The sequence below is a fragment of the Canis lupus genome, chromosome 30 (assembly GCF_003254725.2).
Source record: "Canis lupus dingo isolate Sandy chromosome 30, ASM325472v2, whole genome shotgun sequence".
NCBI classification, from domain to species: Eukaryota; Metazoa; Chordata; class Mammalia; order Carnivora; family Canidae; genus Canis; species Canis lupus.
In genome coordinates this window covers 14,553,283-14,823,072 of record NC_064272.1, presented here as the reverse complement: position 1 = coordinate 14,823,072, position 269,790 = coordinate 14,553,283, and the positions used below count along the sequence as shown (strand labels likewise).

The window sequence follows — 269,790 nt, the reverse complement described above, 5'->3', positions numbered from 1 at the left end:
AGGCTTCTGCGCTCTGCGGTTTGAACCCCAGGTTGAAGTCCTGCACGTTTGGAAAGTACTTTCCCACTTGCGGAGTGCTGTCCTGTGGGCATGTTCTGAGACTGGATGATAAACAACCCGATGAGCCCATGATCTGGCTGCTGCGTGTTCCAAGGGAGGGAGGCCTTCCTGACCACGCAAGGTGCCCCACGCCCTCGCCCCTCCCTTTCTCACAGCCTTCTGACCCCCAGAGAGTAGTCAGAAGAGATGAGCTAGTTCTCAAAGCTCCCAAACCTAGGCGAGCCCTGGCCACCCCCCTCCGCCTCCCAACCACAACCTGCTAGGAGGAAGGATGCTCCGTGCTCAGATCTGTGGCTGGAGCCAGAGGGTCTTGGGAGAAGGCTGAGCAAATTGGGTCATACTTCTGTGCCGGGCTGGGAGATTCCTTGGAGTGACTGGGTATGTGTCAGCTGCTAAATGACACCACGCTCTTCTCCGGGCTCCCAAGCCTCCGCCCTCCCCCCAGGGAGCTCCGGCTGCCAAGGAGCGCTGCTCTGCCCTCTGGCTGCTGTGGCACGTGTGCTAGTGACGAGCACTGCTCATGGAGCCCTTAGAATGTGCCGGGCGGCACGCTAACCACTTTGCAGAGGTAAATATCTTGCCAGCGTGGAATCAAAAACGAGGTCACATTCTCTCAAACATGAACATTAAGTGCCATTGCGTCCACGTCATGTCTATGTAAGAGTTCCGAGACCCCAGGAAGTCTTCCCTCCCAAGGGTCAGGGCACCTTAGCACTGCCTTAAAGCCTTAAACCCAAAACCTTGCCTAGTCCGCCGAGGAGCCTCACTCTCTTTGGCTGAGTTTGCCACCGCCAGAAGTCCCTGGTGGGAGTCCACAAAGTCCCCCTGGAGAAGCTGCTCTGTGAAATTAGTGACCTGGCATGAGGTGGCCCCTGCCTATTCCAGGAGCCAGATCCTTCCAAATAGGCATTTCCAGTAATGGGAGCCAGTCCCAAGGCACTGTGGATGTCAGAATGTGCACCTGCTATGTTCCGCTCTCCTCTGCCCATGTCACCTCACCTCAGGATCCTTCAACATCAAACACCAAGGGCCAGGACACAGCTCTGCTCTTTATACACAGTGCTCAGAGTTCATGCACATGGTTATTTTTCCCACCTCAGTATTTTTCCCATACTTTCTATCGAGCTATGGTGTCATTCCTGAAATGGTGAAGAAGGGACCACCATCTGCAACACCAGTCCTGTCTCAAAAGGACTAGCATGTTTTTCAGAGAATCATGCACCTGATTATTTGTGGATTATCTTTTTAAATTTTCACACCCCTTTGCATTACTAGCTCCATTTCACAAATGAGGAAACAGACAAATGTTAAGAGAATCACTCAAGGGCGCACAACTGAAAAAAAAATGGCAGAACTGGGATTTGAACCCACACCCTTATTCACAAACAACACCGTTCCACCTCCCTAAAATGTTCTGGGTTGATACATCCATCAAAGCCAAGGAAAGAGGCTCCTTAAGTAGGTAAATGTGTTTTTTTGTGGAGTCCCTGGATCTGGAGAAAATCACGTGGAGGCAGCCAAGCTGAAAGCCCTTATCTGAACTCCATTGGAGGAGACAAATGCTCAAGTAGTCTGTGAGTAGCCAGGACATGGCATGCCACATGTGGGGTGTGGCGATTTAGCACACGTGTTGGCATTGGACTGTGGCCTGGCCTGGCACTCTTACTAGGCCAACAGCCTGGGTTAAGAAGACCCAGGGGAGTAAATATGAGAGAATCTAAAGGCATGTGTGCCAGCTATGAGCCTCTGTCATTCCTAGGCTGGATTTTGGCCTCAGACTCCACTAGCCTCATTGGCATTGGCCGTAATCACCTCTGCACTGGGCCTGAGGCTTTTTGGACAGAGGCCCATGGGAAGAAGGGCTTTATCAGGTCCCACTTAAGAGCCATTTGGATATATGAACTTGGGTTTTCCAGTACCATCCCTGATCACCCTCTTCTGAGGAAAGGCCCACCACAGTGAAACACTATCTGCTCCAAACGAGAAGTTCAGATGGAAAATATTTGGACAGAAGTTAGATTTGAGTCCCAGGCAAGAGCCAAGTAGTTGATGGAGAAATCAGAGAGCGGGAGTCTATGGGTACAGAGAAGAGAAGGAGCAGGTGGCTCTGAGAGAGACCTATACTCTGGGGTAAGGGTAGAGGAATGTTAACAGGAAGTAAGTGGCAAAGCACCGAGCCAAAGCAAATACAGAATCCAAGGCTGCCCATATGGCTTATCCATAAGGAACATTGCCAAGAAAGAACACAGGGAGGAGAAGAGGAGTGGAAGATTCACAGCACCTTGTTTAGCAGCCAACCATGGGAACGGGGAGCCTACAATGCATTCTGGGCTCTACCTCTTAAGAAACTCAGATGGGGTGTTTCTGCCCCTTAGATCTGGGTACAAGAGGCTTGAATTCTATCCCCACCCCCCACCTAGATTTTTCTATGAATTCCTGAAGGCTTATATTATCACCGTCTCCTCTGCCACACAAGCATCCACTTCCCAGAATGTTGTGTCTGTTGCGCACCATATTGACCCAGATATCAAACACTGTGACCTCCCCCAGTTTCTATACACTTCTGCCCAGCCCCCTTCCAAAGCAGACTTTAAAGGATCTGGGTTTGAGGGGAGATGGAGGAGAGGATTCAACCTGGGTGACGTAAAGCAGTTGTTATAGATCGCAAAGTCTTATTCTTATATCTGCTTGCTTTGGATTTTCTCAAGGAGAGAGCACTTTGCTAGTACGTGGGCCTCAATATATGGTATCTCTTTCATGATAATGGGTAGATGGGTTTTTCCTATATACGCATCAGATAACAACTATACATACGGCTAACATTTATTGAGCATGTCCTGTGTGCCAGGCACTATTATGTGTAATATACGTATTGCCAAATACTTAACTCTTTCCTTATTGAAAACATCAAGATTTTGTCATGATATTTCTTGCCTCTTGTAAGGAGTAGTTAGGAAATTCTAACCCATACTTTCATACCCAGGCTTCATCTGGGTGATAGGAAAACAACGAAAAATCTGTTAAAAGTTCCAACTAGATTCTATCTCCCTATGATATGGTCCTCACCACCATTTTCACCTGTCCTTGATGCCATTTGTCATCATTGTAGAGTGTAAGTAGTTATCTGTGCACTTACTTGTTTAATGGCTATCTCCCCGTAAGGATCTACAGGTCACTGAGGGCAAAGACCACATCTTCTTGGTTGACCTCTGTCTTCAGAGCCAACACAAAGCTTCCCTAGTGAGAAGAGGACCTTGTATTCCATCTGTCTGTCTATCCCACCCATTTTTGAAAATGAGTTCATCTTTTCCAGAAAGTAGCCACAGAAAATAGAGACACCACTAGGTGTCCACATGGAGGCCTCGTGACCAGTTGGAAGGGATGGGGCTGGGGATGGGGCCCCTTTACCAGTTGTGATTTGGAAAGTCTCTGAGATCCTTTTCAGTCTCTGATTCCTGGGACTCAGTCACATGGCCAGAGCCAGGACTCAAGGCAGGGAGAGTGGAAGTTTATATCTGAACAGAAAGGATTTAAATGACTGAAGAGTTCTTGAAAGCCATTTTTTTCCTGGCAAAAAAAGTAATTCTTTGAAACTCATTTTTCTGGTTGCACAGGTAAATGAGGCTCCAGGGAGTGACAAAGAACAGAATCCAAACTTCTACAGTGCCAAACAAAACAAAACAAAACAAACCCAAAACATTATCAAAATGTGGCAAAGCTTAAAGATGCATTTTTCAGTAGTCTGTCTCAAAACACTAGGCCACTAGTTGTCCGTGGCTTGTGCCTTTTTACACTCTGAAGTGAGAAGCGTTCAAAAAACTGACTTCTCCCCTTTATTGGAATTAGGAATAAGTAACATTTCTTGTTAGAATATAAAACAGTGAAACATAGTTCACATGTTACATAAAATTATTTTGTTAAAAAAAAAGACTTCTCTGGGAAGAGACAGAACTGTGTACAATGGAAAATTGAAAATTCTCCAATTTCAAGATGAATCAGCAAATAGCTTCTCCATGACAGCAACCTGGGAACCCTGCTGAACAGACAGACCTACTTTAACAGGAGATCAGCTGTATTTCCTGGCTTGCAGGAACGATTATCATTTGAAGACCCTTTCTAGGTGATACGTCTATGTCTTTGCCTGTTGAAATTTATTAGGAACAGAGCATGATATCCCAGGACAATATTTACCCACAGGAAAGGATTTGTGTCCAATGGAATGTGATTGCATCAGGTCTCATCCCACCCAACCTTTCAGTCCTGGCTTTCCCATAGGGCGCAAGCTGTTTGGTGTGGCTGCCAGCTTTTAATTAGAAATTTTCTTTTGCTTTTTTTTTTTTTTTAAGATTTTATTCTTAAGTAATATCTACACCCAACCTGGGGCTCGAATTTACAACACTGAGATCAAGAGTCACATGCTCTACAGACTGAGCCAGCCAGACGCCATGTTTGCAGGAAAATCATCAACACCTGGTTTCATGTTACACATCCCTGACCTCCCCACCCCAAAAATATTAATTTCCCCTTGCTCCACAGGGAAATGCTTTTGCCAAGCATTCCTAACCCTCAGCAATTTATTCATTCAAAGAAGGGAAGTGGGGAAAGCAAAAAAGCAAAAGAATGGAGAAAAGATGGTAAGTTCTCTCCTTTCAGCTCTGATCATCCAAATAATTTAAGTATTTCCTGGTGCTTACTTTGGTGCCCCCCTCATTTCTGAGAGGACACTGCCCAATATGCAAATTACTTGTTTGTTCTTAACTGATGTAACTGACACACTATTCGCAGTGGAACTGGGCATAGAGATTGAGTGTGTAAGGGTGGAGATCCTGAGGCAATGGCACCAACCACTGTTTAGTAATTCCCTATCTTCTTCCTAACTCTGAATCCATATAGTTATCATAAATTTTATTCAGCTCAAAATTGATTTTCCTATAAAAATGACATAAATGCTGGGCAAAATCCTCATTTTCTGCAGGGAGAACAGGATCACCTGAAGTTGAAAAGGTGTCTTCTTTCTCTCACAAGGCCAGAGCTAGCCAGCCCAGATAGACTTTTATACTCATCTTCCATCTGTCTGTCCAGCAGTTCTTTTTCTGGGGATAGCAATGCCTTCTCTCTGGGGAACTGCCTCTCCACTTCTTTTACCAGGTAGCTCTTATTGGGACAAAAAGGATGGATCTCCCTGGGAGTCTGCCCAAGGTTCTGATACCCTGAGAAGTTGTCATATTTCTCTAGCAGGATGTCCAGTGAAGCATAACTTGAATATATTTTTAGCAAGATAAACTGCCAACGGCTTTTATGCCTAGGTAGATGCAGAAAGTCACCCTAGGACAGATTATCCTTGATGTTTCCCTGTAACACTTGAATGGTCTCAATTAAGCAGACTCCTGCTCTCCAGGGAGAAGGGATGTTACACACACCTGTCTCAGAACTATTGAGATGCAAATGGAATTCTGCATGATTAAAGCCTCTCCCATAGGTCTAGATGGTCTTAAGAGAGTTTCACTGGGACATTAGGAGCCCCAAAGAGGAATTCCTAGTGTAGGAAGGAGTCCAGATCAGGAAACAGGGCTACTATTTTGTGGGAAGTACTAGTTCCAGGATTATAGCTGGGGTTACAATCTTACCGATTCATCCTGTCGGGGTGGTTGCTGTGTTTGGGAAGCAATAGCTGATCCTCTGCATATAACCAAAGAGAACCTGTATCTTGGTGCCCAAGGGTGAGGACTCACAAGGGTTCCATCACCACAGTGGACAAGAACACAGTTGGACTCCTGCTAATATGGGTAGGTGCAGACGGCCGTCAAACAATTGGAAAAATTAAAATGCAGGGGCCAAATCTCTATCTACATTAGCAAAATGGGTTGCACTAGTGACATTTATACATAAATATTCACTCAAAAGTTCTTTTTAAAAAAAATTTTCACTTTTCTGTCAGTGATCCAAGAATTAGGAAAGAGAAGGTGCCTTCGTGTGAAGGGCTTATCAGCCAGAAGGTAATTGCAGTAGAACATTGAATGCACGTGACTCGAACATGTTTATACATTGCTCCCTCCCCGTCACATGATGAAGTATTCCCTGTTCCTTCAGGGTTAAGGCTGAGTCACCTTCACTTCTATTTCAGTGGAGGCATATTCTCCAGAAATTGAGGCCTAGAGGACAAAACACCTGAAATCAAAACTTAATAAGGTTGTGACACTTCATGGTACTGGTGTTCTAGCAGAGTGTGGAATGAGCTTGAATCCTAAAACTAAACTGTCTTGGTTCGGTTCCCAGCTAGACCACTTATTGGCTGTGTGACTTTAGGAAAGTTACTTAAACTTTCTGTGCCCCTCATCTTCATATAGGGATAATAATGCCCTCCTCCAGGCCTATAGCAAGCATTACATGAGTGAAACATATAACATTCTGAGAACTGTGCCGGACACACAGCAAGCAATCAATAAAGGTTAGCCAGTATTATTACTACCAAACAGAGTCGCCTCCACAAGATAAATAAACCATTCAAACCATGGCATCCATGATGCTGATCCAACAGAAAGCAGAGGCCAGTCATCCATCACCAACCCAAGAGGTGCCTTTGGTTTCTGATCCCAGTAATTGAGGACATGTGTTACTCTGCAGACAGTCCTGATGGGAAGTGGTAGGTGGTTCTCTCCTCCGAAGCTTGGGGGAACGAGAAGGATGAGGAGATGGGAAAGGGAGGAGGCTAAACATTTTCATTTTCTTATGTTAACAACTCTGATGAACAGTAAGAAGGGAATGGCAAGAGAATATAAAAATGCTTTGTGGAAGGTTCACATTAACTCGTAGTTCTAACTCCACTGCGGCTGATTAGTTCATGGGAAAAAATGACAAAAAGGAATAAAAACCTGACTATGAATCCAGTATCAACAATTTGCAGCCATAGTAACCAAGAAAGTGCAACTCATGAATTGAAAAAAGAAGAAAAAACTGTGTGTGAGAGTGTGTCATCAGGACGATGTGAGGAAATGGTTACCAAGTGAAGAATGTAGTTAACGCCTGGTGGCTCAGCAGGGCAGCTCTTGGATGGGCCATGTGCACATCCTGGCTTACGTGGGCATCAAGGATTGTCAAAGAAGTTCTAATCTCTATTTGATAGAGTTTCTAACTCAGCTGTAAAAATTCATTCAAGGATAAAAGACCTAAAAATACTCTGCTAACAAGAATTTGATTTTTTTTTTAATTTTGGTTTAAATCAAATTTGATTTGCATTTAGTTCAGCCCGGCTTCATTGCAGAAAGACAATAGGGAGTGTGGCTCCTCATACGTTTCCACAGCTAGCTCTGGAATGACTTGGAGCTGCCTTGTGACTACAATTCTGGATAAAGTAGAGTAACGCAGGGCTCATAATCACACCCCATCTTCTTCACCTTTGGGACAGCTATAAGTCATCAGTTTCTTATTTATGTAGCCAGACCCCAGCAATGTATGGTCCAGGACCCTGGAAGGAAGTCTAAGCAAGTGCCAGTGGTTTGGGAGGTCCTGGGGAGGAAATAACCCAGATGGGAGTAATGGGCAATTTAGGAACCATCCAATTATCAGTGGTGGGGCTGGAAACATCCTTAAGTGTCACCCAGTCCAGTGAGCTATATAATGCTTGAATTTTCCTTTTCTTTCCCTTTGTGCCAGAAAAGGTTCATCCAATGCTCAAACCCCACCGTTGAGAAGGAACTCCTCTCACCGTGGGGCAATCCATATAGTTTTGACTGCAAAAGACTCTTAAATTGAGCAGAATCTTTCTCCCTGCCTGCAGATTACCACTCACAGCCCATTAAAACAAATCAAATATTAATATATTTGAGGATGAATGGCTATTTGTCCTCAGAAGATTTCTCCAGTCTGAACATAAAGAGTTGCTGATCATTCTACATTTAGCTCTTCTCCTCTTGCACCCCTAGAGGATCAGCCCTTAAAGTATAGTCCCCTGAATGAGCACAACACTCAATGAATATTTTACCCAGGGAAGGGAAATAACCCCATTATTAGCTCCATCATTCTGAGATTTTACTATTATCAATGTATCCTCAAAGTTACATAATTCTAACAGCCTAATGGTTTTTGGACTCATAATGAATTTACTTCCTACTAGAATTTGTATGATAGGTAAATTAACGATACTTCTGATCATCAGTGGCCAGTTCTGCTCTATGACTCAGGCACTTGGGAGGAGTACGTGTCCCCACCCCTTGAAGGTAGGTGACCATGTGACCATCTTTGACTAAGGAAAAATAAGGAGAGGTGCCACATGTCAATTCAAAGTTGAGACATTTAAGTACTCATTCTCAACTTTCCAGCCCTCTTTTTCCCATCGTAGCAATTGTCAACACATGTGTTGATTAGGAAGTGTCATGGATTGAATCAAGCTGGAATACTCAGCCAACACACGGAGGACAGATGCCCTGGCACATTGCCTGGACATGCAGCACATTTTGACTAAAAAATAAACTTTTGTTGCATTATGCACATGATTTTGGGGTTATTTGTTATTGCAATATAAACTCAACTTTCCTGACTCAACATATAAGTTATTTTTCATAAGTAGAATCAGATTTCCCACCCCGCACATACCCCTACACTAATTTTTCATATTTTAATAATTGCTTTTAAGGTTTGATTCAGGGACTTATATTTGCTTTTTCATGAAAATTACTTTTAATTATTTAGTCCAATGGCCAGTTCTGTTACAATTCTTTTTAATTTTGATTGCATCAAAGGTATTCACTCTTCCTCCTACCTCCTTTACATCTGAAATTGTTAAGAATACATTTAAGACGAGAAAGAAGACATTTCTGATGACATGATTTTCTTAGTTCTCCACTCTCTAGTCTCACAATAATGTTCAAGCCTAATGAAGTCAGTTCTGAGCTTTCTTAATTCAATGTAGAGGTTAAAAAAAGTAACCAGGGGGACCAGTAACCATTGGAGATTTTGTTTTGAGCTCAATGAGATCTCAGTTCCCATAATGAAAATAAGACATAAAAATGGGAAAATATAGATGATTACTTCATTTTGTTCAGCTACAAAGTCATTCCATTTTGACTCTATTACTATTCTAAAGGAGTCAAAAACAGAGTTGTGAAAAATTTAGGCTGCTTACACTGAGAGATAGCTCCAGCCACATCCTTGCAGCTGACACTACCAATGGCCATCCCCCAACTTCTTTCACATTAATCACACCCTGACTTTGTTCAGGTGTCAAGAGTGCACAGACTTGAGGAAGTACACGCTACTTCCCTCCATACCAGTTATGGGGATTATATATCCCTTTGCCATTCATTGCTTTGGAATGACCACATAACACACCTCTGACCAATGAGATGAAGGTAAGGTCTGCAGAGAAGTTTCCGGGAAATTTTCTCTCACTCTTAAAAAAAGGCACAGTGAAGGAGGATTCTTTCTTCCAGCCTTAAATATGGATGTGTGAGAATATGATGCTTAAATCTGCCTCTACCACATCTCTCACCATTAGGGGATAAGCATGAGGACAAAAACTAACACAGTTAGCCTGGCAGGTCAACAATGGAAAGAACTAAAGGCTTTATTACATAGCTGGGTGCTGAATTAACTTGTCTAGGAACTGTCTCACCACTAGACCTTCTTATAGGAGATAAAAAATCTCCTTACACTTAAGCCGTGTTGTTTGGGTAGGTCTTTTGTTACTTGCCACCAAAAGAATCCTGACTGATACTATCATTAAGAAGTATTTCATTGGGCAGCCCGGGTGGCTCAGCAGTTTAGCGCCACCTTCAGCCCAGGGTGTGATCCTGGAGACCCTGGATCGAGTCCCATGTCGGGCTCCCTGCATGGATCCTGCTTCTCCCTCTGCCTGTGTCTCTGCCTCTCTCTCTCTCTCTCTCTCTCTCTCTCTCTGTGTCTCATGAATAAATAAATAAAATCTTAAAAAAAAAAAAAGAAGTATTTCATTATATGGGCACCTGGGTGGCTCAGTGGTTGAGCGTCTGCCTTTGCCTCAGGTCATGATCCTGGGGTCCTGGGATCAAGTCCCGCATCAGGCTCCACACAGGGAATCTCCTTCTCCCTCTGCCTGTGTCTCTGCCTCTCTGTGTCTCTCATGAATAAATAAATAAAATATTTTTAAAAAGAAGTATTTCATTATAAACATCATTGCTCTATTAAAAGTAGAACATTATAGGAGGAGGACATGGAGGAGGAAGTGGAGGATGAGTGGCAGCAGTACTGGTAGTGGTACCAGTAACGATAATATTATCTTATGAGACCCTACTTTGTGTGAGGTAGTATAAGAGGCATTTTAGAGAGTTTATTCTAAAATTCAAGACCATACTTTAACTTTTCCAATATAAGACCATATCTCAGCCATTCTGGCCTCACCATGCCGTTCTATTCTCTTTTATACCTGGACCTTGATGTTCAGAGAAACCAAGAAATGGGGTCACCATTAGTGCAACTTGTCACTAGTCTCAGTCTATTCATAGACAAGGTACAATGACATCCTTTCTGCATTCCACTGGGAATTGTGGAATTCTATTGTGTTGTTGCTACACTAGGATCTGCTACCTCAGGTGTCTGAGGGAGGAAGATGGGACACGATAGCAATATGGTTCTTCATGGTCACTTCACATGTCCCAGATGCTCACTGAACTATTAGTTGAGAGGGGGTCTCAGAGCAGGGCATGATCCACAAGAGATTCAGTCAGTGGACATCCAGTTCTCAGTGCTAGGATTGACAAACATTAGTGAGGCTATGAAGATGGGCAAGACACAATGGTGAATTTGCTGAAAAGAGCTCAGTTTTTAAAAACATGGATTCATTGCACCTGGGTGGCTCAGTGGTTGAGCGTCTGCCTTTGGCTCAGGTCATGATCCTGACCTGGGGTCCTCAGATCAAGTTCCACATCAGGCTCTCTGCAGGGAGCCTGCTTCTCCCTCTGCCTACGTCTCTGCCTCTCTCTCTATCTCTCATGAGTAAATAAAATCCTAAAAAAAAACATGGATTCAGAAGTTAGATGACTACAGTATCAGGTTTCACCATCAGCCCTGCGCCTTGCTAGTTCTGTCAGAGGGATTTCATTACCTCCCTAAAATAGCTTAGGGTATCTGATGCTTGGCTTCCTCATCTATCAAATAAATGTGCCTGACACCTAGTAAAGACTCAATAAATCATAATTATTATCATTCAATATCCTATCCACAAAGGAAATATATGAGCACGCTGCCTTGGTCATGTTAAGAAAAACCTTCCCTAGTCTACCTTTGTCTAAACACAAAAGTAAAGACGAATTTCTGATTACTGCATCTAGCTATATCTGAAGATAGATGATCTCTGGATGTAGTTCCTTTTTTAAGAGAATTTGAATGGGGTTTCTGTCAGATACAGCCAAGATACCCAACCAATATAGTATTAGTTAGGATCAAGCTCAAGTCTTCCCTCTACAAGCTTTCCCAACACTTCAATACACAACACAAGCTGATTCACAGTCCTTTCTAATTTCCGTATGCACATTTCAGTAATTACCCCTATTTCACTTGGCTTTGTTACTTAACCATTTTATGTGCATATCTGGTTTTCCCAAAGTGTTTTTAAGCTTCTCAAGGCAAAAGCAATGTACTCTACTTATGTTCTGCCACAAAACCAAGTACAATTCTGGGCACATACTGGATCCATAATAAGCAATCAGCAAGGTGGTTTTCCCTGGAATGTAAGCCAGGTTCCCTGCTGAATTAAGTATTTCTGAGCATGTCTGGTAACCTGGCATGATGAATCTCCCAGGAAAGAACCACCCTAAAGGAGGACAGAGTCAGGCACAAAAGCACTGTCCAGTAAAAATGCTTCAGTCAACATAGAGACATGGGGAATCTAAGCATAAAGTACTCGTAAGATGCTGAGAACATCAGGCAGTGCTGTAAGGGGACCACTTTAGGACAGTGGACTTGGCATAGTGCAGCCTTCAAATGAAGGAGAAGAGGGCTTGGTCACATTCAAGGTGCATCCCGCCCCGCCCCCCATTCATATGTTGAAACCTAATCCCCATTGTGATGGTATGTGGAAGCGGGGCCTTTGGGAGGGCTCTCCCCTCATCAATGATATTAGCCCCCTTATAAAAGAGACCTTGGAATGCTTCATTGTCCCTTTCACCATATGGTAACACATATGATGGCCATTAGGGATGAGAAATCATCCCCTCATGAAACACTGAATCTGCCACTGCCTTAATCTTGGACTTCCCGCCTCCGGAACTGTGAAAAACAAGTTTGTTGTTTGTAAACCACCCTATCTATGGTCTTCTGTTATAGCAACCAATGAACTAAGACAAAAGGTCAGCTTCAACACCGGCGGTGGCAGAGAAGAGCCACCAACAGCAATGCTCACTCGAGGCACAGAGATCCTGATGGTGTTGTGGGCACTTAAAAGTGCCAAGGTGAGGAGATACAGCTGGAGGACAAACCCTGGCATCTAGTCAGTGATAAAACTCTTGTCACTCAGAGGGAACCATTCAGGACGTTCTTTGAGGTTTCCCAGAAATGTTAGGGAGACTTTTTTTTTTTTAAAGATCTTATTTATTTATTCATGATAGACAGAGAGAGAGAGAGAGAGAGAGAGAGAGAGAGAGGCAGAGACACAGGCAGAGGGAGAAGCAGGCTCCATGCAGGGAGCCCGATGCAGGACTTGACCCCGGGACCTGAGGATTGTGCCCTGGGCCAAAGGCAGGCGCCAAACCGCTGAGCCACCCAGGGATCCCTGGGAGACTTTTCTAGAGTCTGAACACTGTATATTGCACAGCATCTTGTGATTCCCTTGAGTGTCATTCTCTAGAGAAACATGAATTACACTTACAAATTAAATTATCAACGGCAAGATTCCAGTGCCAAGGCCAGACCACCATGTGAGTGTGGAGGAGCAGCTGAAGCCGGCCCGCCCTCCTCTTGCTACTCTGGCATGTCCTGCTCTCTGGCAGACCTCTCACCTGGCTGTTTTGCCTCCAAAGGGCCCCCAGATCGGCAGAACTCTATTGCACTGGAATTCCACCTGCCGGGTTTCCCCTGCCCCAAGAGGCCCCATAGTCATGTATTGCTTCTTGGCTCCAATTTAACTTAATTTTTAGAAAGCAGATTCCTATTTGCATCTGCATAGTTTTTCATAGAATTTTATCAGTCTCTTAAATATCATGTTTCTAATTTCTCCTCTCCTCTAAGAATGGGTTTAACTTTTCAAGGTCTGAAGTCATTTGACATAAAATGAGTTCTTTGGCCAACAGGTATCCATCAACATGAGGTGACCCAGAAATTTGTGATGGCATCAAGGGATATAAGATCCATTTACTTAATCCTGTACGCCTCATTCTGTGGTTTTGAAGAACTGAACTAAATGTAGAACCAATTCCCTTAGAGGAAATTAGGGGTATGGAGAAACAACATTAACAGTTTAGAGCTACTAGGGTACTAGTGACTAAATCTTTGCTTCAGAGTTTTGAAAAGTGCCTGTCCTTCCTCTGTCTGTGCCCTAACTTCCTAAGGCTGTGCTGATGCCCACAGTCTACCTCACTGCTTCAGTTGTGGGCTAGGTGGCTGTCAGTACTTGGGTTCTGGACATACCCAGTGGGGGGATGCTATGCAAGGTGGTTACACATGAACTTCAGTAGCCCAGGAGGGTTGCTGGGCTCTCTGATGTTCTTTGATTGTTCCTGGGCACCCGAACTGAGGCCAGGGGGAGAGTCCTCACCTCACACCCTTCCAAGTTGGTCCCTGGGAGTGAGAAGAGGGAAGCCACCACCACTGCTCCCTATATTCTCCTCTAGGCAGGCAGCTGCAAGGGTACTATGGCACAGAAAAACATGAGTAAACAGGGTGCGAATTGCTCTTTACAGCTTTCTTTTTACATTTCAGCAAGGAGGCCATCTGTGAGAACAGAACATTCTCCGTGTCATCACCCACAAAAAGAAAATGCAGGCATATGGGCATTTGGGACAATGATTTCTGGCCCTCTTGTCCAATTTTAGCCGCACTGAACCCAGTGAATGGACTGCTTTTCCAAGGGCAACAAAAGCAGAAATAAACAAAGGGGACTAAAAGACTTTTGCAGTGAAGGAAACCATTAACAAAACAAAAAGGCAATCTACTGAATGGGAGAAGATGTTTGTAAATTATATAACCAATAAGGCATTAATATTCAAAATATGTAAGGAAGTCACACAACTCAATATCAAAAAAATAATCCCATTTAAAATGGTTAGAGGATCTGAATAGACATTTCTCCAAAGAAGATATACAGATGCCCAACAGACTCATGAAAAGATGTGCAGCATGACTCATTATCAGGGAAATACAAATCCAAACCACAATGAGATACTACCTCACACTTGTCAGAATGGCTAGAATGAAAAAGACAAACAATAATAAGTGTTGGTGAGGATGTAGAGAAAAGGGAACCCTCATGCACTGCTGGTGGGAATGCCAAACAGAACAGCCACTATGAAAAACAATACGGGAATTCCTCCAGAAATTAAATATAGGACTATCATATGATCCAGCAATCCCACTTCTGAGTATTAATCCTAAGAAAATGAAAACACTAATTCAAAAAGATAAACGCACCGCCATGCTCACTGTAGTACTATATACAATAATAGCCCAGACTCATAAGCATTCCCAGTGTCCATTGGTAGATAAATGGGCACGACACACATACACACACACACACACACGGAATTTTACTCAGCCACAAAAAAGAATGAAATCTTCCCATTTGCAACAATACAAATGGAAATGGACCTAGAAGGTATCATGCCAAGTGAAATAAGTCATACAGAGAAAGACAAATATCATGTGATTTCACTTTTACGTGGAATCTAAAAAAGCAAAATAAATGAACAAACAAAACAGAAGCAGACTCATAAATACAGAGAACAATCTAGTGGTTGCCAGACAGGAGGGAAGGTTGGGGAATGGGTGAAATAGGGGGAGGGGATTAAAAGGTATGAATTTTCAGGTAGCAAGAAAGTAAGACAGGGGGGTAAGTACAGCATAGGGAATATAGTTAGTAATAGGTAACAACTTTGTATGGTGACAGATGGTAGCTAGATCCATTGTGATCACTTCCTTATATCTAAAAATGTTAAATCACCTGAAACTAATATAATATTGTATATGTCAAGTACGCTTCGATTTTTAAAAATTACATAGATATATAAATAAATAAAACTAGTCAGTCATAAAATCCCAGCTTGGAAACAAATCATGTTTGTTTTCTAAGAAAGGACATTGCAGTCAGAAGTCACTACTTCAGTTATTTTATTCTTTTTAAGATTTTTTTTTTTTTTTTTTTTATTTATCGGGCAGCCCGGGTGGCTCAGCGGTTTAGCGCCACCTTCAGCCCAGGGCCTGATCCTAGAGACCTGGGATCGAGTCCCACGTCGGGCTCCCTGCATGGAGCCTGCTTCTTCCTCTGCCTATATCTCTGCCTCTCTTTCTCTGTGTGTATCTCATGAATAAATACATAAATATCTTTTAAAAGAGATTTTATTTATTAGAGAGAGCGAGAAAACATGAGCGGGGAAGAGGAATAAAAGGAGAGGGAAAAGCCGATTCCCCGCTGAGCAGAGAACCTGCCGGATGCAGGGATCGATCCCAGGACTCTGAGATCGTGATGTGACCCTAAGTCAGATGCTTAACTGACTGAGCCACCCAAGTGTCCCCCGTCATTTTATTCTGAGGGAAATAGGGGTGAAAAAAAGAAAAATGTAGCCTGAGGTAAATGTAAACAAAAAAATTAATCCCTGGTGGCTGCTGAGTATTCTCTGCCTGAATAGGCACTCATACATAGAGTGGGGCATGATTTAATTTCAATTTCAGGTTGCATTAAAATAAGAATGAGCTGGGTTAAGAAAAATAGAGAAGAACTTTAAAGCAGTTTTCTCTCAACACCCTTGCCAGCCTACCCTCATGCCATGCCCTGGAGGCAACCACTCTGCCATGTGTAATCCTGGATCATAAACATAGATATCTATTTCTCCATCTATTAGCTTTATTTTTTTAAAGAATTTATTTATTCATGAGAGACACAGAGAGAGGCAGAGACATAGACCCAGGCAGAGAGAGAAGCAGGCTCCATGCAGGGAGCCCGATATGGGACTCAACCCCGGGTTCCCAGGATCACGCCCTGGGCTAAAGGCAGGCATTTAACCACTGAGCCACCCAGGCATCCCACATCTATTAGCTTTAAATGATACCAATTTACTCTTAAAATGATGATTTAGCTTTTTTTTTTTTTTTTTTTTTTTTTTTTTTTTAAGAGAGAGGAGATGTACGGAGGGTGAGGGGAAAGAGAATCCATGCTGTGTATGGAGCCTGATGCAGGGCTCAATCCCTTGACCCTGTGATCATTACAAGAGCTGAAACCAAAAGTCAACTGCTTAACCAACTGAGCCATCCAGGTACCCCTGATTTAGCTCTTTGATATTATCCCTCACTTTTCCTCCCCCTTAACCTTCTGAGCTCATATATTGCTGCTTTTAATTCTTCTCCTGGTTACCTTTGTTACTGTAAGTGACACATTTACATCACTATTTCATCCTCCATCAACTTTGGTCCACATTTTTTATTTCTTTTTCTGTAGAATAAACTACAACTATAGACATAATCTTTGCATTACCAAAGCCATTAACATGTATTTCTGCTCTAGTTCCAGACGGGTATGCTTTGTCTATTAATTTTAAAAGGTAAAAGTGAATACATGGCATTTATATCATTGAGTGAGTAAATATGGCTCACGGCTGAATGGAGTAGGTACTATGGTCGTATTTTCTTCCCAACAGGTCTTTGGGGCTGGGTAGGCTCCGGTCACGACTGTGGGTTGTGAGGTAGAGCCCCACCTTGGGCTCTGTGCTCAGCATGCTGTCTGCTTGTCCCTCTCCCTCTGTTCCTCCCCCAACTTCCATTCTATATCTAAAATAAATAAATAGATGGATAGATGGATGGGTTGATCGATCGATGGAGAGAGGCATGGATGGATAGATGGATGGATAGATAAAATCTTTAAAAAATAAATAAAAAGAACAGAGGGGCTAGAGAAAGAAATATAAAAGATGACAACTGGATGTGAATAAAAGGTGGAACTCAGGAAGGGAACAAATGGAAGGAGACAGGTTATGACAAAGAGGGGGAGAGGGAACAGAGGGGCCTAGGAAGAGAAAAGCTCTTCTGGGTGAGGAGGGAGGAAAACCAAAGGGCAGGCCAAGGCAGGCACTGGCAGCCTGGGAAAAGGGAAGCCATGGCAGGAGTGGAGATGGGCAGGGAGTGGACAAGCGAAGGGATGCAACAGTTCATCTGGGCAGAGGCTGGGAGAGAGAGAAGAAAGGATGGCCTGGGTCCAGATGGTCTCATCCAGGGGCCCTCTGAGCCATGATGCATGGAAACTAGCTGCACAGCCCACAACTACTCCAAAACACCAAGACACTTAGCAAATGAAGAAGTTATCAAAAATATTAAGGGTCAAGCTAGCTGTTGTTGCTGACTTTATGTGATATTATAAAGTCACCTGTCAGCCCTCTGGGGGCTACCTTGTCATTGACAATTCTGTCCAGTTGTTCTGTTTCCTTCCCTTCTAAAGCCTTGTGGTTTCCTGACCTTAACATCGCCCTCTGTAGAACTGGGGACCTTTTGCACCTCACCTCACAGGAATTGGACGGCGTGCTCAGTGACTGCAGCGTGGGCAGGGGGCATACCCAATCTTAGAAGATGGCATCTCTGCCTTAAAGACTTAAAAGGAAGGTAAGGTGCCATATAGGAACATTCAGGAAGGTAGATGTGCTGATGGATTTCCAGCCCTGATGAGTCTCCAAAGGTACCACAGCTCAGGGGACAGGCTTCTCCCTGTCCCTCAGATTCCATTCCCTTAGTCACAGAATGAGGATGGAACAAGGATGGTGGTAGGGGTTGAACTAGATCTGCAATGGCTCAGACATTTCTTTTCACTTCTGGGAAGTATTTTCCTATAAATGCTGTGGTGAAAGAGATTCTGAGGTTTCCTCGCAGCTGCAGCTGCATGGGAAAGTGCTGTTTCCCTGGGATTAATATCTGCCTTATTGTCCTAACAGGTATCCCTTTTTGCCACTGCCAATCCTCATCACTAGTCTCTCCAGGATCCTAAAGAGCTTCTGCTTAAATTCGTTGAAGCCAACAAGGGTTCTATGGCAACTTTCACACAATGGACCCAGGAAAGATGTGGAAACTTGCCTTGCTCTGTCTGCAGCCTCACACATGTGCTTGATCAAACATGCTACACTGGTTGTCCAGAAATTCAGTTTTCCTACTGCTGCCAGAGATCTGAGTTGGCGACCCTCCTCTGCTCTGTGGTACATTACCAGAGAAGATGCCCATCTTTCTTAAATTTCCCTCTGGCACATGCTGAGATTTGTGACCAAAGTTTGTAGGTCAATTCTGTGTCCATAATACCAGGAGGATGCTGAGAAAAAAGGTCATTTCCTCCTAAATTTATATTCTCTGTGTGTACTCCAGAACTATTAAGGTTTTAATGAGGATTACAGATGATGATTACAGTCTAACCAAACTTCTTTGGTGATACAGCTCTTGTCTTCAGCAGTGTATGTGTATGTATTCTATATAACTTTAAAAAGTAGAAGGCCTACTTCATACAATTCTTTTATACGATTACCTTTGATTTTCATCCTTAGAACAGGAAAAGTAGGTATTATTATCTCGATCAACCAGGACAAAATCGAGTCCCAGGGAGTTACAAATGCTCCTGACATGGAGCTGAAAGACGAGAACTAGAATTGGAATCTAGATCCTTTGACGAGAGGCTCACAGAATTTGCAAGAGCAGGAAGTTGGGGAAAAACTTGGAGAAGAAATTGAGGGGCTGGGCAGCCAGCTTTACTATAGGTCACCCCCATCCCTTGCTCTGAATCGAATCCAGGAAGCTTAGGTTCAGAGGCAGGTCATGGGAATAAAGTTATAATTACTGAGTGAAACAGCTGTTGAAATGAGCCGCAAACATTTTGGCTCCCTCTTCCCTTTTAGAATCCTGTATATTAGTGGGTTCCAGTTCATGTCCTGAGGAGCCTTTGAGTTCGTGAAGGTTCCTGATGGTCAACATGACGGAACATCTCTACAGTGCCATGGTCATTGGCTTCAGATATTGGGCACCTGAATAAGATTTAATTTGAAGAACATTCTGCTACTTAAGAAAATTTTTGAAAATCATCATTATACAGGACTATTTAACCTCTTGCCTGTTTAGTTCTCTAGGACATCTGGAAAAATTTCACCCAAGGAATTCACTATTAAAAGAGGTAAACCATGACCCATACTGACACAGAGGGAGCTAGGAGCTGGCTTAAGACATCGGATTTAGAAGCCACGGGGACGAGATCATCAAGGGTCAGAGGAGGTGGCCCACCAAGGCTGTGAGGGTGGGAATTGGAGGCTGAGCAGGACCACATCAGGGAATCTATGTGTTGCAAATAGGAACTGAGAAATAAATGGAAAGGGTTGAAATCTCAGGTTTTTCTCATAGGTACATCAGAGTTCCTTTAGTTTCTGGTGATCCAGATTGAGCTTTACTCCTGGAAGCCTCGATACACAAAATTCAACTGGAAACACCACCACAATAAATAGAATTGGGTCTTGTCTTCTATTTCTACCTGTTGCTTTCATATAAATGTGTGAAATCAAAATTCAACCCTGTCATCCAGCTAGACTTCCTGAACTCCATGAATTCTACTTGTGAGCCTGGCTCATTTCTGGACAGGATCTGGGACTGGGTAAAGAGTTAGGAACAAGAATGGGCAGAGGTTCAAATTGTATTTGAAAATGACTAAATTTAATCACAAGCCATCACCATCCTTAACCTGTTCTAGAAAATCAGCCTTTTTTTTTTTTTTTCCCACTACAAAAGAAAAATCAGAGGTCTTGTCAGAAATCATTTTGGAGATTCTAAAATAAAAGACATTTCGGAAGCATGAAAACATGATCATGCAAGCAAGACCAGCAATGCAATTAAATGCTATCCTTTCCTTGACCTCTGTGTCATAGAAATGGCAGCTGATATGCAATATTACCTCAGAGAGGGGGAAATACCTTGGGAAGTCTAATCCTGCATATCGTTGGGGTTGAAGATTGAGGAGGAGCAGGGCGGGCCCAGGAGTAGTGCATGTTAATTCTCGAGGACTGCAACCACTCAGCATGAGCCGTCCCCTCTGGTAATTGCACTTCCCCACGGCAGCGCCCCGAACTCAGTGTTACATTAGGCAATTGTGGCAGGCCCGTAACCTGATAGCAGCACATTATGTAGTTATGTGGGAACTCTGGTTTCTGGAACAGATTGAGGTTCCCAAGCTCTGGTCTTGTGCTGTTTGGGTGTGTCTTTCATGAAACACTCTTTATGTAGAAAACAGACTAAAAACACCAACATGGTCTTTGGGATAGTTTTTGAACAGCAGCATGAAACTGACCCACTTCTTTCAAAAGATCCTTGCCAAAAAGGAGAAAAGTTGCTAAAAACAATAAATTCCTCTCTTCTCTGTCTCACATTCGCCACCTAGCTTGCTTAAAGACTGTGCTTTTGGGTAAGTCATCTTTTTTTTTTTTTTTAATAAATTAAAATGTAGTAAAAGAATTATCATTGATGATAGAGGTACTTTAAATTCTTATTTCTTAAAGGACACACTGAACTCGATAGGAAGGCTAAATGTGACGTTTCACATTTAATAAATGAAAATGGGTGGGGATAAGTAATGAGGGTTGAAGTCCCAGTTTTCATGCTCATAAGGAGAACTAAACTGCCAGTGCCCCATCATCCATGGTTTATGAAAGCTGGCTTCGAGAAAATAGGAATGAAAGGAGAAGCAGCAGAGTAGAGCACCTGCATCATTCAAGCTGAGGGACTTGTCTCTAGGAACTAGAGAAGAAAAAGGAGAAATTGGGTGTCACATCCCAGGAGCAGCAACCCTATCAGTTTGGGCCTCGTGGGTGCTCTCATGTTCTCAGTGCAGGATTCAGATGACTGATGGCGATTCGGCTCCACCGACCAGATGTTCTTGCAGAGTTACTTCTAAAGCCACACTGGGGGGCATCGGAGAACACGGATTTACCATGGAGCAAGCAATAGTGGGGGCCTGGGGCAGAGGACAAAGGAGGATGGAGAGATGAAGAGGAGAGGGTCGCTGGCAAACCTAGGAGGGGAAGGCAAGGGAGGATTCCTGAATCTCCCCTGGGTGTACGTAGGATTTTAGACATGATGTGACACATGAGACAATCTGAGAAAAAAAGAATGTATCTGATGTCTGTGTCAATGATTTGGCTTGGTCACATAAATAAGTGCCAGGTCCCCACCATAGAGGGGAAGACCCCCCTTTGGCAAGCACGACTGTGTCAATGTGTGGGATGTGTGTGTGCAAGGACACACTTGGAGGCCCTGTTGCTCATCAAACCCCATGGGCAGGTATGCTGGCTCCAATCCGGCATGTGTTCCTTGGCCACTCCCTCTTAAATGGGCTAGGGAACCTGCCTGTGATGTCACAACTTAGGAGCTTTGGGAGGCGAGGCTTTAAAGTCTGAGATAATGTCGCTTCTGAATTATTTGCCAACAGCTTTCCCATAAAGGAATATTTCCAAAGGAAGGAGAGTGATCCCACAGGTGGACAAATTCTTACTAGAGGAAGTTCCTGAGAATACTTCATATCATAGGATATTATATTTTTCTGACCTATTAGTTGCATTTAAAACAATTTTTCAAATCAGCATCCCAATAGTCATGTTTACCAAATCCAGTGCCCTGCAATAGCCGCAGTGATTCTTTTTTTTTAAAGATTTTATTTATTCATTTATTCATGAGAGACACAGAGAGAGATAGAACACAGGCAGAGGGAGAAGCAGGCTCCCTGTGGGGAGCTCCATGGAGGACTCGATCCCAGGACCCCGGGATCACGACCCGAGCCTAAGGCAGACGCTCAACCACTGAGCCACCCAGGTGCCCCCCCCCCCCCAGGGATTCCTACGAGACTTACCTTCATCTGGGAAGGACAGATCCAGGAAGCCACAGGGTTCCAAGTGGTGCTGCATTCCTGACGATGCACAGTTGGGCCCGAGTGGACTCTGATTAAGGACAGCCCAACAATAGGCAGGCCAATGACCTAGGGTCAGATGGGGAAAGAAGAATGGTCCAATTAGAGTCCCTTCCTGAAAGGTTTGGGCAATGATATTGACTAAGGTTTAAGAAGGTCATGGAGATGGGGCAGGCGGTGGAGGGGGGCGGTGGGGAGGTGCCAGGATGGTCATTATGAGACGTGCTAAATGAGAAGAGAACAGAATGTGTGGGGAAGGGGAAGGGAAGACGGGTAGGGGAGGGGAAAGAATACCCCTAAAAAGTGGTTTGGGTTCCTGGTAACATTGCAAGCTCCATGAATTGTTGTGGGGCTTCATTTCTTGTGTGTGAATTTCTGTGACTCTCCTGCTTCCCAACCCTCACACCTCCCTGCCACCACTCCCAGCAACTCCCTTCCAGACCACCACCTCCCCCAATGAGCAGCAGGCTTGCCCGGCTCTCTGTCCTTCCAACCATGAACAGGAATGCCTGAAGAAAAAGTCTCTTAAACGCCACCTGGAATTACCTCTAAAGCCACCAAACCGAGAAAAATGCAAACTGTCAGAAAAAAAAATAAGAAAGAAAATGTAAGTGAAAAAGAAATAGTCACAGACTAGATGCAAGATATCTGGCCAAAATGTAATCTATTTTGTTAAGCTTTCAAAGTTACCATTTAAACCAAAAAGTGTTCATCCTGAAAAAAAAGATGAAAGAGAGAAGAGCAAGAAAAGACCAACGTTGTTTTTGGAAAGAGTGAAAGGTAGAAGAAAAACACTAGCGAGAACCCAGACACTCCTTCCACAAGGAGAAATGCCAAAAGGGGATACCTACTGTGTGCTACTTGCTTTACACACGTTATCTTGTTGGAGTCTCTCAACTGGCACTATCTTTACCGGAGTGCAAACATAAAAGAAAAATAGGTAAACTGCCAAAAGCTAGAAAGCAGAAAAAGAACAAAATCCCTTGGCTGGCCAGCTGCAGAGCTCATGCTCCGAAGAACACTCTGAAGGAAGAACATGTTTGTCTGAGAGTCTCCAGTCAGGCATCTGAAAAAAGGCTCACAGACAATCGAGATGAAGTGTCATCGAAGGGATCAATCTTTAACAAGTTTTCTCACCTGAGAGTTTCAGCAACAAATGTTGAGGATTCTACCAAGTGTTTGCAATTGTTAGGACTTTCCATGCAGCTGGATCTTTTACAAAACAAATCCTGGCCTGAGACATGATTACCAAGAGAGACAGCTGTAGGGTGCGGTAGCCTCATCTGAGGTCAGTATTGAGCAAATAAGATGAGGCAAAGAGGGTGCATCTTGTGGAAAGCCGGGGTGATATTTGCCAGGGGAGGTAACTGCTGGGGAGAACAGCACAGCCTCAGGTATAGGTAGTTTCTAGTGCATAGATGTAGGACATTCACCAATGGGGGAGTCCTTTTCCTACATTTGGAAGGAAGGCTTTACCTAGCACAATTAGGAAACAATTCAGCAACAGAGTTTGAAAACAGAGTTGCCCGTGACTTTGTTACAGCTGGCTCAAGAGCTCTGAAGCTCAAAGCAGTTTCCTAACACTTCTCCAGAAAGTGAAGACATTCTGGAAGATATCCCTAACCTACAAGGGAACACATTTGAGAGCAGAAAGACCAGAGTGAGTTATGCTAGATTATGTACTGCAAGCCCAAGGCAGGCAAAAATCAGAACTTGAAAATCCTGACTTCCAGGTGAAGGTTTTGTGTTGTGGAGCCCTCTGTTTTATAACACCCCAGGGGTCTTAGCCCTTGAGGGCTGATATTATGTACAGCAGTCCTCCACTGTGGGACTAGGAAATACTACATCTAAATTCTCCATTGTAAAGTTAGGAAAATAGAAATGATATTGTATTGTACAAGTATATTATGTGCCATGTGAACCCATAGGAAGAAAACTACTTTGTTCTGGAGGAAGTAGAAGAAAGCTTCATAGGGGAGGTAACACTATATTTCATAGGAGGAAGAATAGATACCAAGTAATGGAAATGGTCTATGCATGGCTTTGAAAACAAGACACAGGAGGCATGTTTGAAAGATAACAAATAACCCACTATGTTGGACTGTTGGGTTAAGATTAGAAAAGTTTCCAAGAATCAAATCATGAAAAATTTTGTGTGCTAACATAAGGTTAGAATTAAAGCTGTAGGTGTTACAGTTCTAACAACAGATTTAAGAAAGAGGAGTGATATGATTATATTTTAGCCTTATAAAATAATTCTGATTCAAATAAACATGGAAAATTAAGAGTAAGCATTTATATAAACTCTCTCTACAACCTACTGAAAATGACAGTGAGGGAATTAATGAAGGCATAAATTCCAAATACCAAAAAAGCTGTAGAGGAGCCATCAGACAAGAAATGTCAACTACATTTTGAAAGATGGGAAGCTGAAAGAAGGAGAGTAGCTGACTGAGCAGAGAAGAGAAACCTAAAAACCTAATAAAATCTAAGAGGAAGCCAAGAAAAAGCTATAGGAGTTGCTCCAAAAAATTTTGGAGAGGTCGGAATTGATGGTTCCTGGTATTTGGAAGATGATGGGAATCGAAAGGGGCCAAAACACAAAGATTTTGTTGAAATCTGCATAAGTTACAGACCCTTCCCTATGCCCCACAGCTAGGTATCTCTCTCCTGCTCCAGTAAAAAGCAAGATGTTTGCTCTGTAGAGATGGTGAGCAAGCCAGCATGGTTCTGGACTCAGTGATAGATGAGAGCTAGACAGAAATAGGATTAAGTAAAGTCCATTATTCTGAAGCATATGTCTTCTCCAAGTCCCACAGACTTAGCTTCTTAAGTCTCCTTCTCTTACCTCCATAAATGTTGACATTCAAGTTTATGTTCCCCATGGAGAAGACTGTCAAGTTCCTCTGGGGAGAAAGCGGGCAGCCCGAAAAGGAAACACCTACTGAGGCGGACATGGTAATGACCCAACAAAATGCCTAGTTCCCACCTCATCACTCCACAGGAAAGCTAAGCAGTCAGTGAGTCCTGCAGAGGACTTCCAATCAAATTTTATTCCTTGACACCTAATGGTGAAAAAGCAGCCAAAGATCTCCCAATATATGAGGAAATTCTCTAATATGAAAGATATATTTTAAAACCCAAAGTAGCTAAAAATAAGTGGGGGAGAAAAAATAAACCATGGAGAAAAAAAAGAGGCAATCCAGAGAAGAAAACTTCAAAAAAAAACCTGTTATTAATTAGCTATTATTGCATCCATAAAGCAACAGGATGCAGTAAAAGGGATATAATAAGTAAGCAAGAAAAATCTCCTAAAAATTACAGATATAAAAGTTGATTTTTTTAGATGAATAAAAGAATAAGTTGAGAAAGCCTTGCAGAAAGTACTACAAAAACATAGTGATGAAAAATAAGAAACTAAAATTTCCACACCAAGCATATCATTAGGAAATGTCCAAATACTAGGGATAAAGAGAAAATCCTAAGTACGTCTAAAGAGAAAAACAGTTCCCACATAAAGAATCACAATGGCATCGGATTTCTTAATAGTAACACTGGAAGCAAAAAGACAATGGAGAAATGCCTTCACAATTCCAACGAAAATAAGCTCTTTCTACCTAGGGTTTAATACCTGGGCCAACTTTCATTTCAGTATGACATTAGAACAGAGGTATTGACAGATATGTAAAGTGTGGCAGACATTACTTATGCTCACCAATATTTGTTTCTCCTTTCCTTCTTGGTACATGGAACACCATACTCCCCAGACCTCTTCAAGTTAAGTTAAAATGGTCACGTGTTCTGATCAAGTAGGTGTTCGCAGAAGTGACATGTCATTTCCTGGCCAACGTACTGAAGAGGCATGTATGAGCTCCATGCTTTCTGAAGAGGCCTTGTGTTGAGATAGCGGAACCTTAAGATTGAAGCATTTTGGATCACCACATGAAAGACAACTTCCCTGGAGGGTTGCCTGACATCCAGCAAACCTGCCTGAGCCAGAAGACACTTGATACAGTAAACCATAAAGATGTGAGGCTTATTGTTACTGTCACATAGTTTAGGCTAACCTAACACACAACGTATCATAAATATTTCCAATGGCTCCATTTCTCAAGAAGTTAATGGCTACCCTATGTCCCAGCCATTCCACTCCTGGGTGATATAACCAAAATAAATGACTGCATGTGTCCAACGAAAAGGTGGAATAAGACTATTTGTAGCAGCAGTAGTTATAGCACCCTTATACTTTACATTCATATCACATACCTCAGCAAAAAAACAAACAAAAGAACAAACTACTGGTACATGCAACAACATGGATGGCTCTTCCAAGCATAATAAAGAGTAAAAGATGGCCAGATATAAAAGAGTACACATTTTCTGTTTATTTACATAAAGTTACAAAACAGGCAGAACTAATTGACGGTGATAGAAAGAATAGTCATTACCTCATGGGGGTGGTGTAATGGTAGAGGGTATTGACTGGGAAGAGGCATAAGCAAGCTTTGTAGAGTGCTGGAGATATTCAGCCCTCTACAAGATTTGTGAAGATTTTATTATTTATTTATTTATTTTTGAAGATTTTATTTATTTGTTTATTTATTTAGAGAGCAAGCAGGGGAGGGGCAGAGGGAGAGAGAGACAGAAAATCTCAAGCAGACTCCACACTAAGCACAGAGCCTGACATGTGGCTTCATCCCATGACACTGAGATGACGACCCGAGCTAAAATCAGGAGTCAGATGCTATACTGAGGCACCCAGGCCCCGATATTCAGTATCTTGATGGTGGTTATATAAATATGTATACAAAAATTAATTGGGCTGGACACAAGTTGAATGTCCTTTACTATATGTTCATTGTACCCTAACCAAAAAAATTTTTAAGAAACTACTGGAGTCTGTGATTCACCAAAATGAGGACACAAGCCAAAAGTAGTAAATCATGGGATCCAGGCATAGGAAATCCCCCAGAGGACAGAGATGAAGGGAATTCCTAAGGAGATGGCAGCTGAACAGCAAGCTGGAGCGCAGTCAGCCGTGATTGAGGCTAGAGACAGAAGGATCAAAGACAGAAGACTCTAGAAAAGAAAAAGAAAAAGAAAAAAATAGTTTATCTTAGTGTTTGTTTCCATTCAAGAGAGTGTTCCTATTCTATCAAAAAATTGGTGAGAGGGCAGCCCGGGTGGCTCAGCGGTTTAGCGCCTGCCTTCAGCCCAGGGCATGATCCTGGAGACCTGGGGTCGAGTCCTGCGTCAGGCTCCCCACATGGAGCCTGCTTCTGCCTCTGCCTGTGTCTCTGCCTCTCTGTGTGTCTCTCATAAATAAATAAAATCTTAAAAAAATTGGTGAGAAATTAATGATAAACAGATAAAACTAAGCAACAACAAAAAAGATGATATTATCAATGAAGTTACACAAATATGCTATCATAGTATACTATGTGCCAGGCTATGAATTTAGCCAAAATATTGGTATATAATTGCATTGGGAAGATAGGAGGAAGGAAAGCAAGGTGGGAGGAGTGTGCCACAAAGGAGCATGCTAAAAAGCTGAATTCTCATCAGCTGTAGAGGAAAACCAGTAGATGAGCGCCTGGGTGGCTCAATTGGTTAAACATTTGACTCTTAACTTTGGCTCAGGCTATGATCTCAGGATTCTGGGATTGAGCCCTGTGTAGGGCTCTCCACTCACTGGAGAGTCTGCTTGTTTCCCTCCCTCTGCTCCTCCTCTCTCTCTCAAATAAATAAATAAACCTTTCTAAAAAAGGAACCAGTAGAGAGTGTCTTTTTGAAAACAAAAATGAGGAAATAGCTGCATGCATATTATTTAGAGACATGAAAGCAAATAAGCAGTTGAAAGTGTTTCAACTTAAGATGGAAAAGGGTAGACAGAGGACTGCTATTTTCATTGTACACCTTGTTGTATCATTGACTTTAAAGCTATGGATCCCTGGGTGGCGCAGCGGTTTGGCACCTGCCTTTGGCCCAGGGCGTGATCCTGGAGACCCGGGATTGAGTCCCACGTCGGGCTCCCGGTGCATGGAGCCTGCTTCTCCCTCTGCCTGTGTCTCTGCCTCTCTCTCTCTCTGTGTGTGACTATCATAAATAAATTAAAAATTAAAAAAAAAATAAAGCTACATGCATAAAGTGCTTCACCACCGTGCTGAAGCAATTAGAAGACATTTCAGGAAACTCTAAGAGATCTAACATAAAATTAAATAGCTCATTTCAAAGCAAATTTTGATTCCAATTAATTTTTTTAAGACAGATTTATAGTACCTAGTAATTTTCATTGGGAGAGGAGGGTTGTGCGAGGGGTTGTAAAATCATGCTGTAATCCTTTTAGGGATTCAAAAGGCCAGGACATCAGACTCTGTCAGCCCCAGGTGTTTACTTCAAAGAAACTAAGAGTCATAAGAAAAATACGTTCTATCAGTTTATCAGCTCTTTCACATCAAATAGCATGGTAATATTGGACTAGGGTTGTGAATTTTTAGACGTAAGCACTTTTGGTCCCTATTTTCAATCCTGATTGTGCAATTTAAATGTGCTTTTTAAAAAAATCAGATTCTCTTAAAGGGAGCGTGGTCCCCTTAAAACAAGGCAACCTATGCCTAGAAGGGGCTCGTCCTGCCACTTCTGCTAGACTATGAGAGCCACCAACTGTGGGAAAAAAAAGGTAATGCTGTATAAGTAAAGATGGCTAAGAGTAGTAAGTAACCAAATAACCATAAAAAGGGAATTTATTCAATCATCTAAAAATGCTCAAAGGTAGAGAGATACCAGACAAGGCTGCATCAGGGGTGTCACCAAGTAACAAATTATCTTCTATTGTTTTGCGCTCTCCATGCCACGGTGTCAGCTCCATCCTGGGGCTGGCACCTCTCTTGGGTTTAAGACAGCTGCTACTTTCTGCTGGGGCTAATGCTTCCTTCAAGTCTGCTGGGAAAGAGTAAGCATCTATGACTGATAATTCCCAGAAATAGTCTCAACTTTGCTGGTATCATATAGGCTTCAGTCATGTGCCTGCTGTTGAACCAATCATTGGCCAGGAGGTAAGATGCACAAGAGCCCCAGGTGGACTCAGTCTCCCTAGAACAATATTGATGCTTAAGTGGAGGAGGGGAGATGGATGGAGACCAGCCATAAATGCCCTTAAAGGTACTTAGAGAGGAAGAAAGCTCAGAATGTGCTGGCAGTTGTAAATTGACTATCTTAAGATAATCATGCATTTCATATATTGTTACCTCACAATTCTTACTTTTAAAATTTTTTTGAAACTCAAAGAGAGAAAGTCAAGAAGAACAGGATATTTGGAAAAGCAAATGGGGACTTTTCCATAATAAGCTAGACATAGGAAAAGCATGTTTCTCCTACTAGAAGAAAGAGCAGGAAAAGGTAATGCTACGGTGATACAAAGGATTTACGTTTTTCGACTAGATCTAGCGATCTCAGAATAATACGCAAACCCTAAGAAAGTGCCCAAGTCAATGCAAGCCTTGGGGAAAACCATAGCATATCAAGCGGAAACTGAAGAGTAGTTGTGGTACATTCAAAAGGATTTGCTCAAAATGTCAAACAATGCAGGACTGGATTCTCCTGAGGTTCCTAGGTTGAGTTATTTATATTTAGAAAAAGATAATAATGTCCACTTTCCATGGCAGTCAGGAGGATTAAAACAGATACTATCTGTTTAAGTATGCATGAGGCGTCAAGTGTGAGGCAGTATATGAGGAGAGTATGAATAACTGTTGAGGATGGAAAAGCTACCAAAGTTCATAATTTAAGATCTTTCTCAATTTTTGATGTAGTATTAAGTCTGATAAATATTACACTTAGCTGTAAGTATAAGGCAATGAAAATGTAAAAATGTGTAATTGAGTGGAAAATTACACTACCTTTGATTCCTTTCACTACAACCTGTGTGAACACTGACATGCTATTTTACCATTGCATCTATTAAAAGATGCAATCCATTAAAATTGCAATCCCAGGCCCAATCCATTAAAATTGCAATCCCAGGCCCAGGAGGGAATAAATTGCATTTTCAATGCGGTTTTGCAAACTCAAATCAATTGGTGATGGAAAATGCCACTTAGTGGAAGAAAAAAACACACAAGGATTCCATAATTTCAACAAATGTGAATAAACAGTATTTTGGTGTGCATATGTGTTCAAGAGAGATTGAAGGATCATTTTAAGATGTCTGAATTTTGGGAATCCCTGGGGTGGCTCAGTGGTTTAGTGCCCACCTTCAGCCCAGGGTGTGATCCTGGAGACCCAGGATCAAGTCCCACATCGGGCTCCCTGCATGGAGCCTGCTTCTCCCTCTGTCTATATCTCTGCTCCCCCCACCCGGCCCTGTGTGTCTCTCATGAATGAATAAATATTTTTTTTAAATGTCTGAATTTTGTCATTTTCATTATATTACTTGGGTCAATATGTTTGTTATAAACACTGTAGCTCAGTATTTGATGAGCATTCTTATTTAGGCTGGACTGCTGCCACAGTAGAACCATATAATACTTAATTTGCTCTACTATTAATCATATTATTTATATTAATCATATGACCTTTTAACTCATTGGCATTAAGATTGCTAAACGATCTCAGATATGATAGTAGTGAACATGTTCTGTGAGCATGGATTGCATTCATCACTAGTCAGTGCTTTATAACACTGGCTATAGTCTAGACTAATTTTTAAAAGGGAGAGAACAAGTGGCAAATGAATATATGTCATGTTGCCTAATATCTCATTGTATTCTCTCTTAAGTGGGTAAATATTTAACAATTGTTTTTGCCAAATATTCTCCAGATTAATAGATGCTCTGAAGCAATTTAAAAATATTTGTACAGTTATTCCAAATATGAGGAATTTATAACAAGCAAGCTCACTGATTCTTGTGTTTGTATAAAATAGGTGGTAGAACTAATCACAAACTAAATTCAAGGTGTATTTCAGGTGCTTTAGTGCCTTATACTTAAGCAAATTTGACCCCAATCTCTAAATGCTTTGCAAAGTTCTCATCGGATAACAACAATGGAATAAAAAATGGCCAAAGTTTGTAGGGATATTATTGTCTAGCTTCATAATAATGATTATGATAGTAGATCCTATGAAACACTGATCAGAAACCAAGCCCTGTGCCAAGCATTTTGCAGGTATAACTTATTTATTTACTCTTCCAAAAAAGGAACATAAGCGGTATAATTTCTCCCATTTTACTGTAAGAGGATATTGCAGGCTGGAGAGCATAATTAATTTGCTCAAATCCACAGCTTGTGGGTGATGGAGCTAAGGTTTGGACCCAGGCAGTCTGAATTCAAAGTCCATACCCACGAATCCTCTACAATAGAGCTAAGACTGTCAAGAGCTTATGAGTTTTATTCTGGGCTTTCAACTTTTTTTACTTGAAGGGTGTTTCTTTAAAACCTGTCAGTTTTTAACTTTAAATACTTTTCATTTTATTATGGCATATTATGGCTTTATATTAAAAAGTGGAAAAGGTAATAATAAATCAATGGTACAGATGGCCCTGATTTAGGATGGTTTGACTTGGAATTTTTCAACTTTACAATGGTGTGAAATCAATACAAATTGAGCTAACTTTGAATTTTGGTCTCTTCGGGAGATGGTGATATGCAGTGTGAGATTCTCTGGTGATGCTGGGCATCGTAAAACCATGGTTTCTCACTTTCAGTACAGTAGTCAATAAATTATATGAGACAGCAACACTTTATTATGAAGCAAGTTTTGAGTTAATGATTTTGCCCAACTGTAGGCTACTGTAAGTGTTCTGAGGATGCCTAAGGTAGGCTAGGCTAATTAGTGATAATGTTTGGTAGTTTAGGTGAATTGAATGCCTTTCCAACTTGTGATGGGCAAATCAGGGAGTAATCCCATTGTAAATTGAAGAAGATCTGTATTTCATTTTTATTTCTATATAAAGGAAGACAATAAAATAATGTTTTGGACTACAGTGATATGTGTGTGGTATGAATGCAATATATTTTGATAATATTAATTAAATCTCTTTAGATTCAGCTCTGGAAAAGAAGAAATACCTAATAACAACGAACAATAGAGGGAAGTTTGATGACAAGTTTAAGACAGTCTTAAACTGAGTTTATAGCTCTGGGTTTCAGACCCTTAGAGAAAACATTATCCAGATCAAGATCATGAATTTATCTTCAGTCCTCAATTATTAATTTGTTACTGTCTATCACAGACTCTTTACTAGAATGGTATTTCTAGACCAAAGATAAAAGATCAAGAATTGCTTGATAATATTTTTTATCAAATCCTACCTACTTCAGATATTGAGAAAATTTTCGTTAGCTGAGAGGTTTAGGAAATTACCAGAATCACTGTTATGTGATTATAACAATTATTTTGTGACATCTTCAAATCAACCCAATCTACTTTCTTCACATTCCAATTAGTTCTCAATATTTCAGGATAAGTATTTAGCAGTTGCCATTTTTTAAAAGCAAGAGATGGTTTTGATTCTCACAATGTCTGCATTATTGAAAAATAGAAGATAAGCCAAAAGATAGGGGAAATGCTATCAAATAGCTACCTTAAAAAAAAAAAAACCTTGGTTGATACTTGATTTTGCTGGTTTCTATGTTCTGTATAGTAACACTACCACTTGACAAGCATTTAGATCTGGATTTGTAAAGATTAGGCAATAAAGACATTTCTTCTCTTCTTTCACTTGGAATATCAACACCACCTCTACCATGTCATGCGTGCTGGCTTGAAAATGTTTTTTAAAATATGAACTATTTGGACAGAACACAGTGAATAAAAGCATTACATCTTTGTTTAGCCAGGTCAATTTGAGGGATTATGTAGGTTTAGTAGCAAAAAAATGTTCAAGTATTCACCGGTTTAATAATTTCAGTAACTTAGTAAAAAAAATCTATTTCTATTTATTATCTGTGATGTTTGGGGAATAAATATGCTGATAATTCTTTTGCAACTCTAACACGTCTGCAGCAGGACCCTCTCTAAGATTGAGACCCTATGAGGTACTAAAGCAAGCATTCACTTCTCTCACGCTTGAGGTCACAAGTTTTTGCAAGTCAAAAAGGTTGAGCATGCCAAAAATATCATGCCGCACACTACCAAATAAAAGAACACTGTTATTCTTACAAGGAAAGGTTTGACAAGACAGGAAATAGGCAGGGTCAGAGAAGTTTACTTAATACTGAGACTTATTTAACCATCGTGAAGCCAAAATACAATGACAGTTAAAAAAAAATAAACAAATAGCCGTTACACAAAACAAAACCCCAGGATACATGGTCTCTACTGGAACCGATTATTAGATTTTTTTTTTTTTTAGCAAATACGGGAAGTGGGGATCCCCAGAGAATCCTCACCAAATTTCTAGACATCTTCCCCCATTGACTTTTGTAGCATGCCTTTCACTGAGATAATGCGGATTAAAACGGTTTTAATCAACAGGGAGAAATTTGAACAAAGAAAAATCAGTCTTAAAATGCTGCAAAAGAACTTCATTGAAGGGAATCATTTTAAAAGTTGTGTTCTCCTAAAACTGGGGAGTGAGGACGAGGAGGAAAACAGAAAATGGAAGATAGGAAAAATCTAGCTGTTCATTACAATTTTCCATTTTTTGTTTAAACACAGCAGGAGGGCAAAGCTGCTGGCTTCTCTTCATCCTTGCAAATGCCAGGAGGGATTATGCAAACCCCACAACCACCCAAATCTTATTTAAAGTTATAATCATTGTTCTCATTTAATGACTTTTGCCTGCTTTCACTCAAATATTGCTGCATCTTGTTTTCTGCCAGTTTGGACCCACTGGGAGTCGTCAATTCATAATTGCAGATAAACCTTTTAAAATAAGAAAAAAAAAATGCTACCTTCACACACACAAAAAAGCAAACATCAAGTGACATCTAGTGGATGTCTAGATACTATTTTCTAAGGCCTCTGGATAGCAGTATTCTCAACAATATATTGTCTTAACACTGCTTGTAATTTTTGTTTCTCAGGCAAAAGTCTCTGTCTCTTCCTAAGACTAGGAAAGACAAGTTTTCAGATAGGAAAGTGGCCATTATGGGGTGCCTGGGTGGCTCAGCGGTTGAGCATCTGCCTTTAGCTTAGGGAGTGATCCTGGAGTCCCGAGATCAAGTCCCGCATCAGGGCTCTGCTTCTCCCTCTGCCTGTGTCTCTGCCTCTCTCTCTCTCTGTGTCTCTCATGAATAAATAAATAAAAATCTTAAAAAAAAAAAAGGGAAAGTGGCCATTATCTTTTCTCAAAGGAAAAAAAGTCTTTCTTTAGCAGCGGAATAGCAATTCTCGAGATAAATGGTCCTGAAAGTAACTCACCTGTAACTCACACCCTAAAGTGCGCAAAACAAGTCACAGAATTTCCAACATTGGACAATTATTTGGGCAATTATCAATTGTGTAGATGGTTCTTAAGATGATATTTCAGGTCTCAAATTCCTCTGTTCATCTATAAATTTAAAGAGCATTATTAACTTGGCAAATCTATATTTAGTCCAGCTATGGTCCCCATTTATCCTTTCTTGCCCCTCCCCTCCCGCAGGAGAATTGTACAGGTATCCAGGTCCACTTTCCATAAATGAGTAACATTTGCTTGTTCATCACAAATTGTTAATGAACAGTGACTTAACCAAGAGAGCAGTTGAAAACTTAATTGGGATTGGGATTGCTTAACAACTGCTCCCCAGCGATGTCATGTGTCTGAAAGGCGTCGTGGAGAATAAATGTCTTGCATTGGTTGTCTATAGAGACTGCATTTGTTAAAGAGACAGAAAGGGAAATTATAGGGGAATTAGAAGATGGTGTTTAAATTTAGTATTTTCTTTCCTTTCAAGGAAAGGAAACTTGGAATATGCAACTGTAACCCAAAAGCCAGCTGTCTGGCCGTTCGTAAGACTTCCAGTCTTTTAGAGTCACTCTTCATTTTAAATAAAACACACACACACACACACACACACGCACACACACACACACACACACACACACAGAGTCCTGCATGAAGGCCTCCTCTGATTTCCTGTAGAAAATCTAGCATTCCCACCTTCCCTTCCATTCCCCCAATCATTTCAGGAATTCTTGAGAGTTCTGTTCTTTCTTTCTTTCTTTCTTTCTTTCTTTCTTTCTTTCTTTGAGAGCTTCCCTCACTGTTAATCTCAGCTCTGCATCAGACTTCATACCACTGTCTTATTCTTTACCTACTTTGGCCCATACGCAAACTTTTCTGCTTTTTGTCCTCCTCCAAAGCACCCGTGACACTGAAGTTGTGTGTGCAGTCAACTTTATTGTAGTTTGGGTAAGAGGAGGGAAGCTGCAGCACAGATGGCTCAGGGAACAGATTAAAGTACTCAGTGCAGTGATACAATGTCTGGGATTTGTTTCAAAATAATTCATTGGGGTTGGGGATGGGGGATTAGGTGGGGTCATAGAAGAAACAAAATCAGCTGTGAGTTGATAATTGTTGAAGCTGAGTGATGACTGCATGGGGTTCATGCATTCTACTTTTGTATATGATTGAAATTACACAATAAATATTTAAAAGAATAAGTTCCTTGGTGACCCTTGATGCAGGAAGTTTCTCACTGGCTCCAATCCCTTCTCTGATTAGCCTCCATCGCATTTTGGGGCCCCCTTCCACCTGAGTCTCACTGCCTCTCCTCCTTCTCATGCTGCCCAAGCAAGCTTTGAGCTCTGGGACCCACCCTAATACTTAAGGATCCTATCAGAATGGCTTGCCAACTCCCTAAAAATAAAGAAACTAGTTGTTCTTCTACTTTTTTTTTTTTAAGATTTACTTATTTATTCATGAGAGACACAGAGACACAGAGAGAGGCAGAGACACAGGCAGAGGGAGAAGTAGGCTCCACTCAGGGAGCCCAACATGGGACTGGATCCCAGGTCTCCAGGATCAGGCCCTGGGCTGAAGGTAGCACTAAACCGCTGAGCCACCTGGGCTGCCCAGGAAACTAGTTTTTGCCCTAAGAGGAATTCTGCCTTGAGTTTTTGAAATATCCAGCTCAGATAAAAGTGATGCAACTAGCATGCTACCTTGAGAATACAGAGTTTTAAAAGGTTAGTTCTCTTCCTCCTAAGATTTATATTCTAATTGAAGTTCTCACAATTGATTCTAACGGAAGCTGACACAGACAATTCTATCAGGACAAAGCAGTTTAAAAGATAAGATTCTGGGGGTGCTTGGGTGGCTCAGTCGGTCCAGCATCTGCCTGAGGCTCAGGTCATGATCCCGGGGCCCTGGATTAAGCCCCCATCAGCTCCTCCTGCTTGTGCTACTTCTCTCTCTCTGTCAAATAAATAAAATATTTTTTAAAATAAAAAATGACAGATAATATTCTGTGCCTACAAATAAGCCTTGGAGAGAAAGCACAGGTAAAATGTGGCAGATGGGTGATTATGTTTGCCTTCCAAACCGAAATATGCTCAATGTAGACATTGAGTCGCATATAAGTAGAGCTATCCCTAGAAATAAGCGACGTATGTCTCTCTTACCACTGAGCTACGCGGCAGTAGCCAAGGGCTACACAGATACCCCAGCAGTCTCATCAGAGGCTCACTGGAAGCCTGAGGAATCTAAGTGCCCACCCCCCCCAACGCCCTCACCTCCATGAACTTGATGGGAGGGGAGGGAGGCACACTGGCCTGGAGCCCATGTAATTGACCAGTTTCTCTTCTATCTTAATCAGCATCAATGGGCAACCTGCTCCTTTGACTTAATTTTGCCTACTTTAGCCTCAAAAATGCAGGCTTCGCTTAGAGCAGCTCTGAAGTCACCTGGGATTAATGTCCAAGCCCTCTCTCCCCCCACAAAAGGCGTGCTTATAAAGAGAGGAAATGAAGTTTATGTCAGGAAGAAGAGTTTTCACTTCAAAATGCATGTGCAGGCACAGTAAAGAGCATTTGCTCTGGATGATGATGCTAATAATACAAAGGTGGGAACTGTGTCTGTTGTGCCTGAGAGGGAGGAAAGGGGGTTCAGAAATTTGGGGATGGGGAGGGACAAGTAGCTGTGGCTTCTGCAGCCACTTGCCAAATGCCTCTGAGCAAAGAACTTGGGAAAGTGAACGTGTTACCGTTGGCATGTGCCATTGTCCCCAAACACATGTGAGACAATGTCAGCACTTACTTCTGGCACTAAATTGAAAAAACACTTCCTCTCTTTCTGCCAGCACCATTTTTTTCTCCCACTCACCCCCAGAGTTTGACACAATTTCCATTCCAAGGAGACCCAGCAACGATTCCAAGGAGACTGGCTAACATATTCCAGTGAAAAGAGCTGGCGGACAGTGTGAGACGGGCACGGGGATCAGTTTAGGCTGAAATGAATTAGGAAACATTTTTAAGTTACCCTTTGAAGTTTTTATTGCCTTATCATCAAACAGCTTCTCTTCTTTGGCTGTATATTGATTTTTCTGACTATGAAAAAGTGTTTCATCTCTTCTATGATAATCAAACACAGTCTCAGTTGAACGGGCACCTTCTTTTTTTCTGAACCGTTTTATTCCACATATCATGGAATTATCCTACACTCTCCCATCTGACAGGACCTTCAGAGAGCATTAGTCTTCTTCTAATATTATTTTTCCTATCATTCCCAACAATATAATGTTTCCATTACAAACATATAGCTGCAGGGGATTATATCATTATTTGCCTTTGTTTCAGTCAAAGTATATTTTATGAGAGCTCCCTGTCATTTGTCCTGAGTTATGCTACTATTTGTCAAAACATCACCTCTGAAATTGCCTGCCTCTCCAAGATGCCAGAAAAAAAAATATTTCATGTCAACTAAAAGTTAAACCCTTATAAATCCCACGGGGGTTTCAAAATGGAACACACTCGGGATTTCATTTCCCTCTACTTATAATGCCCTTTCAATACTCAGAGTGAATGGACTTGCAGAAGAGTAAATTGTCACAATATTTCCCCTCTAGCCCCTGGCACCTTAGAAAATAGTCACAGAGGGTCTTTCTTTCCCAGGCACTTGTACATATTGGTTTAGTATTCATACCTGAGGGGAAAGGTGGATTAAACTCTTTCCTGGGTGGAGAAGGGGTATGAGATCCTGAGTCAGGAACCCTGGAGTCTAGTCCTACAGCTGCTTGTTTAGTTGATATCATGAGCCCAAGCACATTAGAGTCTACCTTAGTCTCAGGTAGTTCATTTGTAATCTAACAATGTCTCAGTCTTAGAAAGTTTCGTTCTCGACCTTTGTTTTTATACAAAGTCAAAAAGCAAATGCTCTTTACTGTGCCTGCACATGCATTTTTAGTGCTGTTTCTATCCATCCTTCCTTTGCCGTCCTCTGTGCTTATTGCCTGGCTATTCTGGCGATGGTCTCTTAACTTCATTGTCACAGACATTAGATTAATATCAATCTTCCTGGGGCTCAGCTCTGGGATGTTGCTCTTTGCCCCAACTCTCCCATGGCTGGCCATTGCTTCGCTGGCACTTAGCATCCTCTGGAGTGGACCAGCCACCCACCGTTCTGGACCAGTTACCAGCAACTACTACCTGTCCTTTGTACTCTAGTCTGTTTGCATTTTGGTTTTGCCATTTTGCTGAATGCTTTCTGTGCCTTCTTTGTATTTTTGAGACACATCATATATTTCAATGATTTTCATATTTTTCTAACTTCCCTTCTAGATGGTATCCTTCCTGAGGATAATTGCTACCATTTATCGACAAAATATTCTTTGCCGTGGACTGTGTGAGATGGCTTACACCCACCATTCCTATATTTTCTAATGTAAGGTGGATATTATTATCCTTGTTTTCCAGATTTTGAAGACAGAGACTCCGAAGTGGTTAAATACTGTCCTTAAAGTCATACAGCTAGCATATGACAGCTCACATCTAGAAAGTATCGTCTAGGAAAACACTTAATTGATGCTGGCACTTGCCCAGCACACAGATGCTAGGCAAATACGGTATCAGCATGAATGAATGAATGAATGAATGAATGAATGAATGAATGAAGATTTTTATACCTTAAATATAGCCCCTGACTTTAGACAACTGCCACCAGGTGGCAGTAGTTTGCCACAGCCATACAGCTTGGAGTCCAAATTCACTAAATGGCAATAGGAGAGCCCGGAGGGACCCTGCGCATTACCTCATGACTCTCCTTACTTCATGCTAAAAAAATTGAGCAGCCATAAGGTTATTTTATTTACTCAATGTCTTTTAGTTGATAAAAGAGTAGGCCTTAAACTCGAGTCTAAAACACACCAAAGCTAGCACTTTTCTATTACAACAGCTTGTGTATTTTTTCCTCAAAACTTGTAATTTATAGTCATAATCTTCTGTATGTTTTCAATATCAAAAATATTCATTAAAATAGTAAATATGATCAAAATTATGCAAAGATGTTTTATAAAATTTTAAGCTTTTTTCTTAAGGAAATGATATAGTTTTCATTTTAAAATGTTAAAATATAGATAATGCAAAAAGGGAAACATTACTAGCAATTCCAACAGCCAGAGATAATTGTTATTTTGGTACTATTCTACCAGAGGTTGCTTCACTCATCTGTAAAATCCATTTTTGAAAATTAGGAGTGAACCAAGATAGGATTTAGTAACTTGCTAATTTTAAATTTTCTCTATAATCTTACTTTCATAAAGCGTTACTAGACAATTTCCTTAGGGGAACTCTTGGATCTTTTAAAATGTTCCTAACCTAACCATGTTTAGTTGCCAGTAAGGAGAGACCATTTTTTAATTTACTTCTCGTTTTTCTTTTTTCTTATACTTCTTGAGAAGATTCCCTCAGTGAGAATTCCAGTTTCATTTATGTTTCCCTCTTCTCATGCTCTTTTCAGTAAGGAAAAGAAAAGGCACTGTGAAAACACTGTGTCCATAATCCATCTCCAAAGGGAGAAGTGTTTTTTCAGCAAAGGGCATTTTATTTTCCCTTCTGAAAAGTTATTTCTACCGACCTCACTTCTCAGAATGATGGTTTCATACTAGAGGGTATGATTTCTAGAATTGGGTCAGTTACATAAAATAGTAAATTTTGTGCTAATGAGCAGAGGTACAATGGCTTTAAATGCCTGATCAATGATTTGATTTTTACTAGAACGATTATATGCCTCTTAGCATGGGTTTTGCCTGTAAAGCTCTCCCTCTATCTAGGGATGCTTCTGAATCTATAAATATTACTACAAATATCATTGAGCTTTGGCACATGATTTCTATTGTTCTCTGTAATCTGCGGTTCTTATGACCGACAGTTTATCACTGCTATCTTAAGGGGATGCAGCAGAGGTTACCAGTAGGAGAAGGAAGTCGTGGGGGGCCAGAGAGAAGTATAAATTATTGGCACTTTCCTAACGGGAACCACTATTGGAGTTGAAGATGCAGGGAAAAGAAGAGAAATGAGAAACCAGACCAAGAGTGACCTGGGGATAGTCAAAGCAAGACGCTTATGGTAGGAGCCCTGCTGACAATGGACTCACACTACTCCTGTAACCATGCCAATGTATCTGAGGTCCATAATCCCAAAATCCAATATATTATTCACTTCACAAAACTCCAGGTGCCTACTTAGCTTAGCTCTCTAGTGTTACTATCATTCTTCTATTTATATGATAGAAAATGAATTTGAGAAAATAATGACCTGGTATATCCTGCCAGGTGGGCCGGAGAGGGTCCTGTGGCAGGAAGTACTGTGTAGGGAAGGTACTCTGAAACCAAATCTTGGGCCCTGGCTTCTTATCCACCTAGGCCAATTGTCCAAGAACTAGTACGCGGCTTCTTCTGCAGCTAGCCACCAACGTAAGTTAGCTGATGGAGCAGCAGATGCTGGTAGGAGTCTCCCTAATTGTTCCTCTTCTGAGGTGTACAGCACCAAGGACAGGAAGGGATAGTGGGCCTCATTCGAGAGTGAGGCCAAATTGGAAGGAAGGCTGCCCCAGGAAGTTAGTGTGGTTATTAATCAATTTGTTGTTAATTTAAAGATCAGAAGGTGCAGTCGTACATGTGAAAATAAGATTTATCTTTGGCCATCAGCAAAAAACTGGTTTTCTTTCAGCTGGGGAGGAAGAACTTGTCCTTATAAATGGATGCTACTGGGTTCCCTTTTCCTACCAACTGAATCCACCTGGTTGGAATAAAGCAAAACTGATGTGAGCTTAGGAACCATGCCTTATTAGCATAGAGCTTTCAGCTCCTAGAAAACCAGTCCAGACTACCATTTAGGTGTTCTATTTTGTAATTATTCACTATATTGTATATACTTTTTTTTATTGTATATACTTTTGTTTTACCACTTTTCTAAATCTTATATTGCACAATAAAACAAAGTAAAATTAGTGTAAAATATCCAAACTTCGCATATATAACATAGAAAATTAGTCTCCAGTGAGCCCAGCCCAACTAATTGGTAGGATGTGGCTCTTCCATAGGGCATATTCTTTGCTTTTTTTTTTTTTTTTAAATTAAATTTGCTCTCTTAGGTAAGTTCCATGAGTCTGTCCTTAAGCCACTATAAAGAAAAAACTCAGCTTGTTTCTTTCCTATGTAGGGAAAAAACTAGGTCTGCACTCCTATGTCTTTCTTCCCTGTCTCCTTTACTACCCACATTAAACACCTCACTTCTGGTCACTAATTGCGTGGAGGCTTTTCCAGACACCAAACAATTCTCCCCAATATCAGCAGGGTGTTCTATAATTTAACTCAGTTCTGTCACTATGTAGCCAGAGAGAGCATCAGATCCCACAGGTTAAGGGCTCAGTCCCACAAGACTGTCCCCACCCCCGACACACTTCAGATACCAGTCACAAGCCCAGGCTGTCACCTGTGCTGCTGACCAACTGGCTGTAGATCGGAGGTTCCAGTGACCCCTCCCTCAATTCAACTTGCTAGTGTCTCAAAGAATTCAGGGAAAGACTTGCATTTACCAGCTTATGAAATGACATGATAAAAGACCCAGATGGAAGAGATGAGTAGGGCCAGGTATGTGGGAAGGGTCATGGAGCTTCCACTCTTCCAGCACTTCCATGTGTTCACCAACCTGGAAGCTCTCCAAGCCTCTTATTTTGGGGATTTTATGGAGGTTTCATCCCATGGGCATGATCCATTTTTTTTTTTAAAGATTTTATTTATTTATTCATGATAGTCACACACAGAGAGAGGCAGAGACATAGGCAGAGGGAGAAGCAGGCTCCATGCAGGGAGCCCGACGTGGGATTTGATCCCGGGTCTCCAGGATCGTGCCCCAGGCCAAAGGCAGGCGCCAAACCACTGTGCCACCCAGGGATCCCATGATCCATTATTAATTCCAGTTTTAGTTCTTCTCCCCTCTCAAGAGAATAGGGGGTAGGGACGAAAATTCTAATCATGGATTGGTCTTTCTGATGACCCCCCCCCCCCCCAGGAGCCATATAGGAAGCCACCTGGGGTTACCTAGGAAATCTCCAGGTTTCAGGAGCTCTGTCAGCACCCGGAGTCAAAGACCAATATTAGAACAAGAGGTGCTCCTAGTTCTCTTATCACTCAGGAAATGACAAGGGTTTTAGGAGCTCTGTGCCAGGAACTGGGGGCAGAGACATATATGTATTTTCTTTAGATTAAATGTACTGATCTTAGTTCCAGTCTCTCAGGTCACTTATAATAAACCTAATTCCCTTTGAGTCTTTAAAATCGAAGATCTATCATACTCCAGGGACCTTCTCTAACCACTCCTTCCACGGTCTACCATGTCCAACATGCACAATTTTTCTCCACCCCCCCCATCCCAGATCTTCCATCTATCTATCATGAACATGGTTTCAAGTCTCTAACTTTCAGAGTAGCTTCAGATCTGAACAACTTCCCTCAAGAATGGTGCTTAGATGGAAACAGATGCCAGGTACGAAAAAACTGGAGGGCTGTCATCACCCATCTCTTCTATTCTGTATTCTCTCTACAACTTGGAAGACTTAAGATACTGCAAACAAGGGCTTTGAAGCCACAGGACCTGAGCTTTAATAGTCAGTCATTAGTTGAAATGCTAAGCAAGTTGCTAAATGTCTCTGTGCCTATTTGTCATCTATAAAGAGTGCTTTATCTACTTTCCCACAGGTATGCTATGAGAGAAAAACAAAACAGTTTGTAGAAGTGCTTAATAAAACAGACTTTCAGTAAGTGGGAATGAACATTAACAGTGTAAGCTAAGCCCAAATCTCTTGGCAGTCACATCATACCATTTGTTCTTACTCAACTGTTACTACGTACTGGTCAGGGTTCAGAGAATAGAATCCACTAGTTTAGCAGAAAGAGATTTATTTAAATTTTATTGACTGCAGAAATAATCTATATCATGACCCAGTATACACATGAACACACAAATATAACTCAATGTTCACAATATTTACCCATCTGACATGTGCTGTCCTCTGCTATTTCTCTTTAATTTTTAAAAATGCATTCGAGGAGTTGATTTCATGACTCACTAATGAATTGTGACCCACAGCTGGAAAATACTCCATTGCAGGTTATAAAATGGCTTAAAGAATCACTGGAAGGACAGAAGAAACAAAGTACACTTTGCTTCCAGGAATTGAGCAGTTGAGGGCTGCCTCCTCCAGAAGCACTCCATCTGCATGACCCACACTCACAAAACGACGTCTCGTGAATCTCACACTAGTACATCTGAAATAAAGCAAAGCCTAAGGCAAAGCCTAAGTGACACCCAAAGCCCTGGTGCAAGGGGTCTGGGAATACAGTACAGGAAAGCACACCTAAAAGGTCGCAAACGATATCTGTCAAGCTAATCCACCAAATCAGACCCCTACCTGCAATGACATGCTGCTTACACATAGGAACTCAAAAGCACTTGGGATCAACAAACCCAGTGGCTTCAAAACACATTACTGTACTTTATCCCTATTAAATTCCATATTTTCTTGGTTATGGCCTATTATCGCTATTAGATTGAGGGAAACTCACACAACTCGTACAATTTATTTGATGGAATAAAATCAGAAGAACAAACTCACTGGAAATCCTCAGGTTACATCTCCTTTCACAAACATAGCTCTACCCGGCCAACTTGGGCCTACCAAAAGGAGGATTAAAAAATAATTAGAGGTGTACCTGGGTGGCTGTCAGTTAAGTGTCCAACTCTTGATTTCAGCTCAGGTCATGGTAACAGGGTTGTGAGATGGAGCCCCATGTGAGCTCTGTGCTGAGCATGGAGCCTGCTGAAGATTCTCTCTCTCTCTCCCTCTGCAGCAGCCCCCCTCAAATAATTTTTTTTTAAAGATTTTATTTATTTATGCATGACAGACACAGAGAGAGGCAGAGACACAGGCAGAGGGAGAAGCAGGTCCCATGCAGGGAGCCTAATGTGGGACTTGATCCCAGGTCTCCAGGATCATACCCAGGCTGAAGGCGGTGCTAAACCACTGGGCCACTGGGGCTGCCCAATAATAATTTAAAAATAACTTGAGGATTTCTCGTTTTCCCAATGTCACAAAGAATCATAAGATGAAAAAAATTTTGAGAGCAATGAAGAGAAGGAAAACAAACAAGGAATAACTTCAACTTTTTTATTATCTTTTTAGTTCACTTCATACAATAATTTATATCTGTGAAAGAAAAATTTATTGAATGAAAGGCACTGCTTATGATTTACAAAGCAACGAAATAAGTTTAAGAGGTAGCATTTAGTGAATTAAACAATACAAGGTTTGGATCTGTAATTGATATACATTTGATAAAAAAAAAACAAAAGGTTTGTATTAGGTCATCACATATATTTATTTATACAATAATCAAATGCGTAAAACATAAGCAAGTAAGGTTTTATGAGACCCCAACAGAGGTATCTTTTCCTTAATCTTAAGAAAACCAAACAGTTTTAGAAGCTAAAGCTATTAAATTTACAGATGTGCAAAACATCCAAACACTTTAAGCAAAAACTATTTTTAAGAAAAAAGTATGTTTTCTCATTTTCTATTCTTGGCATAATGTTAATTCTTCCCAGTAGAACCAAAACCTCCTGAACCCCTTTCAGTGTCATCTAAAACCTGGAAAGACATAAAGGTGATAGCCAGGTAGTTAATTTCATTTCTCTTTCGGTTCTCTCTAGCTCCTAATCTGTAAGACTTTTATTCTTGCCATACCACCCTTTCAAAAAGGACATTACAAAAAGAAAATTAAATTTTTAAAAAGCTCCATAAATAAAATTTGGGCAATTTTCAAAAAAGCTAGAGAAATAGAACTTCAGGGTATATTTAAATGATTTATTATCCAAAGTAATGCTATGAAATAGCTATGAAAAACATTTCACGAAATTCTAAAATAAGCTTTTAATTTTGCTTTAAGTAGGACTATTATATGTGCTATTATTTAATTACAAAGAGCAGATGAAACCTTCAAAATTGTATTTTTCCCTTCACTGAAGATGATACATCATTTATTCCCTACTCAGCTTTTATGATACTTACCTGAACTTCCTCTATTTCTGGATAAAAAATCCGTTCACAAATGAGCTGTGCAATCCGATCGCCCTTTTTGACTTCAAAGGAAAAAAAGTTTATTACTGATATTTTATTGATGCATTCTCTATATCTTGCCTGTACAGTGAGAATTATAGGAGGGAGCACGTGTTATCTAGACATTCCTAACTCAGAAAATTCACTGCATTTATGTGATTATATGCATTTAACGTACCTTCAAACTTTTCTTTGCCAAAATTAAATAGCACAACACCCACATTTCCTCTATAATCTTCATCTATGACGCCAGCTAAGGAAAGAAAAATAATATTAGCATGGTTTATGCTACCAAACACCGATGGTGAGGTGTATTAGTAGGTGTTTGCTACCGAATCATTCTTATGCAGCTCCAAGATTTTAATCCTCACAAATGAGTGAATCTTGCTCGGGGACTCTGTAAAGTCTCAAAAGTAAGGAATGAATATTACTAAAATGCTAACACATGGAATTTATAGAACGGCCCTAATTTTCCCACCTGTCACCCCTACAAATGGTGACCATTTCCTATTCCAAACTGGGAGTACGTACTGAGCATCTCAGAAAACTACTACTGTTCATCTGCTGCATACCTGCTAAAAAGACTACACGAGTAGGGTTTTAAAGGCTTTTCCTAGTAGCAGCTTCCCACTAATACCCAGATTGAAGTACGATAGTCATAAATAAAAACGTCAAACCGCCTGAAGATCTGCAATGGAATAAGCCAATGCTGACATTGTTAAGCAGCAGCCTAGCAAATATCAGAACATTCATTTTATAACAAAAATAGAGATGAATCTCTCCATTCATACTCCTCCACTCCTTTTGATTTGAGCCACCATCCTTTCTTAGAGAATGACCTATGACCTCTCAGAAGACATGAGCACATCAGCTCAATAATGAGTACGCTTTTCCATAATACAGTGTATAATCAGTGCCTATCTGAGATTACAAACAAAGACAACAAATCTTTGCAGGAGAGGAACTTGAGCCAGGGCCCTGCCTTGGCCCAGAGAGGTACATTTACCAGGCTTGTTGGCATTTACATTTGAGCCGAGAACTTAAAATGTTTCCAATAAACAGAAGCACAGATAATGCAGGTGCACCAGGACTTTCCTGTTTCCTCTTTCAATATTGAGACATAACAACTCAATCTTTTTAGTATATTCAGAATGTGCAACCATCACAACAATCAGTTTAGGGGAACATTTTCATCACCCCCTAAACAAAGTCCCCTACCTATTAGGAATCACTTCTCTTCTTCCTCATCCTCCCCACTGCCAATTTCCTTTTATACATGTTCATTTCTCCCCTCAGTTTGTAAAATGATGGATAGGATTCATGTGACTCTAATTCAAATGTAGCTCCATGTTACAGCTTACATATTAGAAATACCCCACCTCCTGAAAAACAAACAAAACTCTCATTAAAGAAAAAAAAGAAAATAAAAATAATCAGGAGTGTAGCTCAATGGGTATTAATGCTGGTTGACCAGACTCGTAACTATTTGGGGGTCAGCTGAAAAAAAAAAATGTTTTAAACAAAATAAGCATTCCCTTTCAATTTTCTCATATAGAGGGAAAATCTAGCATGGGGAAAAATACTCAGAAAAACCAACATTTTAGATTTTTCCAGTGGATTATAGAAGTTTAAATGAACCCCTGTGCTTTGTAAATGATTTACTAGGGATAAGTAAAATTGAATTGAAGCATTCTTAAAGGTTTCTGACACAACACTTTCAAGAGCTTGAATTACAGGTAAGTAATTTGTAACAGTGAGAAGTGAGAAGGAGGAGTAGATAAGTAGCAGAAAGGCCTCAGAGGTGGTTCATATCACGTCTAGACTAAAGAAATAGTCTATTTTTTCCTAGTTGCACAGAAACAAAACCTTGACCAACTCAAAGAATACTGAATGCCTGGCTTCTTTTCTCCACTGCCACTTGACCATTAAATTAGTCCTAAATGTGTTATTGGTAGAATGATGGGACCAGGTGTTTTCTATATTATCTATACGTAGAAAGTTCTGGCTGTAGGAACAACCTGGATCAGATTCAGTGGAGAAATCCTTGCAGAGAACATGCTACTCCATGCTGGACAAATGACCCCAGAAGATTATGGAATCTCCAAGATGGAGGTCTCAAGTGCGGGCTAAGACTCGTTTTCCTAGGAGGTGTACAATGAAAACAATGTGGACCAACTTCTAAACTCTCAATTTCTACTTTCTAAGAAAAATTTTAGATTACCCAAATAGCACACATACGTATAAAGTAAAACTCATAATGTTCCCCTACCTTCCCTCAGGTAGCCAATGTGACAGTAATAGATTTTACGTGTTACTTTCTTGTATATTAATCAGATGTCAGACATCCTTGTGTATTGGTGATTTTTCAGTCTCATCAAAAAGTCTCCAAAAAGCACTTTCTTGATCAGAGGATGTGTACATTTGAAATTGTAATGGATATTTCTAGATTACTTTTCAAAAAAGGTGTATAATTCAAACTTTTATCGGCGATATTTAAGAATGCCCATTTCCAATGTCCTTGCCAAACCAAATGGCAGCAAGCTTTTCTTTTTTTCTTTTTTAAAGATTTATTTATTTACTTGAGAGAGAGAGAGCAAGCATGGGAATGAAGGGAGGGGCAGGCAGAGAAGGCAAGAGAATCTCAAGCAGACTCCCGAGCTGAGCATGGTGCCGGGAGCCTGACACAGGGCCTGATCTTATGACCTTGAGATCATGACCTGAGCTGAAAGCAAAAGTTGGATGCTTAACTGACTGAGCCACCCAGATGGGAGCAATTAAAAAAAACATTCTGGCCAACGTAATGAGTGAAAAATGGTATCTCATGGCTTCATTTTGCATTTCCCTGATGATGACTGAGGCTACAATGGTTTTCCTCTGTATGTCTGTTGCACATTTATATGTCCTCTTCTATATGATTTTTTTCCTTATTTGTTTGGGTATTTAATTCTTTTACCTGTGACCTGCAAGTGTTTATGTTTTTACTTTATGGTATCTTCTCCCATACAAAAACGTTCCCTTTTTGTAAAGGCCTTTGTTATATATCTATAAAGTAGTCCCATCAAACTCAAATGGTTAGGTGTCCTGAATTCTGCAAAGCCAGATATCCACTAAGATTTTATGCTTGGCACACAGAGATGTGAAAAGCCTTTTAACTAACTAAAAGAAATGAAGCTGTTTGAAGTCAATTAAAACGTATGGCAGGGGAAAAAAGGCGCCCTCAATTAATACTTTTCTTTTTTAGCATGAATGCCAATAGTATGAAAAAATCCAATAGTTCCAAGTTTATTTATTACTCAAAGGCAATTTGACCTTCAAGAAAAACCCAAGACATTCTTTTTCTACATAAGGAACATAAGTGTCAGGGATATTTCTCTTCATGAGAAAGCAGAAAGTATTTTGAAGTTATCACTGGAAAAATCATACATTGGAACTGGCAGAGTAATTAACTGACTTCAGGCAAAAGTTTTACTGTGTCAAGACTTTGGCATGTCATTTGTTGGAAACCCTCTTTAGTGAAAACTATCCACACCTACCAGATGTGAATTCTGAACAGAATCCTGCATACTCAACTTTTCCCTTTGACCCTTATTTACAGCCTGGGATTTCTAACAACATCTCTCTTCTGAAGTAAAAACTTGTGGCCAACTATGATAAACGTGTGCCTAGGAGACATTTTTAAGATACTCTGCATCCAAGAACACACCACAATGTGATTTTTATGAATAATACCACACCAGCCACCAGACAAACGAACTTTCCATTTCTTTTACATGAATGTTTTTCAGAAGGTTGTTTTAAACAGAGCAAAAATTAGTGACAAGTCAGAAAAGTTGCCATATTAAAAAAAAAAAAATCTATGAATTCTCTAGGGGACAAGAAGTCTAACTTATAGGGTCTAATATGTGCCAAGTGTCAGATGCTTTCACTCAATCCTTCAGAGGCAGGCACACTAATTTTCATTTTATGGGACAGCAAACTGAGGTTCAGAAAGTAATAAGTAGCCAATTAATGACAAAGCTGGGAACCAAGTCTAGTTGTTACCCCAAACCCCATGTTCCTTTCACAACCCTTTGAGATTTCTTAAAAATATATGCAAATCTCTTACATCCTGAAGTTACAGTCCTCAGTTACCATACTTGATGTTATAAAAGTACTTTTGAAAAGCAAGCATAACTGAGCCCGGGGCCATTCTCAACCCAAGTGGGTTGTTCACCCCTGCTGTGTCAAACTTGGCTCCTTGGTTCCTATGAAAGAACTACTTTGGGGATCCTGTCTTGCCCCACAGCACCATCTAGTGACACCATGGGGAGACAAAGGGGCAGGCCAGAGACAGCCTGGGGACCTGGGGACAGGCCTCATTCCTTACTTAATGCCCTCAGTGTAAGTGAGTTCAGGACAGCAGTTGGCTGGTGCAGGGGTGGGGGGAGGTGACACCCTGCATTTAATTGCAGTGTAAAGAACAGATGGACTGGAGTCATGGATAAAGATTCCAGTGTTTACCATGTCAACTTGGGCTCATCTCTGAGCTAGTTCTTCATCTGTTAAAAAGTAGCTTTGTAAAAATGGGAGGGATTTGGAAAATCTAGCATATTCACTTATGGAAGGGGGGCGCAAGGTGTCTAGGTTTTTGTTTTGTTTTAGATTTTATTTATTTATGAGAGGCACAGAGAGAGGCAGAGACATAGGTAGAGGGAAAAGCAGGCTCCCTGCAGAGAGCCCGATGTGGAACTCGATCCCAGGACCCCGGGATCATGCTCTGAGCCAAAGGCAGATGCTCAACCACTGAGCCACCCAGGCACCCCCAAAGATGTCTAGTTAATGAAGCACTCTGCTCACTATGATGGGAATAAAAGTCAAGATAAAGGTCAGTGAGGTCTATATTCCAGAAAGGAGGAGATCCAACGCAACAAAACCATATCAGAAAGTGCAGAATTTCCTTATGGTGAGGGTGGTTAGGGAACCTACAGCAGGAGGGCCAGCAGAGACTGGGGCTCTGTGTAAAAGGGGCTCCTCCACAAAGCTGGTGGCTTTGAGATCCACGAGTAAGGCTTTATCATAAGGGAAACAGGGGTCGCTGAGTACTTGTTGGACAAAAAATGTTGACAGGGAAGCAAAGTGTTTCCTCTTCTCAGGGAGAGTCTTTTTTTGTTTTGCCAAATGTGTATGGCTCTCTTATACAGGTATGAAAATTCTTCCAAGATTGACTTGCATTTTCTATAACCTTTTGTTTAAACAATTTCTTAGTTATTTAAACAAAACATACTGGCTTAAAAAAAATGACATAAAAGCTTTTCCTACTCTTATAAAACTACCTTTCTTCTAAGAAGAGAGTCATTTTTGGACTACATTCAGATTATCACTAAGCCAAGGCAAAAACCCTATCCATCGGATAATGTCTAGTTAGCCTATTAGTAAAATAAAACCATTTCACATGTCATTTTAAAATTAGACATAATCAAATGATATTTGAAACTGTATCACAATTGTCTATTCAGAGATGGAAATTTCTAAAGACACAAAACAAAGTCATTTTCTTTTCTTAAAGATAAAAATAAAATATGTCATTTGATTACTATCTCTTAAGCACAGGCAAAATAAATATATATCCATATATTTACAGAATAAAAATGTAAACATATTACCTCCTACGTCAATGAAGTGTTTTGCAGCCAAGCCAGAACGGGGAGCTAAAAAACAAAACAAAACAAAAAAAAAGGAGAAGTTGGCTTCTTTGCAGGGGGAGGGGCAATATTGGATATAATTTACACAACTGAAGCATGCCACTCTCAGCTCTTAGAACATGTACCTCTTCATCTTAACTTGAGCAGATGGTTCTGGATTAAAGAACGTATTGATTATACTGTATTATTAAATAAGGAAAGCACAGTGTAGAAAAGCTCGACAAAGTTCAATTCAAAAGCAGCTTAAACCACTTCCACACCACTTCAGTCCATTGAGGATCTGTGGTGGCATAGCAGTAGACTGCGAGGGTAGACTGAGAGGTAAGCAAGTGGGGACAACCAGAGACAACTCTTTCAAGCAGCCTGGCCACAGAGGAAGGACAGTAGCTGGCTGCGACACAGGACTGAGGAAGAAACGTCTGAGATCTGAGCACAATGCAGTATAGACGGGGAAGAGGGCAGAGGAGGAGGGTGGAAAGAGATAGGCATAAACTTAACGAGCAGATCTTAGCTTAGACCTTGGGAATCTTATTCACGATTCAAATGCCACATGACATGTCTGTATAAACAAGTGAACCAGAGTGATGAAAGGCCTAGTATCAGTCAGGCAACGGTCAAAAAGTAACCTTAGAAATTAATTCCAATATTTAAATAAAAACATAAAAAGCTAACTTTGTACCTTACACTTGCTGACTTGAGCGTCAGGCCCGTGGCTAACGATCCTGGCTTCTAGTTTTCTATTCCAGAATAACTTAAACCAGGCACTTTGTCAACAAATGTTGCTTCTTCCTGCTTTTCCTTTTATTTCATCCCATCTCCTGATCCCCACTCCCTGAAATATTCTCAAAATGCAGCCAAATGCTGACAAAAGGAGATGAAGAAAGAGCCCATCTTGCTTTTTCTTTCAAAGGTCAAAGTATCAGCAGTTCTCACGCTCGTGGCAAACAAGATGGTGGTGTCCAGCCCCTCCCCACCCAGAGGAACACCTGTTTCTTTATGTTTACTCTGAAGTGAGAAAATGATTATGCTCTTGAAGAAAGCTTTGAACTCTCCAGTAACAGGTGACTCGCTCTTCCTTCTATCATATCCACTCTAAGGTGTTCCCCTCTTGTGCCCTGAAGGGTGTCCCTGACCCCAACACACCCCATGGGAAGACACCCGAACAGTAAAAGGCTAAATTGTCTGATGGACTCTGGGTGAACAGGAACCAGGAGTTTCATTCTTAGGATAAGAAAGGCCGTGTGCCATGAGCCCAAGCCCGCCCCCATTTCTTATCTAACAAAAATTCTCATCACCATCTTCACGAAGACATCTGACCTCAGATGCAATGTGATCCTTGAAGGGGATCACCTGTATTTTCAGGTTCTCAGGGAGGAGTTGAGAGAAAAAAGCTCCTGGGCCAATGTGAGCCTCCTAAAATCTCATGGAATCAAGAAAAAAAGAGGGTGGGGGGAATGCACAAAAAAGCAGATATGTAAATGAAATGTAATGTTTTCAAATGGCTGTATTTGCCATCATAGTTAGCACTTCTTTATTTTAGGACACACACCAAACAATATCCATTCCCTCATTTATATCCTAAATGAAACTGAAATGAAGGAATATATCATAAAGGAAGACCCTGACAAATAGTTACTATCTTAAATCACTTACCTACTCTTCCATAGCACCCAGAAGGAAGAGCTACTTGAATGTCTGTTTTCACAATGGCTTTCTCCATGGGTGGTAGTATATAATCATAGGCACTAAGAAAATAATGAAGGGAAATAACCAGTATTTATTCATAAAATTGTTTTTTACATTTTCTTCCTTGTGACAAAGTATATAGATTGGTTTAAATATGTGTCACAAAATAATTTATGCAATCTTAAATTTCAATAACCTATCTGATTAAGAGTTCAGTACTCTAAATTTCCAATTCATATTTACAAAAAAGTTTAGGGATGCCTGGCTGGCTCAGTTGGTGGAGTGTGCAACTCTTTCTTTCCCTTTTTTGAGGCAGAGAGAGAGAGAGAGAAAACATAGTGGGGAAGAGGGAGACTCAACATGGGGCTCAATCTCACAACCCTAGATCATGACCTGAGCCTAAGTCAAGTCAGATGCTTAACTAACTGAGCTACCCAGGCACCCCAAGTATGCAACTCTTGATCCTGGTGCTTGATCCTTGTGCAACTCTTCAGCCCCACACTGGGTGTAGAGATTACTTAAAAATTTATGAAGAGGGCAGCCTGGGTGGCTCAGCAGGTTAGCGCTGCCTTCAGCCCAGGGCGTGATCCCAGAGGCCCAGGATCGAGTCCGACATTGGGCTCCCTGCATGAAGCCTGCTTCTCCCTCTGGCTGTGTCTCTGCCTCTCTCTCTGCATCTCATGAATAAATAAATAAAATCTTAAAAAACAAATTATGAAGAAAGTCATGGTAGATATTTCCTTTTAGTCCATTACTATAATGATGCTACCTTGAGATATAATCATTCTGGTGATTTTTTTTTTTTTTTTTTTTTTTTTTTTGGTTTAAGAGGTTATCAGCATGCATTCTTGTTCTCCCTTGAACAAAACTTCGTAGGGAAACTGAAGAGCATATTAGCAGGAGGGGAAGAAAGGCAGACTTTTAAAAGATATATGTTTTCACATGATATAAAAAGAAGAGAAAGAAAAAAAAAAAAAAACAAGGGAAGATGTTCAAAGATGATGGCATAGGAAAATCCTGAGTTCACCCCCTCCCACAGACACACCAAACCTATAGCTACTTATGGATCACTTCCCTATAAAAAAGGGCCAAGGAAGAAGGGCAAATACTTGCTAATAATAGCTAATATTTACTAACCCCTTACTCTGTGCCAGGTAGTCCTAAATGCTTTATATAATTCATTGTATTCTCACAACAGTCATTTAATGGTTAGGGAAGACAGCAGAAGGAAGAGGGAAATGGGTGGACAACACGGGGGAAGGGGGCAGATAGAGTTGTGTTGGTGTATCTGTTCTGCTGGTCTTGGTAGATAACCACGCTTATCCAGCCGAAGCCATGAACCTCACTGGTTGGGGGGCAGAGCTGATCACTGCAGAAGCCCTGGAGGACACTGCTGAGGACCTGGTTCTCTAAGATCCACCAGCAGATGCTGCTATTGTTGCTATTGCTGTAGCCCCCTTTCTTGACAGACATTTAAGAGATTTTACACTGAGCAGACCTGTGAGTTACTTTGGAAACCTTAATGAAGTCTGGTAAAGCTGTATTACATTTTCCCTTCCCTCATTGAGATGTCCTCTTTCAATAGTTAAACTCTAATTTATTAAAGAGATCAGTTATTTCCATGTCTATTTCCACATATAGTTATCTCTGTTCGCAAGAAAGGCATTTTTTAAAAAGATTTTTTATTTATTCATAGAGACACAGAGAGAGAGAGAGGCAGAGACACAGGCAGAGGGAGAAGCAGGCTCCGTGCAAGGAGCCTGACATGGGACTCGATCCCAGGACCCCAGGATCACGCCCTGGGCCAAAGGTGGCGCTAAACCACTGAGCCACCGGGGCTGCCCCACGAGGAAGACATTCTAAGTATCTTAAATCTAAGTCTCTCGTATGACTCACAGCAATGCCCAGACATCACTCCACTTTTATTCATGAAAACGAAGGGACTGAATACATCCTTTTCAGCGATAACAGACCATACCTCATTTTTCTTTTTCTTTCCTGTCTTCATTACTATCATCACACACTTCTTTCTACCCTTCTCCTATACTCCCTAGGACTCCGATCAATAGTTCTCACATTAGAATTACCTGGGATGCTTTAAAGTAAATTCTAAGGGGCAGCCCGAGTGGCTCAGCGGTTTAGCGCCACCTTGAGACCAGGATCGAGTCCCATGTCGGGCTCCCTGCATGGAGCCTGCTTCTCCCTCTGCCTGTGCCTCTGCCTCTCTGTATGTGTGTGTGTGTGTGTGTGTGTGTGTGTGTCTCTCGTGAATAAATAAATAAAATCTTAAAAAAAAATAAATCCTAAGGATTTAGTAATGTATAAACACGCATTCATTCCCCCTAGTATCACTGGTCACCTACCTTAATGTTTCTAAGACCTGACACAGTAGTCAAGGGGAAAAAAAAAAAAAAAGCACTAAATTAAGAGTCAAAAATTTTATTACATTCAAACCCTCAGGCAATAAACTCAGCTCTTCACAAACTCCCTCACCTGTAAAAAGTAAGTAGCACTTATCTACTTCAGGACTGTTGTCAGGATTAAATAAAACCACACAAATACAGTTTTTAGTAGAGGTAAAAAGTACTGAACAAACGGAAGCATAGTAAGATTACTGATATTCACGCTGCATTTCATATTCCTGCCGTTTCTAACATCCCCAGTCCTTGGGGTGAACTTGAATATGGACATATAGAGAAATTTCACAATTCCTTTGAGGCAGAAGCACCCTTCATTAATCCTCCCCAGCTATTTTCACATTCAGCACCTAGACTTCCCCGTGGCTTCTCTCTTTGGTGCAGTGCATCACCCTCAGGCCACGCCTTAAAAGCCACGTCAGACCTTGTTCATCATTACCTTCCACTTAGGAATGGGTACGATAGATAAATGCTACAAAACAAATAATGCTTTGGTGGAGGTTTATATATAAACTATATATATATAGTTATCATTCTGCACGCTTGTCCCAAATCCTGATTGAATTTATGCTAAAGAGGAAAGCTAACATTTTCAGCATTAGAAAAAGTCAGAAACCCTACATATATGCAAAAAGAGTTTGCTTATGTAATCTTTCTTTAAATTTTCATTTATTTTTTTTAAAGATTTTGTTTATTCATGAGAGACAGAGAGAGAGAGAGGCAGAGACAAGGGAGAGGGAGAAGCAGGCTCCATGCAGGGAGCCTGATGTGGACTCGATCCCGGGTGTCCAGGTCACACCCGGGGCTGCACACCCGAGCCACCCGGGCTGCCCTGTAATCTTTTTTTTTTTTTTAAGATGTTTATTTGCGAGAGAAAGAGAGAGAGAGAGCATGCTCGGGCAGGGGGAAGGGCAGAGGGGGAGGGCGAAGCAGATTCCCCGCTGAGCAAGGAGCCCACAGTGGGCTGGACCTCAGGACCCTGGGATGCTGACCTGAGCCAAGACAGACGCTTAACCGACTGAGCCATCCTGCGGCCCTGTTTCTGCAATCTTTTAAGTGAAAGGTTCACCGTGGCAGCAGATGGCAAGAATATAGGCTAACGTGACTGGGAGTTGTAGAACTGCAGAGCTGGCCCTTCTCTCGTGGGGTGGGGATGGCGCGGGCAGAAGGCGGCCCAAGTCCCCACTCACCTGTACAGGTCGTAGCCCGCGGCCCGCGGGGACCCCTTGGTCGGGGCGGTGGCGTGCTCTGAGAGCCGGACGAAGCGCAGCCGCATGCCGTCCTCCGCAGGCCGGGCCCGCTTGCTGGGGGAGATGGCAGGTGTCGCTTCAGAGCAGGGCATGGCGGGGCAGAACGGGAGAAAAGAGAGCAGCAGTGGAACGAGTGACCCCAGGACGAGCGCGCCCGCCAGAATTTTAAATCTCCCGCCAGCAACCACTCGCCCCGCCCACCGCCCCGGACGAGCCCACTGTCCCGGCTGAGAGGGGAGGCGACGTTCAAATTTGGGGCTGGAAACCCTTCTTGCGAAGCGGGTTTGGGATATGGGAAACCACTGCGCCTTTCCAAGCTTTTGCAACTCAGGGCACAGCACCAAGCCGAGCGCGGCCAGCCTCGGGGGCCTCTGGGTCCCACAAGAGAACGCAACCGCCCCTCCCACTGGGGGCCCTAATGGAGGCGCGCACGCGCACGCGCACGCGCAGGGGCTGCGCGCCCTCCCAGGGGCCGCAGCGCCCGGAGCCGGGGCGGGGGGGAGGGGCGGCCTCCCGGCGCCCACTGCCCGGGCGGCCCGGGGGGCGGCGGCCGCGCTCCCAGCCTCCCCGCGCTCCGCCAGGCGCCCGACGTTACTGGCGCGGCAGCCGCCCCGGCTCGGCCTGCGGGTGCTGGACAGCGGTCGGAAGAGCGGCCCCGCGGCTTCTCCTCTGGGCGCGGCGCCGCGCGCGTCCTTAAACACGGAGCGGAGCCAGGACGTGGAGGAGAGAGAGCCGAGCGCGGGGCGAGGGCAGAGGGGAGTCATGCCCCGAGGTTCGGGCGCCGGCTGGTCGTCGGCCGCGGCTGGCGCGCCGGGCCTGCACCCTGAGGTCGCGTCCGGCTGGGATGACCTCGGAAGCAGTAACGCCGCCGTGTGACGAGGAGCGCACGCAGGCCCCGGCGCCCCGGGCGCGGCGTACGTCTGCCTCGCGCCCGCGGCCCGCGTCGATTTGCGGCCCGGGATTTCCCGGGGCCTGGCCCCTGCGCGCTGCTGCGTGACCTGGGGCGGCGCCGCCGGCGGCCGTGGCTCCTCAGGTGCTAAGCGCACGGAGCCGCCTCGCGGGGCGGGTGCAGTCGCCGCGCGCGGCGTGTCGGTTACCCCGTGAAGGAGGGCGGGGGCCGCGCCTCGCGACGACCCCAGGACGGCTAACTCGGTTGCCAGCGCCGCTTCCTACGCCCCAGAGGAGCAGAGATGGGGAGGGGGACCCCCCAGTGGCTATGCTTCCAACAGAGATCGCGGCTACCCTGGAATAACTCACCGGAGGGATGTGTAAATGGCTTTCTAGGTAATCGTAAATTGGGTTTTCGAGGATGAGCGTCCAGTTATTTCCAGAACTGCTGCAAACATCTGAAAACCAAGAATGTCACGCAGCTTGTCAAAATAAATGCAAACTGTGGTGCAGTTTTAGAAAAATGACAAAAAAAAAAAATAGGGTTTTGCTGAGAAAAAAAAAGGTTTTGCTGAGGAAAAAGAAAAAAAAATAGGGTTTTGCTGAGGAAAAAGAAAAAAAAGATAGGGTTTTGCTGAGGAAAAACAAAAAAGATAGGGTTTTGCTGAGGAAAAAGAAAAAAAGGGTTTTGCTGAGGAAAAAGAAAAAAAAGGGTTTTGCTGAAGAAAAACAAAAAAGGGTTTTGCTGAGGAAAAAGAAAAAAGGGTTTTGCTGAGGAAAAAGAAAAAAAGATAGGGTTTTGCTGAGGAAAAAAAAGGGTTTTGCTGAGGAAAAAAAAAAAGGTTTTGCTGAGGAAAAAGACAAAAAAGATAGGGTTTTGCTGAGGAAAAAACAAAAAAGATAGGGTTTTGCTGAGGAAAAAGAAAAAAAAGGGTTTTGCTGAGGAAAAAGGAAAAAAAAGGGTTTTGCTGAGGAAAAAGAAAAAAAAGATAGGGTTTTGCTGAGGAAGATAAGACTTTCCTGCTGTGCCTTACAGGCCCCGCCTCTGCAGCTTTTTATTGGCTCCTTTCAAATGTTGGAATTCCTCGGGATGAGGTTATGGATTATACCCTTTATACTCTCTTCCCTGCCTTTAAACAGCTCCCACCTGATGGGAGATGCCTCACCACCGTTTTCTAGCACAATAGCCTTTTCTAATCACATCATGTATAATCTGTACTTCTTTCATTATTTACTTATTTTTTCCCATTGTCTATTTGCTCTAGTAAACATAAGGTCCAGAGGGCAGGGACCATATATGTCTTCGTTCCCTCTTGTATTCCTGGGGCCTAGCCTCGTGCCTGGCTCAAAAGAGTGCTTCATAAATATTCTATGAATGAAAGAGCTCTCATCGCCTATTTCATCCGGCCCCTGTATAAGACCACTTCTCAAAATCTTTTGGGTTTTTTTTTTGTCTACCTCTTTAGTTAATTTATTTTTTAGAGAAGTAGAGGGAGAGAGAGAGAATCTCAAGCAGGCTGCACACCCAGTGTGGAGCCTGACAGGTATGATCTCACAACCCTGAGATGATGACCTGAGCCAAAATCAAGAGTCCGTGGTTTAACCGACTGAGCCACCCAGGCACCCCACATCCACCTCTAATTTTTTTAATCAGTATGTTTTGTTTTTCTACATAACGCCTTTTCTCCAGGCCCGCAATGAAAAACTGGTCTACTCGCCAAAACCCTCCCCCAATTTTCAGTCCTCAGGGGGCAATGCTTCCAACTTTTTTCGGCTCCTTCTGCTGGAATGTACTTCCCTATTTCTAAATTACACGTTGCTGGTTTTTTTTAATGGCATAGACATCTTCAGAATTAGGGTAGTTGAGGAGTTAGGAGGAGGGAGTTGAGGGTAGTGAGGAGTCTCTTACTGCTCTTTCTACCCCATTCTGCAAATAGTTGTGTAATAATTTTTGGATAAAGTCAGCGGTACTTATCATGACTACCTATGACTCACTGTTGAGATGAGTAATGTAATATATTTTTTTTAACGCCTAACCCCTGCCCCAAGCTAAGTATGCTGTTCTTCCATTTGTCTTTGTTGGTAGTGGTGTTTTTGATTCACCTATTGCTTGTTTCTTATTTGTTTTTTTTCCAAATGCTCCAGAGAATCCAATACCTCACATCTGTCACATCAAATGAAACACTGCAACACATCAAATCCCATCAGTTCCATTTGCCCCCTCACTCCCCTGTTTTTGTTTTTTTAAAGGTTTTATTTATTTATTCATGATAGTCACAGAGAGAGAGAGAGAAAGGCAGAGACACAGGCAGAGGGAGAAGCAGGCTCCATGCACCAGGAGCCCGACGTGGGATTCGATCCCAGGTCTCCAGGATTGCGCCCTGGGCCAAAGGCAGGCGCCAAACCGCTCTGCCATCTAGGGATCCCACTCCCCTGTTCTCTTCCTCCACTCTGTGTGTATGACTAGTCCTGCTGAAGAGCCGTCATCCTGGCACTTCCCTTTGCTGGTCACTTATATTGAGGCCTTAGTTTTTTTTTTTTTTTAATTTTTATTTATTTATGATAGTCACACAGAGAGAGAGATTACCAAAGGATTACCAACTATATGAATACTATGAAGCAGGATACCAGGGGGAATGTAGAGGCTTCCTACCCGGAGGGGTGGGGGCCCAGCATAGGAAAAGAGGGAGAGGCAGCCCCAGAGGTGTTAGTAAGTGGACATAGAGCACTATATTTTTTTTATTTATTTACGATAGTCACAGAGAGAGAGAAAAAGAGAGGCAGAGACACAGGCAGAGGGAGAAGCAGGCTCCATGCACCGGGAGCCCGACGTGGGACTCGATCCCGGGTCTCCAGGATCGCGCCCTGGGCCAAAGGCAGGCGCCAAACCACTGCGCCACCCAGGGATCCCAAGGCCTTAGTTTTATGGATCTAGTATCTTCCTATTAGTTATCCTTCATTGCTGAAGCACTTTCTCTAGTAAATACCTAAGGAAGTTCACACCAGAGATAAATTGAGTCTTTGCACACCTTAAAGTATACCCAAGGTAAAATCTCACTTCGTTCATGAAACTTTTACAACCAGAATTGAGTTCCATCATATCTTACAATCCTTACCATATCATTCCTTGGCCATATACTCCCATTGTGTAATCACCTCATTTTGTGCATTTTATCTTCCACACTAATAAGAGCCAGAAACGTGTATGAATCCTTCAAAGCGCCTACTTCAGTATTTCATACAAAAAGTTATTTGTTTGATTCTTTGTAATACCCAGTCCCAAGAAAAGGATTCTATTTCTTAATGTGGATAAAGTGTTTATTTATTATTGTCACTTTTCATCTGAGGTTATTTTAGATTGGAAGGAGAAAAGGGTATAATCCAACTGCAAAAGAGTAATAGGTTAGTGTTCTGAACCAATAAGCATTTAACAGGACATTCCTTATGACAATTGAAATATAACTTGATAAGGAAAATACATCCTAAATTCAGTACTCTATAGCCAAGAACTAGACATGTTCCAACCACAGTTTATTTCCTGCTGTTTTTTTTAATCAGAATAGAATTATCCTATCAGTCCTGCTAATTAATTCAATTACATAAGTCTAGTGCCCACTTCTTGAGAATGCAAGTTAGTACTTTATAAGCCAAGTTGTCCTTCCCTATCTTTTTTTTTTTTTTTAATTTTTATTTATTTATGATAGTCACAGAGAGAGAGAGAGAGAGAGGCAGAGACATAGGCAGAGGGAGAAGCAGGCTCCATGCACCGGGAGCCCGACGTGGGATTTGATCCCGGGTCTCCAGGATCCTGCCCTGGGCCAAAGGCAGGCGCTAAACCGCTGCGCCACCCAGGGATCCCCATCCTTCCCTATCTTTAACATTACAGGGAGATTTCTCTTTTTTTAACAGATGTGATGGTTACTTTATGCCAAGTATATTTATATATTTATGCCAAGTATATTTAGTCCTTTATGAGTATTGACATTTAATCATGACAACCAGAGGAAGCAAGTACTGTTATCATCCCTGTATTACAGGTGGGGAAACCAAATCACAGGTTAAATGATTTGCCCACGATTACACAGCTCACAACTAGAAAGAAATGGAGCCCAGATTCAACTTGAGGTAGTTTGGCTCCAGGGTCCTTAACACTTAGCCACTGTGATCTGTAAGTTTATATGTGCCTACTGAGACTCTGATGAACTCTTCTGGCTGCTGAGCCTGCTACCGGCTGTGTTTCCCAGGTCTGGGAAAGATGTGGGTAGTAAGTTAACCCGGCATTCGTAGCTTCACAGTTGATTGTGCCCTCCTGGTTGAGGCACTTCCTCACCGGGCCATGCTCTGGTTTTCCTCTCACCTCACAGCCTTCTCAACTTCTCTTCTTCCTCAAGATAAAAAGCCTTCGAGGGGCATCTGGGTGGCTCAGTCTGTTAAGCGTCTGCCTTTGGCTCAGGTCATGATCCCAAGGTCCTGGGATCAAAACCACCGGCTCCCTGTTCAGCGGGGAGTCGGCTTCTCCCCCTGTGCCTCCCCCTGCCCTTCCTCCTGCACTGCATCCTGCTGTTCTCTCTCTTAACTATATATATATAAAATCTTAAAAAAAAAAAAAAAAAGAAGCCTTGGAGTCTTGCTTCCTTTTTCTCTGTCAGAATCTTCCCTTATCCAAAAATAGTTTCCTCATAGGTACCACATGCTGCTTTACCCTATCTGGTTTTTCATAGCATGTACTGTTATGTGCCATTACATATTTATTCTTTTCACTTGTCTGTTGAATGTTTTCTCGTTTTCTCCTTTAGCATTAAGCTCCACAGTGGACTTGAATCTATCTTAATTTGGGCTCTTTTCAGATGTTCTGTTTCTTTTTATCCTTTCAAATTATATTATTATTAATTTGATTTTTATTAATTTAATTATTTTACCATTTCACATTTCCTTTTACTAATTTAGAGATGTTGCTCTCTGATGCTATTTGTTTTAGATAAAACATGTGTGCATAATTCACCAGTGTCTAAAATCCCAAACAAAATTTTTATCTTTCTCCCAGATGACATAAGAACCTTCAAATGCTTTAACTCCATTAAAACCCTTCTTTTGATATACAGTTGTTGCCTAGTATTTTAGGTGTATCTTTGAATCTCAATAAACATTATTATTATCACTATTTTTAGAGTCATTTAAAAAATATTTACCTAGACTTTTATCACTTTCTTTGCTTTTCTTTCTGCATCTCAGATCTCCAGCTGGGATCACTGCCCTTTTGCCGAAACTTCCTATGGAAAGGTCCTCCAGTAGGTGAACTTTCAGTTTTTGTCAGAGCAAAACCCTTGAGCTCTTCCTCGGGGGTAGTGCATTCTTTAACAATCATGCAGGAATGGAAGAGGTGATAACATTAAAGGAAAATTATCATAATTCCCCATAACTGCATAGTTCTGCTGTGTCTGAATTCAGAACATTCCACCATGGGCAATAATACTTCATTTATCATGCCATAGTTCACCTTTACCAGAAATAACGTGTGAGCCAAGAAAAGACAAAAGCCATTCTTTGGGTTCCAGTACCAAAATATAGAAGTCCTTTGTTTCAAACCCAAAGCTTGTTATACCATGGACAAAGCAGCAGAGTAAGGCTGGGGATGGATGAGAAGTATACCTGTTTTTGTAGAAGAACAATTGAAATAAGGGAAATGGGGAAGAACTAGTATACAGGCAGATTAATTTCAGTAAAAAAGTACGTATGTGTACTAACTATCTGGAAGTTAGTCATTTGGTCCAGAATACCTCCTAGAATATCTGTATTTCCCTACGAGTATCTATAGCCCAGTTTGAAAATACTAAACCAGCATATAACTTCTAAACACCCACGAATGTTCCTGCTAGGCTCTAAGGAATAATGCAAGAATCAAATATATGTAGTCTTTCAATTTCATAAGAGCAGTACATGGATCTTAAGCATATAAGTAGCTCAAGAGAGTGACATGTTGAGTGGCAATATAATAAACAGGTAAGGAGGTAGTAGATAGTTAACAAAATAAGCATTTTTTTAAAATAAGCATTTATTGCTACAAAACTACTTTGCACTAATTCACAAATGGCTGCTGCATGGTACTACAAAGTTCAAGGGGATCAGAAGAGTTAACATACAAACTCAGAGCTGCACTTTTCACTGATACACTGAATACCCAATCTCTTACATAATCGTGAAAACTTGACTGAATTATGCCAGTGTGTGTAGGAGTACCAGAAGGTGAAATTTCTGTATTAAAGCCCAGAGAATAACTATTGTTATTTCATTTTAAAACATCACTGAGTTTTTAGGAAGTAAAATAAAAGCAGATAGCTTAAGAGCAGGATACACATGAAAACACCCAGGAACCTTGGTCAAATGCCCATGTCCAACCCCTACTACAAACTGACTACTCAGAATCTCCAGGGTGATTCTTGCTGACTATCTCTGGCTAAGGACCACTGCCTTAGGGGTTTTATTTGTATAGAATCTGCTGGGGTCAAGACATGCTAGAAAGAATTCCTTTACATTTAACCAATATCATGAGCTTCACCCAAACCACTATACTCTGGACTGTTTTGATAGAGACTTCATTAAATATAGTAATTTTTTTCTTGGATATCAATTTGTAGTATAATTTTACTAAGAATAATTGCAGCCCAGCCAACTTTTAGAATATTGCTTATTTCTTGGATGAACCAAATGGAGACCACTAAAGCAAGTCACAAAAGGTGCCCCAGCAGTTAAATAGAACTAAAAGGCTGAAACTAGTGTGTAAAATGAAAATTTGAACAATAAGAAACTTGATCTATTTGACAGTTTGTCTTGCAAGACTAGAGAAAGGGGCAAGGGCCAGGGGAAGGAGGATTATATGGGCTAAACTGGAAAGCTTTTTTTTTACTTTTTTGAAGATTTTATTTATTTGAGAGAGAATGAGAGAGCACAGGCAGGGGGAGAGGCAGGCAGAGGGAGAGGGAGAAACAGGCTCCCCACTGAGGAGGGAACCTGATGTGGTGCTTGATGTGGAGCTGGATCCCAGGACCCTGGGATGACCTGAGCTGAAGGCAGACACTTAACCAACTGAGCCACCTAGGCGCCCCAGAACTGGAAAGCTTTTAAGAACTAAGTCACCTCTAGACTTCTACTGTTTCTCCTGGCTCACATGACCTCTTTCAAATAACATCTCCCTCTTCCATCTTTGAAGAGCATCTGATGGGACTGGAAAACTAACTTTATCATGTTTTTTAATGTAACTACCCTACTGATTAGTCCCTGGTTCATTTTCTTTTGCTTTTCTTTTTTTTCTTTTATTTATTCATGACAGACAGAGAGAGAGAGAGAGAGAGAGGCAGAGACACAGGAGGAGGGAGAAGCAGGCTCCATGCCGGGAGCCCGACGCGGGACTCGATCCCGGGACTCCAGGATCGCGCCCTGGGCCAAAGGCAGGCGCTAAACCACTGAGCCACCCAGGGATCCCCTAGTCCCTGGTTCAGAGAGTAATTGCATGATCCTCTCTGGCCAGAGTAGCAGAGCTGATTTCACTCCAGCACACAGACACTTCCTATCAGCATGGCAGTATAACTGGCCAACACTGTGAGACTGTAAACTGTCCAGTGTATTCCTTTCATGAAACATGTTTGGTGATGAAACCCCTGGAAAATTCTGACCAGTGAGTGCTCCAGGCACCTCAGATCTTCTGACATACAGAGGAAGTTAGTTGGAAAAAAAGTGGCCATTTGTAGGCTCTCGGACAGAGAAGTCAAGCAAGTAGGGTGATCTTTGACAAGGGTTTGGTGGCATAGGAGTTCCTAAGATCACCTGGAGAGTAAAGAGGCTGGAGACATTGGCAATGTTATATTGTGCTACACCAAGCTTGAAGTGATAAAGACCGCATAAGTTTTCTTCTGCTGTAATAAACAGCCACAGCAAATTACCTTAGTGGCTGAAACAATACGAATGTATTATCTAATAGTTCCTTAAGTCAAAAGTCTACCACGTGTCTCACTGAGCTAAAATCAAGGTGTTGACAAGGCTGCCCTCCTTTCTAGAGTCTCTAGGAGAGAATCCACATCCTTGCCTTTTCCAGCTTCTAGAGGCTGACCACATTCCCTGGCCTCTATCCTTCACCTTCAAAGGCAGCAACAGAAGGTTGAGTCCTTCTTATGCTGCTGTTTCTCTGATTCTCTGATCACAGCTGGACAAGATTCTTTGCTTTCAAGGACTAATGTGATTAGATTGGACCTTCCCAGGTAATCCAGAATACTCTGTCTCAAGGGCAGTAGTCTTAATCACATCTGCAAAGTCCCTTTAGTCATGTAAGGTACTATATCCTTGGGTTCTAGCAATCCTTGTGCATGTCTTTGTGGGCTGTTACTATGTCTACCATAAACACCTAGAACAGATATTTTATTTATTTATTTTTTTTAAATTTTTATTTATTTATGATAGTCACACACAGAGAGAGAGAGAGAGAGAGGCAGAGACACAGGCAGAGGGAGAAGCAGGCTCCATGCACCGGGAGCCCGACGTGGGATTCGATCCCGGGTCTCCAGGATCGCGCCCTGGGCCAAAGGCAGGCGCCAAACCGCTGCGCCACCCAGGGATCCCATAGAACAGATATTTTAAATAATCAGTAAGACTTAACCTTTAACTGGATCAATGGCCCATAAAGTCAATTTGGTATGGAAATGCACTAGAAGAGGTAGAAGAAGATAACTGAGATCAAGCATGACTTATTTGGGTAATTTTACCCTTTTTTAACTGTTCTAAGACATGTGAAGGTCTGTCTGCCTGCTGTCAGTAATAGGAACAATCTGGTAGTCACAAAAGCATGAGTGTCTTAGGGAAGCTTCTAGATCTGGGATCAAAAAGCCTTATAAAAAAGCAGGCCTTGTCTGTTTTTTTTTTTTTTTTTTAAGATTTTTATTTATTTATTCATGAGAGACACACAGAGAGAGAGAGGCAGAGGCACAGGCAGAGGGAGAAGCAGGCTCTCTGCAGGGAGCCCCATGTGGGACTCTATCTCAGGATCCCGGGATCATGCCCAGAGCTAAAGGACACCCAGGTGTTCCAGGCCTGGTCTGTTCTTGAGTGTTCCCAAGGGTGCGTTTATTTTCTCACCTTCCCTGGGAGCATTGGTGCTTACCCAGTTGGCTCCTAGTTGCTGGGGACCATCTATCTCCTTCTGTTCCTCTTCTCCAATATGGGTCCCATCTCAGGGGGCTTCCTCGATGCTTCTTGGATGAAGCAGACAGGTCCAGGGAACAGGTATGGAGAATGAATGTGGAAAAAGAAGATGATATTAGGGCCACACTGGACAATTCTGGTGTGAGTAGAAACCCACTAGATGGTTAGTTTGGGACAAGTGAATGTGTGACAATAATTCTGAGCACAAAGTGAGCATGAGAGCCTTACTATACCATTGGGGGTGGCTCCAGGAGAAAGGGTGCCTAGTTAAAACACTACCTCAGACAGTTTTGATCTCTTTATTTCTCAGGTCTTGTTGGTTGCACCTGATTTCCTCCATGACATTAAACAACTGTTGTATGATTTCTCTGTTGGTAGCACACAGTTTTTCCAAATTAAGGAAAAAAAAGACAGGAACAAAAAGGTTATGCTTTTCATCTATGTCTGTGTAAACAAACCCAGTAATTACCATAACTCAAATTGCTGCTGAAATTCTCCATATTTTAATGTGCACACTGTTGCTCTTGCTACTAAATCTCTGCATATATCCTGGGAAGTTAATCCTGAATTAGGAAACAGAAAAACTGATTAAATAAAATTGGGCCAAGTCCATGATTTTTATATTCATAAGATTCAGAATATCTGTGAGGAAATGTGAAATGCAAATTGAATTATCTTCCAGAGTAATAACAAAAAAAAAGAGAGAGAGAGAGAGAGAGAGACAGAGAGAGAAACAATGCTAAAATATGGGTATCCATGCAGAGATGTATGAATTAGGCTTGCTAAGGTTTCAGTTGATTGTGATTCAATATTCTGCTCCTCTGAAACAACCATTACTTTCTAGGCTGCACAAACTCAATTCTCTTAGACTATAGTGGATATTATCCAGGTTTCATGTAGCAACATTTTGTCAAATTTTATACTCTTATCAAAAGAGATTTTTTGCTGAACTTTGAAGATAGCATTATTAGTCCTTATAATTGTTTCAATCACTGTCTTTCTTGATTGGCTTTAGCACAAAAGGGCAGTTGTAAACATTCAAAGAAAAGTCAGGATGGCAAAAGAGCATTGTTTTTGTGCCCATAGGCATGGGGTAGGTGAAATTGAGTATTAAGGAAATAATGTAGAAAATTCAAGACTCACCATTTGTCTCTAAAAAAAGAAAAGAAGAAAAAAAATTCAGGACGCCACATTGTCTTTTTTTTTCTTTTTAAAGATTTTATTTATTTATTCATGAGAGACACAGAGAGAGAGAGAGAGGCAGAGACACAGGCAGAGGGAGAAGCAGGCTCCACACAGGGAGCCCGACATGGGACTCGATCCCCTGTCTCCAGGATCACATCCCGGGTCCAAGGCAGTGTTAAACCACTAAACCACCAGGGCTGCCCTCCACATTGTCTGTTAATAAATTGGACTAATCGGAATGTTTTTACTGTATCTCTTTCTTTTTCCCCTCAGAGCCCCTCTCTGTCCCTCTGTGCTCTCTGCCTTGGGAGGCTGAGCTCTTTGGACCTGACCAGGGAGCTCTCTTGTCATCTGGCTTGCCTTGGGGTCTAACAACAGAGAGCCCCAGCAGGAAGTCAGAGGGAGAGGGGAGGGTAAGTTCTGGGTCCCCTCTAGATGGCTGTGTCCCTCCACTGAAGACCACTGCTTTTGCCAAGCTTGCCCTTTCTTCTAAGCTCTGGAAACTACTTTTTTCCCCTTTCCCTTCAGGCCTGGCACTGTTATAAACTTCAGGGTACTACACTCTCCTTGGTAGTTTTGATTTCCCACATCCTAGCCCACAACTTTTAATACCCTTTTAGTCAGGAGTCCCACACTGGCCCAGAAGCACAGGGGCTAGGCTCTAGCATCCCTGATGTGAGCACTTCAGGACTACCTTTCATGTGGAACGGAATATGTCTACTGTCACAGGTTGGCTGACCTGTGTGTACGCAGCCATTAGGATCTGTCCCACCACCTTCCAACCACTACAGGGAAGTCCTGGCTTCCCCCTCGCCTCAAGGGTATCCATCCTTTCTCTGTGTCACATGCCTCCCCATGCCCTAATTAAAAAAAAAAAAAAAAAAAAAAAAAAACCCTTTAGGAAACTCTGCTCTAATTATCCTGATTTGACTGTGCTCCATTTTATATTACCACCCCTTACAGAAACCAACTCTGGTTTATCCAGTCCTGTATTTAAATTCTCCTCCCATTCCTGGACCACCATCATCTCTTACCAGGACTGCTAGGAGCTCTCCACTTCTACTCTTAATTGCCTCAAAGTCTTCTAAAGGTTTCCTATCATAAATATAAGATCCAAATCCCTCTCGTGGGCCAAGGCCCCATATGGTTAGGCTCTTAATCAACTTCATTTTGAGTCATACTCATCTTGTAGGTTCTAGAACACACCAACTTCTCTTTTGCCTGAGGACCTTTGTCCATATTATTCACCCTGCCTGGACTGTTCTGCTCCCTGTTCTTTATGTGGTTAGCATGATCAAAGACAAAAACTGAGTTAAGTAAGGAGATGGATTTTATTCAGTCCATTGCAGAAGGGAAAGTAACCCAGATCTAAAGATTAGAGTGTATATTATGTTTGTTGTAACAAATTACCACAGAATTAGTGGCTTAAAATGATAGAAAGTTATTCTCTTATACTTCTGGAGGTCAGAAGTCCAAAATGAGTCTAAGTGGCTAAAAGTGAGGTGTGGGCAGGGCTGTGCTGCCTCTGGAGAGTCTAGGGGAGAATCTGTTTCCTTGCTTTTTCCCACATCTAGGGCTGGATTCCTTGGCTCGTGGTCCCTTCCTCTATCTTCATAACCAGTGTTGTAGCATCTTCTGTGTGACTCTGATTCTCTCTGCTTCTATCACATGGCCACCTTCTGTCTGCGGTCAAGTCTCCTGCATCCCTCTCACAGGAACATTTGTGAATATACATAGGGTTGACCCAGATAATCCAGGATAATTGCCCCATTTCGGCTCTTTAATTACATCTGCAAACACCTTTTTTCATATATGAAAACATTTATAGGTTTTAGGAATTAAGACCTGGATATCTTTTAGGGGTCATTATTAGCCCCTATCCTGTATTCTAGCACAGTGTTTTTGCCCTAGATCTTTAAAGGAAGTTGGAACAGGAAAGAGGAAATGTATATTTCTGTGCCTAGCTCGTTTTAGGGGGACAGTCAATTCTAGTGTCAGCTAATTATTCATGAGACAAAGAACAAAGAGAATCTATGTCTAATTTTTGTCAGCAGATGTAGGCAAAAGGTTTGCTCTTGTCACAGGTAAACATGGTAGTCATCTATAAGTTTTAGGAGTTATAAAAAAGAGTGGACAGCAAGTCTTATCAAAGCCATGTGGGGAATGGTGGTTCATCAGTGAGCCATTTTCTGGAACACAAAAGGGTAGCAGACTTGGGGGGGGAATGTTGGGGAGATTTCTTAACCATCACTGTCTTCCACGAACATGGAGTTCAGGTAGTCAGCACCTTCTTATTCTTAAATCTTTTTGCATAGATGCCCTCCCTGACCACCCTAAGTGCTGCTTTTCTATTATTCTCTCTTACAGTTTCCTCTTTATTTCTTTCTGATATTTTCCATAATTCATAATTATTTTGTTATTTGTTTGCTCATCTGTCAAGACCATAAACTTCTTGAGGACAAGGAGTGTGGTGTCTTACATTTGAAGAGTTAGAGGAATGTCTTTGTATCTATAGAACATTTTTGTTGAATTGACCAAAAAGGAAATATCAGATGACCAATAAACTCCAGGAGAAACTGTCTAGTAATTGGTAGTTTAGAAAAAAGGAGAAGAAGAAGAAGAAGAAGAAGAAGAAGAAGAAGAAGAAGAAGAAGAAGAAGAAGAAGAAGAAGAAGAAGGAGAAGAAGAAGGAGGAGAAGAAAAAGGAAGAAGAAGAGGAAGAAGAAGAAGAAAAGAAGGAGGAGGAGGAGGAGGAGGAGAATCACAGTGAGATAAACAAAAGAGAGTCAGAAATCCTGGGCAGAGACACACAGAGGTGTGTGTGAAATGTGAGTCATAGCTGGTGTGGGATGGGGTCTGAGCAGGGTGGGGTGAGGCTCCACAGTGAGTCAGCGACCAGAGTCCAGAGGAGCTTGGGATTTATACTTCCTGTTCCCCTCTGTGCCTTGCATTCATTCATTCATTCTATCAACAAATATTGAGTGTGTTTCGTGTGCAGGGCACTGATCTAGACTTTGGGGACAAAGCAGGGAACAGAACAGACAAAAATAAGTCTGACCCTAAGTAGAAATGATTGAAATAAACAGTTCTTTCAAGGTTGTTGTTTTTTTCTTTTTTCTTTTTTCTTTTTTTTAGATTTTATTTATTTATTCATGAGAGACACAGAGACAGAGAGAGGCAGAGGCAGAAGCAGGCTCCATGCAGGTAGCCTGACATGGGACTCAATCCCAGGTCTCCAGGATCCCAGCCTGGGCTGAAGGTGGCACTAAACCACTGGGCCACCCAGGCTGCCCCATAATAAACAGTTCTAAGCATTAAGGAGAAAAGTAAAGCAGGAGAGTAAGATGTGGAATGTAGGCTTGTGATTTATAGAGTGGCCATTTAAGGCCTCAGTGAAAATAGACTCTCTGCCAGGCATGGAGTTGAGGGCAGGGGGCCCTTAACCAAACTTAAAGGAAATGATATCCTGGGGAAGGGTGTTCTAGGCAGGGGGCACAGCAAATAGTCAGATCCTGTAAGATGGCCCAAGTGGTCTGAAGAGAGTGATGGAGGGTCTCAGAGTTGTAGGAGATGAGGTCATGGAAGTGGGGGGCAAGGTGTAGTTGTAAGGCCTTGTAAGCTTCTGTAAGGACTGTGGCTTTTCCATGGAGTGAAATAGAAGCCACTGGAAGGTTTTGATAAGAAGAGTGACATACTCTATTTCATTTAACAGGATCGCCTGGGCTGCTATGCTGAATGAGACAAAAAAGGATCAAGGCCTGATGAAGGAAGACCCTTTAGGAGGGTGATCCAAGGGAGAAATGATAGTGGTAGCATGGGTTGGGAAGGTTGCAGTGGAGATGGTGAGAAGTGCTAGATTCTGGATATATTCTGAAACTGGGTTAGATGTGAGGTGAGAGAGAGAAGTCAAGGATGACCCCCCAAGATTCATGGCAAGGATGAGGGTTGCCATTTATTGAGATCTGAAAGAGTGCCAAATGAGCAGCTTTGGGAAGGAAGGTCAAGTTTTGTACAGATTAAGTCCAAAATGCACAAGTAATACTTTTTCAAAAGAGAATTCATTTTGTAAATGTACCTGTGAGCATTAGGAAATCATAGAACTGGTGATCATATCTCTCCAGTGTGCTGATTGCCTTAGTGGCTGGCTAGGGTAACACCTTTTGAGACCTGTTATTGCTTTCTTCCTTGGACTTTCCACCTTCCCTGAGAATGTTTCTACCTCTCCTTTGTTGGAAGAAGTACAACAGGAAATTTAGAAAACCCAAATATATAACTGCTTTGGAAATAGCAATTTTTTGCTGTTAAGCAAAGTCCATCTGTGAAATAACTCCTTTTCTTGACCTCTTGGACACCCAGAAGAACAGATGAACTGTATTCAGAAATTCAGGAAAGCCACTAGCTTGGGGGAAAGAGCTGTGTCAGGACAGAGGCCCATGCTTTGGCTTCCAGGGCTGTGTCGCTGAGTCCACAGCTTGGCATAGCTTTCTCCAGTAAGTCAACTGCTTAGCTTTGGCCCCAAATAGCCCTCTGCTGAGTGGTTGTCCAGGCTGAGAAAGCAAGCAAAAAGGCTTTTTGCTCCAGATATCATTGCTCTCACCTTCTCTGAAGCAATGACATTCATAACCTGGATTTTGGCCTTAACCTCTGAGTTCCCCTTCCACATTCCTCATCTTGAACTACCCAACCTGAAAATACACTCTTTAAGTCTTATGCAAGAGTGCCATGCATTCTGCTTCATCCGAGTCATTCCGTGTAAATTAATTTTCCAAATAACTGAAGCTTAGCTATCCCTTGACATCAACTATATGAAGGAGAATTTTTCTGAGGATGAACGATGTCTATTCTTACTATCTTAACCAGAGTACATGGAACAAAATTGAACTTTCTGCCATAAGGCTGTCTTCTCACAATGACAATGTCTGAGGCTCTCATGAAGTATGGAGAGTCTATGTCTGTGTCTGCTACACTGGATGACCTCAGATTGCCATGTTTTTGAGGTGTGTATTTCTTCTTAAAAAGGTGTTTTTCATGTTTTACTGCATCATTCCTGCTGACATTTGTTGTGCAGTTGCTGCTCATTTAACATGCTGGAAAACACCGAAAAACCACATAGTCAGGATTGTGCATAAATCATCTGTCTGAGAACCTTGATTTAGTGCTAGAGAATTTAGTGCACTGAGGTCATTTTCAGCTTTATTTTTATGGTTCTAGATTTCCTGAAAAATAGGCATGATGGATTATGCATAGATAATGAGCTTTTATTTGGATATGACTTGAGCATTTTTAACTTATCTAATTCCCAACTTTACTCTTAGTGGCTGATACGTGATCTTAGAAATGTGAGATAGCATTTGTAATAGAATTCTAATATTGCTCTTCATGGTCACCCTATGTAAGCTCCTTCTCTTGAGTTTGGGCAAGACCTAGGAGTACGATGGGATAGCACTCTAGTGATTAGGTTACTTTATATGTTTGGCAAAGGTGAAGGGATTTTGAATATGTAATTAAAGTTTCTAATCAGCCAGCTTTAATTCAATCAAAAGGGAGATTGACCCAGGTGGGTCTGGCTTATTCAAGTGAACCCTTTAAAAAAGGGTCTAGAGGGAAGCGGTCTTATCCCCTGCCAGCTTTGAAGAAGCAAGCTGCCATGAGTTTATACAGTTGTGAGTAAATTAATTTAGCCAGCAATCACGTGAATTTGAAGGATCTTGAACCTCAGATGAGACCACAGCCCCAGCCAACACCTTGACTGTAGTGGGAAACCCTGAACAGAGGACTCCCTTAAGCTATATCTGTACTCTCCATCCATGGGAGCTGTCAGATAATAAATGGGTATTGTTTTAAGCAGATAAATTTGTGATAATTTATTATGAAGGAATAAAAAATTAAGACAGCATCCTATTTGGATTTTGTGTTTAAAAAGGTAAAAGAGCATATTGTACTTGCCATGCATGGGTTCACACAAACGTAATCACATTATTATAATGACCTCATCCTACTATGGATAATATAAATTCTCAGTTTTAGTCAGTCCAGGAAATAAAACCCAAGAATTTATTAAGATTATCCTTGTCCTTTCCTGAGCTTCAGTAAATAAAATGTGCAGAGTTGTAGTGAGTAGTAAGTCCAAGCCAACATTTCTCTATCACTGTTTTTACCCAGGAGAGAGTCGTAAGCTTTAAAAAAAGATCTCACTTAAAAAAAAAAAAAAAAAAAAAAAAAAAAAAAAAAAAAAAAGCTAAACTAAACAGTGTGTAGGAGGTGGGATCAAAAATTTTTTATGGCGGTGTTTTTGTTGCTTATTTATTTTGTAGGTAAGTGCAACAGAATGTAATGATGGTAAAATATCTTACATTTTTCTGTGCTTTATAAATCTTTTTAAAGCTTGTTACATATGGCCCTCATGATATATGTCACTTCAACATGAGTTAATTAAGTACAACCTGGCAGGCAAGTAGTTTCGTTATTTATGGATTTCATTTTTAAAATTTTAATTCCAGTATAGTTAAGATACAGTGTTATATTAGTTTTAGATGTATGGGATAGTAACTCAACAATTCCATACATTATGGATTTCATTGTTAAAGTATTTTTAAGGAGTCATTTCAATATAGTAGAAATTTGATCTCTCTCTCACACACCTGTCCTTGATTCATCTTGTTTTCCTCTTTAGAGTCCCCCCTTATTGGTTATCTGAGCATTCTATCGAGGTATTCTATGTAGTAACGATTAAATATTCAAATAATTATGCATAAGTAAATGGTACCTAATGCTCACAAAGTGCGATTAATTAATTTAACTGATTTTCTGACAATAAGGTATATCTGCATTTCTAAATGGCAAATTATTACTTGAATATATTGATAAAATTGAGTTATTAGTATTTTATTTGGGATTTTTCTATGTTTATTCATGCAAGAAAGTTATTTGTCCTTTCCAGTTTTTATAGTCTGTCATCTTTTGGTATTGAGGTCATGAGAGTTTCCTAGAATAACTCAAGAAGAGAAAGACTTTTATCTTGCTCCATTCAGCAACAGCTTAAATAGAATTGTAATTATCTTTTCTTTGAAAGTTTAAAAGGTGTCACCTAAAAACATAAAAAAATAAAAAAATAAAAGGTATCACCTAGAAAAAAATCCTTTGAGTTGATATCTTTCTGCAGCTAATTATTTGACAATCTTTGTGTTTTATTTTGAAGTATTAGATTTTGTCAGGTATTTTGTCTTCTTGTGTTAAGTGAAAAATGTAAATTTTACTGGAAATTGATATATTTCACTAGAATTAAAAAAATTTACAAGGCAAGGATTTTGAAGAGCATTCTCCAAAGTTGTACCAATAGTCTCTTGCCCAAATGTAAATTTGTATGTATTTTTATCTTTCATGCTTTGATGTGCCTTTTTTGTTTTAGCAATAGCAACAAACAGCACTTGAGTTTATTAACTGTACTGTTTCTGTCTTTCCTGAAAATAATAATGTCTAATGCTTAATGTCTACCACAAAGTGCTCAGCTTTTAATACACATTATCTCATTTCTATGCAACAACCCTCAAAGGTAGATTTTTAAAAATAATCTCAAGTTACATATAAGAAAATGGTTTCTTCAGGAGGCTAGGTCATGATCCTTCTACTGCTAAATAGGAAACTGAGACTCCGCTCTGCTCTCTGACTCCAGATACTAAGCTTTAGATTTTACTTTCCTGCTTTTCTTAATTTTTCTTCATGTTTTCCTCTAGTTACTTGGCACAACTTCTAACTTCTTTTTTTAATTTTTATTTATTTTATTTTAATTTTTTTATTGGAGTTCAATTTGACAACATATAGCATAACACCCAGTGCTCATCCCGCCAAGTGCCCCCCTAAGTGCCCATCACCCAGTCACCCCAACCCCCCGCCCACTTCCCCTTCCACTACCCCTTGTTCATTTCCCAGAGTTAGGTGTCTCTCATGTTTTGTATCGGAAAAGGACAAACATTATATGGTCTCATTCATTTAGGGAATATAAAAATTAGTGAAAGGGAATAAAGGGAAAGGAGAGAAAATGAGTGAAAATATCAGTGAGGGTGACAAAACAACTTCTAACTTCTTGAGTTGCATGTTAACTTTCATTTTTTCAGGGCACCTGGGTGGCTCAGGGGTTGGGTATCTCCCTTCGGCTGAGGTTGTGATCCTGGGATCCCAGATCTAATCTTGCATGGAGCTACCTGCAGGGAGCCTGCTCCTCCCACTGCCCATGTTTCTGTCTCTCTTTGTCTCTCATGAATGAATAAATACATAAAGTCTTAAAACAAAAACTTTCATTTTTTATTTATGAATGAATCTATTTATAGGTATAAATCTATCTTTGAGTTCCACTTTTCTCAGATACATTTTATGTGTAATTATCAATGTCATTTTAGCTAAATATTCTAAAATTGCATTATTTCTTTTTTGAATTGAATTTAGAAGAATTTTCTTTTCCCAATGAGTAAGGTTTTTGATGTTGCTTACATGATGTTGTTGTTTATATCTGTAAATAATGGTAGTTGGATTTTGATAAAAATATATTTACTATTTCCATATTTGGCATTTACTGAGGTATCTAATATATAATTTGTTTTTAAAAACATACTATAGATTCCTAAAAGGCAATGTATTCTCTGTGCATAAGCACTGTTGTGCCCATTAAATCTATTTTTAATTTTTATATTTATATATATACATATTTAAAGATTTTATTTATTTATGCATGAGAGACACAGAGAGAGGCAGAGGCACAGAGAGAGGCAGAGGCACAGGCAGAGGGAGAAGCAGGCCCAATCCCAGGAACTGGGACTCAATCCCAGGACCCCAGGATCATGACCTGAGCCAAAGGCAGATGCTTAACTGCGGAGACACCCAGGCGTCCCTAAATCCATTAAAAAAAAAAGATTTTATTAATTTATTTGAGAGAGAGAGAGAGAGAGAGAGATGGAGAGCACAAGCAGGGGGAGCAGGAGAGAAGAAGACTCTCCGCTGAGCAGGAAGCTCGATGTTGGGCTCCATCCCAAGACCCTGGGTTCATGACCTGGACAAAGGCAGACACTTAACCCACTGGGGCCCCCAAACCCCCCTATTAAATCCTAATTAAATTTTTAAGTGTAGTTTGAATTATCTTATCCTTGGTCTTTCAAGGTTGTGATATAGGTGAACTGTTTCCCAAGAAAATTGACTCTCTGTGACTCTTTTTGTTTCCAACAATTCTTATGTGATTTATGTCAATATTATGCTAGTTATTTACATAAAGCTCGGTTATTATTATAGCTATCTTGTGGCTATACGTTTTTTGGAAACACAAAACGATACTCTCTTTTTCTTCCTAATTCTTTTAGTCCTAAACTTTTAATAATACTGCCAACTCTACTTTTTGTTTGACTGTTTCTGTATTTTAGTTTATTCTTTTGTTTTTAGCCTTTTTGATATATAATTTAGAATATGATGCTAGAGTTTGACTATTTTTTGTTAAATTTGAGAATCTTCATTAAGAAAGTTACAGATAGTTTCTGTTTCCTTGTTGTATGTGTGATCTTCTGTTGTATGATCCTCTGATAAGATTTCCCTTCTCTGGGATCCCTGGGTGGCGCAGCGGTTTGGCGCCTGCCTTTGGCCCAGGGCGCAATCCTGGAGACCCGGGATCGAATCCCACATCGGGCTCCCTGCCTGGAGCCTGCTTCTCCCTCTGCCTGTGTCTCTGCGCCTCTCTCTCTCTCTCTGTGACTATCATAAATAAATAAAAATTAAAAAAAGATTTCCCTTCTCTAATGAGAATTTTTTTCTGACTTTACTCCTGTAGATTTTTTCCCCAGTTTTTGTGCTCTTTATGTATTAAAATTTACACACAATGTCTTACCTTCTACTGGAAGACAACTTTAAGTTATTTTTTAAAAAATCATGCTTAGACTTATAGTTATCCAAAATATTAATGCCAATAACAAAATAGTGTCTATTGGTTTTCCCTTGTAAGAAATTGCATTGTTAGCTCTCTTGGTGGCACTAGAGTCCTGTCATGTGGAAAAATGGGGACATCAACTCTGAGTATAAGTATGAATAGAAGAGTGGGGCGCTGAAGTGGAACCATATTTTACTTCTTTTCCCCTCTTTTTATATGCATAAGAATGGTATATGATTTAAAATTCTACACTTACAAAAGCCTTAAAAAGGTATCTCAATTAGTATAGCAAAAATGTCAAGTGATCAAATACCATGTCATAGTTTAAATGGCAGAGATTTTTTCTCCCTTAGTGGGACCTAAAATAATGGTGTATTTAGGATGGTGACATAAGTGAGAAGAAATCTTGTAATTTTTTGGAAAACATTTTTCCTGCATGATAAAGGAAGGCTGAGATCATTGTTTCAACCTCGGAAATCCTAAAAGAGATAAGATTGGCCACACCTTGCTGTGGAGAGTTGGTTCCACCTGTTGACCCAGGCTGACAGGATGTAGGGGAACTGGTAGCTCTGCAAGAGCAGTTGGGCCACCTGCTGGGGCTGGAGCAAGAATCTAACTTCTTGGCTGTTACTGCAACTGCTGGGGGTGTCATGATCTGTCAGCAGCTGGGATATAATAGCACTAAAGTGAGTTACACCACCAGAGAAACTTCTCTTCTCCTCTTGTGGAGTCCGGACAGATCTCACCCTTATGTCATGTGTTCCTAAATCTCTGCAGAGGAAAGCTTTAGAAATAAATATCTAGGTGACCTGGGTGGCAATATCCAGTAAGCATCCCCATGGGCTTTTAAGGACCCAGTGAGTCTTTTAAACCATGCTGATGACAAGTAGATGTGGCGGGACTGGTGCTTGACACAGGGCCCTTTACACACCATCTAGTTATTGTGACAGTTTTCCTGTTTAATCTTAGCTAGAGGTCTGCTTGATAACACCTTGCAGTGCCTGCTTAGTAACCTAGCAGCCTGAGAATAGAGACCAAGGGCCAAGATTGACCATCTCTGTGACTTTTCTTTGTATTAGGAGAAGTTGTGTACTGAGAGTTGATTTTGTCTTTGGCTCAGTCTCTATGGCAAGCACAGATTTTTCTGGTAGCTCTCACAGGCATTCACGTCTGTTCTGGGCACTTGGGTGGCCCCTCTGAGTAGGTTTTTCTGAATATTCTTTGTATTCAGCAAAGCAGATCCCACTCACTGCTGTACTCAGTCCCATCTTTAGTTTCTCATCTCCAGATGCAAACTGGGGGAGGGGTTGGTGGAAATCTTTCAGGGTCTTCTTGTGATTTTTTTCTCTGGAGTATTGATTACAAGCTGACCTTTGATAGTTTCCTTTAATCTTGTCCCAAGTAAACTATAACTTGATTTTTTTAATGTTATCATAAGGATGGCATCCTTCCTTAGTTCCTACTGTGATACAGATCTTTCCTATTTTTATGTTACTTTGGTCATTTGGGGGGTGAGGAGCTGTAGACAATGGAGAAAGCCTTTGCTCCAGTTGTGTGTTTTGGCTGTTTTTTTTGTTTTGTTTTGTTTTTTGAACAGAAGTCTGGTCTTCCTGCATCTGTAGGATTTACAAAGAGAAACACTGTGAAAATTACTAATTCCATACTTACATTGGAGCCTTCGGGGAGATGTGAGAAATATAAATTTGGGGGACAGGGACACCTGGGTGGCTCAGTAGTTGAGCATCTCCCTTCAGCTGAGGCCGTGATCCCAGGATCTAGTCTCTTGTGGGGCTCCCCGCAGAGAGCCTGCTTCTCCCTCTGCCTATGTTTCTGCCTCTCTCTCTCTCTGTCTCTCATGAATTAATAAAAATTAAAAAAAATTAAAAATAAAATAAATAAATTTGGGGGACGTCAGCCTATAGTGGCAGTCAGGTCACAGGAATAGGAGAGACTGCCTCAAGCAGTTTCCAAAACCTTGCAGATCATTGACTCGTCTCCCAGATTCTAATTTAGCAGATTTATGGGTCCCAAGAATCTACAATCTTTTTTTTTTTTTTAAGCTTCCAAATAAAGATTTCTAGAATTGGGTGTTAAGAGAAGAACTTATTAAGACAATGCTCCCAGAATGGTCCTATTTAGATAAGAATGGTTTATGTCTACCACACATGGATATGTTGTAGGGATGATGGCATGGTCATCAATTGAAAAAGTGATGAAGATTTTGAGAAGTCATTGTGAGGAAGAAGTGGGCATGCCGATGAGAAATGTAAACAAAGTGGGAGGGCAGAGAAAATTTGACACCAATGCATGTGATTATGCAACTTTCTCCATCCTGCTCTGAAAGCTGAGTGTAGACACAGAGATGAGTAGTTGGCTTAACTGAGTTGAGTGAAGCAAGGGACAAGGGCAGGACACCAAGGGCTACATGAATCTGCAGGTGTCTGACCACAGCCTCTATCTGTTTAATTTTCTGCTACCCTAACCTATTCCCAGTATAGCTACCCTGGACCCCAAAACTGCCAGTCCCTACTGCCATTCACCCCTTTTTCTCAGGCTGTCTACCCTTGTTTCATTAACCTGGAGCCCAGGGACATCACTTCAGTCCCTCTCTTGCATTTAGCCCTCAGAAAATTAAATAACTAGTTTAAGGCCAAACCACTAATAAATGGTAAGACTAAAATTTGAACTCAAGCCAGTCCAAGTTTTTGGGCTTTTTTTTGTGTGTTTTGTTTTATTTTAGACCACTACTTTATAGGACTGCTATGGTGGGATTGCGATGTCCCACCAGACCCTGTTTCAAGGACTACCCAGCGGCAGGGAGTGCGATCAGCAGACACACTTCAGCTCTCAGGCCCCTCAGAGATGCTTCTGCAGCAGAGAACTGCCTTACCCTGCTAGTGACCGATCAACGCATGAGTATAGAGGCTTGGCCCTCTCAGCCTGGCTTGGGACAACTCTGAATGAACTTTGTCTCCAGAGCTCCCTGTGGAGGTGGCTGAGGCTGTCCCGGGCCCACATCACACTTTCCTTCCCCTTTCCTGCCTCCTTCCCAGCCCTCCCTTCCACAGGCGTTGATCCCAAGGGCACTCCTTAATAAACATGCTCCATGTTAAATGTTCTTCGAGAGTCTGTTTCCCAGGGAACCCCATGTGCGACAGCTTCTCAAGCATGTAAGAGCCAGAATTCCCTGTTACAGAAGTCCTGTGACTTCTCACCTTTCCCAGAGAAAGTGTTTCCAAAAGTGTTTCTGAAAATTGTGAGGTCCAGATGAAGCTGGATGCTCCTTCCCCTGGTCACTGGGATCATACCTAGTCTAGTCTTTAGGTTTTGGGGATATAGGGCTCAAGAGGGATGGTTTAATCTGGGGCTGAGTGAGGCAAATGTCCCAGATTTAGAGTGGCTAGCCTGCTACTTAAGTTTTGGTGACTGTTTCCTTTTCCTCCCTCATTATCCTCCTGAGCTGAGTTGGGGCTTAGAATTTTGAATTTTTTTTTTTTTTTAAGATTTTATTCATTCATGAGAGACACAGAGAGGGAAGCAGAGACAAAGGCAGAGGGAGAAGCAGGTTCCCCGCAGGGAGCCCGATGCGGGACTTGATCTTAGGACCCTGGGATTCCACCCTGAGCCAAAGGCAGTTACTCAACCACTGAGCCACCCAGGTGCCCCTAGAATTCCAAATCTTAATTCCTGGTTTTAGGCAAGCGTGAGACGAGGCAACTAATTGAATTTTTAATGCTTACATCTGATATGCCATTGCACGGTGATCTGCATCAACTTGAAAGCAAAAATGTGACCTGGGCCAAAGCATACAAATTTCAATGCTTTTATTTCAGGTTCATTGTTTCCCTTGTATTTTATCAGTTAGAATAAGCAGTCAAAATGTGTTAAGAAAGAAAAAATCAGGTCATTCATCAGAAAAAAAATTGTTGATTTTTCAGTATGATTATTATAGGAATATTAATAAAAATTTAAAAAATCAATACTTGTATGTTGTCTACAACACACAATTTTGTAATTTTGTAAGTTTCTCCACTTCACATTAGATTATTCCTCTCACTCCATACAATCAGTATATAGAGTAAGTAAGTATATGATTCAGGATATATTTCTTTATAATGGTTTGAAAATTTGGGTATTAGGTTTTCAATTAGACATCTAAGAAGATCTCATCTGTGCTAACCACTTAATTAGAAACAAATATGCAAAGAAATACTATGATGGAGATTTCAAAATAGTAGGCAAAACAAAGTCTGTATATTAAAAATGGAATCTAGTTCATCTAATTTGAATATTGTTGTCTTCTGATCCACCTGACATACTCTTCAGTCAGCAGCAAATTGAAGCCATATGTTATCAATAATCACTCAGATCACTCTAAGTATATACGCTGTGTTACATTAAATAACCTTATTTAGGTAACTGCTTTAAACATGTTGTAGACTCAAGTACTTCTTAAAGTTTTCAGTTATTGATTTTCAAATCTTCTTTGTAGGTATAAGCCTCTCAGAAGGCCAAATGTAATCGAGGTTCCTGCCCAGTCTGTCTTTTCCTTTGATAACCACCCACAGTTACTCTACTAGCCTGTCAATAAGCATTTAATGAGGACCTGCTGTGGGGCTGAGGCCTCTACCAAGGCCTAGCAGCGAACACAAGATTAGGTTTGCCTGGAGATGCTTACAATCAAGTTGGTGGTTTTCATGAGGATAAACCAGCATGGTCTCCTTAATTTTCTTGTTTATCAACAGCAACAATAAAGATGTTTTCCTAGGGGTAGCATTTCTAGGATATCAGCTTTGATACCCTCTTAAGCTGATAGAAAAAAATAGCCCCCAATAACTAATAAAAAATAATGACAGTTTCTATGGAATCCTGTAAGATTGTCTCAGAGGTTTGTAAATCCATAGATCAGATTTACAACATAAAGTACCAGAACATATTTCCTAATTTTTCGTACATTAAAATGTGTTCCAATCTTTCACGTATTAAGAGTAAAATGTCAGGACATTTTTGTGGTTTCCTCTAACTAGTAAAACAGGAGGGAGGTTCTTTGTGAGGATTTCCAACCAAGCCATGTACAACCAATCTGATATAGATCCTTTTCTTGCAACTGGAAGGCTCCTGACAGCATGGAAGAAAAATTTAAAAAGTGACAATTACTATAGGCAGTAACATAACTAGTCATCTGAGCTATTTAATAACCAATGGTCTGAAACTTTTGTAACCCTCCCCCCAAATATGAAAGCACTGAAATTATTCTGAACATAGATATTAAACCGATGTATTTCTCAGATAAGACAAATATCTATAAACCAGAAAAATAGTCTTAGGCATTGTAGAGCAGCAACAAAATATAACCATAAATTTTTATTCCTCTATAAAAAGAAAATTTGATCAACCAATATCTCTCCTTTTTTTGATGGAAATGATTTTCCCTATATTTTAAAGCTCTTGTATTTGGCAGAAGCCTCAGAAAACAGCTACCCAATTCGGGAGACTGTTCTAGGTCTTAGATGGATAGTCCTCTGCTGTAGACCTTGAAGGCATATTAATCTTTATACATAGGAATCATATCATGGAGTAAAATGTGAAATAGCTGTTTTTCATGTTTAGTTGTCAATCTTTAAGTAAGCATTCCTATTTCCAACAGGTACACCTCTAAAATTTGTGAAGTGAAGGGCAAGAGTGGAAACAGGAAGAGTCCTATGCCTTTTTTTCCTACCTTGGTCTCTTTCAACATAGCAGGGAGCCACATGCTGTGGACTCTACCTCAGGAGCACTACACAGGGAAGAAGCCCATGAGCCTCAGTGGCTGACTTGAGGCCTGTTAGGCAGAAGGTTCCAGGGTCAGGTTTCTGGAGCATGGGCTGAAAAGGGAGCCAAGATTCTATGTGGGCACATGCCTTGGCCCTACATGTGGGGCACACCAGAGAGAAAGTCCAAGTGGCAGGGTCTCAGGGTGACGTTTTTTCTCACTGTCTAAAATCCCACATGTTCCAAAATTTTAAAACTTTCCACCTGAATAGTCATTATTTTTTAAGTCAATTAACCCATTTACCTAAGATTCCCCTCTAATATTCTTAAATGTCTGCAGTGATACTTACAGAACAATGAGATTAGCAGCTCTTGAGTGCTCCTGTAAGAGTTCATTCAGTCGAACTTGGCGGTAGCTCTGTGGACAACATTTAGATTTTGTTGAGAGCAGTTCCACCAGAATTATGAATGTGAATCTACTTAAATTATGGAGAAGTAAAAAAAAAAACCTCACTTCAAAAAAAATTACAATTATTTCTTTCATATTTGGATACTAGTAGTGTTTTAAAAAACTCCTGGAAAAAAAAATAAAAAAATAAAAAAAATAAAAAACTCCTGGGAGGGGCACCTGGGTGGCTCAGTGGTTGAGCACCTGCCTTTGGCTCAGGTAGTGATCCCAGGGTCCTGGGATCAAATCCTGCATTGGGCTCCCCACAGGGAGCCTGCTTCTCCCTCTCCCTATGTCTCTGTCTCTTTCTGTGTCTCTCAGGCATAAATAAATAAACCTTAAAAAAAACTCCTGAGAAATTTTGGAAATATAAAGAATAAGATCAGGTTGTTGTGCTATAGTGGCTTATTGAAGTCTAAGGAAAAAAAAAAAAACAAGCGAGCAGAAAACATGGTTAACAGTAAAGAGAAGGTGAGAATGGCCAGATCTGGGAACAGATTAGAGGTAGAAGAACTAATAGAATCATGATACCAATTTAATATCCTAAGCACATAAATTATATCCTATTCTACATTATATAGGCTCTTTGAATATTTTATCAGCACAGCAGACTTGTTTCAACTAAAATGTCAGCCAAAGACTCACTTGGAAAAATAACTACATTGACAATTTTGCAGGGATGAGAATAATACCATTCATTATATTTCATTGGTTCAGAAATCAAGGCTTAGATGTATGATTTGCTCAATTAGGTGAAAAATCTTTGTTAGAAGTGGGCAGTTTATGAGAGAGAGAGAGAGTGAGAGAGAGAGAGAAAAGAAAGCAAACTCTTAACTATAGAGAATCAACAGGGTTGCTGGAGGGAAGTGGGTGGGGGATGGGCTAAAGGGGTGATGGAGATTAAGGAGAACACTCTTTTAAAAAAAAATTAATTTATTTATGATAGACATAGAGAAAGAGAGGCAGAGACACAGGAGGAGGGAGAAGCAGGCTCCATGCCGGGAGCCTGACATGGGACTCGATCCTGGGACTCTAGGATTGCGCCCTGGGCCAAAGGCAGGCGTCAAACCACTGAGCCACCCAGGGATCCCAAGGAGAGCACTTGTGATGAGCACTGGGTGTTGTATGGAAGTAATGAGTCACTAAATTCTACACCTGAAACTGATTATACTGTATGTTAACTAAGTGGAGTTTAAATGAAAATGTGAAACTAGGGGTGCCTGGGTGGCTCAGATGCTTAAGCAACTCTTGATTTTGGCTCAGGTCATGTTCTTAGGGTTCTGAGATTGAGCCCCACATCAGATTCTGTACTGAGCCTGGAGTCTGCTTAAGATTCTCTCTCTCCCTCTCCCTTTGCCTCTGCTCATCCCCCAACTCTCTCTCTCTCTGCCTCTCTAAAAATTAAAAAAAAAAGTGAAACTAAAAATAATAAAAATAAAAATCTTCCCAACTTCCCCTAATAAACAAGCAAACAAATAACTGGCCAGTTTATTATACAGTTTATCAATCTTAGCTCAGTATTTTCTCCACTAAATTTGAAAAGCTTTAGTATCTCTCATTCTAATTTGTTTCAAGTTCAGCTCCTAATGTAATTTATTATATCCATCCTACAAAATGTGCCCAACCCAACTTTGATAATCATTATTCCAATTATGTATTTTCTCAGATTACTTTGTTAGTTTTCATAACCTCATCAGGTTAAAATTTTTTGTTACTGTGTTAAATTGTGAGTCACTTACCTTTAACTTGGTACACATATTGACTTAAGTTATTTTAGAATGATGGATCTATCTCCTGGTCTATAAAATTAAATCTGAAAGGAGACTTCGCAATACATATCAATAATCTGAGATTTTTTTTATCTTTCAAGAAAAGCATTGATTTTATATTAAGAAGTGGAAACCAGTTTCTAAATCCTCATATCCAGTAATATATGATTGAAAAGGACTTGAAAAATGCAGAAACCCTGGATCTGGAATAATGAAATTCTATAACAGATACATCGTTACTTCTTGATCTTTAAATCAACCACTGTTTTCTTTTTCAGCTAGTTAGACAGTAAAGTAAAAATTAAGGAAGACAAGTCCTTACCTTTTCCTTGACTGCTTCCAGTTCTGCATCTGTAATTTTCCATGGGGTTTCTCTCTTTAATTTCTCAGCAGTTGTTAAATCTTTGCAGCTTTCATGGAGACGATATGGTTCAATCATCTCTTCAAAGACTTTCCAGCTGAAATTGGAATTATAAAGGAGGGCTCACAGTGGGAAACTAACTCATTATTTCACAGATACTCCAGGTATGACTGGCTCTGCTGGCTGCAGAATCAGACCTGAATGTCATGCAAATCTTTTAAGAATTATCTTTGCAGGGGAATTACAGTGAGTAAAGCCATGGATATAGTACTGCCTCCCTACCTAAGGAAAGGCCTTAACATGTTTGAAGCCCTGTTAGCCTACTGCGCAATAGACCCTCAATAAAAACGCATCAACACATAGATAGTAATTATTCTGCAAATACATTTTCTACACAGTATAGTCAAAGACACCATTGTAATGTAAACACTTTAGCTCATAAATAAGTTTCCATCTGCTTAAATGAGTTTCCATCTGCTCATTGTACAGACTGTCTAGGAGACATTCATGAATTAATGTGGGAGATGAACTAGGTTACTTGGGATAGGATTTGGCTGGGCTTTCTCTCTCCTTTTAGTCCAAAGGGCCCTTTCCCTGCCGGCAGGGGGCGGTGGATGGGCAGCTAGAAGAATAGCAAATTTAATGGTTATAGAGCAATTTGGATGTTTGCAGCAAATAATGCAGCTTTTGTCCTTCTCATGTCTACTGTTGCTGTCTGAGATGTTTAAATGACTATTTTTCAGGTGCATGTTAGAGGAATGAACAAAAATCAATAATATTTTTATGTCTAAAAATCTGAGGCCATTTTAGAGCAATTAAGAAGAAATCATTGAGTGGAAAACTAATAGCAGTATCTCACAGCTGTGGAACATTTTAAAGAGTGCCAGAAAATCTCATTCTTGTCTTTTGTAAGAATCTCAGATTTTTTTAAACAGTAGTACAAAACAAAGCTTACAATTTATGAGAATGGTTGTCTTCAGTGTGCTACTGTAAGATGATGCCAAATAATACAATATCTTTTGATTTTATATAATATAGCTTATAATTTAGTAACTTTGGAATGAGAGGTAACTAGAATCAATGTGCTGCTGGGTTAAGGAATTAAAATATGAGTTCAATGATCGGTTGCCCTGATTTTGAATTTGCAGATCAAAGTGCAGAGATTATAAAGGAGAACCTGCCAGTGCCTTTATTAAGGGATTGAAGAGATAATGAATGTAGTAGATTTCTGACACTTTGGTTTATTTAGAATAGACAACAATGGGGAATGACTGATATGCCCTATTCTTTCAACTACATGATACTTTTATTTGCTATTCCTTCCAACAGTGCCATGCCTTCAGAGACCCTTGGCTGTAATTTGTGCAATGGAAAGGTGCCAGCCTAGGAAAGAAGAACCTGGGTTCTCACTCCCACACTTCCATTGTCCTCCTGGACCTGGATAACCTCGCCTATAAAAGGAGATAATGGTGGCTGCTGAGAGCTGGCCTGAAGATTGGTGTCATGGTTAGATGATGATTTGGGTGACAGTGCTCTGAAAAGTGTATAGTGCCCTATAAAACCAAGGTGTCTTGGTTATACAGTTATAGGACTTAGGTTAGCAGTTGAGAGGCTCTCTGTTTAAGCTCTCTATATACTTATTTTGATCAAGATAAGAGTTTTATTTGCATCTCAGCCCAGGTGCTTATTAGAAAAACCAGTTTGAAAACAGTTTCCTAAGAAAGGAAGTGGAGTGCATGTTGCTTGTTGTCTCCTTGGCATCCATACTATCCTCCCCAATGCAGTTTGGGTGAGAGTGACTCCATCCCCAGCATAAGCTAATCAGCACAATTCTATTCCATCTGCCAGAGCTCTTTGGCCAGGGTAGGCACATATCTCAGGCAAACTTGACCAAAGGGCACCTAGCATTTCACTGACCAAGTAAAATGGCTTAGTGGCTTAGGTAGGTGCAATGGAGCCCATGATGTGAGTTCAATGACTAAAGAAGAGACAAGCTTTCTGTCCCACTGAACATAAATGAGCAAGTATGTAGTCCTGGTTGCTACTGGCTGTCATCTTGTTTTTATGAACAAAATCAATTTTGATTGATGCTTTCATAATGGAAGGTCGAGTAAAGATAATGGAAGAGAATTAGTCCTTGATTACAAAATTAACCTTCTAGATCAAGCTTTGCCTGAAAGCCAAAACATAATTGGATTTTTCAGTTATGTTTACCAATAATTTGCATCATTTAAGTCACTTTTTATTTGCATCAAAACATGCTGAGTGACATAATGGGTTATAATGGGACTGTATTTGCCCATTTATTTTCTCTCAACTCTTACTGTTCTTTGTCTATGTTCATCTTGACTTCTTCCTCCTAAGGTTTATTCCTGAGCTGGCCATTTTCCATTCTCCTAGCTAGATGATGCAAAGGTGGCTCAAGATTTTTATTCTGATTCTTATGAAATCTGATTTTTTATATAAAAATTTCCAAAGAGTTTATTTATTCATGAGAGACACAGAAAGAGAGGCAGAGACATAGGCAGAGGGAGAAGCAGGCTCCCTGTGGTGAGCCTGATGTGGGACTGATCCCAGGATCCCAGGATCACCACCTGAGCCTAAGGCACATACTCAACCACTGAACCACCCAGGTATCCCTATAAAAATTTTTTTAATTGACTCCAGAATAGGCCAAGTTTTACATGCCATTGAATGTAAATGACCATTAGTTCAATTTAAAAAACTAATTTACACCTGCCCTGCCTTCTTCATCCTTGTTCTTCATGACACCAAAGTATAAAAATTTGTTAATTGTAAAAAAAAATTTCCCCCTAAGTTCATATAAGATTTTTCTCAAATTAATAGGCTAGTTGTTATGTGACCACTCTAGTATCTTTTTTTTAAAGATTTTATTTATTTGAGAGAGAACATGGGGAGAGGGGCAGAGAAGGAGGGAGAGGGATAGGCCGATTCCCACTGAGCGCAGAGCCCCACACAGGGCTGGATCTCATGACCCTGAGATCATGACCTGAGTCAAAACCAAGAGTCAGCTGCTTAACTGTTTAACTGCTTAACAGAATGGGCCACCCAGGCACCCCACGACTCTAGTATCTTTAAAGTATCCAGTTAATTGCTTCTACTTTCTCTTTAATTTCTATGTAAAGATTGTTGCTTTTTTGGCCTATGACTTTTAAATCAGTACATTCAATAAAAAATAAAATTTAACCACAGGAGATTTTCAGTTTCTCCAGGCTCAATTATTTTCTCATTACCTTTGCTTTTGTACTCCCTTTCACCCTTGCCCAGCCATATTTATAATGTTTCTATGATAAAATATCTCCATAATACTGATGTTTTATGAGTAGTCAGAGGATTTATTAGAGTCAATCTAGGTACATTTAACATTAGCCTCCAACATGGAAATCATTCTCAAACTATTTTTGACATTGTATGTCACATGATGACCAAGAAAAAGCAGTGTTGGGGAGATAATTATTAATGGTAGGTAGGGGCTTCCTGGCCAAGAGAGCTGAAATAGAGCTGGCACTCTAATAAGTGTTAGGCCCTTGGACAGGGCCTGGATCAGCTCAGAGGAAGATTCTTCTTTCTCTAATTGAATACAGAGGAGTTGCCTTTTAAAAATGATCCAAAGGCCTCAACAAAAGTAGGTTTAGAGGGAACATAACTCAACATAATAAAGGCCATATATGAAAAACCCACAGCTCATTATAATCAATTGTGGAAAATTGATAGCATTCCCTGTAAGATCAGGAACAAGACAAGGATGTCCACTCTCACCACTTTTATTCAACATAGTACTGGAAGTCTAGCCATAGCAATCAAACAAGAAAAAGAAACATAAAGCATTCAAATTGATAAGGAAGAAGTATTCCTTATACTATTTGCAGCTGACATGCTACTACATATCAAAAAGCCTAAAAATTCCACCAAAAAAACTATTAGACTGATAACTGAATTCAGTAAAGTCACAGGATATAAAACCAATGTACAGAAATCCATTTCTACAGAAATTACATTTCTACAATTAGGAAATAACAGAGAAATTAAGAAAGCAATCCCTTTCATAATTACACCAAAAATAATAAAATATCTGGGAATGAACACAACCAAGGAGGTGAAACACCTGTACTTGAAAGTATAAAACACTAATAGAAGAAATTGAAGATGACACAAACAAATGGAAAGTTATTTCATGCTCATAACTTGGACAAGTATTGGTAAAATGTCTATACTACTTATAGCAACCTACAGATTTAATGCAATCCCTATAAAACTACCAACAGCATTTTTCACAGCTAGGACAAATAATCGTAAAATTTGTATGGAACCACAAAATAGCCAAAATAATCTTGAAAAAGAAAAACCAAAGATTGAAATATCACCATTCTAGACTTCAAGTTATACTACAAAACTGTAGTAATCAAAACAGTATGGTACTGGCACAAAAATAGACACATGGATCAATGGAACAGGACAGAAAGCCCAGAAATAAACCCATAATTATATGGTCAATTAATCTTCAACAAAGGAGACAAGAATATGCAATGGGAAAAAGACAGTCTCTTCAACAAATGGTGTTAGGAAAACTAGACAGCTACGTGCAAAAGAATAAAGCTGGACCACTTTCTTACACCATACACAAAAAATAAACTCAAAATGGATTAAAGACCTAAATGTGAGATCTGAAACCACAAAAATCCTAAAAGAGAGCACAGGCAGTAATTTCTCTGACATTCACCATAGCAACCTTTTTTCTAGGTATGTCTCATGAGGCAAGGGAGATAGAAGCAAAAATAGATTATTGGGACTACATCAAAATAAAAACCTTGTGCACAGTGAAGGAAACAATCAGAAAAACTAAAATGGAATCCACTGATAGGGGGAAGATATTTGCAAATTACATATCTAATAAAGGGTTAGAATCCAAAAATATATAAAGAACTTACACAACTTAACATCCCCAAACAAATAATCCAATTAAAAATGGGCAAAAGACATGAACAGACATTTCACCAAAGAAGACATACAGATGGCCAACAGACCAGTGAAAAGATGCTCAACATCACTCATCACCAGGGAAATGCAAATCAAAACTACATTGAGATATTACTTTACACCTTTCAGAATGGTTAAAATAAAAAAAAAAAAAAAAAAGAAACAGGATGTGGAGAAAATGGAACCATCATGAACTGTTAGTAGGAATGCAAACTGGTGCTGCTACTCTGGAAAATAGTACAGAGGTTCCTCAAAAATTTAAAATAGAGCTACCCTATGATCTAGTTATTGTAGTACTGGGTATTCACCCGAAGAATACAAAAACACTAACTTGAAAGGATATTTGCATCCCCCATTATATTACTCAGTCATAAAAAAGAATGAAATCTTGTCATTTGCAGCAACATGGATGGAAATGGAGATTATAATGCTAAGTGAAATAAGCTAGTGTGAGGAAGACAAATACCACGTAATTTCACTTATATGTGGAATTATGAAACAAACAATTGAACAAAGGAATAAAAAGACAAACCAAAAAAACAGACTCTTAACTATAGAAAATAGACGGTTACTAGAGGGGAGATAGGTGGGAGGATGGTGAAATAGGCGAAGGGGATTAAGAGTACACTTATCATGATGAGCACTGAGTAATACACAGAATTGTTGAATCGCTCTATTGTACACCTGAAGCTAATATAAATAATATAACATAGTTAACTATACTGGAATTAAGATTAAAAGCTTAATAAAAAATTATCACAAAGGTACCAGATGTACTACCAATGGCCATCTGTGAGATTTACCAACTGATCATTCTCTGTTTTAAAGTAGGATTGCTTTTATATATTTGAATATCATTGCCAATGCCAGATATGTGACTGTTTGACAAAGCAATATGGTATCAGTTACAGTGGAAGGCTGAAGAGAGGAGAATGACTCTTCCAGCACCCCTTTCCTTGGTGGTATTTTTTCTTCACACCAGGGTACATTAGCTGCAAAGATTCTTTTATTGCAGTAAAAATAGGTTTTGTTTTGGTTTTTTTTTGGAAATTTTCCTCAAGACCTTGAACTATCAGAGAAAAATATCCCCCAAATTGTGAAATCTAATTCATTTTGTTTTTCCTGAGAAAGGGAAATAGATTTCTGCATTCATTGCAGGATGATAAGGATATTTAAGAAACACAAATTAAAATGGTGTCTAAAATTAAATTTAGACACCAGTACAAGAACAAAAATGCCTGGTCCTTCATTTTTTACTACTCTCCATAATATTTACGGCCTGAAAAAAGAATAACAAGGGCATCTGTTATAACTCAGAGGTTGAGGGTCTGCCTTTGGCTCAGGTCGTGATCCTGGAGTCCTGGGTTTGAGTTCTGCATCAGGCTCCCCACAGAGAGGTGTCTGCTTCTTCCTCTGCTTATGTCTCTGCCTCTCTCTGTGTGTTTTTCATGAATAAATAAGTAAAATATTTTTAAAAATGAAAAGAGCACAAAGTTCAGGGTTAGTAAAATAAATTGATGGGCACTCAAACAATGGAAAAGCATTAATGGAAGAGGTACATTGACATCCTTGGTGATAGGACAGATAGGATAGGCATGCAGGGAGTAACTGTGGCAGCATGGCAGAGACTAGCATGAAAGAAAGGGAAAGAAACTTGAGAAAATCAGATTGATCAGTAAAGAGGCAAAGGATATAGGAACAAAATTAATCAGCAAGCATAGACAGTCCTTAGTTGCTGTTAAGACAAATAACAGCAAGAAGAATTTGACTACAAGGAGTAGATGACTAATTTGTGCCCAGCATTGAGCCAGTGCTAATAGAAAAACTGAAGTGATTAGGGGACACCACGACTACCCTCCAGACAACAGTAAATAGCCCTATGCTTACAGAGCTCTGGCAGGCTCTGGCCTGTTGCGAAGTGGCACATGCTAGGAAATCATTGTACCTGCTGTGTTATGAAATAGAATGCATTTCCACCAATTAGAGACGTAAGAAGAGCCTGTTTGATCACATCATTGCCAATTCCAATGACTTAGGAATTAAAATTCTTCAAATGAAATGTGGAAGGCTACCAGAGATTACTACATGACAACCCAGTTCATATCAGAATGTTAATTACATTTACTAAGAGGTATTATTAACTGCATCTTAATTTTAAGTATTTAAAACTGTAGAAATATAGGAATAGAAGGCATTAGTGGTTTATATGATGTGAGGAAATATTGCATAATCATAACCAGGGTGAACTCTGTTGATTATAGTTTTATCACAATTAGGATGTTTTGTAAAGCCATTTGAACTGACCCGCAGCCTTGGAGGCATCATGAATACCCACAGATGACATGAAGTTCAAGGTAATGTAGTTCCTAAGGTTGCATCTTAAATCTGGATGCTTTTCTGGTAGATATTTAGTTCATATAGGATAACAGTGAATCAAAAGAAGGGAAGAATAATAAGATTTGAGTGTGGAATTGCAACCCATCAAGAACTGCAAGAGGAAGGAGAAATGATGGTAAACAGAAATAAGAAGACGTCCAATGGGCCACTAAGAACCTAAGCTCTACTAAGATCCTTGTGTCCCTTTTGTACTCTCAACCTTGAACGCCCCACTCCACACCAAATCAAATGTATTAAGTCATATGCAGATGCAACAGTAAATATGATTTTGGACTGTAAACAATTGAAAAATATTATAATTGGTAAATTATCACTCAAAGTAGTTTGTTTAACATCAGCTATAATTTCCAGACACTCTTCTTGCACGTCTGGGAATTCCTGTGAGGATCTAGCCTACAAGCTGTTTTCAAATACCATGGACTTGGCAAATCTAATAATTAATTAGGGTTAAAATTATGCCACAGTTTGAAGACATTTAGACAATTATTTCAATTTCGGCATTTTAAAAATTTGGAACCAAGACATTTCCTTGCCAGGTTTCAGATAGTTTTAGAGGACTCCCAAAATTTCATAGCTCTAAGGCGTGGCCCTTAGTACCTAAAAGTGAAAATAGCTGTGGAGGGTTGGCCCTGTCATTGTGCAAGGAAAACTCAAGCTGTTTCTCTCTTCTCTGTCAGAGCTCCCCATCCAAGATGTACCACCAGTAACTTAAAAAGAATTTTTTAAAAAGATTTATTTATTTTAGAGAGAAGGGAGGGACCGGGGCGAGGGGAATGAATCTCAAGCAGACTCCTCACTGAGTGAGCGCAGAGCCTGAGGCCCGGCTCCATCTCAAGACCCTGAGATCACGACTTGAGCTGAAATTAAGAGGGGATGCTTAACTGACTATGCCACCCAGGTACCCGACCAGTAATTTTAAATAATGAGACCTTGCCCTGACAGCTCAGTCCAGAATTGGCTGAGCTTGTGCTTCCTGCTACTCTTGCCACCAAAGAAACCAAGAACATGAAGGGCAATTCTAAAATGCGAACTAATCTGTGTTTCAGCAAGTCTCTCTCTCAAGCTCAAGTTGACCATAAAACCTTTTCCTCCGATTATAATTTATTTGATAGCTCTGCATGGTTATCTGAAGTAAGTCCCTTTTAATTATATCTTATTAGGAGGTCACTGCAGTTGATAGACAACATTTTTAGCCTTCAATAATCAACACAAAAGAAAATGAGACAGTACCAGCAGTAAACAACAGATCTTGTTAAATGTTTCATACCTCTCTTTGTTTGGTTTAATGTTGATGTCACCAATGATATGGATATCTGCAAATTTTATCCTAAATTTGCTCAGAAGGGAAGCCATTCTGGAAATATAAGAGAGAAATACTTCATCATTGCATAGGCTACTATTTTCAAGCAAAGAGTTCACAGCTTATTTCAGCTTCATGTTCAAAGGCTCTGCTTAGTGTTTGATTTCCATCACAGTATATTAAATGCGACCAAGCTATTCCACTGATGGCAAAGACAAATTCTTGTAGGTGCAGATCCTAGGAAGAGCCAACCCAACTCTGCATTCGCATTTCAGGTAAGATAACATAGAGCTGTACATACTTCCTTATCATTTGGGAAAAAAGAGGACAAATTTAATATTATTGACTATCATCTTGCTGATAATTTTTAGAGTTACTAACAATGTACTGACAGACTAATAATTATGATATATTATTATATATTGGCGGTTCTTCCCCTGGCAACTGAAATTTTTGATACAATTTCAAAGTTACAGAAAAGCTGCAAGGACAGCATACACAAAAAAATCCCAGATCTTGCCAATTGTTTATATCTTGCCCCATTTGATTTAACACTTTTTCTCTTTATATACAGCTACAGCTGTCTATCTACAGCTTTCTTTCCTTTTCTTCTTGCTTTCTGCTCACCTACCCACCTGCCTAGCTTCCATCTAAAGTAAGCTACTGCTCTTAGGCTCCTTTATCTATAAATATTTCAGTATTTTCTAAGAATAACAACATTCTTTTATGCAAACAAAGTACAGTCTTTGAAATCAGGAAATTTAACGCTGATGCCATGCTATCATCTAATCCACCAGCCATCTTTAAATTTCATCACTTGCCCCCAGTAAGTTACTGGAGGCCTTAAGAAAATACAAATTATTATAGCCATCATGTTAGTTTTCATTATAATATGACTCTCTTTAAGAGGAATGAAATATATTAATCATATAATATATATAATAAAATTTTATATTTAAGCATGTATAATATATTTAATATATATTATCCTTCCAGATGGGGGAGAAAATATGACAAATTACTGAATAAATGTCTGCCATTATTTTGTAACTTTTGGAAGGGCTCAGGACTTAGGCTTGCCATGAGGGCTGCTGGAGGTCTCTCTCCAGATTTCCACCAGAGACGTTTGGATGCACCACATTCTCAACATGCTTGCTGCTTCCACAGCTACATATCAGGCTCTCCACAGTTAAATCGATGACAAAGATGCAAATTTAGTTCCCAAAGATCACTCTGGGGACTGATTTGAATTTTTTAAGTAAAAGAGTTTTCAATAGTCATCCCTTTGAACTCTTTCAAGCCACAGATGAGAAACAGGGGGCCTAGATCTGTGCCCTGACTGTTGTTGCAAGGTCCTGCAGCTCCTTGGGGGCAGGGCTGGGACTAGGACCAGGTTCGGTCTCTCAGTTCTATTTTAGGGTGCTCTGCTGGAGTAACCACCACAAATTAACAGGTTCCACCTGCCCCAAAGAAGCTACTGGACACAGATTCCTTTGGGCTTTTCCTTTCTTGGATACAGTCACTAGTCAAAGCAAAGCAAACATTATACAAGACAATGATAGTCTCATTCAAGACTTGAGATGAGGCTTCTGTGTCAAACTCCTTTTTGAAGGCATTTGTGGCAGGGGATCAAGGGACATAAAGAGAGTGATTACAAGAATTATGCAGATAATTTAATGACCAAAAAAAACCAACTAAACACAAGGCCTATCACTATGGCTTTGTCTTTAAATCTCGTGTCTCAGAAACACTTAAAGCAACAGACATCCAAAGTGTTCTAACACAGAGTGATGAGTTACTTACGCAATTTTTTCTTCTTCAATGCGATTGATTTTCCCTCCAACATAGATTCTTAATTTACAGTCTTTCCATTTTTTTCTGAGAGTCAAGATATAGGGGATAAGGAGTGTTAACCCTAAAGAAAGAGTAAATTATGACAGAAGGAATGAGTATATCTCACAAAGAGGAAATGAATAGCTTTACATCTTTATTCATTCCCACATTCATTGCTCCTAAATAATTTAAAATCTTTGGAAAACACAGAAATATTATTCTTTAACTGATACTGTGTTTATATACCTTCCCGTGCTGTTTGTTAAATTGATCAACATAGTACTTCTGCTCCCTAGTGTATATTCTGGAATTGTTTTTACCTCCATCATCAAATAACCACCACACATCAATTGTGCCTTTTCCTTGCTTCTTTTTAAATTGGGTGCTGGCTTCCACCAATTTCTGGTTGAACTCCCCCACATGCATTGATTGGATGGTGTTCATGCTGCTATCTGTAATGAAAGAAAAAGTAGTATACACATTTGTATTTTGAAGAAAGAAACAAAATAACTTGCCAATAAATCTATTCAGGGAAATAGAGGACGGGTCATGGATCTGTATTTTTTTATACTTACTGGTAAACAGTGAGCTCTGAAAAGAAGAGATAAAGGTCAAGTCCCACAGTAATTTAGGTCACCTTCAAAAGTTCAAAAAAATTTGATACTGGTTTCATGATTACAGTTTTTTATAATAAAGCAGTAGATTATTTTCAGGTCTCTAGTAATCTCAGGGTAGAATTATTATTTAGGCAGGTAACAATGCTAAATTATCTGATACAATAGCTAAAATATCACCATTTTCCAAAATTTCAGATATAACAACTTAATTGTATTTTCAAATTTACTTGAAAGTAGAAGATGTGGTGATTGGTTTTCTAGAGATAAGCAATAGAAGCAGAATTATTTCTTCATTAGAGCATTCATTTGAGTGCAATGGGTGTAAATTCCATGAATGTCTGGATTATAAAGTTGGCTAGGGACCAAATGCATCTTGATTCTATGCCCCTTAGGTCCTAATATCAGCCTGGCTTGATGCTTTTCTGTTTCCAAGGAGACTTGTGAAGCAAAGAGAAAGCCACTGAGCTATTTGAATCTCAATGAATGAGATGAACAAGCCAGGAAATACAGAAAGACAAAATTCCTTTACTTGAGGTAGAGATAAGGATGTACAGAAAGTTCTTCAAATTTTATTTTTATTTTTTTTTAAATTTTTTTACTGCACTTTCCACCCTCTCAAGGATATAGTGAAAGTATACCAGGGAACTAGGCCAGTGTTTGAGCAGGACTCTGGTTCTTATTTGCCAGTAGAGATTTTTGTTGCTACACCATATATATTATTTCTCATTTCCACATCTTTTAAAGTTGTGACTTCATTGCTCTGTTTCAAAGGGATGGTGTCAGCAAAGTGCTTAGAGTAGGGCTGACAGCTGCTTCAGAGCTTCCTCTCTGATCTGAGGGGTTCTGAAGATGCTTTGTTCCGTCTTTTGCCGCTTCCATGTTTAGGGCCTGTCAATTCCAAAGCAATTATCTTACATGGCTTCTATCTCCCTAGGACTGCTGAGGGAGAAAGTAAATATCTTGACAAAATGGACCAAACTCTGCCCCCACTTACATGCAAATCAAAGCATCCCGAGGACTCCTGTATTAGTGCCTGGAGGTAGGGCTTGTCCTGATCTAGAACTCAAAAAGAGTTGTCAACCAGTGAAAGCCCAGAGCTGTGAAGGAGCCTACTTTAGAGCTGTGTTTGAAATTTGAGGTGTTGGAAAGAAAACCTAACATTATTTTGCTTTTCTGAGCAATGAGACATGCTGACTTTCGGAGGATGTATTTTTGCCAAAAGATCTGTGATGCAGAAACAGGCTTCTAGAAGAAATAATAAGTCCCTTTTCATTAATAAGAACATTGATGCTTTCCTTCTCCTCCATCAGCCAAAGAACCCAGTATTGGGCTATGACTTCTGAATTTTCCATTGCTTTTCCCAACTGTAACTAACATTGAATGATTGAATGGCAGAGCGGATTCAATGAATAGTTAACATTTCTCATGAATAAACCAAATAATTGAAAAGGAAAGAAGACTGTTAGCATCCAGATGGTCTTATTCTAATATTTACACCCCGAAGGTCCCGATGTACCTCCAGCTTGAGATTCAAACACATCATTTTCCTAGACAATGTCATGTTAAGGTATGCAATACTGAATAGGCTTTCCTACAGCCCATCAAATATTCCAGGAACCCAAGGGTATTTTAGTATTTGAGTGAGGGCAATGTTTATATTTCATGTTATTCTATGTAAATATATAAAAAATATTATATTACAGGTGAAACTTTGTCCTTGGGTGACAGTAGGAAAACAAGCAAAGAGAACCAAACCTCTCCTGGGGTATTAGAGAGCCTCATTGAAGGACGTCTTTAAAAGGTTGGAGCTTGTCAGACTAGACTGGAAGCCTGCTAAGTTTCAATCTGGATCTTGCTATTTGACTCAAAAACTCTCCCAGAGAAATGATCTTTTCTGGGGCTCACACCAAGTGACTTCAGGAAGTATAGGATTGTGTATGTTAACATTCTAATTTTCTACCAGCAGAGGTCGCCATGGACCTCATTAAACTCAACCTGAGAGGAGTTTAATGAGTTTCTGAGAAGGAAGCAATTTTCAGTTTTCAAAAAACTCAGATCACCTGTTTAAAAGTTGTACAAAAAGCTCTCAGTCTGTGGTCTTCTATTCCTGGGGTGTATACTGGACGTTCAGAGGTAAGTGTGCCACTCAGCTGAAATCTACAGGTAATCAGTATCAAGAAAGTTGCAAGGCCAGAATTCTGATTTGTGTTAAAGACAGATGCTTTTTCGAAATTAGGGTTCTAAATGGATCCCTCATTTAATTGTACTGGTTACCTTTCAGTCTCCTGAAATGTCTGCAAGGGGTGTATGTGTGTGTGTGTGTGTGTGTGTGTGTGTGTGTGTGTGTAGATAAGTCCACATGGGCATTGGTTCTAAAATTCCTATCCCCTTTAGATCTTAATTAAGAAATATCTATTTTATGGCACTCAAATCTCTGTAAGCACTATAGGACTCCCAAACCAAATACTGTTATTTTATACTTAAGTTTTTACAATAAGATGGTGCAAAGAGCTTACTGTTACTGATAAATAACATGCACATTTAATCTATACTACTGTCTGGAAAGAAGCATCTCCTAAGTTCTTCTCTAACTCATTGCCCTCAACATCTTAGATGCTGACTTCTAAACCCTAAGATACTCAAGCAGTGGCTCATTTTTGTCTATTTCTTGTGAATTTTATTTTATTTTTAAAAATATTTTATTTATTTATGAGAGACACAAAGAGAGAGGCAGGGACATAGGCAGTGGGAGAAGTAGGCTTCCTGCGGGGAGCCTGATGTGAGACTTGATCCCAGGACCCCAGGATCACCACCAAGATCCCATGAGGGGAGACACTCAACCACTGAGCCACTCAGGTGCTCCTTTACTTGTGAATTTTAAAAGTACTTACCTTTCTTAGGAGTTGGCTTAGTAATGTTCAACTTGCTAGCTTTTTTAAACAAGCCTCGGATGCCTCCACTTCCTTCTTCACATTCGTTATCTTTGATAGCAGCTTCCAAAGCCAGCCTCTCCTGTTCCAATTTCTCTAATTCATCTAATGAAAGAAGACAAAAAAAATCACTTATTTAACTCAGTGTGACAAAGCTTCTAGGAGCGACCTTATAAAAGATTTTAATATAAAAAAAGTGTCCCATTTGCAATGACTTGGATGGAGCTAGAGAGTATTATACTAAATGAAGTAAGTCAGTCAGGGAAAGACAAATACCCTATGATCTCACTCATATGTAGAATTTAAGAAAAAAAACAGATGAGCATATGGGAAGGGGGAAAAAAGGAGAGAAGGAAACAAACCATAAGTGACTCTTAATGATAGAGGACATACTGAGGGGTGATGGAGGGAAGAGGGTGGGGGATGGGCATTAAGGAGGGCACTTGTGATGAGCACTGGGTGTTGTATGTAAGTGATGAATCACTGAATTCTACTCTAGAAACTGATACTGCACTGTATGTTCACTAAATTTAAATAACAAGAAAATAAAAAATAAAAATGGTGTCTATGTAATAAAATTATACATCATATGATTTTTTCCAAATGATTATTAAAAACTAATATACATCAGCAAATTGTATTCAGAAAGTGATAACTAGCTCAGGAAAATAGCTCTATGTGTGGTTATAACACATGAAGTTGTTAGGTTTTTATGTGTGAAGGTAAGGGAGGCGATGTATTGATACCTTCATTCACATCTGGCAAAACCCAAAAAAGATCCACGGTACATAAGATCTTGTACACTGTACACCACTGATTTACTGACCTACACTACTGGGTCTGGTATTTGACAAGTGGAAGTGCCAAAATTACCAAAGTATACCGGGTATAATCAGGTACACGACAAAGCCTCCTAAATTGCAGCATAAAACTAGACGGCAAGAGTTAAGGAAAGGTAACCAAACCTTATTATAAAGCCTTGTATGGGCTCCAAATAAAAATTACAGTGAACCATGTCTACTAACAATTCTTTTTTTAGAGAGAGAGAGAGAGAGAGTGAGTGAGCATGAGTTTGCACACGTGTGCACTGGGCGGGGGCCAGGGATGGGGCAGAGGGAGAGAGAGAGAGAATCTTACTCAGGCTTCACACCCAGTGCAGAGTCCTCACGACCCTGAGATCATGACCTGAGCCGAAATCAAGAATTAAACACTTAACTGACTGAGCCACCCAGGCACCCCAACAATTCCTTCTGATAAGCAAAATACTTTCTGGAATGAGTGACCCAAGAGTAAGAAAGAAAAGCTTAGGTTTCTGTGTGCCTATCAGATTTCAAACTGCTAGAAAGGGTCTCACAACACTCAAGTCTGGAATAAGAGGCAAACCTTGCAGCTTTCTGTCCAGGGCTTAGACCTACTGTCCAAGCTTTGATGTTGCATCTGGCTACCTTTTATCTGTTTTGGATTCTGATTGTGATGAAAAATTCCTAACTGTTATGTAATGCCTTGCATCTGTCTCTGACCTCAGCCTGCATTGGGTCAGGGTATATAAGACTTCAAAAGGAGTCCCGGGACAGCACTAAAGCATGATGGGCATTCCTGCTTACAGGAATGGTGGGCGAGGTGGCCTCTTGTCAGATCCCCTCATCTTCTTGCTCACTGAGAACAGACACTTAGAAAATGAGCAATATTCTGAGGAACAGAGTAGAAAACCTAGCTTCAGTGTTACACAACTCTGGTAGGGCTTCTGTAAATGTCAACCCTTGGAGCCTGTTGCCTTATCTATCTGGGAAGCGAAGCTATACAAACTCTAGATTTATCAATTATGTACTAACTAAATCTGTCAGGACAGTCACATCCCTAGACGGTGGTGTTATTCAGCTACACAGAATTGTCTGGCCTCTTTCCAGGTCTTAGCAATTAATCTTTTGCCAGTGGCATGAGATTTAAGGTCAAATCACCCATGTGATTTCCCCAAAGCTTCAAAGGTTCTCAAGATCAGCAACTATAGAAAAATCTGAGAAATTAGACTGATGGTATTAAAGTTCAGACAGGAGTTGCTTACCTCTGACGTTCAAAAGGTGAACCCAAGCTGCATTGCACTGGGGGTCGTGACCGATTACAGCTCTGTTGTGGGCTTTACGTGACGTTAAGCAAGTTATTTACTTTTCCTATGCCTCTGATTTCCTATCTGTGAAATGGAAAATTGTAACCCTTCCCCTTTCCTACTCTCTCAGCTCCACAAAAAGAAATAAACACCACTTTCTGCATGGTGCTTTGTTGCTCCTGAAAGAACAAAGCAATGAGCGTGTTCTATAGGCAGTGTGTTTATGCAACTTCTGGAAATGGGCTCAGTCATGCAAAGCATATTGGGTATTTTGAGAAGCCTGGGAGTTATTTTAGCAGTTACTATTTATCACGCACACTTTGGGTGCCAGGGACTGTGCTGCATATTACTCCTTCCCCAATGACTCAAGATAGTTACTATTATTACTCTCATTTTGTAGATGAAGAAACCAAGGCTCAGAAAGGTTAAGTAATTTGTCTGATGTCACCCAGTAAATAACAGGGTTCAAATGCAAAGAGGTCAGCTTGACTCCAAATGCTGCATGCTTCCCCCTCTGAAGACCTTTTGCTTTTTTCTCATTACTATTATCTCAGAGCTGTTCCATTAACCTCCAACACTTCATCACTGGGCAAACCCACGCACTCTCAGGCAAATGGTGTAATGCCAAGTTCCTTCCCCAAACTACGGCCTTCACACATGTCATTTTCAAGGGAGGACCCTAAAAATATATGTGCCAGACTGCCCCAGGGCAGCAACACTGGCAGCATCCCTGCCCTGGGTAATGGCCCCCTCGCTACTATCTATTGTTTGGGAGGCTGTGGGGTCACCTCCTCTTTGCAGGTGTCTGGAAGGTGCATATTTGTGAGCTTCTTTGGAGGCAACTGCAAGGTCCACGCCGGGGAAAGTTTCTTTTGCTTTACTTTTTTGGCAGGCTCCAGCACACCCTGAGATTAGGCACTAGTTGCCATGTTCTTTGTCTTCTAGGTTGGACAAGAGAGGAAAAAAGATAAATCCTCCTTTGTAACAGCTGGCTGAGTGAACTGGGAGCTCCTCCAACTATTTGCTCAAAGGTATGTACACAGCCCATCCTGGACAGAGCAAACCACAAAAATCCCAGGCCCCAGAGACAAAACCAGACCTCACTTGAATGCGTCAGATTCAGCAGTCCCCTCAAAGACAACAGACCGAGGCCAACGGAGACAGTCTGTTCTAAGGGGCTAAAATCTGCTTGCCTGGCCATCTTGGGTTTTCACATTCACACAGTGATCCGATCACTTGCACAGTGATTTTGCATATTCTTATTAGAGCTAATTCTTAATTATTCACTTTGTAGGTGATCTAAGGCCTCCTCCTGTGCAGTCCATCCTTTTCGAATTTCGGTGCTAAGCAGAAGTGACGGTTTGATGATCTGTTCTGAATGATCTATCGGGTGTACTGCTTGCCTCTGCTCACGTATGAGTCAAGAAGAGTAGATAGACTTTGTCAAAATCCTTTCGAGAGTACTGGCTAGCTGACTTGCAAAAGTGTGCCACTGGCCACAAGGGGCTGAGCCAAGGGGGTATGAATGGATAGATATAAACTTATTTCCACGGGGCTGACAATAAAAATTACTCATTCCATCACAATCGCATTTGTAATGTTCTGAATTCACAAAGCCCTTTCCATGTGGTATCTTATTTGTTACCAGTTCCAGTGCTGGGATGCAGGCAGAGCTAGTGGCATTCTCCCCATTTTACTGTGAAGGAAACAGGCTCAGACAGTTCAAGGTTGCACAGCTGGTGATGCAAGCTCCTGCTTCCAATTCTAGCATTCTCCCTCGTTACCATCCTCCCTCAGCGATATGCTCTGACTGCCAATATCTGCCTATTGAAGAAATACACAGTCTGCATTTTTTGAAGAAGCCACCCCCCAATTTCCCAAATGGAGAAATGTCTACATTTCCATGATACTCTGATTCCACCTTTATTCCACTAACTATAACTGTATGACAGGGAATAGAGTTTTAAGATACATGTTTATTTTACGCCCTCTAGACCGCAAATTCTTGGAGGTAGCTTATGTCATATTTCATCACCTCCATATATTGAGAGCTTATTTTGTGCCACATACAATGCCAAACATTTTGTGCAGCTATACTATCTTTAATCTGAAACAACAAATCTGTGAGCTAGGTGCTATGATTATTTCCATCTGAAAATGTGAAAAGTGAAACAGAGAAGATGAATAATCTGACTAAGGCTACACAGACAAAAAGTGTCAAGCTGGAATTTGATCCCAGTTCTGACTGACTTTAAAGCCTATGCTTAGACTTCTCACATCCTTAGTTGTGTCCATGCCTCCCTACTAGAGTCTACCACCGAGAAGAGTCTGTTGGAATAAAAGAACAAGTCAATGCTATTCAACACAGTTCAATATATTTGAAAGTATCTCTGGAAAGGAAGGAAAACAAAAGGATAGTTGTCAGGGATGAGCATGCATAATGTACTGTGTTGCAAGGAAGCAGGGTTAATGCTGTATACAGAGTTATAAAAAGAGGGCCTAATAGGGGCCTAATCTGGGCTTCAAGGCAGGCTGGAATGTGACAGAAGTTAGGACAAGCAGGTTTGAGCCGAAGAATGAGAGGCAAGGAAAGGGATCCTTTTCTTGAAAAGATCCACCATCTGGGCATCAGGTGGGAATTTGAACGTTCCATAGTAGAGAAGCCTAGAGTTCTATCACAACTGACAAAACCACAATGCGCGCGCGCGTGCGCGCAAGAGAGAGAGAGAGAGAGAGAGAGAGAGAGAAAGAGAATAAAAGCCTGCCTGTCTCTCAGTGCCCTGATAATCCGTGAGGTTCTAATGATGGGGGGGGGGGGAAAAAAGCTTAGACCTTTATAGTCTCTCAGTTGAGTGGGTTTCTTTTTTTTAAATATTTTATTTATTTATTCATGAGAGGCAGAGACACAAGCAGAGGGAGAAGCAGGCTCCATGCAGGGAGCTAGATGTGGGACTCGATCCCAGGACTCCAGGATCAGGCACTGGGCTGAAGGTGGCACTAAACCACTGAGCCACCAGGGCTGCCCCAGTTGAGTGGGTTTCTAACCAATTCTTTAGATACACTCCCCAAGCAGTTCTCATAATAAGAACAAAGAGTGACCCTGAGCCATGCCTTCATACAAATGCCAAAACCCCTTGAACAGTAGTTATCCATTTTCAAGTGTTTTATAAATTGGTTGTATGGTAACTAACTGGAGTGACTACAGTTTGAAATTCAATTTAGTTGTCAAGATTGCTTCAAATATTCTATCTCCTGTCTTTTTTAAAAATATTTTATTTATTTATTCATGAGAGACACACAGAGAGAGGCAGAGACACAGGCAGAGGGAAAAGGAGGCTCCCTGCAAGGAGCCTGATGTGGGACTTGATCCCAGGACCCCAGGATCACGACCTGAGCCAAAGGCAGATGCTCAACCACTGAGCCAGCCAGTTCCCCTTCGTCTTTTTTTTTTTTAAAGATGTTTTTAGAAATAGGCAGGAGTCTACAGATTACGATTCACTTTGAATCTCTCAGATGGAGAGCAGTCAATTATCTGACAGCAGAAGAGCTAGCAGGGAAACTCACTGAGGAATTGTGTCCCCTCCCACTTCACAGCATCCTTACTCTTCATTAATTATTAAATTATGATTCTTTCCTGGGTCAATCAGCTCAGAGCTGTAAATGCTCACATGAATCAACGTGACTTACCCCAGGTGAAGTCTCGTTGAATTGAAGGCAGGAAGCAATCCTGCAGTGGTCGTCTTCCAATCAAGTAATTATTTACTACACTGCCATCTGTCTTTATTTTGCTAAGCCACTCCATCAGACACAGCAGAATCCCCATGCTCTGAGATGGCCATAAATCGTGTAGTACTTACATGGAACACTTGACCGCAATATATTGCGGATCACGTTTCATCACTTTATTCCTAACAGTACAATTTGGACTCTTTGTTGTAGTTGGCAAACTTGCTAAATACCCCTGGGAAGCAAACAATATGAAATACCGCATTTTTGGTGTTGTCAGGCAATAAATTAATTTATTACGAGAAACTATCAGCCATCAGTATCGGAAGAGTTGCTGTGGTATACAAGTTAGAATGTTATGAGCATCGATCTTATTTATATACAAAAGTCATTCTCCTCACATAAGCCTGTGACACAGTATAGAAATAATTGTCATTAGCTGGTAAATTACCTATAAAGCTGATTTCTATTCACTGCTTTATTAACTACAGTATATGGGCACTCTGAATTGCTAATATTTCCTTTAAATTATAATCTGTGATGACACTGTGGTGCCTGTGTTGGAAAAGCTATGATGATAATCATTAACATAGTGTAATGCAATACTTAAGATTTATCAGGCTCTTATTAAGCCCTATATTACAGTATAATATAATGAAACACAAGCTTATTTCTTCCAATTCAAAATCTAATATGAGGGTGGTGTCATAAATTACATAAACTTCAAAACAATGCATAGAAGTGTGGCGTAAAGTTAATTTCTATCATTATGCTGTTGTTTTTCTGCATGTTCGTCATGTATTTGTATAATACTGTTTTTTGTTTATCCTAGATAATTGGTACTTATAATTATTTTGTTAACATCCAACTGTATTTTTCCCTTTCTTGACTAAGAAGCAGAAATATTTCAAACATCAAAGTTGATATAAATTGGATACATCCCTTGGGAAATTAAAAAGGGATGCAGTTCACTGCCAGGATTCTTTCAGAAATACTACAAAATTTGCTTGCTGTATCACCTTACAGGACTATATTGATGGTTGCTTTTTGGCAGATGGAGAAGTGAAGGTGGGAGCAATATTTTCCAGCTACATCACATCTTTCGGCTTGAAGAGATCAAGATAACGTACAAAGCAAATGTGTAATCTATATACAAATTGTATTTTGTATTCTCATTTTTTAGATGGGAAAACACTATAGCACAAAAGGCAAAAAAAAATTAAAGCAAAATGTAGAAAGTTAGCAACAGAACAGCTCTCTTAATATTAGATTTTTGTAATCGTTGTTAACATCATGTCTATTTTATCATGAACAACAGGCAGTCCCTCCCCCCCACTTTAAAGGAATTGTTCCATCCCCATATCTCAGGTTTCATCATTGGTTCTCCTTATCTTAGTCATTGTCCTCTCTAGATCTCCTTCCTAAAAGATAGAAGAGTAGTTTCAAATGGACATGGGTCTGAATCTTACCTCTACCAGTTGCTAGCCTTGTGCATCTTGGATAAATTAGCCGTAAAATGGGGATAAAGATAGTGCATTCTTCCTTCTTCATAGGGTAGTTGGGATGACAAGTGTTATGGGTGAACATTAAGTACATACATGGCAATAAGTGCTCAAAAATGGTTAAGAGCGCCTGGCTGGGCACAGAGCATGTGACTCTGGATCCTGGGGTTGTGAGTTCAAGCATGTGACTCTGGATCCTGGGGTTGTGAGTTCAAGCCTCACGTTGGACATGGAGCCTACTTAAAAAAATGCTAGCTGTTGCTGCTAATGTATTAAGTTCTACTAGAAAGAACTATGAATTAATCATGAACACTGGGAATTAGTATATCCATCTGTAAATGTAAAATGTCCATAAAAGACAATAGGGACATAAAAAAAAGGGAAGCCTGAGGCACCAGAGTATCCTCTTTGCTACGGTTTTGCACAGGATAACTCTCAGTTTTATTTTTTAAAGCTATTCATACATAATCATAGAGTATACACATTGGATAGTGATTCTCTATCCTATGTAAATGCTTGATCTCCAGTTTCCTCTTCTTTCTCCTTCTCCCTTACCAACACACCAGAATGGCTGCATCAGGAAGTTGGCCTAATCCTCGCACGCTGCCTGCTGTTATGATGGAGGTAATCATACATGGCCAGATAGAATCTGGACCGTCAGGCACCGGCACTCTCAGATCCCTTGGAGACTTTTCCTTTCAACTGAACCGATCCTGCAAAATTCAGATCTTCCTCTATCTGATGACCAACTACCACTAAACAAAAACTGGACAACCAGCAAGACTCCTCCACCCTCAAAGAGACTTGAGAGCATTGTGCATGATCCTCCTCAATCTACCACTCCACCCTATCTACATACCTCATAATCAATGCTCACCTCTCTTGCTCTAATTTTAGAAGATGAAGCATTTTTTAGTTTTTCTCTTTCAAGCCGCCTCTTCCATCCACACCCTTCCCTTGATTCATCCTGTTCCTCCAGAATCTTACTCCACGGGTTGCCTTTATTTTTTTTCCCCCTCTACCTTCAATCTCTCACATTCTCTTGGACCCATTTCCCCAATCTGAAATATCCCCCTCTCTTCCATTCTAAGGTCGATGGGTCTTCCTATGATAAATCTTCTCAATCTCACTCTCCTTTGCATCCAAACTTCTAAAGGTGTTGGGCCACTCCCATATTCTCTGCTTCATTGTCTCATATTTTCTCTTCAACCCACTGTAATCTGGATCCTGTCAACACAGCTCTATAGATAATATTCTCACTAAGGTTATCTGTGCCATGTCAATTGCATTTCATTCACAACCTTACTGGAATTTCCTGCTATATTTGACAATAGCGATGATTCTTATTTTGAGCACTCTGCTCCCATGGCTTCCATGACACCACAGATTCCTAATTCCTTTACCTTTCTGAATGCTCCTTTCCTGCTCCTTCTTTGGGGCTCATCCCTTGTGTCTTGGGGTTCTTGACTACATGCACTCTTTGGGTTATATTTTCCAGTGTCGCTGTTTCAATTTTCATCTTAACTATGTTGTTTTCTGTATCAATCCACTCGGCTTGCCACAACACATACCACAGACTGGGTACTTAAACAACAGACATTTATTTTCTCACAGTTCTGGAGACTAGAAGTACAAGATCAAGGTGTTGGTAGGATGGTTTCATTCTGAGGCCCCACTCCTTGGAACATAGATGGTTGTCTTTTCCCTTTCCTCTGAGTGAATCTTCTCTTTTGATAAAGATATTGATTAAGGCCCATCCTAGTGATCTTATTTTATCTGACTTACCTCTTAAAAGACCTTACTTCCAAATACAGCTACATTCTGAGGTTGGGATTTCACCATAGAATTTTGAGGGGACATAGTTTGGCCTATAGCATCTCCTAAATCTGCATCTCCAGATCACATTTCTCCTTGAAGACCAGGACTGTCTAACTGGCTATGGGGTATTTCTGGTAGAAACTCCCAAAGGAGATTATTTAAATCTACTCTTCCTCTGTGTTTCTCATTTCCACAGGTAGCACTGCTTGAAAGTACTGTTGTCCTTTCCACTCCATCCCTGGTTCTAGTTCAGGCTGTTGCCTTCTCTGCCTTTGATTATCATAAAAATCTTTTTTTTAAAAAATTTTTGATTTGTCTCCCTGTTTCCATTCTAGTCCCCTTTGAGTCCATGTCCCCTCACTAAAATCTCTTCAATTGTTCCTCATTGTTTGCAGAATATGTCCACACTTTTTAATATGGCAAATGAGGCTTTTAAAATCAGGATCATGTATCAGCCGCCTCAAATTTCACTACTGTCTGCTTCGTAATTTCTATTTCAGTAACACATATCTGTTTTGGGTAGCCCATATACCCCATTCTTCCATAATCTCATGTATTCACACCTTTGCTGATGCTTTTCTCTTTGCCAGGAATGCTGATCCCCAAACTCTCTCATTTCTCCCTCACCCAACATTGCCTAATTAATTCTACTCATCTCTAGGGTAATTTCCTCCAGAAAGACTTCTTGGAGTATGATGACCCCCTCTCTTTCCCATTATACTCTATTAATATACTTGTTAGCACATGAATAATACACCCATACCCATTTCTAGGCTGTGAATCTCTTGAGGATACAGACTCTTATTAGGCTTGGTTAACCCAGCACTTCATTTACACCATGCCTGGTACACAAGAGACATCTAGAAAAATATCCCTTTGTTTTAGTGTCAGTCATCAGTGGACTCTATTTTGAAGTTCATAGAAAGAGGTAAGTCACAAATTAGTGCCCTGTCCTAATTCAATGACTCTTTAGATGTGTCCTTTATTTCATATGTAAGAGAGTATATTTAAACGCTTAGGACTAAACAAGTATACTAAATCCTCTATAGGGAAAAAGCAGAATCACTAATCTGAATTAGTGTTTCTGCCTTGGACTTAGATTAGTGATACACAGTCTGATACATTCAGGCTCATTTCCATGTTAGCTGCAAACCAGATCATAGACTCTGAAAAAAAAATACATGGTTTTTTCAAGGAAAGAATTAATCTTTGTTTTCTCAAACTTCTTGCAGAAATTAATTCAGCAGTTTATTTCACCAAAGATATTCATTTTCAGTGATGCTGGCTTTGTGGTTTTGTGATAAGAAGAATAATTTATGACTGCCCTGGATTATTCTGTTTTTTATTTACTTAGACAAAGGCCTTTTGTGTTAGCAATGGAGAAAACACCAGGGAAGTGTACACATCTCAGATCAGCACAAGAATGTAAGCTCCATCGTTAGGGGTTTTATCTGTATTGTACACTGCTGTATCTCTAGCATACACCTAGAAAAATGCCAGGCGTGGAATAGGTGCTCAACAAATATTTGTTGGTTAATAAAGAAAGTACATACCTTGCACTTGAAGAACCTGAGAGATGTCAAACCCTTGGCTGATTCTGACTATGACCACACCAATCTCAAAATCAAATGCATCACTGAAAGTAAAGGCAAAGTGGTTAGTAATTTAAAAGACTCCTTTAATCCTGAGGCTTTGTACTACTAATAAGAAATTCTAAGATTCTCAATTCTAAGATTTTAATGGAACTAAACTGTGAAAATTCCCTTAGAAGACAGCCAAGAGATGATGCCTTTTCTGTTAGTTTGTTTTTCTCCCTTTCTGCCTTTTAAAAATGTATTTTGGCAAAAGGTAACTAATACATTTACTCTGGAACCAATTTATTCAAATAATACTGTCACCTAGAATTTTGATTGAGAGTTTGTCACATACTTTTAAAATAATTGTTTCTTTTCTAATGTAAGCATATATTTAGAACAGAGAGTTTCCAGGTTGCAAAGACCCTTTGAAATTATTAGCCAAATCCCTACTTACTGAGAAAGAATCCTACAACATTTCTGACGTCAAGTTCCTGGCTAAAAATATCTCCAGATCCTCCAAAGAACTTTCACCATTGACTCTGGGCAGAGCATTTGAAGTGATGCTTTCTCATGACAATCCTGTGCCATTGAAGTTGGCTGTTGTGCTTTATCTACACTCGATTCAATAGATTTAGATTATTAGAAGGAAAAGAAAGTCTCTCTTTCTTTTATTTCTCTTCTTGTAGAATATTTTTTCTTAATATTTTCCCCTAAATATGGGGCAAACCAATCAGTACTTTTGAGTTCATTTGAAATTTTCTCCTTGGAGGTTGCTTTGTTCAGTCTCGAATGAATCTGAAGCCTTGTACACTTCCCATCGGAGGTCACCCTCTACCAGAAATAATGCAGTTTTGATTGTCTTACCACAGGCAAACAAGTTTCTAATAGCCAAAGTGAACCTGAATTATCAAATAATGATATAAATAAATTCAGTGTAATATGAACATCCATGCAAAATTCAAATTGTAAGTGATCTTCATCAAACAACATAGACTCATTGTAGCAAAAGTTGCCACAAAACAAATTCATGGTAAATCTTGTTTCCAATTGTCTACAATTATAAAATTTAGACAATGCTTTCCACAAGAAATATTTGGATCCTGCATTAGGCAGAATAATTTTAGACACCCCCCCCCCCACCAACCCCGCCAAGATGTCCACATTCTAATCCCTGACCTGTGAGTATGTCACCTTATATGGCAAAAGGGACTTCCCAGGTGTGATTAGATTAAGGACTTTGACATGGGGAGATTAACCTAGATTATCTGTGAAGGCCCAGTGTAATCACCAGGCTCCTTAAAGTGCATTGGGGAAGCAAGAGAGGTCAGAGTAATCTGAGGAATATTTGACCCATCAAAAGCTTTGAAGATGGAGGAAATGGGCAATGAGCTGTGGGCTGCCTCTAGAATTTAGAAAAGGCAAGGCTAGGGATTCTCTTGTAGAGCTTCCAGAAGAGAATATAGCCTAGCCCACACCTCAGTGTTAGCCCAGTGAATTAGTCTCAGACCTTTAGCCTATGAAATTTGTGTTGTTTTCAGCCACTAAGTTTGAGGTAAATTCTTCACAGCAGCCAGTGAAAACTAATACAGATTCTAATTAAAATTAAACCATATCTAATAATATTATAAACATTTAAAATCTTTTACTCAAAGAAAAATGATAAAATACTATACTATTGTAACAATACCCCTATGTTAACAATTATACCATGCTTTAAGTCACAAAATAAAACCAAACAGAAAGGGAAATATAACACAAAATGGATGTATGTCTTCCTTCTATGTTGACCTCACTGCTGTGGTAGTAAAGTCATTTAACTTTACTAAGCTAGCTAAGTTTTATACAAGTACAAATTTGAGCCACCTTAACATTGAACTTTACTACCGAGAAGACCAATTATTAATTTGGTATAAAAACCAGAAGTCTCCTTGGCCTATTATTACTGGGTTTGATTATTTTGGTACCTTTGGATTTCTAGAATGTTTGGAATTGTGGGGAGGGTGGAAGACAACCCCAGATAATTTTGTATCAACTAAAGGACATTTAATGACTGAAGGTTTACATATGTCTTTCTGTTTGCTCCAACCCTTTTCTTCTGGAAGATGAAGGTGAAATTTCTTTTCTCTCCACCCTTTCCCTCCCCTGGTGGTAAAGATGAAATTTTACTGAAGAATCTGGATAGCAGAGAGCAGATCTAAGCTATTTCCAAGGATGGTCAGCAACTATGATTCTAAATATATCAAAATGCTGGTTGCTGAGCATGGTAAAATTCTGACCTTGATCACCTGCTTTAGCCTTAACCTACTGAACTTAAGGCATAGCAGGGGCCACAGTAGGTGGCATCCAGACCTCATACCTTCGGGGAACACAATTTGGGCAAATGCATTTAATACACAGGTTCTCCATGTTAGGAGGATTTTTAAGTGAATTTCTGTTTCATAAGTAATGCATATAAATTTCAGAAAATGAAAATTATTGTCTTATACTTCTTTTCAACAAACTAATACTTGAATGCTTTTGTAATGTTCCCCAAACCTCCCCCAGATAATGATAAATATGATGTTTGTTCTAGCAGGGGCCAGCAACACAGCCTGGTATAAGAAGCACTGTGTGTGTATATAATTATTTTGAAGATGTGAAGATTTGTTTCCTGTGTATTACAGACTTTTAAAGTACAGCCAGACTTCTCAGGGCACACTCTCTGCCCTGTGGTATTGAATCAGAGCAAAGCCAGACTCCAGACAGAAAATCTTCCATTTTCAGAGTTGTTGACAAAAGATGGCTGTTAGCATAGCTAACATTGCTCCTCATGAGACAAATCCGATTAAATATTTTCAGGCCTGGAAGAAAGGCTATTTTCTAGAATGGTCACTGAGGACACCCTGAGCCTTTCCATATGTGAAGAATTTGTTTTCCCTTAATTTAGAAGAAAGAACTAAACTAGGTAATACTTTGGGTATACACGTACTTTGGGAGGCAGCAGAGCATTGTGGTCATGAGTCTGAACTTTGAATTTGATTGTCCTGGGTTGAAATTCCAGCTCTATTACAACACTGTCATTTTCTGCAGGTTATTTAATTTTTAACATCCATATCTACTTATAAAATGGGGACAGTATTAGTATTACAAAGGCTCCTTGTGAGAATTCAATGGGATAATTCATGCTAAGGACACTAGCCTGGAACTTGCTAGTCTTTTAAGGACTATCATCATTGCCCTTGTTCTAAGATTTTCCCAATATTTAGATATTAGATGTCACATCCCATTTAAAACTCCCCTTTTGTCTTAAACCAACACAGAGGCACTGATATATGACAGCCTCATATCAGCCAAAGGGGGAGCTGAGGCTCTGGGGTAATAAACTCTTGATCCCAAGGCTCTGGAGAAGACAATGAATGAACTGGGCACACCAGCCAACCCAAGATTCCAGATGTTTTGAAAGAACATTTCCTTCCTCACCTAGCTGTCCTTTGCTTTTAATCTTATGAATAGGTTTTGAGATGGTAACCCTTAATATTTATCTTTTTCTTTGATGTTAAGTTTCTTCCACCCTACCACCTCTGACACTATGATCCCCCCTCCAGTTCTATTAGTGGCAGTATTTTTTCACTTTGGTAAAGAATTCAGGGTACGGGGGAATGTCCTCCTCTTAGGCAATTTAATCTGGTACAGCAGCACCTGTTATGTACCACCCTGGTTAGTGTTTGTAAACAGAACCCGTCTTGAAAGCCATTACTTACTGTATGATTCCCACATAGTTCTCAATCTCTGTCAAGGGAGCTTTCCTCCAGTTTTTTTTATATCCAATCACCAGAGTGTTTGGCTTCATTCTTCCTAAGCCCGAGGCCTAAACAGAGGAGATAAACACATAGGCAATCCTTTCCATACCAAGAAACTACCACTGCAAATGAAAAATAATGCCCACAAGAGCACTGAAGTAATGTCCTGAAGATTCTGAAGATTAGATTACATTTTAGTGCATGTCCTTCATGCCCGTACCCAAGCATAAAATAGAAAGATTAGTTCTAAATCATCTCAGCCATAAATGGATTTTAGATGACAGAAATGTAGCTTTTCCAAATTAGCAGTCATTTGCATTTCTTCTGACACACTCATTAAAATGGTTCAATAATTTAAAATCAAGTGAGGGTCGGCTTAACCGTTGGCATGCGTGTTGTAACTTAGTGGTTCAAAGCTCATTTCCACCTGTTTTATCCATAATGTCATTAGCTATAAAATCCCTGTTTGGAAAATTCTTAGATACAAGGATCACTGAAACTTCTAGTTACATTATTTATTGACGAGTAAGTGAGCTATGTCTCCAGGACCTAATCCTCTTACATGACAATATCGTTAATAGTCATCTTCCACCTCAGGTTTCACTCCCCCCATTAGATGGCAGGATATGGCTTCCAGTTAATTAAACTTCATTCAGCAATATTATTGAGCACCTATTAATTGCAGAGTGTTATGGTAGGTGTGGTGGAAGAGCAGTGAGGCATAATCTTTGGCCCTGTAGAGCTCAGAGTAATGTGAAGGAGGCAAGATATACACAGATAATTATAATTCAAGCGCACATGCAGTAGGAACTCATCTGGAAGCAAAAAATGAAGAAGACTTGAATTCCAGCTGTGGATTCATGGCTGGCTTCAAGGGAGAGGTGATATTTGTTCCAGATCTTACAAGTTGGTTAGAGGTTGACAAGCACAGAAAGGAGAGCAGTGCGAGTGAAGGAAGGACCTCTTGGGTTACAGGAAGAGGGAAACCAGTCACCAGAATGGGACATGTTAAGGGGGATACTTAGAAAGCAGGAGGAGACAGGCATTGATGGAAGGGTTCCTGAAATAAACTTTGTCTCCATGGTTGTTGTGTTTCTCCTAGAACTGTACAGGTAACAGGACAACTCCTTAGGGCTGTCATTTGACGCTTGGCAGGAGGGAGCTTGTCTTTTCTGTGACTACAGTTTGCAGATGTGATCATTCGTACCTTAGGATCTTAGATGCAAAGAAGGCTTTATCCAAAAGGGTGTAAAGACCAGTGCTTTCCTTTAATTCCACCCAATCCTGCTCTTTTGTCCTGGTCCCTCTGTACTCCAATTTTCTTTGAGGAAATTCAAGTGAACAAGCTTTCTGCATTGTCAATTTTTTTGGTTTCTTCCAGATTAATATAACAATTATTTTCAAGACCTGTGTCTTTTCTCTCCCTGCTCATTCTTCATTGAAACTTCCTCGCTGAGATTTTTGTTTACCAATCTTTTGGGATAATTTTACCTTAGGTGGTGTAACCTTCTTAACATATTTCACCAAAGAGCTACTGAAAAGTAACTCACTACAGAAAATCAGCTTCTTAAAATGACATGTATTTCCATGGCTTCGCAAATTAATAACAGATGAAAAAATGCTCACTGGGGGTAAGAGGTCTTTCAGAAATGGTTTCTCTACATGTGCAGCTACTTTGCAAGAGTTCTTCAGGAATATTAGAGACAGGAATGCACCAAATACTCTTAATCTCCAAAATATTGCAGTTTAATCAATGTTTTTTCTTTCCTGTCTGCATAAGTATCAAAGAGACCTGGACGCTGTCCTGAATTTTGACACTCCTGGAAACGGTAACTCTGAAAGTGAATACAAAATTTGGTAGATGTAGAATCAGGGCTTTCCAACCCCATAAAGCCAGAATGATTAGAAAGCCAACCCCTACAGTTTCTCAGGATCTCTTGGGTTATTTTAAGGATACTTCACCAGTCTAAGTTATGATGGGAACTCAGGATAGATTCTATGTACTTATTATGGGAGGGGAGGAAAAAGGAAAGAATAAGGGGGAAGAAAATAGAACTGCAGGCTTTAGTGTTGAGCCACAGAGATTATTACATTTTATTCAACATTCTGGAAATAATTTAGAGGAATAGGAAGATTTTTACGCCCAGATCACCACGCATTTATTTAGTCGAATCTAGCAGCTTGCCCTCACGCCATTTGCAAAAGAAAAAAGGAGCAGAATGCCTGACTTGAGCATTGCTATATGCAGTATGAGATGCAAAAATAGTTTGAAGTTTTAATAGGATCCTGAATGTCGTCAACCATCAGAACAAATTTGCATTTCAATAAGTGTGGGGACAGAATGTATGCTGGTGGCCAAAGGCAACCTCATTTTCCATTTTCAGTGTATCATCCATAGTTCATTGTAATAGAACCTCTCTGCTTTTGTTTTAGCTTTGCCTCTCCTCAGGAATTCAAAATGAATTCCTTAACCATCTGCATTGATCTCTGGTGCTATGCTGCCTAACTGGAGCCATTCATTTTGGGAGCTTCATTAACAGAGGAGTGCTAATTGTCTTTTGCCTCCGTACTCGTTCACTCAATGCCAGCCTTACCTGAAGGAGACTTCGGACACCATCTCTGAAACAATCTGCCGCTACTGCAGCATAAAAAGCCTTGATTTTGTTCTTTATAAGCCAGGCCTGCTTTTTTGCCATGCCACTGTTCATCTCTTTAACGCACAGCTTGCGCGGTCCCTGTACAACACAATGAAATATTGGTTAGAAGCCCTGCTATTACCCATCGCACTGCTGTTGTTTTCTAAAGGACAAAAATAGCCAGCAATGCCCCACCAAGCTAAGAAATGGGAAAGAGGGGAAAACACCTCACTAAACATGGTTCCTGCAGATCCAACCCCTTGGAGTGAGCCTGTGCTCCTCCCATCATTCACCTGCCACCCAGAATGTCCAGATGCATTAACACTTGCTTAATTAACTGCCTCGTGCCAATGAAAGCAAGAGTGGAGGGCATCACAGCACAGGAAAAAAATACTGAAAATGCGACTGAAGAAATTCAGGATAAATACACAATCAACCTTTGACTCAATAGCAAGAGGCATGTTTAGGAACACTAAGGAAATCTCAGCTGGAGCCCAATTTGAAGAAATGGACAGAGATCCTGGAAGCCAGAACATGGTGAGTTGCCAAGTCCTGCCATGAACTATCACATCTTGACAATTCTATTAGGCCCTTCATTGCTTTTTGTGTGTGGTTAAAACACCCTTGCACCATTATGTTGACTTACTCCCATCCAAATAAATTAAGATTTCCCTCTCACTTGGTGAATTTGGTAGGAACAAAAGTTCATATACCTAATGCATAGGAAGAATAGGAGAGCTTAAGAGAGAAGGAGGCAGGTGTTATTGTGGTAGCTTTTAATTTTAAGATTGGAGTTCTGGAAACACATTTTAACTTGAATTTTGATTATTTTTCTTCTCCTCTAAAGGTCCAAGCTAGCTCTTTTCTTTGCAAGTTTCAAATCAAACCCCAAAAGGGTTTCTGGTGATCTATAATGTGGCTGATAGGGTATGAATCCAATATTTTAGTAGGAAATTCTTTCAACTCATGGAGAGAGTAAGTATGTTGTTGAATTGTCTTAGATTTCTTACGAGCTACCTGGGATCTTTTTTTTTTTTTTTTAAGATTTTGTTTATTTATTTATTCATGAGAGACATAGAGAAAGAGAGAGGCAGAGATGCAGGCAGAGGGAGAAGCAGGCTCCATGCAGGGAGCCTGACATGGGACTTGATCTCCAGCATCACGCCTGGGCTGAAGGTGGCGCTAAACCGCTGAGCCACCCAGGCTGCCCACCACCTGGGATCTTGATGAAATGCAGTATGTAGGTAGGTCTGGGATGAGGCTTAAGTTCTGCATTTCTAACAGCCCCCCAGGTGACATGGATGCTGTTGGTCCTCAGACCATGCTTAGAGTCAAAGTCTCAGACGGTCTTAGATTGGAGAAAATGAGCTTGAGATGTATGAGAAAGATGCCAGGCTTTGTGATCTGCAGAACTGGTTTTAAATCTAAGCTTGGCCACTTTGGAAATTTCTGATTATTTCTGAGCTTTGATATATTTTTCTGAAAACAGGGATAAAATCTCTATCCTGAAATGTTGGTTTGAATAGTAATGATAAGTCCCTGTCTGCTGTCTGGAATACAGTAGGTACTCATCCAAAGTTGGATGATTTTTATCATCTTAAAATGAGTTCTTACAATCTTGTTAAAGCCCCAGACTTTTTTCCACCATTGTGTTTGCTCTACGACAGAGTGCTGAACGGGAAGCCAGAGTAAAGGATATAGAGCTGGCTCTGGCACTGACTGGCTAATACCCCAGTGTGCCATTTATCCTTTCTTGGTGTGGGTTCTACATTTATAAAAATAAGAGAACTGTCTAGTTCATCACTGTCCAGTATGATAGCCCTTATCCATTTGCCGTTGAACATTTGTAATGTGTCTGGTCCACATTGAGATGTACTGGAAATGTAAAAAACATACTGGATTTCGAAGCCTTAGGATGGAGAAAAAAAGAATATAAAATATCTCATTAGTATTTTTATATTGCGCTTATTAAAATAATAATATTTAAGATGCATAACATGAAATATAATCTACTAAAATTAACTTCGTTGGCTCCTTTTACTTTTTTTTGATAGCTACTAGAAAATCTTAAATTACATATGTGACACATACTATATTGCTATTCCATAATACTAGATGATCTCTGTGGTTACTTCTATTTTAATATTCTATTTGAATTGGATCAGATTCTTTGTGTACTTGTTTTTACTAGTATACTTTCCAGAATTCACCAACTTTTCAAAAGATGTTTCAAACAAGAGCCTTCAATGAAGATGGGATAGATAAAATTATAAGGGATGGTAGTTATTAAACCAGAACACCTAACCTAAAGAAACATGTCATTATGGATCAAATTTTGCTCAGGGTTCTAGAATGTCAATGCATTTTGAACCATTAGATCTCCTTGGGCATTCTAGACTCCGTCAACTGCAAAGAAAGAAGAAATATTTTATTCAGGGAAGTTCAATGGTAACATGAGAGAGAAGAATAACCAACAACTAGAAAAGGTATTGGGCCATCAGTATATTGAGTTGTACCACAATGACTGTGAACCCCTGGGGAAAGTGGCATTTATTTAAATAAATACAGTCTAATGTATGTCTATTATTGCTACAAAAATCCAGATTAAGCATTAATTGTGACAGAAAGATTTACTCTAATGCCTGAATTTGCCATATTGAGAAGTCATAAAAATATTTCAGGCAGAAACTCTCTTTGCTAAAAGTGATTATAATATTTTTTTGCACACTTATTAATGTGAGGCAAGGCTGCAATACAAATGTAGTAGAGAAAAACAAACTAACAAAGAGAGAAGACATACTGGAATATAATTATTCAACATTCAAATATATCATAGTCACAAAAATGGATTTTACCACTCAATTAAAACATTATAGAGATTGGCTCAGTTAGGATCCAAAATATCAATGCATAAATTAATTCAGAATTTGAACAAAGAAGGTCTAAAAATCTTGTATACATTATAACTTTGACATTGATTGAGAAAAGGGTAAAGAAATTCTAATTATTTAGTCTGGAGAAGTAGTTGATGTGATGCTACTTCAAATAAATGAATATTATGAGAAGAATTTGCAATGGACTTCCAATATCATTAGGATCAAACAGAGAAATTTGGGCTGAAAGCAATGTTCTTTCCAGCTTTCATTTTTTAAGACATTGAGAATGTTTCTGTTCTGTCTCTGCTTTCATTGTTGCTCTGGTTGGAATCGTGGGAAAGAGAATTTTTCCTTCCTGATTTGGGCCATATTTCATTTCACCATGTGCCTAGTGCCCATTCATAGGTCATTTCATTTTTCCCACACTGGGCCATGTCACTGTCTCATACACATCATGACAGAGACTCGACGGCTAAAGAAGAATAGATGTAGCTATAAAAATGCATCAACTTGGTGGTTGTGAACGTTGAGATTAAGAAGAGGTTGAAGATAGAAGAAAAAAATGAGAATTTTAGTTTCCCCTTGTTCATCTGTGCTTGAACTGCACAGGAATTGGTTGTATTCCCTGGATTTTCTGTAGAGCATCTTTGAATTCAAATAGAGACTTAGGGTTTATGATGATATTTTATAAATTTCAAGAAAAAAGGGAAAGGCAAACAGTAAGGGTGAAATTTTGTTAAAAGGGGATCTACATGAGGAAACTGGCCAGAAACTGTCATCTCCTCTACTGTGAGAGGAAAGAACAAGACACTCAAGATTTAAAGGATGTGAAAGAGTAGGAAACGTTAATCAAAATAGATCTACATCTTGGCACACTTAGGTGAAATGAGTAGAAGAATACCAATAAAACTCAGATAATATTGCCTTTGGAGAGGGAGAGAGTCATGAAAAAGTGGTTATAAGAGAGACTTCAGCTTAAGCAATGATGTGTTCCATTTTAAAAGTGAGAAGGAACATCTATGATAAAAATGTTAACAGTTATTAATTAAAATAAGTTGAATATAGGTGTCATTTAATCCTATATAGTTTAATCATATGAAATTGCCAGTGTTCCACAGTTTTGACTGACAAAAATGGAAATTTCATGATTCAACCTAATAGTTTTCTTACAGTTTCAAAATAAAAAAAATTGAAGCAATCTAAATTTTTTTATTTTTCTTTTTTAGACACTGTGAGAGCAAAATGGACTTAATCAAAGGTACTACAGCATACATGAGAGCCTTTTGCAATTTTAGGACAAATGAAATTTAGAAAAGAGGTAAGTGTTGCATTTGGAGGATGATAAAGGCTTTCTCTGATTTGAATCTAAAGCCCAGATGAATTGGATCAAGTTCCCATCTTTTTTTTTTTTTTAAGATTTTATTTATTTATTCATAGAGATGCAGAGAGAGAGAGAGAGAGAGAGAGAGGCAGAGACATAGGCAGAGGGAGAAGCAGGCTCCATGCAGAGATCCCGGGACTCCAGGATCATGCCCTGGGCTGCAGGCGGCGCTAAACCGCTGCGCCACCGGGGCTGCCCAGTTCCCATCTTTAATGTATACTTGTCTTTGATTTGTTTTAATAAAAAATACCTGCCTTTAAACTAAAACTAAGAAGCGTATGAGCCACTGACTGTTGACGCATGCGTGACGTCTTCTTGCATGGGGAAGAGAAGCGTGAGCTGGCATCATACAGTTTTTAGAACCAAACATAGTGTGCCCAGAGAAATAAGACCAAACTAAGTTTTTGCAATGATTGGTTTTATCATCTTCCTAACTCCTACAAATAAGTGAGGAAACTGACAAAGAAAGCCAGTGTGTTTTTATGTCATGGTACACAGGGTGGAGCTTGCAAACCCTGACTTAATACTTCTCTGTTGCTGAACCCACTGAACTGGGCTATGCTTGACAATTTGAGAAGATACTAGAAGGTAGAGTCTCACTCCCTTTGATCTTTCTGTGATGATAGAAATGAGGCAGAGAAGAAGAAGAAATCACTTTTGTTCTGTACACGGCCTCTTGGGACATAAGTATGTCAATGATTTATCACAAGTAATTCAAAGGAGAAGAATAGATAATATTGTAAGCTGGATTCCTTAAAATAAAAAAAAGAAAGATGCCCACATTTGAATGATGAAGGATATTTCTAAAATGTCCAGGTTGGTTAGGAAAGAAGCAAAGAGGAAGAGGCTCTGATAGGTGGGTGTAAGAGTTAGTTGGAGAGTTTGAAGGACACAGTGAGAGCTTGGGGTTCAGCAAAAAGAATTACTCTTTGCATTTCAACTTCAGGAGCTCTAAGAGCTATGATGTCTAGTTCTTTAAAAATGTCTCTGTTTTAAAAAAAAGAAGTCTCTAGTTTAGAAAATGGCAGCTGTAGCCACATGCTTTCCATCTACCCACCAGAAATGAAATACCAATGAGCTCTGAGTTTTGCTCCTTCCTTGTAGTATAACCGCATTTCAAGTTAGCACCTAAATAACCAAAGACCACCAGAGGAACAGAGCACAGAGCCCGCAGTCCTATGATTAGTCAGTGGGAATACATAGCTCACTGTTCTATCATAATCATATTGGACAACTAAAAAAGTCCAAAATTCAGCATCGGGATCTGGTTTCCCTAAGAAAGGATGTTTCCAGTTTTTGTTGAAAGGGATATATTTTTGGAGTGAAAATGGCAACTATGGTATACCTAAAATAATAATGGTGATGAAAATACAAGTACCAAGAGTAACAAGTACAATTAGTTGAGCATTTACTATCTGACAGGTGTTGTGCCAAGCACTGGAAAGCTTACCTGATAGAATTCTCACAACAGCTGTGCGACGTAGGTGCTATTATTGTGATGATTCCCATTTTATAAAGAAAGAGAGAAAACTGAGGCCCAGAAAGACTAAATTCTGTACCTAAAGAACTCACAGCTAACAGGTGGCAAAACAGTGATTCAGAACCTGACCGGATGTCTGAAAAGCCCGTGAGTACCAGCTTCCCAGGGTTAAGAACTGCATCGTCACCTCTCAAGATCATCACTCCCAGTTAACCTTCCAATAAGATTGGCCAAACTACCAACAACTGTGCTTTTGGAAAAAGTTTTCTAATGAAATGCTGCTGTCTTCCCCATGCCCCCTTCCATCTGTTTCTTAGCAAAGATGATTGACGACTGAGCTGCTGGTTGAAAAATGCTGATGGCATCTGCAGCCCCGGGGGCTCACAGAGAGTAACCACCTGGAAAGTCACTAACTAATGCAGTAACTATTTTCTCTCCCCAAGAGAACCCCAGAATCTGGGAGCATGACCCATGGGCCCTACTCAGAGAGACTAGCACAGCAATATATGATATGGTCCAATATACATGTCACACAACAGGGCCATCGGAGGCACAGACACAGGTGCCTACTTCACATGAAGGTCCACAATATCACTCTTTTATTAGAGTGAAAGCAGCAAAGGGTTAATTAAAAGCAATATCTCCTGTCTCTATGAGAAGACCTTTTCTCCCTTGCCAATATATATATGACTTTATACTCCTGGTTCATTTTTCCTGTCCTAAAGATATTTTATTGCCTGCTAAACTAAGTTTTCTCTAAATTGCTGGAGAAGAAAAACACCCCAAACTGCTTATTCCATCAAAACCAGCTCCTGTATTATATTGGCCAAAATGAAATTCAGTAATCCAGGGCACCAAAGTTGATAATATGAGGGAAGAGTGCTTGATAAGATTTTTAAAAATCCTCTGGAGTCACAGCTGGTCATTACTTAACCTGTCAATCTCATGTAGTCAGTAGAGTTCCTTTCACTCCCTTCCAGATAATTGCGTTGAGTTATATTATCTCAGTTCCTAGCATATAAGCACTGAGAGGAAGAAGAATACGACCAATTGCTTCATATAGCATTTAGAGTATTGCCAAGTGTAAAAAGATGCTTAAGAACTGGTCATGATGGGATCCCCGGGTGGCGCAGCGGTTTAGCGCCTGCCTTTGGCCCAGGGCGCGATCCTGGAGACCCAGGATCAAATCCCATGTCGGGCTCCCGGTGCATGGAGCCTGCTTCTCCCTCTGCCTGTGTCTCTGCCTCTCTCTCTCTCACTGTGTGCCTATCATAAATAAATAAAAATTAAAAAAAAAAAAAGAACTGGTCATGATGATGTGTGGCAAATTTGTCCACGCATCATGGCACAGCCAACTGGCCCCAGAATTACTCAGGTCCCTGTCAACCCTACTCCCTATTGGAAGTTTGGGTAGTGGCACTTGATTCTTTCAACACTCCCAGGGACACAAGTCTGCTAAGATTTTCTCCTCATGAAGGAAAACACAGAGCACAGTTGGGTGGCCTGGACTGACATCCTAGTTCTGCCACTTTCTTATCATATGACCCTGTGCGATAATTTAATTTTCTTTTTCTTTTTTTAAAGATTTTATGTATTTATTCATGAGAAACACAGAGAGAGAGGCAGAGGTATAGGCAGAGGGAGAAGCAGGCTCCATGTGGGGAGCCCAATGCAGGACTCGATCCCAGGACCCTGGGATCACACCCTGAGCTGAAGGCAGACGCTCAACCACTGAGCCACCCAGGCATCCCAATAATTTGATTTTCTTAAGTCTCACTTTTCCAACCAGTAAAATGAAAACAGAGATTCTTTTTCCTTTCTGCCTCACTAGGCTGTAATATAGATCAAGTAAGAAAAATTGTAGGAAAATGCTTGGAGGAAGAGGTATGTACTAAAAAAAAAAAAATACATTGAAGTAGCTAAGGGTTTTGAGCAGTGTGTGTGTGCCTGTGAGCAAGAGAGAGAGACAGAGAAACTGTGATTATTATGGGAACACAAGTAGACATAGACTGGTTTGGAGGACCTACTATTTTGTTATAATTTTAATACTTTCTTTTCACTTTAGAGATTGGTGATTGGTCAATGATTTGGTTAAATTTTTAGCATCTACTTTGAATGCCTCCTCGGAACACCACCAATAAGTTCCCATTAGTCTACCACAAACTTCCTGAACAGAAAGGAACTCATTTGGCTCTGAATGTTTATCTAAGGCAGGGGAAACTTGGTTTAATTCCCTAGATATCTATAGTGTCATCAATTTTATCCAAATATTTAATCTAAATTCTATGTGCTGTCATTTCAGGACATTATGTCTGGTTTCCTCCTCATCAGTTAATCTATATAATAGCACTCTCTGGCTTATTCCATCCTTTTATATTTCTGTGGACAGTTACCACCCCAAATGCTTTCATTTTATTTCTGAGCCAGTTCTCTTTTTCTTGTCTCAAAGGCCATCATTTGGAAATATTTATCACTTTTAGTTGGTCTCCTATGAAATCTGAAACACTTTTTATCCACTCATTTAAATTCAGGATCACGGCCCTTGCTAGTTCTTCCTCTATGAATCAAGGAAAAGGACTCTTGTTTAAACTGGCTTGCCACTTTCCTATCACTGCCTGTACCCACTTGGCTCACGTAAAATAACACAAGGTGAGTAGGTAGGGAAGAACCTTCCCGGGATGAAGTGCCTCTTACCACAAAGACTTCACAGCAGATGCAAAGGCCACTGTTCTTGGTAAAGGCATGAGTAATGTCCAAGAGAGCAGGTCTTGTCATAGGTCCCCCTGTTAAGACAATGCATTGGGGCCTGGAAATGAGAAAAGAGGATGTGAGAACTGGCTTATGAGCCAGAACATCCCTAATGGAAATGGCAGGAATGGGGAGAGGAGAGTTTGGCAAAATGGGACAACTTCTCCCCTAAATATTTCTTGGGTTTCTCATCGGAATTCTTGAATCATCCTGCTTGTTCATCTTGCCATCTTTGTATTCTTAGTTCCTTAGTGATGGCAAAAATGTGAAGTAAGAAAAGGTGGTCTTGGGTTCCCCCTGTCTTTTATTCTCAAGGCACTACCATATCCTAAATCCCCAATACAAACTATCACTCTCCAGCTGGTATCTTTATGCTGCTTTCCTTCATCTTCCTTGCAAAGCCTGTTTTTTTTTTTTTTTGGTTCCATTCAAAATAAAATATAACTAATGAAGAGTTTAAAATATTACTTTTCCTAAGAGAATTCAGTAAGCCACAGAGCCTTAAGCAGAGTGGAGATAGCTCCAATGATTAAGGTATTTGGGGACATCTCTCTGAAATCACACCCTTAGATAACCTATCTCTGTGCATGGAAGGTGACACCTGACATTATGCTGGTTTATAGCTGGAAGTGGGCAAATCTCAGAGCAGAAGAGAAGAAGCACTCATTCACAGAGATGTTGTGAAAATGAGGCATTTTTATATGACTCCTTATTCTTAGAATATACCCATAAAGTGTATCACTACTCTAGTGCATTGGTGTCCCATAAAGGAAAGCCACTTCTAATGTGGAGCAACACTAGAATGCCTGGGAAGTAAATTTTACCTGAAATTTTTCACATGGTCTTCCACGGTAGTTAATTCCAGCGCATTGTCTAATGCACTGACGTAGGAAAGAGCCTGCGTGGAGGAGCCCCAGTTCACATCTGTGGACAACAGAAGAATTTGGCATTAAAAGCATTGGCCTTCCCTCTGTATATGAACAATTTTTATAAGTCATTGCCTTCTATGATTTTCCTTGGCCATGTCATCAGTGAGGAGTGCCCAAGTTAGAGAAAACACAGTGTACTATTTCCTCGAAAGAGCATTGTGTTCTTCTATGAACACTTTATGAATTCTTAGAAGTGAGAGCTCTCTTTCCAGTTAAGGATCAGACTTAGCCAAAGACCTAGAAATTTTGCTTGGTGGGAGGGGCTATGTGATAACCACACTGCAAGTGGATAGACTTGGAAAAATGGTTAGCCCCTAAATAAATTAAAAAGTTCTTCACAAATTCTTCAATTGAAAAGAGGCATTTCTGTAGACACAGATAGTGTGCAGCAATCTTTATATTTTGAATAGTAAAACTGAATAGCTCAGAAAGTCTTACTTTCTTGGGTATCTATGAAGAGTATTCAGCAAGCATTTTAATTTGATTTGTAATGAGGGAGGTAAGTACTACCATCTCCTAACTCCCTTTTTTTTTCCTACACTTTTTTGAAAAAAGAAATAAATTGAATATTAGATGGAACTACCCACCAGAAGTCCCTGATGGGAATGTACAGATTTACTCCAGATGGCAGATAGAGTCATCTCCCTAATTTTGCTTGGAAGAATCAGGGAAATGGTGAGGACATAAAAAGGATTGATATTGCCTAAGGTTTACTATGCAACAGGTATTTAGCATACTTTAGGTTATTTTATTTTAATAGAAATCTTACTAGTTAATTAGATATTTGAAAGTAAAAAATGAACTTTGAACCATTCTTCATGCCATATGTAAAAATTAACTCAAATTGGAAAATGGACATAGATTTAAAAACTAGAGCTTTAAACTTAGAAGAAGTTTGTGACCTTGGATTAGGGAAAGATAGATTAGAAGTAAAAAAAAAACATAAAAGCAAAAAATGATGTATTAGACGTTATAAGAATTAAGTATGTCTGCTCTTCAAAATAAACTGTAAGGAAAATTGAAAAGGCAAGTCATAGTCCTACAGAAAATATTTCCAAAACACGTACAACTAAAGATTTGCATCTAGAATACATAAAGAACTCTCACAACTGAATAATAGGAAAACAACTAAAAAATATAGGCACAAGATTTAAACAGAAATTTGACTGAAGATGATAAATAAGAAGATGGTAAATAAGATGTTCAACAACATTAGTCATTAGGAAAATGCAAAGCAAAGCAAAGTGATAGTACTCTACATCTATTAGAATGTTTTTTTTTTTTAATCAACTGACAATACTAAGTGCTAACAAGGATGTAGACAATGAGGACTTCCATTTATTGCTGGTAGGAATAGAAGATGATACTGCTTCTGTGGAAAACAGTTTGGCCGTTTCTCGTGAAGATATTTATATATACGTATGTATGTATAACCACACACACACACACACACACACACACACATTCTTATTATATAATCAGAAATCCCACTCTTAGATATCCTACTCCCAGGGAAATGAAAACAAAGGTTCACATAGAGTTCTGTGTGTACATGTTTATAATAGTTTTATATAAAATCATCCCACGCTGGAAACAATCCAGATGTCCATCAACTGGTGAATAAATTTTTAAAAAAAATTTGAGATATATTCATATAATGAAATATTACTCAACATAAACCACTTACACATGCAACAACATGGATGAATCTAAAAATACCATGTTAAATAAGAGGAAGCATACACAAAGGCTAGATGCTACAGGATTCTATAAAATATTCTGAAAAGTTGAAGCTATAGTGACAGAAATCAGAACAGTGGTTACTAGGAAGTAAGTTGAGGGAAGGAGATCAACCATGTAGGAGTATAAAGGGAACTTTTAGCGATGATGGAATTGTCCTCTGTCTTGATTGTGATGGTGGTTACAAAAATGTTGAAGTTTGTCAAAACCTATAGACTACACATCTAAGGGGATGAATTTCACCATATGTAATTTATGCCCAAAGCAATAAGTCATAAAGACAAACAGCAAAAAATCCCTCAAAGATAGTTAACTACCTTCTCTACTTTCCTTGTGCAATACAGGTAAGGGACATAGGAGGGTACTTTGGGGCTACCCGGCTCCTGAGACTGGACCTCTCTCTACCATGCTCTGTAGTCTCTAGTCTCTCCCAGCCTCAGTCCATCCTTCTCATTGATTCTAAAGCTAACATCCAAAGTTCAGATACAATTGAGTGATCTCTGGCAGCCTTTTGTTCCCAGATTCCTTAGCATGACATTTATGTTTCTTATTTATCTGACCCCAACTACTCTTCTAGGCTCACCTCATGCCTCTTCTCCTTAACACCCAAGACTCCATCTGTATTATAGGCATTGGAGCTTCCAACTTATGCCATGTTCTTGCATGCCTCCTAATTTCACTCATGCTTTTCATTCTGCCCAGAATAACATTTCCTTGTTTTATTTGACTAACCAATCCTTAGTTTCTTGTCTCTTTTTTTTTCCCCAAGGCAGTTTATTTGTTCATTCAACAAATATTTATTATGTATCTACTGAGTTTTGGCCCTGAGAATACAGGCCATGAACCAGAAGAGTCTTCTTGGAAAACTCTAATGAGAGCTAATCACTCCCTCTCCTCTTCTCAGTACCTCTCATATGCCACCGCATGTTACTCACTATATTGCATTATGGTTAGTTGCTTGTGTGGGGGTCAGTGAACTCCTTGAGGTCAGAGACTATATCTTATTTATCAGGATTTTTAGAAGGTGATATAATGGAAAGCGTGGGGGAATTTGGTATCATACACTCTACTTAAAATGTCAGCTCCATCATGTCTGTTACCTTGGCAAGTGATCAACTCTTTGAATTCTAGTTTCTTCATCTGTAAAATGGGCCTAATAATACCTAATATGTAACATTAGTGTGAAGATTCAATGGGCGCATGGTATATGATTATATTATATTATTAATCTCCACCACTCACATGGCACACTTAAGCACATAGGGGCTGCTCAATACACATTTGTTGAATGAATGAATAGGTAGGAAGTGCTTTCAAAACCCCTTCCTATACAGTCCTTATCTTACCTGGCTTCTTATAAGTCACATAGATATAGAGGAAGAACTCAATGACGTAGGTGATGACAGCTGCCCACCAGTTGATGACAAACATCACTGCACAGCACAAAATGGCTCCAAAAAGAGATACCCACATGTTGTAAATTCCATAGGCAGGTCTCCATCCTGAAAAAAAAATCTCGGTGCATAACAAAAACTTTCACACTATACCACTACATATGATTAGAATGCAGGCAACAGTGTTTCCTAGTTTAAAAATAAGAACTTTTAGGTCAAGTTCCCAATTCTGTTATTAGTTTTCTGTGGTCTTGGGTCCCTGGCTTAGGAAGGTATACCAAATAAGAATGCTGTGAAATACAGAAAATGTGGCACTTAGGGCCTTTTCATATTTCCTGTGGGCCACAATTGTCTCCCCTCAACTACGAGACCTTAAGCTTTTGATGTCTATACTATCAGGAGCTGAAAGGAGGCAAGGAGAGATGAGAAGAGTGGGGTCTAGGAGAAAGGAGGGGGAGAAACTCCTTGGTGGCCCAAGAAGGAGAAAGTTAAGACAATGGGCCTATTTTTCCCATGAAGAAGGCAGAGTATCATTGAAAGTCAAGTCACTAACTCCCTACTAGCTCTGTCTTTACCTTAAGAGGATAGTACCCGCCCTATCAGAAATAATCATCTATGGAAAGGGTGTGTGTGTGAAATTTTTCTGCAATGGCTTCTCAAACTTGATACATTAATAAATTTTGCATTTTACAGTGAAAATATTTCTCCTGGATAAACACAGGGAGTTTCCTGTGTTCTATTATTTCCCTGCAATACAGAAACTGGGAGACAGCATGGTCAGTCTGGGGAGACTCTGGGTTGAAGGGCATTTGGCCTATGGGTGAAGTACATTTTACATTTGGAGTTGCCAAAACACAACGGAGCTTTCAAAATCTTCGGGAGCAATTTCTGAAATGGCCACAAGATGGAAATAGCACTTTGAGAACATCTCTGGAAATGCCCTTATTTTTCCAGTCTGGCTGTGCGTATGTCACAGGGGCACTGTGTGTGTTGTTTTGTGGTTTTGTGTATCTACGTGTCTCTACGTGGTCTTCTCTTTTTCTTCTCTCTCTCTTTTTTTTAATTTTTATTTATTTATGATAGTCACAGAGAGAGAGAGAGAGAGAGAGGCAGAGACACAGGCAGAGGGAGAAGCAGGCTCCATGCACCGGGAGCCCGATGTGGGATTCGATCCCGAGTCTCCAGGATCGCGCCCTAGGCCAAAGGCAGGCGCCAAACCGCTGCGCCACCCAGGGATCCCTCATCTTGTTTTTCAAAGACAAACATAACATGGCACAGAGGCACACATTTCTATGACTTGTATTCACTGACTAGAACTTTCTCTTCACTGCTTTAAGGAAGATGACACAACAGAAATAAAAATTCCTCAGTTTTTTTCTGGAGCTTAGTGGCCTTGGGTGGATGAAAGCTGCCCTTCCTTCTATATTTTGTCTTATCGGCAGCAGGTTTTCTGAAGGAGGCTTGAGACCACAACAGGCCCTAACAGAAGGGAAATGTTCTTATATCCCTGATAAAGACCTTCATGGTAAAGAAATTTCTGAAGGTCAATAGTGACGAGTATCTATTCTGGTGGAAAGGCAGAAGGAATTCTAATAGCCAACGAAGGAAAGGAAGAAGTGAGAGGTGACAAGATAGGAAAGGTTCTTTGGTGTGAAATTTTGCACCTCTTTCAACCACAGTCTGCGGAGGGCAGGGATGTCACTGGCTTCAACACGAATCTGCATTGACTATACTCAGCAGGTAATTATGGGAACTACTCATCCCTCTCTTCTGCACCATGGGCAGGAAACAAATTGATAGTAAGGAAGTTTCAAATATATACATTTATTCTACTTCTGTGGTCACTTTCACCCTGGAAATAAATAGTGGTGTTTTTCTACTGCTGAAATAAATGTGGTTTCTCTTGCAATGAATAATTTATTGCCACAGGAGAAAATTGACTTTACGGTTGGTCAAAAAGGCCATTGCTCAAATGATTCTTTTTCTATTTCAGAAGTCCCCCCACCTCAACTCACCAAAATAAAGTGGATTACGTTACCCACTAGGATATAAGGAAACATATGAACACCGATTGAGCACTTTTCACTGACTTATTTCATTTTATTGAGACAAACTGTCTGCTTAGGCTTCTTTTACTTTTGAAGAGTCAACTTACCCGGAGATTTGGCATAAGAGGCATGGAAACAGGAGAAATTAATAAGTGCGTATGAGGCCAGGAAGAAGTTGGAGATGATGGGGGCGATGGTATTCAGTTCCGCTGTGAATGAAGCAGAAGTTAGCATGTCCGCGTGAGTGATGAGACCAGGGGCTGAACAGCTGTCAGAGCCTGGAAGCTCGACTTTATTTGGCAATTGAAAACATAGCTAGCTAGCATCTGTCAAAGTTTAAGAAGTTAGTGATTTTTCTTTTGGATTGTATTTATTTAAAAATATTTTCTCAGTCAGGGTTTCCATAAAGCAAGAAGCAAGAAAACCTCCCAATGAGAAAATAGACAATATATAAGGCCTCTGCCTAGCAAACATTCAAATGGGCATGGGTGGAGGTTTTGGATACTGGGCAGATGATAAATTTCCCAGTCACCCTTCTAGAGGTACCAAATCCTGCACTATTTCTCTGCTATGGATATAAGCAAAAAGCTCTACAGAGTGACAGGTTAGTTAAATACCAGGGTACCAGAAATGCCTAATTGGAAATCTCTATACCCATCTTGCTCTCCCTGGCTCTCAAAACCCTTGCTAGTCCTAGGCCCTTTTCTTTTCTTACCATTTCTAGAGAGTTATATCTCTCAAGGTTTGCCAAAAAAATGTTTACCCCAGTAGCTAAATATCTGGTATAATTTAATCATAGCTGAATGGTTTACTGTATGATATAAGAAATAATTTAGAGACATTCTAATTTATCAACCTCTGTGATGCAAATGCAGGTGGCAGCTGGGTGTGATTCTTGACCATGGATGCCAGCCAGGAAGTAGACAAAAATAGCTGCCTTGAAGCTTGTGCCATGAAGCTAATCATTGTTCTGAGTGATTTTTAAGGATAATATTTAATTTGTACAATTTCTTTTAACACTTTGGCTATTCGATCACATACATGCATTACAGGGCAATGATTTGAGGTCTTACAGTTTAGGTTTTGTAATGGAAACATTTCTGTACATTATCACTTTTTGTTTAATTTTTTTTTTAAATCTAACAAACATAGCTATATTTTCCCCCTCTTCAACCCTGTAGAAATCTTATGATGATTCAGGAATTACAGTCACTTCCTGAGCTTACGTGATGATGATGAGCCTTTATTGTTTGGTGCCACTGTGCTGAGGAAGGCTTTGCCCTTCTAGGCAGAGTTAGCATGGCCTCACTTTTTGATTCTTCTCTCATATGCTCACCAGCAAAGGTGGCACCTTGGGGAGGAATGAGGAATGTGCAGGCTAAAGTTGATGAATGTGTCTCTCCAAGATTATGCAGCAGTTTCTATGTTGCTTAGGGAGAGGGAGCCGAGATGATAGTCTTGGCAAGTGGTTCTCAAACCTCAGTGACCTATGAATCTCTGGAGGAGCGTGTACACATGCAGGTTCCTTATCCCCAAAGACTCTGATTCTAACTCCAGGGTTGGGTCTGAAAAATTGGCACATTAACAAACCCCAAGTGCTTCTGATTCTGATATAGGCCATCAATGGACCACATTTTGTAAATGACCCTTGGATTCTCCTGCTGGCTACAGGCCAGTAGACTGTAGAGACAGGTGGCAGCTGGGGAAGGCTCTCGAATTAGATGATATAGGGCAGCTTGGAGGAAGGATTCAGTTGCATTTGGTTGGATGGATTTCCAAAATTTGAATTCAAAGAAGAGATTAAAGTCTGAAGTCTACCTCAAGCCCTCAAAAGCTCTACACACAAGAATTCCTCATTTCCTTCTTAGACTCCATCCAATATTACCAATTGGGATATTAAACACAAAACAGGAAATTCCTCAAGCTAAAAGGAAAACCCTATCAGTAATCAGAAGAATTCTTTGGCTTCCAGTAAGCACAAGAAAAATACGAACCAATAAGAATGAACGCCATGGCTATAACAAAAGTGAGAATGTATCCTCTCAGGGGTTCATTGTTTTTCCCATATCCCTTTGCAAAGAACTGCAGGGCTTTGTAGATGTTGTCCTTGCACAGAGCCTAATGGAAAAGAAGAGGAGAAATTTGTCATTTATATCTATGCACAGTCATTTTCCCTAGGTGATTCAAACAAGAAGATTTGGAAGAAGATGAAGTGATACACAATATAGGCACAAGTTAACACTGCAGTTTATCATTCTTTATATTATTTGAATCGATCTTGACTATGTGGCAGACAGCATTTGAGCCAGATGCAAACGTTAAACTGTTTCAGAAAATGATGGAAAATGATTGCTGGTGAGAATGAGTATTTCAGCTTGATCCATGTTCAGTGGAAACAGACGTAGGGAGAAGCACATGCTCTTGGCCTGAATTACCTGGAACACTTTGGGTGCGCTGACGAGCGAGGCCAGGGCTGAAGAGAGCGTTGCAGAAAAGATGCCAGCAGTGATGAGGGGGCCGAACCCTGACACCATGCTCATGACCTTGAGAAAAGATGTTCAAGTCAGGAGACTCATCCAATGGACAATTAAAAAACAAACACAAACAAAGCCAAAATCTTATGCAAATGCTTCCCCTTCTGCTTTCCGTGATTTGGAATCTCCTTTATAAGCTAATTGCTTCTAACCAGATTTTTCTTTCCCCCTTGCTTCATTCTCAAGTTCTTAACATTTGTTGTTTCAAAATGGAAATGGCCATTTTGTTATCATTGTTTATAAAAATAGGAAGGGCTCACCACAATACATCCAGGAGATACTGGAAAGAATAAAGAAGGCAATGGTTTCAAAGAATTTGATGACATTTCCCTCGTGAGTTGTGGGCATATTTTTCTTTGGCGATGGGGAAATTCTATCCAGCAGAAAGTGGTATTTTAATAGGGTTTGGGGAGGGCTCAGCTGTTTACAGGTCTTTTGAAAAGCTTCAGGCTTTCTTGTCCTTCTTGCACATAGAGGCTTTTCAAACCTTTGCTTTCTCTGTGCTCATTAAATATAATTTTAGATCTGAGACATGATGAGATTCTATCAATTTAAGTCATATTTTGGAATAATGACTTAAGCTGAGCTAATTTCTCTTTGTTGGTTGTTAAACTAGATGAATGAAGCCCTCGTGACAAATTTGCCTCTCCCTCCACTCACCAATCATTCAGACAAATTGATGTTTCCATTTCCACAGTTTTCCCAACTTCCCTTATTTCTTCCCCCTTGTTTACCTCCCCTTCTGCCACTCACAATTTCCCTCCTGGCCTTATTTTCCAGGCACCCGCAGACTGCATCAGAGGCTTTCCCAAAACTGAAGTCCAGGAATGAAGTTCATTCCAAGTACTACCTAAATCTCTCTTCTCCCCACCATGAAATCTTGCACAGTTGATTCGAAGATGCATGTCAGGTGGTATTCTTTCCCTGGTGATGCAATTCATAGACTGCCTGTTCTCTCCCCCCACCCCACAATAAATGTAACCACAGGATTTGGTGCCATGTAATGCCTATAGTGCTCCCTTCCCTCATGCATAAATTTTTCCTTGCTGAATTCAAATGGATCAATAATCAATCAGTTACAAAGTCAGAACTTTCATTATGCTACACATGACATTCTACAAATGAAAACAATAGCAATAAACTTTTTTTTTTCTGCTCAAACCTGGAAATTGTTCATCAGCCCATATTGACAAGGTTCATGTCGACATCTTGAGAAGTCGTAGCCCAACCCACAGGCTGCTGAACCATTGCAGTTCATCCCAGAAATGATGGTGTCATTCATGCTTCCGGTAGCATCTCGGACCACACAGGCCCCTGGGGAAACAATCATGGCTCATCAATTCTTTATAAGGGTGCTGCTCCCATGGGGTTCTCTACTGAAAACACAGTTTACTGTGAGTCTGAGCAGGTCCACTGCCATCCATCCTCTCTTGTCATCCTGGGGACATAGTAGGAGGAGGTTCCCATCCTCAGGGGCTTGAGAGCGCCCCCTGTCTCTGACAGTCTGCCACTGCTACTGCTCTGGGTGGTTTTGGTCCAAGCTCTCACCTACCTTTGTAGGACACTTGGGGATTGGATCTCTCTTACTTTCTGAAATGCACATGGCAGTGCTTTGCGCATGATATTCAATTCATATTTCTGGCCTGAAGCTACTGAGTAGGTGTTTTTTCAGGCAGAAGGATTTATTTCCTCATCTGTGAGATACCTAAGGGATAGCATTATTGAATTCTGGTAATTAAGAGAATGGAGCCCTTGTTTTCAACTGATGATAGTCCTTGCACAATTTCTTAAACAGTTGCAATTCTACTTTATAGAGAATGTTAATTGTTTAAATAATGAAGAAAATGGAGATAAAATATTGAGATTTCCTGGTAATATTAATGGTCAAATAATATTCTATCAAATATCACTTTCTTCCATTATTTTTATCCATTTTGGTATTTCTGTTATATTCCATTATAAATATTCTAGGATGAATATCTTTGTGCCTACATTTTTTCTTGTGTATTTCAAAATATTTTTCTAGGATAGATTCTTAGAAATGGAGTTATTAACTTTTTAAAGATCTTTGATACATATTTTACTAAACAACTTTCCTTATGAATAACTATAATCTCTGCCATTATCTATTTGATAGGATTATTGAAATATATGAATATATGTGTGAAATCTGTAGAAACTTTTCTGAACTACGTGAAGGGTAAATATTTTACAAACTAAATCCCAACCAATAAAACTGTTCATTTTACTCTTCAAACTCCAGCCAGTATGAATTTTCATTATTTGCTAATAATTTTAAGAGAAGGCCCAGTGACAAGTACTAATGGGAACCCTCAATTTTACTCACGGAATTCACATCCTGTGAATCTTCGAAAGACTTAAAAGGATCTTCAAGCTGAAGGAGTCATTTAAAATAATCAGTACAGGAATCCTGTTTACACAGCCCTGAGGGGTGGCCTCCCAGCCTCTGCTTAAACAGTTGAAATTATGAATGTTGGTTACCAAGCAAAACCATCTGTTCCAGATTTTACCTTTTTGTATTGTTCATCTATGTTGAATTGACTTTTCTGAATCGTAGATCTTCGCTTTTGCATAATACAGCTCCCTAAATTTTCATGAAGCCAAGCCATGAGCCATAACTTGCACTAATGACAGGCTATGGACCCCACGACTATCATCCTCTCCAGGGAAAAGTATAGAAATGGGATTTTCCCCCAGGCAAAGACTGGAAGAAACTCTGATTTCAGGTCTATAATTTTACTCATTTCTTCATTTTTACTTTGTGTGAGATAGGAAACCATTTGGGAAATTTAACTTAAGGTGATTTCAATGTCATTTAAAAATATGTCAATTTTCTAAAGTATTGGAATAAAATTTCTTTACATGTGACTAAACTTGGAAATGCCACAGCAATAGAGCTAACATTATCCAATTTCCTCAAATAAGAGACTGAGAGAAGCAAAAATTCAAGTTAATGGTTTTGCTTTTCTCTCCAGAAACCAACGAAGATCAATGCGCTTCCCCGATTTCCTTCAGGCAGAGGACAAGTGGGATGTGCCCTTCAGTAAAATGGTCATTTGAGCTTCCGCAGTAGGGAGCTATATTCCCTAGTGTGCACAGAAAAGTTTTCTTCTAACAGTGTTCCACATTTCTTCCTCTCCTCCTATGGCATAAGCATGAAGTGACCCCCAGCCAGAAGGAGGTGTGGCTGCAGGCAGCCCATGGAAAGAAAGTCAGCTTCAGAACAGCAGGTGCATCCACATATTTTCTGCTTACTGAGCATTGTGAGGGCTGACAACCTACACTGCAGGCAGGTGGGTCTTGTTCTGATTTCCTGCCAACTGGTGACAGTGGCATTTCTATAGTAGGGACAGTAATGCAAGGAGGAGATACAGTTATCAATTCTATATCTTTCATACATTCCTAAGGCTTTTGTTTTGTCTTGTTTTGTTTCTGGCTTCTTTTCTTTTGCTCTGTTTCTCACCTGTCTCCCAGGGCAAGGGAAGCAAATCCTGAGTGGTGGCTTCTTTGGCAGTGGGATTATCACCTGGAGTAGCTAAATGGGAATCTCTTTCTGTTCAGGTAGAATGACAATCTGATTAATTCTACCCTGGCTCTGACCCAGAAACACCTGTATCATAGCTTAATTGCATTCAAACCCCTAAAGCACCTAGGGAGGGAATTAAAAATGTTGTTTTTAAAAAAAACTTTCTGTTTATGATCCACAGAGAGCCCACTGGACATGAAGAATGACCAGATTCCTTGTAATTCTGGCATTCTGACACCAGAGATAGCTTACCTACACAAATAGCAACTCCTATATAGGCGACAGTGGTGATGAAAATGGCCAGCATGGTTCCTCTGGGGATGGCATCTTGGGGATCCTTTGAAGAAATAACATGGTGGGATGAAGAGACAGGGTGGGTTAAGAAATAGAAATGACTTGGAGTTATTATTATTTTTCAAATGTTTAGGCTGCCCTTCCTGGGGCAGGTTCTAAAGAAAAGATCAGGCAAATGGCAAAGTAGAGAGCCTGAGCTCTTTTTGGACAAATATAAGGTATTCAAGGTGAATAAAGAAATCTCTAGAACTTGGTGCTTAGGCAGTCTCTAACCGCCCGTGATGGAGTTTTTATAGAAAGGTAGACCAGTTAGCTCACCCACAAATGCATCTCCCTCCCTTTATCTCCTGTGAATTTCATGCAGATGTATCAGACCTTAAAGTATTAGGGGAAAGACATAAACATACCCTGCATATTGATGCTCCTTGACAATTTCTGTGTGTGGGTGTTAGTTTTGTACTAAGCTTAGACTTGCCTTTGAAAAAAATAACTTTGAAGCAAAAAGGATGATCTACTAAATTCTCCAATCCCTCATATTCTCCATTTGGAATCTAGTTCAGGAATGACTGCAATGGGAGATATTTAATTTCCATAAGCAGGCATAAAGAAAGAGGCAAATTTAAGCTTATACCAGAAAATGGGCTTTTCTTTTGCTTATGAATGTATATAAATTCATGGGGCTGAGCTCACACCATATATAATATATCATTTTATATCCTATCTTGGGGGCTAAATCATATCATAATCAATTTCCAAGCAGCATAACTTCTAAATAATTGAATCCAACTTAACAGGGATTATTAAATAGAGATTTCAATGTATTCTTGCTTATAAGACAGTGCCTGGCATATAGTAGGAGTCAATAAATATTGAATTGAGGGAGGCACAATCTCAGTAGATATTAATTCCCCTACCAGAGGACCTGAGATTTTTCAATACAAATAAGCAATAAATGCAGTCAAAATTTGAGCTTTTTTGTTTTTGTTTTTAACTTAAATCTGCTGATCAAATCAATCCTAGGGGGCAACACATGGTACATGCAGACCCAACCTGACAGCTGGAAATAACTTTACATGTGAATCTGTCCCTAATGAGAGTCAAGTCAGCCCTATGGCGTTGCTCTGTGGTCATTGAGTCCTTCCTAATTTTTTAGGAATATTTGCATATAGGGCCGGTTCTGCTGCATACATACCTAGCCTCCTCCTTCCAAACTATTGTCTCCAAGAGTGATTTCAGCTAATGGGTGCAGCTGAACAGCACATCAAAGGAAGAAGAAGGTAATTGTGGTTGAAATAGGCCCCACTCAACCTCTCAACTCATGGTATGTTTCAGGTTTTATTTTATTGATTAACTATTTCTTGTGATCTGAGTGAAATGGGAGGATTAAGTGCAAAGAAAGGACATATATCTAAGGATTAGAAAGTGGCAGGCAGTAATGTACCTCAAACACACACACTTAGTTTTTTATGTAGAACTATCTGCTACAAACTCTGAAATTACTTACTTAGAACGTACATGAGGGTCAGATTGGCCCAATATAAATCCACATGTCAGTATCTTAATGTATGATCATATATTCACACTGTCTGCTCTGGCTCTCTCTCCCCTAAACAGGGACCAGGACTCTGACAAATTCTTAGTTTTCACTCTAAGTGCTGGTTTCCATCTCCCCAGCAGTAACTTAAAAATTGAAACTTCCTTCATTAGATATTACATTTTTTTCTTAAGACAGAATACACAAGCAATCTACTAGGTTGCAGTTTTTTGAGTGTCAACCATGTCCTAATCTTGAATCTCTGAAGCCACATCTTAACTATCCTGATTTGAGTACCTCCCAAATCTTCTCCTTGGTGCATATTTACAGATTATGAATTAATGTGTTAACAAATGGAAGGCTCAGGGTGGGAACTTTGTAGCATCCCTTTGTGCCAACTCTTGTTGTCACTGGCAACCTGAAGTGCCATCATGAGAAGGATTCTGAGGCTGTGAACAGAGGTAACATCTTGCATATCCCTATAGTATGTAAATAATACATGTTTACTAAGTTGAAATGAATCTATTATATTGTGATTATTTCTAGTTTCACTCTCAGAGAAATACTATCTTTAAGTACTGAAGTTTCCTTGTCATTTCCCACTATGTAGTCACCTCTCAGTTCTTAACATATTTGACCACTCTGGCTTTTGGTCATGTTAATTACTCCTTCTCTCTGTTTTTTAAAAGAATTTTTATTTATTTGAGAGAGAGGAAGAGAGAATAGAGTGAGTGAGAGAGAACATGAGTGGGGGTGGGCAAAGGGAGAGGGAGAATCAGGCTCCCCACTGAGCAGGGAGCCCAATGCAGGGCTCAATCCCAAGACCCTGGGATCATGACCTGAGCCAAAGGCAGATGCTTAACTGACTGAGCCACCTAGGCACCTCCTGTTAATTACTGTTCTCAAAGCATTCTCCTCTCTTGACCTTCATGATCCCACTAGCTGTTGCGTTCCCTTACCTCCAAGATGGCTCTGTCTTTCTTCTTCATGGTCACCTTTTCTACCATATATATTTTGAATGTTCCCTGGGCACTTTCCTGGTCCTTTTCACTCCTCCCTCTTGCACAGTCTTGGATGAACTCATCCAGGCCATGGCTCCGAGTCCCGCCTTAGTACCTTTCCAGAGCTCCAGACTCATAAATCCAGTGACCCACTAGACAGCTCCACTCTGATGTCCTTTTTTGCCATGCCAACCTAAATGGCCAGATCTGTGCTTCTTTATCCTTAGCAATTACTGCATGGAATCAATTCGGTAGGTTGCACCCAGCATAAAAAGAATACAATAAAATAGAACTGATGTGACAGTATCAGAAGACATCATTTGTAATAAAGTTAAGAACTGCTGGGGGAAAATTTTCTCTGTGTGAACTTGACTGTGATGTATAATGTCTTCTGACTGCAGATCATCGTAGAAAACATTCTTTCCATTTCCTCTCCTAACCCTAACAAAAGCTGACCCCTTTGATCCTTTCCCCCTGCCATGGCCTTAAATCAGGCACATGCCATCTTTTGTCCAGACTGCTGTGTTATCGCCAAACTGATCTTTCTGCCCCCAGCCTCCCTACCTATCACCCCCCTCCACCCTCTAATCCATCTTTACAAGCTGCTAGCTGGCTCTCTCTAAAACACACATCTAAACAGCTTGCTCCCTGAACTAACTGCCTTAGTGTCTCTAGCTAGTTTTGGGATAACATCCAAACTCCCTTTTCTGTAGTTTAAAGGGTCTCTGACTTCCACTTAATAGAATAGAGTAGTGTATGTGCTGAAAGTCACACTTAATTGCAAAATCACCTAAGTATTTTTAAGTAGAAAGAATGCAACTTTTTATAATACTATGACCACACGTGCCTTGAAAATCATGACAGGGGGGTGCCTGGGTGGCTCAGTCAGTTAAGCATCTGCCTTCAGCTCAGGTCATGGTCCCAGGGTCCTGGGATCGAGTCCTGCATCGGGCTCCCTGCTCAGCAGAGAGCCTGCTTCTCCCTCTCCTTTCTGCCTGTGCTGTTGCTATCTCTGTTTCTCTCTCTCCCAAATAAATAAATAAAATCTTTTTTTTTTAAAAGAAATCATGACAGAACATTCTCTACATTTTCTTTATGTATCAACTCAAACTCAGAGACTCTCAGTACAGAGTGGATAGAGAAATAAAACTGCTTAGTAGTATAGCACCTCTAAATCAAGTCAACAGTCATTTTGTGAGAAAGGAGCTTTATGTGCTACCATTTTTAGATAGGGATATCTTCTGGGTTTTTGCTTGCTCCCATAGCATCAGGACACACAGAAGGTCCTTTATAAACATGCTTATGAAAATTTTGCTGAAGCGATTTTACTTGCATACCCCAGTCTACACATAAATTAATTTCCATCAGCAGCATCTTTCCCTGTGCCTTTTGACACTCCAGGCCTTCTGTTCCGACTGTCTCCCTCTTCTTTGTTCTATTGATGAACCCCTGTTTGTCCCTTGAAATCTGGATGGAGTGTCCCCATCCTCTGAAAGCCTCCCCTTGCTTCTTCAGGGACAGGTGATTACTATTTCCTCTTTCCCTTGTGCATGATTCTGTTCTTGCTTCTTACGACTCATACAGAGGGAGTCTGTCTTCACCTTAGACCATGAACAACTAGAAGGGAGGATTGAGTTCTTTGCTTCCCCAGTGCCTGCTGTCAGTAGGCACTCTGTAAGTGTTGGCTGAGCTGAACTGATGACTAAGTGTCTAATACGAACTTGTTTCTAAGGAAAGCACAATATTCTTTCATTTAAATGTGTGCTTACAGTTTGCAGGATTTTAAATCAGTGACCTCTGATACTTTCCCAAATCTGAAAAACTGGAAGCTCCACATCCATTACTAAATTTCGTTAAGCAGCGATACTTAACTACTTGACTCATTTTGAACAAGTTAACTTAATTTTCTGAGCCTCCACCTAATCTATTTTATGCCGTATCTCAGCTCAAGAATTTACCATGGCACTGTGACCCCTAATATGACAAATCAAAATGCCTTTATTCATTCAATAAATAAATATTTATTGAAACCTTACTAGCTCTGAGGAAGTAGCAATGAATATAACTAAAGGCAAGGTCTCCACTCTGATGGAGTTATATATTCCAGGGCAGGCCTCTCTTGCTTAGGTTCCACCAATAGCTATTTCCCCTTATGTTATAAGGTCATCCAGCCTCATCAGGGCTTCTCCAGTTGAACTGTGAGGGATCCCTTACTGCCTCCAGCATCCCCATGACTGACTGTTATTTTGTCTTCTCTACCTGGAATACCCTTACATTTTCTTATCAATAGTCAGTATTGAGCTTTTGCTCTAAGTTCACACTTAAAGATAGCGTCCTTGAGGAAATCATCCTGGACTTAACAACTATTATGTTTATTTCACGATTTATTTAGACAGTACATATGATTTTGATTTATACCATGTCTCTTGATAGCTCTTGCAAATATTTCTTATCTTCCAAAGTTGATTATAAATTTATTTTTTTAAAGATTTTTATTTATTTATTCATAGAGAGAGAGAGAGAGAGAGAGGCAGAGGGAGAAGCAGGTTCCATGCAGGGAGCCCGACGTGGGACTCCATCCCAGGCTGCCAGGATCACACCCCAGGCTGCAGGCGGCGCTAAACCGCTGCGCCACAGGGGCTGCCCTGATTATAAATTTATTGAAGTAAAACCTATGCCTTCTCCTTTTTTGTATATAGTAGAGACTGTTTAGTACCCCCTAATACCCATTCACACCTTCTTCCCTTTAACACTAGAACTCTCTAAAATTCTAGGAACATGGCTGCCCAGCTAGAGATTACATTTCCCAGTCTTTTCAACTAGGCAAGGTCGCAGAGACTAAACTCTTGACCAATGGAATGTCAGCAGAAGTAATACCTTCAAGGTCCAGGAATTGCTTGCCCTCTATTCCTTATTTCACTTCCTATAGGCTAGAACATGATCTTGGAAGTGACCAGTCATCTTGGACCTTGCAGGTGAGGGCAAACTCCAAGGTTTCCATAAATCAAGAGAGGGCATCTGGGATTGTGGGCTACCTTTTGGAGCAAACTTTTCTTATTCCACTGCATGGCCTATGAGCTCAGATTTTTATTCACTAGAAAAATAAACTTCTATCTTGGTTAGGTCACTGCTACCAGTCTTTTATAAAACATTCAACTCAATATTCTAACATAATGCTCCTTACAATACTTAACATCAAGTAATATGAATAGAGTGCTAAATATATACCGATTAAATGAAAGAACATATCTCTGAATTTAATGACATAAAAATTCACTAATAAAGTGATTTGGTGGGAAGTGGGTGGGTTTTTTTTCTTCCTGAATGTTATGTGTTTTTGTTCCTTATGTGTTTTAAAAAGAGCTCTGATATTTTTTTCACTGAGTTACATTCATTTTCTTAGAAATTTTATATGGTGTCAATATACTTTATTTTTCTGATATCACTGAATAAGACTTTTTGGAAGGACTCTCGGAAACAGGATGGTCTGAAATTAAATTTTGGCATTAAAAGAGAAAGCTTTTAAATTACTGGGACTCTTACAGAAATTTTAATTTTAACATCTTTAGGGAACTATGGTCTCCGTTGACCTCTATAACTCACGCTGCTCACCAACTGCACCGCAACTTCCTAGTACTACAAAAGCAGAGGAAAACAACATACCTCCAAATCTCCTGAGATATTGGCACCAGCAAGAATCCCAGTAGCTGCTGGGAAAAAAATTGCAAAGACAGAGAAGAAGCCTTCACCTTTTGTGAAGCTTGGCCCAAAGTTTTCTGCAAATATTGATGCTGCAACACAAATAATGAGAATATTATCATGTAGACTTTCTTTACAGAAAAGTAGATAGTTACCTTTAGCTTCTATCAAAGTATCACGTAAATGGGTCCCTATGTGCTAAATGGAATTAATTTAAAAATGTTGGTGTATTCCTGATAAACTTCGTGTTAATATTTGCTAAGAGTCAGCATATATATCACAAGGTTTTAGATCTCCAGAAGATGGCTCTGAAAAATTTTTGTGCCAATAGAGACCGAGGCCTCCTGACTTTTTTGAATCTAGAATATTGAGAAAGAGGGAAATGGAGAATTCTTCTCATGACCATACTGGTATATTCACAAATATAGCACACACACCACACACATAACCTGCCCTATACACACACATAACTACTCTCTTGCATGCATAACTACTCTAATCAACACACAGTTTTTCTGCTTTTATATGCCTTTTAAAAAAAATCGTAGGAGAAACTTGTGGGCAAAACTATCTTAAATTTTTGATGTTTATGTTCTAACCTTCCCACTCCTTGCTCCCAGAGATTAGATCTTAAATTCTTATACTAAATTCTCATATATAGGAGAATAATAGTAAAGAGGAATGCTGGTCATAAAATAATACTATCCCAGGGGGTCTCAACAAATTACTTAAACGAGAAGGGAATAATGTAGAAGAAAAACAGAAAAATGAGGGAAGGAAAATGCAAACAAAAGAATCTGGGATGATGTAAAAACAAGGAAAGAAAATTTAAGTCTTCAGAAAAAATACAGCAGGAGCTAGAAGAGGGAAAAACATAGAAAGGAAAAGGATGTTAACCTGCAAAGCAAAAAAGACAAACTTTACAAAGAAGAAGAATCAGGAAGAAAGAAATGATCTGATACCAAAAGGAAACAGATACTAATAACTGAATAAATAATAAAGGGAAATATTTTAAAAATATCATCAGTAGGGGATCCCTGGGTGGCTCAGCGGTTTAGCGCCTGCCTTTGGCCCAGGGGGCGATCCTGGAGTCCGGGGATCGAGTCCTGCATGGAGCCTGCTTCTCCCTCTGCCTGTGTCTCTGCCTCTCTCTCTCTCTCTTTCTGTCTCTCTCATGAATAAATAAAATCTTAAAAATAAATAAATAAACACAATTTCAACAGTGGATTCTTGAGTAAACTAGAGTGGAAAGCTTGGAAGATGTGCATAGGTGGAGTAGAATTTCATGCTTTGTGACATTTCCTCAGGATGCTACACCAACGCCAACAATCTTCTGTGCTTAAAAACCTGACAGTGGTGCTTAACTAGGTAATGCTATAGATAAGCAAGGTGCAAAAAAAGTTTAGCAGGGGGGTGCCTGGCTGGCTCAGGAGGTAGAGGATATGACTCTTGATCTCAGTTTGTGAATTTCAGCTCATACTAGGTATAGAGATTACTAATAAATAAAATCTTAAGAAAAAATAAACAGAGGGAGAGACAGAGTACAAGCAAGGAGAGTAGTGGGCAGAGGCTATGGGAGAAGTAGACTCCCCACTGAGCAAGAATACCATATGGGACTTGATCCCAGAACCCTGAGATCATGGCCTGAGCTGAAGGCAGATGTTTAACCAACTGAGCCACTCAGGTTCCTCAAAAATAAAATCCTTAAGAAAAAAACCCCAGCAGTAAAATGGCTATGTTTGGCTTTAGTGTTCTCAAGTGTTGAACAAATTGTCTGAACTATGTTTTCTTTCCTTGCATGTATGACTCTACTTCTAGTATTTGACAGCAACAAAAATTTGTCCCACACTTGAAGGTTTCCAAAGCACCTTTGCATCCACGATCTTTTTTACTTCTCAAAAATCCTCTCAGTAAATTATTGCTCACACTTCAAGAGAGAAATTCGAGGCCCAAACACATTATGTGACTGGTCTAGCTGGCAAGCAGCAGGGTTGAGACTCACTCCAGATTTCCTGAGCCCAGCTCCAGGCTCTTCCCTGGATCACAATGGGATTCTCATGGTCGCATGGGGATCACAGGGATGATGATGGAGACAGGCAGTGAAGAACCACTGATTGTGAAGCAACTCATCTGTCACACGTACCTTGGTAGTTAAAGAAACCTCTGGACTTCTTCTCATTGTTGGAGGGAATGACGGTTCCAATGAAGAAGTTTGCAATAGCAATGAGAAGAATGACCAGAAGTATCACCTGAGCCTGGAAGGGCAAAATAAGAGAATTATGTAACAATTTTTTACATAATTATAAAAGTCGTGTCCACTGAAAGTCCACTGGAGAAAGACTCTGACTGGTTATTCTGGTTAAAACTACTATCCAGACTAGGTAATAGTATATCCCTATAGAATGGCATCTTAACAAGCCTTATCTGACTTGAGTGTGGAAGTTACATTTTCAATGGGGGCATTTGTGTGGGCACTTGAAGGGGATATTTCAAAAACATTCTAAGTATTAGGTGGGTAGCTTACTATAGGGTCTTCAGGAATAGAAGTGGAGCCCAAAGTTTTATCACTGATAGAATCTATTTCTTTTCTAGGCAGAGTGCCTATGGATTCTTTCCTTTCCCAGTGCTAAATGCAACAGCAGTTGCATTAATAACACAATAATTCATAGAGTTCCTGTGATGCCTTGTGCATTTGATGTTGGGTCACCAGTGTGTGCCCAGCATATGTGGTTTGCAAGTTTGACAAATCAAATGGTCTTTCTTTATCCCCTACTCCCCCTGCTGACATTTCTGGGGTCTGTTGGCTTGGCGTTCCGATATGCTATTCCCTCTGTAGAGAATGCACCTTTTTCCTACTCTTTGCATAACATTTCCTTTGTTTCATCCTTAAAGTCTTAGTTCCTTACTCAGAGAAGACTTTTTTGACCACTGAATCTAAATAATAGCAGCTAACATTCGCTGAGGGCCTACAATAACAGACAGACTTAAGTTTACCAGTATTCTTTCAGATAAATAATACCACCAATAACTGTATGAAGTAGGTAATACTGTTATCATTTTAAAGATAAACTGAGAAAAAAAAATTAAGATAAACTGAGGCACAGAGAGGTGAGGTAAGATCATACGGATGTAAACCAGAATAAAATCCAGGTGCTGTGGCAATAGAGCGAGAGCTTTAAACCTGCCCTCTAACTGCCACAAAGCTACATTGCCTCCCTCAGGGAATAAAGTCATTGAAAGCAGATTCCCCTTATTTTCTATCTCAGTGCCCTGTTTATTTCCTTTATAGCACATTTACAGTTCAGCATTCTATATTTACTTGTTTATCTACTTGATTGTTACTCATATCCCCACAGACCATATGCTCAACTAGGGCCAGGATTGTGCCTGCTTGGGTCACAACTGAATATGCAGTACCTAGCAGAATGCCCAGCATGTAACAAGCACTGAATTAATTTTCATTTGACATGTGATTAAATAACCCACAAATAAATGCCATATAAGGAATGATTTCCATTGCCTTATGTAGGTGGGCGGGCTGGTGACCTCTTGAGGTCTAGGTACTGTATCTCCAGGCACTTAAGACCTGTTGTGACTACACCCAGTCACTCTAGAGAGTCCTAAATCAGGGAAAAGATATGCTCCCATCATTCAGAATTTTACCTACTGTATTACTACTAGTTAAGTCCAGATATTCTCTAGTTCCAAGACCTACAGTAATCTCAAATTTACTCCTGAAGTACTGTGTCTCAGAGGAGAATGATAGCTTCTGCCTCTATTCCCTTGTCCCATCACATAGGCCATTTCCTTTGGGCTTCAGCACCCACAGTCAGCTTGAGAATAGGACCGCAGTGGGATTGAGGTGGTTCCCAGCATGTACCATTACCACGATCATATGGGGTCTGTGTGTGATGATGGCAGCCACCTTGGTGTCTATGTCATGGTAATGACAGCACAAAGGACAGAGTTGAGGCCTGATCATGTGACACATGAACAGTGAGTCGTGACTGCCTCAACATCATGCTTTGAGGGCTTGGGGCTCCCGCCCCCCAGTGTTAACCTGAAACTTTTGACATAGCAAGTAATAATAGCAATCCTTTTTGAATATGGGGTATGTTCTATTCCTGCAATTTGGTCAAGACCTGAGCAGCAGTGGCTGATAACATCATTTTGAGAAAATCACCTTTGCTTCCCATTCCATTCCAGCTACTGAAATCCCTAAAAGAATCACCACTGTGATGGAGCCTATTATCCGTATGTCATTGGTTGGATCCACCATCATTGAATTGCTCTCCTGGAACAACAACAAAAGTCGCCAAAATGGTTAGAGACAGAGCTTTTTTTGCCCGAATGCCGTAGTGTAGAATTGAACAGTAAAGAAGAAAAAATGTGCACTAATGGCCATGTAGGATAATAGAAAAATGAAGTGCTCCTTAAATTGGAGATTAATATTATTTTGTCCTATAATAATAAGGCTTTGGCAGCCAAGGTTAAGAGTTGGAAATCCTAGATGCTCATTCTAGTCACAGCTTTTAAAACTATTATAGCACTAAGATAAGTAGGTACACATATAAATACAATGTTTTGCTTCAGAAGAATGACTATTTTTGTGTATCAAGGGGAATCTTAGAGAAATGAAAATAAGTCATTTTAAATGTGAATATTGGAAAATAAATATTCAATTAAATAACAAACTCTATAAACGAAATAACACATTTCTTGAAGGTAACATACCTTATGAACTATATAATTCACTCATTTATTCATCTAATTTTCAAATAAAGGTACTATTATTAATTGAATTCAGTGAATATTATCATGACCATGAAAGGAGAACTAGAAGTTAGTTCACATATCAACTAGTTAACATGCTCACATACATAATGCTGTGTAGACAGAGCACCTAAACTAGGAAATGCTTAGTTCTCTGCAGTGAGTTGTTTTAACGTTTGAACTATCTTTCCTTTTGGAAATCTATAACCATGGTAGTAATATTGCTGCTGACAATAACTAACCCATTATTTATCTTTTGTTTCATATTTTACATAGTATTTCATGTACATTGTTTCATTTGTTCTGTACCACATTTCCATGAAATACATAGATCAATATTATTAGCCCATATGATAGATTTGAGAGGCAATGTTCAGATGAATACAGGGACTGGCTGAGAATGTCTCAGCTGATAAATAAGAGAGCCAGGATTCCAAGTCAGTTCTGAGGCCAAGCCTAGAATTTCAACTATATCCAACATCCGCATTCTACAGAATAAATCTATTTCTTCTCTCTTGCCATAATGATATCCCCTAGCGCTCTGAAAAAGGCAAATTGAATTGAATTATCTTACTTGGTTGAAGAAAAGAAAAACTTGTAATTACCTTAAGAAGATCTACCACTGTTTCAGCAAATCCCACCACATACATAGCAACAGCCACTGCATTGGCAAAAGCAAAGATCAAGCCTATAGACCCACCGAACTCGGGCCCTAAGCTTCTGGAAATAAGATAGTAGGCCCCACCTAAAACAAAAAAATGAACATACTTTACTCTGAGGAACTGCTAAGGGATTTAGTTTATATGACCAAATAATTTTGGATAATTTTTATTCTAGTAAAAATATCGCAACTTCCTAATAATTTTAGGAATCTTGTGTCACTTTAATGAGTAAGTTAGCCTTTCCTTGTACTCTGAGAACTGTAACAGAACACGGTAGAACTATCCTGACATAGTAAGTTCTGATTTATCGAAACCTAATTGTATACAAATGTTTCAAATAAGACTATAGCAAACTTTACCAAAACAAAGTGCTTTGCCTTTTCAAAAAAATTCACTGGTAAGTTTAAATCAATAATGTAGTCAAAGTAAAATGTTATATTTGAAATCTCCAGGAACAGGCAGGTCTAGGCAGAAAATGAAGTAGGTGAAGTTTATCATTGCTATTCTAACTTCCTTTCTGGTACATATTTGCTGCATAAACAGGTATCTGTATACACAGCCCCTGGGTGGCGCAGTCCATTGAATGCAGACTCTTGGTTTTAGCTCAGGTTGTGATCTCAGGGTTTTGGGGTGGAGGCCTGCATTGGGCTCTGCTCTCAGCTTGGAGTCTGCTATTTTCTCTCTCCCTCTGCCCCTCCCCACCACCCGCAGAATAAATTAATAAATCTTTTTTACAAAGTTTTCTGTATAGTGCTACACATTATCCACTCTATAAATTGGAATGAGTTCTCTATGTTTTTAGCTCAAGAAGGCATGATTATTGCCAAATATCCATTTGTATATGGGGATGGCAAATGGGAAGGAAGATTGGGAGGGTTTGGAACAATTGCTTCTCCTTTGGACCTTGAAAAGATGGTTCTGTGTATGGCTGTGAACTTCTTTCTGTGCACAAAAGTCTGAGCTGTGTTGGTTAACTCCTAGAGGGTGCTGAGAGCAGGTAAAAAAGGCTAAATGTCAAGAGGCCTAGGTAGCTAGATGCTCCGACAGACCATCGCAAACTAATGTCTTCCTATACCGAGCGAGTCTCAGAGGTGGACAGAACTGGTAGGGGAATGATATCAAACAAACATCTCAAAACAGAACAAAAACTGTCTTTTATGGAAAAGGAATTTCCTCCACTGTAACTCCTTTGGGGTAAAGGGTCAAAGCTCTCTTTAGAGATGTAACCAGTTCTCTGGTGGAGCAAATCTCCATTATCCCTTTTGTCCACACTACATTAAATAAATTAGCTAGCCAGTGACTTAGGCCTCATCAAAATGAGAGGGGCAGGGGAAGCTGTGAGAGGATGTGTTTGTGGGAGGGAGAATGCTCTTAGAAGGGCCTGGGTAGGAACATCTGAATAAGATTGAGGCCCCAGGAGCCAAATAGAATGGGAGAGGGGAAGATGAGTTACAGCAGCAATGACAGACTCACCCTCTTCACTTTCTGCTAGTCCTGCTTATTCCTGGAAGATTTAAAAGTAACTTTTTGTTCTGTTTATTTGCTTCTATTTTCTTTTAAAGGATCCTCTCAGGCTTGTGGGCCACTGGGAGCATTGTGTTAGGGTGAATTCTGAGGGCTTACCAAATGGGAAGTGTCAGCTGGGGTGCGGAGTAGGCGTGAGAGAGGGCCAGTGGGGCTCAGCCAAGGCACAAAGAAACCACGTATTTTACTGTAATTATTTATTCCTTCTTTCTGGACACCTGGTCACTCTTTATAAACATGTTTAATCACAGGAAATGGGTCAAAGAAAACCTTCTGGAGATCTCTTAATTTTATTTGAGAGAATTTGCCTTGATGTTTAAATTTGGGTTAGTTCACTTTGCTTTAAGGCTTTGGGGACTAATTATGAATATGCAAATTTTGCTTCCAGCATTAAACCAATTCTAGACATGACTTTGTAACCCAAGCTTGTAGTCATAAGCAAATGAATTGGCTTACCTCCTCTTACTACTCCATTTGTGCAAATAGCGGACATAGAAATACCTGTGAGTGTTGTCACTACCACACTCAGGCCAATGATGATGACTCCGAGACCTGCAAAATCCCCCAAGAAAAGTGTTTGGTTCTGGTAAATCAAGAAGTCACCAGCACTTCAGGAAGCAGTGGTCTGAGTCTTGTCACAGCAGAGTTGGTCTCCCCATGAAAAACCTGAAATGTTCTAAATGATCCCAGTCCATGAAGGTCTCAGGAGCCCCTGAAATGTACTGAACTTTAAAACTGAAGCCATGTCCAGGGATCATTTCCCAAGACACTGCTGGCAAGGGGTGTGCAAACTGGCCTGAAAAAGAAAACATTCACCAGAGGAATCTGAGCATCTGGAAGCCACGAGCTGCAATGTGCCAGAGAGGTCCATTAGAGGAGATCCCATAGGTGACCAGCACGGACCAGGCCTGAACTCACGGTACCTTAGGTTCCTTCTGCATCCAGCTCACCTATGTAGTTCACCAGGCATCAAAAACATCGAGGCTACTTGCTTGCTCCAGTCAAAAAGAAGTATATAAAAACTTTTCCTACCCGTGGCAAGCGATGAGGGCATTTAGGTATCTTAAAAATGTTACCTCCACGAACAAACCCGTTAGTCGCTATTGCAGAAGTTGACAACCCCGTTATAGAAGTTACCATGGTGGAAAGGAGAATTATGAGAACTCCAAGACCTGTTAGCAATGAAAAATAAAAGATAGTACATTTTACTTTTCTTACTTGGATTCCCTATTGCTGCAAACTATACTGCCTCTGATTTAAGTTTTCACCTCCACGCCTTGGGCCCCAGTGGAGTTGCTTTGTGCTCCGGAGAAACTGGTTTGCCTGGCATAAAGATCAAGTTGGAGGCCTGCTCATTATGATGAAGGATGGTCTCCCAAAGTAAACACAATCTAAAATGCAGCCCTGGAAAGGAAAAGTTGACTTCTGCTGGTGTCCTGGGAGAGGAACTACCCTGGCTGTGAAAAGAGAAAACATGACATTTGACCTTCTCTCTTGCTTGAGAGGAACCTGAATGAGAAAGTTGGGGGCTTGACAAAGGTTAAATCCTTCCCCATTTTTCTTGCATCTCTCTTGCCTGGAGGAGAAAAGAAAGGAACGGACTTGGATTACCTTTGAACACACTCCAGAAAGGTCAGTGGTGAGCTATCTGAGCCTGTGTTGCCTTTACCTTACAAATGATCATGCAGGTCACACGTTTAATTACCTCCTCTGACATATCCATTTGTGGCAATAGCAGAGGTGGATAAACCAGTGATACCAGTCACTGTCACGGCTAAGCCGATGATAATCACACCAAGACCTCAGTTGAGAGAGGAAAAATAAAGGCAATTAAACAGTGAAACAATCCATTAGATCGTTTACATAAAAGCCAGCAAATCTAGGGTAATCACCAAAGGACCACATCTGAATTAACAAGTTGGCCTGGAAACCACCGGAGTAAATGCTCAGCTTTGAAGGTTTCTGCCTGTAGCAGCACAGATCCTAGAAACTGGAGAGCTAAGATGTGCAGTGAAAATTGCCCAGAACTGAACAACCATGGCTGGTCAAAATTTAATGTGAACCCCATTTTTTACGTTGTTCTAGATGCCTACAGACATAAAAATTGGTCAATACAATTCTAAGCCGCTAATATCACTGGAGAGTAAATGTTCATCCTTCCAGGTAACTATCTTTTTATGTACATTTGGTTGTCTGGGAGTGCAGATTTATATACAATGTAGTAAATTGTTCATCTGGCAGATAAGTAAAGTGGAAAGATTCAAATTGAACTACATTTACCGATTGGCTATGTGACCTCTGGCAAGTTACTTATTTTCTGAACCAAAAAGAGCAATGAAATTTGAAAGCACACGTCTGGCTAGCTAGCACGGTGAGTAGAACATAGTACACAACCAGTGGCCCTGCTTTTTCGTCATGTCCACGATAGCTGTAAATAGGTGTTGTTCACGGAAAGCCTGCTATACATCCAGCTGGTGTCAGGTAGCATGTGAGATGCGAGGAACAAATGAAATGAAATGAAGAAAGCTGCCTCAAGGATCTTATGGTGCAAAGGTCAATGATTCTAAGAGGGAGAAGGTGATAAATGGAATTCAGAGAAAGACAAGGCTGCTTTCAGCTTCAGAAAACATACAGTCAAGAGGATACTGAAGGGTAGCATGATATGCTACCCCAAAATGTACCACTTTAGCAGAAAGATTATTTTGAACTGAAGGTGACAGAAAAAAAGCAGATACCTCCCCCTTTTTGCCTAAAAACAAGATATAAGTTTGTAAAGTGGTCTCCACTTTCCTCTATACTGGGAAGGGCAGAAAGTAATGGTCAGAGCCAATTCTAGAGCCTTATTAGCTAGGGTAGCACGAGAGGAACCTACTAACAAACGTTACTTATTTTCCTCATGTGTCTGCCTTCCCGCAATTTGCCACCCTAGAAACTCAGTCCTTTCCATTGTCTTGTTCCTTCTCCAAAAATCTCTTGTTCTCTTATTAAAATGCTACATAAGGGCAGCCCAGGTGGCTCAGCAGTTTAGCGCTGCCTTCAGCCCAGGACCTGATCCTGGAGACCCAGGATTGAGTCCCACATCGGGCTCCTTGCATGGAGCCTGCTTCTCCCTCTGCCTGTGTCTCTGCCTCTCTCTCTCCCTCTCTCTGTCTCTCATGAATAAATAAATAAATAATCTTAAAAAAAGAGAGAAAAAAAATGCTACGTAAGCCCTCTCCTCTGAATGAATGACTCATTGCTGAGTCTTCTCATATGTACATGTGATGTGTGAGTTAATAAACTTCCAATTGTTTTTCTCTCGTTAGGTGGTTGGTTGCCAGTGTTACAGAAAGATGTGTGGGGTCACAGGCACTGAAATCACCCTGGCTCTAGCCAGAATGCTCTCGCCTGGGTCTGTTAGGTATGCTCCCCCACATGAAATGGATGCTGCATAATTGTTGTTGGAAGGCTCTCTCATTCCAGAGATAATCAGAACAGGAGTCTTCTAAAGGAGGCTGTGATCTCTCTGGCCACGCCCTGGGAGAAGGAAGGACATTCAGAAATGGAAACAAGGCATTGGAGGCTGCCTTTCTTGATGTTCCATGCTATATCTTGGCTCTATAAGAAGTCTCCAGGCTCTTTTACAGTTTGAAGTGCAATAGGAAGAGACTAACTGTAGGCATGAGATGCAAACTTGGACCATATTGCTTCAGTCCCTAAAGACTCTTCAAGTTTGGTGTTGTGAGAAACAGTTGCACTAAATTCTTCAAATGTACGGCAGGGATTCTGTGGTGACCATCACCTCTGCCTCACCATGTGGCCTCAGTTCTTTGCACCCCAACAGGTAATTTCTTCTTATCTTTTGCACACTACTGCTTCTGATTTTGTTTTGAGGACATTTGATGTCAAATGTTTAGCTCACCCCAGCAACTACACAGAGCTCTATAGTTTGCATTTCAGGACACTAAAGCTACTCTGACTTTATTATTTCCCTACCCTTATTTTCCTTTCGTTTCTATTTCCCCAACAATTCTTACTTATTTGTTTGCATTGTATACATTTCTGTAAACCATTTGAAATCCTGGAACAAAGTTTTATACATTTAAACAGCAAGAGATTTGCTTTTCTCTCACAGTCAAACATGAAATCCCAGGGTAAGAGGCAGCTTCAAGAACATTCAGTTTGTAGTTGTCTCCAAGTGAGGTCCTTGAATCACCTACTTCAGGAAAGTCCTGAAGTGTTTATTAAAAATGCCCAGACTCACTGAGTGTGAATCCTTCAAAGAGAATCCCAGGATTCTGTGGTTTTGTAAACTAACTTCCTGGGTAATTCTCAGGTACCCCACAGTCTGAAGATTACTGCACTACCTTAGCCTATCTCATTTTGTGTCTGCCTAGACAGCAGGGTTCTTTAGCTTTATCTTCAAAGAATTGATTGGGAAATGATTAATCCAGCTCCTTAATTTTCAGATGAGGAAATGAAACTCATGGAGTATATAAATGACTTGCTTCAGGTCATACCTGTTTCATCATATCCTTCTTCCATGCTTGATGTTTATTAGAAACTATCTTGCCCCAGCCAAAGTCTCCGAGTCAGAGAAGACCAATTCAATGGCATTTGTGGTTTATTCTATCATTTGCTTTTGGAGAAAGGACAGCCCAAACTCATGGCCCTGGAACGACTACCCAGGGGCTGTAGCTACAGTGACTCACGGCTACAGCTTCCTTCTGGCTTTGTTCCCAGAGTCTCCTCTTGAAAATGTATTCAGGTTTCTTCTCCAAACTATCCCCACAACAAAGAGAAACTACTTGTATTTGCTTCTTTTCTTACCCAATAAAGGGAATCCAAATGGGACCCAGAAGGTGACTTAATCAACTCATTTAGCTTTAATTTCACAGCAAAGGCCAGTAAAACTGAGTAAGGGTGGTAATAAGTTTCTATGACTCACTAAAGTCTACTCCATGAGAACTAAACAACAAACAAACCCTTGTTCAAAGGAAAATCCACTAGACACCCATTTAAAGTAGGGTATGACTACTTAAATAAATAGGTCCTTGTTAAAACAATACTGATGTCTGAAAGTACAATACAGTTTAGCAGAAGATAGGGTTCTTCATATTTTATAACTCTGTAATAAGCATGAAACTGTGAAGAATAATGTAAGATCTGATTAAAGTTCAGATTATTGCCCAAACGCATGGATGTTAAATAAGTTGCATTAGAAAGAATTACTCTTGCCCTTGGCTACACTCACACCTCCAAACAAAGTAATGTTGCTTGATGATCTCAATAAGTTACTAAACTGCCCTTAAAAAACTAATTTTGCATGAAACCCTGGAGCAAACACTTGGCAATATTAAGATGCAGATTTTCCATGGAACAGCATATACTTATTTTGTACCCTGTGGCTATAAGCATTCATTTGATATGCATCATAAAGCTGGCAAGCAGCCCTTTGTCAGGAACCCAACAGTTGCCAAACATGAAACATGGAAAAACTATGGGAACTGGTTCCAGTGTTTCAATTTACTGCTCAGCCCTTTCTTGTTGCGAGTTAGTCTTCTGGTGATGCTCAATATGTTTTGACGAGCAAAGGCAATAAATAATGACCAAGTACCTTTGAATGTGAATTAAGATACATTCTGGAGCAGTATCTAAAAGCACATCTGAAGCTCTATGTTCTCGATACTAATGATTTATTTGGCTTCTCCAAAAGTGGATCTATAATGTATTTCCCATGTATAGAGTGGAACATCATTAATTTGTATCACATTAAATCAGGGACTTTGATAAATTAAAATTTAAAATAAATTTTTTTTTTAAATTTTTATTTATTTATGATAGTCACAGAGAGAGAGAGAGAGAGAGAGAGAGAGAGGCAGAGACACAGGCAGAGGGAGAAGCAGGCTCCATGCACCGGGAGCCCGACGTGGGATTCGATCCTGGGTCTCCAGAATCGCGCCCTGAGCCAAAGGCAGGCGCCAAACGGCTGCGCCACCCAGGGATCCCTAAAATAAATTTTTTATATAACTTTTACCAATATGCTCCCAATAAAATAAAAAGCTTGCCACAGGAAATGATATTTTAAATAAAATACCACCTTTAAAAACATCAAATAATCACTGGAAATAATTTCAACGTCATGCATTTTCCTTTAGAAAAATTAGTAATAGTTACATATGTTATCTTAGTCATTTTATCTATTATTTTTAAGCCTCTACCTGGCAATATTTTATTAACCTTTGTTTTCTTACCACCGGCACCTGAAAGTAACACAATTATTTTCTTTGGAAAATGTCCAACTAATTCAGCATGAGTCAGGTCATGCTGTTACCACTTTTCCCACAAGCTGTTTTTGTCAAGTGAAATTTTGCCAATAATCAATAAGGGGGATGCCACATGTCAGTATGTCCCCAAATCTGAACAGTGCTATTTCACATATACATGTCTCTATGTATTGGTATACCTAAAACTCGAAGAAAAGATAGAAATATTTGCATGAGCATTTATATGGTCGGCAAGCTGGAAAATTCCAGTCTTCCAGAAGTTAACGCTTCACTTTTCCTCTGTGACAAACATTGTCCAAGAGGCAACGTTAAAGAGCTGGAGCGCAGATTCCTTCTGTGACCTTGAGCTCACATTCAGCATTCGTGGTCAAAACAAGTTGCTTATGGAGTTTATAGCTGACATTGAAAACTCTACGCGGGGGATGGGGAGAAGGCTTACCAATTCCAGCCTCTCCAACAATCCAGGAGAGGCGAATGAAGAGCATGACACCCCAGATGTTCAGCATGCATCTTACCTGTGGGTTGAAGGGGCATGGAAAGGGACGTCAGACATGGTAGTGCGGCAAAACCTAGCTGGCTCTGCAGCTCTGCTATGGGGCTTTGCTAACAGTCTCTGAGGACACCGAACAAACAGATTTCAGGTGGAAACATAGGAGCTTTCTCACCAGCACACCTTTCACCCATCCAAACTTCACAGCGCCGGCTTTATCCTCCCCTTCCTTGTTTTCAGCTTCTTCATCTCCAGGCATCCCATCACCGTTAGCAACCCTGTCAACCGAGCCGGGTGCCACTGCCACATTCTGCATTTGTACAGGTAGCAAAAACACAATGTTTGGTCAACACAGGGGCCCATAGAACTTCCAAAGGCAAATCAAAACAATTGACATAAAATTTTAGACATACACACAAAAGGAAACATTCTAGCATTTGAATAAGGTAATAATTTTTTTCCCCCTGGGAGCTGGTGAGTTCATTTTATGAGTGACTTCAGGCACAGTGAGACTGTGAGGGTGGCAAAGGAGCTTGGGCAGTTCAACTGGCGAAAATATTACCTTAGGAGAAAATGGTCAGATTTGGGTACGTCTAGAATACAAAAAGAACAAAGGAGAGAAAAAGAAAGTAAAGGTGGGGCAGAAAGCCTATCAAAAGTGAATGAAGTGGTACCTGGGTGGCTTAGTGGTTGGACGTCTGCCTTTGACTCCGGTCATGATCCCGGGGTCCTGGTATCCAGTCCCGCATCGGGCTCCCCAGGGAGCCTACTTCTCCCTCTGCCTATGTCTCTGCTTCTCTATTTTTCTCTCATGAATAAATAAATAAAAGCTTAAAAAAAGTGAATCAGGGTCTTTGAGGCATGGTAGGAGGTTAATCTCATTGATGCCGACTATCTGGACGTCTTTCCATTAACCTCCCTGGACTTTACTTTATTCACCTAAAATAATGATAGTTGGGGAACCCTGGATGGCGCAGCGGTTTAGCGCCTGCCTTTGGCCCAGGGCGCGATCCTGGAGACCCGGGATCGAATCCCACATTGGGCTCCCGGTGCATGGAGCCTGCTTCTCCCTCTGCCTGTGTCTCTGCCTCTCTCTCTCTCTCTTTCTGTGACTATCATAAATAAATAAATTAAAATTAAAAAAAATTTATTAAAAAAAATAAAATAAAATAATGATAGTAAAGTCTCTATAATCATCATCTTTAAGAAGATTGAATGAAAGAACACATAGAAGCATTTTATTCAAAAACAAGCAGAAAAAGGGTTACAGTTCTAAAAAGATTTAAAGGGACTATTTGGCAACAAGAATGTTATTCCTATAAAGGAAGTTTCTTTCAGACTTGATAGGCCTTTGCCTGAGAATTGCTGGATGTGCTGGTAGTATCGCACAAAGAGTAAGAAGTTCTCATGACTGACTGACTACTAAAAGGTAAGCTGAGTAGAAGTAAAAAATGAGTTGTATAAAAAATGTCAAAAGCTTATTTAGTGGTTTTTGGTGACCTGATTTTGAAGACCTTCCTTGTCAGTAGGATAATCTGAATTTAATGGGGAAAGGAAATAGCTCTGCTTCTCTCAAGGTAAGAACAACCCTAATTTCTCTGTTAGATGTGACTTTGAATAATTTAAGATGCATCTACTTAATTTAGTCTACCTGGCACCCACCTGACTCTCATGGTTAGACTGAGTTACCCACTGAATTCCCCCAAAACAAACTTTTCCAGTAAGGGGTTGAAACCACTGGGGAAGTCTCTTAGATTCAGCACTTAATTATCATTATTAAAGAACAACTTTATCCTAGTTAAGCGACCTAAATTATTTTAAGGCCGGGATGATGTGTTCCCACATTCCTAGCTAAAGAAGTCTCAGACAAGGGCAATTATTTTTCCCTTCTAAAATGGGTCTGGTGTGAAATAAATATCCAATATTTATTAGAAGGACTTTATTTGAAGGTGACCAAAGTTCTCGTCCTTGCCATGCTTAAGGGTTATTGCTTCTTTGGGCTTTGGTGTATCATTAGCATACCTACTGTAAGCTGACTCTAATTTGGGCTATTTGCTCCAAGTGACTGACTTCTTCTCTCCATGTTTTTTGTACTTATCTATGTAAGTAAGGATTTCTTCCAGCTTTGTTATTCCACAAGATTTTTTTTTCACACTAGTAAGCCACTTGGGTAACCAGTGCAATACAATGTGGTAAGGATGTGGGCTACTTCTCAATATCAACCAAGAACCTACCATACTGCAGGTCATCAGAAAACATTACTGAATCCATAAAGTAGATTTGAAGGCCACCCAAGCTCTACCACTTAAGAACAGATGACCCAGTTTCTTATCCATTCTTGCCTCCTATTTCTTTTCTCTTTCTTCATCCCTATTGGGTATTTCATTTCTCATTGTTTCCTCTCTATAACCCACATTTAAAAAAGGAGGGGAAGAGAATGAATCTCAAGTCAGATCATCTTACTATTTTCTGGTAGTATTCAGAGTAAAACTGAATGAAATTAATAGTTATAATATTGCCTTTAATTACCTGAGGAATATCTTAATTAATTAATTAATTAATTAATTTTTAGGAATCTCTTAATTTAAAGCATCCTCAGTCCCTATTTGCGCAGATAATTGAAGGCTGACACAATATGTTCACACCAATATTAGATACGGGTAAACAAAGTCCACAGAAATTGAGGCTGAACCAGCAGGGCAGAAACTGGTTATCTGTACCAGCTAGAGATGCAAGTCATGTATGTAATTCAAAAATTTCCAGTAGCTCCTTTTAAAAAAGTGAAAGGAAATTAGTGAAATAAATGAATTCAGATTTGGATTTTTAAATTTTAAAAATACACTTAACTTTTGTACAATATCATTTTCTCAGTCTTTGCAATGTAATATTCATTAGCTATAGTGGCATCCCACCTTGTAGGAGGAACCTGATCATGGGCTGTTTTAATAATGTACTTTACGGGTAGCCCAGGTGGCTCAGCGGTTCAGTGCCGCCTTCAGCCCAGGGTCTGATCCTGGAGATACAGGATCAAGTCCCATGTCAGCCTCCCTGCATGGAGCCTGCTTCTCCCTCTGCCTGTGTCTCTGCCTCTTTCTCTCTCTCTCATAAATAAATTTTAAAAAATAATGTACTTTACTTAATAGACCTATATAAAATATTATTTCAACATAAAATCAATAAAAAATATGAATGAGACATTTTACATTTTTTTTTTCACACTATGCCTTTGAAATCTGGTGTGTAGTTTACACTGATAGCACATCTCAATTTGTACTAGCCACGTTTCAAGTGCTCAATAGCCGCATGTGGCTTGCGCTATCATATTGGAGTGCACCTGTCTATACACTGCAGTCTATTAGAGATGGATGAAACATTTGAAGTTTTTTTTCCAGGCAATTAAAAATTCTATTTTTCTCTGAATAGATTCTATACTCATAAGGCAGCTGAGTGATTCAGATGTAACTTCATTTTCCGTAACTAGAAAATCAATGAGAGCAGAGAATTGAGGTATGTGTTAAAATGCCCATGAATGTTGAAGAGATTATTTGGTTAAGAAATTCATTTATTTGACTTGATTAGAGAAAAACTTTTAAAATTGTCAATATTCTAGTTAATCAAGATCTCACGGCCAGACTATCAGCAGCTACTCATTCAAGGAGAAGGCAATTTCCTTTTCCTCGGTTAATTGGGGATCCCATGAGACAGAACCCTAGTCACTTGCTTTTTAAAGGCAATCTTGGGAATAAAACCTATGTTTTCTGATTAAACCTGAACTTGAGGGTTTGGTCCAGGAAATTGCTTTATTCCTGGCTGAACTCCGAAGGTAACCGTGACCCTTACATCTGGATTAATGAGAATACCAATGATGTTAAAAAAAAATCTTACAAAAGAGGCTAAAGGATGAATAAGATGTTTAAAATTTCCCCTTAAATGGACATTTTTATCCGGTAGATGCCCTTCTGGGCACAACTTAACAGTTCTTCAATTTATCACTAGGACATCACAATATGAAGCAAAAGGAATATTCTATGCAGGCATATCAGGGAAATCATCATTTATGGAAGTTTGTAAGGCAATAAATATCTAAAACTATTCAAAAATAGAGTCAATGTAGATGGTCAACTCTTTCTTCGTTGAATGTGTTCAAACTGCTCGAGTTTCAAAGTTTTTAATATATGCATGCCATAGAGGGGAAAAAACCTTTAAATGTATATTTCTTCTTTTGACTATAAAGGGCTGGTAGTAAATTTATAAGTACAGAATCCATTTCCATTGCTTACTCTCTTACAGGAGCTGAAAAATCACTGTACCATATGAACTAGGAGACTTGGAATCTAGTTTCAGCTATGCAATTAATTCAGGGTGTGTCCTCCAGCAAGTTACTTAACCTTTCCTGGATACTGCCAAGGAGGATAAATCCAATGGGTTTTCTGAAAATCTTACTTTGAAGTAATTTACTCTAAGGCAAAATCATTTTTCTATGTTTGTCATCTTCTCTTCTAACGTGGCAAAGCAAAATTTGGTTTCACTCTTTAATAAATGCCTCCTTTGTAAGTCCATACGGCAATTATAAAGTCAACTTATCATCAAAGTACTGAAAAGACTTTGGGTCGAGGGTTTGTGGGTACTTGATGGCTGTGAGCTATAACCAGTGGCTGGCAGGCTCCTGGCTGGTGCATGTACTTGGGACCAAAGTCTCAAAGACTAAAAGTTTTATGATTGCTGCCTGAAACCAGTTTTCCCCTCATACTTTGAATTAATTTGTTTGTTCACACTCCATTACCATAAATGATGACCCTTCCACCTTTCGTAAATGCATTTTAAATTGCATAGCTTTAGGGAATGATTATTTATTTACCAAAAGTTTTACCTGTGCATTAAGTATTCAGAGAAGGTAAAATGAAGTGCAAAAGAAAGAAAGAAAGAAAGAAAGAAAGAAAGAAAGAAAGAAAGAGAAAGAAAGAAATAGGCCATGTCTCCCCTCCAATATTGATAAATTAGTGAAGCTTCAATCACATAAATTATTTTATTTAACATAAAATGTGTGATTTTTCAGACCCCATAAAAATGACAAATACTTTCTAGCTGTTATCAAAGAAGAAAAAAAATAAGTATATTTATTCTATAATTCTATAAATTATTCTATAAATTATATAAATTCTAACTAGATAATATTAGCTACTATACATGTTTTTAGGTTTTTACTGTTTAATCTTGGGATGGTAGGAACCTTAGCACATCACTGAGAAGTAGCTCCATAAATATTTAGGACTACAGAATTCCCTCTCAATTGTTTTAAACGTTCTTGAAATATTTAAATATATGCAGTAGTTGGGAGAATAATTAGATCTCATGTGCCTATCATTCAACTTCAATAATTATCAACACATGGCCAATATTATTCTATTTAAACCTCTCACAACCCTGGGATTATTTTAAAACCAATGCTAGTAAGAATCAGTTCCTAAGGTTCATTTCAGAATGAAAAGCATGAGTCTAGTCACATTTCTATATCTTGTTGATCAATGTTATTATATTTATACATTACTAGCCCTTTGTGATATAGGGGAGTATTTAAAATTATGAAAATGAGGGGTTTTTCTTCCTTGTTTCAACAGATAAACCATGCCTCTAAATCACTACCAATGGTCACCATTTATAATCTCAGTATTTTACTGTGTCTGAAAATATGTAGCTCACACACAAATGGACTTATATTTTTGATAACTTAGGCCAAAAGATAACTATGCGTGAAATAAACAGCATAAGAAAAAAAAAACTTAAAGATTCTTAATACTTTCCATATATACTTCAAGGAAACCCCTAGTTTACTCACCATCTATTACTGAATACTAAAAACTACAACTAAAACTTCTAGTAAATATTAGATTCTGAGTCTCTAGTTGCAAATTTTCACTCCAAAAAATATTTTAGAAGTGGCCACTAATCCTTACTGGATTTCAATTGAGGCATTTATTTGGCTTCATGATATTTCCAATTTTGGATACCCTCAATTTGAATGCTAAAGTTCCAAATTTTAACTTTGCAACACTTTAGAAACTATTATTTTTCAGAGAATGCACTTGTATACTTTTGTTTGTCATTTTACAGAATATAAGCATTTATACACTAGTTTCTGTGGTTTTATGCTTTGTGTGCATATTTGACTACATGTCCTTTATTTCTACCCATAACAATGATATTTGACATATAAAATTCTGGGGAGTAGAGATCAAATCTCTTTAGCTCACTGTGTACAGCAGTTCTTGTAAATAGAAAGCTAATAAATGCTTTTGATGATGACAGGAAATGATTGAGACCTACAAGTAATTCTGTAGGAGAGGAACAGTGGGTGGCTCAGTGGTTGAGCATCTGCCTTTGGCTCAGGTCATGATCCTGGGGTCCTGGGATTGAGTTCTGCATCAAGCTCCCCATAGGGAGTCTGCTTCACCCTCTGCCTATGTCTCTGCCTCTCTCTGTGTGTCTCTCATGAATAAATAAATAAAAATCTTAAAAAAAATTAATTCTGTAGGAGAAGCAACATTATCTTTAGGCACATCTCCAGGAAAGGAATCAGAATCTCTTGTTCTACCCATTAGGACTGAGATACAATTTCTTCTTTGGGCCTGAGTTCCACTATTTCCTGTAGCTGTCAGATGAGCTAAGGCAGAGTGCTATGGGAGAGTAAGCTGAAGATGGAAAGTACATGGACTCTGGAGTCACGCAGACTGGGCTCAACTTATTAGACACATGACTTGACTTTGGAAGTTTATTGACTTAAGTTTTGTTTTCTCTTCTAAAGGATTCATAGGATTTTATAAAATCTTTGCTATCCATAAGATAGCAATAATAACAGTACCTACTTTGAAGAATCGTTCTAAGGATTGAATGAGAATTTGCCAAGTGTGAGCACCCTGATAGGTAAAAAATTCTCAATAAAAAGTTTGTTTTTACAACAGAGTTTGATTCTACAAATCACTATTCCTAATGCTTTTTATTCACAAATTACTTTTTGTTGCTAACAGCCTAATGGCCCCAGTGTGAAGTCATTCCACTGTTTTTGTTTCCGTTGGTTTGTAAATGGTTGGTTTCCTTAAAAACAATATTTCTATCTTAATTTTTATAGTATTTGATACTTTTTCATAGACAATTTATTTCAATGACATGAGAACACGGACTTTGATAGAAGGGCTATATGTTTTCCCAGTTTCTATATAATATATTTTTCTGTAACAACAATGGTGGTTAGTAAGGCTGAAAAGGAGATCCATTTTGGTTAGCTCTGTAGTTAGGAACTGTGTTTAAAAAGGTGGCCACAGGATTATACTGGACACAAAAAATAGAATTATTTTTACAAAGTAAAAATATTAGATTAATCTTTGCCAGGTGTTTAATAATCATTATACATGTTTTGATATGGAAAGAAGTCCAATGTATATTATTTAGTGAAAACAGGACAATGTGTAAAAAAATATGCTTCAATGTGTGTTTAAAAAATATAGACAGAAAATTAGATAGATAGTAATATAGATACTTAAATAAGTATGTTTGTATAGGCATAGAAAATTTCTCGAAGGATTTATAAGAAACTGCCAATAATGATTGTCATTTAGAGACTAACTGAAGATCTTTATGAGATAAGAGGCATCTCTATATTTTTTAGTACTTGTTAAATGTTTTATCAGTGTATATTTTACTTTTTATTTTATTTATTTATTTTTTTAAAGATTTTATTTATTCATGAGAGAGACAGAATGAGAGAGAGAGCGAGAGCGAGAGAGAGAGAGAGGCAGAGACACAGGCAGAGAGAGAAGCAGGCTCCATGCAGGGAGCCTGACGTGGGGCTCAATCCCGGGTCTCCAGGATCAGGCCCTGTACTGAAGGTGGCACTAAACCGCTGAGCCATCTGGGCTGCCCATATTTTACTTTTTAAATAAAAATCAGCTAATACAAAAATTTCCGTCATCATTATCAACAATCATTTATTGAGTTTCCATCCATTATAGTCAACATACTAGACTGTATATACATAAAAATTATAGTACTCACAAACATCCTACAATATCAGTTGGAGTTATGTAGCTTGTATAATATTGCAGAGAAAGCAAAAGATGGAGTCATTTTTTTCCTGCTTTTAACTAGAGTTTTTGGAAATCCATAATTCATAGCCACCCGTCTAGGCATTTAGCTCTTTACTACATAGAAAATGAAAAGATTTATTTAACTATGATCTCAAATCATTGGGATTACAAATTTTGTCAATATGTATCATTCCTAGAGCTTCAGTTAAGGTAGTCTTGAAATAATGTCTTTTAAACCTACTTTTCATTTCTACTACTAGGTAAACGTTGTCATGTAATTTTTTTCTGACTTGGAAGTAATAACCAGGATTTGCGCAAATCCAACTGGTTTCTGTCTAAATATGTCCTGTCATTTAGTATGAATGTATCATTACTATATGGCTTTTTAAAGCATTAGAATCATGGGTACAAAAATAAGTCACCAAATTTGTACTATGTCTATTGCTTCCCATTTTTAAATTGTTTAAGTAAACATTATAACTTAGTCATAATTTTTTTCGCATTATAATTTTTTGCATACAAAATCTGTGATGTGTCTGAGCATTATTATACAATGTTTTCTCTATTGGTGATTTCTAGCTGTAGTTTGAGGGACCACCATAAACATGTCAAGGACCACAAGGAGGTAGCAGCATTAGCTGCTCCATTCCACAGCTCCATTCCACTCTAGGTCTTCATCTTTTATGGGGAAGTAAGCAGGGGGAAATAGGATCAAAATCACTAACAAGGAAGAAAGAGGTGAATTGAAGAAGGCCTGGATTGTTCATGTCTGGTATCAAAGGATAGTACAGAAGTAGAACATATAGAGAGGTGAACTGGGCCCTAGAGTTTTAGAAACACTAGAATGTAGATTCTGTATTTGAATTCTGCTCCCAATTTGTTGATACTTCTGTATGATTTAATCAAGATGAATGTTGATGAGTGCAGGCTAAATTCATAAAAAGAGTGACTTATTACTATACTCATTCATTCAGAATGATTATTCAGGGCACTGGGCCTAAACCTAATTTTTTTTTAAATTTTATTTATTTATGATAGTCACAGAGAGAGAGAGAGAAAGAGAGAGAGAGAGAGGCACAGACACAGGCAGAGGGAGAAGCAGGCTCCATGCACCGGGAGCCCGACGTGGGATTCGATCCCGGGTCTCCAGGATCGCGCCCTGGGCCAAAGGCAGGCGCCAAACCGCTGCGCCACCCAGGGATCCCCTAAACCTAATTTTTTGAAATAATTTTACTTGTTTGTTTTAAAGATAGAGAGCACAAGCAGGAGGGGCAGAGGGAATCTCAAGCAGATTTCACACTGAGTGCAGAGCCCATCTTACCATTCTGAGATCAGGACCTGAGCCAAAACCTAGTCAGATGCTTAACAGACTGTGCCACCCACGCACTCTAGGACCAAAGCTAATTTTTAAACTATTTAATTTGCTATTCCTTTGCAGATGAGAAGAAAGAGCTTTGAGTCAAAGTTAATTCTTTGTCTCATTTTATCTTTTCAAAAAGAATACGATGTCACAAAAAGAATACAAAAGAGCTTTGAGTCAAAGTTAATTCTTTGTCTCATTTTATCTTTTCAAAAAGAATACGATGTCACAAACAGCTTTGCAATCTGTCAAATGCATGTATTGCGTTTCTATCATGGTCATTCAGATGGCTTTTGAACAAGTGACCATTGTTCCCTGAGAATTTTTTTCCCCTAATGTAAAGATTTACATAAACTGTGGCTTTAGGAATCATAAATAAGCTACGTTTCTCTCAACATTAGTCGAAAGATCCATGTGAGTTTGCTCAATTCCCTTTTTAATGGAATTAGAGTTTTACTTTGCTTTGTTGTAAATTGGGGGAGGAATGTGAGTGAGAATATTTAAATTTTGATGGTGACTTTACAAAGGATGAAGCTTTAAAAATTATCATGTGTAATGAGTTTGATTATGATGGGAGATAATTTTAGGTTTTTTTTAAAGATAACTTTGGCTCATTTTACTTCTTCAGCATAAATTGAAAGCTCTGTATAATGTCCTAAATTTCTTTTTCTGCTTTTCCCATATCTTGAAAACTCCCGTGCTCCCTTCTCACAACCAACTTTTCCCTCTTTTCCTTCTCCCATTTCTCTCTTCTCTCCTCTTTCCTACAGAAAGCCAAGTGACACCTCAGTCCGATTTCAGGAACTTCAAATCAACCCTTTTCTCAAAATTCTTAATGGGGGCTGCTATTTTTCTTCTGACATTGTCACATTGCTAACTGCCTTTGATGAAAACACTAAATATCCCAGATAAAGCCTAAATCTTACATGTGTAAAGAAACCAGTATTCAGCCGAATGTTGCCAATATGGTATATGGAACAAGTAAGACTTGTTGCGAGAAAGGTTAAGGTAGAGTTCCCAACATGGGGTTTCCTCAAGAAGTCCCTCAGTCTCTGGTGGTGGGATGCAGAGTCAGGGGCCCTGTGTAGTTTTAGAGATGAGTTTCCTTGTGGAAAGAAGAATGAAAAGAAACTAAAGGGGCATTTTCACTTTTATTAGTGTCTTTCGTGAAGCAATATTCCCAGACTCCCGAGGGTGGGTAATTGATTAATTTTAAAAAATTGTTTAATGAATGAATACGAAAGGAATTGTTTCAGTCCATTTTTTATTTTACCTCAACACTTGAGCAAAAGTAAACTCCATTTGGCTATGTGACAGCTAATTACTCTTTTTTAGCAAGTAATTATATCCATAAAGAATGATATTCAGGGGATCCCTGGGTGGCTCAGCAGTTTAGCTCCTGCCTTCGGCCCAGGGCGTGATCCTGGAGCCTTGGGATCGAGTCCCACATCGGGCTTCCTCATGGAGCCTGCTTCTCCCTCTGCCTATGTCTCTGCCTCTCTCTTTCTCTCTCTCTCTCTCTCATGATAAATAAATAAAATCTTAAAAAAAAAAAAAAAAGAATGATATTCATTCCAAACTGTGCTCTAGGAAGATGAAGTGCTTCAAACCATTTTAGAGCAAGGTAGAGAAGAAGAAATCTACCAAGTTTATAACTGATTTGCTACAAGATTAGAAAAAGTGCTGCCTCATGCTTCTAGCAGATTTGGGAACCCTGGCTATATTCCTTAAATAATGAAAAGTTTAGCCACGTCTGTTGCTTCTGTACTTAAATTTAATTTAGTTACTTTTACATGCTTAAGTGCATTCAGGAGCCTCAGGCAAAGTTTTGAAGAGGAAGGGATAAAACGCTGAATCTTACAAATCTTCGCTCTCTAAAGAATATAAAATACCCGTGTGCTCTAAAGGCTGGCACCACAGTATTAACTACTGCAAGTGCCAGTGATTCCCCGCCCCCCCTTTTTTTTAAACTGTTGTGGAGGCATTGATACTACGGTGAAACCAGCTTAGCATTTAGCTGGACGTGTTTAACCAAGTGTGCAAACGAGTGGACGAAAACATAAACAGGATACGACACATTGCCTAACTTTCAGAGCTAATTCTTGAGTTCTCTGTGCTTAGTCAGTGAGTATTTGTGAGACGATTCTCTGCATTTTCTGGTTCTTGGAAACTAGAGCCTGTGGTGGAAGGAAGAAGGGTGGTTTGGAATAGACCCCTCCACCAGACACTGTGACATTCATTGCACTATTACAGAGCAGGAGATCACCTGAAGGAGTAAGGGAAGATACTTGCCTGTGCCCTGAAGCTTACCTTTGCAAGTTGCTCGTGAATCTCAAGCAGGCTGGGTCGGTTGACCTTGGGCCCGCTGATGCTACCCGTGTTGCGATAGTACTCAATCTTGGGAACAGCATCCACAGTGTTGTGGCCAAAGGTTTGTAGGTAGTATGTGTTTGTGTGAGAATCATAAGCATGAAAACTGGCATCTGTCTTAGCAGTTTCTCCATTCTGAAGGAAATTGTCATAGCACTCCTGATTCCCAGGCCTAAAGCTGATTCTGAATCTGTTCTGGGTTTCATCCCCAAAAGAAGTTTCCTCATAATGTGGAGGGTCGGTGTTGTTATCCACAGCGGCGCTGCTCTCATGGCTCTCATTTATGACATTAACTTGAAAGCGATTGCTATTACCGGGCACTGAATCCAGAAACACATTGGAAGAGTTGTTCAGAGACATCTTCCAAAGTGGATTTCTTTTTTTTTTTCTTTCTTTCTTTCTTTCTTTTTTTTTTGACTAGTCTATTCTTTTTTTAATCTTTGTATTTCCTCCTCAAAATAAACACTAATGTGTTTATATTAGGGAGTTCCTGGCTTTTATTCTAGAAGGACTCAATAAATAGATTCTTGATGCATTGTCCCCTATATAATCTTCAGAATGTTCTTCGAAGCTGCCATTGAAAAAGAAAATTAAACTTCAAGAAATAGAAATACACTTAAGTAGGGATAAGGGTATGACGGAACAGTTTTATGTCGCAAGACATACAATTTTAAATTCATTTCATTAAAAATTACCTGTCCAGGAACTTTAGTCACCTGAGCAATTAAATCCAATAATAAATAACTAGGGGCCTGCTTAAGCAAACAATTTTCAATGCAGTCATGAAACTGTTATCTTTGTTTATAGGACTTGCTTAGACTCATTGCAGTTGGATTTAATATGATTTTAGAAAAGAATAACTCTAGCAACTGAGTATAGTAAGAGCCGATAAGAATATTCTCAGTCTGAAATACAGTTCCTTGACAGTACTGAATGTTGAAACTGTAAAGTATTTTATCATTGATATGAACACATATTATGTGATAATGATGATTATACTCTATGATGATTATAAAATTAAAAAAAATATTTTTAAAACTTCTAAAAATTACAGGCTATTAGTTTATAAAAATACATCCTGTGAAGAAGATCGCTTTGTAAATTCTTGGATCTTTTACTAGCCTTTCATTTGCTCAAACACTTGTATGTTTTAGAAATGCTATCAAGGAATCTTTAAAAAAAAATACGAGTATTCAGTGTAAGAAAATAAATCTCAATCCTTGATAAAGTTTTATGCTCTATTTAGGTAAGATAACCATGCCCTATGGATTCCCTTTAATGAAATAGTCTCAAATTCATTGAGAAGCTTATTTTTGACTATGAGATAAATAAACCACATAATCACTTTACAATCCATGATATGAGCCCATCTTAGAACATTCTTTCATGAGAGTAATATGTCTTTATTGATACTTTAAATTTTGGCTTTTTAGAAAAACAGACAAATACAAACAAAAATGCACCTCCCTATTGAAGTTATTAGGCTATCTCTTTGAACTAAAAAAAAAATCTTAACATCAACTTGCAAATAAACTTTTATGGGGAAAATTATAAGTGAAGCTGTCATCTCTTTAGTTTTTGTGGAACATCTCACTTCTCTTCATAGTCCTTGACATCCTTTGCCTTTATTTCACTACTCAGAATCTACTTTATGACATAATATTAAGTGTGATTTTTATCCCACCCAGAGAGGTTTTTAACTTACCACCAGAAGAAGGAACCTTCTTCTCAGGAAGCATTACCTGTTTCAACATCACCCAGGCATATATGGGGCACTTAGCTTTCAGCCCAGAACCATAGGCTTCTTCTTATTGGTTAGAATCTTCCTTGAAAGAGGTGATAGAGCAGTGATTGGTGTGGAATAATACTGTGGGCCCTCCCCAGTCATTAGCCCTGAGTACCACCTCAGCTAGTAAGCAGTAGTAAACCATTAATCCATTTAGACAGGAAGTCATATAAAATTTCTTTAATTTGTAAGGGGAGTTGGATTGTTCAGCATTAATCACCCAACAAAATATAAGCAGTGCTTCAGTTGTTTGGTGCTAAATAAATTGAATCCCACTGTCTTCACATGATTCCTGGTGACCTCCTATTGCTTAGCACATACAGCAAAATCTAGGCCTCCAGAGATAATTTCTATACTTTGTAACTAGAAAGTGGTATTTGAGATCATTTTATCTTGCTTGTAGTAGATATTAGATTAATTCTTCTCTGCATAGGAAGTGAGCAGATTGAATATAAAATCAGTGATTTATTGAAAATATTTCTACCTATTGGGAAAACTATTTCAAGCAAGAATGAAACTGTGACTAAGTTTCCCAGTGGTCTTTTTGTCTCTACCCGGCAAAACACGTATATCAAACCTGGTTTTTTTGGTTTATTGAGAGAAAGATTTTGCTCAAATCTGTGAGGTGGTGATTATTTAGACAGCACAAACAATTCCGCTGTGCAGGTTCTGTCATTGGTTTTCAGTTGGGGTGATTGAATGGATCCTCCTTGTCTTTTACATAAGAAGCTATCCAAGTGATTTCCAGCTGCCTGAGCAGCACACTTGGAGCTTGACACAGTGGTTAGGAGCAAGACTCTGAAGTGAGTCAGTATACTCAATTCACAGCCCAGCTGTGCCACTTCTGTGTAAGCTCTGGCAAATTAATCAATCTCTCTGTGCCTTAACTTTCTCATCAACCAATAATGGTGGATAATAATGTTACCTACTTTGCTGTACAGTTATTGAGTGAATTAAATGAGTGAATTTGTGTGTTGGATTTAGATCAGTACTGGTTTGTACTTCACACTTTTATTATTTTGGAAATATTTACAATTGACTGAAGACTTTGAGGGTGTCTGGGTGGCTCAGTGTTTGAGTTTCTGCCTTTGGCTCAGATTGTGATCCCCGGGTTCTGGGATTGAATCCCGTATCAGTTCCCCATGGGGAGCCTGCTTCTGCCTCTGCCTATGTCTCTGCCTCTCTCTGTGTGTCTCTCATGAATAAATAAATAAAAATATTAAAAAAAAAACTTTGATTTAGTCAAAGATTCCAGGGTGAATCATTAGAGATTGGGATAGGTACTATTCTAATAAAATAGGAGGAAAGGTAGGTAGGTGAAAAGATGCTGGATTGTAGAAAAGGATTTGGAGACACCTAAGTAAAATGCCCTAGACTCTACTAGATAAATGTCATACTAATCAATTGGGCTAATGTCATGAGGCTGTTTCAGAAATAGAGACAGAATTACAACTATGTACCACTAACTCAGTCTGTTCTTAAATACAAGCCATTTATCCATTCAACAAAGGGTTCTGACTCCCCGCGTAGAAGGCATAGGAATTATGCCTTTCAGATTCAAATTCATTTCAGAATCATCTGGCTGTTGCTATTTAGAACAGCTAAGATGGGGCTAGGACTCAAAACAAACCCTATTGATTGGCCCTGGATGGAAGCTGTGAACTCACTGGCAGTTATTTCTACCATCTCTAGTCCCTTTTTCCTTCAACCATTTCCTCAATGCCTCTTTCAGGAGCCCACCTATTTGTTCCTTGAACCTTTTCCTCTGCCAAGGACTGTGAATGCATCCAAAGGTGGTCAATTTCCTTTATCCTTGCTGCTTGCCTGCCTGACTACAGTGTCCTGTGAATTAGTTTCAGTCTTGGTCTTACATCAACCAGACATTTTCATTCTAAGCCTTTTATCTCTAACTGTGGAATGAAAGTCTTTGTTCTCTATTAAGGGATTCAGACATTCTAGAGCAGATGGGAGATGGTTTGGGGGATATGGATGAAATTACACCATCCATAAAGCCAATCTTGAAAGGTAAACCCAATTTAGGCTTTTCAAGTATGTGGGTAAGGTAACAGGAGGAAAACTTCTGGAAGTATGCTCCTCTAATTTTCCTCTTGTCTTTCCTGACAGGGGTCTGGGGAAAGGGTAGCTGGAGAATGATCTAACTATGACATTGGACATTCCTAAAAGTATTAGCATTTCATGAAGTTTCCATGATGTATCCATACTATAACCATTCCTCATATTTTTTGTATTATTTCTGGTTCTGAAAATATAGACACTGACCACTCTTTCCCATCTGCTGCCCCCCAAAAATCTAAGGTGAACAATAGATCATGAATAAATTCCATGGATGAGGACAATTTTGGTTAAAAGAATTTCCATTTAGTGGGATTGAAAATAATACTATGGTCGAATTGATGATATCTGGAAAGCTTGTGAGTGGTGAACTTTCAGAAACAATGCTCATACTTCATGAAGTTATCTTATGTTTTGGGTCTTAGAGTCTTTCTTCTTTGAAGGGTAGAGCTGGTCTTGTTATATTCTAGTGACCAAAATGGACGGTCTTGTTCAATGTCTTCTCTGGGGAAAATGGTGCATCTTGTACTTGGGCATATATCTTAACAAGTACTTTAGAAACCTGGGTCACGAAGGAGATACCTCACATCCTGGGCACACACAACTCCCAGTATGTCTGGTTGACTTGGTTCAATGAAATGTTCTTGGACCAAACTACTGACTGGCTATAAGGTGTCCTAGGCTGACACTCCTCTACCTACTGGGGTTCAAAGAGCTCCTTGAGATGTGAGTTTGGTCCAGAAGATTAACAACCAACACAGATGTGTTCTAAGTCTATTAGGAGTTGGAAAGTATCAGGGATGAGACAGCTTGTTTTGGAGTGCCATAGACTTGAGCAGTAACTATCTTTGTAAGATATATAAAAATGTTGAGGATAGTGTCTTGGAGTATAGCATGATGTTTACAAACAATGACTTTGACATTAGACTGCCCACATTCAATTCCTAACACAATCACTCTCTAGCTTGATGACCTTGGGAAGTTATTTAAGCTCTCTCAACTTCAGCTCCTCATCTGGGACATTAAGGTAATAAATAAAATGGAAATAGTAGTTTTGAACTCAAAGGATTCATAAGTATGTCAAGTCACATAATAAATGGAAAGCATCCAATTTAGTGCTAACTCTGAGTAAGTAGTAGTCATTCGTTTTTTGGTGTGTTTGGCAGTTTTGTGTTCTGGTGACACAAATATTTTTGTATTGATTTATCTCCTACTATATTCCTCCATTTGGTAATCATAAAGGGTCAGAAATTGTAGTTGGAAAGAATTTTAGAATAAGATAATTCTATATTTTCATTTATCAAATGAAGAGAATTAAGATAGAAAAGTGAATATCTTACACTAGGCCATTGTTTTTTGAGGTTTGAGAATCTCTATTACTATTGCCAATGAGGGGAATAAATAATAATTTCAAGGTATGTTTTGACAATGTTTTCTGGTTTTCAAATTGCTTTCCCATTCACTATGCATCATTTGGTCCTCTCAACATTCCTGTAAAATATGAAGGATAGGTTTATTTATCCTTGTTTTGCAGATGTGAAAAGGTGCCCCTTAGCTAGCTTTCTAGGTCATAAAGCTAGTTCTTGACTAAGTCAACATTAAAATTCAAATCATAAGAGTTTAGATTCCTAAACTGGAAAGCTTTTCATGATATCTTAAATCTTCATTGATCTCAGATCTCTGGGTTTCCAGATACATTCACAGAGTTCATAGAGCACTAGATTTGAAAAAGACATTAAAAATCCTCTGGTTAGCTTCCTCACTGAAGTCCATAGAGATTTGATGACTTGTCCAACCACACATGTTTATTGAATTTAGTGAATGAAATGAGCCTCTTCCAGCATGCTCAAGGAAATTACAATTGTATCTTCCATGTGTCCCAGTGGTATAAGCCTAAAAACCATAAAGGTGGAACTCTCACGCAAGTGCATATTCAAATGTTCCTTTATCAAACTCTTCAACTTCATCTTCCCATGTAGAGGAAGGCATGCTACTATATGGGTCTAAGAGAATTTTGAAGCATCTGATAATAAGAAGTCCCAAGAAGATACACAAAATTCCAACAAAAGCAAAGCCAGTTTTTTGCTCCAGAGTCAATGAAAAAGCTGATACTTCGTTGACACTCATCTTAGCTGAAGAGTTGCCACAGTAGGTACTACTCATTATTCACTGTCACATCATTATGGCTCTTCAGAATTCCTGCTGGAGTCACCTCTTGGCCTAGATACAAAATTGGACTCAGTTTAGTCTTATTCATGTATATTAGTGAGCGGGTAATTGCTTTCTAAAATCTGGCAGTTTTCAAACCTTCTTGACTTAATTCACAAAAGACACACGAAAACATCATCAGATATGGATCAGGATCAAATTATCATTGGAGATGCTATTTCTCTTGTAGTAATGACAGACTACAGTAATGACAGTAATGGCCTTTGTGGACATCCAAAACTTACCTATGCACTAAATATAAAATCAGGTATGAAAGGGAATATTCAAATAATTAACCCCAGAAGCTTTTGATTCATTGTGAGATAGTTAAGTCACTGCCTCCTTGACCTGAATTGTCATCTAATCTTTACTTCATTTTTTCACGTGCAGATAACACCATAAATAATCATAGGGTGTGAACTGGTCCAGCTCTCTAAGGTCCATGTTTTAAGGTCTGTCTCCAGTGCCTTTTGTCTGATACAGACTCTGATACTTTTAAATAGGTATGTCTTCGTTCTTTTTCATTCTCTTAGTTTTTTGACATGTACTTGTGTTTTTCTTCCCACTACCACTCTGTAGTGGTAAATATTAATTTCTTAAAGAGATATATATTTAAATTATTTTAATAAAAACAGTACCTTAATATAGCATCCTGCAAGTAGCAGGCAGCAATAGCTGTGTATCATTAGCCATCTCCCCACCATCCCCATTAGCTTTCAGAACACCCTAAATAAACATAAAACCCAAGTTAAACAGCATGTTTTTTATAAACATTCAACTTCAAGATGAGCTTCCCAGTCCTCTTCCCAAACAGATTCCTAGTCCTAAGCTCCTTCTGTACTGAGATTCTAAAACTACAGCAAAAGTGTTCAGAAAGTATGGGTTGAATTAACAAAAAATAGATTTTCCCATTTGATACCTTAACAATAATTAAATTAATTAATTAAAATTGAGATCAGTTAATTAAATCAAATGGTTACTAACCCACAGCCACCCTCCTTGAGAGGACCTTTTACCAAATAGCTTGTCATCCAGTAATAGAGAATAATCGAATGTTTGTGTTTGAGTTTTTATTATCGCTTTTCTAATAATAATTGTAAAGAATTATTTATTAAAATAACTGACCCTTCAGATCTTTTTGGATTCAATTTTCAGAAAGCAATTGAGACAGAAGAGGGATGGCATGTAAGGAGTAAAGAAAGGAAGTAATTAATAAGAACAAACCCTGTGGTTTTCAAAGTTATTTACCAATGAATAAACCAGTTAATATTAAACAATATTTTATTTTATAATTATTTGTATTACAAAATAGCTTTATAATCAAATCTTAAGTGTTAGAAACATTTAATACACTTGGGATATACTGTTTGTTTAATAAATGGAAAAAATTGTTTCAAACTTCTCTGTTAAACTTCTTTCCATCAAACCATTTTTCTTCCCTGTTATATATGGCATAGTGACTATACTCTAAATTAAAAGAAAAAAATTAGTATCACTTATGTGGCTCAGAGTGATTTTTCTAATTGAGCTCTTGTTCTATTTATCCTGTGGAAGACATGAGACCTGACTGAATATCTAATGACCTTGGGATTTAACAAGAACTTTCTCTTTCTTTCTTTCTTTCTTTCTTTCTTTCTTTCTTTCTTTCTTCTTTCTTTCTTCTTTCTTTCTTTCTTCTTTCTTTCTTTCTTTCTTTCTTCTTCTACGTATAATTATGATATTAGTTGAATGTATTTGTTTTTAAGAATCCTAATGCAGACAGAGACACAGGGTCATAGCTGATCATTAGATGAGTTAAGTCAGTTAGCTCTAAATGATCAATCTACTAGACTGTATTATTTGTATAAAACCCATCAACTGAACAAACAAAAGAGGTATTTTCTAGCTGTAGCAATAGAACACTCAACTCATTTGTTACTTTTAAATTAAAACACAGTATCTTCCTAGTTAGAGATACAAAATTCCTTGTTAAATTATCTACCATACCATATATTGCCTTGTTCTGAGAATCTCAGACAATCTGTGAAGTGAATTACTTTCTTTTTAAATGGAAAAATAACTACCTCTCAGGTACTGAATATAGTTCCCAGCATATCATGGGTATCCAATAAATATTTGAACCGAATCAAAGTAAATTTATTGAAAAATTTAATTTTTGATGAATAAAGTTCTGGTTCTAAAAATCTGATTTTTAGACATCCAGAAAACATGTCAAAAAACATTTAACATTTAGTTGAAATGAATAAGAAAGCTTTAGTTTGATTTAAAAAACAAATTGGCCTTGAAGTAAATATCAAAATTCAGAAGCTCAGAGTTCAGTGTTTCTTGCTCGTTATTATCAGATTGATTAATAAAAGCATTCCCACAAAGATTCATATGATTTTACTCCAAATAATTCCAACCTGTAGGGGAGAGGATCCATATACAAACAGGAAGAAAACAGCATAGGCTTCTACAAAGGCAATTAAAGGGAAGAGGGAAAAAATTGTATTTAACATATACTGGATACCAAATATTGCTTTACATCTATTATTTTATTTTATATTATTTATTTTTTTAAAGATTTTATTTATTTATTCGTGAGAGACAGAGAGAGAGAGAAGCAGAGACACAGGCAGAGGGAGAAGGAACAGGCAGGAAGCCCGACATGGGACTTGATCCCAGGTCTCCAGGATCACGACCTGGGCTGAAGGTGGCGCTAAATCACTGAGCCACCTGGGCTGCCCTATTATTTTATTTAATCCCTATAATAACCACATGGGATTAGTATTATTGTCTTTAACATCTTAATGACAAAAGAGATGCAAAGATCTAGAGGGAACAAAGATTTCATTCATTTAGAGATCAGGAAAAGTTTTTCTTGTGAGAGATTTTATTTGAGCTGAGTCATGAAAGAGAAGATTTAGATATTTGAGGAAGGAAACAGCATTACAATAAATATGAAAGCAGAAAAGTACTGAATTTGTTCAGAGCAATTTGGCACAAGCAAAGGGGAATATAAGAAACAAAACATTGGAAAGGTAGGTTGAGCCAAAATGTAAAATCTTTTGACTATCAAGCTAAGAGTTTACAATTTCTTTGCCTAAAGTCTAAACTTATGATGAGGCCAAAATAGACATAGATTTCAGTGAAGGAGCATCATGGGAAAGAAATGGTCCAAGTGAAAAGCAATGAGGGCTTGGACTATGAAGTAGATGTGTGGGAGAGGAAATGAAAGATATTTGAAAGATATTTATAAAGATATCAGGGATAGTTTTGGCAAATGATGGAAGGTAGTAGGCCATGGAAAGAGAGGTATCAAAGATGACTGTACTCCATTAAGTCTGGACAAGTGTGGAGATCCCTGGGTGGCTCAGCAGTTTAGCGCCTGCTTTTGGCCCAGGGCACGATCCTGGAGCCCCAGGATCGAGTCCCACGTCGGGCACCCAGCATGGAGCCTGCTTCTCCCTCTGCCTGTGTCTCTCCCTCCCTCTCTCTCTCTATGTCTATCATAAATAAATAAAATCTTAAAAAAAAAAGTCTGGACAAGTGTAAAGATAGTGCTTTCACTAGCCAAAATAAAAAAAAAATGAGCAAAGTGTAAATTTAAAAAGTAAATGAGGGGGATCCCTGGGTGGCACAGCGGTTTAGCGCCTGCCTTTGGCCCAGGGCGCCATCCTGGAGACCCGGGATCGAATCCCACGTCGGGCTCCCAGTACATGGAGCCTGCTTCTCCCTCTGCCTATGTCTCTGCCTCTCTCTCTCTCTCTGTGACTATCATAAATAAATAAAAATTTAAAAAAAGTAAATGAAAAGTTTAGTTCTAGTCAATAGGCAGTTTTAAACAAATTAATCCAGATCATGTTGTCCAGCATAAAATTGCTGGTGGGGAGACTATCTTAAGGATATTATTGTCAAATAAAGTTAATTCATAGAAGCATTTACAGATCAAAATTTAAGGAAAGAATTGCCGAGGTTTGCAGAAAAGGGAAGATCAAAGAGGATGACAGCTGCTTTCAAATATTTGAAGTGTTACTGTAGGAAGCCAGATCTACTCATTCTGGATTGATCCAGAAAGCAGTTTTGATGTAATCGCATTAAGGTTCTATTTGCAGTCACCAAAAAGGACTGAAAATGGAAGAATCCTAGCAATGAGCCTCAAAGAATCCCTCTCTTACAAAAAGAAAGCAGGATCTGCTAGTGGAATTGTATATGGAATGATCAGAGTCATAAGTGGATCTGTAGTAGGAAGTCACCGGGAATAAAGGAAGCTAGAGGTTCTATAGGTATTGGTAAACAGTGTCAAATTCTGCAGCGCTGGTGGAAACTAAGTGCTGTAAAACAGGGCATTGGGTTTGGCATTCAGAAGTTTTTCATCACTGTAAAAATTTTGGTTGAATGACCAGGGGTGACACTATATTGAAGAGGGTTTTAGAGTGATGGGTAATGAATAAGTGAAGCCAAATGATAAAAGAAACCTAACACAAAGGAAGTTTTACTTGCACAAAAACTTAAGTGCAAAAGTTGAGATCGTGAGACCAATTATTTCCGATAATAAGGACATGATTATATATTCAGCTTTTAAAAGTAGAGCCAAGTAAATTCACTGGGGTTCAAAGAACTAGTAATTTTCCATTTTTAACCAAAAATTGGAATGATAAAGAGGAGGGAAGAATTCTTCCCTACATAAAGGGAAGAATTTGGACTTCTACATTCATTTTAAAATTCTACGTTATACTAAAGATGAAAACAAAGTTCAAGTCAAGGAAAACAACTTAAAAGGTAGTATTTAAAGGTTGAAAAGTAGTGTCTACACAAGCAAATAAGTAAAAAGTTAAGCGATTGCCTAACAATATGTTTGGCAAATAGATGCTGTTGGTGATTTAAGCGATATGTATAGCAGTTGAAATACCAGTATTTTCAGCCCTAAATTTTTTAAATGTTTGCCCTAACTTTGCATTTTACTTGTTGTGTGAAATGAACAACTTGTCTCATTTCAACAGCAGCCTGAAGTTGTTGAGACTATATTGTTAAGCAATGAGCTTTGTGCCCTTCTGTTGATATAGAGCACAATTTGATAAAAAAAAAAAAAGTATTGCTAAAAACAAAATACTGTTAAAAATAAGTAGAACTCTCCATTTACAATACTGAATTCTTTATAATTAATAAGATATCTGGAATTACCCAATGAATGTGGATGAAAGACACATTTTCACTTTCTCTAATCCATGACAGAGAGGAGAAAGCAAAACAAATCAATAGGTTCTGTAAAACAGACATTTTAATGCCTACCTCAGAGAGAAAGCATCATCTTAATATCCTGTTTACTGGGAAAAAGAAAAATGAGAGACATTTAAATTGTGAAGTTATAAAACCAGGATAAATAAACTGTTAAGAAAAAAGAAATGAATTTTTAAAAAAAGAGTAGATGTAAAATAGTGTGGTAAAAGTTATTTTAAATATGCTACCCCACAAAAAATGGATGTGAAGATCAACATTTAGGTACTTTAGAAATGAGCAATTGAGTTGAAAATACATCATTTCCTTCATGGCAACTGTCAGGAACCGGGATTTCTAAGTCCTGATGAGTCATAGGATTGGGCCAATGGTATACCTGTAGACCAAAAGGCCAAAATCCCACTCAATAGTTTTGTAGTTAATAACCAATAAGCAAAGTCTTTCTATGAGCAGTCATACATACTATTGTGAGTAGTCAAAAATAACAGTATTTTAATCTTTTTTATAATTTTATATTTTATAGCCTTTCATACACCTGAATGTTGTATGTGATTTTTTTCTTCTATGAATAAGTTTACTGATTAGAAATATAAAATTTCACTTTCCAGAAACCTATAGTTTGCTACAATGTGCAACTACAGGAGCCAATATTATTTTTAAAGTAATCTCTACACCTTATATTGGGCTCGAACTCACAACCCCAAGATCAAGAGTTGCATGCTCCACCAGCTGAGCCAGCCAGGTGCCCCATGCAGAAACCAATATTGAAAAGTATATGCCCATTAAAAAAAAAAAGAACTTCCTGCATTTTATTTTAATCAACAGGTTTTCCCCTCTGGTTTATTTATCTATTAATAATAGTCCAAACAGTATATCTGAAATAACAACTATTATAGTGGAATATGGCATTTTCAGTGAAAAGTATTTTGATATTGGTTATCAGATACAGTAATCTTTGATGCTAATAATATGAAGATTCATGATTTCATGAAATGAGGCATATAAGAAAACCCAGGCTTAAATGAATCCTCCCATAATACATACACAACATACCCTACCAAATATCAAGGTTATTAAATCCCATTCCAAGTAAACAGGGAAAAGAAGAATTATTCAGGCCACTTCTGCACAGAGCTAGTTAATCCTTAAGAATGGAATGTGTTGGAATTAAAGGAAAACCTTAAATTACAAACCCAGATGTCTTCATCATGATGAAGTACATAAATTACAGGCCTTCCCAGAGATCCAAAACCCTGGAATTTGTCAGAATCCCCCTCTCTAACCTTTCAGATTTCAACCTTAAGAGCGTCTTCCCAAGGCTCCCCAAGGACTCTGACATTGGATCTTTTCGAAGCACTGGATATCAGGTCTGAAAATTTTCAAAATGTCTCACTAGAGAAACCTGGACTGTCATCATCATTCTGCCTTGTTTGTCCCCACTTCTCTTTGGGCATATTAAACTAAAGAAGCATAGAAACCCCCTGCAAAATATTATAGGAGAAGCATCAGCAAGCTAACTGCAAACACACATTTTTTTTTCTTTCCTTTTTGGCAACAGCAGCTGCAGCAGCGGAAACATCAGGGCTCTTTTCTCCTTTAGAATTTGAACTGACCAGACCTGCAGGCTCCATCCCCGCGCCCCCTACCCCCCTTCTCCGCTCCCTAGCTTCAGAAATACAAGAGAATAAGAACAGGCTTCATCTGGACCTGCGCTTGAACCCTGTCGGCTACTGCGGAGGGTAGGGGGAGAAAGTTACTTCGCAGACAGCGATGTCTCACCTTCCATGCTTGTTGCCATGGAGATGAAATCCAGCCAGTAGGTTTAAGTGTTGGCAGGTTTGTCTGTGTTCGCTGATCGGTTCAGTAACAATGTATAAGGCGTGTCCTGGGAACCTGCGTGGAGTCACAGGACCGTGGTTAGCGTCTCCTGGCCTACGTGTGTAAATGTCTGTATCTGTCGGTGAGAAAGAGAGGACGTGGGCGGCCGCGAAGTACGTGTGCGCGCGCGAGTGTATTTGCAGGAAACTGTGCCTGGATTGATCTGCTGTGGCCGAGTGTAAATATTTGCGCGCGCGCGCGCGTTTGTGAAGGCGTCTGTGTTTGCGAGACAGAAGAGTCGGTAAATGAGAGGGGGAAGGGGATGGGCCACCGCAGCAACAGGCTCCATCTATTCCTCGGTGTTGCAAAAAAGAAAAAAAAATAGCTGCTCATTTTCACTCCTATCACACTGCAGGTTAGCCATCGGAGTTCGTCACCCATTTGGTTTCCTAAGGCAGTGGAAGTTTAATTAATTTATTGTTAAAATCCTTGTTTTCTTCTCCTCTGCATCAGTGGCTGTGCCGCGGGCATTTGGCTGTGCTTCTTGACCGCAGTCTCAGTCGGAGAGTAGACGCTACTTACATTTTTCTGCTCATCCGATGAGAGAAAGACGAGAGTGAAAGTGTATTGGTTTAACTGGGGACCGCATGCGAAATTTGGAGTTATTTTCTCCTACTCTTCACCTTTCCTTTTCCATGCAAACCCAACCAGATCCTTCCCTCCCTACCTCTCTGCCCCCAAACCCCGCAAGCTTTTTAGGGATTGGTGTAGGCGCTGTCCGAGGTGCTGAAATATTGCGCAGTGAGACCTCTGAGCTAGAATACACCAAGACAAGAATGCTCCATAAAAGCCCATATGTAGTTGCAAGGCACGTTTTCTAAACAGTGTTGAATACATAGAATCCAAATTTAAATGACATTGAAAGCAAAGCAAAACAATACCAAAGGGAAAAAACAACAATAAAACCTCTTCCCCCATCCTTACTTAGGGGACTTTTTGTCCAGCTCAATTTTAAGGATCCAATTCTATTTGTGTTTGGATACTATATCCAGACCTTCAAATTCCAAGCACCTGTAGATTCTCTAAAAACTTAATTATTGACCTTGTAAATTATTAAATTTTCAGAGATTGGGGAAAATGTAGATGCAGAATGGGGTCATTGTTCATGTAAAAAATGCTGAAAGCACATGATGTAAAGATGTGTTAGAATTCAATAATAAGGTGAAGACAATGTATATGGTCATTCAGAGTATTTACTAATTTAGGAAATTTCATGGTCTTACAAAATATGGGCAATGTATAACTGGGAGTTCATGTAAGACTATACTCAAAAAAATTATTCTTTTTCATTTAAAACTGCTAAACATGGGATCCCTGGGTGGCTCAGTGGTTTAGCGCATGCCTTGGGCCCAGGGCATGATACTGGAGTCCCTGGATGGAGTCCCACATCCGGCTCCCTGCATGGAGCCTGCTTCGCCCTCTGCCTGTGTCTCTGCCCCTCTCTCTGTGTGTGTCTCTCATGAATAAGTAAATAAAATCTAAAAAAAAAAAAAAACCTGTTAAACACCTTAGGGGTGCCAGGGTGGCTCAGTTGGTTAAGCACCCAACTCAATTTCAGTTCAGGTCATGATCTCAGGGTAGTGGGACTAAGCCCCACAGTGGGCTCAGCTCTTAGCCTGGAGCCTGCTTGGGATTCTTTCCCTTACCTCTCCCTCTGCCCCTCCCCCATCAAATAAATAAATAAATCTTCAACAAATAAAACTATTAAACACCCTATAATATAGGTGAACTGCCCACCAATGAAGAGAATGGAAGGAGTTCTTCCAGTAACATGTTCCCAGCCATGGCTTTATTGACTTTTTTTTTTTTTTTTTAGCTTGCTAAGGGCCCCATCCTGTTTTGGTAGTATTTGCTAGAGCAATGCCTCCTGAAATTTAATTTGCACATAAGTCCTCTCAGGATCTTGAAAAAAAAATGTAGGTTTTCATTCAGTAAGAGAGTTTGGGTCTCAGATTCTGCATTTCTAACAATACTCCACATGATGACAGAGGTTGCTAGTTCAGGACCACACTTCAAATAGCAAGGTTCTAGAAATATTGTATTCTCGCAATGCAGTCACTCATAGAGTATGGGAAAGGAGGTAGTTTTCTTCCACCCATGATTCTGTATGTTTCTGGACTGTTGCAAGAAAGTTCTATTCATATTAGTTCAGAAGTTAATTGCACAATATTAACAAATTACTTATAACTCAAATTGCTTAAAAATTTGATCATTTGGTTTTGATTTTGACATTGTCTGGAAACATACTACAGTTTACATCACTCTCTATATCCATAGTATAACCTGCAATCACGCATCCTCTTTGCAATCCAAGCTCAAGGAAAAAAAAAACAAGTTACATGATTTTATGACTCATGTATGGGCCCCATGCCAAGGATTTGTTGTCATGATTGAAGATTTTGACTTGTCCTTCTATGGCTTCATAATAACTGTTTATTATACTTATTTTACAAATCTGAATGTTGCAGATCTAATTCTCATCCAGTTTAGAAAGATAAGACCATTATTTTATAAATCATTTGAGTATATACTGACCTGTCATGTCAGTGACATAACACATGTATAGTTAGATTTTGAAGGTTCTTCTGGATGGTTTTCTTTTTTAAAAAATAATCCATACATATAGCAGTTGAGACAGTATTTTTTAGTCAAAGCTTTTGAATTGATGCCAAAGGCGAATTTTTACTATGTATTAGGTTCCTTGGCATTAGTTAGTGCATAATCTTGATTTTTTTTCTAGCTATACGAAAGGTGGTGATGCTCTGGAAATTCTGCAAAGTGGCTCAATGAGGAAAATGTAATGAATTAAAAATCTATTATGTTCCACTTCCTTACTAGTTGCTGGGATACAAAGATAGAAAATCTTTGGTCTCTGATCCTGATGTGATACATTGTAAAACAACATGGCAAATTCTACCAAGTTTTATAGGAGCACAGAGATTAATAATTTATATTTTATTCTCCATTGCCAAAGAAGGATGAAGAATAGAAAAATAGATAAAACCCAGAATACCTGCATTTCAGGTCCTTATAAATTCCTGCTGTCAATTTTTATTTTAAAATATTTTGAAAGCTATGAAACACATGAATGCTTTTCTAAAGCACATGTGGTTAATCCATAGTTCTGGATAGTCTATTATTTGTTTTCAGAGCAATCCAAATTATTAGAAAGGTAAGTAAGAGGGTTTCATTTTTTAGACCTTCCCAAAATAGATCAACATTACATTTTCAGTTTATATGCACATATTCTGTATAAAACAATCCTTAGTTTACATACCTTGCTCTATGTGTATTATAGGTTGCTACTAAAGACTTGGACAGCACTTACTATTCCTTATATGAGATCTCTCTAAAAACATTTCTTTCATTTCCAATCTAATGAATTGAACTCTCATACTCCTCCTCCTCCTCACTTAAACCATCCAAAGGTAAGTGGTATGTCTTCCTCTTATACACAATGCACATCATATAATTGATCCCACTTTCTTTTAGTTACTAGGGATGTCAAAGTCAAATTAACAGCTAAAAATTAGTAACTGTGTAAAATATTAAGGCCTTTATTTTTGTGTTCTTTATTGCCTGACTACTGCAATTTTGTCTTCTCAAGTAGTGGTATTCTTTTCATTAACTGTTTTTATGTGTGTCCTCATATAAATGTCCTCACAAAATCAGAAATTAAGGAGGGCATGTGATATGATAAGCACTGGGTGTTATACCATATGTTGGTAAATTGAATTTAATTTTAAAGAAAGCAATGATGTAAATAAATTAAAAGTAAGTAAGTACATTTATTTTTCTACTTTTTTGGCCATAAATGTTGACTACTGTATGGGTATATATAGTTAGTTGTACTACAAATTTGTTTTTATCAAGATGCTAAAATAGGGGATTCCTGGGTAGCTCAGCAGTTTAGCACCTGCCTTTGGCCCAGGGCCCGATCCTGGAGTCCCGGGATCGAGTCCCGCATCGGGTTCCTGGCATGGAGCCTGCTTCTGCCTCTGCCTGTGCCTCTGCCTCTCTCTCTCTCTCTCTCTCATTGTGTGTGTGTGTGTGTGTGTGTGTGTGTCTATCATGAATAAATAAATAAATCTTAAACAACAACAACAACAACAACAACAACAAAACAAGAGGGCAGCCCGGGTGGCTCAGTGGTTTAGCGCTGCCTTCAGCCCAGGGTGTGATCCTGGGGACCCAGGATCAAGTCCCACATTCGCTCCCAATATGGAGCCTGCTTCTCTCTCTGCCTGTGTCTCTGCCTCTCTCTCTCTCTCTCTCTCTCTCTCTCTGTGTCTCACATGAATGAATAAATAAAATCTTAAAAAAAAACAAGATGCTAAAATACAGAGAAAACAATCATATAGTTAGCTATGAAGATAAAAATATAATTTATTATGACTAAATAATAAATGTTAACCTAACAGATGGAAATTTTAACTATAGACCAGCTTTATTTCAAAATACTTTATTTCTGTTTCTCCTTCTATATCCTAAATAGTGTCATTTATATGAGTAGGACCATTTTTTTATGTCAGAGAGCTGAAGTGTTGATTGCCTACCTTGTTAGAAGACGTAGCAACTACAGAAATGTAAAGAACATGACAGCTCCACTCTTAAAATATACTTTAGAATAAGAGTATCACAAAGGAATTAAAAGTGAGAATTTCTTCTAACAAGCCAGCTAGGGATTCTCTTCAGAGGAAAACTTTTTTTGTTGTACATTCTTGCCACCCTGACTCCAACTGACTTCTTGCTCTCCAGTTTTCTAGTGGGATTGTCTCTTGAACCTAATAGGCCAACAAGTTACCTTCAGTTTTTCATGGAAATCTACATCTTGTCTGGCTGAAGTTTGATTATTCTTTCTAAGTTAAAATATCTTAATGTAACTGTGTCTTTTTATTTGAAATGTTACTATTTACTCAAATAATGAACACTACAACTTTCAAATGTTGAACTCTAAAAAATATATTAAAGACAAACAAATTATTTTTGTTATAAACATTAAAAAATTAATCCAATGCTTATTTGGATTTAGATGGTATTAGATAATTAGTTATTTCCAAAAGTTACCTATTTATCTTTAAAAAATGCATTCTTACCTGTTCTTAGCATTATTTTTAGCTACCCATGCCCTTTTCTCTTACAGGAGTGGTTTTAATTTTTTTAGAGGGTTAGATTGGAAATACAGTAAGAAATATATACCCTCTACCTAAAAATATATGCAGGAAATTCTGCTCACAACTCTGAGCATTCATGGGCCCTTGGAAGTCCATTTCTATAATCCCAAAGGAATCCAAGGAATGATTTAAAAATTTCAACAAAAATGAATGGTCTTGTTCTCAGTTTTGCAACTAAGTATTGACTGGCTTAACGTCCTATATATATTTTTTAACCATTCTATTAATTTTCTATTTTCTTTCCTTGGAGTTCTTCCTGTTGGTCATTTTAACGTCGATCTTTAGAGTAGCCAATGCTGAATATGCTCCTATAGGATTAGAGAGTACAGTAATAGGATGATTAGATTTGATTAGAAAATGACTGTGGGATTTTTATCAACAGTGAAGAAATTAAAGTAAGTGGACTCACAAGTGAATTGAGCATGATGACACTTCAGTGTAGATAATGATCTAATGCTGGTCTGTTTGATGAGTACCATTGAAAATGAGATGTTATATTTTGCTGGTAAACTTCTCTGCAAAGAAAAAATGTGCTAAATGCTTCAGTTCAGAGTGATCTATTTAAATGAAGTTTCATTTAATTGGTTTTAATTTACAGCCTGTAAGCCTTAAATTGTTTCATTTAAAGTATACTTCAAGCTCTCTACTATATTTACTGTTGAATCTAGTATGTATGATAGAATACCTTGGGTACAATCTCCACAAGCATTTGAGCCATAACCATGGTGTAAAATGTTTAATTGGTTTATTTTACTAGGTTAAAGAAAAAAAAGAAACAAAAGCAGTTTATTTTGCTGCAGTGTATGTTTCTGTAATATGAATCAGTTAATACATAATTGGCAAATATATATGTCAATAGAATGTGGAAATCAATTAGTTTATATAGTTTTCCTCCATATATCAGGGTTTGACTGCCAAGTAAAAGCAGCTGAATCCCAAGTTCACACTAACAGCTGAATGCAGTAAACTATGAAGGAAAGCGGTCCTGTACACATGCCCATTCACTCCTTTTACTCCTAGCTCAATTTGGCCACATGCTGTCTTGAAAATGCTTACTTATCAGTTCTTCCTAATCTTTGTGCATTTGTCCCTATTTTCAAAATTTAACCTTTCCTTTCACTTTTTCTATCATTCTTTTTTAACTAAATATTTTCTTGTGAAGTTCTAGATATATTGCAATGTATATTTTTAACTTGTATTTTTAATTGCTAAATTTTCATTAGGTTTGTAAATGTTTTTGTGGTGTTCTGGTTGTGAAGTTTCATGGGTTTTACCTTTTTCCCCCCAATATGATTTTTCTTTTCCTAAACACTTTCAGTTATTTTTTAATTGAGTCGGCTTTATTTTTTATTTTTGATAGAGAAAGATGGTAGGGGTGCAGAAGGAGAGGGAGAGAGAGAATCTTAAGCAGGCTTCATGATCTGCTTGGAGCCTGACATGGGGCTTGATCTTACTACCCTGAGAGCAGGACCTGAGTCAAAATCAAGAGTTGATGCTTAACTGACTGAGCCACCCTGGCATCCTAAGTGGGCTTTGCTTCTTTAAAGCAGTTTTAATATTACAGAAAAATCTATCAGAAAGTACAGAAAGGTCCCATATACCTCCTCTCCACTTGCCCCACAGTTTTATCTATTTACATATTGCCCCACAGTTACATCTATCTACAATATTGCATTAGTGTGGTGCATTTGTTACAACTGGTAAACCAATACTGATACATTATTATTAACAAAGTCCATAGTTTACCTTAGAGTCCATCTTTGTATTGTTCAATTCTGTGGGTTTTGACAAATGCTTAATGTCATCCATCTGCCATTATAGTATTATAACAGAAGAGTGTTACTTCCCTAAATATCTTCTCTAAATATCTGTCCCCCAGCTCATTTTCACCTACCTGCATCATGAACCTCTGGAAACCATTGATCTTTTTACTTTTTCTATAGTCTTATCTTTTCCAGAATTATATGTATGGAGTCATACAGACTCTGTTATTTTTTCAGACTAGCTTTTTTCACTTAGCAATATGCATTTAAGGTTCCTCTTTGACTTTTCATGGCTAGATGCTCATTTCTTTTTATTGCTTAGCAACATTTCACTAGATGGATATACCACAGTTTAGTCATTCAATTACTAAAGGGCATTTTGGTTGCTTCCAATATTTGAAAATTATGAATAAACATGCTGTAATCATTCATGTACAGGTTTTTGTGTGAACATAAATTTTCAACTCATTTTGGTAAATACCTAAGAGTGAGATTGCTGGGTTGAATGGTAAGACTATGTTTAGCTTTGTAAGAAACTGCTATATTACCCTTTAAAGTGACTGTACCATTTTGCATTCCCACCAGCAATGAATGAGAGCTCCTGTTGCTTCACATTTTTCATCAGCATTTGGTACTGTCAATGTTTTGGATTTTGGCAATTTTAGTGGCTATGTTATGGTATCTCATTGTTTTAATTTTCAATTCTCTAATGATACGAGATATGAAACTATTGCTTGTTTTTCATCTTTATATCTTCTTTGGTGAGATGTCTGTTCAGATCTTTTTTCACTTTTTTAAAAAAAAAGATTTTATTTATTTATTGATGAGAGACACAGAGAGAGAGACGTAGAGACATAGGCAGAGGGAGAAGCAGGCTCCATGTAGGGAGCCCGACATGGGACTCGATTCCGGGACTCCAGGATCAGGCCCTGGGCCAAAGGCGGTGCTAAACCACTGATCCACGAGGGCTGCCCTTTTTCAACTTTTTAATTGGGTTATTGGCTTTCTTATCATTGAGTTTTGCAGTCCTTTATGAGATACATGTTTTGCAAAGATTTCTTCCTAGTCTGTCTTTTCAGTTTTTGAAGTGGCGAGTTATTTCTAGGGGATAATTTTGTAAAACAAGAGTTGTTTTCCCCTCAGAAATGTGTGCATTGTTAAAGAAGAAATACTTGCATACTTGATATCAGATTTCTAAAATGAAGCTAGCCAAATAAAACTCACACTTCTCATATTCTAAGCAAAACTGAACTGAATGAGTGTTTAGTAAGATATAAATTCATTTTAGGCAATTATCGAAGATAATTAGAAAGGCTTACATATGGGCCTTATCTTTCAATATTACCTAAAAGTCAGTAAAAAAAGTTGAAGTTAGTGACTAGTGCATAAAAGAATACCTGCAAGTATGAAAATTTTAAGGAGAATGTATAAACCTAATATTTTGAGGACTGATTAATTTTAGTAATTTTTTACATAATCTCTTTCTATATATAGTAGCTCTTATTTGACTGTTCTTAGATGATGCTCAAAGCAATAAATAGTTGGGAAGAATAAGGTCTGATTTTTCAGAAATATTTTTGACACTAGTTTCCAGAAATATTAGGAGTCTAGATGCAGAAATCTAGGTTGAAGTAAATGGACACTTATGTAAACCTACATTTCCTCAATGACTTTGGGGCTATCAAACAATGACCTTGACATTACTACCACGCAGTTTCCCTAATAATCTGATGGATAGCTCAAGGCACTTACAACTGGGATTTGTTGATGAAATCAAAAGAGTAACATCATGATAAATATTTCTACATATTCAATCTTATTTAGAGGCACAGACATTTCTAAATTTAACAGATACAATGAATGAATCGATGAATGAATTGATGAAAAAATGGACATAATAATTCTGTTGTGTTTTGGGGTACCTCAGAATGTATGCCAAATGGCTTAGACATTGTGCCAAATATTGCCTATTGATACCCAGCACCATCCTCATCGTTCTATGTTCTCCCTGTATGAGATATTTCTCAGATTCTGTGGTCAGTAGTATTCCAACCTAAATTCTACCAAGGAGAGGCACTGGTGTAAAATTTAAGAGGAGGAAAAGAAAAAGAAATCACTAATCTCAGCAGCAGTAACCTTATAGTTATCAACAAGTGGCAGATGAGGTGTAATACCAGCAGTTTTGGGATGTCAGGAAGCTCTGAGACTTCCCTTGCTGCCACAGGGACAAAGATCATTGGAGAGATACTCCATGATTCCTGCTCTTCCTAATTTTTCAAACCCTAGCAATAGCTCCTAGACCTTGGTTTCCCCATCCCTAGTTATTGTGTAAACCTCTACATCTCTGTGCATTAAATCCTACATGAAATACCAACTGTGTTTGGCTGGATTTTGGCTAACGTTTTTAGCATGTTTAGTTTGTGAATGGAAATGTAATGACATGAAACCACTTCAGCTTACCATTCTGTAATACATTATGAAAAAATGTACCACATTTGTATACTACTGAAAAACCACTATTTCCAATGAATTAGGCTCATAAACAGCCATCAGGAATGGTGTGTCCCTTGTTAAAAGGGGTTGCAAAACAATAGGATTTTTGAATTCTGTTCAGTTTCATGAAACTGAGATAATAGAAATCCAATGGCAATGCCTAAGGCAAAGGGAATTCTTTTTCTCCCCAAATAAGAAGTTTGGATGTAGGCAGCCTGAGAGTTTTACCATGGCTCTGTAAGGTCATAAGTGTTTCAGTCCCCTATTTTTCTGATCTATCATCCTTAGCTGTGGCTTTTGTCCTCATTCCTATTCTCTCATGGTTTCCAAAGGGAAGCTGGGCACATTGCTACTCTAAACAAAAGTGTGGTTCTGTCAGTAAGGTAAAAAGGGAGAATGAATACCAGATAGGAAATTTGTAGTGTTCTAAACCATAAAGCAAAGGAGCAAACAAAAAAACAATGTAAATGATGTCTTCAGAAAAAAAAAAATTTTGAAAGTAGTGTTGTGTGACCATAGTGTAGAAGGAACTATTGAAGCAACTCCATCATTTCAATAAAAATACTATTCATCAGGATTAAGTTCAGCTGTATATGAGAAAGACTCCAGATGGTAGCAATTTAATTAGGATAGAAATTTATTTCCTCCTCTTGAAAACAGTTTTGGGTAGGAATGTGAGGGTTGTTAGTGTCGCTATCTAAAGATGGGCTGATTAATCTATTAGTCTATTTTCCTGTTCCATCATCCTCAGCACTTAGTTTCCAATCACAAGGTCACTTCATGGTCAAACATGGTTTCTATTGCTACAGACATCATTCCTTCATTTCAAGCCAGCCAGCAGCAGAAGGCAACGACAAAAGAGCTATTCTTCCAGTTAAGTCAGTTCTTTCTAAGGCCTATTTGGTCCTCACAACATTTTTGCTTAGATTTTACTGGCCATAAATAGTCACTTCGCCATGCAGAGTTGCCAGTGAGGCTAGGGAATAGGGGCTTTTATCAATTTTCATAGTCACCTTAAATAAATTTCTATTATCAAACAAGGAGATGAATATGGATTATGTTAGTTGTTCTATCACCACCATTTTAGGATTACCTTCAAATGTGCAGGATGGCATGTAGATTGAATCTTATTATTCATCACTGTAAGAAATCTATTTTCCCTTCCAAATGCTGTAATTGAAAATTGAGAATAATCGTTCTAAAAAAGGCAATTATTTAAATGAAAAACAATATTTGTTAAAATCATTTTCATTAGTACTCTTTAGATTTGGACTAAACCTAGAATAATTAAAAATGTTATCATATAGTACCCACTGCTTTGGACAGAGGAAGCCCAGTTCATGGGATTATTAAAAAGGAGGGAGCAACTATGCCTATACGGAAGGAAGGAGGTAAATTGGCTCTTCTGATCCACTTTTTAATGGAGTTACTGGAATGAGATTGAAGAAAAGGCAGGATGATTTAGGAAATTAGTAAGTAGACAAAAATTGAGACAAGTAAATGTCTAGGAGTTATAGGAGCCTTTAGTCTTCAAAGAAAAAAGTGTCCAAATATTGCTTACAAAAATCAAAATTAAATCTGTTATTGGGTGATAATCCTGGCATTGTAAAGTTGAAAAATGAAACAGTTATCTAAGGAATTCAAGCAAAACCCTTGGTATTATCTGAGTTATTTGAATAATAGAGGGGAAAGTGGGATTTCTGCCTGGATTATTTAGATAATTGCCTTAATTCTAAGATTCATTTAGTTCATAGGGACCTTTCCTTAGGATATATTTTTAGAATGCTAAATGGGAAAATTAGACTCCTAAATTAAGCAAAACAATAGAACGAGGGAGGGCAGGAGGAGAGAGAGAAAAACAATGAAAGAGAGAGAGAGAAAAGAAATAGTAAGTAGTTCATTATCAGAATAAATCCAAACTTTTCTCCCCCATACTTTTTCTAAAGATAATAACTGACATTCACATTTCATCATAGAATGAACTTCCATGATGAAAAAAGGAACTATATATGGATCTCAGATATAACCCATAGCATTTTTTAAAGTTTAAATCCTTTTTGGGTTTCAATTCTTTAAAGTGTGGAAACTTAACAGCTCCAAATTCATCCATTTAATTTTATAAAGCCAAGTAAATTGACTTAAAAATCATACTATACTTTCTGCTGACTTCATATTGTTGGTATTTGCCTCCAATTCTTTTTTTTTTTTTTAATGTTTATGTATTTTTATTCATGACAGACACAGAAAGAGAGGCAGAGACACAGGCAGAGGGAGAAGCAGGCTCCATGCAGGGAGCCCAACATGGGACTTGATCCGGAGTCTCCAGGATCAGGCCCCGGGCTGAAGGCAGCGCCAAACCACTGGGCCACGGGGGCTGCCCTTTGCCTCCAATTCTTAAAAACAAATTAAAAGGGGATGTCTGAGTGGCTCAGCGGGGGCGCCTATCTTTGGCTCAGGTCTAGATCCCGGGATTCTTGCAAGGAACCTGCTTCTCCCTCTGCCTATGTCTCTGCCTCTCTCTCTGTGTCTCTCATGAATAAGTAAACAAAATCTTTAAAAGAAAAATAAAAGGGTGATCATATCTGAGTTGCCACTTCATTCTCTTCTTTGGTAACAGAACCGTGGGCAGTGAGGCCAACTGAGAAATTCTTTGCCCACCTTCCCTAAAGGTGAATGCATCATATTACTAAGTTTTGACTGATGAGCTGGAGTGTTGTTTGAGACTTCGGGATAGGATCCCTCTTTTCTGGACTGCTTCTGGCCTCCAGTGAAGACAAGATGCCTAGATCTCCAGTAGCCATCTTGGGCCAGAGGGCAATCCTAAGAATGGAAGTCACATGCAAAGATTGTGAAAGATTTAGAAGGAACCCGAGCCCATGATGACCATACCTGCTCTGCAATGCCTACTTTCGCACCACTTTTAAGAAAGTAGTAACTTCTATTTTGTTTAAGACTATTATTTCTAGTCTCTGTTACTAGCATAACATGTATTACTAAATAATACATATTAAAGTGTTGATTGAAAATATTTTGGAATTTTAGGGTTAAATTTCCAGATATGTGTAATGGCCTCTTTCAATCGACCCTCCCAACCCCGTTTTCACACACACACACACACACACACACTCCAATTCATAAGAAAGAAAATTAAGTGGTTATGAGAAGTTGTACCAGTTATACATTTTGTGCAATTGCAAATAATAACATTTGCAGTGGAAATTGTAAGAGGATAAAAACTAAAGTATCACTCAAGAATTTTTCAGTATGTGTACATAGACTTAAAAAAAAGCAGAGGAAGGAAGGAAGGAAAAAGAACACTACAGAAATAGAATGTAGCAATAGGTTTTATTTTATTTTATTTTATTTTATTTTATTTTATTTTATTTTATTTTATTTTATTTTATTATTTCAGGCGGGGAAGAGAGAGCACAGAGAGTGAGAAGGAGAACCACACACCCCGCTGAGCAGAGAGCCTGACAGAGAACTCAATCCCAGGACTCTGGGATCATGACCTGAGCCCAGTGAGCCACCCAGGTGCCCCTGTATCAATAGAATGTTAACATTTTTTAATTTTTTGCAGATTTAACTAAAGTAAGTATAATATTGATAATAAGAGAGGAAGGAAACATCTATAGAGCAGTCTGATGGAATAGTATTTATCATTTTCTCTTTAGAGGCTGTCCCAATTTTCCCCATCTTTTTTTTTTTTTTTTTAAAGTGTTTATTTATTTACTCATGAGAGACACAGAGAGAGCCAGAGGCAGAGACACAGGCAGAGGGAGAAGCAGGCTCCATGCAGGGAGCTTGACGTGGGACCCGATCCCGGGTCCCCAGAATCACGCCCCAGGCTGAAGGCAGGCACTAAACCGCTGAGCCACCCAGGGATCCCCAATTCTCCCCATCTTTTAAAGATCTAGCTCTTCTATGAAATGTTCATCAATCCCTCTGCAGGAATTACCTCTGCCTGTTGTTGCATTTATTAGAACTAGGACTAAGTAAGATACAGTGAGAGAAGTATTTGTCTTAGGCACAGCATTTTAAGGGAGAGGCAAAAAACTCAGCAATCAAGAAAAATATTTTAATGGAATATTTTAATTAGCACACCACAGTAAGCAGGTCAGTCTCTTGTTTTCATAAATAAATTTTTTTTTGTAAATAAGTTTTTAATTATGCTTCACACTTATCTCTATTATAGCACTCAAATAGTGCTTTTTATAAATTTTCTCTCCCAACAGTGCCATACTCATTTTTCATATTTCTCATGTGCCTACTACTCTCTTTTAAGCATAAAGTCTCTGAAAAATATTAAATTCGATTTATTGAAAGAGTTTGCAAGAATATACTGTATTAGGGACAGCACGATTATGTTTTCATCATTAAATTCAACTATAGCAAAAGAATAATAGAGGGTAATGAATGTTTTGAAAGTACTTATAATTCAGTCCTATGGGAAAATGACCTGACTTCTCTTTGACTAAACCCTGCTCAGCCTTGAGAGGGAATTGTAATTCTACTTTATATTCATATAGCACTTTGCCCTACATAAGGTGCTTTCTTTTAATTCTCACCTTAATCCCGTAAAGTAGGTATTATCACTGTTATTTATTACAGAAAGATTGAGAAGTGACTTGCCCAAGGAGTTACAGGCAGAAAGTGGCAGAGCTGGGATTGTAACCCAGGTTTTCTGTATCAAAATCCAATGCCTTATTCCAAATGCTAAGTCTTGGAATTGACCAAGTAGTTCATGCAGCAACTACAACAGCATATATGTGTTTATGAAATAATGTCCGTAGCACCCAAGACAGCAGTATTTTACCCAGTGTGCTCCTCATGACTAAAACTGTTCTGATTTTTATGTTTGCATGTTTGATGAAGTAGCTCAACTTTTCTGATATTGGATCAGGTGTTCTAAGATCTTTTTTTAGTCGACGGCATAAATCTACATAATTTAAATGTCAAAGAACAGGGGGAAATGAGGAAATTGTATATTACTTGAATATTAGTCTTTCCTTCCTTCCTTCCTTCCTTCCTTCCTTCCTTCCTTCCTTCCTTCCTTCCTTCCTTCCTTCCTTCCTTCCTCCCTCCCTCCCTCCCTCCCTCCCTCCCTTCCTTCCTTCCTTCTTTCCACAGAGAGAGAGGCAGAGACATAGGCAGAGGGAGAAATAGGCTCCCCGTAGGGAGCCAGATGTGGGGCTCCATCCCAGGACGCCAGCATCATGACCTGAGCCAAAGGCAGATGCTCACCCACTGAGCCACCCAGGTGTCCCTGAATGTTAGCTTCAAACTACCACTTGACTACTAATGTGTGTGTGATACTCTGCAAAGCACCTAAACCATACAGGTTTGCTTCTTTACCAGAAGAAACATTTGAGAAGGTCTTTAAACTTCTCAGCTGACAAAGGCTATTTAAATGTGAAATATTATCAGTCTTCAGGAGTTAGTAGTTGATTATGTTTAACGGGTTACTTTTTCATATTTGGGAAAATCTATGAGTATATCTTAAAACTCCATATGGTAATTAAATGTTTGAAAGCCCATAACTGCTTCGAATGTAATTTTCATCAACATAAAAATAACACAACTCCAAGCCAAAATGTCCATTATCAGCTAGTCTAGCAGAAGATTTCTTATTAAAATTATAGATTCTCCTCATTGGTTGCTGCCCAGAGAATTCGAAAACTTCCAGCCTTCTTTTTGGAAGCTGATGGCTGAGTTCTAAAGCGTCTGTCTTAAGAACAACCAGAATGCAAAGAAATTCAAAGCTGTTCATTTTGGTGAATTGCAACCTGTCGTCAATGACTGTATATTGGATGTCCACAGAGTGCCTAGGCATTGAAGTAGCAAGTGATTTATTTGCATTATTCAAAGGATTTCTAAGGGGGGGGGAGGGGTGTGTGTCTGAAGATTTGCAGAGGTCTTTAAAGATGCAAAGTGGTATGTGCATTTGCAGAGGTCTTTAAAGATGCAAAGTGGTATGTGCTTCTTTAAACTGCCCCGTCCCAGGAATGGATCGAATAGTGTGGGTTTCGGAGCTCAAGGGATTTCTAGCCCTGGGGCCGACTTCTGTACGCGGAGACCCCAGTGGGCGTCCAGCGGCGGGCGGGCTGGTGGGCAGAGCTGGGCCCCATCGGGGGCTTCCGGGCACGTCAGGCCGCCCCCGGGCTCGCGCAGGGCGGGCTGCGGCCCCGGCCCGTCGCAACCCCCCCGCCCCCTCCCCTCCCCCTCCACGCCCACCCCCCGCGCCCGGCTCACACCCTCGCCTAGTCTCCCGGCTCCGGCCGGTTCTCGCGAGATCCGGGCCGCTGAGCGCTCGGGGCCTTTTCAAATCGGGATCCGTTACCGCTTTCCCGGCCGCCGCCATTGCAGCGCTCGGAGCCCCTCCGCGCAGGCGGCCGAGGCGGAGGCGGGGGCGGAGGCGGAGGCAGCGACGGCGGGATGGCGGACGCCGACAAGCCCGAGGTGCTCGGGGCCGCCGGCGACGACAGCCCGCATCAGCAGCCCGCGGAGCAGCCGGGCGAGCCGCGGCGAGACCCGCACCCGCACCCGCACCCGCCGGAGCCGGAGAAGCAGCCTCCGCAGCACGGCGGCAGCGGCAGCAGCAGCTCCAATGGCGTTAAAATGTATTGTCTTTTCCTCCGGGCACCGGGGCGAGGTGGGGGGGCGGGGAGTCGGCCTGGGACGGGGGGCGGGGCGGGGCGGGGCGGGGCGGGGGGTCAGGGCCGGCCTGGGGCCTGGTCGCCGCGGGCGTGGGCGTGGGCGCGGGCGCGGGCGTGGGCGGCGGGCGGCGGGCGCGCAGGTGCCAGTCGGGCCTCCCCCCCCCCGGCCTCCCCCTCCCGCCGCGCGCGGGGCGCCGCGTCCTTCCCGGGGGAGAGCCTTGGAGCCGAGCTCCGCGGCCGCCGCCGTCCGCGGGAAGATGGTCCCCCTTTTAAAGCCCAGCCCCGTAGCTGGTGTTCATCGCTAGGGAGTAACTAGGGATGACATCATCGGGCATTTCCTCCCAACCACGGGGAACGCGTTTCAAAGGAACGGCTCCCCCTCCCCCTCCCCCTCCCCCCGCCCCCCATCTCCCGGCCTCATCCCGAGCTTCGTGAGTTCGGTGTTTGCTGCTGCTGCTGCTGCTGTTTCCAAAGTATATGATCTTATTTTCCGAACGGATTATGTATGCCAAGGGGGGAGTTTAATAATGCGCGGTTAGCCTGAATCCATTGTGTCATTCTTGCATTGGTTAAGAGGTGATTCCGAAAGGAAAACGTGCGTTGGTGCCTTGACCCCCACCGCTCCCGCCCCCGCAGGTGTTTGTAAGTCAGCTATACAGGTCATCATTATTTTTTTTAAAGAACTCGTTGTGTGATGGTTTTGTTCTTGATTTTGGTAAAATGGTAAACTAAGATTTTTTTTGTTGTTGTTGTTTAAAAATCGAAGAAAGCCCGCTGCTTTTAAGATTGCCCCTGTCACCAATGCTTATAAAGGATTTGGTTGCGTCGAATCCATAATTTCTAGTTTATAAGAAAACACGCTCCCCCATTGTTCTTGTCGTACAGGTGCTGTGAATCAGGCATTCTTTTGCAGGTGCCCAGCTCTTTAAACTTGGAAAGTCTGTTACTACTTTAGCCAAAAAAAAAACAAAACAAAAAAAAAAAAAAAACCAACAACAACAAAAAAAACATCCTTTTCCTTCTCTTCAGTTGTGCCTCAGAGAGCGGTGAACATACACGGTCACCCTAAAATAGGAAAGAAAAGTGTTTTTTTTTTTTTTGTGTGTGTGTGTGTGTGTGTAAAATGTTTGAAGCAGGAGGGTAAGACCTGAACTAGTTGGTGTAGGGGTTGAGGGCAGATGAGGTAGCTCTCGCAGCTCACTTTGAACCCTCTTGTTTTCAGTTGGGTTTGAATAGGATAGATTGCATCTTCCAGGCAGAATAGAGGTGCAGGTAGAAGAGATTCGACCTCCGTGGGATTTGTTCCTAGGTGCAAAGTGGTGCACCTCAGGAACTGAGCAGCTGGAAAGCGAGCACTTTGTACCATGCCTGCCAAAATGTGGGCTCTCTGGGATTCGGCATCATAAATTTGAATAGAAAGCATTGGAATGATAAAATACGTGCTTTTTGTTTACATCAGACATGGACTTGCCACCCTATTCTCCCAAACAAGAAGTACAGCCTTGAATTACAGAGAGAAGCCCTACTATACTTGGGTGTGATTACTATAATAGTGTCAGTACAGATAAAGCTGGCATCTAAACCTCCCAGATCTGAAAGTCTCTAATCCCTTTGAAAGTCTCATTGTGGTTTAGCTGGACAGGAGAGGAGAGATTTTTTTCCTACGATTCTTTCCTACGAAAAGAATCTCTCACTTCTAATTGAAGAAGGGGGGTGGGGGGGAATATAAAGTGAAGTTAAGAAATGTTACTAGTAAGTACAAATGAAGATGCTTTTCATGTTACTTATAATTCATCTCTCACTCTTTTTTCCCAAAAGTTGAGTAAAGATGCAAATTTATTCCCAAGGGTTTCTTGTACTGTCAGTTCCATGAGAACCATATAGTGGTCCAGCATGGGTCGCTCATGCTGAATCACTGGGGACATTTACCTGCATCAACCTAACAACCTTTATTTGACCCTATGAACCAACTGGAGTAGTTAACAATCCAACACATAACTTTTGATTTGATTACCTTACATTTTTAAGGATAAGAATTCACAGTATGTGAATGTAAAATATGTATTGCTTAACATTGAGCAGGGTGCCACCTACCAAGATTAAAATGACTTTTCTGAGGTTAATCCATAGTCATTGAGGATGGAGACCACTATGTCTTATTCATCTTTGTATCCCCAAGGCCTTATACTTAAAAAGGTCCAGTAAATTTATGTAAGAAGTGCAGACGTGAACTTCTATCATCATGACACACACAGAGGATTTCGTGGGCATGTTCACATCTTTTGAGAAGTTAAAGATGTCTTCCTAGGTTTAGTCTTTTTGTTTATGCCAAAGTGGTATGCCAGTTCTCCTTAAGTGAAAGAGGGGGAAAAATAGCAGTATTGTTACAACTCTTCATTATTTCTGTGTAATTAAGTAACACTGTATTTGAAGATTGAGAGTTACATTAGGGTATAAAATATTGCGTAAGATCCTAAGCATTTAGCGTGAAGCAAAGTGAGGTGGAGTAATATTTTTTATATTAGGAATAAAGAATGGAACTGCGCATAATTTTAGATCTTATACTAAAGCACTCTTTTAAAATCGTATTAGGGACCCCTGGGTGGCGCAGCGGTTTGGCGCCTGCCTTTGGCCCAGGGCGAGATCTTGGAGACCCAGGATCGAATCCCACGTCGGGCTCCCGGTGCATGGAGCCTGCTTCTCCCTCTGCCTGTGTCTCTGCCTCTCTCTGACTATCATAAATAAATTAAAAAAAAAAAAAACAAAAAACTGTGTTTCATTATTTGGTGTTGAATATTGACTTTTCAGAAATTTATTATTTGGGTAGGCATAATTCCATCCTAAGAGTAGATAACATTTTTGTGACTTAAAATAGTCACAGTCTTTATTTCAAGGGCATTAGGGAGGAGGGTTTGTTTGAATGAATGGTTCGGGCATTATTACAAGGAATTCTGGATATAGTGCCAATATTTAATACTATGTAGCATCATTTCTCTAAGTTTTCGCATGTACCTGAATTATTCCATAGTGTATTTATGATGTAAAAAGAGTTTAGGAATTGAATAATTAAAGCTTATTTTCTTAATAATCAGATCATAATATCTCTAGCCACTAAACTGATCTACTTTCCATAGATAATTTATGCATTCTAGATGAACAGTGTAGCAGTTATCTTTATTTAATATGTCGCTAATTGGGGAAAACTTGAAGAAATTGCTCTCTGGCCATCATTGAAATAAATATTTTAGAGAGGGTATCCTACCCTATATAATATCATTGCTTTCTAATGGAATTATCAGATTGTTGTAAGCAAACAAACATTCATATAAGAATAGAAGAACATAGTATTTCAGAAATTTGCACAGTTTTCATAATTGGTTTCAACCAGGAAGAAAATAGGGAAGAGAAGACATATTGAGCTAGAGACTATATAGATGTCTATTTACCTGAACAGAGACTTAGTGATTTTAAAAACATTAATTCTGTCTACTATGTAAATGAGTTCCTTGGGGGACGAAAAAGAAGAGTTCTTGTATCTACTTAAAAACCAGAGAAAAGGCCTTTGTACCTTTTGGCTGCTTCCTTCCATTTTCAGAAGTAGCACACTGTTCAGACAGGTAGGTACTTGCTGGAGTTGGACAGTTGTGAAGACCACTTCTAGATTTTGCCATTTCTGATGAGGGAAGTTGTTTGACAGTGAAGGTGCACCTGTCAAGGTCTGAAAAGGTGGCAAAGGAAATTTGACCCTAATGTCTCTTCCTTGATTTTAGCAGTTTTTCTGGCAGACAGCAACACCATCTGTGCCCTGATGAGAATGGGTTCTTAATTGACTGTTCATTCAGTCAAAAATTTGTATTTATTGAGTGACATGTGCAGTCACAGTGCTAGATGCTACTCATACCAATGCAGATAGTTTTTGTTCTTACAGAGTTTTATGTAGTATATTTACGGCTGTGTTGTTATCTGCTCAGAAAAGTAGTGCCTAGGAAGTTCAGTGTATCCTGGAACAGATGACCACAATAAAAAGTGTGTGTGGACCCCTACAGTGTATAGATTCCCACAATTGCTTGGCCTAGAAGATAATTTTTTTTTATTTATTTTATTTATTTTTTAAATTTATTTATTCAGAGAGAGAGAGAGACTGAGAGGCAGAGACACAGGCAGAGGGAGAAGCGGGCTCCATGCAGGGAGCCCGACGCGGGACTCGATCCTGGGTCTCCAGGATCAGACCCCAGGCTGCAGGCCGCGCTAAACTGCTGCGCCACCGGGGGTGCCCTAGAAGATAAATTAGAGCCTGGATTGTGAAGCTTGTTTCTTTGTTGGCATAATCTAGGAAGCTTTAAGAGATTTGGAATTCTGAATGTCATTCCCAGAGATTTTTATTAATACATGTTTGTGGAAAATTATATTATTTATTTTTTATATTTTTAGAGATGAGGAGAGAGAGCAGGGGCTGAGGAGTCATGGAGGTACAGAGGAAGAGGGAGAGAATTCTAAGCAGGCTCCATGCCCAGTGTGGAGCCGGACCCTGGGCTTTGAGATCATGACCTGAGCTGAAATTGAATGGGATGCTTAACAGGCTGAGCCACCCGGGCATTCCATGGAATTTAAATTGAAGTTTTAATTAAATAGTTTTAGATTCACTAGAATAATTAATAATTTAAAGGAAGCCTATTGTTATTCTGTTAAAAAAAAGATTCCTTTTGAAAAGTAAATTGCATTTTAAAAATCTATATCCAGATTTTTATCTATAGGATTTACTTTAAGTGTATACTTACACATGGTTGGTGGGTAACGTCATATAGTTATATTGTGATTGCAGTCTTATGATTTAAATAGTTTTCCAGTTAGAGTCTCATTAAAAAGTAGATTTATAAAATTCTGATTTGTGCTGCCTTCAAGTACTACTACCCATCTCCTCTCCATACTACCTTCTATGTAATAACTTCCAGTAAAAATTATATGATTCTGTGAAGTACCCTATCCCAGTTTATAGATTAATATACAGAAAATATTGAGTATGAAAATATTAGAATACTTCACAAGTAATTATCGTGATCAAAATTGAGAATAGAAAAAATTTACAAGAGTCATATGGGAGTGTATGCATATATAGACACATCAATATAGCTATGTATTTTAGTTATGTTTTTAAGCAAGGAGGAGAAAAGTTTTGTGAAATTGTTAAGCTTGAGGAGATAAACTTTTTTCAGGGTATCCTTTGCAAAGTAAAGTATAGGGTTCTGATTGAAGTTCAGAAAGTTAATGCTTCCTTTTTTAAAGATTTTATTTATTTATTCATGAGAGACAGAGAGAGAGAGAGAGAGGCAGAGACAAGGCAGAGGGAAAAGCAGGCTCCATGCAGGAACCCTACATGGGACTCAATCCCAGGTCTCCAGGATCAGGCCCTGGGCTGAAGGCAGCGCTAAACCGCTGAGCCACCCGGGCTGCCCGAGTTAATGCTTCTTTAAAGAAGGCAGATATATATACTATAGGAATAAAATCACTCGTTTTCCCCTCTTGTTAGGTTCTTTTAATATTTATTAAATAGTATGATGGGAGAAGCTGGGAGACTGGATGCTGCACCTATTTAATATGGAAAGAGAAGGATTGTTAAATGAGAAGTTTGGTAAGATGCCCAAATCCTTGCTTTGAAATGGCACTGGGTAATTTCAAAGCAAGCAAGCTGACTCTCCAGCAGCTTTGCTAAGGTCTAACTTAACGGAGAGTTTTGTGAAGTGAAGTGATAAGTATAAAATATTTATGTAATGTAGGCTTCTATTATTAGAAACATGACTGAGGTTTTCTTCTTGTTTTGTTTTTAATTCATAGGGAGAATGATGAATCAGTCAAAGAAGATAAATCTGAATTAAAAGAAAAATCTTCAGGAAATAAGAAGGCCAATAGATTTCATCCTTATTCAAAAGACAAAAATTCGGGCACTGGGGAAAAGAAGGGTCCAAATCGAAACAGAGTTTTCATTAGCAACATCCCATATGACATGAAATGGCAAGCCATTAAAGATCTAATGAGAGAAAAAGGTAACCATCCCTGATAAACCCACTGTTGGGTAATCTTCATGTAGAAGGGGGAGGGAACTAAGCAAACGTGGTTTTTATTCCCCTGAGCCACATAGACTCAAAAAATTGATTTTGTTTATTTCTTGACGCTCGAATTAATCTTTTTCTCTTCTTTCACTTGACACAATTTCATTGCAAAGTCATATGGATAAATGAAGTTATTTTTTTTCCCATTTTAGTGGTATAGTGTGAGCCAGCATATGCATGCCACCAAGAACTTTGTTAAAGAGATTGCTTTGTCTAGTTGAAGTTTTTATAGATTTTTAAAGGACTATTGCACTAGTTAAGTAATACATTTAGCGTGTTAAAGTATGAATAATAAGGTCTGATTATTTTTTTCCAAAAGCTGTTTTGTTATTTTCTTGGTGGAGTCTGGAATCTGGCTGTGGAGTTCATTTTGTTTGCATTGTCATGAATGCCATGATGCTGTCTCTGCAGTTCTATATTAAAATTGCGTTACTGCTGTTGCAGTTTTGTTTTTAGAATAACCTGAAAACCTTCATTTTATATACATGGTTGGTTTTGGGGAAAAATAATTTTAATATTTGATCTTGTAAAAGTTAGTTTTGTTATCTCTTGAAAAATTGAGTTTCAACTGTCCTGCAAACTATGTACTTGGCTTTGAGGCTGATCTCTTCTAATAAATAAAAAACAATTTGCATTGGTGTATCTGTTGTAAGGTGACAACTATTTGATTGGTTTTATTTATTGACTTTATTTAGAAAGTGTGTGGCTTGCTGTGAAGCATGACTTGTAAATTTAGTTTACTGATGGCAAACATGATTGAAGACATTCAGGTAGAAAGTCACCTTAAAACAGCTGTTGTGTGTAGGCGACCAAAGTTATTTGAAAAGTGTTAATGTTGATGTTTTTAATATGACAGGCTAAGGGACCATTTGTTATGTATATGTGTATTTGTTCACCAACTATATCATGCTGGCCAAAATATGATCTGTAGCATGAATTAGGTTAATATGGTTGTTAGCTTTTTTTTTTTAGAGAAAGTGGATGATGTACATTTTAGAAAATTAGTTAAATTTACATAGCCATTGATAGGAGGTATGTTGGTCTGGTTTTGATTGTTGGTGAATAATAGGTGCTTTTCTGTAGAGTTGTGCACAGGTGTGCAGTAAAGCAAGATACTGGTGTTTAAATGTATTGTTTCTTGGTATCTTCCTTTTGTATGTCTTATGTAGTTGGTGAGGTTACATACGTGGAGCTCTTTAAGGATGCGGAAGGAAAATCAAGGGTAAGTGCTGTGGGCAATAATCTGCTTGAGGTTTAAAAGTTCCTCAGCAGTTTACTTTTTTGTATAATATTTGTACCAGTTTTTGGAAACTTAAGTTTCATTTTGCTTTACTTTATTATGCAAGATTTGAGGCTTTACACTAGCAAGTCTGACACTTATCCAAACCAAACTAGCTGCCTGGAAGGGATGGGTTTCATAAAGGGCATTCACTTTTCTAATGCTCTAAGGTAATGCTTCTTCTTAACCAACAGATTTAATATAGGATTTTTTTTTGTTGTGTTTTGATGTCTTCAAGGATATTTTAAAAGTTACTGAATTGATAATATTCCCTAAGAGTTCTATGAGAAGCCCATAGCTTAAAGGTGTTAATTCAGAATGTATGTTTGAAACTTTACATTGAAGAACTTAATTTGGTAGCCTGCAAGACTACATAAGAGGCAGTGCTCTGACCAATTGGTATGAATGACATTGATGATTAAATTGACATGGAAGGAATTGGTTGATAGTAGATTTTGATTTTTAGCAACAAGAAAGCAACATTCTGAAGAATACAGTGGAAAACTTTAAACAGTGTTTAATTATATTGGAAGAACCAGTTGGGTGCATGAGAAAAGCTTTGTCACTACATTCAAATGGCACTTCAAACAGTAATAATGACATGATTATTTTTAAAATGATTCTATAAGTTTGTTTCTTTAGCATAGGTTGTTTTTTTACATATTTAAACTGGATGCTATTAAATTGTGTGCAGCCAGTTTTGTCTAATAGAGAACTGAGTTAAAAAGATTATTTCCTATATTGATTTAATAAAACTGAAAGATATACATTAAAAACAATTTGTGCATCATACATCCTTTGGAAATATTCCTAACGACATGAGAATAGGTGTATTGAAACCTTCAGTTATTTCCTTGAGTTACTTTTGACTGAATTTGTGCGATGATGTTACTTTGTCTTAACTTAAAGAAGAGTCCTCTAAAAGTAAATATTTGCTCCAAGCTTTTTAAATGCTAGATTTTACTCTCTTACATAGATGGATTTAAACATTGACAGGAAATTTGTGGTCACTTGCCTGTTGTGTTCTGGAAGTGTAAAAAGACAAAATGTAATTGTGTTATTGGTTGCTTTTAATGACTTAAATATTAGAATCTGCCATTAACTTCATCTACTGATCTAAAACTTTTTTTCTTTTGCATATATTGACAAATCTACCTGGATATAGGGTTGTGGGTAAGAATTTTTTTTAAAGTATCAAGTCAAATTTAAACTTCTGATTGGGAAAAAGAAAACTTAGTATATAAACATTTCCTATAATTTTTTCCCCATTAAGTGTGGTTGAATTCAAAGATGAAGAATTTGTAAAGAAAGCACTAGAAACTATGAACAAATATGATCTTAGTGGAAGACCCCTGAATATTAAAGAGGTAAGATTTCTTATATTTGGAATAATTTAAACTTTGAATATAAGGGCATGTTTTCTTTGGATTTTCATCTTTGGGGATATATTTCTCTTACTGCAACTTTTTTCTTTTTTTTCTTTCTTTCTTTCTTTCTTTTTTTAGCATAGATGCTTACGAAAGCATTATATAATTGATGAAAGTTTTGCTTGTACATGCTTTCCTATTTGCCGTTAAGCAGTTTTCCTATGTATTTGATTTGTCGCAAGTTGTTAGAAGTACAGACACATGATTAAAAAAAAAATTCAGACATTTAATGATGGCAAACCTTAGGTGTGACTTTATTCGGTATAGACATTTTCAGTTTTTAGATTGTGTGGCTTAATTTGATAAATACAATAGATATTCTTGTAGTTTATGATAAAAAGTTGCTTAATCAAATACCTTATGGATTTGAATAAAATTGATAGTCACTTTTAATGAAAATTACTCTGAAACTGTGCCAGATTAAAATTAAAAACAAAACAAAACAACAACTTGTGAATCTATTAGTGAAATTGTAACTGGAACTTGAAAACCCCTAAAGTGGAGATAACTCCCTTTGTATGGAACAATAGCAGTATAAATCTGTTGAAAAAAGAATGGTCAGAAGATAACATGAGCAACTATTTACACTTAAGTGTAATTGACCTTGGTAATGATTAGTTTGAGTAGCAGTCATTTTCATGTCTTCCTTTAGTTTGTATTGGTACTCTTATCTGAATAGTTTAATCACAGACCGGTTATGTATATGTTTTTGCTAAATTCTATATTACGAATAATTGAGAATGTACTTAGGACCCTGAAGAGTCTCTACCAGCAAGCTTGCAAGTCATTGGTAGTAGAGCATTACTGTTGGTCACAGTTTAATTTGGTATAGAAGTGATTTGAATCCCAGCTCTATCAGTTTCTGTGACTAGGCATATTACTTATTCTCTAAACCTCGGTGAGTATAATAGTACTACTGATAGTACTCACCTAATAGGGTTTTTATGAAGATTAAATGAGATAACTTGGCAAAGAATTCAGGCTCTGGTATCAGATAATCTGTGACTTAGGGCAAATTACTTACCTTTACTTACTTAACAAGTTGCCTAACTAATTACTCTCTATTTCTTTGTTTCCTTATCACCAAAATAGGAATAATATTAGAAGCTATCTGATAGTTTTATAAGGACTCAGAGAGTTAATACACGTAAAGTATTTGATAAATGTTAACTACTATGATTGTGATGTTATTATATAAAACATTTAGCACAGTGCTCAAAGTAGTATATAAAACTACATAATAAATATTAGCTGTATTAATAGTTGATTGTTGTTATTCCTGCCCCAGGTGGGAATGTTACTGGTTGTTGGTCTCTTGATCCTGAGTATGAGGTGATAATAGCTTAAAATTAAAGGCCATGCCACCAGGAAATAGAAGTATCCCAAATCTTTTTATTGGAGTAAGCTCCTGAATTCTTCTAATTCTGTTTGAGTCTGGGGGTTTGTTCTTCTTTTCTTTTTTTCTTTTTTTTTCCCTTTCTTTTCCTTTCCTTTCCTTCTGTTCCCTTCCCCCTTCCCTCTTCTCCCTTCCCCCTTCTCCCTTCCCTTCTTAAATATTTTGACTGGGAAGTGGAGAATTACAGAAAGTTTAGACTGTTGTCGTCTGTGCCAGCCATTTATGTGGTAGTTTTTATGCTACAAGCTGAGCCCATGTTATTTGTGTTATTTTAAGTTTTAGCACATCGTATATCCTCAGTAATATTTCAGAGACCCTAGTATAGAGTTATGTGATCCACAATGATGTAGGTTACTTCCCATTTTAAGCTTTTTTAAGAGAGAAGTAACCGAATTTGGACTAAATGGAGAGGTACTCTTTATTCAGTTAACTTTTTTGGATTAATATCATAAAAGTTCCTGTCCTAGGAATATCTAATTTACAAATGGGTGGCTGAGCTCGGGTAAAACTACCAGTGAGAAAATACTAAGGAAAAATGTATTTCCAATATGCCTTACCAGATATTAGAATTGCATTTTTTCATTATCTGAAATGGAGGTTAGTAGCAGTTACAAGCTTATAGCAGGTAGTGACTACAAGGCTGTCATCTAAGGGGAAAAGAGGAATAAAAACCATGTTATGTTATGGTAATTTGCTTTATATAAATTGTATTTTATATATGTTTTATATGTATATGTATGTATATATTTTTGTGTGCACACATTTATATACATGTCAAATATAAAAAGACAAATCAAAACCTAGCAATATGCTTTATTGTTACGATATTAAGGACAAGCAACTTATCTTAATAGTTTATGATACATCTCTCCTACCCATCTTCCCCTCCCCATAGGTAACAACCACAATCCTAAAATTTGCATTTGTACAAGTTTTTGAAACTTTAGTTAGACCCAAAGTATTATTTATTAACTTAAAATTTTTATAGCATTTTTCAAAACATTTATTTCTTTACGTCTGTATTTATTTTTATTTCTTCATGGTGAAGACATACTTTGAAGCTGGTGTACCTTTATTCTTGCATTTACTTTTTCACCTTCTGTTTTCCCAGCCTTCCCAGAGAATTTCTGAAGGTCATCCAACTTTCTTTTTATTAGTATTCCCAGACTGAGACTAGTGGAGTTGAATTGATGGTTGTTAACGTTTGTCATTATCATTTAGTATTGCAGATGATAGTCTTATTAATGTTTATGTGTTTTTTTGTTTGTTTTTTGCATTCCACCTAGTGAGATGAGTTGAGTGACAGGGGATGAGCTTAAACTCGCTTTTTTAGTTTTGTTTAAAGGTAAAATATTTCTCTTAGTTAATGAACTTTTTAAAAAGCCGTGTTTAGTATCATTTTTCCTTTTGACACTTAGCCTTTCTTTATCACCCCCCAGCCCCCTTCATCTCAGGTCATAATCCATTGTCAGATCATAATCATTGTTGAGGAAGGAAAAAGGTTGGAAAATGGATAATATTTTGTTCAGGAATGAAGCTTAGACGTTATAATAGTTTCCCTTTACCCCAGTATTTCTGGGTTTTATAACAGTCTGTTCCACTGTTAAAAAGCTTTGACTTAATCCGGTTTGGCATTGCCTTGGGCATCCAGTGGTGAGAATTCACCATTACTGGCATTTTGGAAAGAAAACAGTCAACAGTAAGTATTTTGTTCCTCTTTGAGTTATGTATATTTATGTGTATGTGTCATATATTTGAACACTAGTATGAGGGCAAAATTAAACTAATTTCAAGTTCTTAAGTGACTTTAGTGATTGGAAAGAGGTATTTAATTGACATCCCTGGAGACTGAAATCTTTTGTCTGTCCACAGGTTTTTATGGGACTGAATTCTCTGGATAAGAAAAAAAGCTCACTCTTCAAGAGGGTCAATAATTTGAGCCAGTTGGGATAGCTACTGTAGAATTTGAAGTTGTTATTTTAATGATACAGATTTACTGATGTATCTAGTGGTATTTAACATTCAATGTGTGTTATAGGATCCTGATGGAGAAAATGCTCGTAGGGCATTGCAACGAACAGGAGGATCATTTCCAGGAGGACATGTACCCGATATGGGATCGGGGTTGATGAATTTACCACCTTCCATTCTCAATAATCCAAACATTCCTCCTGAGGTTATCAGTAATTTGCAGGCTGGTAGACTTGGTTCCACAATTTTTGTTGCTAATGTAAGTTTAAGCTTTAGTCTAAAATTTTGTCATTCAGATATTTAGTTCTAATCATGAGATTATTAAATTAGATGAATGGTTTGTATGTAGGTTTATAGAACATTTTGCTTATTTTTGACTGAAGTAAACGAAACGGTAATTACTGTAAACTTGAATCCAATTTAAGTCTCTTTCTCTCTCTCTCTCTCTCTCTGTGTGTGTGTGTGTGTGTGTGTATATATATATATATATATAAGGTTAGGGTGTAAATATGTAAATATGAGTAGGATTCTTTAGAAGAGAACTGTGGAATTTATAAATACCTAAGCAGTTCTTGAAAATGTTTACTTGCATTATATGTGATTTTTGTTCATATTGGGAAATGGATTTCTTTCTTTAGCTTTGTTATTTGATATTTGTGAATGTGCGCATTGTAGTTGGTCTGTCGTTTGTTCTAAGCTTTTGAAAGTGGTATCAATAATACTTTCCAAAATCTGAATTTTTTCTCAGTAAAAATAGATGTGCAAGTTTCAAATGTATAAAACAGGATTGGGCAGTTGAGAGACTATTTTGGGAAAAAAATTAAAGATAAGGAACAATGTGGATGTAGCTTAATTGATTTTTAAACAACTTAAGATGTTTTTATTTGAATATTATCGATGTACTAACAAGAAGTATAGTTCTTCATAGTTTTGAGAGTTCAGAAAAGATTTGTTTGTATTATAAATGGGGAGAAGGGTTTATTAGGTATGTAACTTTATATAATTTTATGTTAAGCTTGACTTCAAAGTTGGTTGGAAGAAGCTAAAGGAGGTGTTCAGCATAGCTGGAACTGTAAAGCGGGCAGATATTAAAGAAGACAAAGATGGCAAGAGCAGAGGAATGGGCACAGTCACTTTTGAACAAGCAATTGAAGCAGTTCAAGCAATTTGTATCCTGATTTACACTTTAGCCTTATTTAATAAGGTTGAAGAAGCTTGATACCATTTTGTGGGGTCATGAAATTTAAGGTTGCCTGGCTTAGAAATGTATATTAGACTTTAGTCTCCAGCACATAAAACCTTTACTATGTCCAAGTACTAAAGTCACTCTTAAAACTTGAATTAGCTATTTTGTATAAGCCTGGTATGAACTTTTTTCTACTTTCTCTTCCTACCCCAACTAATCGTATGTATATCTGCTTGTTGACAGTTAATGTAATCCATAGTACATTAATGCATACATTGCTTGAAATGAAGCCTTGTTAATTTTCTTTTATCAGTGGCTAAAATAAAAGGTTGAATTTTACTTATAAAACTGTAAAGCAAAGATTTCAAGATTTTTTTTTTAATATTTTTATTTATTTATGATAGTCACACAAAGAGGGGGGGGAGCAGAGACATAGGCAGAGGGAGAAGCAGGCTCCATGCACCGGGAGCCTGACGTGGGATTCGATCCCAGGTCTCCAGGATCGTGCCCTGGGCTAAAGGCAGGCGCTAAACCGCTGCGCCACCCAGGGATCCCATCAAGATTTTTCTCTGAACATTTGGAAGAGACTAATACAAATAAATACAATAGCAAAGATTTTGATTAAAATTTTAGAGGTAGTCTGACTCTAAGATTATTAAAAATGTCTGTTCAAGTATAATTTTATAGTCTTAATAGACTTTCCTTGACTGAACCAACAGCTATGTTCAATGGGCAGTTTTTGTTTGATAGACCTATGCATGTGAAAATGGTGAGTTTCTATATATCACTTCGACCCTCCAATCTCTTCAACCTCATTTATCGCTCTCCTCTGCATTACAGATCCTTTTAGTTCTGTATTAACCGTATAATAAACTTTTTTTGCAATTAGGATGACAAGTCTGTCCCTCATGAAGACTACCGTTCACATGATAGTAAAACACCACAGCTACCACGTAAGTAAAAGTTATTATTAGAAACAGTGCACACCATTTCTTTTCTATTTTATTATATGCTAAGCAAAACTCCATTTTTGTGCCTGTATCACAAATTTCTGACAGTTCAGGGTTAGTTTGGAGTTAATGAGGTAGATTGTCATGATTGATGAGGAAGACTGAGAAGATATTTTTCTTTTGGTGGTTTTTATGGATTATAACAGCAAGACATACTAAAAAAAAATTGGTAAGTCCATATACATGAAGGGAATAAGGAGTCCTTTTAATTTTGCCACAAGTAACCTCCATTATAACATTTTTGTGTATTTTTTATCGCTTTCCTTATATCTGTGTGTTTAACATTAATAAGCAGTATCCCATATTGAAATTCCAAGTGTTTTTATTGGGTGTATAATAGTCTGTTGTTTAGGTGCTCCAGAATTATTTCACTGTTAATGTTAGGTATATTTTTTAACTTTTTTTCTTTAATTATCAATAGTGATTCATATCTTTGTATACAGATATTTGGTATGATTTTGGTTATTTCCTTCAAGTTGATATACAGGTTCTCAGGCATGCTTATTGATCAGTATTATCTAATTGTTTTCTAAATGATTAAAGAACAGTACCTAACAATTTTGTCTCAATGCTCCATCTGCAAAATGAGGATGAAAATAGCACCTGTATCATGGAGTTGGCATGAGTGTTGCATGAGTTAATACATATAAAGCACTTAGAACAGTTCTGATATAATATATAAACACTTGAAAATACTAGTTCTTGTTCATACCATTTTATTGTACTGTCTCTGGTTTTTATTAAAAAAATTATTTTAAAATATTTTAAATATAGACAAATAAAATTACTCCTGTAGCTATTACAGGCCATAATTGTTTTAGATGAGTTTTCTTTAAAATAAAATTTTACAGATAAAGTTGAGACTCCCCCTCTCTCCTGACTACCAAATACCATACCAAAAGGAAGCAACCTATGAATATAGTGTTTATCATTTAGGTTTTAGTGATTTGGCTACGCATTGATACATCCATAAACACTATATGAAATTGTTTTGTTGGATATAAAATTTGGGGTGAGTGACATCATATTGTATATATTATTCTACAATTTGTGTTTTTGGTTTAATATTTTCAAGTCTGCGACCATACCACCCTGAACGCGCCCGATCTCGTCTAATATTTTCAAGATGCATTTACATTTATGTATTTTTTAGGTTATTCTGTATATTCTGTTTTTTAGGTTATTCTGTTTTCTTGGGGAGTTGGGAAGTACTTATTCTTTTTTTGTTAGAATAATCTCTTCTCTCAGTGTTCAACAAAAATTACTTAGAATGCTGTCTGGCCTTTTTGTATAATTTAGGGGAAGATTTGAACTAATGATTGTATTTCCTATTGCCTCTTGAGTCAATTTTGGTAATTGCAGTTTTTCTAAGATTTTTACCATTTTTGTTCATTTTCAGGTTTATTGGCATTAAATAGTCTCTTAAATTTCTACTACATCTTTGGTTTTTCCCTCTGATAAATTCAAAAAGTTTACAATTTCTCTTTGGTCTGGTCGGTTTTGCTTAGATTTTTCAGTTTTATTAGTGCTTTCAAACAAATAAATTTAATTTTTGTATCTTAATTTCTGCTCTTTGCTTTAGTACTTTCTTCTGTTTCTTTCGGTTTAGTCTCTTGTTTTGTCCAAATTCCTTAAGTTGAATGTTTACTTGACTAATTTTGCAGCCTCTCTTCTTTAGTAAAAGTAGATATAACTATTAAATTTAGCTGTTGTGCACAGGTTTTGCTATGGAGTATTTTTATTGTGATTTATTTTTTGTTAAGTTACTATTATGATTTCTTCTTAAGCTATGCATTTTTGAGTTTCTAAATGTATAGAGCTTTTTCTTACTAATTTTTTAATTTAACAGTGTAGCCAGAGGAGATATGATTGTGATTCTTGGAATTAATTTGAACTTTGCATTGTGGCCTAATATATGGTGCTGTTTAATATATATTCCAGGTGTGCTTGGTGAGTGCAGTGTTCTACATCTGTCCATTAAATCAAGTTTGTTAATCATTTATAATTTTTCATATCTCTACTAATAATCATGTCTGCTGTGCTGTCAGTAAGTGAGAGATGTACATGGTATAATTTCCCACTAGAATGTTGGATTTGTCTTATTTTTTGTTTTTACTTTAAATATTTTGAAACTAACTTAGGTACATCCAAGTTTAAAACTGATATATTTTCCTAATGAATCAAAATTTTATCATTATAATTTTATCTTTATTAACTAGGTCTTTTGTCTATTATTAATATAGATAGAACAGCTTTGTTTTGTTTATTCACGTTTATTGGTTTATTTAGATTAATTCCATTTTCTTATTTTGTGTTCTGTTTTTCTGCTTCTTACAAATATTTTTCTCCTATCTTGCTTTCTCATTTAGTGGTTATCCTGTATTTTTAGTATAGCTATATATCTGAAGTTAATGTAATTATTCTTTTATTCAATAACAGAGTGACCTTTGAATGTTTTAGTTCTGATCACTTTCCTACTGAATTATATGCTGTTATTGTTCATTGTCTTAGTTTTGTATTGCTTTCTTTTTTTTTTTTTTTTGTATTGCTTTCTTTTCAGTCCCACAAAGTAAGCATTACCACTTTTAAAAAAATCTTACCTTTCTTTGCTTTCACAGACTTTGGCACTAGTGTTCCCCTCCCCTCCCCCGCCGAAGGTTATATTTTAAAAGCTCTTTCAATGAGGATCTGTTGTTGGTAAATTGTCTCAACTTTGGATAGTCTATGTCTTCAAAGATAATTTTACTGGTTTGTAGTTTAAGATAATTATTTTGTATCAACACTTTGAAAATATTCCAGTCTTCTGGCTTCCATTTGTTGCTTTATTAAGTCACTATCAGTTGAAATGTCCTTTCTTTATAGATAGTCTTTATTCTTCTTATGGTTGATTTTTTAAGACATTTATCTTTGGTATGCAGTTTTCTACAGTGTGGGTATGAATTTTTATTGGGCTTTCACGATATTGGAATGCAGGTTTTTTTTTTAAGTAAATTCTGGAAAATTCTCAGCTTATGTGTCTTTGCAAATTGCCCTTTTTCTCTTTATAGGGCAGTCTTTTCCTTCCTCAATCAAATTTACCTTATCACTTAAGATGTCATCTTTCAAGATCCTATCTGGCTTTCTGCAGGGGCTTCTGGTTTACTTTTTGACTATTAAGTACACTTCTATTTATTTAGATTAAAAAATATCCTCTGTTATATTCAGACTTCTATATCTGTTTTTTGATATTTATGTTTTTTATATATTCTTCTCTATTGACAAATAGTATGAATTCATAGATTTTGACGGAATCCGTTTGTTGTCTAGTTAATCCTTAATGTCCTTAATTTTCCCTTCTTCTCTTCTCTTGCTCATATTATTGTAACTTGTCAAGTGGGGGCTTTCTCATTTCCTATGCTGCTGATTCTCTTACTTTTGGTAAAAGCATGATTTCCCAGATTTGGGAAGATTTTTGTTTTTTTGTTTTTTTTTTTTGGTCCCAGAGACATGAGATTGGCCTAGTTTCAAGGAGTCCTAGTTCCTTTTAGTGAAGAATGATATAAGAGATGAAAATATGAGTTTTAGGTGTAGACCTAGGCATTGCTGATGGTCAAATATGCATTTTCAGTTAGACCAATTTTAGGAACTGAGCAAAAAAAAGGATATTTCTTTTACCAGATCACAATCTTCCCAATTTAACGCAATGTGCTTCCGTACTTTATCTTTTAAAATATATATATGGTTTTCTCAGCCCCTGTCACCCAATTGCTACATTGACTAGCAAGAACTTTAAAGCCAGACTCAGATTTAGTAGAATAAAATAATTTCCATTCAAATGTCAAGTCTTTAAGGTCATCAGATTAACTTCTTAAAGTCTATTTTCAACAAATTTAATTAGTTTATTTTAAGAGAGGTAGTAAAAGGAATACTGGATTTAGAGATAGAAAACTTAAATTCTAGTCCTAGCTTAATCACATAGCTAAGTGGTGTCATACAAGTAAGTGACTTAAGGTCTCAGAGATTTCCTCCTGTATGGAAAAGAGATGTAAAAATACTTTAAGATGCCATATAAAATGTAAGTAAATATCTCATGGACAAAACCAGGTAATGTAATATTTGTTTTATCCAATATTATGTTTTCATTGTTGTTGATCTTTTAGTTTGATTTAAAGTATCTTAAAAGTAATTCTTCTACTTTAAGTGGTTCTACAAATTTGAGCAGGGTTCTCATTTTCAGATATGTATACCATTTATAAGGTATATAATATTATTTAAAATCCTGTTGGTATTTTTTTGGTCCTTCTCAATATGCCTTGAAACTAGGATATAAGTAAGATAAGCCTGCTTCATTAATAAATGGTATTATAGTGAGGCTTCAGTGTGCTGTGTTTTGATGAAAGCAAGAGCCAGGACTCTTATTTGCAAATTTGCATAATTTTGGAAATAATCCTACAGGCATCTAGCTTTACAAAATTTATTTTGCCAGTTAGTTAATTATATATGGGTTAGTAATAGTCTTACTTATGTTTTAGGTGGTCTTGGAGGCATTGGAATGGGACTTGGTCCAGGTGGACAGCCCATTAGTGCCAGCCAGTTGAACATAGGTGGTGTTATGGGAAATTTAGGTCCAAGTGGTGAGTATTCTCACTTATTTCTTTTTTAGTGGTACATTTGCCAGATGACAACGCTTACATTTACTAGTTTGTAATAATATTCAAAAGACTATTTTACAGTTAAGCATTTTGGATGTCATTCAATCTGAATAAAGAATGAAACCTTGAGAGCAGAGAACATGAAAGAGGGTGAGCAAAGGTCAGGCAGGTTCCTCTGAGGCCAGTTGTATTGTAGCTAGCTTTTTAGCACTTGGGATTTTAAAGTGTCTTTAAGGCAGAGGGAGAATGTTTAAACATAGTGTCTTGTGTGTCATGGATATACGGTATTTGTGGAATGACTGGAATGCTACCCTGTCAGAAGCAGGTTAAATTTTTATATGTAGATGGGAAAGTAGCTTTTCAAAGAGCTGTTTGTCTCTTTACTTGGACTAATATACAGTTTATCTTTGAAGATCAGTTTTTAAACATTGTGGTTTCAGAACCCTTTTACTCTCTTAAAATTTGTTGAGGATCCCAAAGTGCTTTTGTTTATGTGGTTATGTTTGTCAGTATTTGCCGTATTAGAAATTAAACCCTAGAAATTTAAAAATACTTGCATATTTATTTAAGATAACAATAATAATATCATGTTAATATAAATACAATTTTTAAGAAAATGAGTTGTATTTTATAATACAAAGAAATTAGTGAAAAGAGTGGCATTGTTTTTACCTTTTTGTACATCTCTTTAATGTTTGGTTTAATGTAAGACAGCCAGACTGTTATATCTGTTTCTGCATTTAGCTTGTTACAATATTGTACATCATGTAGTTCCTGGAAAATCATACCTTATATTCATGACAAAATGAAAGTAAAACAGTCAAATAATATCTTAATGTTACGTGATGAATGAAATAGTTTTGACTTATTGGACCCCAGACCCTACTTAGAGAGCTGCATCTTAATTGATGGACTAATCAATGCTATCAGATTCCTGTTTTTGCTGAGATGCTATAGCTAAACTTTTAAATTATAAGGATACTTTAGGTGATCATTTTGACCCAAACAGAAACTTTGTCCCTTACTCTTAAGCCCTCCGACCTCCTAAACACATGCTATTTTTATTTTTAGTTTTTACTACCCCTTTAGCTGGCATGTAAGGAGTCCTTTCTGATTTGATCTCTAAATCTGCTGTGGTGATATTTGTGTGTATGTGTGTTAAAAAAAAGTGAACAATGACCTAGTATTAAATATTCTGTACTTGAATGTGAGTGTGACCAGTGAATTTTGTTTTCTCATTCAATAAATATTCATATAGGCCTTTATGAAGACTAATGATTAAATAGCTGATGTGGCATAGCACTTTAAAGCATGCCACCTGTCCCCATCCCCCACTGCTTCTCTAGCATTCCATCATGACTAGACCAGTGGTACCTTTTGCTGTATTGCGTTATGTCATTCTTTAGTCATAAAAATAAGATTGACTGAACGTACATACTGTGTATTTTATTTGAGGTATGGGAATGGATGGTCCAGGTTTTGGAGGAATGAATAGAATTGGAGGAGGTATGTATAAGCGTTTGTTTTTTTATGTACCCATCACCATTTTTAGTAAATTAGAAGCTGTGTTGAGAAATCCAAGGAAAAAAGTCATGGTTTATTGTTGGCACACATCTAAAGACCACTGGCAGGTACTGAGCCTGGTACATACTTAGGGGATATGGAAATTGATGTGTTGAGAAGCCCCTGGACAAAGTAGGGTGGATGAAGAGCTTACTGGTGAGACTTAATCTTTACCAAATGTAGCTTTCAACTGTATAACTGACAGGTAAATCTCAAAATTAATCTTTATTCCATAGGAATTGGGTTTGGTGGTCTGGAAGCAATGAATAGCATGGGAGGATTTGGAGGAGTTGGCCGAATGGGAGGTAGGTGAATGTAGGAATGTGTACTGTAGATGTCTTTAAAGGGCATATGGGCATAGGGAATAGGGACAGGAATGATGGGACTGGGGATAGTATATGCCGAATGAGGTAAGTTGGTGAATCACAGACTTTTGTTTTTGTGACTTTTGCTGTCTCTTCAGTTTAGTTTCAAAATATTCCTAAGTGGAATACCATGTAACTGATGTACTTGAAAAAGAGTTAATTTGTTGCATAATCTTTTCAGAGCTGTACCGTGGTGCGATGACTAGTAGCATGGAGAGAGATTTTGGACGTGGTGATATTGGAATAAATCGAGGCTTTGGAGATTCCTTTGGTAGACTTGGTAGGGCTGGCTGCATATTTTTCCTTTTCTTTCTGCAGGTCATATTTTTCAAAGTCTGTTTCCTTTTTTTGTGAACAATTGGAAATTTATAATGTTTCACATAATTTATAACTTGATGAAAAAACACTTTAGGAATTTTAATGTACTCTCTTTTTCCAGTATATTATGTATTTGACTCCTATTTCTAGACGACTTATATTTTTTGGTTACTGTACATCTGAGAGCATAGTACCGTGGAATTTTAAAATATGATTATTCAAATTAATTAGTATATTATCTTTCCATCCTTGTTTAGGCAGTGCAATGATTGCAGGAAGAATAGGAGCTTCTAACATGGGTCCAGTAGGATCTGGAATAAGTAGGTTTAAATTTTACTAGAATTTATTCAGTAATATTTGAGTGCTTGCAAAAGACTTTGCAAGAGTAGTTATTGTAGTATAGTAATACTTTGTTTTTATGTGTTAATGTCTTGTCATAATTTAGAGAAATTTTGATAGTTGTTGAGCTTTTCTGTTTGATCACTGTTTGAAATTTCTAAACCAACTTGGAATTTTACTTCTTTGACATTTATAAACTAACGCCAGAGTATGTGTTAACTGTCAGGTAATCCAAGAAGCTCCATTCCAACTAAGGAATCTGGGGATTTCTCTGATCATGTCAGGAGCAACTTTTGCTTTAGCACCAACTTTGTTTCCTTGCCTGTTGTCTACAATTGCTGTTGGTGACTAGCTTATTTCATCTGTAAACCACTTGTGTCTTTTGGTAGATGAACGTGAATCACCCCAGTTATAACCACCTGTAGAGAGCTCCTGAGGTTGAGGGCTGAGGTTGAAAGAGATGCTTCTTTCTTTTTCTCTTAAGAACCTTTCCTGTGACAGAATCAAGAGTAGTTGCAACATTGGGGAATGCCCATTTCTTCCATGTGTTTCTGCTACCACATTTGAGGCCTTATATTAATTCTTAAAGACATGGCTCAGTTTTTGATCTCTGTTGCTTATTAAGCCATGTGTCTTTGAGCTCTCCATACTCTACTGACTTCCTTTAATTGAAATCTCGCAAATAGGAAATAGAACCTACTTGGACTTTTCTAAAATCCTGTCAGCTAAAGATATTTACTTGCATTGTACCTTGCTTCTCATTCCCTTTCATCATTTTCTCAGCCGTGAGGTAATTTTCCCATTAATCTTAACTTCCCTACTTTCTCTTTTCACCTCAGGGTTTATACTTCTGTTTCCCTAACTTTATATTTGTTGTTCATAGAAAGTCGATTTAAAGGTGATGTTAATTTTTATAATTTCTGTGTGTGGGGATATTAGTACAAGAAAAAAGGATAAGTTTTGAGAATGAATAGGATTGGAATTAATTAAAGGGGACTTAGTGCATAAGAATGAATTGGGTATGAGCTGTGAATTAAATTTCAAGCTCTGGCCAAAGGGGTGTGATTCCATTTTTTTGCTATCTCCTTAAGTTCTATATAATATTGAGATTAAAAGTTAGGTTTTTCTGTGGTCATTGAGAAGCTAAATTACATGTGAAATGGAAGATACTGAGGTAAAAAGAATATTATGTAAGAGAGTATGATGAGACTAACAGTTAATGTGTTGGAGTTATAATAATTTGAATTCACTTCATATATCTTTGTTCTAGCATTTATTAAACCTGGTTTTATTAGATAAAAATGATAGAAACTAGTGTAACATTAATGGATCAAATAATTGGTAGGGAATTTATATCCTATGTATTTTATGATCAGAATTTAATTTATAGAAGTATATATGATGTATTCATGTAGTGGCTAGAATGAACAGATTTGGTTAGTGATTAACAGTCAACTAAATGTATATCAAATTCTGCTTCTTGGAAGATAGTTCTATTGTGTATATGAAAATAATTTTATGTTTATTATCTACTTATAGAAATGAATTAATTTTTCTCTTCTTTCTCAAAAATGATTCCTCCTCCTCCTCCTCTTCTTTCTCCTTATTCTTCTGTTTTTTTTTTTTTTTTTTTAAAAAACACCCAAATTCCCAAATCCTCCCCTTCCCTTCCTGAACTCTAGGTGGTGGCATGGGTGGCATGAACAGTGTGACTGGAGGAATGGGGATGGGACTGGACCGGATGAGCTCCAGCTTTGATAGAATGGGACCAGGTATAGGAGCTATACTGGAAAGGAGCATCGATATGGAGCGAGGATTCCTATCTGGTCCAATGGGAAGCGGAATAAGAGACAGAATAGGCTCCAAAGGCAACCAGATATTTGTCAGAAATGTAAGCAACTAAATGTAAAGGATGCTTAAAATTATTTTTTTCTTTGTATATCTGTTACTAATACATTTTTTCATTCTAGCTGCCTTTTGACTTGACTTGGCAGAAACTAAAAGAGAAATTCAGTCAGTGTGGTAAGTATGCTAATGACTGCAGACATGTTAATATTGATTATGGAGGAAAAATTGATTTTAGACTTTTTAAACACTGTTTAAAAACAGACCTTACCTGTCCAGATGTTTTTTCCTGGATAGTATGACAGGTCTAATTCCACTTCAAATCAATTATTCTGCTAACCTCTGACATTAGTGCAAATTTACTACTAAATAACAAGATTCAGAATAGAGCCTGCCTGCCATTGTCTTCTGTGGATAAAGAAAACGCTTGTTTTATTACCTTATTTTTAAAAGTTAATATATCATCATTGCTTGTATTTAAAAATATTTTTTTTTCTGTGGGAAATAATAATGAAGGGTATATTTATTTCCTTGTTTGTAATGTAGTGCAGTGCATTGTCAACATGATCCCAAAATGCTGGCCTCCAAATGATGTGGAGTTAATAGATGAGACCCATTCTGCACACTTTGTTGCCTATACGACACAGGAAACTTAGCTGATAGCATAGAGTCCACTGGCTGGAATTCCTTAGACAGGTACATTCTGGTGGCCCTTCTAGCCCTTTTATAAACTATTCTTGGCTGTGGTGATACTGTCTGTACAACCTTACTGTGTTCATTAGGCCTGTAGAAGATTAGGTGGTTTTATTACTTTGAAAGAGGCCCTTTTTCTTAATGATGAGAGAATTAGTGTGATCAAAGTGATCATGTAGCTGTCATCTGCTGTGTTCTCAGAGTACTTTATACCCAACTTTGTGGTAATAATCTGCTCACATGTTTTCTTCCCTGCTAGATGGAGGCTCTTAATGCAAGAACTGTCATCTTTTTATTCTAACATTTTTCATTGCCTTGGTACATATAGTAAGACTTTATTAGATGTTTAGAGTGAGTTAAGCATTCTGAGTAGATCTTCATTCGTTTATTCAGTTATTTATTGAATAAATCTACAAATTTTTTGTGAGTCTGTCTAGGATGTTCCTTTGACTCCTTTTGTTGATAGTCTTTTTTTTTTTTTGTATTTCATTTGCATTTTATTTAAAGAAGAGAAACAACATTTTTTTATTTTTTTATTGTAAAAAAGTTGTTGAAAATGGGTTAACTGTTAAATAGGTACCACTAAGAGAAAGCAGGATTGTAACATTGTTTTGCAGTGTTGGTAAAATTTGTATGAGTAGGAATATCAGAATTGGTAAGCACATCTGGCTACGAATCACATAGACTGGAGAGGAATGAACATATTAGGGCCTTAGTAAAATAGGTCAAATGAGGAGCAGTGGCAGCAGGTATAGATGATCTCTGTTATAGTTTCAGTAAAAAAAAAAAATCTCCAAATGAAATATGTGAGATTATTTTGATCAGTAGAACTGAGACAAATAAAATGGGGAAACAATGACACTAATGAAAATGTGACCAATATTGAGTTGACTTTATCATTTGTAGGCATATCTCTTTTTTGAGGTCAGACATGAACAAGGCTTGCAGCAAACTTCAAGTCTTTTGGTGGGCTTATTAGTGGAGTGGCATTGTTTTGATAGAAGGACATGAGAAATTCAAAAACATTTTCTGAAAGAAAAAAGATAGTATCCAAATACACATTTAAAAAATGTGTACAGCGTTTTAGCTGATAAAATGGTTATTATTCTTTGTTATTTTAGCGTTCTTCCTATGTCCTTTATTTGATCAGTCAATAGTATGAGAGTAATGATTTTTGTTTTTCTTCTCAATTCTGTTGTAAAAGCTTCTGACTTTTAGGTTTATATTAAAGTAATACCATATTTAAATAATTCCCTACAATCTTCCTGTTTTTAACCTTGCTACAATGATTGGAAGGAAAATAAGTTACGGTAACATAGAATTAAGTGTCTAGCTATTGACATCTATGGAAATTATCTGGCTTGTATGAACTAAATGATCCTTCTTTCTGCCACATCTCTTTATTTTTAAATCTTAGAAAGTTTATTCTTTGTTAGTATGTGAAGCTGCTGCAAGTCAGTAATGACCTCTTTCGCAGTAAAAGGCAGGTTTTTGATGATTTTTTTTTTCCCCCCCTTGAGCCCAAAGTGAGTAAGTATATACTTTAGTTGCTGCTTGGTAAGAGTCTAGTGGTACTCCAGACTTCTTCCCTGGACAATATCTGCCTATAAATGGCCGATTAACAACCCCCTGGTTGTTAAGTATCTATATAGATCTTCCTCGACTTAGGATGGCGTTACACTTAACCTACTGAGCATCATAACCTCACCTAGCCCACCCTAAGAATGCTCAGAATACTTAACATTAGCCTACAATTGGGCGAAATCCTCTAACACAAAGCTTATTTTATAATAAGGTGTTGAATATCCCACGTAATTGATTAAATATCGAAAGTGAGACATTGAATGGTTGTGTGGGTACAGAATGGTTATAAGGACGTGGATTGTTTATCCTTGTGATTGCCTGGCTTACTGGGAGTTGCTGTTCAGTGCCTTCTGCCACCAGGAATATCATACCAGACACATATCACTAGCTTGGGAAAAGATCAGAATTCAAAGTACAGTTTCTACTGTGTATTGCTTTTGTACCAGCAATGTCAAAAAATTATAAGTCAAACCATCATAAGTTGGGACCATCTGCAGTGGTTAACTGCCCTTGAAAGGGCAAATACTGAAGCTAAAAAAATGTATTTTAGGTTATACTACATTCAGTACATTTCCTCAGCCCTAGGGGAAAATGTGTTCAAATATCCCCAAATGTATAACAAGATAAGAAATAAGTGACTGTGGTAAACATAGATCTCTTTTTATCCTACCCTATGTAATTCATCAGTGACATGCATTTTTAAGAAATCTAAGTATAAATAAGTATACTTATGGGTATAAGTATAACTGACCGATTCAGAGTCAGACCCCACATTAGTTTAAGTTGTGCTAATGGGGTCAAATAGACATAGTCTTTCAAACTTGCTCCCATATTTACTGTCCACTTTAACTGTATTCTGACCTTCCGGTTCAGTGTGATGCAGGACCATAACATATTAGAACCACAGTGTAAAAAAAGGCTTATTTAATTATTCCTCCTATAAACTATGGAAACAAATACAACTTTGTTTCACATATTTCTGTTACGGAGTTTTCTAGACCAGTGTACTTGAACCAGATAGAAAGTAGAGACTTATAGTAGATTTTATTTACCAAAGCACATGGTGCTTTAAGCATAACTAGTGGACTTTTTTTTTTTTTTTAAGATTTTATTTATTTATTCATGAGAGACACATAGAAGCAGAGACATAGGCAGAGGGACAAGCAGGCTCCTTGCGGGGAGCCCAGCGTGGCACTCCATCCCAGGATCCCAGGATCATGACCTGAGCCAAAGGCAGATGCTCAACCATTGAGCCACCCAGGTGCTCCATGACTGGTGGACTTTAACTATGGAATAATTTAATAGTAAAGATAATGCAGTAACAGTAAAAATAATATACAAAGAGTATTCATTGATAGAATTACTTTTTTTTTGTTGGTAAAGAAACACTAAAGCATTGTTTTTTTGTCCTTTATATCATAATTATGGCTACTTGTAGAATATCTGATTTTGCTTTTATTTCTTGTGGTTATGTTACAACTTCATTTGGTAGTACATTTTACTGAACTATTTATTTATCTGTGCTTTAATTTGGCGTATTTTTAGATGTGCTTTTATATCAGCATTTCCCAAAACATATCACAGGATGTTAATAGGCTGGATTAAATAAAGTGAAAAGTTTTCTTTTGGCAGGATAGGTTATTTGTATAAAAAGTACGGCAGTGTTAACTATAACAGCAAGATGCTTGATTATTCTGTGGTACTGATTTCTCATTGCATACTATTTTGTCCTGTACTGCTGTTAAAATAGCAGTTCTGTTTTTGTTTTTGTTGGAATCATACAAGATTGGTAGATATTTAAGTCACTCAAGAAAGTCCTCAAGAGCATGTGAAAATAGCCAGAGGTCTGATTTTAATTGTTTGAAACTACATTTTTTTCTCCTGAATTATTTATCTTTAGAAAAGCAAATTATCTCAATTAGTGTTTTTATGGTATTAAGAAGAAACTTAGAAAACCTATAGCTCTTGCTGGTTCTGTTCTGCCAAGTAGGGGTTTTTGGACAGTCTAACCATGAAACATGGATATCTATAGACCACTTTCAATAGCCTTAGTGTCCAAACTGTAAGCATGTTGAAGCATCTTGGTCAAGAGACCTCGTCAGATTGAAAAGCCATGAGATCATTATGAGTTCATGAATTTGAAGGTCTGGATGTTGGTTTCTAAACTGAGAGAGACAATTTAAGAGAAAAAAAAAGAGGCTTGTCTTGAAAGATTGAGATAGATTTTGCATGAGATAATTACATATTTTCCTTTGAAGTTTTGAAGATTTCTTGCTTGAGTGAACCTTACTATTATTGCTAATAAACCGATGATGGGATGCTTATGTTAAGTAAAGCCCTAAGTTTTTATAAAAGGTAAAAGTAAAAGTAGAATAAGGAAGAAACTGTAATCTTAAAAGCCCTTGAAAATTTTCCACAGTATCCTTCGGAATCATTGTGCAGTGCTGCCATTTATGAAGGTATGCGTCTTTAATTAAACTTGTTTTTTTCAGGTCCCAGCATTCAAGATATTAGGACTCTGGAAATTGCTCTGTGTCTGTCTTTATAGCTTGCTTTTTAAAGTTTCATTTTACGTTGTTTATTAGAAAATGCGAAAGTTTCATTTTATGTTGTTCATTAGAAAATGTGATTTCTGTGTTTTTTGTTTTGTTTTAACCAATTGTAGGTTATATATTTGAATCTACTTTAATCATGATAATAAAATTTTTTTTCTGGGAACTAGTCTGTTTTATGACTTTTAGAAACAGTTAAAGGCTGCCTGGGTATAAAATCATGGGTTTGGCTCACTATGATATTTATTAACTTAGACCATGTAATTGTATTGAGTGGGTAAGTAGTTGACTACCAGTTGGTTTAAAAAAATGCAGTAATGGTAGGATGCGAAATGGATGAAAAGACAAAAATAGAAGAGTAGTCCCAAGTTGTAAATAAGAAAGCATTCAGTTCAAGACTTAAACAGAAAACAAATTTTTCTACTTATGCATTGAGATTAGAACTGATCCTATCACCTGGAAAAGAGATTATGGGATTTTTTTATAAACTCTTTGCTTTTATTGTCCCCCCCTTCTTTTTTAGTCCCTTTATAGAACTAAGTGTGCTTGCCTTTTAAATTTGTTGCCAGACTAAAATTAGCCCAGAGTGGTTTGGCAACTATATAATATTCAAGGGAAAGGAAATATTATGGTAGGTAGGCACACAACTCACCTAAATCTGTATGGATCTGGTGAGAATACATCCCAGTTTGCCTGGGGATAGTTTCCCTTCGCAGCTGTTATTTATGTATAATTACTAATAACTTTCCATTTAACTCTCTACAGTTTCTAGTTTGGATGGTGGGTTTTTATGGACGTTTTATAACTTGATAAGTGGTAACTAATTTACTCAAAAACTAGTCTCTAGAGTCAGCAATGATATTAACTGTATATGGAATAATTGTCTGATTTTCTTCTTCCTCCTTGAAGCTTCTCTGAGGTTCTTTCATCTGAGTGTTCTTATCACTGTTTTTACTTTTATTGTTTTAAATCTATGATATCTCTTCCATGCCAATTTCCATAACCCATTTGGCGCTACTCTTACACTGGAGTTCAAATTGTGATATTGAATAAATAAATGAGTTTGGCACTGATAAGCAGAGTTAGTGGGACCCTTTGTTGCCTGGTAAAAATTAAAATTCTGAGCAGTTGGTACTATTTGCAGTGATGAAGGAATGAAAAGGGGGATAAAAGGGAAAGGAGAGATTAGGGGGATTGGGCAAAAAGCGACAATTTTTTCTAAAACTAATTTTGTTTAAATTTGTAAGTTTGTTATTGGGCACATTGACTTGGTGGCATTTTGTGCTAGTTTGCCTTACTGCTATAAAATTTACTTCAGAAACTAAAAAACTTTTTAAAGACTTTATTCATTTGAGAGAGAATACTTACAAGCTGAGGGAAGGGCAGAGGGAGTGGGGAGAAGCAGACTCCCAGAAGGGAGCCTGAGTGGGGCTCAGTCCCAGGACTCCTGAGGGAGCATGACCTGAGCCAAAGGCAGACGCTTAACTGACTAAGCCACCCAAACATCCCTGGAAACTAAGAATTAAATATAAGAAATAAATTTTTAAATTTTCTATTTTAATAAAATAGTAAATCCTCAGCAAGTTATTTTGATTCCTATTTTGCATATTTTAACATGTTTATATTAGTGTCTATGAATTGCATTATAGTCAGAATATAATGATGAGAATAATGTTTATATGATGTATTATTTTTAAATCATTAATGTTTTTAGTTATTTACCATTTCATTGGCTATAAGGAATTTCAGACCTGTGAAGTGAAATGAAACTGACTAGTAATTCTATAATTTTTCTTTTACAGGTCATGTAATGTTTGCAGAAATAAAAATGGAGAATGGAAAGTCAAAAGGTTGTGGAACGGTCAGATTTGACTCCCCAGAATCAGCTGAAAAAGCCTGCAGAATAATGAATGGCATAAAAATCAGTGGCAGAGAAATTGACGTTCGCCTGGATCGTAATGCATAATTTCAAACCACGGAACATTCTTACATCTGTTTTGCTGAATCTCCTAGTAAAAAGTCATTTTTTTAGTAATACTGTATGCTTACAAAAGCTGTAAAAATGAACTTTTAAATCTCCCACCAGCTTTTAACAGTATAGTGTGAAATATACTGTGATTTTTGTTAATCTCAAGTTTGGGTTTTTAAAGACAGCAAGTCGGTCATTCAGTTCAAATGAATGGTTATACTGTTTTTAATGAAATAAGCCATTTTTCTTCTTGTTACTTTACTACATAGTGGGATTTGTTTGTTCAAGTTTCCTCAGCTTTTATCAACTTATTGTAAGGTAAAACATAGGTGATTTTTTCAAAACTTCCGTTTTATATATGTAATTGTTCTTGAAAAGAAAGGGCTCAGGCAAATTAGGATGTGATTTGGGTTGGTTTTAAATTACTTTTCTTTGGCGATAAAGAATTACTGTAAGTAAGTTTTAGATTCGAAAGTTCAGGATCTTTTTTATTTGACTTAAATGAAGAAGTGGAGTTTTCCTTCTCTTCCCTCTCCCATCATTCACATTTTCCACATAACACTATTAATATTACCCTCCACAGCCTCTTATTTTATTATTTCCAAGGACTCCAAGTTCATATAGAACTGATAATGTGGCAATCCCCAGGTATAATAACAGACAGACTACTCCTAACTTTCTATCTAATTTCCAGCCATTGAAGTGAACTGCTGAAAAAAGAAAAATAATTGATATGTTGAGAGAGATGGTTATGTAAGTTAGTCCTCTGCTGTTCACTTCTACAGGAGCTGATGCATTTATAAATGCAGTTTTAATAAACCATGGAACACCTAGGCACAGCATATCAAACACGTTGGATCCCACGATGTTAGACATAGCCATATCTCCTTTGCCTGCAGAAAAAACATGTTGTTAAAATGTGCACACCAATACTGTATTTTGTTAATAAGCTTCATAAAAAAACACTGGAAAATTTTTTTGTTTGTTGGTTTTGGAAAATTGTTATATTAGAACAAAAGTCTTACTGAATTTGTATTTTTTAATTTGGGGGGTTAGTATTTAAAGTCTTAACATTTATTTAATAATAATTATCTTTATTTATTAAACCATTTTTTAATAAGGTCTATAGATTACTTGTTGCTTTTCATTCTAATTTAATATGGTTAATTATGATTTAATGCACATTTCAGATAAATATTATTTGGGGGATTAGATTTAGTGAAATTACTCTGATATTAAATAGTAAATCCTTCCTTTTGAGTCACTCTTTTTTTTTTTTCTTAAAAGTATGTTAACTGAGGAAATAAATATCTTTAAAGGTACCTTTGCTCAGTGTATTTCAGAATAGCCAGTCTTGAAGAATGGGCATTGCAGCTTGAGGGGCCTAGTTCTTACCTTTTCTTGCAACCAGCACACTTGTAATTGTGTCTGGCAGGCTTGTTCCTGCTGCTAATAAAGTAAGGCCCATTACTGTATCTGGAATTTCTAAAGTTTCCCCTGTAATAAACAGAGATACTACAAGTTGCAGATCTTATTTCAGATATTTCCTTTCTCAACAAAAAGAAAACAGGCACATTTAGATTTCACAACTAATATGTACTTAGACTTTACCTAGCAAAATATTTGAATAAGATTGGTAAATTGAAAAACCCAGGTAGCATTAATTTTTAATGACCGCTAAAGATATTTAATAGAATTCTACTAAGGAGTAATTCTTCTACCCCGGTATGCTTACAGAAGGTTTGGATGTTCACTGTTATCAAGGCTGTTGCTTAATATATGCTAATAAGATCGGTCCTTTTCAAACTCTTAATGTGATCAGGATTAAGTAAATTGTTTTTAGCTATTTTTAACCTGTAAATGTTAAGATGGTACATGTTTTTTAAGTCCTACTTTGATGATCCTACCTTAAAAAAGGAAAACAAAAATAGGGTTCTACTTGAGTCTTCCTAACATTATGGTCCCAATTTATTAATTCTGTTAAATTTGGTATCAAGTTCAACATTTGACAGAAATGTGTTCATTCTGGGACATAATCAGGGAAGTTAAAAGTACATGTAACTACTGTTTTAATGTTGCGATTGAAAACTACTTTAGAATCTTTTTTAAGTAGCTGTTTATTGCATGCTTTATATATTGATATTGGAATTGTAATAATGGTTGTTAATTTTTGTTACCCGTTTGCCAGAGTTCATATGTACATAAGTAACACTAGTATTTATCATCTTAGGGGCTGTTCTATAATATTGCTTGATTTTGCTCTTTAACTGATTTCCTATTGTCAAATATCTGGCTGAGAAAATTTGGAGAGATTTAATATGCAAGCTAATTGGACTCTTTCATCTTTCTCATTAAAAATAAGAAATACTCTGATATTTTGCTAGCATGCTATTCTAAGTCATATATTAACTTGGGAAAAGTCAGAGATCTGCAGGCTTTTTTTTGTAAAGGGCCATGTAGTACTTACTTTAGGCTATGCAGGCTATATGGTTTCTGTTGCAGATATTCACCTCTGCCACTGTAGTGTGAAAGCATCCATAGATAATGTATAAATGAATTAAATGAATGGGTTTGATTATGTTCAGTAAAACTTCACTAGCAAAAACAGGAGACTTGGTTGTTTGGGTACACAGGCGATAGTTGGGTCACCTCTGATATGTCCAAGTTAACCTTTTTGGGAGAAGTTTTAATTTTTTTTCCCCTATGTTTATATTCAGTTTTTTCCTTGGAATTCTGTGGGACTAGAGCTGATTATGGCCAAGCAGTAAGATTTAATTTTTAATCATGAAGATAGTAGAACCTAAATTTAAATTTTATTTTATGCCCTTTTCACCCATTTCATAGTTTGTTTATATGTCCTTATTAAAAAGCAAAATGAAATGCAATCCAGTTAAACAGTGAGCTCACATTGTTATCTCAAAATGCTGGCTCCTTGCTATATGTTTCATTATGGAATGGAATTCAGTATAAAGAGTATATTGTGAACCTCATACAGTGTGATTTAATTATTAGTGTAATAGGGAGATATCCTGTGTATTTAATTTCATTTATAAGAAGATCCGTGGCCTTTAACTCTGGCCTATACAATACTGAGAATATAGTTGATATGTAATATGCAACTTAAAAACCCTGAATTGATCTTGTTGGTATATTAATATTTTATCTTTTTATATCTTTAGTCTTTGCTGAAATAGAAATTTCCTCTGTAACTAGATTACTTTTAGTGAATATATGCAGTTTCTTCTTCTATAAAACTGATTATTTTCTTTATAAATTGTGATCTTGTACTAAAGATACATACCAGTTATTGTGACCATCCAAACCAAGATATATGTAAATGCAGATATCCACAGTGCTGACATGAAAAAGGTTATCATAAAATAATTTTTCCAAAATTTTCTTCTACAATCTGGTGTGGTTAGGAAAAGTAAGGTAATAATAGGAAGGGATAGTACCCAAAAAATTCTTTTTAAGTCTGCTTCAGGCATGTTGAAAACACTTGGTGGATCTGTTGAGGAAAAAAATAAATGATTCTGAGTTTTCTCAAATGGCCAATTAAGTTGGAAATGTCCATTTAGAAAGCTATATTGAAATAAATTAGCTGTATCAGTTTTTAAGAGGCTATTTAAAACATTTGAATACCTCATTACTGATATTGCTGGCAAAAAGAAACTAATTGAGACTTTAGGGCAGACAGTATAAAATGTTATACTCAGCATTTCTTGTTTTGGGGCCTTAAATCCATGAAAATCTTGGGTCATCCACTAAATATATTGGACGTAATGTTTATGAAGTACTGGTTGGACTTTCTTTTGGTTTTCTACAGTGTGGATGGTAATTTTTAGTAACTTTTTTTGCTTTATGGTATTAACCTGACTTCTACCTATTATAACTATTATACTTGTCTTTCTTCCTCAGTATTGATGTTTCTAGCCTGCCCTATGTATAAGATAATGCATACATACTTAGGACATATAAAATAATTATGGCATAATCTTTTTCTTAAGTTGAATATTCCATTCTAATTTTCATTGTAAGTGAATTTTGGAGGCTTGCTTCATATTTCTCTCTTAACATTAGTTTACTAAATTTGGAACTCACTACAGTTCTTATGAAGAACCTTTAAGAAAATAGCAACTAGCATGAAACCTACAATATAACTTCTAAAACTTTGAGTATGTTCCTTATTCAGTACGTTTTATTAAGTTAGTGGAAGACAATAATACATTCGATAAAAATAAGCATTCACTTTAAAATCATTTAAAATTTGCATGGCATTTACAAAATAATGTACCCATATATTGGATCAAATTATATTACAACTAATACTAGTAAAATAACTCATAAAAAAATTTGCCAAGCCTCAGCCAATGGGCCACCAAGTAAATTTTAGATATAATCTCAGTGTAATGAAAAAATTTAGAATGGTCCTTTTGAATTTCTTGTTATAAAATTCAACTTAGCAATATGTACCACTTGAAAGGCTAAAAAGTATAATTTTTGTAAGAAGGGAAGAAGTTTTGTTTTAATTTTTTTAGGTGGTAAATTAGAATAACTTCCCTTCCTAATGTACTTAGGTAAATTTAGAATCTGTTTCATACAACCACTTTGTAAGAAGCTAACCTATAAATTTCTATTTCTGGCCATAGATGAATTTGACTTCTACTAGATATCTAAATGTTTTGCTACTGCTTCAAATGACATACTTAAAACTCAAATGTTTCTTTTTTCCCATACCATCCCTTTTTCTTAAATTCCGAGTTTTTGTAAGTGATGTTCCCATTTTCTCAATCAATCATAAAGCCTCAGAATTTTCTCTTTTCCCTTTCCTGACCTTTTCTGGTCCTTCTATTGCCTCGTCTTGGTTGATACTTCCTTTGCATTGTCTTTTTTATTCCTACTTTCCTTTATCTAGGCGTCTACCAAACACATCAGCTATTTTAGTAGCCTCTTACAGACTTCCATTTCTTTTATCCTCTAATTCTCCTGCTTCATAAGCCTGCAAAGACTTGTGTACTAGCATTTAAGACTCTTCTGTCCTATTCTTTCCTATCTACCTTTTCCCTGCTTCCTTATTGTGTACATTCTGTGCTCCAGGTATGCTAGTACATGAATAGGCCTTTTGCTCATATATTAATTCCTTGGCATTAATTTACAGAACATACTTTACCCTTCTACCCCTTCTACATGATAGTTTACATAATAAACTTCGTAGCTGTTACTTATTGGTCATAAATCAAGTCATCAGCTAAAATCTGATCTATTCTACAAGGCTCAGTTTAAATGTTCCCTTTTCTGTGATAATCATGCCTGTGTAGCCATCAGATTTTATACAATCTGTCCCATTTAGGAGCTACAGTTACACTTTTCTCTTTACTTAAACCTTCATATGTTAGCTATTTTCTTTTTTCTGTACAGCATTGGAAGTTTCTTAAGGATAGGACCACCTCTTCTTCACTTCTGAATCTCCACGGTATGTTTTACATAATAAGCGTGTGTAGTAATTGCTGAATTGAAATGAGATTCTTAAGTTTTTCTAGTGAATAGACTTACTAGTGGGCATGATGGGCTTATTACCTTCAGAAACCTGACTTAGATCATGTAAACTTAAAGGAAGCTGAGAGTAGCCAGACTCTTCATAAAATATCCCACTGTCAGTTCTTGATTGCCGACGGATGAATGGCTCACCCTCATCTTCCCATCCCATCAGTGGCTGTTGTTCACTTCTCTCCTCCATAGCTTCAGCAAGACAGGTGCAGCAAGGACTGAATTTCTTTATAATATATTGGTTAATTTTAATGTCAAAACACAGCACCAAAACATATAATCCATATATCAAAAGCAGTAAAGTTCCTTCATACCTATAAATTAGAAAACTTTGTTTTAAAATTAAAAACAAAAGTTTTTTTTTTTTTTAAAGAATTAATAGCTTTTGAGCAGTACCTGCTTAATAATTTTCTGGCATAGCAATAGAACAAGCAAAGAATATTTCTAGATATATTTTGGTTTTCTAAGATTTGTCCAAACTTGGCTACAGCATTATTAGAAATTTATTGATGAAGGCTTGACAATCCTTTCTATATTTCAACTAAAACCAAGAATTATAAACTCATCTTTATTTAGAGATTCTTTCAATGATAGGCATAAAAAATGCTTTGAAAATAATAATTGTGGATTTTCAGAATAAAAGTTAATGAATAATGATGGGCTTTCTTCATCTCAGTTCATTGGCAGCAAACATCCCCCAAAATGTATAGTGATTATAAAAGAATGTTAGTTCATTTCAGCTGTGTCTATTCAAATCTGGTATAAGAATTTTATGTAAAATATTCAGAATATATGAGGCTTTGGGACTTCTCGATTTACTGAGTTTTTTTTTTTTTTAATTTTGACATAACTGAATTTGGCTTATATTTATACAAGGAAACGAGGATAGTCTTTAAAATAAAATTGTACCTTAGGCACTGAGAACTGTTGCCCTGTACCCTGGTTTCCTAAAGAGTTAAGATTAGCTAATACCATTACATTTGAACCTGTCATTTACCTTTTATTTTATAACCAGTGAATTTCTGCTACAGCTGAAAGCACAGAGTTCTTGATTTCCCTAATGGAGGGAGTATAAGCTTGGATACTCTCATAGTCATTGTCTCTATAGAGACAACTGCTGAGTCTCAGAAGGATCCTTGCTATATCCATTGGTCTTTCTTCAGAAGACAGACCAGATTTTAGGATGATTCATTTAGAAATTGTTCTCCCTGCTAGATTTTAAGTTTCTAGTCAGCAGGTATTATGCAGGGTTGCTAAGTTGTAGTTCTCCAGAAGGGTGCCATTTACATTGTTTTCTATTTTTCTGGTATCCTCTGGCATTGTGCAGTGCACAGCCTCTGTGGCTGTGCATTGTACATTTTTCTCCCTCTTTTATGATTCCTAGCATAGTGTTTTAACGCCTAGTAGATACCTGGTTCTTACTAGTTGAAGAAGTTACTAGCTACCCACTGAGTCAATCTCTGTTTCAGTTTCTTGAAACGGCAAGATACTGGGAGGTTACAAAGAAAGCAAACAGTTGTTAATACCTAAATATTGTTAATTCTCAGAGGAAGAAGGCTGTACTTCCTCTTGTTAAATGAACACTAGAAAGTTGGAAGAATCTAGATTTTAAAATTTACTTCCTCCCTAATTTCTCTCCAATCCTGTGACCATGAGCACTTCTAACAAAGGCAAAGTAAACAACCCAATAGATGAAAGACCCAACTGATGGGGCTTGAGTGGACAAAGGGAAGACTTTCTGAACAGGCAGTGGGGTGAAGGAAGATTGGTAATATCCAGTGATTAGTGAGACAAGGAAACTGACATGACTAAAGAAATTTCAAAGAAGGGAAAAACCCAACTGGCAACTGTGATGAGGAAGTTAGCTCAGAGGCATATGAAAAAATGTTCTAGAAGTGGCAGGTAATTGAGAAGTGACTGAAATAACATTTCTGAAGAACATTGCTAAACCATTGGAATCTCATAAAATCCTCTCTGTAATTGTGTTTTACATAAGAGTAACGGTTATTTCAAGCTTACCAGTAAACTTGGTTGTCGAATATTATGCCAAGAACTGCAGCTACACTAATTGCATATGCTGCACAGTCTCTGAATAGGGGCCAACATGATAGCGTTGAGACCTGTAAAATGACAATTTACTGTTTCCATTACACTGTAACTTTGAGTACATGCTTAGCATAATACTGGAATTGTATGTAGTTAAATATTGTTATCTTTTGCATTTTGCTTAGAGAAAAAGGAATTTTAAGAAAAATTGTGTTTCAAAACCTACTCTGGTTTTCATAAATTTGACCAAGAGCTATTTGTGGGTTAACTTTAAATGGAATACATGTTTTTCTACTGATTAATAAATTTGATTGAACACATTACTAGTGCCTTGTTTGTTCTAGACTATAAACAATTTATAGTTTGTCAAGACAATAAATACGTTGAAGTTTTCTTACATACCACATTAGATAACAAGCCACAAGCTGCACAGATGCCAAAGAGGTTATACATTGCAGATCCAAGGATGGTACTAATGCCGATATCTCCCTTTGTGATAAATACACCTATGAGCGAGTTAATTGCCAGGTTAGTGTTACTAGACTTGAAGAAGAGAAAATCACATTGAGTAAGCAGAAAATATAAGAAGCAATATTTACCCAGGAAAGCAGTAACTAACTCAGGAGCTGAACTACCGGCTGCCATAAAAGTTGCACCTGCAACATCCTGAGACAATCCAAGGGCTGAAGACAAATAAAATTATGTTAAAGTGGCAAATGAAAGGGTATGTCCCTATACCTAAATATTCAAATCTATGGCTTCACAGAAAAGCACTCACAGTGACAAACTGGAAAAATAAGACATGCAGTTAAAAAATTAGAGGAATCCAGTGCCTTGCTTTCTCAATGAATTCATTACTTCTATGGAAAGGGAGAGAGGCCAGGGACTATTGGAGCTATGCTCTGACTTGGTATTTATTGTAAATGCCAAGTTACGAGATTTTGTGGCACCCAGAAAAGATTCCTAGCTGCACGGCTTGTAGGTGTATAGCGACAGCATGACTGCTTTAAAATGACACTGTCAACAGTGCTCCAATAAGATTTGGGAAAATAAAGTGTTTCAGGAGTCATAATCCAGTTTGAAAGAGGAGGAAAAAGTGAACATTGGTAGTTCTTAAAATGTGTAAGCAAACCTGAATTAAAGGAGATTATTCACAAATTGGCAATTCCAACCTTGTCAACATAAATGAGAGGAAATTAGTTAACCAGAAACCAAATAAGATTTACTATTGTATAATTAGAATCTATTGATTTAAAACATACAGCCATTAAGACTTTGCTCTAGAGTAGGAAATACAAGAAAATACTACCATTCAAATAGTTGGTGTATATCCCCCAGACTTACAAGCATGCAAATCCATTATCTTCAGTGATTGCTGGGGTGAGAGTCTTAATATTTCTGGCTTTTTTTCAGTTTTAGAGCTAAGGGATCTAGTATGGGAAGGAAAAGAGAGAGCCGTGCTGAAAAACTACCTTGTTTTGGGGAGGCTGAGACAAGGTCGCATTGGAAATCCCCAACCAGGCTTTACTGGTAGACTAAAAAGTAGGCTATAGAAGTAGCAGGCTTTTTTATTGGTGGTGTGACAGATTGTATTTTACAAAAATGGCTACAATATTTGCATCCATGTGATTTTCGAGAACTTTTCCATTCCTTGCCCTTTCCACCTCCACCCTCCACCCAAAAGTAGAGTTTATGTCTCCCGTGACTGACTTGATTAACAGAATATGGCAGAGCCATGACATTTCTGAGGCTGGGATATAAAAGGTGACAAAACTTCCTTACCGTTCTCTCTCCGGGGACCTTTGCTTTAGAGCCCTAAGCCACCACATAAAGACACCGACTACCATTGAAGTGTACTGGAGATGCCTCGTGAAAAGCCCATACAGAAAGAGATGCCTGAGGCACCTCTACTATTTCAGCCCCCAAATTTTGAATCTCCCTGCCCCAGGCACCAGACATGTGAAAGGGGGAGAGATTTCAGATAACTCCAGTCTTCTACACTGCATGAGAGACCTCGAGCTAGAACTACCAACTGAGCCCAGTAAATCCTCAAAGCTGTGAGAGGTAATGTGACTGTTGTTTTAAGCCACTAATTTGGAGGTGATTGGTTAAGTAGTCATTGGGAACTGGAACATCTGGCTATCGTTCACTTATTTGTTACACTTTGTGAGTACTATGCCAGATGCTTTTTTTAAGTGCTAGGAATATGGCAGAAAAAACAGCCAAATGTTTCTGTTCTTGTGGAACTTTAATTCTAGTGAAAAGAAACCGATAAGCAAAATTTGTTATGTTAGATCTTCGATATTACTATTGGGATTGTTTGTTGTCACCGTGAACCACACTCATACAAGACGATGAACTTGGTTGATAAATACTGTGTGTGTTCTGACTGCTTCACCAACTGACTGTTCTGCTGTCTCTTCCTCTCTTCAGGCCTCCCTACTCCCTGAAACACAACAATACTGAAACCAGGAGAGTGAATAGCCCTACTATGGGCTCTAAATGTTCAAGGGAAAGAAGGAAGAGTTACAGATCTCTCACTTTAAATCAAAAGCTAGAAATGATAAAAGCTTAGTGAGGAAGGCACGTTGAAAGCAGAGATGCTCCAAAAGGTAACAACTCTTCTGTCAGATAGCTAGCCAAGTTGTTAATGCAAAGGAGAAGTTCTGGAAGGAAATTACTAGTGCTTCTCCAGTGAACACACAGAAGGTAAGAAAGTGAAAACAGGCTTATTGCTGATAGGAAATTTTAGTGGTCTGGATAGAAGATCAAACCAGATACAATATACTCTTAAGCTAAGGCCGAATCCAGCAAAACCCTAATTCCCTTTAATTCTGTGAAGGCTGAGAGAGGTGAGGAAGATGCAGAACAAAATTTTGAGGCCACTAGAGGTGGTTCATGTGATTTAAGGAAAGAGGCCATCTCCATGACATAAAACTGCAAGGTGAAGCAGCAAGGCTTGATGTAGAAGGTACAGCATGTGATCCAGAAGATCTAGCTAATAAGATCACTAATGAAGGTGGCTACACTAAACAACAGATTTTCAATGAAGACAGTGTTCTATTGGAAGAAGATGCTCTCTAAGACTTCCGTAACTAGAGAGGAGAAGTCAAAGCCTGGCTTCAAGGCTGCAAAGACAAGTTGACTCTTGTTAGGAGCTCATGCAGCTGGTGACTTTAAGTTGAATCCAGTGCTCATTGACCATTCTGAAAATCCTGGAGCCCTTAAGAATGATGCTAAATCTACTCTGCCTGGGCTTTATCAGTGGAACAACAAAGCCTAGATGAGAGCACATTTATTTACAACATTGTCTACTGAATATTTTAAGCCCACTGTTAAGACCTGCTGCTCAGGGACACCCGGGTGGCTCAGCGGTTGGGCGCCTGCCTTCAGCTGGGGTTGTGATCCCGGGATCAGGGATCAAGTTCCACATCGGGCTCCTTGCGAGGAGCAGCCTTCTCCCTCTGCCTATGTCTCTGCCTCTCCCTCTTAGTCTGTGTCTCTCATGAATAAATAAAATCTTTTTTTTTTAAAAAGACCTGCTGCTCAGAAAAAAAGATTCCTTTCAAAATATGACTGCTCATTGACAATGTACCTGGTCACCCAAAGGTTCTGATGGAGATGTATGAGATGAGTGTTGTTTTCATGCTAACACAGCATCCATTCTGCAGCCCATGGGTTAAGAAGTAATTTCAACTTTTAGGTCTTATTATTTATAAGAAGCATATTTTGTAAGACTATAGCTGCCATAGATAATGATTACTCTGATGGATCCCAGCAAAGTTTATTGAAAACCTTCTGGAAAGAACTCACTATACTAGATCCCATTAAAAGCATTCATGATTCATGGGAAGAGATCAAAATACCAACAGAACAGGAGTTTGGAAGAAGTTAATTACAACGTTCATGGATAACTGAGGGAGGGGTTTAAGATTTCAGTGGAGGAAGTACCTGCAGAATTGGTAGGAATAGCAAGAGACCTAGAATAAGAAGTAGAGCCTCATGATGTGACTGAATGCTGCGATCTCACCATAAAACTACAATGGATGAGGAGTTGCTTCTTATGGCTGAGCAAAGTGGTTTCTTGAGATGGAATCCTCTCCTGGTGAAAATGCTGGGAAGACTGTTGAAATGACAACAGAGGATTGAAAATATTGCATAAACTCAGTTGATAAAGCAGCAGCAGGGTTTGAGAGGATGGGCTCCAATTTTTAAAGAAATTCTAGTGTGGGTAAATTGCTATCAAACAGCATTGCACGCTACAGAGAAATTAGTCATGAAAGGAAGAGTCCATCAGTGTGGCAAAGGTCATTGTCTTATTTTAAGAAATTGCCACTGCTACCCCAGCAAACACCATCCAAGGTCAGCAGCCATCAACACTGAGGCAGGCCCCTCTACCAGCACTGACGACTCAGATAATAGTATTTTTTTAGCAAAGTATTTTAAAATAAAGGTATGAACATCTTTTTTAGTCATAATGCTATTGCACACAATATAAACATAACTTTTTAACGCACTGGGCCACCAAAACATTCATCTCACTTTATTTGTGGTATTTGTGCTCTGTTGTGGTGGTCTGGAACCAAACTGGCAATACCTGAGGTGTTCCTGAACCTGAGGTAATAGTGCTCTAGGCAGGAGTGAGTGCAAAGATTCCACGGTGGTGGCCAGCCTGGGTGGTCAAGAAACAGAAAAAGACTGGCGTGTCTGGAATAAAAAGTGTGAAGGGATGGCAGTAGGTGATAAGGTAAAAGGTAGTAAGTGGCCAGATCATGTAAGACTTGTAAATCCTAGCAAGGATTTTGGCCTTTATCTTGAAAGATATGGGAAGTGCTTGGAAAGTCATCCACACACTGCCTGTCAATGATCCCAGCCCCAGTTATCTTTTTTGTCTTGGGGTTGTTTGGCCTCAGAGTCCCAACTAGCTGGAGGTTGAGCTCTTTTGCCACCTTTTAGGCCTCTGTTGTGAAAAGTTCTGTTAGGATAGTTGAATGATTCCTCACTATTTTGCCTTTGGTCATGTTGCTTGATGAACGTGTTGCAGTAGTGAATGAAGGTAGAGAGGTCCTGTTTTGTGGAACATATTTCATAACATTTCTTTTGCTGGTTAGAATCTGTCTTCTGGGCAGCCCGGGTGGCTCAGCGGTTGAGCATCTGCCTTTGGCTCAGGGTGTGACCCTGGAGACCCGGGATTGAGTCCCATGTCGGGCTCCCTGCATGGAGCCTGCTTCTCCCTCTGCCTGTGTCTCTATCTCTCTCTCTGCCTCTCATGAATAAACAAATAAAATCTTTAAAAAAAAAAAAAAAAAGAATCTGTCTTCTGTCCATCCATTCATCCATCCATCCATCCATCCCTGTGATGTGTAGTAGGACAAATTGGCCATAAAATTTAAAATATAGTATGATAAAGCATATTGCTCTGTAATTAACTGTTTTCATTTTAGGAATGAAATAAATGATATCTTACTATCATGGTATACAATTCACTTTCATATTCATAATTTAAAAATCTCAATTATCCTCAGATATGAGTGGTGGTATTTCCATTTTACCTATGAAGACATAGGTCCGGGAAGTTAAGTAACTCAGTTACACGGATAGTAAAGATCTTCGATGTGAGGAGTTAAGGCATAAACCCTGAGTCTGTTGTTTCTAAATCCAATGCTATTTCTGTTTCACCACAGAAACACAACATAAAAATGGCACTCAGGCAAGCCAATTATATCATGATGGGTGACTGAGTTATTTTCTTCCCTGATTCTTGGCATGGGCATATAACTACCTCCATTCTGGTCATTCCTAGGGGAAATAATAGTTACCAGGAGTCAGGGATACTTTGGAAGTTTTCCAGCATATTCCAGAGGATGTATCAATTTAGTGACATTGGATATTATCATGAATTCTTTAATCAGATCAGAACTGATCATTCATGTGGATGAAGTTGAAAAAACAAAATGCTTTATTTTGAACTAAATGTTCAAACTTGGTGCAGCTGAAGAGTGTATGACCAATCTCTGCTTAATGTTAGCTGAAGAACGCTTCATTAGAAAACTTCAATCTCAGGAGGGAAAAGGTGATCTATTGAGCTGTTTGTTGCAAGGTGGGAAAATAAGTGGCCCTTCTGAACACTTTCACTATCAAAAGGCAGCAACGATAAAGCTTATTGCTATTCACAGGGCTCTAATTGAGTTATGAAAGGAAAGATTCTGTAAAGATGGATGTATAAAATTTCAAAGATATTTTAACAAGTTATATCTTAAGGTTCTAAGCATATTTTGTAAAATGGTTTATACCTTTGAACTTTAGAATAGAGTGACTTTGTCTTCACTGACCTTTGGGTAGCATTTCTCTCTGCTATAGTTTATTATTAAAGATAAATTTTTCTGGTTTTATTCCCCCCAGAGCTATTACTTTTTTCCTCTTTATTACTCTAAAGGAATAATCACATTTCCTTCAGGATATAGGAGAACCGTTCAAGGTGAGTTTTCTTTATAGGTTTAGATGTCATTACATTGTTTATATAAAGTGCAACTTCATGATAATGAGCTGTGGTCCATGGGGACCACGACTTGGACCAAAATTCATCAGGCTTTTTCTTAAGCATGTTCTCTTTTCTGATGTCATGTTGAAAAGCTTATAACAGTTTTTGAAAACTCTCTTTTGGAAATATAATACAGTAGGAAGAGTTTAAAATGGAGACCCGTATTCTGGCCCTGCCTTAGTATGTGACTTCAGACAAGTCATTCAGACAAGACTTGTGTTTTGCCATCTGTAAATGGAGTATTGGATGACATGATCTTTGAGGTATCTTCTAATTTTATCAATTTTTATCAAAATACAGAACCTAGATTCTGTGCTTTCAGACTCTATACTCTTATTGTTAAAATAAGTTTCTTTTAATTAAAAAACCCCTACATTATTGAAAATTTAGGAGATAGAGTGGAAATATGGAAGGGGATTACCATTGTGTTTTAACCACTGCTATCATTTTAATGTATTTCCAGTCATTTTCCTGATGTATATTTTAACAGACTTACAAGCATAAGCTATATATATGTGATTTGGCATCCTCTGGCACAATTTTAGAAAGTCTCCAGTGATAGCAAATTTTCATGCTCTGTGAATGGATTTGGATTTAAGTTTTGGAACTGATCAAAGGTCATTCAGACCCAACTCTAGTGACTTGGATGGTAGTCATTCTGTGTAGTTTTATTTTGGATCCAAAATGAAGTGTGACAGCAAACTGGCTTTTTTTTTTTTTATGATTTGCAAAACTGGTTCTGACATTAATTTTAAATATATTTTTAGAATTTTTTTGAGTAAAGCTTTAGCATCATTAGACTAAATGCCTAGCTTCTCAATGCACTGTGTGTGTGTATATGTATATATATATATATATATATATTCCGTGATGTTTTTTAAACAATAAATACAAACATCTTGAGTTTTTTATAGTTACCCACTTCACATTTTTTCTGAGCTCTGATGGAATAAATGCTGAAACCCTACATAATGCTTTTAAAAGGCTTAATTCCACTTAGGACACCCACCAACCCCCAGCCTATAGTATTATCGTGAATTTCCACCTGCTCTAAGCCTATGAATAACATATGCACAAGACATTTTATCTCCAGACCTTACAGTTATCTCAGTGTTAACTCCATAACTTGCCCAAGGTCACATAGGTAGTAATTGCAGAGATGGGATGGGCACCTAGCTCTTTTTTACTCTAGAAAGCTCCTCTTTCAGTTATCCATATAGGTAAAGTGAAGAGATTAATGCATGGCTTTATTATTATTACTACTACTACTATTATTATTATTATTATTATTATTATTATTATTACTATTGCCTGTTTCTGCAGTAGCATCTTGGTAATACACCCAGACAACTTGGCACTTATTTAGATCCAGACACCTGAGGTAGATTTAGGTGCAATCCAAAGAAGCCACAACTTAGAAAAGAAAAACACGATGAGGAGAGCCCGGGTGGCTCAGCGGTTTAGTGCCGCCTTCAGCCTAGGGTATGATCCAGAGACCCGGGATCGAGTCCCATGTCAGGCTCCCTGCACAGAGCCTTTCTCCCTTTGCCTATGTCTCTGCCTCTCTCTCTCTGTCTCTCATGAATAAATAAATAAAATCTTAAAAAAAAAAAACAAAGAAAAACAGGATGAAAATGCTCATGAGAGGAGGATGAGTGTCTTTGTGGCAGGGAAGAAGCACTATTCTTAGATTCTTTGTTCTTTGGGAAGGCTTTGCCTCTGTAAATTTCATGAGGATTAAGAATCAAACAATCCCCTGAAACTGTAGGCTATCCAAATGCCACACTCACGGAATTATTCAGCTCTCTTTCAATTTTATCAATTTAGAACCAATTCTACGTGGAATTAAAACTTGCATTTCTTTCTTATTGTCTATTTCTGAAACATAACATTGAAATGAACATGGGCAAACATTAGTTCAAAGCAGAATGAATACAAATAAATTTTTAATAAAAAATTAAATGTTTTATTTAAGTATGTTTCCCCAATACCTTATTAAGATAATTTCCACTTAAGACATGTTATACCTCAAAGGATTGGCATGATGGAGGGATTCGCATTTCTGAGTAGTATGTTAGTGTAACTTTAAAAAGAAAAGTGTCTTAGCCAGATTATGGTGGACTTTGGGCTGTATCAAGTGACCAGTCCCAAAGGGTCCTCAGTTTTCTATGTAGTTACCTTGGAAAAAGGTAAAGGAAGCTGCTCTAAACAGTGGTTAGATATCTCTAAGAGAGCCCCATTACCTACCAAAAGGATACATAAAAAGGATTTATTTTGGCTTTATACTGAAATTTTATTGTTTCTAAAACTGAACTGCTTGTAGAGATGAGAGACCATCTATTTGGGCTATAAGCTAATATGGTTTATATTATATTTTAATTTATAATATATGAAATATTATATTTAAATGAAAAATAAAGATATCACTTTTTAAACAAGGGAAGATTGCCAAAGGTAGAATAAAATAGTACGGATTTTAATGTAAGAGAAATAAAAGGAACTCTAAACAGAATATTCCAAAGATATTTGAGGTATCATTTAAAGTTGCCACAAGGATTGTTAGGTCAGATAAAAGAGTGGGTTTCATAAACTTACTTCCTACCTTGTGAAGGTAGTACTTCCTTTATTTGCCTTAAACTTAGTTTTCAGGCTCTAGAAGATGCGCCCTAGATTTGGCATTTTCCCCCAAACATACTCATACTGACTTTGATCACTCACCTTCTGTGCTTCCATCTTTGCTGAGTAAAGGATTATAGTCTGTGTTCTTATGTAATAATGAATATTTAGTGAATGTTTACTGTATATGCTAGGTTGTTGTATAAGCATTTTACTTATATTTCCTCCTGTTTCAGCACACAGTTCTATGAACTGTCTCCTTCCCTGGGTCTCTGTCACACACACACACCTCAGCATATACACCAAGTATGAGTCTAGAGGAACACAGCTGGTGGGGATGAGGGAGCTCCCTTAAGTTTATTCTTTACCATTGAGCTCAAATAACATTCTACCTCTGATGACACTTTTTAACCCCTTCCCCTGAATCCTCATCCTATTTCCCAATTCAGAAACTAGGTCTTCTCACCAAAGGTAAAATGCTCTGGACAACTAGAGGGTGATTTTTATTCCCTCTATGATGTGGAATTAATTTCACATCATTCCTCTATGTTCAGAGAATCATCATTAACCTCTTTTCCTATAGTACCTAAATGGATGTGAAAGAAGATGGGATTAGAGGAAGAGAGTATAGCAACAGCCTTTTCTTGTATGGGTGCTACAAAGTTAAGATGACAGCAAAATATCTCAGATTGTCTAACAGAGGTATGTGGGATGGATAGGAGAGCCCATGTGACTTCTGTGATATCATGAGTAGGGCAAGGAGAAAGCAAAGATCCTTGCTGGAAGAAGCCGCGGGTGGTGGTGGCTCTAGAAGAAATTGCCAGATCAATATAGATAACTACAGGCAGAGAAAGGCCCAGCAACGGTATCAGTGAGAGGCTCTGCCATCCATGACCTCCTGCTCGTCCTCTCCACAGAAACTCCCGTCCTGAGCCCCTCTAGTCTTCATCTTGCTGAAGACCTTTCTGCTGACCAAACAAACCATTGCTGGTGAGTTAAAGAGGGGGTGATGGGGTGATAGGGTTGGGGTGGGCCTGGATCCTGCCAATTCTCCCATCATGTTCTAAGTTGGGACTCAGAGTATGCACCCTACAGAAAGTCATTGCATCATACATGATGATTAGGTCCCATGAACTCATAGAAATCCTAGACAAAATGCTTAGGCCTCAGAATCTAATTATTGTACTGTGGGCAAGTGTTTATAACATTAATTTACAACCTCCAACAGGTTGCCTAAAGTCTAAACTGTTTTTTGTTTTGTTTTGTTTTTTGTTTTTGTTTTTGTTTTTTAGGAATTCAGCAGATTCTCTTTATTTTGTAGTATACTTCTTCCATAGTAATAAGAGGTATTTGATATATTCTTTTGGTCAAAATTCCAGTGCCCTTGATAGAAAAACACCATTTAAGACTGTTTAAAAGAACAGTTCTTCTAAAACAACCATATTATGACAGCTAACCTCAAATAACGATGTGTAATATTATACAGCAATTGAGAACATTCTTGGAGGTTGGCATTAGAGAGAGCAGGCTCTGCAGTGTTCAGACTGTGTAGTCTTTCTTTTAAAGATTTGGAGAGAGCACAAGGAGGGGTGGGGGCGGGTTGAGGGAGGAAGGCAGAGGGAGAATCTTATAAGCAGACCCCCTGCTGAGCAAGGAGCCTGAGGTGGGGCTCAATCCCACAACCCATGAAATCATGACCTGAGCTGAAACCAAGAGTCTGACACATAACTGACTAAGCCACCACCCAGGCGCACCCAGGCTGTGTAGCAGTTATCTGAGCTTCAGTTTTCTCATCAGTAAAACCAATAATCTATAGTCCTGACTTGGTAGGGTTTTTGTAAAGACTAAATGAAACCATCTCTATTTAATTTAGTACCATGCTTGGTCTTCTATAATTGTTTTATGATAAATAGCTAATAAATAAATATGTAAATGAATAATAACACTGCAGCACATTGTGGAATGCTTCAGTAAACTGTTTTCAGGATTATATTAATCCTTATTAGTTGACAAAATGTGTGGAATTATTACAACTCAATGCTCATCAAAGAACTATGGGGAAGTGTAAAAGCATTTGCAGACTTCTCTGATGCCAGTTTCTGTGGCTGTAAACAAATTCCAGGGAAATTGTTTTTTATTGTTGATGTTCTAATTTGGATGAGACCAAGCTAGACGTTGAAAGGAGAAATGGCAGAATTAATTTATAGCCATTTAAAAAATGAATTGAGCCAGTACTATTTCTATCTCATTTTGTTACCAGGATTTTCAGTACTCAAGACCAGGGTCAATTCCTAGCGGCTGAAGAAGATTTAGCAGCAACATGAGCATCCATCAATCACCCATGTAATATTGTGATTTATAAGAAATATATATTTGGTCATTCAGTTGACCAAAAATATTATTTCCCATATATATATTCAGCGACAGTTACTGATTCAGGCTCCCTAACCCTTGGAATTTCCTAAGTATTCCCAGTGATGAAGGAATCTATGGCTAACGTTAACAAGATGACTTTTGGGTCCCACTTAAGAACCAGCCTTGTAATTAGAGGGTTACAAATTTCAATCCCACCCCTGGCATCTAGGAAGGAGAGAGGGACTGGAGGTTGAATCCGTTGCCAATGGTCAATGATTTATTCAGTCGTGCCTATGTAATGAAGTCTCCATAAAATCCAAAAGGACCTTCCTGGAGAGCTCCCATGTTGGTGAATATGTGGAGGTGCAAAGAGGGTAGAAGTTCTGTGCCTTTTCCTGACCTTATGCATCTCTTTCATCTGGCTATTATATAATTTTATTATATATATATGTGTGTGTGTATATATATATAATATATATAATTATATATATATAATTTCTCATAAACCAGTAATCTAGTAAGTAAAATGTTTCCATGAGTTCTGTGAGCCACCCTAGCAAATTAATTGAACCCAAGGAGGAGGTTGTGGGAATCTCTGATATACAGCCAGTTGGTCAGAAGTAAGGGTAACAACCTGGGCTTATGACTGGTGTCTGCAACCCAAGGAGGGGGTTGTTGGAATCCCTAATCTATAGCTAATTGTTCAGAAGCACAGGCTTGCAACTGGCATCTGAAATGGGGTGTGGGGAGCACTCTTGTAGGACTGAGCCCTTAATGTGTGGAATCTGATGCCATCTCCAGATAAATACTGTCAGAATTGAACTGGGTTCTTGGACACCCTGCTGTTGTCTGAGCATTGCTTTTGTTGGTGTGGGGACCCCTCCACCCCCACCCTGCCAACCTTCCATTCATATATGTTGGAATTGGGTTCAGAACCTATTGAGTTTGGTATCAGTGAAGTGGGATTTTTCTAGAATGGCCTTGGCTCACAGAGAAGAAGAAGGGTGAAAGGACAGGGGATGAGGAAGCTTTGATTTCTTTTTTTCTTTGGGAAGAAAAAGAGTGAAAGGACAGGGGATGAGGAACCTTTGATTTCTGGGTGGCCACTTGGTCACCCATGGTATGGAGCAGCAACTGTGCTGTGCTTAGTTACTAAAAGTAAAGGTTACTAATGGTGAAAGTTATCAGGAATTTAAAGATGGATCCAACTCTTGCGGTTGGTTCACTTGATGCATAAGGAAATGCAAAGTCTATGAAAAAGGCAAAATCATCTACCTCTTGGTTATTGTTATCTGTAATGGCTAAACTAAAAGTAAAAGAGACTGTCTGGTCAGACCTTGATGCTAGACCAAGCTCAGATTTCTGTGAGTCTGTGTGTAGGCTACTGGCCTCAAGGCCACTCAACAAGGGGGAAATTATGCAGGGGCAGCAAAAAGTACTTCTAAGACTTCTGGTTACCAAGTAGGTAGTCAATAGGGAGCAACAGCAAAACCAAGAAACCATTGAAACCAGAGGGTATAGTATGAAGGAATTGTTTCATTTTGTGGATGAGTATCAGTAACTTCATGAGGAATCTTTACTGAAGGGGATTGTGAGAGTGAGTTGGGGGCTATGTCTGGTTTTGAATGCTGCAGAGCGAAAGAGCATATTTGGGTTGATATGGGACAAATGTCTCACTATGGAAAAATCACAGATGGCCATACGTGATCCATACATATAGGAGGTTATTCCAGAGGGAGCAGCCAGCCTAGAGGACTGGATAAAAGCCATGGAAAGGTCTGGTTACCCTGAGAAGGGAGACTGCCCAATTTTCCCTATAAATGTCAAAGTGGAACATCCCTAATGAAGCCAATGATAATGTTCTGTATGTAAGCCATGTGGGATTGGTTTTATGAAGATTAGGATATTCACCCCCTGAATATGTCCATTACCCACATCATGATAAATGCTGTGATTAAGAGGGTCCTCCCCACATGAGCACCCCATATAACCTTATTGTTGCAAAACAGAAAAACAGGGAATCTTTATCAAATGTGCTAAGCTTCCCCGCCTTGGTCTTACAGATGCTAATAAAAGCATCAGTTTATTTAATAAGAAAATGGGGAAAACCAAGGGGAGAGTTAAGGGACTGTTTGCAAGAAGGTAAAAATTTCTAGAAGGTTATTAAGAAATACATTAACAAAGCAAATATAGAAAGGGACAAAACAAAGGAATCAGAAAGGAGAGTGGTGGGACTTGTCCCAGCAGGGTGGAAATCTTTAGATGGTTACTAGAGAATGGGATGAATAAAGAACACATTGATGGGGTATAAACAAAAGTTTTCATGCAGCATAACCTAAGGTTTGTGGGCCAGTGGGACCCAGTATTGGTCACCCACCATTAAAGGACCCCAAACAATTCTGCTGTATTTACCTCTGTCTGGGAAATTTTAAAAACTGGAAGGTAGAGATTACTATGAGAAAATGGACCAGCAGTCACCTGGAGCAGTGGTCAGGCAGATGAATCAAAGATTCCCAAAGGAGCCAGGGTCTCTTGGGTTGACCCCTCACTGAGGACCTTTTGTGCAAGAGTGGGTAAAATGGGCAGTGGGTGGAGAAGAGAAGTTTCCGGGACAGTGTCCATTGGCCTGGCTGTATGATCAGATTAGAAAGGCAATAGAAACCTGAGTACTAAAGGTGTGCCCATATAAGACATAACCCTATGGAAATCACTCTGAACATTTGAAAGGTGTATTAGAGAAGAAGCCTATAAGAAGAATGCCCTTCCAAGTTTGGAAGGCGATTGAAATTGATAAGTAGATATCCCTGTATGCTCCCTTGAGATGGCTGACTGGTCCATGAAATGAGTAGACAGGAGGGTCTGCAGTAGTGCAAAGATGGGCTGAAACCAGACACATTGTTCTTGCACCCTCTGAAGCACAAAATACCAATAAGAGCTGCTCTATCTACCAACAAGAGAGATGGAGACTGTGGATGGCTATGTGGTAGATTCCCTGGGGAGAAGGTCCTGAATGTAGCTGGCAAGTGAGATTGATGCTGGTGGCCTTTGGGGGCTACCAGTGGGTCCTGACAGGAGTATTCGCTGCCTCCAGACTGGGCTTTGCTTCCCTGATATTAGATGCAAATGCTCAAAATACTACAAAAGAACAGGAGCAGAAGATATTACATGGATTTGGATTACTGACCATCACTTCTTCAGACTGAGGAACCCATTTTACAGCCCATAATATCCAACAATGGGCAGAGAGATAAATTTGATAGAGAATTGGAGTGGTTGACATAACCAATGACTGAAACATTGGTTATTGAAAACAGGAAGAAAAAGGCCTGAAGGACTGGCTCACAAGTCTTCACCAGTGTGTGCTCACCCTCAATATGAGGAGTCCTGAAGGTGTGGCCCCACGAGGTAGCTGCTTTTTTTCTGGTGGATCTGGGCAAGAGCGGGAAGGGAAGCTGCTATATTCTTTCTTCCTCACATCACCTCAACTTTCGTTTTGTTTGTTTTGCCCTCCTGCTAGATGCACTGGTCCTTGTAGTTACAAGGGCTAGAAGCAGGGAGGATTGCTGAGCCGGAAACTGTAACTATGTTTTTAACCTTTATGTCACAATTCCTGAGAGCCCCATGGGATAGGATGTACCTTCACTCCCTCTGCCAAATTGGGATTAATTCAGCCATATTGCTTGTGATAAAAGTAGCTCACTACTCAGTGCGCCAGAGTGACCTTGCGTTGTGTGATCAGGAATGGACTGAGGGAGAGGGTCTTGCTAGTGACTTTGCTGCCCCTGATCTAGACCGGCATGGTGGACTGGGTAGTTAGTTACTAAGGACTGAATGAGGGTCTAGTAATGTGCCAGCATCTTTTTGTTTTGTTTTGTTTTTTTGTTTTAGATGATTCATTTATTTATTTGAGAGAGAGAGAGAGAGAGAGAGAGAGAGAGAGAGAGCGCCCGCACACGCACATGTGCATGAGCAGTGGAGAGGGGCACAGGGAGAGGAAGAAGCAGACTCTCCTCCAAGCAGGGACCCCCAATGTGGGGCTTGATCCCAGGACTCTGAGATCATGACCCAAGCCAAAGGCAGATGCTCAACGACTGAAACACCCAGGTGCTCCCCTGTGCCAGTATCTTTTGACTGCTATGATTGTTTTGGCATTAGGGGGATATGTGTGTGAAGACCAGGAGGTGGGCTGTGATATTGTTGATTTATAAAAAAATATATATTTGCTTTTCATCCATAGTTCCTGGTTCACAGCTCCCCAAAGCCCTGGAAATTCCTAAATATGGAGAGTGACAAAGGTGTCTTTTGTTATGTTAATGAAGTATATTTTGGTCACCATCTAAGGATGGCTGCTGGTTGCCAAGGGAACAAACCATGTGATTAGGGGGTGGCAACTTTTAGTCCTACCTCCAAGCCTCCACAGAAAGGAGAAGGGCTGGAGGCTGAACCAATTGCCAGTGGTCAATGATGTAATCAATAATGCTTATGTGATGAAGCCTCCATAAAAAAACCCAAAAAGATGGGGTTTGGAGAGCTGGGAGAGTGACATGCCTGGAGAGGGCATGGAAGCTCTGCTCCCTTTTCTAGTACCTTGCCCAGGCATCTCTCCACCTTTGGCTGTTCCTGAGTTATATTCTTTTATAATAAACTAGTAAGCTAGGTAAGGAGAATATTTCTCTTGCGTTCAGTGAGCCACTCTAGCAAATTACTTGAACCCGAGGAGGGGGTCATGGGAACCTCTGATTTATAGCCAGTTGGTCAGAAGTATAGGTAACAACCCAGACTTATGCCTGGTATTTGAAACCCAAAAAGGGTGTCATTGGAACTCCCAACAGCCAGTCAGTCAGAAGCACAGGTAATAATTTGGGCTTGCAAATGGCATCTGAGTCAGTGAGGACCAAGGGAGGGGACAGTCTGGAATCTGATACTATCCTCTGGGTAAATAGCATCAGAATTGCTTCCTCTTGGGGGGACTACACCCCACCCCGCACCTCCCACACATCAGAATTGTGGGCCATGTTCTGAATTTACACATTCATAATAGCTACTGTATTATATTTCAGAGCAAAGAGCGATTCACTTGTCTGCTGATGATGTTTCAAAATAATTCCACAAGTGGCCTGGTAGAAGTCATTATCATAAATATTCAATGAAGTCACTTAATGAAGATTATTTTGAAGTAGCAATCCAAATTTTAATTTTAATGCAGTTTCTTCTGCAGGGCTAGAAAAGTGCCTTGAGTTTAAAATTTCTTAGCTTTTGTTTTGTTTTGTTTTTAAAGATTTATTTGTTTATCTTTGAGAAAGAGAGTGTGTGAGCCTGGGGCAGAAGGGGGGGGGGAGGGAGAGGCAGAGAGGGAGGGAGACAGAAATTTAGGAGACTCCATGCTGAGCTCAGAGGCCAACATGGCTCAATCTCACAACCCTGAGACCATTACCAACATTTAATAATATGGGGAAATGTGCAGAAAACATGTACAGAAAAATCCTCAAACTCAAGAGTTGCAAGCTTAACTGACTGAGCCACCCAGGTGCCCCAGCGGCTCAGGTCATAATCTCGGAGTCATGAGATCAAGTCTTGTATCAGGCTTTGAGCTCAGTATGAAGTCTCCTTGGGTTCTCTCTCTCCCTCTCCTTCTGCGCCTCTCCTGTTTGAGCTCTCTTTCTCTAACATAAATAAGTATTTTAAAAAATAAAATAAATACATAAAATATATTGTTAGTATAGTTAACATGACGTATGTAGGTTTTCTAATTAAAGGTGCAGTCCTGGCACAAGGGCAAACAAATAGATTATTAGAAGTTTAAGAGTATAGAAGCAGATGTTCTATATATATATATATATATATATATATATATATACACACACACACATATACCCACACACACACATATATATTTATTTATGGACATATGTATATATGAATATATATGTGTATATATATGAATTTAGTATATGAAAATCGATAACTTTCTGAAAAAATTGCAATGCATCCTATAGTAAAACAAGTTCTCAGTGAAAGAAAGAAATGTCAAAAAAAAAAAAAAAAAAGAAACTACAAGTAAAAGAAAATATGACAATTTTTATGACCTGGGGATAAATGTGTAAGTATAAAACCAAAAGGAGAATCATAAAGGAACATATTTATAAATTTACTTAAAGATCTGTAAACTTCAATGGGATAAACACATAAAATACAAATGCAAACAGCAAACAATGGAAAAGCATAGGATATAACAATTATATTAGAAAAAGGATAATATCCTTATATATATTTTTAAAGATTTTATTTATTTATTCATGAGAGACAGAGAGAGAGAGGCAGAGACACAGGCAGAGGGAGAAGCAGGCTCCATGCAGGAGCCTGACGTGGGACTCGATCCCGGGTCTCCAGGACCATACCCTGGGCTGAAGGCACCGCTAAACTGCTGTGCCACCTGAGCTGCCCCATAATATCTTTATATTAAAAAAAAAAAGTCTTGGGAATCAATAAGAAAAAGACAAATCCCTTCCTATTAGAACATGAATAAAAAAAGCAAAACCACAAATTTCAATAAATATGAAGTTTTCAATCTCACAAATAATAGGATAAATACAAATTTTATAAAGTGAAATTCCATTTTAAAGCAATTAGCAAAGACATTTGAAATGCTATTATTCATGGTTTTCTGGAATGGAAACTATCGCACAATTCTGGAGGTTTAAGTTGGTTCACCTTTTGTGAAGTGTTTTTGGTAAGGTATAAAATAAAGCTTGAAATATGCATAGTTGAGCGTCTTTATCAAAAAATTATCAGAGAAATTTGCAAAGATTTTATACAAGTATGAGCACAACATTTCTTAGAATAAGAATGAAAAAAAAACCCACAAATGTCTAAAGAGATCAATAATTTTAAAAATCATGATACATTTCTACTGGATACCTACTATGTATAAAACCCAGTGTGAGGTACTTAAGTAATTTACAAAATCATGCTACCATTAAAAATTATGTTTTTGAAGAGTATTTAATAATATGGGGAAATGTGCAGAATAATATGAGGGAAAAGAAAAAAAAACTCAAACTCTATCTATAGCAAGATCTAAAAGCCTGAAAGGAAATACACCAGATGGGGACTGTGAGGAATCTGAGTGATGAAAATGTAGGTGATTTTACTTTTTTCTTTCTTTTTTTTCTTGCATTTCATCAATCTCAGTAAAAATACTATGTTAAAGTAATTTAATCTGTAGTAAAAAAAAATTAGTGGTGATGTAAAATGGAATGTCAATATAAAAATGGCTGTATTTATACCTACTTATGTTAAATGATAATAACTATAACAAACTTACCCTGACCTGTTTTATGAATTTTTTTCTTTAAACAGATTCATGTTGAGAGCCTGTGTTCTTGCCAGGTCCTGTTTTAGGTCTTAAAGATACTGCAGTGATGTAGTGAACAGGAGAGAAAATCACTAGCAGTTAAGCGGGGGTAGGGGTCTGGGGCCATGGGAAAAGAGAGAGTTAATGTTCTAGCTCTCTCTTTCTGGGAAGAAATGCTAGCAGTGTGTGTGTGTGTGTGTGTGTGTGTGTGTGTGTGTGTGTGTCTGTTTGGTGGGGGGAGAGGGTACCTTTTCTGTGCACTCCTGTGAGCATGCAGTTCGAAACCTACCCCTTAATTTTGACATTCTCTGAGGTGAGCATGCTCAGCCAACTCCACTCACCAAGCTGGAGACACACTGGAAACTTCTGCTGGCACTTTTGTTGTATATGGCATGAATGAATCAGCATTGATATCCTGACTTTAAGAAGCCAGTATACCAATGAAAGCTCTGTGCTCAGAGTTCTGGGTGATCCACATGGCTGAAGGGATGGAAGAGAGGGGCTTGGCCCAGCAGATCTTACATTCAGAAAACAGTAACTGAACTTAGTTTTAGTAAAACTCAATTTACAATAATCTGATGCCTGAGGTCACTTTGCATAGGATGCAGGATTTATTTGTTTATTGGTTCATAAACATCGGTTAGTTTCCTTACTAGCATAAGGCTGAGAAAGGTAAAGGGGGAGGATAGTCCTTAATGTTGTTTACCATCTACCTTTAAAAAAACTTTCAACAATTTTAGAGTAAAACTGAAAAAAAAAAAGTTTTTTAAAGTATAAAGTGGCAAACATCAGGCATGCTTTGTCTTAGGAGTACACACCAAACACACATATGTGAAAACTCAGAACAGTTTACTAACAAACAGCCAGCCGGGCAGTATAGTAGACAGAGAGTTTCTGGAGATAGTCATTATAATAATACTTGCTGGGTACTCATTTAAATAAGATGCCCTGCTGCACATTAACTACCAAGAAAAGCCACACGCAGGCCAGTTGTTTTAAGGTAGGGCCCCGAAACACAGAAGTCTATGCTCTGCAACCAGTTGAGATGGACTAAATTGTTGCTGAGCTGTTTTTCAAGACAGCCACGTATGTGTGGCACAACTATTTTGGAAGCTTTAGGGGAGATTTCCAGCCACTTACTTTCACTGATGATTTCCAGGGAGGGTAGGAAGTACTCGTCACAGACAATAGACAGGGCCACGAACATGTAAAGGATAATTAGGAAGTAGATCACGATGCCTCCATCTGTGCGCTCCTGTTTTGTGAAAAACCCTTCAGGAAATTCCAGTGATGGAGAAATAACACATTGGGTGCTATTTCCTGGTAAGGAAAAGAAGGTGAAAATTTGAAGTATGCTTGTGTCACTTGTTCCAAGGCCATGAAGAGAAATTCCTTAAGAAAACGCTAAGTATGCAGTAACTGGGTGGCATTTTAAGAACCCTGGTGAAAATGTATAAATGATGTAGAGCTTTGCAGAGCTTTTAAAAAAAAATAATCTTTGGAGCCCAAAAAGGAGCTTTAATGAAATAAGCTGATGATAGTAAAAGAATTAGAAAAAAGAAAATCATGAGATCCCTCTTCCTTGTCTGCTTTATTTCAAAAAGGGAATTCTGAATCCCTCCTCCTCCTCAAAGAGAAACTATATCTCTGATGAGAAAGATTCCTACTATCCGTACAATTTCATTTTCCCATTTCAGAGCCCAGGCTGTCCACAGGCCTGTGAAGAATCCTCCACTGTTGCAGAGAGAATTTCTAAGACGAAAGAAGATTCTCTTTCATGATAAAGTCTCCAACAATAAAAAACTGGAGACTTGCCTGCTTCATGATGTCTATGAATGATTTCTGAGCTATCTTTGAGAACTTACTCGAAGGATCAAAAGTCTTTGATATTATTCCAAATGCTTAAAATCAGAGGAGCGAGCATAAGCCAAAGTGAGTCAAGTGAGATCTCCCTCTCTTTGTCCCTTCGTCCCTCCCTCTGTGGCAGCAGCAGCGGGGGCAGCTGACCCCAGTGTCCACCTACCTGTGGCCCTTGGGACACGCTGGAGCAGAGAGGCACCTGGAGGAGGCAAGTGTGCAGTAGCCCAGAGGATGGCGAGGAGCAGAGCTCTTCTTGCCCACCGCTGGCCCCCTTCCGCCTGCATTTCTGCTCTTACTGCAGTGTGCTGCTTTGGGAAGGGGTGAAAGGGAGGAATAAGCTGGATCATGTGAGGAGTCTCCTTCCTGCTCACTGCCCTGCCCAGGACACATCTCAGCAAGGCCTGTGCAGGAGGGAGGGTGAAAGGAGCCAGACAAGCTTCTCTGATTAGGAGCCCCAAGCTCCAGAGAGGCTGGGGTAGCTGGGGAGCAGAGCAGAAGATTCATGTGATACAGCTGTAGTAGTCCCCGAGGGCAGATCCAGGCAGCTTGCTCTTTAAGGCATGGTTTGATTTACTGGTCTTCATAGTAGCTGTGATTTTGACTTTCTCTAGATTTGGACTGACCTCAGTTTGCAACTTCCTCCATTTCGCCCTCTCCAGCCCTCCCTCCCTCCGAGAAGTTGCTGCGGCTGGTGTATGTGAATTCTTTGACTAGATTGGCATGTTTTTATGTTTCTTTTGGGCCTCTCCTCTTCAGTTAGGGCTAGAGGCAAAAAGGTAACTTTGGAGGCTGTTGCAATAATCTAGTGGAGAAATGACGAGGGCTTGAACCAGAGCTGTAGCGGAAAGAAGCAGACAGCCTTAAGAACTGCAGTGGAGACATGGTGGATGCTCTTTGATCATTGGTTAGCTGTACTCTCTGCCAGAGGTTCTGAAATACAAATTCAGCAAGCCCGGGAGGGCTAAATACCACTATCTTGCCTACCCCAGCATGTAGTTTGCTTGCCACAGCATTGAGAATTTGGGGGCAGTGAAGTAACCTGTGCCTAATAGCACAGATTCTGGAGCCAGACTATAGTATGAGTCCTAAGCGCTGCTAATACTAGCTGTGTGTCCTTGGGCATGTTATTTAACCTCTCTGCTCCTCAGTTCTATTATCTGTAAAAAAGGGAAGGTTAGTGCCACCTCACCTCTGTGGTGAGGATTACAGAGATGAATGCATGCAATCCCCCTAGAGCAGCCTCTGCCACGTGGTCAGTGTTATCTATTTATCATCTATCTATATTATTATTAACGTGTTACTCTTGATTAAGATAAAAGCTTCTTGGCCAAAGGATTTCTTTTTTTAAGTTTTGCAACTCTCGTGGTTCCTTTGCTTTGCGGAAAAAGCATAAAAATTGATGTGCTTGCTAAGTTTTAGATTTAGGAACTGGGTTTTTCTGGTGGAAAAGAGTTAAGTTGCTTCCGGATGTTTATGATCTTTGGTTGGTAACAATTCCCAAATGCCCTTTTGTTTTGCTGGGAATTGGTAGCCATTATAAACCTTTCTGAAATTGTCATTTCTAGGAACTGTCTATCCACATGTGTGGTGTGGTTGTGAGGTTGGGATGATGAGTCAGCAAACTGTAGCCCAAAACAGAGCAAATTCTCAGCAAGCAGCACCGACCCAACCCCCACAGAAGGTGGCGCCCTGGGCCACTGAACCGTGGCCTCAGGGCCTGCAGTGGCTGGGGCCAGGGTAGGAACCACTTTTGTGCGGAGTGGATGTGTCACATGAGCCTTTCCTCTCCAAAATGCAGTAGTTCAACCAATTAATAAAAGTGAACATTATAAACAAAATAGCACAAAAATTCAAATCAACAGTAAATATTTCTAATGGCCAATATTAATCCAGGAAACAGCAAACATCTGAAGATACAAGCCAGTTATAATGGAATAGGAGTGCCTTACACATAGTAGGTACTTTTATTTATTTTTTAAAGATTTTATTTATTTATTTGAGAGAGCAAGCAGAGGGAGAGGTAGAGACAGAGGGAGAAGCAGACTCCCAGCTGAGCCGGGGGCCTGATGCAGGGCTTGATCCCAGGACTCTGGGATGGTGAACTGAGCTGAAGGCAGACACTTAACAACTGAGCCACTCAGGCCCCCTCATAGTAGGTACTTAATAAACATTTGTGGATTGATTACATTATAATGGTTCTTGAAAACACATTCCCAGAACACATGTGTACTTGCTCCGAACAAAGTCAAAAACCAAATATGAATTTACCAAGGACATTAGGAGGTTAATTAGATCCGCCTTATACATTTATTGCTCACTTTGCAAAAGTATCTTAAAAAGTTTTTTTTATTGTAAAATCACAGATAAAGCCACACAAAATAAATGTACACTTTGCTGTCATATTATTATTGTAATTTTCTAAGATGGATTCACTTGTAAACACCTCAAATCAAGAAATAGAACTTTCCCAGCCACCCTAGAAGTCCCTGCATGTGCCTCAATCCCATCTCCTGGAAAGTAAACAGCTACCGACTTCCATAGTGGTCACTTCCGTGTGAGTGTATTTTTAATAGTTTATTACCCACATCTAAATGGGGGCATCTTTAGGACACTATAGATTAGCCTTAGAAAAAAAGACTTTTAAGGTGCTTTTAGTTTACAGATTTCTCCTTCTTCTCTCTCTCATTCTCTCTCTTTCTGTTTTTTCTTTCTTTTTTATAATTTATCTGTTGGAAGACGCCAGGACACTTGATCTGCAGTTTCCCAGAGTTCTGATTTTGTTGAGTGTGTCCGATGGCATAGCTCAACATGTTCCTCTTTTCCCTCTTTTTTTGTTAATTGGCGGCTGGAGGCAGAGGCTTGATCAGACTGGGTTTTCTGACCCACTGGCAAGACCAAAGTGGGTGAGTGGTGTGACCTTTCCTCAGAAAGCACACAAGGTCCGCACCTGTCTTTCCTTTTGTGATGTTAGCACCATTCCTTCTTTTGAGGTCACAAAACGGCCATGCTCTAATTCTATCTATAATTTTTTCTTCACTTATTACTTGCAATGTTTTACAGTGAGATGATTTCTATCATCTACTCTTTGGGTACCCAGTTTAGATGGAAAAGATAAGGTATGTACTTGATCCTTTTCCTCTACTTATCAGTTCTCAAGTTAATTGGTTCTCAATTTTTTCCAAAAATAACCAACTATATTTTAAAAACGATTATGAGTCAATGTATTAAAATATATATTATATATTAAAATATATATTATATATATTAAAATATATATTATATATATATATTTTAAAGATTTTATTCATTTATTCATGAGAGAGACACACACACAGAGGCATCCTCCATGCAAGGAACCCGACGTGGGACTCAATCCCGGGACTCCAGGATCACGACCTGGGCCGAAGGCAGGTGCCAAACTGCTGAGCCACCCAGGGATCCCCTGTATTTAAATATATTTGATGGCTTCCAATTGCAATGATTATCCTTTTTGAATTTTAAATCATCTCATCTTTAGCTGGTGGGAACCTTATGTCTAGGTTGAGTTCTGAGAGCCTTTGACATGACCTTAATAGTTTTTGATAGCTTTCTTATTATCTGATATAAAAGAGATGTTCTGGGCTCATCTTACACATAAAACCAGTCATTTCTCCAAAATACTCCTTTATTTTTTTAAGTGGAAAGAACATCCATATCATGATCTAAGAATCTGGGTGGCTAAGGATGCTCATTGTTGCTGGATTGCTCATTATTTGTAGTTCCCCTGTCTCCCCCACCCCAATATCTCTTAATAAAATACCTCATGAGTTCATACTCATACTTCCCATTCAAGGGTCCTGGATGATAGAATTAGAATATCTGATATTTCATAATTACTTATTCACTGATCCTATATTACAAATATGAGTCTCAAATGATGACATAGATTCTACAACCACTAATATTAATTACTGAGAAGAATTAAAAATTTTTGTTCTTGCTCTTTCCATTCTTCCATTCCAGGAGCTATAGCCTATCTGCATTGCCTGGGCATATAGTCATTAAGTGGCTCCCTTTAAACCTCAACTTGTCTTGGTTGACTTGCCTGAAACTTATTTTCTAGTAGATGCCTTGGAAAAGCTCATGGGAATAGTGTTCCTTGAGTTCTTTCCTGTCAATAATGATTTCTCAATGGTCTTTATACTTGAAAGTCAGCTGTGCTGGATATAAAATCACTGGCTCATATTTTTTTCCCTTGAGTATCTTAAATATGTTACTTTGTTTCCTTGTGGCATAAAGCATTGTTGTTGACAAGCTGATAATTATATAATTTTCTTCCCCTTAAGTCGATTTCTTTTTTTTCCTAAATACCCAGAAGATTTTTTTTCTTTTTCTTTAACGTTTAGTAATTATACTAGAATATATCTATCAGAGTGTTGGTCATTTTAAGTCAGTATTCTTAGGTACATAATGTGGTCTTTCAATTGTAGTTTCAAATTTCTTTGTTTCAGGAAAGTTTTATTGAATTACAGTTTTTAGTATTCTGTTACCTTTCTTTGGATTTATTCTTTCAGGGACTTCCACTATTTCTATGTTGGATATTCTTTGAATATCTTCAGTATTGTTACTTGGTCATAAATCTTTTCTATTTTTTTCTCACCTTTTTTTTTCTCACTTCTTTTTGTTTTTTTCTCACTTCTTTTTGATTTAAAATTTTTTCTTCTTTTCTTTTTTGCATTTCATTTCTTTTAAGATATTATCTGCTGTGTTTACTGCTTCTGTGTTCCTTCTAGTTTCATACTCATTTTTTTCAAAAATTTTTCTTTTATATCCAGTATTTCCAGATTGCTACCACACCACATATCTGAGTTTTTTCTTTCTAATTTGATTTATGTTGTTCTTTTTATCTTATATGATTTTCTTCAAGTCTTCTAGATTCTAGTTGCAGTTTGATCTGTTGTGTGGGCATGTCTTCCTAGCATGCTTCCCGTTTTTGAAGCAGTGCTATTCTGCCCCTTATTCTCTTTTATTTTTATAGTAACTTTGTGTGGGATTTGACCTCTGTATCTTTATTTTTGTCATTTTTATGTGAAACTAATTTTTCCTGAACTTTAAGAAGAGGTGTTGTTCAGTGTAGCTTTTCTCAATTTGCAGAGATCGCTCTTCTATTGTTTTCTGGTGGTGTTCCAAATCTCTGAAATTTGCTGGCTCTGTACCCCATGCCTACTTGTATTGGGACCTCCTCTGTCCTTTTTTCCCCTGTTGTTGCTGTCCTGGTTAGCTTTTATTTCATGACTAGATGTTTCAATATGTAGTTTCAAATCTCTGTGTGTCAGCCTAATCCTGGAAGGGAGCCCTGCTTGATTGGTTTTGAGAGTTCATATGTATCAGACCTTCTTGTGACCCTTTGTACTCAACCACTGTTACACTGAGCTGAACCTTTTTTTGGTGTTTAACTGTTGGTTGCAAATAGTCCTATTGTATTTCATCCAATTTTTGTTGTTTTCTTGGGGTCTCCTGTTCTCAAGTTGGTCAGATTCCCTGGGCCTTTCCTGTACTTTCTCCTGCATACAAGCTGATTCTATGCATATTTGGTGGCATGAGGGCACTTTGTGTTTGGGGCTGGTGGTGATAAGCTCCTTACAACTTTCCGTTAAATGCTGTTAATGGATCTTTGCTACCTGGTTTCTTTGTTTCTATGTGGAGATTCGGAAAGATTGAGAAACCGTGCCACTCCTGTCTCCGTCTTGAAAAACCTTTTCTTTTTTAACCAAAGGAATCCATAGCTGTATTTTTTTAACCAGACCTTTTTTTTAGTACATTGAACATATGCTTATACTTGATAAAGATTCTATTTACATACAACCAGTGGGAAACTCATCTATTATGTAAAGTTGCATACAGCTAAACTGTTACTGAGGTTCATGCTGTGCAAACAAAACAAAACTGAACCCACTGGGTGTTGACTCTTGGTATTTTGACTTTACTTCCTAGGGTTTCCTCACGCCCATTTAAAATAAAAGGACTGAACTAGATAACTTCTTAATTCTTCTTATTAACATTTTGCTGGTATTCAACAGTATTAGACTCTGAGTAGCGGTTTGTATCAAAATGGAAATTAAAATGAATAAACAAATAGGGAATCTCTAGAACAAGCCATCTCTTGAAATAACCAAGTAAGTAACCCATTAAAGTCAGTGCAGAGGTGGTTATTGAGCTATGGTCAAGTTATAGATTAGTAGCCATCCTTCTTTTAAGGAGTAAAACTATCAGAATTACCTCCAGCTCTTCTTTGCTCACTGACCAACTTCAGTTTAACAGTCTTCTCTGAGATACTTGGAACTCTGCTGAGTAAGACAGCAGCAGTTGTGCTTGAGAATCAAAGCTAACAGTCATGTGTTTAGTAAACCTGAGGTATTCTTGTGCATCATGCAGTGCAATTCTCCTACCAATCCTAAAAGATGAAGAGGAGTTCTCACTGGCTGCTCAGTAGAAGTAGCTGGTGGCTTTTAGAATTACTGATGTTTTGGCACTTACCCATGAAATAAAATTTCTGGGCATGGCTCACGCACGGATACTTTAAAAAATTTCCCGGGTGATTCCAGGAGGGTTGAGAACTACTGGTACTGGGAAGGATATTGCTATCCTTGCTTTATAGATGATAGTTTGAACGACTGCATAAGATCTAAGGTTACATAGTTCCCATCTAAGTGACAGAGCCAAGATGTAGGCAAAGGTTTCTCTGATGTCAATGTACGTAACATCCTCACTTGCTGAGCCAGCTCCTAGAATGTAAGTTTTATGAAGGTAAACCCATACCTACCTAATTTCCTACTCCATTGCCGGTGTTCAACACAGTGTCAGGCACATGGTGGGAATCTAATAAATATTGTGGGAGGTGCGAATGAATGAACTACATAAGGAATTTCACAGTGGCTTTTCCTTGAAAACATCCCTGGGCCCCCATAAGAATGCAGAGGATTTTTTGTCAAATCCAAATGCCATTGGCTCGGATGTCTGAGCATTTGTCTGAAGTGTCCCCTAAACGAGCAGCTCAATTAGCTCTCCAGCTCCACCTGCTGATGCTTCAAACACGGGCTCTCCAACTTCCTGTTGGAGGAAATATGGAAAAATCTACTGTTAGAAGCTCTTTGAAATCAGTCATTTCAAAAGGTTTTGATTCTCCTCCATAGAATGAAAGCTAGGGATGTTTTGCACCTCCTGCCTTTTAGTATCTGCACCGTTAAATGAAAGTTTTCACAGACTGCCCCTATTACTGTGAGGACAGAGGAGGAGAAAGAAGCAGTGGCTGAGGCTGTCCCCATATTCTGACTCCAGCTTGTTGATAGAACTTTTTATTATACATTATATAATATATATACACATATTATATTTGCATATATAACATACATACAGAAAAGTGCATGTATTTTGCCATTGCCTTTTGCAGTTTAGACCTGCAGAATCATGCCCCATAGGTAACCCTTGTAAGGTGAGGGATTGAGTGTCACCACGTTCAGAGCAACCTGGGAAGGCCTGGGGGAGAGTGAGTGTTGAATGTGAGTGCATTGTTGCAAGGAGGCTTCAGTGGCTGCTTGCTTAGGCAAATAGCCCGGGAATCCTCAAGGCAAGGAACTTTCAGTTCAGTCTACCGAGAACGTTCATATTTTGTTTCCAACCATCACAAGAGCTGCCAGTTTGAGCCATAGCCATGCAGTTGAGTTGAGTAGCATTCTACTCGGTTCACAGATTGACAAGGTGCCTGTTATCTTTCCCACTCCCTCATCCTCAGTGAGTTTATCAGCCAAAAATCAGGGTTGAGCATGGATGGGTTTAGGGTATGACTGAACATGGTCAATTTTCAACCCAGGTTGTCTCATTCACTGCTGTGTGGGTCCAACTCAGTGAACATTATTCAAAAACATTTTCGATTCCTAGAAGGCCTTCACAGTCTTCTCAAATTTTCTATTTTTCCCTCCTTTTATTGGAGGGCATATGTCAATTCTCTGAGTACTAGAGGGGAGTTCAAGTTTTTTAGATCGAATGTTACTTAAAAAAAACATTTTGGAGTGGAAATAATTTTAGATTATCCAAACCTCAGTTAAATCTCCCCTTCTTTGTTGTTTCTGAAATGTAGTGAGTGGGGGATAATACCACATGTTTTTTAGGCTGTGTGATTATAGACCTAGAGTATAAATATTTGTCCCTTTTCCCTCTGTGCTGCAATTCCACGAGACCACATTTTGTGTTATTAGAACTTGGCAGAGTGCTTAGCTCTCAATGAAGTCAAATGCATCCGGCAGGCCATCATCTAGGGGGAAAAGTGGTAAGGGATTTTCATTAGCTATATTTATGAAAATTGGAATTTTGTTTTTAGCTTGCTTTTTGATACTTGTTACTGTCACTTAATTTGTGGTAGTCTTTCTTTGTCTTTGCTCTCAGAATTAAAATAAAAGCCTCCCGTGAGTGTTTCAGTACCTGGTGGCTGAGTGAGTGATCCGGAAAAAGGCCTGCCTCAGCCTGACTTTGCATTTTCTCCTCCAGCTCTATTTCACTGAGGTGCTCTGAAGGGGTGGCAAGTGAGACAAGAAGTGGAGGGGCCTGACTAAAATATGCTGGAGTGTGGAGATTTATTTTCTTCACTTTAATATAATAAACCCCCTCAGGGTCTGAGTTAGCATCATCATTTTTCCTTAGTCTGCTCTCTGAAGGCTGCCAACCCTATGTGAGGAGATTGATGCCTCCTTTACTATAAATAATCGAGACGAAGGCATTTATCAGGGATTCTTCAAAATTTGCTGGCCTTAGAACTTCTCCCCTAGGCTTGGAACTTAAAAGCCCTAGAGCTCATGAGGACCAAACATCAGAGCCTGATCCTGAAGAGAGAAAGCCAGTAAGTGCATTGTGATTCTCTCTGGCTGGGATTGGCTGTAGAGATTATACTACGTGCTTTGAAGTCCTTGCCTAGTAGATGGAGAAGGAAGTTGTCATAGCTCTGTCGCTGTGGTGGTGGAGGTATGGAGCTAGTAGGGAAGTGGGCCAAAAAGATTGACCATTGTAATAAGAGTAGCTTAGTACACCATGCCCTTGTAGTCCGGGACTGCTGTTGCGATTATGACTGTGGTCCGTCTTTGTAAATCAGTCTCTTGCAGGCCTGGAATGCACAAGTCTGTGAAAAGCGCCTTTGCTTTCCAGAACACTGGGCTACTCATTCTGCTCTGTCTTTGGCTAGATATTCCCAAAGAACTAGAACAATAGTACTTTTTTCTGGAACCTAAGGACATACATTCCTCAGTTGTTGCCCTTCTCTTGCCTCTTTTCCCAGTTCTTCTTCAAGCTGGAAGGTCACTATGGGAGACATGAACATGTGTCTCCCAGAGCCACTTCGAGAAAGGACTGTTGCCCCAGCCCTGGGAATGCCATTAGTGGGTGGCCTCCACTTCTCAGCCCCATGTGAGGCTGCCTGAGTGGCACAGAGCTGCCTCACCTGAGATCACAGCGTTCCCAGGGAAGCTCACATCTAAATAAGGGAGAGCTGTAGAAGCCCAGGCATGTTAGCCAGACAGAGACAACTCTGATGGGTACTGCTCATTTCACAGCTTCTCATTGGTTCGGCTGTGCTTCATTCATCTGCCCCAAAGTTCAACTTCTTCCACCACCAAATCCTACTTCCTCCTTTTTCTCTCACAGATGCTGAGCCCCAGGAAACCTCTTACACCCCAACTTCATCTCAGTGACAGTTTCAGAGAAACCTACGTGTAACAGGCTCCAACCTGCCTGGTAGCTGGGGAGAGTCTATGCTCAGAATTCCACCTTCTATTCTTTGTTATAAACAGGGAGTTTTAGATTTTGGAAAACGCTTTTTTTCTTTTAATATATCGTGGCTTTCAAAATTGTTGTCTATGGATAGAAAAAAACAGATTGAATTTGAAACTCAAATTTGAGGAGTGACTCCCTGGTTCTAGGCTGTGTCTACCCTTTCCTTGAAGCCATGAATACTATTGATTCCATGGATGGGTTGTTAGTCACAAGGTAAGAGGAAATGGGAAAAAAAAAAAGAGTTGGAAAGTATTTCTAAAACATCAACCCCATTGTATCTCAATTACAGAACTTTGTAAACTTTAGAGCACCAGGCAAATCCTGATGGTTGCTACTTTTTGATGGATGGTCGCTATCCCTTTCACCATGTTGCGGTCCACTGAACAACTGGGCTGGCCTCATTTTGGTCTCTTCCTCAGCCGTCTCTGGTGTTCCCACATGCTTTGGGAGACTATTTAGGCAGGAAAGAGCAGTGGCTATGATGGCATAAATGGCTTTAATTGGTTAAAATAATTTTAGCTGCTGTCTCTATAGTCTATCATGCTTTCTGATCTCCTTTTGCTCATGTCCATATTTTGTGACTCTGATGGATCCTTCTAATCTGGAGATCTTCAGACTTTTCTCCTACATACAAAAGAGGAAGAGGTTCATTTTTGAAGGGCCACCTCTATTTCTGTGCCTTCTGTGCTTAAACTTTTGAATGTGACTTGTGCAGCCATCGATTTGTCCTGCATGGTGGACTTATGTTGCTGGAAGTTGTAACATAGGAGAACCCCAAAAGACCAGCAGCCTTTGATCCCTTCACAAGGAATTTAGCTGTAACATTTAAGATTCACTCAGCACTCCCTTAGGAGACTTGGCTTCCTTTGAGGAGAGGTCACAAAGAGAAGTAGAAATAGGGCTGCCATGTAGGTAGAGTCTCTTAGCTAACTGTTTCATTGACTCCAGGTCTTTTTGTGCCTGGGAGACTGATGCAGGGCTCAGAAGTTCTAGCCAAGTCTCAGGATTCTTTCTCTCTTTCTTTAAGACTCATGGTTTTCTTTAAAAAAAAAAAAATCATAGAAATCATTTGGCACTTCCATATGGCAGAGTAGAGGTTCTGTTAAAAAAAATCAATAATAAAAATAGACTTTTTGAGCATCTACTATGATCCATGCACTGTTCCAAGCCTTTATAGTTATTACTGTATTTAATTCTTACAATAACTCTACAAGGAAGTTGCTACTAATATTTCTATTTTATCATGAAGAAAGAGAGGCAAAGGAAACAGGCATCCATTCTGGTTCATTTCCTAACTGTTCATAAGGAGCTGCTAGCTATCTTTTCTTTTTTTGGGAGGAGGGTGCAGGTAATCTTATTTTATTAGTAACTGTGTTTTCCTTTCAGTTACTCAGTAACTATTCACTAACCACCTACTGTATGCCAGGTGCAATGGCAGCGCTGGGGGATAGAGAGCAGGATAAAGCACATATGGTTCCTTCACTATAGGAAATCAAAGGTGGTCAGAACATCCAGTTCTTTAGGGGCAATACCTGCATATCAAGGCTTTTGACTAGGGAATCCGCCTCAAACCCTCTGCATGCTGTCTAATTTTTCTTAAAGGCTAAGCTGAGAGAAACCAGGTTTCTGGAAAATTTCTAATTTTATGTGCAGCCCATTTTCCCTCCAAGTGCCCACTTTTAGTGAATGACATCACCCTGGTTGTCATCCTTGACTTTTTGTAGTTTTCCCATCCTCTATCATATCTCTCAATCTCTGAGTCCAGATATTTCTTTCTCCTAAACATCTCTTGGGTCAACACGCTTCCTTCCATGTCCATTGTTACCATCAGTTGTTGCCCAGAGTCTTCCTGACAGAGGTGTCATCTCTCTTACCACCCTACAGCCCACTGTCCTTGTGTGTCAAATAGGCAGTTGAATATAGGAATACAAACTCAAAGGTGCAGCCTAATAAAAGAGGAGGAGCCAGCAAATGAATTTCAGCAAGCAGGTCACCGAGGTAGGATGAAAACTAGAGGGTTGTGGTATTGCCA

The 269,790-nt window shown here is 38.8% G+C and overlaps 5 protein-coding genes and 3 long non-coding RNA genes across 14 annotated transcripts; 4 read left to right on the top strand and 4 right to left on the bottom strand.

Annotated features, from left to right (window-relative positions):
• Positions 1-44,719: 44,719 nt before the first annotated feature.
• DUT (deoxyuridine triphosphatase) lies at positions 44,720-58,110 on the bottom strand. 2 transcript variants are annotated; one of them, XM_049104147.1, is made up of 7 exons: positions 57,973-58,110; positions 56,656-56,791; positions 53,016-53,107; positions 51,324-51,368; positions 45,860-45,934; positions 45,634-45,704; positions 44,720-45,213 (listed from the first exon to the last, which is right to left on the bottom strand). In XM_049104147.1, the coding sequence occupies exons 2-7, from the start codon at positions 56,739-56,741 to the stop codon at positions 45,157-45,159; spliced, it is 426 nt and encodes a 141-aa protein (XP_048960104.1). In that variant the 5' UTR covers positions 56,742-56,791; positions 57,973-58,110; the 3' UTR covers positions 44,720-45,156. The 2 variants fall into 2 exon arrangements, with proteins under 2 accessions (XP_048960104.1, XP_025328663.1); XM_025472878.3 differs by lacking the exon at positions 57,973-58,110 and adding an exon at positions 57,311-57,577.
• LOC118352919 (uncharacterized) lies at positions 57,859-89,422 on the top strand. The gene is made up of 3 exons (XR_007407276.1): positions 57,859-57,999; positions 80,622-86,374; positions 87,540-89,422. It is a non-coding gene; the product is annotated as an uncharacterized LOC118352919 (long non-coding RNA).
• On the bottom strand, positions 81,691-171,964 carry SLC12A1 (solute carrier family 12 member 1). Of its 3 annotated transcripts, none has more exons than XM_035708919.2 (27): positions 171,864-171,964; positions 170,099-170,729; positions 158,523-158,657; positions 158,297-158,372; positions 153,297-153,392; positions 150,011-150,150; positions 148,816-148,926; positions 146,776-146,887; positions 144,597-144,724; positions 138,357-138,441; positions 135,720-135,871; positions 134,459-134,566; positions 134,018-134,141; positions 132,131-132,232; positions 129,928-130,083; positions 126,737-126,836; positions 125,859-125,970; positions 117,386-117,526; positions 114,753-114,859; positions 110,989-111,071; positions 100,247-100,390; positions 97,059-97,190; positions 96,709-96,820; positions 94,873-94,959; positions 86,172-86,307; positions 83,983-84,050; positions 81,691-82,999 (listed from the first exon to the last, which is right to left on the bottom strand). In XM_035708919.2, the coding sequence occupies exons 2-27, from the start codon at positions 170,516-170,518 to the stop codon at positions 82,864-82,866; spliced, it is 3,303 nt and encodes a 1,100-aa protein (XP_035564812.1). In that variant the 5' UTR covers positions 170,519-170,729; positions 171,864-171,964; the 3' UTR covers positions 81,691-82,863. The 3 variants fall into 3 exon arrangements, with proteins under 3 accessions (XP_035564812.1, XP_035564813.1, XP_035564814.1); XM_035708920.2 differs by lacking the exon at positions 153,297-153,392 and adding an exon at positions 152,668-152,763; XM_035708921.2 differs by lacking the exon at positions 153,297-153,392 and adding an exon at positions 152,048-152,143.
• On the top strand, positions 119,804-136,210 carry LOC112675971 (uncharacterized). The gene is made up of 3 exons (XR_003146181.3): positions 119,804-119,913; positions 121,530-121,621; positions 135,338-136,210. It is a non-coding gene; the product is annotated as an uncharacterized LOC112675971 (long non-coding RNA).
• LOC118352920 (uncharacterized) lies at positions 151,821-161,847 on the top strand. Its single transcript, XR_004810872.2, has 4 exons — positions 151,821-153,223; positions 153,677-153,754; positions 154,897-155,414; positions 161,771-161,847. It is a non-coding gene; the product is annotated as an uncharacterized LOC118352920 (long non-coding RNA).
• Positions 171,965-172,109: 145 nt separating the features above from the next.
• Positions 172,110-183,593, bottom strand: CTXN2 (cortexin 2). 3 transcript variants are annotated; one of them, XM_025472880.3, is made up of 3 exons: positions 183,222-183,593; positions 181,497-181,531; positions 172,110-176,237 (listed from the first exon to the last, which is right to left on the bottom strand). In XM_025472880.3, the coding sequence occupies exon 3, from the start codon at positions 176,178-176,180 to the stop codon at positions 175,935-175,937; it is 246 nt and encodes an 81-aa protein (XP_025328665.1). In that variant the 5' UTR covers positions 176,181-176,237; positions 181,497-181,531; positions 183,222-183,593; the 3' UTR covers positions 172,110-175,934. The 3 variants fall into 3 exon arrangements, with proteins under 3 accessions (XP_025328665.1, XP_048960106.1, XP_048960107.1); XM_049104149.1 differs by lacking the exon at positions 181,497-181,531 and having other exon boundaries at positions 183,222-183,584; XM_049104150.1 differs by lacking the exons at positions 181,497-181,531; positions 183,222-183,593 and adding an exon at positions 176,864-176,964.
• A 15,486-nt stretch (positions 183,594-199,079) lies between these two features.
• On the top strand, positions 199,080-237,557 carry MYEF2 (myelin expression factor 2). Of its 2 annotated transcripts, XM_025472868.3 has the most exons (17): positions 199,081-199,370; positions 205,239-205,447; positions 206,683-206,735; positions 207,958-207,965; positions 208,066-208,159; positions 211,654-211,845; positions 212,602-212,755; positions 213,492-213,541; positions 213,662-213,725; positions 218,294-218,395; positions 219,869-219,919; positions 220,213-220,281; positions 220,523-220,621; positions 220,917-220,979; positions 222,681-222,889; positions 222,969-223,020; positions 229,475-237,557. In XM_025472868.3, exons 1-17 carry the CDS (start codon positions 199,186-199,188, stop codon positions 229,636-229,638), a joined length of 1,818 nt encoding a protein of 605 aa, XP_025328653.1. In that variant the 5' UTR covers positions 199,081-199,185; the 3' UTR covers positions 229,639-237,557. The 2 variants fall into 2 exon arrangements, with proteins under 2 accessions (XP_025328656.1, XP_025328653.1); XM_025472871.3 differs by lacking the exon at positions 220,917-220,979 and having other exon boundaries at positions 199,080-199,370.
• On the bottom strand, positions 229,991-258,244 carry SLC24A5 (solute carrier family 24 member 5). Its single transcript, XM_035708559.2, has 8 exons — positions 258,124-258,244; positions 257,241-257,420; positions 237,637-237,740; positions 237,208-237,308; positions 235,219-235,502; positions 232,943-233,149; positions 231,037-231,138; positions 229,991-230,534 (listed from the first exon to the last, which is right to left on the bottom strand). The coding sequence occupies exons 1-8, from the start codon at positions 258,242-258,244 to the stop codon at positions 230,212-230,214; spliced, it is 1,422 nt and encodes a 473-aa protein (XP_035564452.1). The 3' UTR covers positions 229,991-230,211.
• Between the last annotated feature and the right edge of the window lie 11,546 nt (positions 258,245-269,790).

What these genes read in the sequence shown, in the direction of transcription:
- CTXN2 (XM_025472880.3), bottom strand. Translation starts at nt 176,180, where the DNA reads ATGAGTAGTACCTACTGTGGCAACTCTTCAGCTAAGATGAGTGTCAAC.
- DUT (XM_025472878.3), bottom strand. Translation starts at nt 57,479, where the DNA reads ATGACTCCCCTCTGCCCTCGCCCCGCGCTCGGCTCTCTCTCCTCCACG. An exon ending in CCGGGGCGGCTGCCGCGCCA is followed by an intron (nt 56,792 to 57,310) that starts GTAACGTCGGGC and finishes CCTGCTCTGAAG; the next exon opens with CGACACCTGCCATCTCCCCC. An exon ending in TGGGTGCTATGGAAGAGTAG is followed by an intron (nt 51,369 to 53,015) that starts GTAAGTGATTTA and finishes TTTGTTTTTTAG; the next exon opens with CTCCCCGTTCTGGCTTGGCT.
- MYEF2 (XM_025472868.3), top strand. Translation starts at nt 199,186, where the DNA reads ATGGCGGACGCCGACAAGCCCGAGGTGCTCGGGGCCGCCGGCGACGAC. An exon ending in GGGAAATTTAGGTCCAAGTG is followed by an intron (nt 218,396 to 219,868) that starts GTGAGTATTCTC and finishes ATTTTATTTGAG; the next exon opens with GTATGGGAATGGATGGTCCA. An exon ending in ACCAGATATTTGTCAGAAAT is followed by an intron (nt 222,890 to 222,968) that starts GTAAGCAACTAA and finishes TTTTCATTCTAG; the next exon opens with CTGCCTTTTGACTTGACTTG.
- SLC24A5 (XM_035708559.2), bottom strand. Translation starts at nt 258,244, where the DNA reads ATGCAGGCGGAAGGGGGCCAGCGGTGGGCAAGAAGAGCTCTGCTCCTC. An exon ending in CCTGGAAATCATCAGTGAAA is followed by an intron (nt 237,741 to 257,240) that starts GTAAGTGGCTGG and finishes ACTCGCTCATAG; the next exon opens with GTGTATTTATCACAAAGGGA. An exon ending in TCTAAGTCAGGTTTCTGAAG is followed by an intron (nt 233,150 to 235,218) that starts GTAATAAGCCCA and finishes TTTCCTCAACAG; the next exon opens with ATCCACCAAGTGTTTTCAAC.
- SLC12A1 (XM_035708919.2), bottom strand. Translation starts at nt 170,518, where the DNA reads ATGTCTCTGAACAACTCTTCCAATGTGTTTCTGGATTCAGTGCCCGGT. An exon ending in GAATGGAATGGGAAGCAAAG is followed by an intron (nt 146,888 to 148,815) that starts GTGATTTTCTCA and finishes TTGCCCTTCCAG; the next exon opens with GCTCAGGTGATACTTCTGGT. An exon ending in GGCTGATGAACAATTTCCAG is followed by an intron (nt 134,567 to 135,719) that starts GTTTGAGCAGAA and finishes TCTTTTCTCAAG; the next exon opens with GTCATGAGCATGGTGTCAGG.